The sequence below is a fragment of the Acipenser ruthenus genome, chromosome 15 (genome assembly GCF_902713425.1).
Source record: "Acipenser ruthenus chromosome 15, fAciRut3.2 maternal haplotype, whole genome shotgun sequence".
Classification (NCBI taxonomy): domain Eukaryota; kingdom Metazoa; phylum Chordata; class Actinopteri; order Acipenseriformes; family Acipenseridae; genus Acipenser; species Acipenser ruthenus.
Window position 1 is genome coordinate 33,230,099 of NC_081203.1, and position 271,967 is coordinate 33,502,065.

General features: G+C 40.0%; 16 protein-coding genes across 43 annotated transcripts; 10 read left to right on the forward strand and 6 right to left on the reverse strand.

Annotated features, from left to right (window-relative positions):
- Window positions 1–31,181: 31,181 nt before the first annotated feature.
- Window positions 31,182–52,722, forward strand: LOC117422031 (placenta growth factor-like). 3 transcript variants are annotated; one of them, XM_034036637.3, is made up of 7 exons: window positions 31,182–31,944; window positions 45,834–45,864; window positions 48,045–48,241; window positions 49,106–49,182; window positions 49,343–49,372; window positions 49,739–49,798; window positions 49,901–52,722. In XM_034036637.3, the coding sequence occupies exons 1-7, from the start codon at window positions 31,879–31,881 to the stop codon at window positions 49,920–49,922; spliced, it is 483 nt and encodes a 160-aa protein (XP_033892528.3). In that variant the 5' UTR covers window positions 31,182–31,878; the 3' UTR covers window positions 49,923–52,722. The 3 variants fall into 3 exon arrangements, with proteins under 3 accessions (XP_033892528.3, XP_058843996.1, XP_058843995.1); XM_058988013.1 differs by lacking the exon at window positions 31,182–31,944 and having other exon boundaries at window positions 45,692–45,864; window positions 49,106–49,178; XM_058988012.1 differs by lacking the exon at window positions 31,182–31,944 and having other exon boundaries at window positions 45,696–45,864.
- Window positions 52,723–53,435: 713 nt separating this feature from the next.
- On the forward strand, window positions 53,436–58,956 carry LOC117421854 (CLOCK-interacting pacemaker-like). 2 transcript variants are annotated; one of them, XM_034036302.3, is made up of 4 exons: window positions 53,436–53,663; window positions 54,640–54,824; window positions 55,478–55,650; window positions 55,849–58,956. In XM_034036302.3, the coding sequence occupies exons 2-4, from the start codon at window positions 54,692–54,694 to the stop codon at window positions 56,689–56,691; spliced, it is 1,149 nt and encodes a 382-aa protein (XP_033892193.1). In that variant the 5' UTR covers window positions 53,436–53,663; window positions 54,640–54,691; the 3' UTR covers window positions 56,692–58,956. The 2 variants fall into 2 exon arrangements, with proteins under 2 accessions (XP_033892193.1, XP_033892194.1); XM_034036303.3 differs by having other exon boundaries at window positions 55,897–58,956.
- A 12-nt stretch (window positions 58,957–58,968) lies between these two features.
- Window positions 58,969–63,256, reverse strand: LOC117422186 (palmitoyltransferase ZDHHC22-like). 3 transcript variants are annotated; one of them, XM_034036893.3, is made up of 3 exons: window positions 63,140–63,256; window positions 61,641–62,201; window positions 58,969–61,552 (listed from the first exon to the last, which is right to left on the reverse strand). In XM_034036893.3, the coding sequence occupies exons 2-3, from the start codon at window positions 62,194–62,196 to the stop codon at window positions 61,275–61,277; spliced, it is 834 nt and encodes a 277-aa protein (XP_033892784.1). In that variant the 5' UTR covers window positions 62,197–62,201; window positions 63,140–63,256; the 3' UTR covers window positions 58,969–61,274. The 3 variants fall into 3 exon arrangements, with proteins under 3 accessions (XP_033892784.1, XP_033892781.1, XP_033892782.1); XM_034036890.3 differs by having other exon boundaries at window positions 63,043–63,198; XM_034036891.3 differs by lacking the exon at window positions 63,140–63,256 and adding an exon at window positions 63,043–63,128 and having other exon boundaries at window positions 61,641–62,198.
- A 1,005-nt stretch (window positions 63,257–64,261) lies between these two features.
- On the forward strand, window positions 64,262–97,466 carry LOC117422334 (calcium permeable stress-gated cation channel 1-like). Of its 7 annotated transcripts, none has more exons than XM_058988015.1 (23): window positions 64,262–64,404; window positions 78,213–78,450; window positions 79,552–79,631; window positions 81,185–81,217; window positions 82,622–82,715; window positions 83,055–83,092; window positions 83,718–83,860; window positions 84,091–84,142; window positions 84,979–85,161; window positions 86,070–86,150; window positions 86,479–86,599; window positions 86,788–86,921; window positions 87,376–87,498; window positions 87,972–88,125; window positions 88,572–88,678; window positions 89,673–89,759; window positions 90,115–90,180; window positions 90,342–90,504; window positions 90,918–91,023; window positions 92,904–93,071; window positions 93,311–93,435; window positions 93,876–93,950; window positions 94,353–97,466. In XM_058988015.1, exons 2-23 carry the CDS (start codon window positions 78,256–78,258, stop codon window positions 94,560–94,562), a joined length of 2,538 nt encoding a protein of 845 aa, XP_058843998.1. In that variant the 5' UTR covers window positions 64,262–64,404; window positions 78,213–78,255; the 3' UTR covers window positions 94,563–97,466. The 7 variants fall into 7 exon arrangements, with proteins under 7 accessions (XP_058843998.1, XP_058844002.1, XP_033893116.2 ...); XM_034037225.3 differs by having other exon boundaries at window positions 64,264–64,404; window positions 93,311–93,426; XM_058988017.1 differs by lacking the exon at window positions 64,262–64,404 and adding an exon at window positions 64,986–65,103.
- A 3,116-nt stretch (window positions 97,467–100,582) lies between these two features.
- Window positions 100,583–109,110, reverse strand: LOC117422452 (neuroglobin-like). 3 transcript variants are annotated; one of them, XM_058988023.1, is made up of 5 exons: window positions 109,096–109,110; window positions 106,084–106,680; window positions 104,974–105,082; window positions 104,339–104,458; window positions 100,583–103,499 (listed from the first exon to the last, which is right to left on the reverse strand). In XM_058988023.1, exons 2-5 carry the CDS (start codon window positions 106,191–106,193, stop codon window positions 103,347–103,349), a joined length of 492 nt encoding a protein of 163 aa, XP_058844006.1. In that variant the 5' UTR covers window positions 106,194–106,680; window positions 109,096–109,110; the 3' UTR covers window positions 100,583–103,346. The 3 variants fall into 3 exon arrangements, with proteins under 3 accessions (XP_058844006.1, XP_058844005.1, XP_058844004.1); XM_058988022.1 differs by lacking the exon at window positions 109,096–109,110 and adding an exon at window positions 108,826–109,081; XM_058988021.1 differs by lacking the exon at window positions 109,096–109,110 and having other exon boundaries at window positions 106,084–106,894.
- On the forward strand, window positions 108,265–114,180 carry LOC117422451 (zinc finger protein 410-like). 3 transcript variants are annotated; one of them, XM_034037491.3, is made up of 13 exons: window positions 108,266–108,431; window positions 109,450–109,536; window positions 109,651–109,701; window positions 110,159–110,291; window positions 110,644–110,829; window positions 111,160–111,333; window positions 111,554–111,713; window positions 111,917–112,098; window positions 112,430–112,519; window positions 112,693–112,815; window positions 113,028–113,162; window positions 113,690–113,838; window positions 113,953–114,180. In XM_034037491.3, exons 3-12 carry the CDS (start codon window positions 109,669–109,671, stop codon window positions 113,812–113,814), a joined length of 1,341 nt encoding a protein of 446 aa, XP_033893382.2. In that variant the 5' UTR covers window positions 108,266–108,431; window positions 109,450–109,536; window positions 109,651–109,668; the 3' UTR covers window positions 113,815–113,838; window positions 113,953–114,180. The 3 variants fall into 3 exon arrangements, with proteins under 3 accessions (XP_033893383.2, XP_033893382.2, XP_033893381.2); XM_034037490.3 differs by having other exon boundaries at window positions 108,267–108,431; window positions 111,142–111,333; XM_034037492.3 differs by lacking the exon at window positions 112,693–112,815 and having other exon boundaries at window positions 108,265–108,431; window positions 111,142–111,333.
- Window positions 114,181–115,431: 1,251 nt separating this feature from the next.
- Window positions 115,432–121,310, reverse strand: LOC117422450 (protein FAM161B-like). Of its 2 annotated transcripts, none has more exons than XM_034037489.3 (9): window positions 120,893–121,310; window positions 119,702–120,060; window positions 118,895–119,451; window positions 118,148–118,485; window positions 117,496–117,623; window positions 116,850–117,017; window positions 116,503–116,602; window positions 116,171–116,334; window positions 115,432–115,962 (listed from the first exon to the last, which is right to left on the reverse strand). In XM_034037489.3, the coding sequence occupies exons 1-9, from the start codon at window positions 121,013–121,015 to the stop codon at window positions 115,884–115,886; spliced, it is 2,016 nt and encodes a 671-aa protein (XP_033893380.3). In that variant the 5' UTR covers window positions 121,016–121,310; the 3' UTR covers window positions 115,432–115,883. The 2 variants fall into 2 exon arrangements, with proteins under 2 accessions (XP_033893380.3, XP_058844003.1); XM_058988020.1 differs by having other exon boundaries at window positions 115,432–115,965; window positions 120,893–121,302.
- A 271-nt stretch (window positions 121,311–121,581) lies between these two features.
- Window positions 121,582–132,206, forward strand: LOC117422049 (ubiquinone biosynthesis monooxygenase COQ6, mitochondrial-like). Its single transcript, XM_034927321.2, has 12 exons — window positions 121,582–121,998; window positions 122,781–122,912; window positions 123,109–123,167; window positions 124,701–124,827; window positions 125,888–126,018; window positions 126,433–126,540; window positions 127,365–127,427; window positions 127,909–128,016; window positions 129,947–130,149; window positions 131,185–131,300; window positions 131,430–131,596; window positions 132,017–132,206. Exons 1-12 carry the CDS (start codon window positions 121,773–121,775, stop codon window positions 132,044–132,046), a joined length of 1,470 nt encoding a protein of 489 aa, XP_034783212.2. The 5' UTR covers window positions 121,582–121,772; the 3' UTR covers window positions 132,047–132,206.
- A 1,697-nt stretch (window positions 132,207–133,903) lies between these two features.
- Window positions 133,904–148,020, reverse strand: LOC117412059 (ectonucleoside triphosphate diphosphohydrolase 5-like). 3 transcript variants are annotated; one of them, XM_058988028.1, is made up of 15 exons: window positions 147,932–148,020; window positions 147,489–147,542; window positions 143,074–143,383; window positions 142,310–142,389; window positions 141,733–141,876; window positions 141,113–141,188; window positions 140,155–140,190; window positions 139,692–139,780; window positions 139,517–139,596; window positions 138,952–139,013; window positions 138,686–138,784; window positions 137,883–138,026; window positions 137,432–137,488; window positions 136,335–136,450; window positions 133,904–135,833 (listed from the first exon to the last, which is right to left on the reverse strand). In XM_058988028.1, exons 3-15 carry the CDS (start codon window positions 143,300–143,302, stop codon window positions 135,750–135,752), a joined length of 1,296 nt encoding a protein of 431 aa, XP_058844011.1. In that variant the 5' UTR covers window positions 143,303–143,383; window positions 147,489–147,542; window positions 147,932–148,020; the 3' UTR covers window positions 133,904–135,749. The 3 variants fall into 3 exon arrangements, with proteins under 3 accessions (XP_058844011.1, XP_058844010.1, XP_058844012.1); XM_058988027.1 differs by having other exon boundaries at window positions 147,905–148,006; XM_058988029.1 differs by lacking the exons at window positions 140,155–140,190; window positions 147,932–148,020 and having other exon boundaries at window positions 147,489–147,694.
- LOC117422369 (basal body-orientation factor 1-like) lies at window positions 147,702–157,972 on the forward strand. 3 transcript variants are annotated; one of them, XM_058988024.1, is made up of 12 exons: window positions 147,702–147,871; window positions 148,053–148,113; window positions 148,854–149,106; window positions 150,188–150,253; window positions 153,194–153,337; window positions 154,044–154,124; window positions 154,436–154,506; window positions 155,222–155,366; window positions 156,033–156,526; window positions 156,974–157,078; window positions 157,247–157,315; window positions 157,456–157,972. In XM_058988024.1, the coding sequence occupies exons 1-12, from the start codon at window positions 147,790–147,792 to the stop codon at window positions 157,559–157,561; spliced, it is 1,677 nt and encodes a 558-aa protein (XP_058844007.1). In that variant the 5' UTR covers window positions 147,702–147,789; the 3' UTR covers window positions 157,562–157,972. The 3 variants fall into 3 exon arrangements, with proteins under 3 accessions (XP_058844007.1, XP_058844008.1, XP_058844009.1); XM_058988025.1 differs by lacking the exon at window positions 147,702–147,871 and having other exon boundaries at window positions 148,030–148,243; XM_058988026.1 differs by lacking the exons at window positions 147,702–147,871; window positions 148,053–148,113 and adding an exon at window positions 148,336–148,433.
- Window positions 157,850–165,975, reverse strand: LOC117422368 (methylmalonate-semialdehyde dehydrogenase [acylating], mitochondrial). The gene is made up of 12 exons (XM_034037320.3): window positions 165,781–165,975; window positions 164,485–164,526; window positions 164,181–164,255; window positions 163,485–163,646; window positions 163,124–163,202; window positions 161,684–161,986; window positions 161,306–161,427; window positions 160,669–160,858; window positions 160,065–160,246; window positions 159,658–159,837; window positions 159,370–159,468; window positions 157,850–158,968 (listed from the first exon to the last, which is right to left on the reverse strand). Exons 1-12 carry the CDS (start codon window positions 165,817–165,819, stop codon window positions 158,864–158,866), a joined length of 1,578 nt encoding a protein of 525 aa, XP_033893211.3. The 5' UTR covers window positions 165,820–165,975; the 3' UTR covers window positions 157,850–158,863.
- A 187-nt stretch (window positions 165,976–166,162) lies between these two features.
- On the forward strand, window positions 166,163–180,901 carry LOC117422370 (protein lin-52 homolog). Of its 3 annotated transcripts, none has more exons than XM_058988030.1 (7): window positions 166,167–166,375; window positions 166,788–166,862; window positions 167,452–167,489; window positions 167,769–167,835; window positions 168,517–168,600; window positions 179,913–180,007; window positions 180,540–180,901. In XM_058988030.1, the coding sequence occupies exons 1-6, from the start codon at window positions 166,357–166,359 to the stop codon at window positions 179,966–179,968; spliced, it is 339 nt and encodes a 112-aa protein (XP_058844013.1). In that variant the 5' UTR covers window positions 166,167–166,356; the 3' UTR covers window positions 179,969–180,007; window positions 180,540–180,901. The 3 variants fall into 3 exon arrangements, with proteins under 3 accessions (XP_058844014.1, XP_058844013.1, XP_033893214.3); XM_034037323.3 differs by having other exon boundaries at window positions 166,170–166,375; window positions 180,552–180,901; XM_058988031.1 differs by lacking the exons at window positions 179,913–180,007; window positions 180,540–180,901 and adding an exon at window positions 175,335–177,018 and having other exon boundaries at window positions 166,163–166,375.
- Window positions 180,902–192,200: 11,299 nt separating this feature from the next.
- LOC131697633 (visual system homeobox 2-like) lies at window positions 192,201–203,150 on the forward strand. Of its 2 annotated transcripts, none has more exons than XM_058988037.1 (5): window positions 192,201–192,879; window positions 194,609–194,693; window positions 197,032–197,155; window positions 199,091–199,271; window positions 201,407–203,150. In XM_058988037.1, the coding sequence occupies exons 1-5, from the start codon at window positions 192,474–192,476 to the stop codon at window positions 201,709–201,711; spliced, it is 1,101 nt and encodes a 366-aa protein (XP_058844020.1). In that variant the 5' UTR covers window positions 192,201–192,473; the 3' UTR covers window positions 201,712–203,150. The 2 variants fall into 2 exon arrangements, with proteins under 2 accessions (XP_058844020.1, XP_058844019.1); XM_058988036.1 differs by having other exon boundaries at window positions 192,205–192,879; window positions 201,344–203,150.
- Window positions 203,151–203,589: 439 nt separating this feature from the next.
- LOC131697632 (acetyl-coenzyme A synthetase 2-like, mitochondrial) lies at window positions 203,590–219,539 on the forward strand. The gene is made up of 14 exons (XM_058988032.1): window positions 203,590–204,484; window positions 204,927–205,023; window positions 205,610–205,809; window positions 206,581–206,756; window positions 207,093–207,245; window positions 210,617–210,764; window positions 211,366–211,503; window positions 212,820–212,912; window positions 214,788–214,900; window positions 215,603–215,729; window positions 216,119–216,246; window positions 216,475–216,538; window positions 216,951–217,072; window positions 218,597–219,539. Exons 1-14 carry the CDS (start codon window positions 204,151–204,153, stop codon window positions 218,765–218,767), a joined length of 2,064 nt encoding a protein of 687 aa, XP_058844015.1. The 5' UTR covers window positions 203,590–204,150; the 3' UTR covers window positions 218,768–219,539.
- A 3,957-nt stretch (window positions 219,540–223,496) lies between these two features.
- LOC117422714 (lysosomal cobalamin transporter ABCD4-like) lies at window positions 223,497–233,474 on the reverse strand. Of its 4 annotated transcripts, none has more exons than XM_058988034.1 (19): window positions 232,975–233,470; window positions 232,386–232,504; window positions 231,838–231,857; window positions 231,124–231,263; window positions 230,515–230,631; window positions 229,963–230,088; window positions 229,310–229,360; window positions 229,103–229,197; window positions 227,886–228,007; window positions 227,196–227,287; window positions 226,790–226,879; window positions 226,485–226,690; window positions 226,014–226,105; window positions 225,772–225,808; window positions 225,553–225,602; window positions 225,385–225,437; window positions 224,850–224,926; window positions 224,604–224,719; window positions 223,497–223,990 (listed from the first exon to the last, which is right to left on the reverse strand). In XM_058988034.1, the coding sequence occupies exons 1-19, from the start codon at window positions 233,019–233,021 to the stop codon at window positions 223,922–223,924; spliced, it is 1,719 nt and encodes a 572-aa protein (XP_058844017.1). In that variant the 5' UTR covers window positions 233,022–233,470; the 3' UTR covers window positions 223,497–223,921. The 4 variants fall into 4 exon arrangements, 3 of the variants coding, with proteins under 3 accessions (XP_058844017.1, XP_058844016.1, XP_058844018.1); XM_058988033.1 differs by having other exon boundaries at window positions 231,730–231,857; XM_058988035.1 differs by lacking the exons at window positions 231,838–231,857; window positions 232,386–232,504; window positions 232,975–233,470 and adding an exon at window positions 231,730–231,827 and having other exon boundaries at window positions 231,124–231,329.
- A 5,729-nt stretch (window positions 233,475–239,203) lies between these two features.
- LOC131697634 (vertnin-like) lies at window positions 239,204–244,156 on the forward strand. 2 transcript variants are annotated; one of them, XM_058988039.1, is made up of 2 exons: window positions 239,204–239,354; window positions 240,992–244,156. In XM_058988039.1, the coding sequence occupies exon 2, from the start codon at window positions 240,994–240,996 to the stop codon at window positions 243,070–243,072; it is 2,079 nt and encodes a 692-aa protein (XP_058844022.1). In that variant the 5' UTR covers window positions 239,204–239,354; window positions 240,992–240,993; the 3' UTR covers window positions 243,073–244,156. The 2 variants fall into 2 exon arrangements, with proteins under 2 accessions (XP_058844022.1, XP_058844021.1); XM_058988038.1 differs by lacking the exon at window positions 239,204–239,354 and adding an exon at window positions 239,362–239,726.
- Window positions 244,157–271,967: the final 27,811 nt, after the last annotated feature.

Genomic DNA, 271,967 nt, shown 5'->3' on the forward strand with positions numbered 1-271,967 from the left:
TGAGGGGATGGAATGGGTTATCTAGTCATGTTGTTGGAGACTCTTCTTCTACACAGAGAGTGGTGAGGGGATGGAATGGGTTACCTAGTCATGTTGTTGTAGACTCTTCTTCACACAGAGAGTGGTGAGGGGATGGAATGGGTTACCTAGTCATGTTGTTGTAGACTCTTCTTCACACAGAGAGTGGTGAGGGGATGGAATGGGTTATCTAGTCATGTTGTTGTAGACTCTTCTTCACACAGAGAGTGGTGAGGGGATGGAATGGGTTATCTAGTCATGTTGTTGTAGACTCTTCTTCACACAGAGAGTGGTGAGGGGATGGAATGGGTTATCTAGTCATGTTGTTGTAGACTCTTCTTCACACAGAGAGTGGTGAGGGGATGGAATGGGTTATCTAGTCATGTTGTTGTAGACTCTTCTTCACACAGAGAGTGGTGAGGGGATGGAATGGGTTATCTAGTCATGTTGTTGTAGACTCTTCTTCACACAGAGAGTGGTGAGGGGATGGAATGGGTTATCTAGTCATGTTGTTGTAGACTCTTCTTCACACAGAGAGTGGTGAGGGTATGGAATGGGTTATCTAGTCATGTTGTTGTAGACTCTTCTTCACACAGGGAGTGGTGAGGGGATGGAATGGGTTATCTAGTCATGTTGTTGTAGACTCTTCTTCACACAGAGAGTGGTGAGGGTATGGAATGGGTTATCTAGTCATGTTGTTGTAGACTCTTCTTCACACAGAGAGTGGTGAGGGTATGGAATGGGTTATCTAGTCATGTTGTTGTAGACTCTTCTTCACACAGAGAGTGGTGAGGGGATGGAATGGGTTATCTAGTCATGTTGTTGTAGACTCTTCTTCACACAGAGAGTGGTGAGGGTATGGAATGGGTTATCTAGTCATGTTGTTGTAGACTCTTCTTCACACATAGAGTGGTGAGGGGATGGAATGGGTTATCTAGTCATGTTGTTGTAGACTCTTCTTCACACAGAGAGTGGTGAGGGGATGGAATGGGTTATCTAGTCATGTTGTTGTAGACTCTTCTTCACACAGAGAGTGGTGAGGGGATGGAATGGGTTACTTATGTTTATAATATGATTAATTTATTTTTTATTTTTTGTATACTATACTGGTATTTAACAGATTTTAGATACACTGTAATATCATTCTGGTGTATGTAATTGGATATGTCTATCTTTCATCTGGCTCAGCACACCAATTATTAGAAAATAGTAAATAAATGGCTTCAATATTCCCCTATTTTAACAAAAGTGTATTTTCTTAATTCCAGTCCTACACTGTGTTATAATACCTGTTAAAGCGACTAAGGTCTTTGGCGGAAGCTTGCAGTTGAAATTCTGAAGCTGGCTTTAAGGATAAAGGGGCAACCAGTTCCATTACAAGGAGAATACATCACAATCGGTTTATCATTTACCCAAAGTCCTGCTGAAGCCACCAGAAACTCTCGCATGCTTCTTGAAACTCCCACTCGGTTTGTTTTCTAATGATACAATTTAAGCTTCAATTAAAAAAAACATTGTTTTCCTGCCTACGACTCATTAACTCCTCAAGCAATAACATCCTCTGATAAAGCGAGCTGTGTTGTTTCAGACAATCCCCTCTTTCTTTCAGTCCCTTGTATTGGCCCAAACATTTTCAGATAAATAACGGGAGAGCCTTCTGTACTGAAAACCAGGCAAAGGGTATTTGTTAAAAGCTGTTTCAAGAAAGACGGATTACGGTGACCTTTTCCGTTTTAAGGGTATTTCAGTTTCTGTTGTATCAATGCTTTCCAAGCTGGAAAGTAGTTTTACAATAGATGTTTGACTGGAAACAAAACATTTGAAAGTAAATTGAAAAAGGGTAGTTTGCCAGCATTTGACATGTCTTTTTTTTTAGAATGTTCAGCAGACCCTTTCCCACAACAACAACTCGCTCAGCATGGCGCAGAAACATTCCCAGATTGAATTTATAAATAATCTAATAACTCGAAATACTGCATTGCCAATACAAGTAGTGCAAATGGCCTGTTCAGCTAACAAAAGGCACAAAAAATTGGCACAAGTTCACCAAATTCATATTTTCCGCAGACAATGAGTCTATCTGTGCTGTTGTTCTTGTTACAGTAATATGTTAAACTTTTTCTTATTGTCAGGAACAGGCTTTGCATAGTAAACATACTTTTCAACGATGTTGTGCTTCTAGTGTCCTAAGCAGCCCACACATGCTCACTTTATCAATGGCAGAACATGCCTTTTACTAACTTGCCCGATCAAATGTTTTCCTCTGACTCTTGTTTCAACGATGAATGCTTTACAAAGACTGGCTGGAGTGTAAGCAGGGACCTGGAATTCCAAAACCCGATTCTCTCAATTGAATAACCGCTGCACATGTCCTTACCTGGTAGCTCTAGACTTCATTTGATATCTTTTCTTTTTTTGCTGGGTAGATTGTTCCAATATCAGGCTCTTTGGTGTTTCATGACTGACATGCATTCAGGGGAATAAAGTTTGAGTTTCTGTTTTTCATTACCGGTACTGTACATGCGTTTGTTATTTCTTTAGCTGGTCACATTGATTTCTCTGCTATTGAAAACAAATTACTGGTTGACAGTGACCAAAACAAAGCAGGAGGTTGATTTTGGCTTTCCTTACAGTTTGGATGAGATTTGTGATTGTGATTGGTGGGTCTGCTGTGGGCTATTAAATAACAGTTTATAATCAGTGACAGCAGCTTTGGCGTTTATTACCTCTGTCGAGTATGTTCCTGTTATTGCAAAATAATGCAGCATGGGCTTTCATAAGTTGAAAACATTTTGTGCACATTGTGAAAGCATATAATGATGTCTGTCAAGTCCTGCAGGAGTCACACACAGATGTTATTGTTTTATTAAATCATCCAGAACACACCCTATTTATAATATATTTTTTTGTATTTAATAACTTGCCAGACATCCACCAAGAGCAAGTGTCATTCTAATTGAAAGGGACATCAAATCTGTCTTTAATGACCCCTCTTCATTTTGATCATCTTAAGCATAAGGAATATAAAACCACCTTCTGTGGTTACATCTATTCAGTCACTCTGTAGTAAACCATGGCTACTCTCTGATATGCAGTAACTCATAAACGAGTTGATGAAATGTAATGCCCTTTTACACGTTGGTATGGGTATGGAGGTCCAGGAATGATCAGGGTGGAGTTTTATTCTTAACCATTTGTTTATTATAATGCACTGGTAGTGCAGCATGAACTCACCCATTGCTCCACTGGATCACAAGTTCATTGCAGGGACAGACAGTTTTGATTACTGCTTTGATATCTATGGGTGACAGAACACAGGGAAAGAATGAGTAGAGCGCACTGAATCTGTAACATCAAGAACTTGTCGCTCCAATGAGTCACTTTAACAGGTGAAAGAGAAAAGTCCATTCTTTTCAGAATATGACTTACTCTTCTGCATGCGACAAGATAGCATGTTTGCAGTGGGAGGAAAGGTTCAGCTCGAGGGTTTGCAATTCTAGCTCTGCTACTACATTACTCTCCAGGGCTACAGGATGTAGAGGAGTGCTTAATGTAAGAAGACCCTGAACCCTGACCCTGATGGAGAATAAGTCAGTGAGTAAATCCAGCGCTTCGCTGAAGAACGTCATGGTCACAGTGGAATTCATGACCCGACGGACGAGCTGCTTTTTCAGTTACCATGCTTTTCTTTCAACCTGCTGAGAGCTCCAGCTGCTTTAAAGAGCTTGAATTCCTTTTCCATATTCCAGGAAATCCCACTGCTTTCTCTCTCTCTCTCTTTCTCTCTCTCTCTCTCTCTCTCTCTCTCTCTCTCTCTCTCTCTCTCTCTCTCTCTCTCGCTCTCTCACTCTCTCTCTCTCTCGCTCTCTCTCTTTCTCTCTCATTAAAGGGTAACATTTTAAAATAATGGCTGCAAATTCATAATGAATTCCTGCTGAATACCGCAGTAAGAGCACCTGAATATCTAATGCACTTCCGTTCTGAAGTAATTCATTTTGTATTCAGCCCTGTTAATTCATGTGGATTTAATTACCTCTATTCATTCCATGTTCATTTGTAACACATGATCTTGATCGCATGTATAAGGCATGCATTCATGCAGTACTGAATGCACCCGCCTTTCACCTCTGGTACTTTGGTGAAATGAGTTTGACTTTTTTCAGCTTTATTTATTGCAGATGGATTTCCACTCCATCCACTTTCCATAAAAAAAACCCCACCTACAATAATAATTTGAGACAAAAAACAAACAAGCAAAGAAAAATGTTATCTGTTGTGTGGGTGACCGTTGTGTTTGTGATCTTTTGTGGGTGAAAGACGACAGAGTAATGCAATTCCATTTAACAAATGAACGCCAATGAAAACCTCCTACTGCACCCAAAATATATCTTTTTAAAAAAATGAAGTCAGAGGCACATTTTCCATTTTGAGCCACATAAATCATCTCTACCCCACTCCTTCAAGCTGAACGAGGGCTGGTACTGTATGGGAACTGTTATAAGCAGAAACCACAGCTGGACGTGTATTGGCTTAACCTCTGGGAAACAGGTTGCGGTTTGGAGTCTCTTCCTAAGGCAAAACTACTTCTAATGTTCCTTTCTTTGGCAGCACTGGCTATGCAAGGTTCTCTGGGAGCCTGCCAGGATAAACGAGCAGTTGCATAATAATTTTTTTAAGGTTTTCAGCCCGTGTCACTTTGTTAATTTCATTTAAGCTTCAAACAAGCCGCACTGAGGATCTGCCCTTTGGCTTGCGATGATGTCATAAATACTTCACAATAGCAAAGGATTATAGCTTTGGCTTCGAGTTTTGACCTTGTTGGAATGGATTTTACACCCACAAGAAAAAGGATGTCACACAGTAGTGTAGCAAAGAAAAATCCGACTGGATGCAAAGCCAGTCGTTAGTTAAACATCAAATTGGCCACCCTGTCTCAAGAAATGTGGTTTGGGAGGCAGCCTTTGTCTCTGTTGTGTCGTTTTATATATATATATATATATATATATATATATATATATATATATATATATATATATATATATATATAACCATAATACAAGTATTACAGCGATGCTTTTACAGGCAAATTGGAATCCAGACATTTTTCAGAACATACATCTATGAATGTAACCAAATGAATGCATGAAAACTCTGACTCTAGTCTGCCTTATAATTAAATAAACCAGAAGAGCCGCATTTAACTTGTTGTGTCTGCTAAGAAGAAGGCCATATAACAGGAAGCTATCTGCAGCCGTACCGCCCTCAGTTGAATCTGTGATAGGGGGCTGGAGCGTGGGAGAGTGGGCATGACATTCCCATTACACAGGAAGCACAACCTGGCTGCAGTACATGCAGTACAAGCATACTTTGATCACCAATCAGCAATTCACAGTTCATATTGAAGACCAACAAACTGTAAACAGCCAAAACCATTTGATCAGATCAGTACTTTTATTATCACCCTGATCCTCTGTTACAGACTTGAGGAGTTCTCACCCACTATCACTGCAGAGTCAATATTATTGATATATGACTTCCTGTGGATAATGACGCAGCTGATTTCAACCCTTTTGGTTCAACAGTATGACCGAAGTTCACTTTCCTTCCTTCAGCAATGCTGGTGCTCTGATTGAGATGAGAGCCGTATTGTGGGAACAGAAAACCAGCATTATTGCAGGAGGGAGAGTGATCTGGATACGCTGCGATCCTTTTGAATTTTTTATTTATTTTTATTATTTCTCTTGGTGAACGCTCTTGAGTAAATGTTGAGAAATATATTCCTCAGTTGATTATGACACATGATGTGTAATGAAAAATATAAAAAAGAATTGGCAATATGTTAAAAAATGTGATGCGGAGGGCACGGGATCCAGCAAAGGTAACGCAATGCGTTTCTCACTGCATTAACACTTTAATCTTAACAACTGCAGTCCAGCACCTATTGGATATATTAGTCTTACTTTTGCATTTCAGGGATTAAACTAGAGAGCCCCATATACTGTATGATACTAAACCACAATGTTTCTACAAGCAATGTGTTTGTAACCTTCTGACCACACACTGATTCAGTGTGTTTACAATAACTTCGGTTCATATGTTAGAGGTTTTAATAATACTCTGTGAACGTTTAGTTAAAAACGTATTATGTGCTATCAACAGCTAAATAAACTTGGAATAAGTGGCTTCAGGCAATGGATTCATATAGCCATGTACAGTTCCTTCAATCTTCAGCCAATACAAACATGATTGTTCTCAGCACTTACTATGGGACATGAGTTAAACACTCTGACAACAGACTGAAAGAGTACAACTGAAAGAAACTTTTCAGGAAAAGCAATCCTTTGAACAATGTGATAGCCTTTTTAAAGGTTTGTTTGGATCACAGCAGGTGCAAATAATTGTGCCAATATGTTCATCAAACACGTGTGTAACAAGCATGTGTACATTTAATTAAAAAAAAACATATATATATATATAGTTTTGCTTAGGTACTACTCTTTTTTCTGAAACTATGCTTTAGGTAGTATTGTCTCCAACTGGTAACCGAGAAGCAAATTAAACTAGAACACATGAAATATAAATCAAATGTAACTTAATTTATTCTGTGTTGTTTCAGCTTTTTCTGTGAATCCTGATTCCAGAAAAAAAAAAGAAAAACACTTGATGCTGTGATCGTTCAGCTGGTGGGGCCAGCAAAGCTCAAAGTTCAACATATAATTCCATTGCATATAGGGGGTATCTGTGGTACTCAAAACGTAGACGGTATATTCCTTAAATCATTAGTAAAGTGCCATCAGTTTAAAACACATTACTGCGTAACTAACTCTAATAATTCAAGTTCCATGAGATTTAGCAATAATATGTTTAATTTGAAACCTGTTAACAAAACCATACAAAGACAGACTATTGTTCCCAATGCAGTTGTTTTAATAGTTGTGTTGCTTTAGAAAACTATTGCAGGATAAGCGGCCGAATCATATTATGAAGGGCTTACTAGAATTGAACAAACAGACACAGGCAACAAACCGCATGTGATCCGGGATGGGTGAGAAATGAAGTTGGCTATTATGATTGAAACCTCTGGAGTCAGGTTGTGTTTTCAGGCTTCTGTTTATGTTCATTTTGATGTTATGTTTTGCTTATTGCATTAAACTTGAGCCAAAACAAGCAACAACAACAACAAAAAAAATATTGCATAACATCTGTGACAGTTTCCAGCAGCTTGAGCATGGGAATCTCTTTGAATCGTTTTATCCTGATCTGCTTCCCTTTTAGCCTTAAGGCATTTTCTGTTTGATACAATCAGGGCTTGTTGAAGATACTGCTGGAATCTCCTTGTAATATTCTTTATATACAGTACTATACCATCATCATTTGTACATGCAATTGGATAATTTCACAAAACAAAAAACATTACTTTCACCTGGGACGCTGACATTTTTGCTGTTATAACAAGTCTGTAACCTGAGACTTGAAAACGTGTTGCAAAACTATGCCAATCATTCGTCATGTAACCTTTTCTCCTTAGCCCTACCGTAAGAGATATATGTGTTGGACTGTATACTGTATACTGTGATATGTATTTCCTTGTCAAATTTAATCCAAGGTTAAATCATGCCCAGGACTACAATCCCACAATCCACTGCAGAGATGACACATTTCTAAGGAAACAAACAGAGTGAAATTATGGTATTCCATAATTATGTAGACAAGCATTAAATGAGGGAACATTTTGTTTTGTGTTATGTAATTGACAAGTTTTGTATTCTATGTAACCTAACAACTTAAAACATGTTAAAGAGGGCAGCAGTGTGGAGTAGTGGTTAGAGCTCTGGACTCTTGACCGGAGGGTTGTGGGTTCAATCCCCAGTGGGGGACACTGCTGTTGTAATATTGAGCAAGGTACTTTACCTAGATTGCTCCAGTAAAAACCCAACTGTATAAATGGGTAATTGTATATAAAATAATGTAGTATCTGTATAATGTGAAATAATGTGTAATGTGATATCTTGTAACAATTGTAAGTCGCTCTGGAGTCGCTCTGGATAAGGGCGTCTGCTAAGAAATAAATAATAATAATAATAATAATAATAATAATAATAATAATAAAGAGAATTACTCAGGTTTTCCACGTTTCAGCACTGCTCTGTTTAAAATCCTTCTGTGCTTCCTCTCACTGCTCTTCACAAGACTAAACTCTGAAACTGTGGACCTGGCTCATAGACCTAATGGAGTGACTTTAGGAGATGGCATAAGATGTAATTAGTCCCATAAGATGTAATTAGTCCTTTCCTGTCACATTGGAAAGCCCATAAGTACCACTCTCTGGTCTCCTTGGGTTGAGGAATCCAAACAATTTCCTCCGGTGCTTTCTCACCACTGTTATCTGTCAGGTCCTGATAGATAAGAGACATCTCTGAGGAACTTAGCCAGCATAATTAAGAGTTCTAAAGATCTCACATGCATCCTTATACATGGCAAGCACTCATTTGTTGCTATTATCTATTAAATCAAAGTGGGGATAAAGCAGGGAGGGACTAAAGTTAGTCAAGAGGAACCAAATACCTGATTATCTCTGAATTAAAGTGGCAGCTTTCACGAGAGGTGGTTGGTCAGGATGGATTCCAGACTAGTGTGGTTGTTGGAGGAAAAAACAGGAAACAAGCAACAGTTCCTGAAACAATCAAGTAAAACCCTACGATCGTGTGACCCCAAAAGCAGAGTGGTCAAGTCTGTGAAAGCTAATTGTAGCCTGGGACCTAAATGGATGCCTTATGTGGACTACGAAGTTGCTCCCCACCCTTGAGTTGCCTTAGCAAAAGCACTAGCAAGTCAAATTGAAAGGCATGGGAAGTAGAACAGAAATGAAATGCACAAATGAGTTAAGAATAAACTATTGGATAAAGTGGTATGATGAAAAGGCGATGTTTGTCTTCTAGAATGCATTTATGAGTTTAAATTGAATTTCCTCATATTAAATTAACATTAGCAGAGAAACCTTGCTTTTTCCAATTGTGCAAGACCAGCATTGCGTGTCCAATATAGTTTCTTGAAAGCCACTGTTATTGCCATTTTAGGAAGGGCAGTAGCTTGGCAATATTGCCTGGCATCCTTCATTATCCAGGCCATTAAAGAACTTTACAGTATATCTTATTGCAACAGTAGACTATTACATCAATGGAAACCTGAGAGGAGTGAAATAAAAATGCTGCCTTTGACATTTAATGAACAGCATTACACACCAAAATTGACTGGGTGAATGGAAATCTCACTGTGATGTAATGCTCAATTATATTCTAGGTCAACGCATCAAGAAGCAAGAAACGGTTTACAGAGATTCTGAATAGACTGCTAATACAGTATCCCAAGCCACCACTTTTGTGAGGACTGACTTCATCCATTGTTACCCGGTGGTGTACTAGACTTCAGTGGGTTTAAGTACCGGTAATTGTGGTCAGGATGAAATAACTGGTGAAACCCCTAAATTGGGTAGAATAGTGGTCAATTATGAGGAACACAATTGACATTGATGGATGAGCTGGGTACAGGGTTGTCTGTCTAAATAAAAGCAAAGTCTGATTTAGGTTAATAACTCTAGTTTCCTCTTAAAGCTCCTCAACCTCTTGTGAACCCAACGTATTACACTATTGCAGTACCTATTATTGGTGTGTCCAGATTTAACTTTGGACAACCTAGCATTACCACCTCTTCACCTAGTTAGTAGGGCAGCAGTGTGGAGTAGTGGTTAGGGCTCTGGACTCTTGAGCGGAGGGTTGTGTGTTCAATCCCCAGAGGGAGACACTGCTGTTGTACCCTTGAGCAAGGTACTTTACCTAGATTGCTCCAGTAAAAACCCAACTGTATAAATGGGTAATTGTATGTAAAATAATGTGATATCTGTATAATGTGAAATAATGTATAATGTGATATCTTGTAACAATTGTAAGTCGCCCTAGATAAGGGTGTCTGCTAAGAAATAAATAATAATAATAATGTCCCTGTAGTCTAGAAAAGTTTTAGTTATTGTTGGCTACAAATCACTGTAACACAATAAAGATACCATATGTATGCTGAGTAGTTTATTAACATGCTATTGATATCTTGTCGTTTACATATTTTTGAAGATTACAGTTTATTAACATTGCCACGCAAAATAAAATGTTAGTAAACAGACAGTAAGTAATAGGTTTGCTTTATAGAAAGTACAATGCTCAGTTGCATTGCACAGGTTTCGTGAGGTCTGCTTCCAGGCACAACATAATTTTGTTTGTAATAGTAATCTCCAGAGGCAATGCGAGTACAAGTGCCTACACATGTTAATGGTTTATCTGACAATCAGCTGCAATCTTACTGCCACACATACTGAAAAAGGTATTATTTAACTTCAACCTGCAAAACAATTATAGTCATTACAGTACAATAACTGTTGTATTCCTTATGTGAGGCTGGAAAGTAAGAATTGTACAAACAACATTGGAAATCAGTGCAATAACCTTTCACCACAGTGGGATATCTTCAGTACCATAATAAAACAAAATACTCCTGGCTTTTGACTGCGAAGCATATTGGAAGACTTATTGGCCCATTTTTCAGGTTCCATCAAGACCAGTAGGCCAAAGGTGCGTGATGATGTGTTTATGTCATCTAGCATCTTGATAGCAGCAGTGGATAACAGCACTGCTACTAACCATCTTCCAGATATGAGTAATCTTACAAGATCCTGTCCCGCTGGACAGATTACTCCGAGCGCTTAAAATGCACATGCTAATCAGAGAGAACAGATGTTTGTGTACTGCTTCTGGAGCCATACATTGACAACAGTTGAAAACATGATTATTTATTGCATACATAGAAAGAATGTCTTGCAAATACCTACATATGGGGTACATAGTTTCTGCATAGCTTATAGAACACATTTCTGTAAGATGAGTTATGTCGGAATGTTAAGACCTAAATTGAGGTATGATGTCTGCGGTTGACCAGAGGTCAGCCCAAGCTGGGTGATGGTGGATCAACAACCTCTCGGAGGGGAGATACATCTGCAAAGGAGGTGGTGGTGAACAGTATTCCTGCAACATCTTTTTGATCTTTTTCAGATTGCAGCTGGTAATCTACAATGGCATCAGTGCTGTACACAAGTTACAAGGAAGGCCGATGGTGCAGGCTTCTTGAACACTCCTCAAAATCTCCATCTTTTCACAGCTCCATGCAAGTCCTTAATGGTATACCATACATCAGGGGTGTCCAATCCCTAACCCTGGAGGGCCAGTCCACTCCAGCTTTAACAAGTACAATTAGATAATAACTTCTTTGGGATTTGGATGGAGGTGAATTGGTTCAATTGAACAATTTCAACAAGGGCTGGGGCCAACTTTAGCCACCCCTGCTGTACATTGACTAACAGCCAGGGTCAAATGACCACCCATGTCCACAGATGACTTCAGGTTTAAAAGATGCCACTGGAGATCACCAGCCGCAATCTGAAAACAGGAGAAGCTGTTGTCCAGTGTTATGGGGCAGTGCTATGTAGAGTAGGGCATTGTCTATACGAATACACCATTAACTCAAGCAATATCTCATCCACCACTTTTTTGATCCATGCTCCTCATTGCTTTTGACCCTTGAGTTGGTTTTGAAATGGTCAGCTACAATGCATCCTTTTTAATGCCAACTCTAGGGGTGGTAACCAATGCTAACTTTTTTCCACTTGCACCCGGCATGAGACCACCAGAAGTGACGGCAGCATCTTGAATTTTGTGGCTCATGCAACATTTAGCCCCATTCAACTGGAACTTACTGGGAGTCTCTCTGTATTCCACAGCAACCCATTCATCTCTCCTGAAAGATCTCTTCTGGATGGTGCTTCTTTCAATGGGGGAGTTGAACTCTCTTCATGGAAGACCCTCTGTGTTCTGGAACTCTCCGTCTGTAAAGGTGATTAAGACACCATTAGCACATTCCTGAGGGGAATTGCTTGGTCCTGAAATTCACCAGCTGTTACTCTGCATAATCACTTTACAGCCAGAGGTGAAGAACAGAATATTCAGTGTGAATTCCACAGCAACGACTGTGCCTGGTGTTTTGCGTGCTCGATATAAGCTTCAGATTTGTTATATTTGAAATGTGTTTTCTTTTGGTGGGGGGGGGGGGGGTTAAGTCTTAAGGAAATGTGCTAATTTATTGTTTCACAGAACATGTTTGACATTTTTCATGGAAATTGCCAGTTTTCATAACCTGCCAATGGGATTTATTTCAAATCTTTTTGCCACGCCATGGCCTGTGCTTGTCCGAATGTGAACTCAAGTAAATCATTATCATGAATTGACAAAATTCATCCGTCAGGAGCATTCGGGGAAATAAACACCTGCTTTGTGTGAGAATATTCCAGTGTCTGAAGGAGTGGTCAGCGCATATGCTTTGTGTGGGAATATTCCAGTGACTGAAGGGGTGGTCAGCGCATATGCTTTGTGTGAGAATATTCCAGTGTCTGAAGGGGTGGTCAGCGCATATGCTTTGTGTGAGAATATTCCAGTGTCTGAAGGAGTGGTCAGCGCATATGCTTTGTGTGAGAATATTCCAGTGTCTGAAGGGGTGGTCAGCGCATATGCTTTGTGTGAGAATATTCCAGTGTCTGAAGGGGTGGTCAGCGCATATGCTTTATTCATGGCAAGTTTTCGTTGTAATTATTAAGCCACATGTTGGTTTCCATTTTAAAGTGAACGATGTTAAAGTGCAGGATTCTGTATGCTGTTAATGATGCTGATGGGGTCTGGTGGCACTCAGTGTCTGTTGTGTGAGTAAACTATATATTAAGTATACCACAAGAAATCAAGTTTATTTAAAGAAAATAATACAGTATTTGGGCAAAACTGTAGTTTTCCTACCTTAACATTTTATAACTTCGGGAACACTTTACATGAAGTGTCTCTAATACATGCGTATTTACACATAATTACAATGTTATTATGCATAGATACAATGTACTTAACATGTAAATCTGTTTGCATGATATATGTAAGTACACAATTGTATCAGAAAAGGGTTAGGGTTAGGGTTATACCGTAGAATACCCCCTTCCAGACTCATGGGGCTGACTGTACTGTGTAAAATACATTGTTGCACTGCTCAAAAGTCCTAAGCATCATAATAACATAACGATAGCTGCTTTTAAAAAGTACAGCTAAGCTGTCAACTTAACCTCCTAGATTTCACTCTACGTTTAGCACGGACTAAAAGCTAGTGATGAATATTGTGAGGGATTTAAAGGGAGCTACTGGAAACAGCCAGTGAGTAAAATATTCTTACCATTACTCTCAGAAGGACACCTGTGTTGTGCATAGGGAGTCATTTCCCTTACAGTGGGTTTACTGAGGATTATATAAGTGTAATGTCTTTAGAGAGGCTGTACAGATAGCATCTTTACCAGCATAGTATGTAATCCCAGAGTCACATCTTGTTTAAATTATACAATTTGTCTATACAGCTGTTCATTATCTAACAGACTTACGTGTTGTTAAACTCTGTTTGATTTATTTAAGGATTCAATTACAAACCACAACCCCCAATTCAGGAAATTGGGTGTTTTTTTTCTTTTTAAATAAACTATTATTCTGTTAAAGTGAAAAACACACCTCAGACAAAGGCCAGAAGTGTAGATTGACTGCTCGCTGCTCGGTTAAGTGGAGTTTTTACCATTTTAAATATTAAATGAATTAGTGTTTATGCAGTGACTATGAATGCTTACAATTACTGTACATATTAACATAGCTTAGTGAATTGTCTTGTGGGTGATCTCAAACAAAATAACATCGGTCGGCAAGTACCAGTAACTCTAAATTGTTTAGCATCTTAATGCTACTAATCTGTCAGTCTACACACTGTAAACAATATCACTTAAGCATAAACATTTACATATGTAGGAACCCGAAACCAGACTATCCTTATGATGTCAAGCCCTGGCTGCTTTCAGCCTTGGTTTGGGCTTTGCTCAGTTCTAACTGCACAGAGCATACCAAGAAGTTAGCTCCCGTTGATTCCTCTGAACTGGGCACTGAGCCCAGATTGAGGAGCACTGCAGGGTATCATAGTCTAGATAATCGGGGGCAAAGACACAGAATCAATGGTCTAGTTGGATCCTTTTCTCTACATCAAAACTTGCCAGGTCATTGATATGCTTAATATTGAAGTTGTTTAAATAATCTCATTTGATATGGAAATATCGGCACCAGCCAAGTCTCATTGGCTCATTGAGGACATGGAAATAAAAAAAATAAATAATAAATAAAAATGTATTCTGTCAAAATCACGAGAGAAAGTTTTGAAAGATCCGGGCAGCAGTGTGGAGTAGTGGTTAGGGCTCTGGACTCTTGACCGGAGGGTTGTGGGTTCTTTACCTAGATTGTTCCAGTAAAAACCCAACTGTATAAATGGGTAATTGTATGTAAAAATAATTGTGATATCTGTATAATGTGAAATAATGTATAATGTGATATATTGTAACAATTGTAAGTCGCCCTGGATAAGGGCGTCTGCTAAGAAATAAATAATAATAATAATAATAATAATAATAATAATAATAATAATAATAATAATAATAATAATAATAATAATAATAATCCTGATCTCAACAAAATGGTTGAAATGTCGAGATCCTGAGATAAATCATCCTGCAATCTTGATGTAACAACAGAGGTGAAATGTAACTAGAAAGTAGTTCATGCTAGATGGCTGAATGGTAAAATTGAACAAATGGGAACGTGTACTTCCTTGTAACCCTCCAGAATACAGATACTGTACGTGCCTGGTTTTTACAGGGCAGAATACAGATGCTGAACATGTCTGGTTTTTACAGGACTAAGTGATACGCAGGCTTACACCTCCCCATCCTAAACCTACAGCTCTCCCATCCTCTATAAAAGAGAAAAGACTGGATAGAAAGGCTGTGACCTAAGAAGAGGCTATGAACCTCCTCTTAGAAACACTGAAGGGTTTAAGCACCAGAGCTAAATACTGCTGTAATGTCTTTACTGTCCTGTTTCAACCATGAATAATGATAAGTTATCGCCAGGTGCACCTGCTAGCTTAGGAAAATGCATGGGATTACTGCATGGTGTTGCTGCTTGGATAGAGATGGATTGCTAATAGGAACCACATGTTCCACAGCAGAGATAAAACAGCTGGCTGATCAGGTGGCCAGGCTAGCAGTAAAGATCACAAAAGGAGCTCAACTCAAAATGGAACTCGCTAAGGAACCAGAGTGCGTGCCCTGCAATGCACTGCATGATCATGTGTTCCTAGACTGGAGGAGTCCAGATATGTGGAGTACTCGTGGTATTCTGCAGAGGTTCGATAGGAAAGAACAAAAGTAGTAGATCCCCACTATGTGCATATTTTGCAATCTACTTGTAAGGCTGTTGAGGTAGAAGCAGTAGCCTCAGATCTTAGAAAATTAAGTTAAAAATTAATGAAACAGCTCCCGAGTGGTGCATCCGGTAAAGGTGCTCCACGTGGAGTGCAGGATGCGCCCTATAGCCTGGACATCGCCAGGCTAGTCCACTGCCGACCATGGACGGGAGCTCCTTGGGGCGCCGCACAATTGGCCGAACGGCGCCGGGGCGGAGGCTTAGGTTGGCCAGGGTGTCCTTGGCTCACCGCGCAACAGCGACCCTGGTGGTCTGGCCGGGTGCCTGCGGACTTGCCTGTAAGCTGCCCAGAGCTGCGTTGTCCTCCGACGCTGTAGCTCTGAGGTGGCTGCATGGTGGACCTGCAGTGTGTAAAAGAAGTGGTCGGCTGACGACACACACTCTTCAGAGGACAGCGTGTGTTCGTCTTCGCCCTCCCGAGTCAGCGCAGGGGTGGTAGCAGTGAGCTGAGCCTAAAAATAATTGGCTATTTCAAATTGGGGTGAAAAATGATTACAAAATAAAATTGGCGACTACTAAATTATTTAAAAAAAAAAAAAAACCTTAATGAAATGATCTTTTGGGTTACTAAACAGTTAGAACAAGGAAAGATGCTTTTTGTTTAATTGCTGAAGTGGTACCCACAATAAATGTTCCTGGTAGTCTCTAATGATAAATATATACCTCCTAGTTTTGCAGAAGTAATTCAGTTTTATGTTAAGATGTTAAATCCCAGAACCACTTCATAAAAGGCGACTCTTTTTAAATAAATATGTTTATATTATTAGCCAAAGTATGAACGTCAGTGGAGCTAAGTAACCAGAGGTTCGGAGTCCAGATATCCAAGTGGGACAGGATGAGACACGGTTTGGCCGAGGGTTTGGTCTGCAGATGCAGTAGAAGAGGGGCCTCATGCTGTGCATGGGCAGTGGTTCAGGGGAGCTCTGTTAACGGGGTCAGCTTCTACAGACTGCTGCAGACCCTCTGCCTGCAGCCAAATAAAAAAGAAACGCGTAAGGTTCCTTTGGTAGATCAACATCGAGGCAAAACAATAAACTGCATTGAGGTTTTTTGGGAACCCCTTCTTCCTAAAAGTGACCAACGTTTATTCAAGTGGGAATCTACAAAACATGGCGTCTGAGATAACAAATGTGTTTGATTTTTCCATGAGAAAGTGGGGATCTTAGCTCGGTTCCGTGTGCGCACAGCTACCTTGCACATCCCTCCCACTTATGGCTCTTGGGTCACATGACTGGGTCCAGGGACAACCACCCTTCCCATGGTGCTCATGTTCCCCTTGTGTGTCCCCTGGGCCATGGAGTTCAGCTGCGCAGGAAGAGACATCTGCTTCTCATCTTGCTGGGAAAATTTCCCTGATCCTACAGATTACAGGGCTCCTTCATTTCCAGCAGCCTGGCTCCTTCTGGGCTTGACATTCACAGCCATCTCCCTGGAATCTAATTCACTATGTTTCGTAATAACCCCAGTTTTTGGAGTGGTTTGTGGTATAATCATCATAAAGCAGCAATTGAATAAATAAAGCTATTCCACATTGATGAATCTAACACCATAGTATGGTGTGAATTAAAAACACCCACACAGAACATAAACACATATAAATAAAGAAATAAAACAATAACCCAAAGAGATCACTACCAATCAGTTTTGGTGTCTGGGTCATATTTACGTCAGGGATACTAACAAAGGCCCTTTACAATATTTAAAATGAACATTCATTTGGCGTGCATCACTGCACTTTCACCAGATACATTTGTATATAAATTAAATAGTATTGGTTAACTATGGTGTTGAATTGCAACTCAAGGGAATAAACAGCTGAGAAAGTGTTTCAGGGTGGGGGTCTCCTGTGGACCGAATTTAGCAGAAGCTCTGTCCTCAGCTAATTCCTGAGTTCCTCTAATCTGGAAACCCCCTGACAACCAATCCATTGCATCACGCTGCTCTTGTCAAAACCTTCAACCCAGAAACTCACCGGCTATACCTCTACACAGATGTATAGGAAGATGGGCCATCCAGTGGACAACTTATTCCAACTTGCCCCTTGTGATTCGGTTTCTGTTTGCATTGAACCTCTGTGTATAATTCTATGTACATAAGGGGCTTTAAGTATACGTTTAAGTACAACACTTAAGGATACAATTATCTCAGTAATTCTCACAATGTTTTTTTTCATGTCCTCAATGAGCCACCGTAATTAACAGAGAAAGCAAATTCTGCTCTGCCTCATCTACTTGAAAAATGAAACGGTTAGTCTCAACAAGTTTCTCAGGCTAATAAAATAATACAATGAACACTCCTGTTGTCATATCTGCAGTCTAGCTCACATAGCGGGGTCATAAACCCCTTTCATTTAAATGATGTCTGATCAGTAGCGGATGCATCTTGTAATTGTGGTCCACTATTGTTTGTTAAAATGGAAAGTAAAGTTGTGCACACCCAGTATAAAATTTAACAAGTGCTCAAGTCTTGCTCTGAGCTTTGAACCCAGCAGTGATTTGGCACAGGCCTCTGTGTTCAACGCTGATGCAGTATGTGTGGCAGCAAGCTGCTGCTGCCAGCTCATAGACAGAACTATCCTGTTTCTCAGACCTCAACGTGGGCAGGGCAGGTACCAAGGCTGCTTTTCTCACAGTCTTGTTCCAGCAGCCATTAAGATAAACAGGGAGTAACCATTACTCCAGTGCCCACTGAGGGACTGGAGGACGGATCTCTGCAGGAGAAAAAAAAAGCTGAAAGTGTAAGCAAATACGCAATGACTAATCTGGAATACTCTGAACAGGGCCGGGCACGTCGCTTGGGAATGAACTTTTAAACTAGAAAAACAAATTTAACATTTACCCTACCGTTAAACCACTTGCAGATGATTCTAATTTGCACCTTGCCCAGCTGGTTCAGTAGGTAAGCATGTCCTACTGCCAAAGCAGAGGAATAGATGTCAATCTGTGGCCAGGCTGGTACTGATGGAGGCAGTGCAGCATCTTAAGCTACATGGAGTGCAGTACAGTGCTGTCATGCTTTAGTTCTTGCAAGGGCTTGTTTAAAAGCAAGAGGAACACACGCCATACCATTGCAGTAGAGTGACCGTATGGCTACATCTGCAGCAGGAAAGTTCCGTTTTTTTTTAAACTCCCATCGCACTGCATTCTGGTACCTGTAGTCCTGTATCTCATAAGGAATGGAGACAGGGGAAGGGCATCTGAATACATTGGGAGTTAAAAACAGTGCATACCTGGAAGAAACAGAGAAACAGCAAATAGTAACAATTATGCATATGATGCCTCACTTATGGAACACCCTCCCTCTGTATTAAAATGTCTTTTGTAGGCACTTATGTACTGTACGTAGTTATTCAAATTCTTAAGGAATCACTTATTTAGTGTTACCTAAACATAAGGCGGTACTCATTATATACAAATACTAAATATACAGATGATATACTAAATATACTGATGGTGCATGATTAATATCATGTTAAATGGTACCAAGATTTATTTATTTATTTTATTTATTTATTTTTGTTAGTGAATGTAAAATGCAATATCAGTGGATGCTCAAGCATTAAACTGATGCACTGAAACATCAGTTGTTTTGCAGGGATGCTTATCACATTCCAGATATCGGTGTCTGTATGTAACTGTCTGCGTACACAGTGCACCCAGACCCGAGCTGGTTCATTTCTAGCATGTGTTTATCACACTCACTAGCCTGGGTTTTATCAACACTGGTGGTCCTGCACAGACCTCCTTCCATCTGGGAAGAGCTGCCACTGCCATCTCCTAGACAGCGAGGGTTAGAGCCCATTAAATACCAGGAGAAACAACAAACAGACGACATCAGAAGTAATCAAACCCGCCATCAAGCAAGCGCACGGTAGCCTGAAGGAGAAGCCGTTCATTTATCTGTAGAAAGATTTAACATCAGTCATTATATATTGCATTATTAACCCCTTAACTATTACATGAGCCCCACCCCCCTGATGTAATCGGACACCAAGTTCAATGGGGTTAATTGCTGCTATTTTTTAAACAAAAGTTTGTTTTTGAATTCTGAAAATTTGCCATGATAATTTCCGCACACTTTACCGTGCTTTCCCCTTGGCCTTTATTTCTATGCTCAACCACACTTTTCTCGTGCTTGGCCGTGCATTATTACTGTGCTTCACTACACGTTGCCATGATTTTATTGTATCAATAAACTTTTACCAGGGACCTTCCAGGGTTAATTACAGCTCACATCCTGGAGAGAAACTGAACTGTGTCAAAGGCACTTACTCTTCCAGTTGTATTGCATTTTGTGGGCATGCATGGATCTTGAATGTGTTTAAACAAGCACATTAACCGCCAGCCTGACCCACATGGAACATGAATTTGCCTTTAATAAATCTCAACACATAATTTAAAGATTCTTTATTTAATTTTTACCCGAGTAGTACTCCAAATGCCCGTTCATTTTGCACTGCCCAAACTGTGCTGCCTGATTTGGTCTGGGCTTATGTTACTGTTATGTAACAAGTAGAGAATTTACAGACTCTATGCATTTAATTTGCATTGCTTGCTTTTCTGTACCATACTTGCACTCTTTACCATGGTAAACAGAAGACCAGTCCTGGATGAAAATCTCCATGGACTGGCTAACGGTACAGGAATTCAACACACACAGACAGGGTGCAGCATGGCCTGATTTATCACCAGCTCTTTTAATGAAGGGTATTTCTTTTATTTTCCAGGACCTTTTCCTGCAGCCAGGTGTCATCATTAATGATAGGTGATCTATGCTCCTGTGTAATCCTGTAGTCTCTGACAAGCAGGCTACTGCGTGTCTGTCTGCTTGTATCTTAGCACATGCTGTAAAAACAGCAGAGCACAAACGACACAGAAAAGAAAAATAACATGTGCAGCATACAGGCGGACAGGAAGGACAGGGACGGGGGTCTGAGAGCACAGCTGAGTTTACCGAACATGTCCTGCCTGCTGCATTCCTGCTCTAGGGGAATGGGAACATCTCAAACATGTCACTGTGTAAGCAAACATTAACATTGGACGCATTAACATTCAATAAGCTTTTAAAACACGTACAACTCTGAAAGGTTGGACTGAATGTTGCAAGAGAACGGGGGAATAAAGCCGATACTGTATTCTTTGATTGAATGCACCCGTAAGTGGGACTTCTCTAGTACTTGCATTGTGATGGCTTCCATTACTAATTTCAAACTACGTGCCAGCTTCACACATCTGTGGTGACGATGTTTAAAAGTCCTGAACACAATGACATTTAAATAAGGTAACTCAGTTAGACTAGGTTTTCTTTATTATTTTCAGCTCTTAAACTACTAAACCCTGGATGCATGGGTGTAATTTACAAAGGGGATGTGGGGGACATGTCCCCCTCACTTTTTCAACGATGGGGAAATGTCCCCCTCACATTGCATTACAGTACTTAAACTTTTATTTCACGATAATGAAATGGTATAATCACTACTAGTCAGTATAGAAGTCAATGGGAAGAAGAATGGGATCAGATCTGGGATCACTGGAGAAGGATCATGAGTTTTACTATTAGGATCTGGATCAGGCTCCACTGACCCGTAATGCTGATCCAATCCTGGAGTTGCACACGCCTTAACTAGGGAAACTGGCCAATGAGAAGTGAACACACGTGGTGTGTAGTTTAAAGACCCCTGCTGATAAATGTGCATACAGCCTGAGATCACAGTAATGTGGTTTGAGGTTCAAGCTACATCTGCATTTTTTAAGCAGATGGAAGCTGAAAATACTTTTTAAAAACACCCTTTTCTTATACCAATACAGTACTAGCATCATTTTGATAGCAAAATTGTATGCAGCTTAAATATTTCAATTGTGGGGAAACCTCAACATTTCTAGAAATATATTTCAAGGGCAATTCTCATCCCTCTCATTAAATCTGCTTTATGCCACTCAACGGTGTCTCAGGGCCCGGCTGTACTAAAGGGATCCGATCCTGGATCCAGCCTCCGATCTGAGAGGAGCTTCAGTGCTCTTCCAAGTCTGAAGCCATGGCTTCCTAATTCCATGACTCAGAAGCGACTGAATAATATAGCTATCTGCCGCACTCCTCACACTATGCCAACAATTTATTGTTTTGAATGATTGCCGCAGGAATTTCTTTGGATCTTTTAATTAGACATACAAGGGATGCAATGTTTTGTTATACTTGTTTGTAACATATTATATTATTTCAGACAGAATAATCTTCATGCATGCCCCAGCTACAGAAACTGTTCCCCCCACACGCACACTTTTGAAACCAAGGCACGACATGGCTCTCCTTCTGGCCACTAGGGGTCGCTGTAGCACAATGAGGTGAACTCTATAGTCCAGCTGACTCACAAAGGACGAGACACACCGGGTTATATATCTGGTATGTAACGTGTTTTGGGACTTCTCTGAACTTTACTTTCTAAACTTCATAGAGTGCACTGAAAAGACCAAAGGAGCACCCCCACCCCCAGACAAGAGCATGAACTCTATGCGGACTGGATTCAAACCACGTCGCATGAATTGCTCTGCACTCCACACAGTACAACCCCCGTGTCGGATTCATAACAGCTTTCAAATGACCAAACTGAACCTCTGTAGTATCAAAACAGTTTCAAATCTGAAATATATTATTACAAATGGAAAGGAAGTCCCTTATAAAATAAGAGCAGCATTTAGTGCTGGTAGGCATCAACAGATCTGTGTCTGTTTATTTTGGATGTCACTGATGTGTACTTGTTTTATAAACATTTGAAACCCCCTGACATTAAATCCTTTGGGACTTTTAAACTGATTAGAGTAATACAAGGCTACTTTCAGGACTAGAAAAAATAAACTGCTTTTATGAACTGCCTAGAGGTCTAATAAATCAAAAATGCCAGTGGTGGTTTTCTGAGCGGACAATCTCCATGTGTTTGACTATGAGTAGAATCTCTCTTCACAGTACAATTTTTTTTTTCTTAAAAAAAGAATATATATATGCGTACTTACATTTTTGTTTGCTTTCTTGGGGGGTTTGTAATTTGAGAGAAAGTGCTATCGGAGTCTGACACTGTCGATATTCAAGACAGCCATGTTATTAATCGTTGAAGGCTTGTTGAAGGCTTGTGTGGGTCACCTGATTTGGATTTTGTTTGCTGTTTATTTTTATAGGGAAACTCAATTGAAAATTAGGCCAGACGTAATGAATCAGTGATTTGAGTGCGCATGGCCATGTGCAATAGACCTGCCTGTTCAGTAGGTCCAGTGGTTTTAAAAAACACAATTTACTCAGCACTTAGCTCTGGCCGTCCTCAGATAGCAAATAATAGCTCTGTAGGTCTAGCTTTAAGCCAAACCAAATAGTGAACAATGCTAACACTAGAACAATACTGGCCATGCACGTATTCATCTTATCATCCTTCTTTCACAGCCCTTGCCAAAGCAGTCACAGCTACAAGACCGTATTCATATGCTTTACTCACCCCAAGTGGCAAACCCAGGGCTTGTTCTACACAGCTGCATTTAATTTACAGTGACTAAAAATGAGTGGCTGTGTTTTGTGTGTAGGTTGAGAATTAACTCTCTGTATAAATCCATACAGGTACATGCAAACTTATGGTGTTTGAAAATGTTAGTTACCACTAAAATCATCCGGTTATTTTCGATTTTGAAAACATTTATTTAAAACCTAGTTTGCCAAGGAGGGAGCTTGATATGCATGGGTCCGCTAGTACTTTCAGCAGTATGAGGTTATTAATACTATCTATAAGCACTGCCATCGTTTAAGAAGCAAAAGAATACATTGAGGTTAAATATATATAAATATATATAAATATACCATCAAATACAGCAACTAGTAGTGTGTAAATGTACTACCACACCTCAAGATTTGTCATTTATATCCTTTGCGGTCAGTAATCAGTGATATAGAAACTCGTGTGAAAAAACACTTTGTGCTTTCATGAGGCATCTTAAACCATTTCTAAAAAGTCTCATGCATTTGATCATTTGTGGCTATGTGTTCCTTTTCTCTTGCATGGGTGGCCTATTAAAGTCATCAATTAAATTAGACAATCACTAATTTGCCGATTTTGACAAGTTTCCAAGATTTTCAGTAACTGTGGTTTGATTTCATATTCACAGCAAATCAAAACAACAGAAGCACTGGGGTGTTCTCATAACTCTGCACCACTACAGTACTTCTAAAACCATTTCTGCCGGCTCGAATGTTTCATAACCTGAAAAAAAAAATAATGAATTGCTTCTCCTCTGAGAGCTGTGTGTAAGCAGTCTGTCGGCATGGGTATTTCCTGGTTTGTTGCCCTCAGCGTCTAACACGTGTTAGGCTGTCAGGACCCTTCTCAAGTAACTGAAACAACAACTAGAAAGTGTAAACATTCGACAACTTTAAACCTTGCAGTGCTGTCTGTGGAGGCCCACCAACTTCAGACCACAGGACCACCTCAAACCTACTGGAAGCAAAATCAATCAGCGGTCACTTATCTGTGTCAGAGTTTGCTGCTTTTCTAGAACCATGGTTGACAAATGACCAAAAAGAAATGCACTTCACTACTTAAGGGGCAAAGCGTTTCCTCCATTCTTTAATTAACTCCTGTTTTTTTCAAAGGAGAACAAAAAAAAAAACATGTTAATGTTACAAAATTAGATACAAAACACACTGAGGGTGCTTAAGAGAACTTGAAATATATTATTAGTTTGTTTTTAGTTTTGTAAAATTAAGAGTTAATTTTAGACCGGAGTAAACTCTTTGAAAATATGGCCCTTGCTTACTAATTGCCAATTAGTAAACATGCACTTACACTATACACCAGTGAAAACGTTATGCCAATTCCATTAGAAAGTGAAATGTACCATTGAACATCCATCTCTTATTGTTCCTCTTTCTGGAAAGGCCTGGAAACACAGCTGACTCATTCTGATCCAGCCACAACCAGACACAACCAGAAACGCAGGGATTACTGCGTTTAGCTTCATTCACCATCGTTTATCACTGTAACAGATCCAGATGAATCATTAATAAAACCAAAAGCATTCCAATCTGATGTATTCTTTTGGACCATGGTTTCCCTTTACTCACAAACTAAATAACTTTCTCAGATAATCGTAGCGGGACAAATTATAAAGAAACAAGGAGTTTATTCATGTGCAGTAATGTGAGTTAAAGTACATGGAGCTAACAATAATTAAAGTCTAAAAGGCATGCAAAGAAGAAAATGAACGTCAAGGCAAGAAAATGGGGAGCAGTGATAAGGCAAGGAAGCAATGAGATTTAAAGGTTATCACTCCTTTAACAGCCTTCTGTAATTACTATGTACAGTAATTACAAAAAGTGTTAGCAACTTCCTAAAACGTGAATTTTGTGATTATGCAGCTGCATAGTTACTATGCAGCCATCTGTTTAAATGGAGCGCAATTAGGTGCAATTTGAGTGTAACTCAAAAATGAGATCACTTTTTTTTTTTTTGAAGGAACTCATTGATAAAACTAAATATACATGTAGGAAAATAAAACACACAACAAACACTGCTTGGATATACTTCCGAAACCACTGGCTGGTTTGAGAATCCATGCTCAGAAAGGACACAGGTGTAGAGTGTGTGAGTCATTCAGACACACATCCTTCAATATACTTCCGAAACCACTGGCTGGTTTGAGAATCCATGCTCAGAAAGGACACAGGTGTACATTCAGACACACATCCTCACACCTGCCACTTCCTGTTATCTGACTCTTGCCTTCCGCAGTAGTATAAATACTCAAAAAGCATTGCATGAACATGTGTGTGGAGGGGAGCAAGACAACAGGATTTGACGCCATCAAAAAAAACAAGATTTAAATATCGTCACCAACCTTTTTTTAAATAGTTAAAGGGCATCTAGTCAGACCTGGAGAATTTCCCCCTTTTCATTTTGTTTCAGATGCCATCAGAAGAAAAGCATGTCAAAACAATAACAGGAACTGAAGCCTCAGGGCTAAAGAATGTCGGACCCCCCATAAGAAAGTGTCCAGGTGGGCAGCCAGAAGCGAGAGCCCAAGAGAGCTAGACAGAGCACGGATAGTCAAAACACACGTCACCCATAGGTTTGAGGTGGGGAGTCATGTCGTCTGTCTTCATACAACTACAAGAAGGCCACAGCTCCATGCAGTAGTTAAGATCACGGGCACAGCAGAGAAAACAACACTGTTAAAAGCATCTTAATGTTCTGGTTTGCCAGTGCCAGTGCTTGAAATATTAACATGCACAGAATTATGCTTAGATAGGGTCAAGTCTATTCTATTTTACAAACACCTCTGTTATCCAAACAATAACTATGTATGACATTTTTTTTTAATCAATATTAACATTCATTACATGCAAACAAGCATTTTAGAAAATATTTATTGTCCAAGTAATTAAGACAGCTTTATTTGGAGAAGCTGTGACAATATTTAACGTTTTTCTCAATGACGTTCCTGAGAAGAAAAGGCTTTGGCACCACGCTGTGAAGTCATCTGACAGGCCCAAAAATACACCACTATGATCATCAACCACCATTCTGAAAACCTTGAAAGATCTAGATCCAGGAACTCACCACAAAGCAAGCGCTAGTTCCTGGCAACTAGCAGAATGAATGCTGGAAGAAGACATCATGGTTTCTTCTCACTGACTGGTTGAAGTCTTTTTTAATCTCCTTTTCTGATGGGAAGTGTGTCATTATGGCTGGTAAAGTTGTATATCATCATCAGGCTGTACTATTTCAGGATACACCATGCCTTTGCCCACACATATCACGCTAATGCAAGCCAAACCTAGCTAAGTGTGTCAATTACACGGAACTCTCCCATTAGAATCACAAATGAGAGAGACCCTTGTAGTTGGCAGGCACTTCCCAGAGCTATTGCCATTATCTTGATGTGCTGAAGCAGTGGCTGGGCTTGCATGGACCATGTCAGATCTGGCTGCTGCTGCCTAACACTGATGAATGGGTGCCATTAATGCTATTCAGCTGTTTACCTTATTTCCAGTAATCTTGGAAAATAAGGGAAGTCACTGGGTGGAAAATGTGCTTATTTTTGGCACCTTAATGCTGATAGCTACCCATTAGCCACACTTATGTGGCTAATATACAATATGTACAGGAATCGGTTCTTCATTTTCAACCCTCTGACCTTTTGCACTGCATGTTTTTTTAATTACCATGCTATTTATCTGGAAGCAGCAATGGTCTTCTCAAGATCTTATTAACACCTGCATTCCTCGGAAAACTACTCTTATGAGACAGCTTTCTCACTGACGTTCACTGTATCTGAAGAGCAGGGTCAGTAGGGTAATGCATCATTTCAATAGTGGAACAGAACTTTACAATGGTAACTATTAGTTTACCATGGTCATTTTTCTGGGATAAACCAACAAATGCCTACTTATCAACGGCCACTAACCAGTTACTATGCATTCGTATTTCTGAGAATATTACATGATAAGGTTGGAACAGCTTCTCTTGTAGAATCTTGGATCTAGGATTCGGAGGCGCTGTGTGTATGTTGCAAATAATAGAATCTGATTCAAAGAGGGTAACTGTTCCAGATGAGCAGTGATACCTGAAAAACAACTGATGCATTTGCCTCAGCACTAGAAAAAAAAACCACATTGAAATTAGTCACCATGGCGATCTAAAACAACAGCCTAAGTGATCTAGACATAGCCTTGCCTCTGTTACCCACCATAATACAATGTCACCATTACACTCAATTTATTGTACTGAAAGAACATTTAGTACACAATCACAGACAGAATGTTCTGCATGCATAGTGCTCTGATGCTATGCCAAGTCATGTGCACTAATTCCGATTTTATAATTCTGTGGACACTATCTGCATAAATCAAAGTTTTGATTGATGCAAAATATATTCTGACATGTTTTTGCAAGGATTAGGTTAATGTCACTGCAGTCATATCATATAATTGCCTAGCATTGAGTATGTGATATGTTTTTAAATATGACAGAGGAGTAGGGGATGTAAGAGGGGAGAAGAAGTCCCATTGCACCCTCAGTCTGAACATCAGTACTGTTGATACCAGTGGCAACCAGCCAAGAGATGCAGCTGATGACTGTGTTGTGTTCTTCCAGGTTTGCTTACCTTGTCAGTAGATGTTTGCACTGAAAACAAACGAGTGACCGAATTGCTTCATATCATACATTGCACCTTTAAAAACAGGCATATATCACTCAGCCATTGGGAAAGGAACACTAACAGAGCTCTGTGCAGGGTGTCTGGCTCTCTGAATAAACAATCCCTATGCTTGTGTTGTTATTGGGACTGACTGCTGTTGGTTTAGCCCTTTCTGACATTTGCTTTTATTTTACTGTAGTTTTGATAGCATTTGCAAAAAAAAAAATGCTACTGATTTTATAGAGTAGTTTGAAAATGTATTAGAACACCTCAAGATTTGTCATTTATATCCCTGGGTGTGAGAATTTACATTTTCGGTCAGTAATCAGTGATATAGAAACAATAAGCGCTCATGTGTAAACATCTTAGACCCCTAATTTGCCTATTTTTAAAATTGTAGTTTGATTTCATATGCACAACAAATCAAAACAGAAGCAATGCGATGTTCTAATACATTTGCACACTGCTGTAGTTCCCCTCACTTAAAACACAGATTTGCTTTGAGTGTCAGACAAATTAAGATGCACTCAGTTTTACTTTTGGTTCCCTTTTTATTATTTTTCAGTCGACTACATTCACAGGCAATAGGGGTCTTATAAACGTCAGACTCAATAAATTGTTTTGTAAAGAATCTTAATACTCTCTTCATTTGTATGTACCTCAGGAAATATAACACACACACTGAAATCATTCAGCCACAGTATTAATTGCAGGGTAAACATTTCCGTATTGAATAAGTAAATATATGTGGTGTTAAATAGCCGGTGCCTCTTCATTAGCCAGCATGTGCAAGTGCAGCCAGTGTCTGGGTCTGTAAAGTGAGGGATGATAAATAAACATTCCCACGGAGTTCGCTGATAGACTTGAGTTTATGTGTTGCACACAGCATGTGTAGCCCTTCATTTCCTCAGCACGTTTTCAGACTCATTAAGTAGTTTCTTTTTCTTGTTGTTCTATGGGGTGAAAGAGGGGGGTGGGGTAACACTGAGAGGAACCTCGATCCTTGTATTATCACACCAGAGTATGAGTGTGTGAGTCTAACTACCAGCAGCACAGAATTAAAAAAAAATAGGAGCGCATGTTTCAATTGGTGTTCTTGTTCCACTGGTTCCGGAACGCTACCTGAATTGTAGATTCTAATTTCAAACTATGTGTGTTACAGAGGGATTCAAACAGTTATTTCGGCTGACACTTTAAATTGCATCAGCTGGCGGGTGGGTTTGAAATCTGCAGAAACAGAGTTCCACAGAGCAGGATTCAAAATGCAGTACTCAGGGTTTTCTGCACTTGGCATTTTCCTTGTCACATGTGTAGGAGGTGAAATAGTTCAGAATAAATTCAAGGCTAGGGGTTCATTCTGATCATAATTCACGAGTAACAGAATTAGCCTTAGCATAACCCCTAGACAGCCGGCTCAAGCTTATCCCTGCAAAGCGCAGCCTAGACAATCAAAGCAAAGCTCCGCATAGCACCTATTTCCAATTACTCGTGACCCAGAGTGAATCCTAGGGCAGGGGGTGGGGTGGGGTGGTGCCTGTTCATAGAGATGTTTATAAACACCCCCACCCTAAGTGCGGTCTCTACAGAATGGATGACTTCAGTATCATTTGACACCAAAGAAAGAATGTGGACGATGTTAGGGAGGAATGCTCTACTCACATTCCTGTGCTACTGCAAACAGAAAGTGACCTGCACCAGATCAACTCAGCAGTGCCTTTACTTAACTGATGCTGGGATCTCTGCTTTATGTAACTCGATTGTGAAAGACTTGCATCACTTTGATTCCTGAACCGGAATTTCACTCAAAATGTGTTTAAACAGGGTATGCATACTGCGTCTTTATTGTCCACGAATGGGAGCCATATTACTGTAAGTGAGTAAGGCAAGAACAATTATAAGCGTTGGTGTCTTTATTCTCTATGACTAGTGGTAGTAGTCTTGTGTGGCGCCTGCTTCGCTGTGGCAATGATGTTCCACAACAGCTGTGCAAAGTGGCCAACTGGCCTAGATACTCTATACATATGGGCTCAATTGATAAAGAGTTGGTTTTGCTTATTTATTCTTACCCTGACACCTCCAGACACACCTGTTCAGACAGCATCTGTAAACCTCCCAAGTCTCGACTACACTGGACTATATGGCACCCAGTTGTACCAGTACTTGCATCAGCTTGCACTTGCACTGAACTGCTCCATACCTTGCCATATTCTACTACTGCTCTTAATCGTAACTACTTCTTGTATCTCGTATTTGACTTTACTCTTATAGGTATCCGTGTTCACGTGTTTTGTAATTGCTCTTATCTGAAATCATTCTCATCCATTCATCATACTTACTACGTGCTCATACTGGACTTTACTCATATAAGCAAATAGTTTGAACATAAGTTAACTGCTCTTAGTCGAACCCGCTCTACATGTAATTATTTACTGTGTTCTCTGTTTTTTTGCTACTGATTTTATTCTGAAATGTGATACTTTACAAATGTGATATTTTGTAATGTGATACTTTACAAATGTGATATTTTGTAATGTGATACTTTGTAATGTGATATTTTGTAACATTTGTAAGTTGCCCTGGATAAGGGTGTCTGCTAATAAATAATAATAATAATAGCAATAATAATAATAATAATAATAATAATAATAATAATAATAATAATAATAGAACAAGCCACCCACACCCTTGACTACAGTAGAATCGAGAGGGGTCATGAGAATGCTGCATGATGGAAACTGACAGGTGTGTCATTCATCAGCCGATGCCCACTTTCCACAGCGTTACCCACAGCGTGACAGACATTCCTGTGGCGAGGATTAGCGCATGTACGACTGCCAGTGATCCCGACTGCCAGCGAGGGCCTTTTCAAAAGCCCTGACTGACGCCTGAACGTGCTCGGTCACTTTAAAGTGACACGGTGCTATCATATGAGTCTTGCACTCGCTAAGCCGAACCGACATAATTAATTCAGATCAAAGCATGCATCGCAGTGGAAATTCTCAGTGAATATAAAAAACGACTGTAGTGCTGTATACTGTAGTACTGTATATGACATCACGCCTAACTAACTGCCCTGCTAACAGTATTTCCCCGCTCTATTATTAGTCGTATCTGGTTAGCAAGATGTTTGCAACAAATTATAACCCGTGTTACCTTAGACTCCCGAGTCTGATCAACAGCTTTCTTGACAACAGTTTTAATCTAATGTAAAACAATTGACAATCACGCCTAACGTTTCGCAGATGAAGTTAACGTAGTATAATGATGTGACTGAACCCATTTCTGCCCGGTGTAAATCTGCAGAGGGACTCGTTGTAGGTGCTCGCCTCATGTAACACTGTACACTTTTGCCCACAAGAAGCAAGGACCAGACTAGAATACTTACTATACCTGGCGAGAGACTTGGATGGCTGTCAGCCTGCCCGACAAATCAGAAGCCGAGAGAGAGAGAGAGAGAGAGAGAGAGAGAGAGAGAGAGAGAGAGAGAGAGAGAGAGAGAGAGAGAGAGAGGGTGGTGGTGGGGAGGAGTTTACTCAAGTTGGAGAAGTAGTCAAATTAGTGGCATGCAACAGCGCTAAGGAATTACATAGCCGTGAACACAAGGAAGGATAAGCAGAGGGAATGAATATCCACATCAATTAGACCGTGGACCCCGCCAAACACAACGGAGTGTTTGCTGTTAAATTGCATTTCTCTTTCATTTTCTCTAAGGACATGCTTTTTTTAATTGCAATATCAATCAATTTTTAAGAAGAAACCGTACAGTAAGCAGTAACTGATTACAGTAAATCGGTTACTTTTTTGCAGTTTATAATTGATCTGATTCCCGTGTGTCATCGAAGGATCGACATTGCACGTTGAAATATTCCGGTTTATTTTTATTTTTTAGAAGGAAACACAAGAAAACAAAACTAATAAGAGATATAAAGGATTTAAAACTAGAGGTTAAATCAAGTTGTTTTTTTTAAGGGAAATAAAAACAGATTTGTGAGCAGGGTGTGTTTCTGTATTCTTATTTAAATTTGACTGGACGTGTTCTGAATCATCTTTTTTACAGCGGACTAGTGGGAGCTTCATGTAGGACGTGACGATGTGCCCATTGCTTTCCCACCACGAGTTTATTGAATGGAGATATAGGAAAAACTGACTTGCACAGCAAATTCACGTAGTTGTATTTAAGTGTATCGTGTCTGCAGCGGTTAACCTCACAGCTGCAGTTGGTGGATTTCAAGCGATTCCGTCACATTTCCTCGGATGAGAAACTCGCAATGAGAATTTTTACGAACATCATCCAGTTGATAGCTGCTCTCCTTATTCAATTTTCACCTGCTCAGGTAAAGAAACTGTTTTTTATTTTTTGACATTCACTGTTAAAATGATGGCTCTGTCAGATTATATGTTGTATGTAGTTGTTAAATTGACAGTATTTCTTTGTGCTGGTTATGGTTGATATTCGCATTGGGTTATATACGCTACTTCTGTATAAACCCAACTGGCAGGCGCTCGTCTCACTGATAAACTGCTCCTCGTACAGACTATGTCGTGTCTCGTGACCAGTTTTTTAAAGCAGTAACGTGCCCGACCTTGCGTTTGAAATTCGAGAACCCCAAACAATGCACTTTTTTTTATGAATGGCTTCTCTGTACAACACAAAGGCAAACATGATATGTCACGTTTTGTGGTATAAATTGGCTTATTTTATTTGAAGAAACTGCGCAAATTAATTTGGTCTATTTTTACAACATTTTGGCTACAAGCCGACTATTTATATTGAGCAATTGGTAATGGCTGTTATCTGATATGACTTTTTGTGAATATAAAAATATATAGTCTTTTAACACGACTGCACATAACGAATGATCTCCTAGATTATATATATATATATATATATATATATATATATATATATATATATATATATATATATGGCAGTAATCTGTAAAAGCGCCCTTGAGTTGCACAGTTCCTCCTCTCTGCAGACTCTCCTGTTACACTGCTGCGGTGGAACGGCTTCTGTACCACACAAGTTACTGAGTCATCAGGTGAAACGTGCAGTTTTGCATTACTTTGCATTTTGATCGAAGCCAGTTATATAGCGCGCAGTGCTCATGTCATGCGTTATCAACAATGGTGCTTTGCGCAGGCGCATTAAACAATCGCATCGCTTTACCTCTTTACTGTAGTTATCCCAATATACATGCTGTATAAAACCAAGGCACACTTGATCTGGTTTCATAAGATATTTATAGAGTGGTGATCTGTCTGTAAAATGAGAGATTATCACCCCGATGTTCGGAAACCTGCCTAATAATTTCAGATCGTGCTGTTTAAGTGGAAATAAATCTCTGCAATATTTGATGCTGCATATCCTACCTGCTCAGTATTCGCTGTTCTTTTTATATAGGCACCTCAGTTATTTGGAGATGTGCCAATCATTGGAGTGACCTCGTTTTGGCTTTCCAAAATTTTAATCTGCCAGGTATCTTTCTCCCAGAACTGTCAAGAGCGCATTCTCCACTTTTTAAGCAGCCAAGCATTGTGATCAGTAATACTGGTTTTGGACCAGATGCATAGTACAAACATGACATTGATGAGCTTATTGTGTATTTTATTTAGTTTGAGGGCAGTAAGCTGTTGCAATAGCTGCTGAGCATGGCGAAGAATACAAACAAATCCACTGTTCAGTTTGCTGGTATTGTTAACTTTAAGCCCTTGCCTTATTTATATGGCAGGAGCTGGCAAAGCAGGAGAGACTCTTAATACTCTTCTCATGTTCCAGACAGTACAGTACTAACACTAGTAAGGAAGTACCACCAGAGCAGGTCTAGGCAGTTCACGCCCTGCCATTATGATTAAACGAGCTCTACACACAGGCGGAGTGAGTATCTTATGCAGATGTACATAGAGAATAGCTTTCTTCCAGCCCTTATTCATGTGAGCTGATTAATACTGGGAAGCTACCTCATTCATAATGCAGGATTCATGCATAATGCAAGGCTGCAGGGATACTGTATTCTGGAGGTTCTAAAGGGATGGTGAAAGTTTTGTTGCCTTAATAATATAGAACTAAGGGTGGATCTTTGGGCACAATTCCCAGTCAGCTCATGACTTTCAGAATAAGTACAATATGCTTCGCTTGTTCCTGTAAGCGGTGCTTTTGATCCCAATCTTATGTACGCATAATCATAACTGCACCAAATTGCATTAGCTGATAGGACAATCCTCTTTGAATGTGTACCCTTTGCATCCATGGTTATTCAGAGAGATAAATACAGTAACTGATGTGTTACTGCAGCAAGGTATAAAGGCAGTGCTTTGCAGGAAAGGGGCCACGTGTTTGACACTGCAGACCACCCACTCAGGCCAGCACACTGGGGGCCAATTGAGATGGCTTCAGCATTAAAACGTTCACTTAAAAGCCCCACCTCTGCCCCCCTCAGTGACCACCACAGTTAAGGAAAGCTCCCCATAGGAATAACAGCTGTTGGGGGTTGAATAACACATGAGCGGCTCTTCACTGGCCATGTTTGGATACGCTATGCGCGGCCACAAGAAGCTATAGTGGTGCAGCTTGTCAAAGGGCGTCATAAAGGGTTGTTACCTGGTGGGATTTAAATCCCTGTTAAATGGGTTCAAGGACCGGACTGAAGAATGGATGCATGTTTGTATCCCCTGGTTTAAAAGAGAGCTGTATTCATTATGAAAGGAAACAAGCATTACACATGTGCAACCAGCTGGCTCTTTGAGAACTTATCCAACTCACAGATGTGGCTTCATAAGTTTGCAAATACTGTATGAGTCAGTTTCCAACTTCCAGGACTGCTGTTGTGTCTGGAATCCTGGTCCAATGCTATTGGCGTAGTGTCAGTAATAAAATGACATATCTGAACAGCTTGAGAATAGCATTGTTTTGTGAGCCAGTAAAAACTGTAAATGATTGGCTTTTTAATTTTTTTTTTATTGTACACGTTATTAACTGCTATCGACTATGCCCTTACACTTTGGTGCCCCCTGGGGTTGTACCCTACCTAGTACCACTAATCCTCGGTACAGATCCTGTACAGTTCATTTCCACCGCCACTACCCATTGCTCTGGGGTGCATGTAAGTTCACTGTCAAAACCGTACTGATGCGAGAAAGAATACTAAAGGGGGACATTATACCAATTACTAGAATAGTGGGTGAATCGATAGGTTTCTTTCCGGCTATTCAGTATCACTCTAGTTTGTTTTTTTTCCCAAGGATTTTGTTGACTTGCGTGTATGACAAGCTACTTAATTTGAGACTCCCCAATAACAAACTTTTCCCAGGGGTATACTGTCTAACAGGCCTGTTATGGTGCACCTGTTTGGCCTTGTGCTGATAAAAACAGCGTGACCAGTTCCAGGTTACAGGGAGCCGCTGTCTGTCATTTCTCTGGATAGTAATCCAAAAAAATGATAGGAAGCACCTGTTTGTCTGCTCTGGAACAACACCAGTATCAACGCTGGCCATCTTCCATTTGAAAACAATGCAGACTTTCCGATTCACACGTAAATCCAAGTTGCCGAATGACAGGTGCATCTTCTCTTTAAAAGACATTGCAAAAGCAAGCTGCGTCTCCTTCATTCATTTACTCAGTCTTATTGTGAAGGGAGAGAAACAGCAATGTTACTTCCCCATTGCTAAATGAAACTAAGAATAAGACCCTGTAGGAGTGTATCGGATTTAGTCCTGTTAAGTACGGTCCCTGATGCATTATTTACAGTCCAGTAAACTGAAGAAGCCCTGTAGAAATCTATGCAATGGGTGATAATGCTTATCCAAGATTGTCTGACTCTATATTCCCAATTATATTTGATTGCATATGCCCATCTGTTTAGGTGTGGCAATTTATTTGTGAGACGGATACAGAATGCTGAGGCAATTAAGACCACACAATTTCAATTCTGCAGGTTCTTTAACACCTAAACATTAATACTGAGGTAAAGCAGAAAATATTTTTTTTTGGTTTTGAGATGGCCTTGCAATGCGGTTGGTGGTTCATCTTATAACTTGCATTGCTACTAGAACATGCAATCCTAAATTTTAAGACAAGTAGACAGATATCTTGCAGACATGCCTCAATCCTGGCTTGGATGGATTCACTGTTTTTACGGGGTGAGGGAGCAGTTCATTCTCCATGCTCATCCAATCATTTGCCTGGAAGCTGCAACATTCCAGTTTTGCCACAGGGTTGGCATCCCATTCAACTGATGGCAGTGCGTGTGCTTCCATACAGACGCGTCTGTGGTGTGTAAAGTACTGGTCGTATTGTGTAATAGCACTGCTAATGTGTTGAAGCTGTGATTCAAGTACAGGTGCTTCCTTTAGGGTCAGCCATTCAGAAAACAAAACTTTAAAACGACCACCTGCAACTTCCACATGCTATTATCCCTTACTACTAGGATGAACTATTTATAATTAACAGCATTACAGTGCCTTCGACAAAGCAGCCAGTTCCTGCAGGTGAGCGCCACTGATGACACAGTGTTTTTCAATTGAGGATATCTCGGAAACTGGAGAACCGGTTTGAGTCAAGAACAATTCAATTAATACCCTATACTAAAACACACACACACACACACACACACACACACACACACACACACACACATATACAAAGGGGCATTTGATTTTCTTTTTTCCTTCATCGCTAACCATCACTAATTTCTGATGCACTCTATTTACATGTACACTGATAAAGCCTGAATATAGAACACGTTTTACTGTAAATAATAATAATCAGATTAAAAGTTATTGATATGGTTACTGTAATTGCCTAGGACTGCATTCCTAACTGCTGTGTGTATATGTCTCCATTCGAGACATATATAGCTCTTCTCAGTCCGAGCTCATACAAGTGAGTGTATGTGACTACCCGGAGTAACAGGTGTTAATCTCCCCTGCAAATATTGGGAAAGAAGATAACCTCTGGGACATGCCTACCAATCCCATGTCACGCAATGAACACATTACAGATTCACTGACAAAGCTTCTGTTTATACGGCGTGACTTTCATTTACATTTCCCTTACTGACAAGATTCTAGTCACTGCAGTGCAAACTCGCTTGTCACGCTGTAGCTTCTTGCAGAGAAAGCTGCTCGCGAACAACATTTTTCTTTTCCTTATTGAAAACAAGAAGTAGCACTAGATTGTGTACAACCTATTGTAATGGATGTTGTGTAGTTTTTAATCGTGTACATTTGGTATATTTGAAATGGACAACCTAGAGTTACCCCTAATATTTTCTTGTTATAATATGTTACTGTGTATATGCTGTGGATATTGGTTATGGATGATGACCTACTTTTCCATGATACAGACCCTGCTATTGTGATATTTATTCCTTGGGGAATGTTACACTGACACTGTTTCATATTATGTCTGTGGCGCCAGATAGGATTTTAAAAAGCACAGAAACCTCAATTGCAAATCTGTCTCGCTCTAACACTGATTAAATAGACAGCAGTGCCATTGCTGTTATATTGCACATTTCACATTGAAGGTTTCTTTAATTTGCCTGAATCCAATATCTTTTTTTTGTGTATGCGATTTTTAGGAATGGCAAATTAACAAGTGAGGCAACAGTACAGTGCATTAAACTCCAAAAGGTAAAGACCTAAAAACAGAATGCAGATGCCAAGCTCAGAATGTAAATGACGTGGCAGGAGAGGGGTGAGATGCAGCACATCCTGAGCCCCGGCCTGTGCAGCTCTGAAGGAAGGCTGTAATACTCGCTCCTCTGGGAGAGCAGCCTGTGCAGCTCTGAAGCAAGGCTGTAATACTCGCTGCTCTGGGAGAGCAGCCTGTGCAGCTCTGAAGGAAGGCTGTGATACTCACTACTCTGGGAGAGCATTCTGTGCAGCTCTGGAGGAAGGCTGTAATACTCGCTCCTCTGGGAGAGGGTGCAATTGCAATCAGGAAATAGGAATTGTTCTTTCCCGCACGGAGGTGCAGTGTTCAGGGCTGCAGTCTGAAACCCTTTAATCTCCCATCTGTTGGTAATTTACTGTGGTTTACACAGGGAGTATAGCATTTACTGTAATAGGGCCGACAATTACTCAGACCTTATCGCAGGATTTCTTTGAGCACGGGGGGAAATGAGCTGGAAGAACGCAAATGGCACTTAATGAATTGGGTTAAAGACTGATACCTTTCAGTCCTCCCTTTTGGTTTTTTCAGGATATTCATTAAGAAAAGCAATTATTAAACATTTAATTCCCCAATTCTGGAAATCGTTTCGTTCCACGAACTCATTAGTGGCCACTGTCCTTTTATGAGGATAGACAGATTTGCATGTTCTTCTAGGGAGAAGCATTGCTGCTGACAAAAAGTAAATTGTGCTAAACTTGATTTGTAGAACCATACCAAACAACACCGGTATAGAATCCGCCATCAATCTCTCTGCTTGCAATGCAAAGGAATTGTTTACAAGCTGCAATAACAAGTGGTATTATGTATTAAAGTAGCGTGTATTTGTTGCTTATTTGCAACATTTTAAATTAAAAGAATGTATTCACAAGTTCATTTTAGCTATAATGTTTTTTAAAGCTTACAACAACTTGGGTTAGAGCCATCCAAATATACGAAAGCTGTAAAAGAAGGAACCCAAGACTAACCCTACCACTGCCACAGGTGGCCCCCTCCATCCCTGTCACCCTCTCCCCATGTGGAGCTGTGCTCCAGTACACCACAAAAGGGGTGCTGTCAGTGTCTGGCAGCGTGAGCATTGGAGTAGTGGAGCGAGGAGACTTCACAGGGGGGGGAGGCCCATGAGAGCCTAGACTGTCCTGCCAGCAGGGCTGAGTGATGTCATCACCTGGCAACGATCACAATTCGTTCAGCCGCTCTCATGCTGACGCTTTGGTCTTCTCAAGTGGCTGTTTAATTAGGACCCCCAGTTTAATAATGGATGGACAGCCTCTGCCTGATTTCTAAGGTGGAACAATTCGGTATGTAGACAGTCACTGTTGTCGTGTCACACTGGAGTGTGTAGTGGGAGCTGTTTAACACTCCTCACATACTTTCAAATGACACCCATGAGAATCTGCACAAGCGAGAATATCTTAAAAATTAATTTTGGTCTGTTGGACAGATTTACTTGGTAATTAGATGAAAAATAAAAATAGGTTGGGTCAAAACATGACACATATCAATCCAAAGACCACGATATGATAAATAAATCAAGGAAACCCTGGAATCACACTATTGCAGCAAATACAAAATAAAAAAAAAATCTGTGCCCAAAAATGAATTCACATAATCTAGTATCCTATTGTACTCGACTGACAGTGTGTTACATTTTCTAGTAACAAGAATAGTGCCAGACCTGGAAATTAGAAGTCCAAAACCGAGACACTCGCTTATTGAATCAGAAGCATCAGGAGAAACTAAATACAGAGAGTGACTCCCAGGAGAGCTATGCTAGCACATGATTCAGCAGTGAAGAGTGATGTCCAATGCATCCCGGGATTAAACACCTCGGTATAACAACAGCTCTGCTTTGGTAAGAGGCTTGGTTTAGCGGATTACCTCTTCATGCACCGTATAAGCTCTCTGTCTCTGGCACTGGTACTGTATGTATAATGTGAAACAATCTGAAGCAATACCTCGCTAGTAACATGGTTATGGATAGTGAGGAAAATCAAAGACATTGAATGTTATTTTATATGAGTGGTAACCATTTCCATCTGGGACTCCAATGGCATTTCATTATTGTCTGCCCCACCTTATAGGGGTATGTGTTTTCTCAGATATTGCATGTTTTGTTAAGGGTGTGAGTGATCCTCCCGTCTGGGGCATCAGGACTTGGCTTCATGAAGATACAATAACAAATGAACCTGACGGCGAATGGCTAGTTTTAATCCCAAAACCAAGGGGTGTAAGACAAGGAAACGTAAAACAGAGCCGAGCCTTTGAGCACTGGAGACAGTTTGTTGACAGAGTATCTGTCAGTCAGGAAACTGCTTTATTTCAACAATATGATTTTTAATCTAACGTTTGGCATTCATCTCCTGGTCTGAAATGGGTCTGAGAACTGGAAGCCAAAAAAACGATCTTTCAGAATCAGAACTTGCCATTTTAGATTTGTGCTGGACAGTGTATTAATGTTCATGACGTGAGATGGGACATGAGAGCGCTGGCGGCAGAAATCGTTTCTACCATTCCAGTTTACCTAGTGAGGAGGTGGAACAGAGGCAGTCTCAGTTTCTTGCCATGGTAGAGTTTTAAAATGGAGAACAAAACAAAGTTATGTCAACAATTGATATCTTTCTCACAATAAAGATTTCCCGGTGTTTTCCACTAGATGGCGCTGATAGCTATTCTCCTCTATAGGGTATATATCCTTGGCTGCAGCCACTGCTGTGACTCTAGATATTTAAATTTGAAATCCCCTTGGTAGTTTTTCTAGAAGCTTTGTTTATATGCCCTGACACATCAAAGCCCTGGCACCAATTCCAGACTATAAAACTACACATCTGCACGATTTCCCTTGGGTCTCTCCAGCTTCCTCGTAGAATTCCACACAGTTTTAGAAGGAAATGTTTGACATGGTGTTACAGATAGCTCTTTATACAGTAAAAGTGGGGTGACGAAATGTCACAGCATTACTTTTTTCTTGCATAACAAGAAAGAAGAAGAAGAAGAAGAAGAAGAAGAAGAAGAAGAAGAAGAAGAAGAAGAAGAAGAAGAAGAAGAAGAAAATGTAAAATCATAAAAATCGCTTGGACACTGTGTTTAATAGTTTGACTTGGGCTGTGGTGATTCCTGAATTCTGTAATCAGTTACCGCGTGACATTCGAAATGCAGCTTCACTGGGTAAAGTCAGACAAATTATTCACAATTACGTTTTTGATCAAATTATAAGCAGTCACTGATTAGAGAGAAACGTGCATGAGAATGTATGTTTGTCTACTTTGTTTCCTGGATCTCCCTTGAAAACAAGCTGGATGTGCCAACTTCATGAGGTGTTCCTGCTGTGTATGTGTAAGTTTTACATACATAAAATAAATATAGGTTAGCTGTAGCAGCTTGGAGACCTCCTGTAAGTTCTAGTGAATCTGAATTTGTCTAATAAGACTTTAGATCTCTGTAAAACCAGTTCATATGCAAATGCAAAAATAAAATCCCATTCTCTATTTATTTATTTGTTGTATCTTGGCAGTTTCTCCACTGTACGAGCATTAAGAGTTAACTAGCACTAGATTACATCATTTGGACTAGTTTGTGATCTCAATGAACAGTCTTTGTTGGAGTTGTGTTGAGGTTCCCAGGTATTCCCAACCCCTGATCATTTCGTGATAAGTGCCATGTACTTCCGGAAGACACAGAAAATGCTGGTTGTCGCAGTCCCGAGGGCTTTCTGGAAAAACAAGAAAGCCGGGCGCCCTCGGACGTCAGCAGAGCTTTGTGTGCTTTGTTGCTGAAGCTGACCCCCACCGCGCTGCGGCTCTCTTTCTCTTTCAGGAACTAGAGAGAAAGTCTTTGCATTGAAATCAAAGGAAATCAACTGGTTCGAGGACTGAAAAAGTCTGAAAAAGAGGACCTTTTATTCCAGGCTCTGTAGTGTCAGTTTGTATGAAAATAATACCATGTCACTTATAAGGTGGAGATCCCAGGACAGGTCAGGATGTACAGAGTTTCTCATTGGGGTATCATTTTAGCCCTAGTTGTTCATACTGAAAGACTGACAGAGTACTGACCTCTTAATATTCCAGATTTGATGACAAAACATCTGGTAATGTACCAGTACCAAAGAAGGTGATAAACTATGGGCCATATCCGGTAAAATATACAAATATGTTAGTATAAGATAAACATAAATCGATATACAATTTAAACGTCTTATCTCTTCATACCCTATCCAGCCCTAGCAGTCCCTTAAAATTTGCTTTGTGTCTGCACCATTTGTAAGAAATAAAGGGAATGGACGATGGATTTTAATCTTCATCATAACAGAAAATTGGAGGAAATGAACAGCAATTTTCCAAATACTTATGTGTTATTCATTGTTCTGCATACAGACTTTGTATTCATAACAATTGCTGTATATTGGAAGCTGGTATGGAACCCATTTTAATGGAACTGTCTAAGCACATTTTTTACACCCAGGCTGCAGCCAGACCGTTCGTTTTTGACTCACACACTGATCCTGAATTAACTGAAGATCCTCTAGCCCAGGGGTGGGCAATTCCGGTGTCCCTCCCAGCCAAATGTAGTCAGTGAGCCCTGTAAAGACATACTGTACTTACATTATGCTGGGTCAGAGCGCTCATGAGTGTGTTCACATTGTACAATCCAATATCACAGTCTGTCAACACAAACCCACTCAGTGGTTAACCACTATTTCCCACCCACTGTATGTTGAATGCTGCATGGAAAGTTAAAAAGTGCCTATGCACAAAATTCCCAGAATTCCCCTCTGACCCTCAGAGTTTACATGTTAAAGTAGCAGCCAGATAAACAAACACGTTGTATATTCAGTGTCTGCCTTTTTCTGACCTACCAGCGCAGGTTGGGTTTTCTTTCCTACATGCTGGTTGTCGGCACTTTGATTTATTTACACAAAGAAATGTAGCGTGCTCATTAGTAATTAGCTGCCTTGGTGACCTCTATGACTAGCACAGCATTAATAACTGTGTTTATTCTAAAGCTAGCCAGATAAAAGCGACCATGCAAAATACACTCTCACACAGTAATGAGTACAGTTCATAAGCTATGTTATCAGTCATCATAACGTAGCTTTGTACTGACTTTTCATTCCACTGACGCATCATGTTATCAGAATATACAGACTGTTTATCTGTTTTAGGGCTCCCTGTTTACACAGTTATGTAAGCTTGTTTTATTAAAGGGGTCATGGTGCATAAATCTGCCAGGGAACCTTCAACAAAACAGGCTCCCTGGAAAGTGTACAGAACCCACAGGCCTTACCAGGCCCATCGCTGACGGCTCTTTCAAAAAGGGACGCGCTGTTAACCTGTTCCTCCCCTGGTCTGGAAGCCATTCTAACTGCATTGCAGACATACCCAGAGTCACCACCGGTATGTGTGAAGAAATATGTGTGAAGTTAAGGGAATTAGAAAAGGCTGTGCATGAACTTGGAGGTATGATCCTCTATTAATGTGTTTTGGATGGGTATCTTAAATCGGCTTTATCTGTTTCTGTTCTCCTAATCTATACTGGTGTCAGACCAGGAACAACACATTCTGTGGCATGGACATTGTCTTAGACAGCAGAGCTGCCAGTAGTTCAGGAGTGATAGCACTGGAGTCAGTCAACAAGTTGTTTTTGTATTCTTAATGATTGATTTCATACTGATTTACTGGGATATATGCAAGTACATACAAAGTTGTGCTTGGTACTATAGTGTGCAACACATGCAGTAGTGCAAGTCTGTCCTGTGAGTATTTTCAAAGCTTTCCAGTCAGTTGTACGGTCTGTAGGAAGTCCTGAAAGGCTCTGCACAACATTTTTAAAACCAGTTGTTTTATGAGCCGTCCTGTGTATAAGAAAGCTTAACTCCTCTTGGGAGACTGGTGGGAATATGTCCTTGTTGGCGAGGTCAGACACGCTGGTAGAGACAGTAAGGCAGGGAAGTAGGGGGGTGGAGTGGTTGTGACGTTTGTGACTGCCTGGCAACCAGTGGAAACTTTGGCCTTTTTCCACTGTTTGGTTTCAAACAGAAATTCCCTTGAGAAAGGTATGGAACAATCCCAAAACATTAAGAAACTGGCTCTTAAGAACAAAAGAGCGAAAGTAGAGATTAAAACGATAAAGAACCCACTTCACGTCATGCTTAGTTCCGCTCCTCCTGAGCAGCTCGGAGCGCTACAGAGCAGGTGTCATCAGTGATCCGAGTGAGTGGAGCAATTCTCACTGTGAGCCACTCCGTTACTTAACGCACCCAGTATGTCACAAATGATCTGGAATGTTCTCCCACTGTTATCAGAGCAAGAGAACCAGTGGGATGGCTTTCCTTTGGTGTAGCTATGCAAACAAGGCTGTTTGGATGAACTGCCATCACCGAGCCAGTGATTCAATCCAGACTGCATGCTGGTATGTGTGCATTTAAAGCTGCCTCTCTTTTGACCCCAAGCCCCATTTGCATTTGTTTGTGCTTATTCCGATGAGGCTTGGTGCCGATGTCTTCTCTATATTCCCTATCCCACATTCCCTGCAGTCCTGCCTTCAGTCTGCCCTGCAGGGTCCTCCTTCTTCTCCATACCGTTTCCTCGTCTTCTTTTCTGCCCCCAAAGGTGTCCACTGGCTACTGTGCTGAATTGTTTGGTGCTTTTTGTGCTATTGAGTACTTAGGGCTAAAACGAGTCCACCTTGTGACTGAAGCCACAGAGACGAAAGACTAGTGCATCAAGCCCAGGCAACACATAGATTAGTTTTCTGTTTCAATATACTATCACTGCAAAAAAATGTATTGTATATATCCTCTCGGAGACGAGACAGAAGTAGGTTGAAGATCAGTTGTGTAAAGAATGGAAGTGGCACTGTGGGAGCAGCAGATTCATGTCAAATAAAATCCTTGACATTTAAGTGCAATCCAAACACTTGGTGAGCAGCCCCTAGCTTGTGAAAGCACCAGCTTTAGATAGTAATGAGAGCTGTGGTACCCTTAACGAAATCTGGAGATCCTTCACCCTGTTATTTTAATGCATTGCTGAATCAGCCCCTCTTAACATTTCTACCTGATGTATGTACTCAGATAAGCTTTCCTCATGCTGGTGGTCTCCACACTGCAAAGTCTTCTTCGCATGTTATTCGTCGCTAGCTGTTTGTTATCTTCCCACGCTCCGCGTTTATCTGCTGTGTAGTCTGAGCTACTCCTTGAGCCACTTTCAGATATAAAGGGTTGTGCCAGCCACCTAATCCGACTGGAATTTACCAGGCTGCCCTGGAAAAGGTCAGGGAAGGAGGGAGATAGCAACCAGACAGTGACTACAAGTCACCCTTTAATGAAAGGGAACATTTGAAATGCTTTCAATTGAATTCTAGTCATGACTATTCCCAGAATGATTTAAGATGTATGCAACCTTTCTGCTCGTTGGAAATCCTGTAAGAGTTGAACAAAAAAAAATGCTTTTCAGCAGCGGGGTTACCATAGGACTGCTTCAAGTCAAAGTATACATTTCTGTGCCCTTTTAAATGTCCTCTTTTTTTAAATACAGCTTACCAGTATTATACACTACACTCGTAATCTGGGTCTTATTACAAGCCTCTTTCATTTGAACTATATTTCAATCAACCCTCTGTAAAAAACAAATATGATTCCCTTGAAATAAATCCCTTTTCCTTACCTTCACCCATTTTTAAAAGAATGTTTTTCATCATATCGATCAACATAGAAAAAGTGACTCAAAGATAATTCTTTTGAAAAAATAGAGTTAATAAGAGTGTGTAGCCCGTGTATTGAGAGGGACAACAGATTTTCTCTCGCACCCCTAACCCTAACCCTAACCCTAACTACTGACAACCTGCTAATGATCACTTCTATAAATGTTACTGAGAGATACTATTGCAAAAATCTTAATAACATGAAAGCATGAGGGAGCACTGGCAAGCATGGAGAATAAAATGCAAGCATTAGAGATCATGGCTAATCTCAGCCAATCCCAGTGTGCATCGTGCAGCACTCTATGTGTGTGGGTACAGCTGCAACATTTCCATTGAGGTTCACCATGAAAAACTGTGTAATAAGAACGAGGATTACTCATGGGTCAAGGAAGCCAAGTATGGGCAATAAGCACGCAAGTGCAGTGAAATATAGTGGAAAGTGGCAGCTTTTTATGGAAGCTCTGGGAAGAGGAAATGTGCACTACCTTCGTGCCAATTAGCCCTCGAGTTTATAGAGGTCATATGTATTTCCTTTCTATTTTATTATTTATAATGCTGCCATGGGAGTTTACAGAGGAAAAAAACATTGCATAAGAGGAAATAAGTCCATAAAAATATATACAATAAAGAAAAGCTTTTTAACCTAAAAAGGCGGGGGGGGGGGGGGGGGGGGGGGGTGGCTTGTTAAATAAAATATGTGTGAACCTGGCTGATTTCAAGGGATCCATTCCAATTCTAACTGCTATCAAAATGTTTTATAGTTTAGTGCCACTAGAGGGCGCGTATCACAATGGGCTTCCGGTAAAAGAAAGTGGTTATCATTTACTGTTTTTGTTTTTTTTCTTGTTACAGACGACTTCTGGAGCAAACGGTACTTCTGAAGGTAAGTTCATTTCAAATATATGACACACGTTCATTGTATTATGTGTGATAAGAGTGCTGATCTGTATCTATTTACAGTGGGTCAATGTTCCAAACAAAGCAGGGTATCAGAAGGCCTTGTTTGAGAATGTTTAAGCTTGTCCACATTGGTCTTTCAGTGGTGCGCATGATAGAGATGCTTCTTGAAACAGCGTTGCACAATATAATGATAGGCAGGATCAGTTACACTATGAAAAATGTGGAGCAATTTGGCCAAAGCACATACTGTACATTTTCACTCCCACAGCAAAAAACCAAAAGGTGTAGCATACAGTGCTTGTATTGAAAGAAATGTACAGTCACTTTATCCCAAGAGAACTTCATTTAATTCTGCCTACATATAAACCCACCATGAAAAAAAACAGAAGTTTACTGTGGTAAAGCAAAAGCGAATCAAAACATTGTAAAATAATAATAGTTAACAATGGGAAATCCATGCAAAACTGTAAAACGGCCTTGCAAATGTACTGTGATCATTTTTATAAGGGGAAATAGTACTTCATTGTTAATGGTACTTTAGATTAAGAATAGAGCCATTTTCATTATTCTTTTTTTTTTAAGTACTAATGAAATGCTGTATTCATATTTTAATGACAGGCATGCCAGCACGCTATTAGAATGCTGTTGCATGCCAGTCAGTAAAAGTAATACTAATAAAAAAAGTAAGTGTTTGAAGTGTCAAAGCTGGAGGTCAGGATTTATTAGATTCTGGGTCTCAAGCCGAGTGTATGAAATGAAGAATGTAAATACTGTACAGTGAAGCTTAATGTAAAAAAAAAAAAAAAAAAAACAGCTCTGGCAGACTGCTTTGACATGCAAAGATTTTACTAATAAGCAAAACAGACGCTGTTTGCTTAGACATTAAAAACGTCCTTCCTGGCCTGACCGCTGCTGTCTAAAACTCTCTCTATACGTCTTTTGTACTTCATCCAGCGTGGCGTCACGAGGATTTAAGGCTTAGGGGGGTCACTGCCTCCAGGATATTGAGCTCCATTCTCTCACCTAGTTGTCTGGATTGGAAACCACTAACAAAGTTTCACCTTCATCGCACTCCCACTAGCCTCACTGTTGTCCAGCTCTGTATACGCAAACCTAGTAGAGTATCACTCCATCCCGCCGCAGTGTTTTCAAACCCATTGTGAAACTGCAATTCCAGGGGGACTGCTGGCTTAACCTCTTTGGGTTATGCTGATGTTTACAAAACAGTTATTACAGGGTCACATTGATATTATCAGTAATACTTCCATGCATAACAGAAAACAGGAAATGCTCCAATTGCCTAAATAGGTTTATTCTGCAAAACAGGATATACATCAGTGCATGGATCTGACCTTAAACCCCTTCAGACCTTAAAAACAAATGTGTTGCATAAGCTATTTTGCGCAGTTGGGTCAGTGTAGAAGTGATACAGTAAATCCTGGGACCCTTATACAAGTTTACCGTGGTTTTGTTGCGGCTTGATTTTTCCAGTTTCCCCCCATGCTTTCCCCATGGTTACACTCTGCATTTCCCATAGTTTACCCTGGTTTGCCATGTTTATGAATGTGATTTACCATGACTCACTATTCTTTCCAATGCTTACCTATGATTTACCATGCTTTCACTGAAGGACAGTACAAGCCACAGTCACAGATGCTGTTTGCAGTCCATACCCAGCTCAGTCATGGGCAGAGATCACACAGTAACATGCATTCTTATTTCTTGTAGGTTTGTTATTCATTAACTAAAAACATAGGTAAGCCTTGTGAAGAGTAGCGAGGTATGGTAAACCATATTAAGGATGGCACACCAGGGTAAACTATGGTAAATGCATAATATAACCATGGGAAAGGCATGGTAAAACTTCACAAATACCGTACATAAATATCGTGGGAAACTTTTATAAGGGCAGCTAACAGACTAGATATCTGTCGATATGCTTGTGTTTCAATATCGGAAGCGCTGTGGTTTAGGGTGACCGTATGACTCCATGTTCAGCAGGACAGTTCAGTGCATTCTGGTACCTTTTACCTGTCTCAGTTACATTTCACAGAAGGACTGCACTTACCAGAATGCATTGGGGTGTGAGTCAGTTAAAAAGCCTGACCTGTGCCAGTGTACCTGGAGTCCTATGGTAACCCCGCTGCTGTGTGTGTGTTGCAGTGATGCTCTTCGGGGAGGTGTGGGGTCGGAGTTTCTGCCGCACCATTGAGAAGCTGGTGGAGGTGGTGCAGGAGTACCCTGCTGAAGTGGAGCACATCTTCAGCCCTGCCTGCGTGCCGCTGTGGCGCTGTGCCGGGTGCTGCGGGGACGAGAACTTGGAGTGCGTGCCCACAGATACCTACAACGTTACCATGCAAGTAAGACACGCCCGCGCGGCCTGCAACAGCGCGCCATTCTGCTTCTGTTTGGGGTTCCTGAAACTATTTTTAGAGATGTGTTTTTTTCTGCTCTCAATGTCTCTGCTCTAAAACCTCAATGTCAGTATTAAAATCAGGTGGATTTACTTGACATTACAGGATGGGATGCAGTACTGCTGCCGTTTGGATTATAGAAAGCCCATTTAGACACATTGCATCACACTGCAGTTAGCACAGGATCCAAGCAGGTTAGACTCATGAATACATCAATATTTTCAAACTTTCCAAACAATAGCACTTCTATGTGTAGGAAACTTTAATTAAACTTCTGTGGGGGGGTATGGAATCTGTATTAACAAAGTCAGATTCGCTCTGCTCAGTCCTCAACATATTTTCCCAGAATTAAAAAGATGTTTAACATTCCTCTGGAACAAAGACTCTGCAGCTGCTGATAGCAGTATGACATGAGTGGCTCTGGACACGTCACAGTGCAGGGAATCCTATTGCAGAATCCAGTTCTGTTTTAATGATATAGTAGAGCATGCTGCAGTAAAAGATGGAGTGTTTGTCTTATTTAATAAGAATGTTGAATAAATGAAATGCACACCCCGAACGCTGTGCTAGGGGACAGTGTGTGATCCTGTGGTCTAATCTGGGGTCACGCTAAAGGATCTCCGCTCTCAAGGAAGTGTGTGGTAATACAATGTGTGCGATCCTGGTGGTGAGGGTGCAGAGACTTTACCTAACCTTGAAATGAGGCTTCAGTCAGCCCCATCCATATCACAGGCTCCACTTTGGTAAGGGTTCGAATGGGGTGAAGTCACATGAGCTGAGGAATTCTGATTTCTCTTTCTTTCTTATCAGCTCTTGAAAATCAAGCCAGCTGAGCGACGGGAGTATGTTGAAATGACATTTATTGAGCATCAGAGATGTGAATGTAGGTAAGAAACTATTTTTTCCTGTTCCTTTGTGGTTGATAATAATAATAATAATAATAATAATAATAATAATAATAATAATAATAATAATAATAATAATAATCCCTGTAGTCTAATAGCCATCTAATATTTTCACTGGTATATTTTTTGTTCTTGTTCCCAGACCCAGAAAGGACACCTTTAAAAATGAAAGGTAAATAGATTTCCTTTCTATTTTTCATACAGGAGTTCTTTATGTTGTGGGTTTATAATGGGATTTTCATATGGGAATTAATAAGGTTAATGTCCTGGCAACTAGGATAAAACATACACAGGTCTAACACATCCTGGGAACCACCGGATGAGTTTCAACTCACCCTTCCCCATACTGTGCATGCTGCTCACATGGTAGTGTCACACTTGATTGCCTAAGCTATATCTTGGGAAACCACTTATCCGATTTTGATGAAACCACGCGCGGATATTTGTTAAAAATGTTATAGTACTGACTCCTGTGGTGTGCTGTTTAAATCTGTGGTGAGGGATTTGTCTGGTACTAACACGCCTTGTTTAATTACAGGAGAAAATCGAAGAAGGGGAGGAGAAGAAAAGAAAAACAGAAAACAAAAGACTGCGACACGTAAGTGTACAGTCACTGCACACAAACTCCATTCATATCTGTTCTAATAACACAGACAAGCAACCTTCATTCTAATGTGTTGTGTCCCCCTCTCCCCCATAGGTGTCAACCTCCTCGCAGGTAACTGAAGTGCCACCAGGGGGACACAAAGCATCTTTTCTCCAGTATTTATTTTCCAGTCAGAGTAATGATGTTGGTAATCTTCTCAGCACTTTTAAGAAATGGTGCATTCCTCGTTGAGTGCTGAGCTGCAGGAACGCTATAGCGGATGAAGGACTGAATAACTTTTCACAAGCAGATACGTTTAAGAAGTTCTGCCCCCCTCCGCTGCAACGGACACCCATTGACTTGCCCGGGAAGATGTGCTACACATCGCGAGAGACCAAGCTCGGAAGTTATAAAAAGTATATTTGAGATGACTGAAAACGTTCTCTTTCTAAACAAAATATTTATTGCTAATATTTAGATTCCAGTAATGTAAAATCGATATGATAAGCAGTAGGCAAGGAGCCTATGCACAGACATTTTCATTCTTCAGACTGAACATTAATTGGGAGCCTTTCTGCTTCTTTCTACTCACCTTGATCAATTCTCCTCCAGTTCTTTCCAAGCACGTTTTCAAATCCCCAACCCTTGTGAAAACTGCAAAAGTCTATTCTTTTTTATGTTTTGTAATATATAAAAAAAACACACCTAGATAGAGAATTTATGATTTTGTGCATTCTTTTTTTTAATGAAAAGACGCAGTATCATTTTACTTATTTTCATTTGAAAGGCTTTACAAACATGTAAACCTGTACTTACCAGGAACTTGGTTGTTAAAAAAATAAAAACTGAAAACATGTGCATTCTGTCATCAGGCCACTGGGTTAAAAGTGAATGCAATAACATGCCCCTCAGCTGTTGCTGGATACTTACTGTACACTTAGATCTTAATGTTCCAGGTATAATTCTTGCATGGGATTTATATACATCGATTGGTGTTTCTCTGTCATTTCCCATCAAATTGATAAACCAGCTGCAAAGCTGTACTGTAGAGAAGTGCAAATCTCGTTCATGAGTGAGTAGGATCAACAAATAAGACAACAGACTGTATTGCTAAGCAGAGATGGTAATAAGACTCCTATTGCATAGCAGCTTCACCCATTCAAGGTTTTAATACAAACTTGATTAGCCACGGTGTATAGGTAACAAGCTCAGGTGCGTCTTATTAAACAGATAGTAAAACCAGGAATGGATCAAACTGCTATGCAATGGGAGTCTCATTTCCATCCCTGCTAAGGGTTACTTTATGCCAAAACTTTACAGTAGCAGTAACCCAAATCAACTTTAAAAAAACAGAATAACAAGAACAAGGAGATGAACTATTCTACAATGATTGATAGAGTGAATAGCTTGTATTAACTAAGCTTTATCAAGACGACAAACTCCCTCTTAAAATTACAAAGGGGTGGCGCCATCTAGTGGTACTTATGTACCACTGAGGCTGGGGACAGGCAATCAGCCAGTCTCTGTCAAAAAAAACAGACCAGTTGTTGTTTTTTTTATTTTACATATAAAACACCGTATTCAGGTAAGGGTTGAGGAGCAGCGGCTGGTCTTAGCTGGATGTTTCTAGGTAGCTATACATTTTCAATCTAGGTAGTTCTGGAATGGATCCCGTGTGTCAAATGAAAAGCAATCCAATAAGATGCATCTGTATTTATGAAGTTTTTTTTTTTTTTAATTAAATCTTCTACTTCCTGTAAACAAAACTATAAATGAATGTTGTTGTTTTTGGCTACAGGCAAACCCAGAATATTTTCAATATTTTTACTTCATGGAGGTAACACTTGTATTTTTTAACAAACACTTGATATGATTTTTTGTCCAGCACGATGCAGGATGATGACACAATGTTGATGCTTGGTATCCATGACAACCTTGTCAAGACTTGGATTGCATGTCTACGGTGTTTGTTTGTTTTGTTTTATGTACTGCATTTTAATTTGCAGATGTTGGATTGGACAGATTTCCATTTTTAACAAGTAAAAAAATAGATTCCTGGTCTGTAAGGGGTCCAGTCTTACCATGTGTAGTCTGTCTCCAAAGCTGCATGACTCATCTACCAGCAGCATTCATTCACTTCTGCTGCTTGACCATAGAGAATCCCAGCATTGCTAACATTGGCAGGGTTTGCATAGCGAGGGAGAATTTCTCATGCAGGCATAGCAATTATAAAACTGATTTTACATCAGCTGCAGCTTAGACAAGTTCTCCCTTGAAACGATGGGACAGAAATCGAAGGGAAGAGCTCACTGAAGATTATTGTGCGGTTGTGAATTCGGTTGTGAAACCAGCCTAACGTTGCCAGAAATGTTATTATGCAAAGGAAGTATTGAAAGGCATCTTCACTCTGAAGTCATGAAATATTGATGCTAAAATGTAAAATCATGCCAATGAATTACACTAAATGTATTTTTTAACTATTGTAACTTGTTAAACATATATTAATTAGTCACACCTAGAACTTTATAATTTATATTTTAAATTTTAGGTTTTTTTTATTGAAGAAAAAGCAGTGAGTGTGTGGACCAAAAAAGGCAGTGGACCACACTTTATACAACTAAAACACTAAAACAATGTGCTTGAAACTGCAGTGAGATGCACATTAACTTAATGTGCGGTAAAGGGACAGGAAATCATTACACATTGTAAACATCTTTGTACAATTGTTTTTTTTTTTTGTTTTTTTTGTTTTTTTTGACAAATTGCACAGGAGATTGAAATGGTTTTGCAGGAACTATTTACAAGCAGGTAAACTTGTGACATTCTGACCTATGGAAGAATAACTATTGTAAATAATTGACTACCTGGAAAGTCTGTGTCTATAATGTATATTGTATATAAATGCATTACTGTTAATAAAAATACAATATATTTAATCAGTGTTGAGGGTTTTTGAGTCATTCTGAACAGGGATCAAGTGCTTTCTTCACATCATTGTCATATTTGGCCAGATTGATAAGGTATGTGTGACAAAGTACACATTTTACAAATCCAAGAATGATGCAGAATAAAAGTGACACCTGCATAGGTATCTTACAGGGCAAACAGAAGCAACATTAGGGAGACAGAAACATGTACTGTAGCGGGTACAGCTAGAGGTGCTTACTGACTTCCTCCATTCCAGAACATTACCATTTCACAATTCACCCTCAATATACACAGCTAGTGATGTGGCATTTTTTAAAAGTAGTGTTCTAGCTGGTACATGCAGTAAATGCTCAGGAAAGCGCGTTGTTATTGTAGGATATGAGTCTCTCAATGAAGCAGCTCGTTACAGTGCAGCATAGGGAATATCCTGACACTTTTGGCCAGGAACCAATTGGCAACGAAAGTGCAGACTGTAGGGATTTCTGGAGCCAAACAAGTAATAACTTTGAGGGAGCGCGTCCTTGGAACAAACATTGCCGTTGACATGACGAGGGGGGTATTTTCTTTTAATGACAGTCTTTCCCTTTCTTTTGTCAGTGGCGCTGGTTCAAATTGAGACCAGACCATCCTAAAGAGGAGTGAGTGTATGTTATCATGCTGCACGTCCCTCACGTTTTTAGATTGTAACCAATCGGAGAGCTAAAAAGCAACAAAAGGGCGGGCTTACCCTTCTGGCTGGCTACGTCTGTCTGGTTTCTACGGCAACTTCTCTGGTCTCGTCCGCGTCGTAAACCGACAGAAGAATGTCGCAAGTTGAAGGCATCGGTCATTTGTTGTTGTTTGTTTTTCTTCTTTTCGAAGACGAGTTTAGGAGTAGAATAATGTGCCCTCAATAAGCAAATCGAAGGGGCATCAACAGCTTTCACTGGGGCAGTGCGAATACAAACAGGTATGTGTTTCTGGGTCACTATTGTGTGTCTGCCATATTTTTCTCACAGGCCACGATTAAGCCGAATAAATTGTGTGTGTAAGTAAGCAGACACCGTCGAGCCGCCCATCATAATTAGAGAGAGACAGCAAGCAATGGTTTCGATGTCTTTTTATTTGTACCGTGTGCATAAATGTATATTTTGAAACACACATGCATTCTATTAGTGAGCTAATCTTATTCACCAGGTATATTATTACACACACACACACACACACACAGATACACAGATAATACTACGGTGAACTAGGTGTCATTTATTGTGTTGCTGTGTTGTTTTAAATCTGAGTGACGGTATGCATGTGGCGTTATTTTGGAAAACTGAATTATTATTTTTTACATTCTTTGTGGTGTTTGTTTTGCCGTTTGTTTAGTATTTTTGGAGTAGAAGTTGGTCAAGAACGGAAATAGGCAATCGCCTCACGTGAACTGGTCATTCACTGTTTTCCCGTGAACTGCTTTTTTAACAACTGGACTGAAACTAATCACTTTTGCTTATTGTATGCAAATAGTTGAACATTGTCACAATTTAGCATGACCAATCATGATTTTAAATGCAATAGGCTTGCGTAAATATTCAGGTTACAATAAATTTAAAGCTAGCTTTAGTTTCGTGCAGTGATGTCAAGGTCACGTTAGTCTGCTTGACGTCACTGGCTGGTGGGAGTTCTTGGGTCAGTGCATTCAGCATAGCCATGGACACCGACCAAACACATGTACAGTGTCATGTGGAAATCCACTTTTAAAAGTTACAAAACGTTTATAACATGAAAAGAATTAAACAAATAAAGAAATACACATTTTACATTTGAATCTACAGATTTGAAGCTTTAATAACATGCAGACATGTTGCTTTCAACCCCAACTGCTTACATTTACAGAGTGGTGAATATCGGAGGAAATTAACTATGATGGATGCTTTCTTTTGTCACTCTAGGCTTCACTCTGGGATAAATTATATTCATCTAAAGAAATCCATAGATATAACAATGAGCAGTACTTCTAAAGGTGTTGGTCACAAGAGACCCAGTATAAGATTACACAGCGAGATTATGAGCAAGCGGAGACACCTGCAACCCAGTAATGCGAAGAGGGATTCTGATAAGGATTCTGGATTTTCGGGTCTGTATTCAGCAATTTAATCTTTAATAAAGGCAATTGTGATGTTATCCCCTGTCTCTATTGCAGAGCTGCTCATCGAAATGCGATTAACTTGGTATCAACAAACGTAACCTTGGCACCGTCATGAAGGGGTCATGGAACAGTGACCTATTATTATTATTATTATTATTTATTTCTTAGCCGACACCCTTATCCAGGGCGACTTACAATTGTTAAATCACATTATTTTTTACATATAATTACCCATTTATACAGATGGGTTTTTACTGGAGCAATCTAGGTAAAGTACCTTGCTCAAGGGTACAGCAGCAGTGTCCCCTACCAGGGATTGAACCCACAACCCTCTGGTCAAGAGTCCAGAGCCCTAACCACTACTCCACACTGCTGTAGGCCTATACTAGCATGCTGTGATCGTAGGTCAAGTATATGACAGTTCTCGCACGTGACTGGCTGAGCTCTTGGGGAAACGTCGATAACCTGACCTATGTGAACATCGGAAATGTCTTATTTATCATTGTACTTAAATGTTTTAAGTGAGTCTGCATACTGTAAAATGTAAAAAATATGTATTTTTTTCGTCTGTGAATAGCTGCGCCATTTATTGTTACTTTCTTTCTTTATTTATTTATTTATGTATGTATGTATTATCACAGATTCCAGTTCAGGGTATCTAAGTGCTGTAGAGAACACAGATAGTGAGGATGGGCCAAAAACCTTGTCCAAGAGTGTGGGATCCATGCCACAGCCAGCACAAGTGGCTGTGCTAGGAGGTGCTTTCCCTGGACTTTCCCCTGTGATTGTCATGAACAATGTTCTACTTAAACAGGTAAATAACACCAGGGGGCAGCTCACTGTTTATAGAACCCTTTCTAAATGGCACAATTCCGATTTATATCAGACTTGTTTGAAACCAAGATTTTGCAGTTGATCTACAAACTCATTGTGTGGTATTAGTTTTAAATAGACATGTTATGTTTTCATGTTAAATATCATTCATCTTGAATGTTTGTTTTTTATCATACAGCCAAATAATGCTGTTCCCCAAAATAAACTTTGGGCTTTCCAACCCCAGGTTGTGTTTCTCCAGCCTGTTGTCTCAAACGCCACCGCCCGACAAGAACTCCTCAAGGAGAAGAAACAAAGATCAGGAAACTATCTGCCTATCTTGAAATCTTATCCCAAAATAGCCCCGCACCCGGGAGAAAGCTGTACGGAGAAGAGCAGTTCCAGCTCTGCTTGTGAGGACCAGGCAGCAGCAACCAAACACAGGCATAGCAGGGAAAAAACAGAGAAGGGATGGGAAAGCACAGCAAGCACAGCATCATGTAGCCAGTCCTCAATTATGAGCACAGGCTCAAGCCCTCAGCAAAGTCAAGCAGATGCCCCCGGCAGTTTGTTAGAAAGTGGATCAGAGTCGGTTCTGAACTCTCAAGATGAACTGTCCACTGTATGCCCTGCAGCCCCACCATGCCCCTCACCTGCACTAAAAGCAAATGGTCTGTCCTCTGCTTTGCCTGCTAGTGATCATCTGGATGCAGAGAGCAAACGGGAGGGTTCGGTCAGCAATCAGTGTGACAAGAAAAGCAAGAGAAAGCGCTTCTGCAACACCTACAACATCCTCTGCAAGTCAGGGCTGCTGGGTATTGCGCTGAGGACAAAGGAGTTGATTAGACAGAATCGAAAAATGCAGAGCGAGTTAGATCGCCTGAAGGAACAAACCAACCTTTTTGTTGAAGCAATCAAAAGCGGTCACCCACAGGTCTGGTCCAAGCTTCAACTGAGCATGTTTGAGAGTGGCCCCCCTGCATGTGTTACCAAGGAAAGCAACGCTGACAAAACTAATCAAAATGATTTAGCTCTGGACTGAGCGAGAGGGAGCACTCCCTCTGCACTGCATCTTGCAGATTGCTTATTTACACTCTGGGTGTCCTATTGACCTTCCATTTGCATTACATTTTATTCTGTGGGGCAAATGCACCTTAAACCATGATATCCACTTGTGTTATTGCAATTGGAAAGTTCTTGCAGCTATTTTTTAATCAAGGTACATCTTTTTGTAGCAGTTTATGATCATAAACATTTGAGGTAGCTGTTTGAAGAGTATTTGTTTCAGTTTTTTGTTTTAATGTCCATTGTGGTACACTGTTGTTTCTTGGTGGGAGGTGGGTCAGCACAATAGATCCATTAATTTCAATATTTGTCAGTATGTCTAAGTCTACTGAAAAGGGCCACCGCTGTTCTTCAATTTGTTCAAACCTGCATTTCCTTTTCTTGCAGATCACAGTATATTTGAATGGTCATATTTCTTTTGATGCAGGATGTTTATTTGATTTATTTATTTGGTTTCTACACGTGCAAAGTTATAAACACATTTACTTTGTCTTGGTTTTAAGAAGTGCATCATACAATATACTGCATGTCTTGAAAACCGCCAAAATGAAAATGTAATTACTGGTAATATATAATAATTTTATAGTTTTAAATAACTTAGTAGAATTTGAAACAGGTCAGTGATTTAAAAAAATAAAACGGCAAGTTTATTTTATTTAATAAATTTGAACTAAGATTCTGAAAGCATCTACTGCTTTGGTGACAAAACTGTACGGAAACTATTGAAGCAAAATACTTTCATATCAGTCTGGACTGTATACTCCATCACTATATATGAATTGAAAGGCTCACTTTAATTTGCATTAATCACTGCTGTATGTGTGTTTGTGAGAATGAATTAAGTCAGTTGTAGCCAGATCTGAGCACTTTCCAGTTTGTTTTGCTGTATCACATGTGCCACCTAGTGCCTGTGGTGACTTGCTGAAGTTTAAGGGCTGGTTCATACTTTTGTCGCTGATGAATAGGCTATACGTCAGGAGCAGGTAGCTATAAAAGCTGTGCCTCTTCACTCCGACCATACAGCAAATGTTGACTCCATCGCACAACCATGTGAACTGTCAGACTTCTCATCACTTTTGGAATAATTTTGCATCCCCAATTTAAAAACATCACATTTTTCTGAAGTCTTGCTATTGTAGCAAAATTTATAATTTCTTATCTTTCTTCTTACACAAAATGCCTTGTGGGGCTCAGAATCCAATATATCATCATACAATGTTCTGTGTCTTATGGAAATTCTTAGATTTCAGTGACTACCTCGCAAACCTTTTTTTCTTTTTTAATTTAATTTAATTGCTGTGAGGCGCAATGTTAACGCCCAGCTCTTTTCCTTGGACTTAGCAATATTGTTCATGTGACCCACGGTATCTTATTTTTGTTGCAGAATTTAATACTTTTGAAAGGGTGTTTTTTTCTTGTTCACTCCTGTGTGTATGAAAATCAGCAGCATACATGTTTACGTAGTTTGACGTACAGTGAGGTGAATGATATGTATATGTATCGCGTTATGACATAGGCACTGAGTGATGTCATTTTTCTAAAGCTCTTGTATGCACTCTGGATCAAGCTTAGCTAGGGTGACACACAGATTAAGAGATGATCTCAGCTTGGTCCCAGGGAATGTTTATATCCCATATTCAGCACCTTCATCCTGGAAATTCAGTTTCAAAGTACTGAACAACAAAAAGCCAAAGGTGTGTGTTTGTGATCAGGACTTGAATTTAAGAGAGAGGAACAAAACATATTTGTAGCGCACGTGATGCCATGAACTTGGTTGTTGTTGAGTGACACTGCTGTCTTCGGTCTCTTTCTCTGATTTAAATAGGTAAACTGCACTATTCACTACAGGAACTTGAAGTGATGCCAATATATTAAAGGATAGTGTGTACCAGTTTGTTTTGTCTTTTGAGCTTTGAGGCACCAACAGTAATTTGGTAGCACTTTGTTTGACATCCAAAAGCAATAGTGATTTTAGAACCAGGCTTTAATTTAATATTGAAGCTGAATTGTTTTGGTTTTTTTGTTAAATATTTGTATACTGTCTTTTAAGGCATTTACCTTCAACCCTCATTGGGAGTTTAAAAACTATGCAACCCTGAGGCATACAATTGGAGTATGTTACAAAATGTACAGTACTACACTAACTTTTTATTATTTAACCTTTTTTTGTACTTTTGAGTTTAATGGACTGTTTGCATTGAAATGTTTGCTTAATAAACAAATGTGTTTTTTTCTAAAAGAAGTTGCTTTGTTATTTTATTATTTGTTTTTTGGTATGTTGTTCCTTACTCACAGATCTACACAAATGCCCATTCATGTGACTGCTGTACTGAAGTCTATCGTGTATGTGTGGTATGAAACCAAAACCAGTGCTCCTTCTCTTAATTTATAAACAACTCCCCAATAAACATCATGAAAGTACAGTATTTTATTAAAATAACTAATAAAGATAACAATAGTTTGAAGACAAAGTTCAATACAGCCAAGTATCACAATTTTTTTTTTTTTTTTTTAAATATCCATTTGTGTCTAGTACAGCATTTATGTATACTCTTGATATGTTTTACTGTGTCTACATATACAATACATACCTGATCTGACGAATGAAAAATTACAATAGGGATTCAGGTTTGCACACAAAAAATACATCATTTAGAAGCTTAATCAACTAATTTTTAAAAGCAAAATATGTTATACCTTGTAGTCTTAATATTGCGTTTCATAGTTGTGTATTCTGCTGATCACTTAATTATTCGATCAAAACAGATATTCGTTTGAGTTTTAAGATTGATACCATGTAGCTTAAATCTAGGTGTCAAAACTGGAAAAGCAACCAGGGTTGATAATGTGACAACAGCACAACGCGGTTCCAGATCCCACTGAAGATTGTTTTTTTTGTTTTTTTATTTGATATTCTTACATTATTATTTCATGATTTTATATTTTTTATAGATACAGTATATATATATAAAATACTATTTTTACTTTGTTTCTTAGGAAAAAACATTAACTGCATTATTCAGAAGCTGAGTATTGAAAAAACTGCCCACATTTTCACTAATTTTATGACCACAATAAGCTATATAACAACAGATTCTGCTGAGAACACATAATGCTATTAATTGAAAACACCCATATACTGTATGAAAATGTTTTGAATACTGTTAAAATGTATTTAAAATATGCTTCAGCACCAAGTCAATTGACAAAATAGCACTGAAACTGCTGGAATGCTAGCTCTGAGTTGTGGTTCTGGAATGATACATTTCTTGTTGTAACATGAAAAAAAAAAAAAAAATGTTGAAACTGATGTTGCACTTTCATGTAATCGTATAATAATCCCAAATAATGTATTCCTAACACCTTGTCTAATTAGACTGTATAAATGCATAATGTGAAGGAAGAAAACTAAAAGAAGGGTGTAAGTATCAGCGCGTGAAATTAGATCATTTTCTGATTTTCTTTTCTTTTCAGCAGCAGGAGCCATTTGAGTTGTTAGCTGAGGTTGCATTCCCTTCGAATATGTAACGGCCTTAAATGGAGAATGCTTTGGGTTTTATTTTGCCGACAAAGCCTATTTGTCACACCACAACCCTGTAAGTGAACCACTTACTCCTAATTCACCTAATTGCATGTTTTGAGGACAGCATTGTATGCTGTAAAAGCCTAGCGAAACAAGCAATTAACAATTCTTCAATTAATAATAGACAGTATTATTTAAAAAAAAAAGTATTATAGTGGCACTGCCAGTTAGTTTTTTCCAAGCTGGTGCTACCTTGCACATAAAAGCAATTGAGGGTTGCACTGCAGAGATGTGCAATTCACCTTTAACTTTAAACCACACGTACAGATACATATAGGCTTCCGTTTCAAAGGCTTCATATAGAAAAATTCCATTCCCATTTGCATTCAAAGGATAAGCTGGAGATTTACAATCAGTACTGCAAAACACTCATTTAAAAAATGCAAAGATCAAGCCGCTGCTTTATAAGGCATTTCTGTCTATGAAGAGTCTTTTTCTAGGATGTTGTGTGCTACACATCTACATTACAAAGAATACCAAAATACATCATTTGCCTGCTTTCAAATGGAAATGCTTTTTTCCCCTCCTCTTGCACTTTGTAGCCCTTCTGCCTTCAACTGAATATCCCAGGAAAAGACAAAATCCCTGAAATCTTTTAGAGGAAATAGTTTAAAAACACCACTGTCTGGGTCACAACCTTGCTATACTGAACAGCTACGGTATGGCCAATAGTTTAGCATCACCTAGAATTTTAAGATTAAGACATTGTTTAAAAACAAAAACAATATGAACATAATTAGATCTTTTATTTAACATCACATAAGAAACTACAAATTATATTGCAAAAGTCTACCGGAAGCCATAATAGTAGCACAGTATTTCATGTTAGATTTTGAAATGTCAGTTTTTCTATAGGGTGGTGCGAAACTTTTGGCCAGAGCTGTACATGATCATGATTATGTTGGAGCCGCAATTGTGCCGGAAAACAAGAAGCGTTGTAAATGAATAGAAACCTTGCATACGTGGCATTGGCGTGTTCAGCTCTCTTTTTTATCAGCAGCATGGTCTTGCAGCCGCCCCACGGTCTGCACGGGAAGGAAGAGCCCCAGAACCCACTGCCTCCCGAACACATCACTCAGATTGCTCCTCCAGGGGCTGCGTGTCTGAACCACCTGCCCCTTCCTCAGCTGGCACCAGGTCTGCCCACGGGCCACAAGCAGGATCTGCTGACAGCAAAACCCTGCGCAGGTCAGACCGATCCCCAGCCAGACGTACAGCATGAGGACAATGAAGAACTGCAGCCCTGGGATTGCACCTGCAAGGTGAAAACAAATCACATGAATACACACTGGTCATTTCGGACTTCATTCTGACTGATCGTCACAAGATGTAGGGACACCCACCCAGGAAGAAGTAGCCAACAGAGAGAGGCAGAAGGGTGAGGAAAGTGAGAGGGTTCTCAAAGGAAATGGAGTACTCCACAGTGAGATAGGCCACCCCCAGCACCAGACAGTAAAGGCAAGTGGTGGAGGTGTAGACGCAGAACATAATGAAGTAGCGCATGTTCCTGTTCCCAATGCAGTTGCCAGTGAAGAAGCAGTGGTGGTCCCGCCTCAGGATCACTTTCTTGCAGAGCTTACAGAAGTGGCGGCCGTTGAGCAGGTAGTGGGCGTCCACTCGGTCAGTGCAGCGCGGAGAGCAGACGAGGGGCCCGGCGTCCTGCACGCTCGCTGCAGGGAAGCGGATCGTCATGACGTAGTTACCCAGAGCATTGAGGATGAGGAAGAGGAAGAAGGCGCCGTGGAGCAAGGTGGAGGAGTTGATCCGGGCGTCGGGGTTCTCGAAGATGGCCGGAATGAAAAAGTAAAACTGCAGGGCAAAGGTCACCGTGGTGGCTGTGAAGAAGTAGGCAGGAGCGATGGTGTTGAGGAGACGGAGTTTGAGCATCTTTAAATACATTCCTGCTAGAAATACACAACCAGAGATAGCATCTTTCATTACATGCTGTCAAATCAAATAACTCAATTATGATCATATCGTTAAAAAATAAAAAAAATGCTCCCTATTGTTTTAAAAATCAGATCACCCCATTCCCACAGTGACGTCAGCACCATTACACTGCTCCGCTTGAGCACTACGTTGTTTTATTTATTTATTTTAATTTCATGAGCAAATTAAGAAATATTTATTTTAAATAATAATAAAAATGAATGTAATCGCATGTTCAATTCATGTACCTGCATTTTTTTCAAGATTTTTTTTTATTTATTTATTTATTTTTTTAAATTTGTATAGCTGGCATCTGCAGTGACGCTTGGGCTTTTAAAATGTCATGTTAAATTCATAATTCAGCCCTAAAAAAAACCCAGCAACGTCGTAGTCGTTTAAAATGTTTCGTGTTAACCGTATTATTTAGTTATTCTTAGTAATATTTAAAATATTAAAAACTTCTCATTATAACACAATTAAAGATTGGAAGACTAAATAACCAATTTGTGAGACATGGGTGAACTTTCAAATAATCGAATTTATTTATTCAATATAGCCCTGGTCGTGGACAGAATGATGTGTTAAATAGAGGGCTATTTTAATACTTGCTTATAATGCTGGCTTTGTGTTGTATAACAGTAGGATTATTTACACATAACACACGGTCACAGTGATCAGAAATACCGTTACGTTCGGTTCGGTACTCAGAATTGCATACCGACATTATCATTTTCTACGCGTTCTGGTCTCAACCTTATACAATCAGAACGTTCAAAGACAATACGTGTAACCCAAAGGTTCTACATGGAACTGTACCTGCCGTCGGCTTCCTTACTATCGCAGAGCTGCTCTCTCAGCACCCAGACCACAACCTCTCATCCACACTGACAACAGACAATAAAAAGGAGCCTACGTCATGAGATACCAAGAAGACACGGGTGCTGCCAAATGCTACAGCTGCGCTATAAAGCTGGGTGTTCTACCGCCACCTATCTTCGTGTGGATGCGGTTCCGTTCTTTGTTGCATCTGTGTTATTTCCCAGATGGAAATAAACAGCGAACGCGGAGAAGCAGCCAGGTGCTCAAACGCTGCGCGCATAGCCCAACAAATCAGGTTCCGTTTTACAGTGAAATGCCATTGCTGCTTGAATGTTTTGGCTAGTGTAGAGGAAGCACGACTCCAAGCTCTTCTACCCTAATGAATAGTTCTGCATTGTGGAATGCACATCGCACATCGTGGAATATGGCATATAAACAGACACGACGTCTGTTACCTGCAAAATGAACCTGTGCAACACGGAAGCAAAACAACGATGCAAATCGCAAAATCAGATCGTTATCGCGACACACTAAACTGATGCACAATGTGAGGTTTTATTTTTCCTCTAATAAAACAAAACCAGCAGCCGATATTATTTACACTGGGGCTGTGTGTAAACAGTGAGTTATTACTAGGAAACCCCGATACCCAAACCCTAACCCTAACCCGAACCCGAACCCGAGCCCTAGGGGTGTAAATAAGAGACCTTGTTGTGCTGTGAATATCATTTACACAAATAGGGGTTCTTGCGATCATAGAGAGAAAAAATAAATAAAATCGAGCTATTTCGGCTGCTCTTAAGAGCAACTCCTTTCTGCTGTAACGATTTTCCACCAGCAGGTGTCTCTGTTTTTTTTTTTTTTTTTTTTTTTTTTAAGACTCAATAATCCGATGTATTATTATTATTATTATTATTATTATTATTATTATTATTATTATTATTAATATTATTATTATTTACTTTATGTATTTATTTGATTGCCTCGTACTACTTTACTGCGTTAATATATATGTTTATTGATGGAGGCGATACATTGTTAGTAGATTCATTACATTACGATTGTCCGGTTACAGCTATAGCGAGTCGGTATTCTTTTGACTGCAGCTGCATTAAAAAAAAAAGTCACAGAAAAATAAGACACAGCATATTATTTCACTTCAGTTAATAGAATAGACGCCCACTTCCTGTCTCTACAGAGAATGCTAGACTGCGGGACGAGAAATGCGTTCACGATGCAGGTGTTTAGTTTATAGACGCTCCCTGAGCAGGTGGGCGTTTCTGTTTGTTGCTCTTCCAGAAAAGACAGGGGGGCTCTGAATCAGAGAGCAGCAAGCACTACTGGAGAGAACTGCAGCAGGTGAGATATTTCAATCTAATATACTACTGTCAGCTTTGATACCCGTACCCGTGTCGCTGTTAAATAGGCGTAGAGAATACATATCAGACTCGAAGGGGCTTTTAGCAGTGTGTTGAAGTTATACAGCTACAGAGGGCGGAATTAAAGTCCAGCAGTGCATAATTACCGAGTACTGAGATTAAATAGAATAGGAAATTGTACAGTAGATTATGTCCAAACAGTGATTTTATTAAAAGAAGTGGCTCCTCCCATTATAAGGGGTCCAATTATAAACGAATGAAACGTGTTATTATTGTTATTATTATTATTATTTAACCGTGTTCTGTTATTACTGTGGTGTATGGTATTATTTCTGTATCGTTACACACGTTTAAGAGATCAACACTTGGCTTTTGCAGTGCTTTGACTGCAACGCTGCGCTCATCTGCCTACGCGGCATCCCCACTTTGCTGTATGATGCGCACTGTTCATAATTTAGTTACCAGTTCCTGGCAGGCGTAACACGACAGCGCCTGTTGGTCAGCATGTTTGTAAGCAGCAGGTTTAGTAAATGAAGATATAGAAGCGTATTGTGTTGCTTAAGGGAAGCTACAATGGCGCGTTTATTCATTCCATAATTAGTGAATTGCATAAGCTGGAGAGGCAAAACAGCACGAGGTTCCTCTGCAAAGAGAAGCGGACTCAGACCGTCCCAACGCAGTGAGTAAGGTGCTGGGATTCTAGTGAGGGAGACTACTGCAAATACACTGGCAAGATAAGATGGGCAAGGTCGGGGGGTGCAAAACGCGCTGGCATTGCTGTTATAATAAGGAGCCTCTTCAGAAATGTAATAACAATATGTGTAGTTTCCTATGTAATTATCTATTATGATTACATTAGGATCCATCATTTTGCTGTGTGTACAGGGATTCCAGTCTACTCAATGGGGGCCTCGCATGCAGTGTGCTGGAGTTTGAAGGATTGGTATCTTTCTGTTGTCTTCAGTAGAGAATGTGTTCTGCACAGCAGGTTGATTCTGCCTTGGAGCTGAAGAGAGTGGGATGCTGGTATTTCTTGACAAACTTGTTTTGTGGTTTCAGGATTCCAGTGAAGTCCAGTATGCTTAGGAGTGGCATATTGATGTTAAATTATTTGGAAAGTGAGTTCTAATCTAGAAAGGGAAAATCACGTACTTTCATTATATTCCACACTGTATCACAGGGTGATGTTTACACCCAGTGTTGAGTAGCCAGCTGTATAAGCAACAGCATGTGTGAATGTACCAGCCCTGTATATTATAATACTCAAAACTACTGCCAAGCAATGTCTTAAAGTAACAGGATCCTTGGTTTGGGATCATGAACAGCACTAGTAATCATGATCTTGCAGCACGCGTCCTGTGGAATTGGTTAGCATTGCTGGAGGCTGAAAGTACGATCCCGTATGCCTCCAGGTGTGACCCTGCTTGGTTTTACCAAAGGGATTTAATGATTCTGCGGAATGTCTTTGAAACATTTAGTCCATAATCAAGAATCAGTCATACTAATATACCGTACATTATGTCATTTTAATAATAGCTGATGAGCGTGTAAAAACTCTAATGGTATTTTCATGTATGGTTTATCTACAAGAGCTTTCAGCTTTGAAATTGTTTGAAAAGTCACTAAAGCTTACACACACACACACATATATATACACACATACATACATACATATATATAATATAATTAAAATATTTTTGCACATATCAAATTATGTAAAATATTTAGCAAGAAGTTTCTTAAGAAGTAAGCAAGGGAGCAAGAATTCAAAGGGCATTTTACAAGCAGAACTTACACATGCAGATTCTAGAACCGTTTATAGAGCTGATTTGCCACTTGTCGTGGAACTGTACTTGTTACTCCACAGGTCACTCCTAGGTTCAGTATATTTTACTGTATGAGCTGACCTGTCTGCCTCCGTGCCCCTGAGAGTGTCTGCAGAGAACACAGTTTCAGCACCACTGGCCTGCCATTCTAGTGGAGCAGCACCCATGCGCACAGCAGTGATGTTCCGGGTCGGACTGCCTGCCTGCTGAAAGAAGAGGGATTCGTTAGGGCGCTCTCAGAGATCCTGATAAAGGCTCGTCCTGTCACGCACGTACATTTCTTCTACCCAAATTCAATCGGTCAATCTGCACACAACTTCTTTCAAGGCTGATTCGCAGAGGTTACTTTGCAGCGGGCTCTGTTTCAGGAGCATTCATTTTTAATTACTGTGCAGCTCTGAGATAGCTTGTAGAGTGGTGTCATGTCTCCTTGAGCTGAAATCAATCCCAGTTTTAAGTGAAAGCATTTTCAAATATTCATCATTAACAGCAGTTAGAGTTAATCGCTGTTTAGTCCGAGTTGAATTTGAGCTAAGAGGCGTAGAAAACACAACAAAGGAAATGCTGGTTTCCAATGAAGCTGCAATAAAATGCACACTTCATATCCTCATGAGCATATGAGTGCATAAATACCCTCCGCATCTGCAGTGACCAGTTTATTGGCCAATAAACCCAGTCTGCAATAAATGGTGATCACTTCTGTGTCGGGTATTATTGCTCTAATGCAAACGTATTTCGTTCACTGTTTCTGAAGATTTGTTCATAATATGCCGATCTCTGTTTTGTGTTTCATAACCTAATTGTGAAAAGTTTTTTGTTTTTTTTTCAGAAAAATTAGACAAACCTAGTAAGATGCCAAGGATCTAACCCTCCGCTGGCAATAAATAAATAAATAAATAAGAAAAAATTATGAACAAAATATTTCAGCCAGGGTTTCTGCATCTATGCAATGGCTGTCCTAGATAAGCACCTCAATTAAGTGATAATCAAATGAAATAAAAGGTATTTCCTCCTGTAATATGAGAATTGTCTCATCCTGATGCCTTTATAATGATACTACTCAATCCATTCCTTTCAGTGCATCACTTACTGTATATGAAGAAACAGGCTGGAATTGGAGACTGTGCAGTCAGGTAGCCAGAGATCCCACAATGACAAAGCATGTGTGAGTGCACGTGATTAACAATTGTGAATTATCTGAGAATATGCCACTGCACTGCCAGAAACCTGCTACATTCAATACAAGAATCCACCTCTGACTTATATTGAACACTCTAAAAAATGTAGAACATGGCGCACTGTATGTAACAATAGCAACACTACAGACAGTGTCCAGTACTGTGTTCTGTCTCATACAAAATGGTGAGAGAGGAGACAGTAGATGGTAGAGTAGCAGAGAAAAAGGGGCCAGGGGAATTGTGAAGCATTTCATTTGAAATGACAGTGTAACTGAGGGTAACCTTCATTTAGGTGACAGGCCATGCAAACTGCATAGGATGGGTTACTGGTGGGTGTATTGAGACTATGATTGGTTTGGAGAGGGGGCGAGAGGAGTTTAATTGATGTAATGAGCAAATGCGTCCGTGCCTAGGAAACGGTTCTAGTAGTTACTGTTGCTCTCCACCTCTCTTATGCAGTAATTACTCCTAATGTCTCTAAACCTGTAGGGGAACCTTTTAGATGGTTGCAGAACATTACTGATTTGAAACATTTTCTTAAACAAATGAGACTGGGTTAAAAGAAAAGACCAGCCTTTGAATCAGCGTGTTAAATGTTTCATCTGGAGGATTCCAGAGGGAATGTCGCGTTGGCCTTGGCGCTCCTGCGGATTAGGGATTCAAAACCGGAAGGGACTGTTTCTCCTCATCGTGCTATAGCGGACCCTATCGACCAGGCACCCAGTGAGCTCAGAGCGGACACCTGCAAGGCTGGCCTTTGTCCTCCAGAGGCCGGGAGCTCGCTGACCTCCGCTCTCGAGTTCCTGGGTGTAGAAGAGGAAGCTGGCTCGGTCGTGGGATCAGAGGACTCCCACTGAACCTTCAGTTCTCCTGAGCTGTGTGGGAAATTGCTGCGGTGAGGGGAACAAATAATTGGACATTCTAAATTGGGGAGAAAATCAGGGGTAAAATAATTGGACACTTGCATAGTTGTTGCAGAGTAATGATGCTCTTATATTGAACACGCAAGCTGCAGGAAATGACTAGCTACCCATGCAGTACAACCTCTGAAAAATGTTTCTTTGCCTGCAACTGTCAGGAGCGAAATAAAATTAAATAATATTACCATGCAGAGACTTGCCAAGAGGAGTACAGCCTTAAACCAATAAACAGAATGCTTTCAGCGTTGGTATGCATTTTAATTAAATAAAACAGCTGCCACATGCACTTTGGTGGGCTTGATTTGTGATCACTGGCACCAAAACAATCCCAAAAGCATTTCTCTTCCAGTATTGCAACGCAAACTAAGTGAAGGGAAAAGCTGGTGAGAACAAGGAAACACACTCACTGTAACCTGGATGTCCCGACCTCCGTGGTTAAAGTGTCCTTAAAATAGTTTCTCGGCTAATTGAAAAGATATTGATGTTTGCAGCTTTATCAGAGTGTGATTTAACCCCCTAGGATGTCTGGCAAAAACAAATAGAAATGGTGTGGGAGATCTGTATGTCAGCAGACTTCTTTCTCGAAGTTTTATTTGTTTTATTTTTGTCAAGGTCTTGCCGGCCAGCCAGCTTTGGGTATTTGGGGTAACGAAACTGTCTCCTCATCACAGGGGGATTACATTGGCCCCACTAATAGGGAAACAAATGGTCAAAGTTTGAAAGGTTTCCAATGTTGCCAGTTCATTTTCCTATTTTTGTTGTCTAAATTAACGGGCCCAATAATAGTGTGAACTGATGTGTAATGATGTCAAGATTCAAATCCACCCAGCAGGCCTACACTGGGCTGGCTGACCAAGTTCAACCAACTACTTTGAACTTGAACTTTCAATCTAACTGGAAAGCTGGTCTAGCTGTTCATTCAAATCTCTTGATGTAAGTGATTGCAATTGAAAGTTTCTGGAAGCTAGCTGTTGAAATGTCAGTTTAGCATGTTTCAAAGAAGGGTTGCTTTTGAGCTGGTTTTTAGCCATTTCTCATCCTGACAGAGCGTTTTGTACTGTACAGTATGAGGTCAGGGGTGAGACTGAGGTCTGGTAACACAGCCCTGCTAGACACTCATCTACAGCAGTTTCCTCCTGATCTGCTTATCTTAGTGTGAATACAGGCTTGCAATTGGACTTAATTTGAGAACTTCAGAATTTCAGACTACCCTGAAGCAAGTACTGGGACACATTCGCCTTCATTTCTGTAACCTTCCAATTCTCCCATCTCCAACCTTGCTGGGAACAGATACTATAACAGGGAGCATTTTCTTTTTGCATGCAAACAATCCTTGAACGGTGACTGTGTTCCATGCTGTTATGACCAGATGGATGAGTCTGCACTAGACTGTGTTCCTTCTGCTCCATTTCATAATCTTTCACCCAAGATGCATATAGTAATTAGCAGTCTGTAATATATCCAGCAGCATATCCAACTTGATTGTATCTACCGTAACTATGCTGCCGATTCAATGTGTGATCCGAGACAATCATTTGTAGAAACATACAGGGGGTGTTATTGATTGACAGCCCTTTCAACCTGACCTCCATTTATTTACATTTTGATTGAATAAATTGTTAAAAGAAAACTTCATAGTTTCCAGCTGTGGAATAAGAGCATCCAATACAAATTATAGATACTGACACAGTTCTGTACCCTGATAACACCCTGGAATATGAAGTATACTTTTATTAGAGTGCAGTTTTTTTCCGGTGCATGATGAGTACCAAAGCTATGAATATACAATAACATACACAATCCTATAAGCCAGGGGGGGGGGGGCAAAGGTGGCCCTTCCACTCCTGGTCTTTCTTCCAGCTCGGTCCTAAATTGTTTAATGGAACCAATTCAAATTGCATCCAGACCCTGAAGTAATTAATTATGTCATTTTACCTGTTAAACCTGGAGGGAAAAGTCCCTCCAGGACTGTGATTAGACACCCCTGCTGAACGTCTCCTAGAGTTTTTTTAGAGGACGCAGCGTACGTGGTTGCAGATTTTTTTTATAGATTTAACAGGGTTGCAATGTCTTCTTGGCAGCCTGTAATGTCAAGGTTAATGTGGGGTCTTGAATAATCTATTGTTAGGCTTTTCGGTAATTCAGACCTATGAACGCTAACATGACGGGGACGTTCACAGCCCCTAGCCTGTGCACATCAGCCTTGTAGGTCAACACCAAGAACAGCATCACTTTTGGGGGGGAAAACAAAGATTGTGTTTCAGTAGCTGGGATAGCAGATCCCAGCCAATACGATCAATAGCTATAAGAAGCACTCCTCCGGGAATGAAGTGTCCTTTTGAAGGATTCAGCAGCAGAAGAGAGCAGAGAGGTTGAAGAGTAGTTGAGCTCTCTGTCATTCTCTGATTCTCAGGGAGCTGCACTCCTTCCCTGATGAGCGATTCTCCCTGCTGATACCAGTGCATTATAAAACAGTTATCTCTGTGCCACAGCGGAGGTTTCTTTGAACCTTTCACTGCATCCAGTTTACATGTCAAATTGTGTTGCCAGCATGGCAAAGTAAGAATATCCTTAACCCTGCTCTTCAGACTTCAGTGGCTAGCTTCATAAAATGGCTGTACATGCTACCGACTGGTTTCGCTGACTGAGAGGCTGATGAAGGCACAAGCCAAAAGGTGTATCTGCTTAACTTTGTTTCTCAAAGATGTTACTTTATAATGTCTGGCCCATCTTGTGTTTACAAATCTACCCCAAACCCAAACCCTAAGTCTTACCCTTACCCTTCCCTTACCCTTCCCAATGTCCACCTGCTTACTATTGATTGACTGCATGCCATACCTGGAATATACAGGAAACGAGAGTGACTTGTTAGTATGTGACACATAACTTGGGGAAGGCATGCTCGCACAACTAATCTTTTTGAATGATATCCACGTTCCAGAAGCTGTTCTCAAAACAAACCATTTTAATGTATCCTGCCATGCAATTGTTTCCTGTCAGGAAAATGTTCCTGCTGAGAAAGCTAAGTAAGCTAACAAGGTTTTGGTCATTTTGACAAAGGCTCTCATATTGAGCTTAAAACGTGGTATTTATAATGTATGTGTATGGCTTACGGTATTATATAGTGTGCATTTCTAATTGCCTATTTTTCTGCAGTACTTGCAAATGACAGGAAATACTTACAAAGGAGACACTAAATGAATTACACTTGTGATAGCTTTAGATTGTGGTTGTAGGGGAGTGACTTCTGTATGTGACAGTGAAAGCTTGAAGAGCAAGTGATCACAAACCTCCTGCCACACAGTCTACGCCTGCTAAGCTTTGTCAAAGAAGAGGTCTGTGTTTCTCTGCTGGCAAGAGACCTCTATAAAGAACAAAAAATAAAGAGTCCTGACCATCACACACAGCAATTACCACTGTGGATCTACACATTCTCTCGAACCCGCTGCTGCAGCCACTCCTTAGCAAGTGTTGAAGCTGCTGACGTCCGTAAATAATTACAAACTCCCCTGTGTTTGCTAGCGAATGTGCCAGGAGAAGCTGGCAGCTCTGATGAAAGCTAACCTAATTTCACACAGAGTACAATCAGGCTTTCCAGAATCAACAAACACTGGCGATGGGAAATGGGCGTGGCCATCTTCCCTGCAGTGATTACATGGCCCTTGTTTTAATGTACAGTGAGAGTAACGGGCAGTGTTGTGGAACGCGCTGCCGTTACGGAGTCGGTGTGATTCGATGAGGTTTTTAAACTCTGTAACCACGAATGCAGACGAGCCCAGCTTATTTGCACAGTAGTGTAACATTGTCTGAGAAAACTTGAACACAGCACTTTGTAGTCTAGCAAAACGTGTTGTCTATTGCTGTGCTGATAACATTTTACAGAAACAAATAAAGCTTCTCATTCTCAGCCTGGAAAGCATATCTATACTGCACTCGTATGGAACCAATTCAAATTGCATCCAGACCCTGAAGTAATTAATTATTACCTGTTAAACGTGGAGGGAAAATAGTGTCATTGTCCCAAGTCTGTCACAAAAACCACATTTATAAATAAGGGGGACAGACTATTATAAGGTTATTATTTAGATTAAACTCATTAAAACGGGAGAGCAGTTCATTACTGATGTGTGATGTGATTTCTGTAGGTTCTGATACACTCTGTGCAGCCACAGAAGATTAATAAGCTTTACTGAATGTGTTAATTAACTTTCTTCACCATTGCAACTATCTCTGACTTATTCTGGGGAAGGAAAAACTAAAAAGGAAATGTTTTCTGACTTAAACGATGCATCAGCGTTAAGGTGACAGAACCAGTAACGGGGTTATAAATCTGTGTGTTTGCCTGTGAGTGTAGAGAGGCTGTTGGATTTCAGCACAGGCAAGGTTAATGTGATATTGCTGACTCATGGGATGTGATGCATGACTGCAGTGCTGTAAGACGGCCCTGATTGATTCTGAAGGGAAGAATCAGCAGGCTAATGAGGTGGAGTGAGTCCATTCACAGCAGTGGGGATAGTGGACAGCAGAGCTTATCAGGACGGAGAATGGAAATGTAGAACCCGAACAGGACAAGGGAGAGGAAAAGACAAGGTAGGCAAAAAAAAAAGACTGGTTTATCCCTATTTAAAAAGACGCTGAAATACAATTTCAGATTTATAGTTTGTTGACATGTTTTTCTTTTCTAAAGTTACTGATTAGATGCAGAGTAAAACAACTCGGTTCTTTTATTTAACATTATGTATCTCCTGCGTTCTGAGGGGGGGGGGGGGTCCTTCACCAGTTTTGAAAGTGCTCTCCAGGTGAAAAGATGCATCACCTGTGCAGTTTTGTAAGTTCACATTGCACGGATTATACAATGCTTGTCAGGTGTACTTCAGATAGCAGGTGTTGTATTTCTTGTGCTTGATCTGTCCCAACCCATGCCTCTGAGCCCAGCCTGAAGGAGTTCAGGCAGTACAGTAATTACACCGTGAGCTCCCTCGCTCCGAGGGGTTCTGAAAGACTCTATTTAACAAGGTGTGCATTTTAATTTGCCACAGACACATTTTTTTTTTTAAAAGCATTGCACTTTTCAAAAGAGGAAACACCCATTTGACAAATGAGGCCAGGCACTTAAACACCAGCCCTGGAACAATAAGTGCTGAAAGCTGGTTATTTTTCTCGGGAAGTCAACGAGTCAGGGAGGGAGATGTCAATGAGTGGATTCTCTCAGCAACAGAGCGTGATGGCTCTTCACTTTCCTCCTTGAAAGCTTGAACTGGCTGCTGCATGGGGTTCTGGGAAGGGCCTGACCATTATTTTAGGGATGCTCACTATTACTAAACACTTAATGCAGCTGACCATTTTTGAAAGAGATCAAAAGAAATGATATTTTTATGTATATTTCGATACAGCAGTGAAATGGGATGTGAAGCAGTTGTTAAGTCACTTTGCAGGCCTTCCCCACCTGCTCAACCTCACAAAATCACATAGACCTGGAGGATATATTGACGTGTGTTCTGAGCTGCAGGCAGAAGTTATACTATGGCCTGTCGTTGTCAGTGGCAACAGTAATACTGTAGCAGAAGGACCCCTTTCAGCGCGGCAGTGTGCACTTCCTTCACTGTGGCAATGTAGAAAATGGTCTTTTTTACACCCAGCATTAAGATGATGAATTATTAAACCGATATAAATAGCAGACAGAAAGGGCAAACAGGATAGTGTGGATTAGCAAGATGCTGGCAGTCCTTGACATTTTAATATGATTTATTTCACAAGCCTGGGAGTCATATTCCTACTCCTGTGTTTAAAAAGCAGCTGTTGCTTTTGCCCTTTTTTGGTTCAATCGTAGAGCTGCCGATAAGCGGGAAATGTACCTTCTAAAAGAGCTCAATGGTTTGCATGTCTAGGAGCCGTCGATAACCCAGGTGGATTTACCTGTCGGAGCTACAGATAGACACTTCTTTTGTCTAAATTTGAAAACCGTTCTTTTTTTAATGTTCTTATTTGGGTTGAGTGTATTGTATATATGAATTGTATATTGTATATATGAACTCTCCTAGTTTTGTTTTTATCTTTGTACAGCGCTCTGGGATACCGTGGCGTGAAGGGCGCTATATAAAAATACATTTGTATTGTATTGTAATAGCATCTGAAGATATTGGCCAATCTATCCAGCTATGGAGTTCAAAGACAGGGAGCTCAAAGGCAGGGAGCAGAGCAATTAAAGGCCCGATAAAACACTAATATGCTGCAATGCTAAAACAGACTTGGTAGATCTGTTTTGACGAACGCTTGGACTTCAGTTTCTTTTAGCACAGTATCACTACAGGTGTTACTGCTGTGTGTTGAGGATGTGGTTTGGATAGCAGGAGTGGACCTGTTGAAAGCTGTGCTCAGGACGCAGCTGGATCACACTTCATTTGTTTCCTTTGCTGTAAAAATTGGATTTATGTGTGAATTGGCATTTGCTGCAGCATCGCTGGTGACCCATCCAAAGATTTTATTCATTGTAAAGCATCCTTTTAGGATGTAAGCCTCTAATTATATTTAAAAAATCTATATATGTCACCTCTGCTGCTATACAGTATAATCCAATTAAAATGTAACGTTGTCACCTTTACAGATACAGGATCCTTATGTAAAGGTTCAATTGAAATCTAAAGTGCTTGTGTTTCATCTGGTCTGTGTTATTAGTAGAGATGTAGGAAGGAAGGTGACATTGCTGCTGTTAAGGTTACAATATAAAAACATCCTTCAGATTAATGCATTTGACTGTATCTTCTATTTGCTGTGTTTACAAGCTTTATCAAACCATACAGACTGCAGCCCACAGTATATGTGTACTTGTCAGATACCAGGTTTTGTGAGCATCAAATGCTGTGATTATTCAACGTGCCGATACGTTAACAAAATATTGAGGTTGAAGTCTTTTGTGTTTTAAAAATGATTACACATCTATATATTTGTCTCATAGGGCAGTATTTACAAATATAAAATAGATGGCAAAAATATTCAAGATTTGGAGAAGAATTAACTATAAATAGAGAAAATCCTTTTTATAAACACAGACACCATGCTCCCCCTTAGCTGTCTCGACAATCTAATTCTACCATTTGCCTCCAAATAGACAACATATGAGCAGAAATCTAGCAATTGCAAATTCCACAAAAAAAAAAAAGGCGTCCGATTTAACCAGTGAGCGCTCTGGTTCCAGTAAACGCAGTGCAGAAATTGCTGTTGTGTTCACGGAGAGTGGCCTTGGACATGCTCTGAGTGAAGAGCACATTTCTATTGCAGTGTGCTGGAGAGAATTCACTGAACGACACAGCAAGACACAGAGAGCTGAGGAAACGATAGACTTCCAACGAGTTCAGGGACTCCCAGCCCTGTGCCGGCATGCACGCCCTGCTCAAAACACCACAGCAGCTGAAATCTACATTTGGATTTGCTCTGAGCCTGATGAATACGCTGGACTGAGGGTGTGGAGGGGAGCTGGCTTTCAATGCGTTCCGCTTCATTATTTTCTAATGACGCTGATTTCACAGTAAGGCTGTTCCCTCTATAAGTATCATGTTATGAATGAGTATCATTGCTCCCCTCGGATCATAATTCTACACCCAAGCCCTGACTTCCTCTGTGCTAGCCTGCACGACTCTCCCTGTGTTAATACAGTAGGAACTGTATCACAGACCGTATTGCCGGATCATTGATCCTGAATTCTTTATCCCTCCTAATCCTGTATGCACAATCACCACCGTACTGAAAGCAACAAACGTTGCCTTATAGAAATGCTCTCCTGTTATTCCCTGTGTGTGGTTATGCAACTCCTGACACAGAGTTTACAAAGTGTGCGTTTTCAGATAGACAGACTGCACATTACACGGTGATCTTGGTGTTCAGTGACTTGCTGTATGACCTTGCAGCAGCTTGTCGTTTGGTGATTTGTTGATGCTTGTGGTGGAGCGGTGTACAGGATGTATCCCCTATAACACAGATTTGCTTCTGGGTTTCTGCTGCATATCAGGTTTGTGAGGATGGAGGTTGTCATTTTAGTACATTAGCATATCAATGATATCAATGCTTTAAAGCTTTTTGATGCTGCTGGGGGGGAAAAAAAAAGAAATGAATTGAAATGCCTGATTGAGTCCAGCGAGATTGACCAGTACTGGTTTAACCTGCTGAAAGCTGGAGCTGCTGGCTTTCAGATGACCATGCGGGTTCAGGGGAGGGGTGAGGGCCTTGGCTTGTGTCCATCCATCCATCCACCCATCACTGGACTGCAGAGCAATCTCCAATACACTGAAACTTTCATGAGGCGAAATGATGAAAATATGAAATCCATGAACATTTTTAAAGCTGTTTGAGTAGTACATACCACAGGGACAATTTCAACAGCAATAACAGATAATGGATTATTATTTTTGTAATTGTGTCTAGCAGGAATGGGTTATCAAACATTTTACTCCAGTCCCATAGCAGCGAACCCGTTTTACATTCAGCCCATCATGTGTATTTGTAATGCTTATTTGGATATAGAGCCACAACAGGGCGTTCCTTGGCTGGTAGGAGACGCTGGATGGGAAGTTAAATGGTTAACTCATTTTCTAAATGTATTTTCTTTCACTACATAAAGTTTGCTGAAATAGATGTTTTATTTTACCGAATGTGCCCACGGATCAATATAATATATCTCCACTGTGTCAGCAATCCATCTTGAGCTGTGACATATTTATATCGAAATGCTTTTTTATTGGCAGGATATGACATCAGAGCTGGTCTGAATCCAGTAGATCAGAATGACAGAGCATATCCCCAGAGAGGGCACACAGCTGCCACCTTACTGTAGCGCTGGCCATTTAGCAATTTGCCTCATTTTAAAATCAACTTTCAAATGTACTTTGCAGCGTAGTCTTGCAGTAACTGCTGCAAGCAGTGTTTCTGTTTTGATGTGTATTGATTGATTTGCTGAGCTAATCTCAAGACAAGCATATTTCCAGTTAATCTTGTGGGTGTCAAATTTCCGATACTCTGATCGTCCTGGCGCTGTGTTGAGCGCGAAATGTATCTCTCATAAGATGGGATGACCTTGCGTGATGAATTCAGGCCCAGTGATGGGGGACAGGACAGTGTTTTTATTCTGCTGTTGTAATTGATTTATTTCTTTGTACCGCTGCTGGGGAAATCCAATCTCCAGTATATTCCGTGTCGTGGTTTTGTGTTGCCATGGTTGTATGTGTGGAAGCCTTAAAAGGTTTATTATATGGGGGTAAATGTTTTCACAATTGCTACCGCAGGAGTGTGTCCAGAAACGTTGTGATTATAAAACATCCACTACCAACGCTGGCCTCAACTAGCTGTAGCATCTCTTGTGTTTTAAAGCAATAACTGCAGTGAGCATGAGTCTGCTTTTTTAATGGAATGATTCACCCATGGTCTGGCAATACAGAGGAATGGAAGAGTTCTGCCCAGAAGCTAAGTGGAAGCCTTTAAGAGAAGCATAACATAAAAGGCATGTGTCTTTTTCATTTAGTTCCTTTTAAATCGAGTTTTATAATGGTGTGATTTTATTCTCTATGGGTATTTAAAGATTACACATCAGAACACTGTCGTGTTAAATCTGATATAAGCAGCTTCAGTTCAGTGCTAGCAAAAGTGGGGAACAACAGAGCAGTGGTGTTTATCAGTATTGAAATGATTATAATTCTGCCCCTAGGTCATTTTAATAAACAACAGCGATTTGGAGATTTAGTCCCTGTCCATTAACCCTTTCATGCGTGGCTACCTCATATGGGGATGGATAAAAAAACCTCTCTTCTAAGTCTTTATATGGGGACAAAGAAGTTGCCCAAGTGAACAGTAACCAATACTGATCTTGCTTTCCAGAGTGATGCCTGCATGACCCGGCTCGGACAGAGCAGGAGGACACATGGAAGGCTCTTACTTCTCTGCTGGGAATGAGCGTGACACAAGCCTGGACGTCCTGAGTTTCCTGGACACCCTGGTGCCGGACAATGGGACGGTGGAGCGGTGTTACAGCACCCGATCCCACAGCACCGTGCTGCAGGGCCTGCCGTTCGGGGGCGTGCCCACCGTCCTTGCCATCAACTTCATCCTCTGGCTGGTGAGGCTGTGATAGGGAGTGTCTGGAGCAGGCATTGGAAACCGCGCTGGCGGTGCATGCTGCTGGGAACAGCAGGCCAGTGAGCCAAGATACCCCACTGGCTCGTTCTGCTGGCTGTGCTTCACAGTAACAACAGCAGTCACTGCACAGTGGACCAGGCTGTAGCATGGCTGTGGTATTGATTTAATAATATCATTTGGCTGAAATGATGTCCAACTGCTATCTAACAGGGATTGAGTATCTTGAGACCTCCGTTCATGTTGTGATGAATAAAAGCCCCCACCTGGAATACTGTGTGCAGTTTTGGTCATATTACAAAAAAGACATCATTGCACTTGAGACGGAACAGAGAAGGGCAACTAGACTGATCACTAGGATGCAGTAGGATCTAAAGCACTGGAAACATTTAAAAAGAGACTCGATTCGGTGCTTTTAAATGAGATCCCCTGTAGTCGGGGTGAATGCTGTGCTAACAAGGGACGAGCCTTGATGGGCTGCATGGCCTTGTCTTGTTCCCAAACCTGTTATGTTCTAAAAGCTTTCCCTATCTTGGGCAGGATAGAAATATATCATTATTGTCAAGGTACATATTGATAGAAACAGAAAACACAATCCCAGTATGCAGATCATTCAGAAATCAATTCTCTAGATACTTCTTGCCTATAAATAGATTTGAACAAAGTGTCTCCTACTGATCGAGCTTTTATTTCTTTGAAGCTTCTCTGTATGTGTCCATGTGTTTGCTTTGTCTGAGCTGAAGGTCAGTCCAAATGGGTTTAGCTTTTGAAAATAATACAGAGGTTAAAAGTAGTTGAAAGGAAGTTTTTAAAAATGTACTGAATGATGGTTTAGCTTGAAGGTGGACCAAGGCTATACTGTGCCTTTTTGGGTTTTTTTTGCTGTTGATCTTTTTGGTTTCCAGACCTAACTTCCACTTTGATTCCTATTAAAGCCCCCAGAGAGAGGGGGGCTGCAGGAGAGGTGAGACATGAAGTGATGGGCGAGAGCTGCATGCATCTGTACATCATGTGAGCAAACAGTCAGTCTTTGTTGTGTAAAGAGCAGGAGTGGTTGACTGAACCTTTGCATTGTGTTTTGCAGGTGCTGCTCTTAGTGTTCTCGTGCCTGCGGAAAGCAGCATGGGATTATGGACGGTTGGCATTGATAATGGACAATGACAGGTAAAGGACGGAGCTATGTGTGCAGTATTAAAAAGAGTTATATATATATAATATATATATATATATATATATATATATACCTGCTCAGCTGGAAGAATTCCCTGTCTAGGATAATTCTACTGGTGATGTCTGTGGATCTAGTCGTGAAATCTCTATTAAGTTAATTTACAAATAAAATATCAAATTCAACTATATTTGTCCCAGGTCGTCTTCACACTGTCTAACAGACACAAAGCAATGGCAGCATACCTCGGTAAAGTAAGTGCAACAGCACCACCTTCTGGATAGAACATTCATTACAAGCAAATTCAATAATGTTTAGCTTTGAAGTAATGGTCCATGGTTTTCTGCAGCGTTAGATTCCCCTTTAGTTTTAAATTGTTTTCAGTCTATAATTTGTGGTCTACCATCGCGTCTGAATACCGGGTTACAGAAATGTGTTTGTCAGTTTTTTGTTTTTTTTTCCTCTGAAGGTTTTAAATCAGTCTTTTTTTTTTTTTTTTTTTTTTTTTGAATTCTTACTTGGTTTGAATATAGTTCAAAGGCACATCCTTATTTGACAAAAGCAAATACAATGGATCATTATGAGAAAGTACCGGCATACCAATTGCTAATCCACGCAATCATTGAATTGCTTTCTTAAAGGTCTTGTTGCAGAATCCATTGTGTGATGACATTTTGAAAACCCATTTACTGGTATTGTGACATTTTAAATACTGCATGTACAGAGACGCTTCTGTAGCCCCACAAGGAGTGATACAAGTCATCCGTTTATATGACTAACTGGTCTCTATAGAGAGCTGGGGAATGGAATCAGCAAGTTCAGTCCATGGTTTGGTTTTACCCGAGACAGAATTTCCGTGTGACAGCACATACATTTCCGTAAGTGTTTTGATGCTGGTTTTGTCAGAGCAGATGGTGTGTTCCATATACACAGGCCCTTTCTAATATTACTGTACCATCGCTAGGCAAAAAGGCTCTGTGCAAATACAGCTGTCAGATAAGTGACACGCCTGACCTAACCATGTGAAATAACACAGAACAAACCCGAATTGACGTTGTATGTTAAATCCCTTGGTGATACAGAACAGATTATATATATATATATATATATATATATATATATATATATATATATATATATATATATATATATATATATATATATATATATATATATATATATATATAGTTTAATATTGAAAGGGAATATTTGCTGATAGATAGTATTGTATTTTAATTTTAGTGTTAAACACTCAAAGTAATTACGCTGTGATACAAGTCAATAATGCATATATTTATTTCTTACCAGTATATATTATATTTTATATATATTTCTTATTGATTTGTATTTCAGTGTATTTACTTTGGCTGTTCCACGACAATCCACTAGGAGGTGCCATGTTAACCAAATTTCTCACTTAAAATGAGTCTCCCTTGAAAGTTTATAAAATACACAATACATTGTAAAACATACTTGATTCAAATGCTTTGATTTTGTAATTAACAAATTCACCCCATTCCTGTTTTTTTTTTTTTTTATTCCTCACTAGATATGTAGCCCGGCGCCGTTGGAACTCTTACGAGTAACAAGTCTGTTTATTTTGGGGGTTGGCGGTACATTTGGGAAATCGGGATAAGACTGTGATCAGCTGGCAAACAGGTTCCATCCTGCTGTGGCTGGGGAAGCTGGTTCTGTCACAGTCTAATACCATGAGAAGTGACATTTTCCTGGGAGCAAACTGAATCCGTATTCTCTGACCACTGTCATGTGTTTTTATTTTGTATTATTGTTAGTCCAAATGCTATTCTCATCCTGTGCATTTTACATTGGAATGCTTCCTATGTGCTAATAGTAGTCCTGTATTAATCTTGAGCACTGTTGATCATATTGCTCACACTTTCTCAGTGAACTGCTGAAGAGTAAAGGTCCTATGCTGTGGTCTTCAGCTTTGCTGTTTGCCACTAAAGGACTCATTTGCTTTGCAGATATTGAATATATTGTAAGTGGTCTCGGCTCAGTCCCCAGAGTCGTGCTGTTCAAAGGTGACGACACCCAGGTAGTGCAGCACTGTGTCCGACAGCGTACAGTGGCAGTGTTGCGAATGAAGGCATTGACCGTGCAGCATCCATACTGTACACATTCAAGCAGTGAGATTCCTCCCGTTCCTCTGGATGTAACCTGTTTGCATGCTGGTGTGGAGATTTGAGGCTGCAGCAGCACTCTGTGCAGCAGGGGTTCAGTTCAGCTTGTTTCTGCATGGCTGAGCACTGACACTCCCTGTTCCCCTGAGCGTTCACTTTGTGTTTTCAGTGGGATGAAAAGGAGAGAGATTAATAATTCAAATGGCTCAATTCAATTGCTATGATTTAAAATATTGATGGGAGGCTTAAGGAACAACAAAGGAACAAAGCGTGCTTTTCACTAATCCATCCAATTCATGTATCACTTATCTGTTTCCCTCGACCAAAGAGCTTATGCTAGTATTGTCAGTGGGTATTTCAGCCATTAACACCCCCTTGTTTGTCCCTTATTTGTTGGTGTGCACCATGGGTTAATCATTGCTGAGCATACTGATTTTTCAGGGATGATTTTCTTTCTATTAACATAAGCAAATGATGGCCCCCATATACCTTTTTCTAACTTTGCCTAATAATTATTTTTTTTATTTTTTTGGGGGGTTGGATAAAACGGTGATGGAAAATGCCAGACCTGTAGATAATCAAGGTGGACTCTGAGGAATCCCTTTCTGTACAGTTTTATACAAGTTTAAACCAATCCAAATACATTGGGGAGGTTCTAACACCTGGATTAAATGGAGGTCTTGGCAACAGCCTGGCAATGGGAGGGATGTAAGAGGTGACGAGTCACATGAAGTGATAGCCAGGGATAGTGAATCAGTGTTTCAGAACGCTATGGGGCTCTTATTGCATTTCTGATATGATGGGGACTTTCACACTATACAAAATCTCTTGTAATTGCCCCTTAGCCTCACATCACTGTTCTATGGAGAGCCGAGCGAGAAGGAGAAGTCGCCTCCCCCCTCTGAATCCAGTCCCTCTGACATGGAGACTAAAGATGTGGTGAGTCTGACCAGTGAAAAGCCGCCTATTGCTTGTGAAGCCCAATGATAACAGACTGCAAACAGCTTGTCCCGCTGCTCACAACACCCGATATGCTTACATTACATTACAGGGAGTAACATTGATGTCACAGGAAATAATAAAAGAATTGCAAGATATCAAATAAAACAGACTAGACCTATTAAAGGTTTGCTAATAAAGAATTATTACGTGTGGGTTACAGCAATCCCCTATTGTCAGAGTGATGTTATCCAGAGGGGGGCTGTCCTGTTTAATTCTTTTTATTTATTCATTTACTGTTTCTTCCAGTTCATTTGTTTCTCTTTTTTTTATTTTCAGGGCTTCTGTTCTTGGCTTTCATCGATCTATCACATGAGGTCAGTACAGGGTGTGGTTTGCAGGTCCGCAGATTGACCGCTCATTGTCCCTCCGTATACAAACAGCATAGCTCAGGCAATGGGAATAACAGCTGATAGTGTAGCAAACTGGTGAAGAGTGAAACATCTCTGCTTCCAAAAACAGATCGGTCGCATGGAGTATGCTAATGAGTCCGCCTTGATCAGGATTATTAGGGCTTGCATCTATACATGTGTATTGATTGCTCTTGTCTTTTTATTGTTTGGTCTTGTTGCATGGGCCTTTTTATTTGATTTGATTGTGAAGCGCTTTGAGATGGCTCGCCATGAAAGGTGCTATATCAAAATGATTTCATTGATTTGATTGATTATAAATATGCATAGTGACACGGCAGTAAGTTCTCCATCAGTAGTTCTCAAATAAATTATAACAAGTAAACATAAATATTCAGCTCCACTATTTCTCATCGGGGGGAATGCGTTCTAGACAGGTCAAACTGTAATTATTACTAAGACGTTGTGTAAGCTGTCAGAACCGCTCAGTGCTGTAAGTCCAGGGTGCCTTGCTGCCTGTGCTGTTTTCTTTCTTGAATACTGTACAAGGCTTCCACGTGTACCCATGCATTTCCCTTTTGGTTTGTTTCAGAGATGAAGAGATTCAGAGTAAATGCGGGATAGATGCCACTATCTACCTCTCGTTCCAGCGGCACATCCTGGTCCTCATGATTATTGTCTGTGTCCTCTCCGTCGCCGTCATCCTGCCTGTAAACTTCTCCGGGAACCTGCTCGGTGAGTGACACAGACTAGGAGGCTCATATAATTGAGTCACGTGGGTCTGTATTGTACCCTTCCATGGATCTTGCTGTGCTGCTGGTGGAACCACGGTAGGCCAGTCTCAAGCAAGGCACAGACAGCCCCTCGCCTTTCATCACCCAGTCAATTTCAGATACAGTCTATGAAGACGGACGGTGGTGTTGTTAAACGGTAACCATCGGGTTTGTTTGTTTTTTTCATTGCAGGAGACAGCCCTCAGCATTTTGGAAGGACGACTATAGCTAATGTTCCTGCACAGTATGTCCAAACCTCTTTCAGCGTTCATTAAATAAATACATTCAATGTTTGATGGAAAAAGTGACCTTTATGCCAAGGGGGAGACCTCTCTTTGTTTTAAACTGAATAGTTCTTTTAGCGGGAGAAGTGCATTGCTATGGAAACTACTTCCTGTGGGTTATGTAACATCGGTGCTCCTGTTTGAGCTTGTCTTGTGACAGTGGAAACCAGCGTTTCAATGCTGAAACTCTTTGAATACATCACAGCATGTACTGCAAGCCAGTGAGCTCATCGTTCAGGAACAGGGGTGGCAGTGTTGACCCTATAAAACAAGTTATTTTATTATTACATTGTTATTGCTCCCACTCATGTTACAATATCTACATATAAAGTAGCGTGCAAATGTATTAGATCACCCCATTGCTTCTGTTTTGATTTGTTGTGCATATGAAATCAAACCGCTGTAAAATTTGTGGAAAAATGTCAAAATAGGCAAATTAGTGATTGTCTAATTGAATTGAAGGCTTTAATAGGCCACACTTACAAGTCATTTAAAATAATAAGAGAAAAAGAACACACAGCCACAAATGGTCAAATGCATGAGAATTTTTAGAAGTGGTTTAAGATGCCGAATTAAAGCACAAAGTGGTCTATTGTTTCTGTATCACAGATTACTGATATCAGTCTCATGCAGGTAGGGATATAAAGGATAAAAATGACAAATCTTGATTTAACCCTAGTGTAAGTAGTACTATGTGCAGAAGTTCTGAATAACAATGTGATTGACTCTAACGTGAAATATTGTGTGGTTCTGCGCACTCCTCATCAGCGCCTCTCCTGGTACTTCTCTCTCACAGGGATCGTTTCCTGTGGCTGCACAGTGTTTTCGCTCTGCTGTATTTTATTATCACTGTGCTCTGCATGGCGCACCACTCCATGCAGCTGGAGTACAAAGAGGATGAGAAGGTGGCGAGAACGCTGATGATCACGTCAATTCCCAAGGAGATCTCCGACACGGGGCTCATCGTGAAGCACTTCCAGTGAGTGCAGTGTGCTTCACTTCAGTGCACCGCAGTGTGGCTCTCGCTGCCCTCTTCTGTTAGAGACGCTGCGTCGGGCAACACTGAACGCTTACTTTTATTGCTTTAGCCTGACTTCCAAACATTATTGTTTTATATTGATTTTATTTGATTATTGTTGTGATATTTTTTTTATTTCATTCTTATTTCTTCTATTTTATTTAGATTTTTTATTATTATTATTATTATTATTATTATTATTATTATTATTATTATTATAATTCTTGTTCTTTTGTCATTTTTACTGCTTGATGCTGCATACTTTTTTCTGTTTGAACCGACATGTGAAGCACTTTAACATACTCTGTAATAAAAGGTGCTATATAAATAAAATCATTAAATAGAGATCAACAGAGACATTGGGCCTTATTTTCAAAGCGTTTCCTCCATTCTTAATTTTTTTTTTAAAGGAGAAAAAAACATGTTAGTGTTACAGAATGAGACCCCAGGCACACTGCGAGTGCTGAAGAGAGCTTGAAATGCATAACTTAGTAGTTCGGTTTTAGTTTCGTAAAACTAACAGCCGTTTTACGTCTTTCAAAAAAATAAGCGTTAAAGACTGGAGTAAACACTTTGAAAATATGGTCCATATATCTGTAGTGGTGTTTGCTCCCTGTCAAGCCTCTTGAAGAGTTTAAAATGGATATCAACACAGAGCTTAACATGGATATCTCTGTGTAGCCCTGGCATTGAGATTCTTTTAGCTCTCCCTTGTTTCATTTATTTCTAAATTACACATGGCTTGTAATAACCACCCGCATTAAGACACATTTTCATAAAAGCAGACAGACATTAAAGCCAATGCCTTTTTCAGTGGAAGCACTTGTTGCTTTGCAGTAAAATCCTTCCTCGTCCTTGTCCCTTTTCAGCGAAGCTTACCCAAGCTGCACAGTGAACGATGTGCAGTTCTGTTATGATGTTCGGAAGCTGATGAAGCTTGATGCTGAAAGGTAAATGAAAGGCTTTCAAATGAAGTTTGAAATATTGTCCCAGGATGCTAAGTTTTAATGTATTCTTTAAGTTTCTTCGGTGTGAAAAGTATAAAGCGAATAAAGTTTCAGGGATATTGCACAGCCGTTTCACCCGTTCCGGGTTTTAATACAAGCTTGATTAGCCACAGTGTATAGGTAACAAGCTCAGGTGTTGTATTAAACACATAGCAAAGCCACGGTTGCATCAAACTGCTGTGCAACTGGAGTCTTATTTCCATCCCTGTGTTTCCTTTGCATGCACAATCCAAAATGCCCGATCGAGGTTTTGTGGGGTTGTGTGTTTCAGGCGCAAGGCGATGAAGGGACGGCTGTACTTCACAGGGAAGGCTCAGAAAGAAGGGAAGGTTATGATCAAAAGCCACCCCTGTGCTCAGATATTCTGCTGTGACGCCTGCGGGTTTGAACAGGTATCTTGGCTCTGCTCATGTTTACAGCACTGAACTGCAGCTGCAGTGCAGCACTCTGCACCCCTCCTTGTGTACAGAAAATACAAATCCACCAAGTGAATATTGATTAATAATAATAATAATAATAATAATAATAATAATAATAATAATATGTACTGCAAAAAAGAATCCATGTACCTGTTCTTCAGGTGGATGCAGAGCAGTACTACAGCGAGCTGGAAGAGAAGCTTACTGATGAGTTCAATGCTGAGAAGAACCGCATTGCCCTTAAAAGACTGGACATGGCCTTCGTCACCTGTCAGGACGAGAGGATGACTGCAGTGTGAGTGTTTACATTGGCACCCCCATCCCCTCGTCATTCTTTACAATGCTTACCTATGCTTTATCATGCTTTCACTATGCTACTGCTGTGCTTTTACTATTGGAAACGCTTATTAAGTGTTCTGCAGTATACAAAAGCACAGTGTGTAAAAAAACCAGCATGGTTAAAGCACGGGCAGGTATGGCAAATACGTAGCAGTGCACAAACCTGGGAGAAGCTGGGTGAACCGCAAACTCTTGTAACGGGTCCTAAACTCAGAACAGGCTTATGCATCTACTTGGGGGTTATTACAAACCTTTTGTTCTAGTGAGTGCACTCTTGGATGGAGAAGGTGCAATTTTAAGTGGCTGCATCCTTATTAGGTTTGCAGTTTGCATAGGAAAGTAAATAATGCAGTTTAACAATTCTTTGTGATTGTGTGAGTGCTGCAGTCTCTCCCCGTCTCTGATTTCAGCATTGTAAAGGATTACGGCCGGACCCCGTGTCGCAGGCAGTTGCAGCAGTCCAGCATAACCACCGTTGTCAAGTCCCACAAGTGGGGGGTACAGTATGCGCCAGCACCCACTGACATCATTTGGTAAGCAGATGGTGGTTTCAAGTCCAAGGGGGGGTTATATCCAGTGTACACAAGAACAAGCACTAGCTCTGGGATTACATTGTGTTGTGTCGTTGCTATAGTAATCTGCGTACATTGTCAGAACCACACACAGTTGTGCTAAAAACGTTTCACAAATAACACCTTTAACCCTTTCAGTCCTCATTTTGTATTTCTTTTTTTTTTTTTTTCCAGCTGAAGAATGCCAAATTTAAGTTACCGGTAGAAATACCTCCTATATTGAGTATTCGTAAGAAGAGGACACACATTTAGTTTTTACATATATTTTGATAAATGGGACTTTCAAGTCCCCGCAGCACTTTAAGAATTCTAAATGGCGCTAAGATAAGGTGGGACTGAAAGGGTTAGACATCAAAATGGTCTTTTTAAAAATGGCAGTTCATTAAAACAGTGATTGCAGTTTAGTGACCGGGCCCTGCGTTTGCTTCCTGTAGGGAGAATCTGTCCGTGCGAGGCTCCAAGTGGTGGGTGCGCTGCATCATCCTCAATATCTGCCTCTTCATCCTGCTCTTCTTCCTCACCACTCCAGCCATCATCGTCAACACCATGGACAAGTTCAACGTGACCCGGCCCGTCGAGAGCCTCAGGGTGGGTCTTCTGTTTGCTTTGTTTTCTTTACTGGAAATGACAGTAGAAAACAACACCATCCTCATCATCACCTGACGATCATCTCTGGAATCCAATCTCACCTTCCGCAGGTGGAATTAGGTGTAGTTGTCTCGAGCAATCCACTCAACAGTCCAGCTTGTAAATTGAATCTGTAGGTAACTGCATCTCGGGGGTGGGGGGGGGGGGGGTCTGTTTAAATTACTAACCAAGAAACAACCTTTGCTCAGTTTTAACTTCATCAGTTAGTGGTTCACTATTTCAAGTGTCCAACAGATGGCACTAGCAGTAAATGTTAAACATTGATAGAGGCAAGACCTTCTATTTAATGAGGAATTCTGTAAAAGTAAAAGCCAGCCTGTTTTTCTTCCTCGTGTCGTTGATGCGTTGTGTCTTCTCACTTTTGAAGTACTGTCCCCTGTTCACAGAACCCGGTGGTGACCCAGTTCTTTCCCACACTGCTGCTGTGGGCGTTCTCCGTCTTCCTCCCGTTCATCGTATACTACTCTGCCTTCTTCGAATCTCACTGGACCAGGTAACAGAACCCAGGGGAGCCCGCTTCACTTCCCTTGCATTGTACAATTCTCAGGCTTGTCCAGGCATGGAGCTCTATCATTTTCATCACCTGCGTCGACACCCTGAGCTCAAGAGCTCACTCACAACACCTGACATATCTTCATATGAGTTGAAATGTCATTTTTAATGCTATTTTTGACTTGTATTCATGGAATCCATCTATACTGTTGGTTTCCTTAACAACCGTTATTATCACACTAATCAATAAAAAATGTAATAAAGCTTTGTGAATAGAGCCCTCTTGCTACTGGCGCAAGATATAAAGACATCTGTCGTGTACACAGAAAGGAAGTGATCATCACAGCCTTTATAAATCAGTGCTTTAGATCAAACAGCATGACGCCTGGTACTTTATGGAAATGCAGCCCTTCACACAGTAATGAATTCTTATTCCTGCCTGTTATACTTACAGTGCAAATGTTCTGCGGCAAACCAGATTCCTGCAGTGAATTGCCACTCGAGTCATGTTGTCATAGCGATCAGTTTGCTTTCCATGCAAGACTGAAGTGAAATTAGAGTCGGCTTCAGGGCTTTATATCCCCAGGACAGAAAAACGATGTCATTTAGTCTGCTCTGTACGGCTAGCCCTTTGCAGAGGGAAGACATTGATAACTTTTTAAACACAGTGTTGAGTCAGGAGCCGTGCTGTAACAAGGTGTTTCTAGTTGAATCACAGGGAGCTGTGATTTTCATTGTAGGATTTTCACTGTTCAGTGTTTCAAGCCAGCCAGCGTTGCAGTGTATCACTGCAAGCTCAGAGATTGTTTATCAAACACAAGCAGTAAAACTGATTCTGTGGTTCCATGATTGTATAATGAGTCCTCTTCAGCTAGAGAGTACATCAAATGCCATGCCTCATTTACTGAAGGTACTGAATGTGTTCTTGGCCCTATATGATCCCAATAATGATGCCTGTAAACACAGTGCCAGTAACAATATTTTGTTTTTTATAGATCAAGTGAAAATCAGTTAACAATGCATAAGTGCTATTTCTTCTTGGTGTTTATGGTGATCATCTTGCCTTCGCTTGGTCTATCCAGGTAAAGTAAAGTCATTTTATATAGTACCTGTATCTAGCTGTTACATCTTATCTCCAGACTCATCATTATCCATCATAGAAATCCACTCAGGAATGCTCTGCTATGCCAACAGGTTACAGTGAACGTAGTTGCGCATTCCTATCTTGTATATGTGATGTCATTATAGTGATCTGATTTTCCTATTTCATGGTTACGCATTTACACTGTACACATGTATTCAGATCACTGGAGCTCAGGTCCTTGGAGGCAGCCTGCATCTTTCTGATTAGTTATTGGGTTGACACTATATCTGAGACAAATAACGTCAAACAGGTCTCCGTTTGCGTGACATTTTTCTACTTGTGTCTTTTTGTAGCTTGGATTTGTTTTTTCGATGGCTCTTTGACATTCACTTTCTAGATGAAGCTGACATCAAATTTCAGTAAGTATTTCTTTTCCCATTTTAAACAACTGCTTCGCTATACAGCATGCGATTGTTTGATAACGATCTTCCACAACCATTGCAACTATTGCAAGGCGAAATTTAGACGGCGAGTTTCATGCATTTAAGCTTTTGAACTGTTTTCTCAACCTGCCCCCCAGGTGTGTGTTCCTGCCAGATAACGGTGCTTTCTTTGTGAACTATGTGATCACATCGAGTCTGATTGGCACAGCCATGGAGCTGCTGAGGGTCCCAGGGCTCGTTGTGTACGCTACTCGGCTGTGTTTCGCCAAGTCTGAAGCCGAGCGCATTCACGTGAAAAGGGTAAGGCCTGTTCATTCAAAATGAACATCATGAAGGGTCCATCGGTTTAGGAAATGTAACCCAAGGCTGTCTGAAATGAATGTACAAAGAAAACTCCAACTGAACTACAACCTAACCCATGTTGTTATTGCCAGTCTTGAAATATTTAAAATAGTTTTGGACAGATAAGAAAATCAGTTTTTCATATGAGGTCATCATCCATTTGCATCTTCCATATAAAGACTAGAAGAAAGGGTTTTTTTTTATTTATTTTTTATTAATTCCCATATGAGGTCACCATGTATGAAAGGGTTAACTGACTTCCCCAAGAAGTCATGTTCACTTTGATTTTTCTTTCATCTTTTTTATCGGTGGTGATGTACAGTATAAACAGTCTCTAACCCCAATGCTGTTTCTGCTGCTTCTTCTCTCAGAACCAAGCCTATGAGTTTCAGTTTGGCTTGGAGTACGCCTGGACGATGTGCATTTTCGCAGTAAGCATGACCTACAGCATCACCTGCCCCATCATCGTTCCCTTTGGTGAGGCTTTCCTCTTTTTGTTTCGTAACTGGTCACTCAGAAACAAGGGCATGTAGTTTATCACGAGTAGCTGGGCTCCCTTAGCTAAGAAAGCTGCTTCTTCTACCCAGCTGGTGCTGTTTTCTCAGGCGTGTCTGTCTCAGCATGGTTGAATGGAAGAACATTTTCAAATTGTTTAGAACGATACAGCATGCATGATCATCAGAGCTCTAAAAGCAGCGGAATGGCTTTTTATCCCTTGCCTCTGGGAAGTGTAAGTGCTGTTTTCTGTGTGCCAGTGTTTGAATTCTAAGTAGAGGTTTGTGTTGATGTTGAACTTCATGCTAATCCAACCAAGACTGAAGAGCACAGCTTCAAAACATTCTGCAATCCCCCCTTTAAATAGAGGAGCTGTTCATCTGGCCTGTTCCTGTTGCTCCCCACGCGCTGCTCTACCAAAACCATGACGCAATGTCAAAGATTGTTCTCCATAGGGCAAAAGCAGAAAAGCCAGAGAAAAAACAACGTGCTTTCAGTTTTTCCAGGCTTGTTAGTCACTTAGAGGTACTATCAACCTGAGTGTTGACCATTGTGGAATAATACTAGTGGTATTGTTGTTAACATATTGGATGGTTAGAGGGCTACTTTTGCAATGCTAAAATTAGACTTTTAAACATCAACTGCAAAGCCCTTTATGACCAGCATGTGGCATCTCCTACTGGGATGTATGCATGCTGTGTGGGAAATGTTTTCTAAAGCAGCATTGCAAGGTGGCCTAATGGCTTATAGATTAAAAAAAAAAAAACACTCACTGACAAATTTAAATACATAAATGTTTAGAATCTCCTCTTTCTAGATCTCTGAAGAGAGGTAAATGTTAAAACATTTACTTAAACAAATAATAGTGAAATCTTTTTTCTCTCTAGTTTCTATTAATAAAAATAATGACCAGTGTGCATTCTTAATGCATTGCTAGCCGTGTTTATTCCTATTTGCTGTAGTTTTGTTTTGCTGATGGACGCAACTTTCAACAGCATGAGGCGCTCATCAGCATCCCTTACATAAGAGCAGGACAACATAATAGGGCTATTGCTGCTGCCTGGTCTGGCATGTTTACCTCCTGTATATAAACTGTCTATGAAGACTCCAGAAACCGTGCTCTTGACATGCTCTCCCCATTCCCCTGATTCTCTTGCACCTGGCAGGACGCTCTGACACCGACAGGAAAAGATTTAGACAGTCCCCTGGTAATTTCAGCTGAAGATGTAGTCGGCGTCTTGTCATTCTGTTAGAACAACCTTGGTATTAATGTCATGGAGAGTCATGGAGAAGGTCACGATGAATCACCTTAATTGCACAGCAATGCGCAGACAGGCTCCCGGGCCGGGCTGCTCCCTCCCCGCCCTGACATTTCCAATCCCTTCATCTTCCTGCTTGATGGTTTCTCAGATAGCCCTGCAGACACCCATTACTCTGATGGTTTTGTGTAAATCTGCTGCTGGCTGATTGGAAGTGTGGCGTGCCACTAGACATCCAGGGGAACCTTACACCGCTTCCCTTCTGTCATTTTTTGTTACCCGTGTTACAGAAATGAACTTGGCAGGTCATGTTTCTGAGTGTTGTTACTGATAAGGGTAGACAATGACAAGGCTGCATCAGCTTTGGGACTCTGCACATTTAAAAGTTAACTTTATGCAGCTGCAGGTGATATTTTCACAAAACAAATGATGATTCTTGCTCCTGTACCTGCTTTCCAACGTTACAATCGTGGTAACTTCCTGTTACTCGGCACCCCCTCGTCTTTTGTGTAAATCCAGATTGTGGGCTTTGTTAGGGGCTGTTTTTCATCCCCCTACTCCTAAAATGTGATCACAAACTGTCTTCTTGTTTTCTCCCCATAGGACTCCTCTACATGATCCTGAAGCACCTGGTGGATCGCTACAACATCTACTATGCTTACGTCCCAACAAAGCTAAACCAGCGCATTCACTCTGCAGCCATCAGCCAGGTCATCATAGCTCCAATCCTCTGTATGTTCTGGCTGCTGTTCTTCTCCGTGCTCAGATTAGGTAGGTTTGGCTTCATGTTGAATTGAACTGTCGAGTACATGGGCACATGCAGAGCGCAGGTGTTCTCATGCCACTTGCTAGTTCATAAGATTCTGTAGCACTGCTATTCACCTCCACAAGTGGCACTTCTCTCCCTCTGGGTGTCCCTCTTAAAGGCGTAGCGTGGAATTAGACACTCGTACATGGTTCAGATCGCTCATGTTTTATTGTAATGTACAATCCTGTTCCTTTCTTTGCAGGCCCAGTTCGTCCCATCACACTGTTCACCTTCGTGGCTCTGCTCTTTTGCATCATCTTCTCTCTCTTTGGGTTCTGTTTGAAGAGACTTCATCCAAAGAAACCCACAAGCTACCAGGTAAGTGAGGTATGGCAATAAAGACAACATGGAGGGAGACCTGCCAGTCCTAACAAAACCAATGTTCTCTAAAGGAGGATATTTTAACAAAAGTCTAATTCGTACGTCATATAGAAATATACGGCTGATGTCTGTATGATTTCTTCTTTCCTGAGCCAGACTGCGATATACGTATTGCATCTCCAATGAGACTGCAATGTGATTTCTTTCATAGAATGTAACAGCCTGTTATAACTTTTACATATATATCTGTAAGCTTATTCACAACGACATCATTATCTATAAAAAAAAGTATTAAAAAGAAAATATATTTATTAAAGAAGAGGGCATAATGTTTGATTTCGTTGAAGGCAGAGAGCAGTGACCAGTAGCCTGCTTGTTTGGCAGCTTATTAACTCAATTCTGTAGCATTCCCTCCTGGACTGAAATTCTATTTGTGTTTGTTTCAGATGTCAGATCAGCACACCGAAGGGGTTTTCAGTGACAACGAAAGAAGCAGCGTGTCCTCCACCCCAAACTCCAACGTACGTGAAACAAAACTGCCTCCTCAATTCCATTCTTTTTCTGTCGCGTTCTCTTTCCTCCATTTGATTGGATTTGCACAAACTTGAACTACTGTTTTGGAAGAAATGTATTTTTAGGACAATGTCTTCATTTGAACCTTCTGTCTTGTGAACATGAACAATAGATTAAGCCAGTTAAAATAAAGTAGTTGTTTAGTTTTTGTAAATGGACTGGGTTGGTAGAATCTCACTGCTGCCACCAGTTTCTTTTGAAGTAATATGTCAGAGTGGTTCATTTCATCATTCCTGGTGTTCATTTCAGCAGTTCAGTTTTTCCTAGATGACCACGCAACCCTTTTCCACTGTAAGGCATTCCTACACAAGTAAGTTTAATATGAGCATGTGTTTCTCCTCCCTGTAAAGGTTTTTGTGGCCTCGGTGCTTCAGGAACCTGAGCTAGGACTAACGCCCATGCCATCACCGGCACACCAGAGCTACGGCACCATGGAGAACAGGATGGAGACGCCCAGGACCGAAGAGGAGACCCACCCAGAGGCCTTTGAATCGGACCTTGAGAACCGGCAGTACTTCTCCAGCGGACCGCTGGTCGACAGCGATATTGGGTACCATTAAGAGGGATGTCCACAAGGATCCAGAATTCATATCACTAAAGAATTGTGCTGCATTTACCCAAAGCTTAGAGGAAAGCCTTCGCCTGGTTTCAGCATCTACACCCTTGCTATTGTCACCAGTGCTGCAGCAGAAGCAGAAGCAGCTTGCATGACAGTCCCTTTCTCCTGTATGTTCAGCACACAGCTTGTGATGTGCTTCGATGTGTAAAGGTCACTTAAGCAGGATGGACAGACAAAGGGATGCAGGTGTTAATTATCGAATTTGGAGAATAACTAATATGCTACTTACAGTAGCTGTTCTGTAAGACCAAGGCAATGCTACTTAGCTATTCTGTAATTTCCCGTTGGGTATTTCTGGTTAATTTACAGTCAGACCAGACTGGCATTTCATTTGAAGTGATATTTTCAGTTGTGGCTTGGCATTGATCTGTATTATTTACAGCTTCCCAACTCTGTTTTGTAGACAGGCTGATGTGTGTTTTGTCACAGGCGAGCCCCAGTCCATTAGAAAGGCTGTGTTTTTAATAGAGGACACCAGTCGGGTGTGTCAGGGGACTTGCCAATCCTGCATTGGTAAGGCCACTCCAGATCCACTGCTCCACTGCTCCTCCACCCAGAACTGACCACCTACTGTCATTCCTTCTGCCTTCTTCTGACACAGGCTTCTAAAATGGACAGCCCATTGCACGTGGAAATCATTTTGATCCTTTTGTTCATAGTGTTCCGACCTCAGGCTGAAGTGAGAAAAAAAAACACTCAATGCAGATTTGATGAAGGACAGTATTTATATAGAATGAGTTTTGGGCTTTTTGTATTGTTTATTTTTTTAAATATTCACTACCATTTTGTGCAGGCAGTGGTGGAGAATTCCTATCTCTCACCTCTAAAGAGGTTGTAATTAAGATTACAGGGCTAAACTTGATTCAGTTAGAGATTAGCTCCTTTGTAAAAGACACTATCTATGACAGATAAACTAGAGAACAGTGTAATGCATGGGACCTTTGATTACTGTCCGTCTTGATTACTGTCTATCTTGATTACTGTCCACCTTGATTACTGTCCGCCTTGATTACTGTCCGCCTTGATTACTGTCTGTCTTGATTACTGTCTATCTTGATTACTGTCCGTCTTGATTACTGTCTGTCTTGCTTCAAGGTGATAATTTTTTTTTGTACAAAATGTTCATAATATAATGCAGCTTATATACAGTGATACCTTTTAAGAGCTTAATAACATGCAACCCCCGTGCAGATGCAGTGTAACCCTAAGTGCATGTTATGTGAGAATAAAGCATGGGGTTCTTTGGTTAGGTTTTATGGCAAGGCTTGAAACAGTGATTTACTCTAGACAGGACTAGAAAGAGGGAGTGCTGTAGATATCTATCTATGGAGGTGTCCCTGTACATAGGCTTTATATATAGTATGTTTACATGCTTTTCAGCTGTTCAGTTTCAAGGTGTATAATTGCCTATACTTTGCTGTCGAAACAGGCACGGAGTAGAGAGTGTGTATGTTGCAATCCTTGTTTAAAATTCCATAGTGTACCGGTCTTTTCCCTCTCTTTTTTATCTGTCCAGAATATTGAATGCTGCCACTTTTTCCTCTAGCGTTTCATGATCTCTTTATATTACAAGAGTGGAGGTTTTCCTTCTCGTTCGAATGTGTACGAAGAAAAGAAAAGGTGTTGTGTAATAATGTTTCCTGTACGGTGTTGCTGTGCCTTGGAATAATCTCCTTTACTGACAATCCAGCATGGCCTGGGATATGCTGCATGGATTGAAACTCGGAATCAGGAGTATATGGGTAAAAAATGATGCACAGTTTTATGATCAGCAGAATTTCCCTGCTCTATGACTGCATTCAATCAAACCTCCCAGTTATAAACTCCTAGTGCCAGTCGTGTTCTGAGTAGAGCGGTCGTCATGCCACAGCTAGATGCCCTCTAAAGCCTGTAACTCGCTTTACATAGCAGTCCAAAGCCTGAAAGCAACGTTACCCTTTACTGCCCTTTACTTCCCACACCTATTTTGAATGCCTATTTTCTCAATGCCAAATATATTGGACACTGGGCAGCAATGGTTACAAGTGTCCTTATACACAGAATAACATTCGTTCAGTTTTCTAAAAGCGTTAATATCCTTATATACAGTAACTGTCACTCCAGTCCGTTATGTAGCAGGTAATGACTCCTGCGTCCAACATTAATGCTTAATTAGGAGCTTCCTCTACATTTCTGCTGTCACAGAGATGTACTGGGGTCGTGGCCTCATACAGCATGTCTGGTTAAATATTAACATAAAACAGGGGATTGATGCAGGTCACAAAGTAGCTTTGTTGGTTTGTTTCTGTTTTTATTAATGAATGTATTCCAAAATATGCCATCATTAACTCTGCACTACTAATATTCATCATGCACTTCTGACTACACCACGAAATAACCCTGAACGGCTGGTTTCACAGAACCTGGTTAACACTAGTCTTGGATTACCTTACCTAAGATAACATTAGGGCAGTCCAAGCTTAGTGCGAATTGGGGTCTGTGAAACCAGCCATGAAAGGGGGTCGCTAAAATAAAAACCTGCATAAAAGGAATATTCTGAAGAAACCCGACTGCCTTTCTAATATAGTGTTACAGATGGACCCTAAAAGTGTGATTGTCTTTCAGAAATTCACAGATGACCTCCCAAGTTTCATTTTAGAAGATGTGTTACTAGGTTGAACAGAATACAGTCTGTTATTTTCCTGCTGGCTACAGTGTATTTTTCCAGAATGTATACACAGCTTTAAAATAAGTTTGAGTTGAATTGACCTATTTTGAGCTGAAATTGTATATGGTCTTTTAATGAGTGGGTTGGGTTTAAGTGTATCTAAACAATACTGTATATTTCATTAAAATCTTAACAGTTTGTGTGCTGTGTGTCTTCTGTTCAAGTATTTTCTAGGACCCTTTACATTCAATAAGAGGCATTACAAACACATATTGAATCATGACATGACATGACTGCCGTTTACATTCAGTTTCAGCGGCCGTTGTGTTAGGGACGAGCGATGAAGCATTGCATGGATTGAAACTCGGAATCAGGAGTATATGGGTAAAAAGTGATGCACAGTTTTATGATCCACAGAATTTCCCTGCTCTATGATTGCATTCAATCAAACCTCCCAGAGCGAAGAAGCATTGCACTAGAATGTGTCTGAAGATGCTGTTCTTTTCTACAAGCTGTTGATGTAAGGCGTGGTGACTTGTGTTTTCATGCTGCTGACATGCATTGCTAATCTGCAATGACAAGCCTCTATCTGTTTGAAACATGACGCTTTGCAACACAATACAATGCAGGTTCTCGTGTTCCAGAGCGCACGGTACACACAAAGTGCATGCTGAGCTTACTGCAGGATTTTAATAACCTCAACCAGACGAAAGCAACAGCTTTGGAATGCATCAGGAAGAGTTGAGGCTTGTGGCAAGATTCGAATTATTTTGATGGGTAATAATTTCTTAAACGTATGCAGATGCAGCTTTTCTCCCCATGACTTTATTAGCCTCTTCTTGTGAAACTGTGTGTGTGCATACTAAAAGCCTGACTGTGGTCTCATTGCATACTGAATGCCTCATTTACTTACGAACCCTCTCCCTCACTGCCCCGGAAGGATGGTGAAGATTCAAGCAACATTAGTGAGTGCAATAATCCTAAATAATCTATTGATAATGCAAAACAAAGCCTGAAAGTCATGCACATATCCAATGATGAAGTGTCCTGTTAATCATAGCAGTCATCGTGGAAAATAAAAGCCAGTTCATTATGAAGAAGGATATCATAGTGACTGTCTATCCTGACTCCTTTTTAATATATTGATGATCATAGGAATGTTACAATTGGGGGGGTGGGGGGAGTGTCTCTCTTATGAGTAAATAGAAATGCTTAGGTAAACCATAATGTCTTCTTAAATGAAGACCAATGAAAATTGTACTTAGTTTCCTCTTTTTATTAATTGTTTCCAGATAAGAAATATTTTTCTCTTGACTGTGTTCCACCAAAACCAGGATTGTGCAGGCGCTGCCATTGGACTGTAACAGATGAAACCCCACCCACCCGTGAAGCCAGGTGCTGCCATTGGACTGTGTCTGATTAAACCCCGCCCACCTGTGAAGCCAGGTGCTGTATTGGGCTGGTCTCACGGGATTCTGGGTGATTTATTTTTCCTCCCTGCCCCCAGTAACCTCCTAAAGGTATAAGCAGCACAACATAAGCATTCAGCTGAACACGAACTGTCAATAAATATGTTGTCACGGTAACCCTAAATCCCAAAACACATAATGTTCTTCTAAAAATAATTAATGCTATTCCCCCTCAGGGCCTAATGGATTTCAAAGTAATATCTCCATCTTCACGTTGAGAAATGAAGTAGGCTTTTGAGCTAAACAAGCTTGGGGTTTCAGAGAGCTTGAGAGAGAGGCCAGTGCACAGCTGAACACAACTCATACTGATTTCCCCAGTTGCTCTGGAAGCCCGTGTAATCACTCCTCATCATCAAGGCTCTAAACACCAAACTGATTTTTTGACAAAGTTTTTCTTTTTAACTGTGCAACTTCAACCCTGCAACAGGGATATGCAGCTTTTATATCTGAAATAATACGTCTCGGGGGGGGGGTGTCTTTTAAACAGCATCCGAACAGACTTGTGTCGCAGAATTAATAACTAAGGAACAGCTGACGATAAACACTCCACTGTTTTTGATTCTGATAAAATGATCTCTTTCTAAGCTGCAGCTGCAAGGTCTCTAGTGTGAAGTGTCCTTCTAAGGTTTTTGGCATAAAGACTAGTTAATGAGCAGAGGCATGCTATAACATTCTACACCGTGTATCCATGACAACAACCCTCTTCACCAAGACCTTGGCTATTAGAAACACAAGTGCACAATACACAGCCTGGCAGCTGCCCTTAGCACAACCTCAAAAGGAAAGAGGAATCCTTTTAAAATGGAGAGAGGCTGAAAAAGAAAATACCTGAAAAGGATTGCCAGGGGAATAAAATGCAGCTTCTAGACAAAGATCTAGCAAGGTAAACCATTTTTACAATTCAATGCTGCGGTGAACCTCCCCCGTGCACGCTACAATACAATGCAGTTTGCTTTTATATAGCTCTCTCCATGCAGAGCATCCCAAGAGCTTTACAATAAAAACTTAAAGAAATTAAAGCAAAAAGCCACTGGCCAACCAATCCAGCTCAAGAATAAGCTACCGCAAACATATATGTTTTCAAATTTGATTTAGACGACTCGACTGTGCCAGCATCCCTCACCCCTCCTAATTTTAGATGATTTTGAGGAACTGCCAGAAGTTCAGAATTCACTGATCTCAAGGTGCAATCAGCAGCAGAAGCTACCAACGTTTCCTGTAAATATAAAGGCCCAAAACCATGAAGGGCCTTGTAAGTAGTAAGCAGACAGTAAATCCGATTTGAGATCAGTCACGTACGGTATTATTTCTAAATAAAATACATTGGTTTGTATTGCATGAAAAATAATTCTCCTCCCTCTCTCAGGCGGCAATTAGTTTCCTTCTTTGGTAAGTACAAGTGAAACGATAACCTCACAGATCTCTCCCATGGGTCTCCCGAGTGCTGTCATGTAAAACAATTTGGTGAGTGCAGAAAGCTACAGCTTCATTTTCAAAAGTTTCATATCCCGAAACCAGTCCCCAGGGAACAGGTTGCAAAAGCACAATGACTTTAATCACAAATGTCAGAATCCTCCTATAGATGATTGATTTTTTTCCCCTGCAAAACCAATATGCTTTTCACTAATTAGCGTTTTGTTGCACAAAAAATAATTGCACAGATTATCTTTGTGGTGTGTTAAGAAAAATGTACACACAACTGCACATACTGTAATAATGCTGTAATTCCATCACGGAGTTCTGGTTACACAACATAAGAGAGCAAAACTCTATTAAAAAAAAGCAAAAGTGTGTAAATGGGATATGTTGTGCATTTTTGAGTTCACAAACTGCATACGAGTAGAATACATGAAATTATTTTTATTTGCGAAGAAACAGGTGGGTTTCGTACACTACAGAACATTTAAAAATGCAACAGATTTATTTACCAAGCTGAACAAGTTTGGAACCAGGAGCTAATAATTTGAATAGTCAAAGGTCATTAAATAGTATATGCTTTTGGTACAAAAATGTTCAGGCAAAGACCAATGTGTGTTCAAAACAGATGAGGTAGACATTAAGACAAGGCAGAAAGTTGAACACTTCTATATCACAATGGAGAGTCTTGCATCCTGTCGACTGGGCATGCTTAGGAAAGTGCCGAGAGCAGTGAGATTGGCTTTATCAAGGGTTTGAGCACACTGCTAAAACACACACACAAGACCAAAAGTTAGAAATCCAGGCAGCACACAGATATCTCTTTACACTGACTGAGCCTGTGATTACAGCTGTGAAATACGTGGGCTGATGGCTCTCGGAAGGGAGATGTTGTTGGAAACACTTTACAGGAAGTGTCTCTAATTACTGTGTATTTACAGAGTAGTTACTTAGCAAATACATGTGTACTTACACATAATTACAATGTCATGAGGCATAGTTACAATGTACTTCATATATGGACATACAGAATTGTATCAGAAAAGGGATAGGGTTATAAGGTGTAGAAAGAGGGACACATGAAGTACATTGTAACCATGTGCGAGCACACGTGCATGTAGTAAGTAACCACGGGGTAAATACACAGTGTAAAGTGTAGTGATGCTGTGAGCTGTAGGACAGATACATCCACAGTACGCAGTAAAGGGAAGGCCTGGTCTCTATCTGCAATCCCACTGCTGCTTTCTTTGGATAAGCATGCTCAAGACAAAGATGCACATCACCCTTTCAAAGATAACAACAAGTACAGTATACAACACTTTATAAAACACTAAGCCACATTAGCATAGGTGTAGATAGTTACCAAAAATACCTTGGCATTGTTTTTGTATCGTTGAATCTGTGCAGTACAAAGATTTCGTCTGCAATTCACATGAGACTAATTTACACAACCGAAAACCCAGGACAGATAACTACTGGGGTTGGTATTCATTTTTCATAGCTGCTGGTAACTGCAGAAAAACAAATAGCTGGCAGTAAAGTACAGCAACATGCAGTAAGAATATGATAAAAACCAAGTCAAGAAAGCATTGGATCTGGAGAATGTGTTGAAAGAGCAATGACTGTCGAATGTGTTAAATCATTCAGGAGAAGTAAGCATTTTACCAACCCAGTATAGGGATAGAGACCATCTTCAAAAAAACGGTTGCTGAAAATCTGTAGAGATTTCTTCTGACAGCAACTCATTAAAATGCACAGTGTGATCTTTTCTCTCAATGGATGAAGTACTGATAATCTTTAGTTTACACCCCTAAGCACTGGTTGTAAATCACCACAAGCCGAGATACACGATCACTTTCCTACAATTCAATAAATGTGTATGGATAGGTTGCTGTTTCATAAATCCAGCTAAGGGTAGGGACTAATGTTTAGGAAAAGCATGTCTGTTCAAAAGGGTGCAATGCAATGGTAAGGTTATTGATATTGTGAGCTAATTCAGCTCAGCACTGAGGAACCTGAATGCAGAAACAGGAACAGCTTTAAAATCCATATCAAATGGTGTACCAAGAGGTGCATGTTGCATGACCGTATTAGGACTGTTAAAGCAAAATGAGTGAATTCTATAGGGTGATATAAAACTGTTGTCCACAGCTGCAGGGTGGAGAAAGGAAGGAATCTGGGTGTTATGCTATACACTAAATGTAGTACCTTTAGCACAAGTGGTTAATGAAGCAAAACTGAATCTTTAACAAGAGAATAATCAGCACTTCACAGAGAAGGGGTTACTGTGTAACTGTTCCACACAGCTCGACATTGTGCCTTCATTAACACGAGGCAACCACACAGATACTGGAGCTACACCCTCGTACAAGCTGAGGTACAGAGAAAAAAAGGAATGGCATGCTATTACCAATTCTCTACGCACAACAAATTGAGATACGCATTTTCAATCATCAGTGTTCAAAAATAAGGTTGTCGAACACAGCCTACTCTAAATAATAAAAAAAGACAAGAGTAAAAAAGCATTAAGTCACAATTCTTATCTTTTTATAACAGTCTGGTATAACTTAGTCTAATTTTGAACTCTGTGTCAGCTGTGCAACACAGTTCACAATTCCTGATCATATTTCTAATATATGCAGCTCTAACGTTAAATTCTTAAACTGTAAAAGCTATTTATATAAAGTGTACTCCGCAATCCCAACCCCATGAACTGGGATCGCTGGTCTGTTAAGGAACAGCATAGAAGTTTGCTCACCTAGCATGGGCCAAGCTATTAGATACAGACCGGCCTCTTATATACAAACAAACTAAAACCACAATGAAGGCTTCCCAGCAACACTCCTTCTTCAGAATGTGGCGGCTCTAACTATGATCGCCGCACATATCCTGTCCCTGCAGCATTACCTTTGAGAAAATAATTAAACAATGTTAAACAATTCATAATATCCCTCTTCCTTCTCTCTCATGCACAGCCAGTGCAAGAGCCCCAGTAACACAGTGAGCCTAGAACAGCGACGTAAACTACACCCCCCTTAGGTCACAGAGTTCACTCTCCTCCCTTCAGTCGCTCTCGTTCTCTCCTCCCTTCAGTCGCTCTCGTTCTCTCCTCCCTTCAGTCGCTCTCGTTCTCTCCTCCCTTCAGTCGCTCTCGTTCTCTCCTCCCTTCAGTCGCTCTCGTTCTCTCCTCCCTTCAGTCGCTCTTGCTCTCTCCGTTTTCTGTCCAGCCGCTGCTCATTGTCTCCACCACGATGGCATAGAGGGTAACCCAGGCCTCTCGGAGCTCCATGCTGTAAGCTGGTCCCAGACTGCATTCCAGCATATAGAGCAGGGACTCCCCAACAGCCTTGACAGAAAACAAGGGCACTGAATTAAAGCCAAACACTTTAGAAGAATAATCCTGAATAATGGTTTATTTTTATTAGAGAACGCAACAAGTGACACATGCTTTTTTTTTCTGTTTTACTAAAACCAATGCCTTAGTGGCTGTAAAATCACCTAAGCAACCAGCAACTAAACAAGCCAACTGCTAACACCTTTCTAAGCATTCACCATGGTAAACATACATTTGCTAATCTTTAGCTTTCACCCCTAAGCACTGGTTGTAAATCACCACAAGCCGAGATACAAGATCACTTTCCTACAATTCAATAAAAGTGTATGGATGGGTTGCTGTTTCATAAATCCAGCTCAGGGTAGGGACTAATGTTTAGGAGAGGCATGTCTGTTCAAAAGGGTGCAATGCAATGGTAAGGTTATTGATATTGTGAGCCAATTCTGCTCAGCATTGAGGAATCTGAATGCAGAAACAGGAACAGCTTTAAAATTCATATGAAATGGTGTACCAAGTGGTGCATGTTGCATGACCATATTAGGACTGTTAAACTGCAGCAATTGTCAGGTAATATTTAAAAACAATAGATTCTACTCTACAGCTCTGGCCAACAGTTTTGCATCACCTAGAATTTCAGGATTGAGACATCATTAAAGAAAAACAAACTAGATGAACATAATTTAGATCTTTTATTTAACATCATGTAATCAAAGTCTACTGGAAGTATCAGGGTATTGCTGGCCATTGACATTAGGGTGAGGGTTTAATGGTAATAAACACAGTTAAAATATGCCCTGCCCCTGCCCCAGAACTGACTTTGTTAATATTATAGAACGTAATGAATTACTTACATTGAATGACTGGGTTTTCACACCGACAGCCTGGTGCTTCCGACCCAAGTTCACAAGGTATTCGACCAGGCAATGCAGGTCATCGAGATGGCTAACTGCAGCATCTATCACCAGCATCACCTGCGACAGGCACAAAAGGAGACTTTTACTGGAGCTGAAACTTCTGCAACAACTGAGCCTCCTTATTTCCTCCTCAGACAACAACCACACTACCTAGAGCTGTGAAATACAGGATACCCAGGTCAACATCAGATAGAAAGAGAAGATTTAGAAGAGAGAGTCAGGGTCCTGCTGCCAGAGTTATGTGTTTCCATGTTTACATTTTGCATCAAAAGAAAGAATCCCAGAAAGCGGGTGGATTTATTGACCAGCGCTTAAACAGGATCTCCTTTGAAGCTTGGGTTACTGGGACTATGCATGTATTAAACTGCAAATACATATATTTCGCTTTGGGGCTCATTTTCAAAGCATTTTTATTTCACTTTTTTTTTTTTAATCCAAAAAGTAGAAAATACCTGGTAAAGTTACAGAAAACATGCTGGTTTGAGAGTGAGATACAAGCTTTCAAAGCACCATGAGCCCCACTGTGGATTCAGTACCTTGTAAATTGTGTAAGTAATGATGTTGTTCCAAACCTTACTAATGTGATCAATGAATTCCGGGCTGGAGAGGCACTCCTGCACACTACTGAAGGCAGCGTTGTAGTGAAAGAGCTTCAGCAGCTCTGGCTCCAGCTCGAACAATCTGTCAGTGAAAGAGCAGACACAAAGCACATGAGCGCTTTCTCTAGTCAGGGTGGCTTTCCTTCACTGATGTCTTTGTGGTTGGGATGGATTGGAAACAGGGTTAATTCCACTCAGCTGTCTCCCTGCTGTACTCCACATGTATCTCAGCAGCACCTTGGGGAGATGGCAGTCTCCTTTTTCATGTCATTTAATTCCATACTAATGAGGACTTTGACCATTCACCCTGCCAGGCCAAACAATTATTAAAACCCAAGATAAGAACATTTTAAAAGGGCCCTGCAGCAATTTGGATGTAATGTCAATTACAATGAGAATATATAAATACCCTATAGAGAGAAAGAGAGGTGTTTATATAATTATAAGGTTTAAGAATATTGTGGCAATTTACATTACATCAAAAAGTTTAGCCGCTATTGTGGAACACGCAGTAAGCCCATGAATGCCAAATCGGAAGACAGCTCTGATGTCAATTTTCTTTTTTAGCACCTGGACAGAGACTTGTGCACAGAGGAGGCCAGGATTACCTGGCTAATCTCAGCCTCTCCCTACTTCTCAAATGTAGCTGCTTTCCTTACCAAATGATCTTCAGCATCATTTCTGTGGCACTACAACGGCAATGCAATGGGACAATGGTAGCGCATTGCCAGTTATCATGGTATAAGTTATTGGTAGACGGGTACCACATATTTTGACAGACATCACAATGAGTTACTTTAATCTCATATTGCGGCATGCTTTTTTATATTTCATAAACAACAGTTTCCATTGTGGCATGCCTTTATTATTTGGAGACTGTGCTATCTTTCTATACAGTCTGCTGGGTTAAGTTTCAACATTTCAAAAGTCCTGGTCTGCTTCATTCACACTGAAGTAATATCAGGTATGTGCTCTCAACTGATTCTTGAGAGATTTCCCTTAGCCCTGCCATTTATAGCACTGACTCGGTTTCTACACAAGAGAAATAACAGCAGATAAAAAGAGAAGCAGAAGGCACTGCACCTGGCAAACATGACAGTCCCATGTGGGAGTTTGTTCTTCCCCAGTCTCTCCCAGCTGTCCCTGATGAGACCCTTGTCGTTCGCTGTCAGCCTCTCTTCTCCCTGCTCCATCTTCCGCTCTTTTTTATTTCACCAGTTCACTTTGTCTTAGTTCAGTTTTCTTTTAATTGCTACTGAATCGGAGATGGCCTCACAACTCCGATGCCAATAATATTCCAGCAGCAATCTTCACTGAAATCGTCTCCCCGACCTCTGAGAAAAAGGCAAGCGATCCGATATTATGATTCACGACAACATGCCCTGTCAGCATGATACGTGTAAGCAGAAGGCTATTTCAGTCCCCTGGTGTGCCTTTATTGCTGCTGGTTTTCTGGTCTGTTTTTTTTGTCTGTTTTTGCTAATGTTAATACATCCTCTGAGGGCTGCTTCTGCTGCCTGTCCCCCTATGGCTCAGCTCCCATCCTTAGCAAGCGTGGAGAACGCAGCCCCAGTGGTGTCTGCCGGGCTGACTGTTGTCTGCCTCTACTTCCCTCTGTCTTTGTTCCTTCTTCAAAAGCAGATTCTCTTCCCCGTAGGATCTCCCTGTCTGTAGCTCCTCCTGCAGGTGACACAGCGGTGGCCTTAGACACCCAGGCAGCCCCTCCTGCTCTCCACATACCAGGAGAGGCATCATTTACAGTCCTGAGAAAGACAAACCTGATCGGATACATCCCCCTGATGCGTGTTTGAATCCACTTGTCAACATAGCCTCCCACAGTGACAGCTGCTTATAGTCATCTACAAAACTATATGCTGCAGCAATACCACAATACATTGGGTACAGTTACTTTACAGCAGTGCTGGAGAGTACAGTATCTACAGGGTATTAATTAAGTGGGGCGTCTACCTACCTCATCATTACTCTTTTATATACTGCATTACAAAGCTAATGTGTCGGAACTATCTTGTCTAGAACACTGCAGGTGGGCTGGAGAACTGTGAATTGTGGTCCACAGATTCCTGCTGTGGTCAACAGTGTTTATTAAAATCATCTTTACACAAGAGCAGACACGCTAGATTCTGGTACCAGTTTTAAATTTTATTCTATAAGAATATACTGGTACCACTCCTTTGAATAATTAGTTGCGTCTGTACTAGAATTGTATCAGAATAATTAGGGCTAAACAAGATTTAATGAAATGTTTAAAAACAGGTGAGATGGATTAATTTATCTGTAATATCACTTTATAAAAGTTTATAAGGGTTATTACCCCTTTATTGGTCTATGAAAGTAAAAGCATAGCAACGTGTAACAGAAGATTGTGAAAACATTGTAAACTAGCATAGATAAGCATTGTAAACCCAATAGAGAGGCATGGCAAACATATTCAACCTGAATTCAGCTGTGTGTACATCACAAAGGGGGAGATTCAATACAAAATACAACACCTCAGGATAGGTGTCCCCAGCGTCTCACCTAGAGGAACGGCCATGTGGAGTCAGACAAGGGTTCAGTAGGTTTGCAACATCCAATTGTTACCTCTCAGGGTTAAGCAGCAATAGAAGATATAATACAGGTTCTATTGACTTACCTCTTATTATTTACCTCTCAGGGTTAAGCAGCAATAGAAAATATAGCTGTTAATCCAATTCTGCAGAAACTGGGTAAGGAAACTTACTGTATCTGTCACATTTTTATATTCAGATCCAGTCAATGTGGTTCATGATGACCTACTCTAATTTGGAATTTACAGACCATGACCAGAGCACCACAGGATGCCATTATGTGCAACCACAGTTTAACCCTTTTGAATTAAAGTTTCCATGTATAATAGAGTAATGGGACTAGTTTCACAAAGCAGGTCTAGGTAGCAGTCTGCTATACCCAATCCACTTCCATAGCTTCCTAGCAGCCTGCTAAGTGGCAATGCTTTGTGAAACTGGCCCATCTTTCTTAATCTTTAGTGCTCATCTTTACTGTCTGATATGTATAACTCTACATCCTTCTTAGCAAGGTATATGTTACTTCAGCTTCCATGTATTTAGAACAGCAGTATTTAACAGTGTGATATTAAGATTTGAATCATTAAAAATTAAGCATACAGATAGCTATCGGTTTTAGCTGGTGCGTCATTTTTTTGTTTTACCGTCCCCATAGCATAGCCCTGGAGTTTTGAAAAACGCGTTAAAACAAACGTAGCGCAAGACGAAAATTATTGTCCCAACAGCTGCTCCGTAGAGAGGAAATTATTTAGACGTACATTTTTGTAAACAGAGAAGGAAAGAGTACTTACAATACAAATGGAAATAAACTTCAAAACAAATGTCTATCAATCACGTTAGAGGTGAAATGAAGGTATAGAAGTGTCTGTAAGTACATTTAATTAAGTGGTTTGTTTAAGCCAAACAAATGAAAGTTGAACTGTCTATATGTTGGCATAACAACGGAGATGCATGCCGTGGGTCGGTTTGAAATTCGTTTATACAAATATACATTCAATATAATAATCCGTTTAGTTTATAATTTTCATATAGAAAATGTAACAGTATTACACAATTAAAATTTTGACTTTTTTTTTGGCCATTTATCGACTGAGCTAACTACACGTGAATCGTGCTAATCATTCGGATTATTGAAATGCCGGTACAGTGGTCATTTACATTATACATAGTTCTGATTCTAGCTGCTTTAGAAAGAGTTTATGTTAACATGTTAATGTGTGTCTGAATATAGACAATTAAAATGTGCAAGATCTCGAATTACCTTAAGACGACGAACCTCAAGCCCCGGTAGAGATAATTATCACCGTGCTTTTGGGACAGACTAGGTCCTGACACGACAGGGGTAAAATAAAAATAATAAAAAAATACTGTCCGTTACTGTTTTATAAAAAGTTAGGGGTGGTAGTAAGACAAATGACGATACGTTTACTTGCATTTCATTTCCTCTTGAAGTCGGAACTTCGCACAGAATGCACGGGTTTGTATTCTGTCTGTTCGGAAAGTTGTGGAATGCTTTAAGACCCTTACTTACTCTGTTCTGCACACACAGTCTTGCCATAGTACATTTACTAGCTGCGCAAAGATTTCTCCCATTTTATTTAATAAATGCTAATGAGGTTGTTAAATGTTTCAGTTATTTATTTCACCATGTTTAATTGTAACCTAATCTTAAATACTGTATTTTAAAATAATTATGGCAAATAATTATGGCACCCCCACTTTCAGTACATAATGATTAGTTGTTGTTGGAGTGTAGTACCTTCAAACACTTGATTGTGAACCATTTGAAATTATCAGAAATGGTTAGTATTTTTCTTTAAATGACCTGGTGTGGAACATGAGGGCTTTCCTCTCACACAGCAATACTGTATTACCCGCCTTTTAGTTATGAAAATGAGAAGCTGAAACTGATCAGATGAATGCTGGGAGCAACAGTCAATGACCATCCTGAAAAAAACACTTGTAACCCAAGGTAGGTACTTTAAATCACTAACAATATTCTGTATCAAATGTACAGTAGAATAACTTTTGAAGAAAATTAGGCTAACTTGCTGAATATTCAAGATGCATGTCTGTTTATCTTCAGGTCTCAAAGGTTGAATCCATGCTCTCAGATGAACTGGACTCCAAACCTGAGGTATGTTTTAAAGTAGCTGTCGAGAAACACTCCATTCTCACCTGTGCTGCCTGGTAAACAAATGTCACTGGCCCAGAGAAACCATACTGTTAATGCTTTTTGTGTGAGTCATTGTAATTCCCTGCTGGGGATATATTAGAGGCAAGTATCTGCATGTACATTCACAGTCACAGAAACCTGCTTTTACAAGTTATTGATTGTAAATATGGGTGTAGACAAAGAAGGAAATAAGACTCCTATTGCAAAGCAGTTTCACACATTCCAGGTTTTACTACAAGCCTGATTAGCCACAGTGTGTAGCAAGCTTAGGTTTGTCTCATTAAACTCATAGTAAAACCAAGATTGGATCAAACTGCTATGCATTGGGAGCCTTATTCCATCCCTGGTTGATGCTGTCTATATGACTGTTTTTTATTTTTTGTATGTGCACCACTGTATAACTGTTCTCTCTTCATAGCTGCTGGTTGAGTTTGTTCAGAACGCATCAATCCCTTTGGGGCAAGGTCTGGAAGAGTGTGACCCCAAGGGGACATGTTTATCCCTGCTTCCATGCTCTGAAAACTCAGTATGTAGCCAGCTACAGTTAGCAGGTAAATTATATTGCCTATTTGCAGCTGTACTCTTCCCTCTTATAAAGCAACTTCTCGTTGTTAAAAGTCCCTAACAAAGAGCAGAATATTATGACTAAACTACTGCATGTTACCAAAAATGTATTGATGCACCTAAGTGTAGGGGTGAGCATTGCTTAACACCCAATTAAGCATGAGCAACACAATCTAGTCCTCCGTCACATCACTCAGTTTGCAGTTCTGTCATGTTTTGAGTACACAGTCCTAGTGCATTCAACAGTAGCTTGATGGTGCTTATCACTAGAACCATAAATATATAAACCCTCGTTCCAGTAAGGATGCTAATGTATTACATTTCTTTTATTATTTCCAGGTACTGGTCTAAGCCATCAAGCTTCTCCAGCCTTATCTGATTATGAAAATGAGAGAGAGTCACTAATGGTGCAGCTGCAGCCTCACAGATCTGTGAATATCTCCCCCACTCCCAGCTCTCCATCAATCTTACATGATCTACAACAAACGGACAGCACATCCTTCATACTTCTGAACCTAGCCAAAGGTATCGTTGGTCACACTGCTTATTAGGAAATGTGTTTTGATATGTAATATGACTCCATTCTGCATAACTCCCAGCACACTTTTCTAATAAACACTGACCTCACTACCAGCTATCAGTGTCCTTGTCAAGGCCAAGACTGCAGTATTAACTAAAGACAGCAGATGGCAGAAGAAATGACTCCTGCAGGGGGAAACTATGAAATGAACAAATACACATTTTCAATATTAATTCCTTGCTTTTAGAGAGTTAGACTTTAATTATCGTCAATAATGTAAGGATCGTTGGTTTGAATAAAGACCGTCTCTAATGTAGGGCTGGCCGCCTCTGCAGAGCCCTTGGTGTTTGTCCAGGATGAAGTCTATGATCCCGGGAATGAGTTTTCTACCAGTGAGAACGCAGATGGCAGCACACCCTGGTACCTCCGAGTCCAAGAGCTGGCACACGACAGTCTGATAGCTGCTACACGGGCACAGCTGGCAAAGGATGCCAAAGCAAGCAACAGTGGTAACTATTTTATAACTGAGATTTTAAAAACATGGCTTAAGTTATACCCCCGTCTTCAGTGCTCTTTGGTGAAATAAAAGGACATCTATAACAGCTTTAAAATCCTCCATTAATATGCAAGGTTATTATTATCTTCAAGATTAGCAGACAGCTGTGTTTCATGATTCTCTTGGTCTCAGACATGGCATAACAGCATTCTGTTTTGGTGTCACGCTGGTAGGCGACCACTTGCATTGTTACCAATCTGAGGGACCAAAGAAAGAGGTGAACCCCTCAGGGGAGCGCCCACAGAATGAAAAGAGCCTGAAGTGCACATTTGAAGGGTGTCGGAGGACTTTCACATGGCCGGCTCACCTCAAATACCATTTAAAAACACACAAGTAAGTAGCGACTTGACCAGCTATTTTTAATCTATAAACGAGAGTTTTAAGCCGCCTTGTCATTTTAACAGTTTATTTAGTATATAAAGAAGGCATGGACAAATTTTAAAATACCAATCCATAGTTGCTGTTAGTGGTCTGAATTTGAAATTGTGCAGAGGTATGAATACCCCAAATTCAGGGCTTCGTTGTCTCGCTGACAGGAACGACCGGACGTTCACGTGTCGTGCCGAAGGCTGTGGTAAGAGTTTCTATGTGTTGCAAAGACTGCAGGTCCATATGAGGACACACAATGGAGAGAAACCCTTTATCTGCAATGAGAAAGACTGCGGGAAGAGATTTACAACAGCTGGAAACTTGAAGAACCACAAAAGAACACATACCGGTGAGTGGGGATTTATTGTGAAGCGGCAACTAATAAAGTACTGTTGAAGAAAGAGGTTTTAAGTGTGTTGTATATGGCTTTATGAACAGTGGGTCTTTTCTCACTGTTGGGTCAGTGCATGCTGTTATATTAGGGGGTTATTTTTTCAATATTGATCTTTCAGTATAGTCTTCTGCTCCCCATAAGACCTTTGGTTTGAACCACTACAAGCTCTGCCTAAAGAATGCTTCCCCTTCACTTCATTGAAGGGTCTCTATATATATTTTTTAATTGGCATAAGAATGTGGTTTTGAGAGTTTTTAATTTCAAAATGTTAAATGTGTCTTTTCAGGTGAAAAGCCCTTCTTGTGTGAAGCAGAAGGTTGCGGGCGCTCCTTTGCTGAGTACTCCAGTCTGCGGAAACACATGCTTGTGCATTCAGGTAAAGCAACATATTTTAGCATCTCTATGTGACACCTTAGATTATGCTACTAGGGATTCTTTTCCTTTATTTTGCAATGCAATAGTCACACACATTGTATTTGTAAGGAACGCTGATCAATGTTTCTGTCTTTCAAGTGTCTTCTATGAGAAGTGTGCTGTGCTGTGTTTCAGGAGAGAAGCCGCATCAGTGCACTGTCTGTGGGAAAACCTTTTCTCAGAGTGGCAGCAGAAACGTTCACATGAGGAAGCGTCACAACGCTGCTGCTCCTGCCAGTGACACAAGGGGAGAGGCTGGTAACAGCAATTTTATATAGGTTTTATATATGTTTAGGAAAAGTGTTGTATGATTTTTCACAGACAAAGCACAGTACGATAAACCTACTGCCCCCATCAGAGCTTCTTATTTTTGACATGGAGAGAATAGCTGAAAGATTACCTAGCCTCTCTTTGATATAACAACAGTTATACGGTCTCATTATTGTTACTTTTTCTTTACCTTCTCTCAGGGGATGCTCTGACACACAGCAGCTTGCTGGAGGACCAGGGGATCGCGAGTGACAATGTGGTTTCCATGGCAACGCAATGCTCTTTGGAAGTGGAAAGGATCAATCTGCATCACAGCATGCTCAGAGCACCGGAAGGTAAGTTACACAGTGCAGTCTTAACGGTGGTATCTTGTAATAATTGGACCGATGACTGTATTATTGTTAAGCATCCCAGTAAGGAAACCTTCTCTGGTGTGACAAATCTACGTCCTTTTCAACTGCTAATCAAATGAGCCATTTGAGATACTGACTTCTTATTTTCAGTGTTATGGAAAGTGTCTTCACAAAGTGTTTTCTTTGACTCTCTAGATAAAGTTCAGTTACAGGTGCTGGCCAGTACAAATGACCTATTTCACTGACATTGTATTACGCTGTGTCCATATCTATGAAACCCTTTCTCCTGGTGGCTGCTTTCATCACAAAAACCCTCATTTCTAGTTTGGTTTTGTGACATCAAGTGCCAAAAGAAAAAAACTGACACTGACATCACAGGCAATGTCACATTTATTCTGCTGCGGGCGGTCGAACCCTGTTAACTATCTGCACTATTTATTTTACCCTTCATACCTGTACAATTTCTATAAATTCACTTAATTTTCTTGTTCTTTATGCCATGTCCATAGACTCCGATGTCCATAGAAACATTCCTTCTGCATCCATGGTCGTCCTATCACAACCACATGACCTAGTTTCCATGGCTACAGGAGGCCATACCTATGGGGAGGAAGTTGTGGCTTTATTGCAATAAAAATATTTTTTTTTAATGGTTAAGGTAAGAGAATAATTGCTGTACTTCCTAACTTTATTTAAATTATTTCACCATTACAGTTGCTACTGAATTTCTCAATAGGCAGCGGCAGTTAATATGTTAATACTGTTTTCACAGCCTCTGAGAAGACATTAAGAGAACCTTGCTGCCTCCTGCATATGTGTTCCATTGGTCTGGAGAACAGAAATCCCCAAAGACGGAAGCACTGGGCTGAATCAGAAGACAGAAAATGAGTCCGCTTTTGAATTCTTCCGTAGCTACCCGTTAGTCAGGAGCAGTTTATGTGAGGAAAGTAAATGCTGCATATTGTTACAGGCTACAAATAATAAAAAATAAAAAAGATTATGTCCACTCTTATATTTTAGTTATTACCTTTCCAGGATGTTATTTGAATTGTCATTTTTTTATGTTATTTAAGCCTCTTAAGACATTTGTAAAAGGAAACATTTATTTATGGAGACTTCATTTGTTTGGGATCAGAAAAGCTGGTTTCTGAATTCCGTTGCTTGTGAATGTGTTTGCTTGTGTAAAAATTTTGTTTGGTTTGTTAAGAAATAAAAATATACAAAAGCGCTAAACTGCAGTTTTCCGGGTGTGTGTTTGCGATTCTGACGCTGGCCAGCCTTGACCACATTTGGTAAAGTGGCGTCGCGGTCAAGGCAAACACAGCCCCTGGAAAACAGCAGTTCAGCGCATTTTTATTCCTAACAAACAGAAATATCCAAAACAGCATAGAAAACAAAACCACACCCCAGCTACGGCTATCTTGGTGCATAGACAGGGCAGAAAGCACAACCTGCTGCTCTCAGCCCTTCTCCTAAACTAACTCTCTTCCTCCGCCCCAACAAACATTTCTTTGTTCTTTTTAAATGGTGTGGTGTCTTCTCCGGGTAGCTACTGTAATTGACTGATTGATCAGGCAGCCAGGAACTGCATGCCTGGCATTCTCGGGCTGATCAATCAGACAGTCAGCCTCCCGAGAGAGACACCACACCGAACCAGTTAACTTATTTAAAACCACCCGGCTGTGCAAAGGGTGGCCATCTTGGCTCCAGGCTGTTCCCCTATTCTTGAGCCAAGGTGGCTGCCAACCACAGAAACATATTTTAATGTGCCAGGCCTCTGCCCTGTCACACCAAGGCTTATGCTTCAGTGAAATGAAATTGCTATGTTGCAGTCTATGTATAGAGATCCATAATCCGCCATGTAGAGATCCAAATGCATGTGTAAGCGAGATCAGAAAAATGAGCGTTATTCTCTAAATGCAATCGCAATGCTCTAAGCTGTGACCACACTTATCTGTAATATTCTACACCATAATGATGGGGCACACCAGGCCATATCTATTTAGCTTCCTATTTATCCAATCTGTACAGTAATTGCGGGCAGGTTTAACCTACGCCAGTGTCTGCCAAGACCTTTGACTTTCATCCACTGCCAACAGCATGGATGTCAATGAAAGATGTTAATTTAGTCCACTCCTTCAAAGGCAGGTCAACAGTGCAAAACTTTGTCAGCAATAGCCCCAGATGTGGTTACAGAACCTCACATGGCAGAGATGCCAAAATTAATCCAAAACAACATGATCAGTATGGATTTATAAGCATGAAACTTTTATTTTCTAAGAATGGCATATTGCAAAATATAAATTGACATAAAGCCATGTGCCAAAAACAGTACTCATTAAAACAAATTATTTACTCACAGTACTGATGCAGCATTATTAATACAAACTTGTTTCAATTCAGATGCAAACACTTAATACAAAATATTAAATTATAAATATTTCAGGGAGCTCACACACCTATTTGAAAAAGAAAAGTCAAGTCAACCTTAATTTGTTTGGACTAATCAGAACAACAAATTAAACCTTTTGTCATAAATCAGAATTCATGCACATTGTCCAGAATGGTTCCATTTCTTAAATTAAGACCGATTCAATGTAGTGTATGTATACACTGTCTATAAACAATAGCAGATTTGTAATATACAAACATTACTGCATATAAACAAAGAAATATACAAAGTGCTCGTGGCTGTAATTATAGTTATATCATTTCTTCCTCATTGGTTTTCTCTGGCTCTTCTTTTGTTTGGTTTTCCGCTGAACTTATCACACTCTCAGACCTACTGAAGAGAGACCAAATGTGCAGTTAATCATACAGTATTTATAAACTTAGTAGCAAGCATTCGATAAAAGACTTATCTGTGTGTTTAGCTGCAGTGAAGTTGTAGGGTAGGGTAGGGATAGCCTGATTTAGTTATGACACCTGACCTGATGCACATAGAGCAGTGCATGTGCTGTGTGAATGGGAGATGTCATGAAAGGGGATACCTGTATTGGGTCTTGCTGTCATTGCTCTGGTCTTCTTCACCGTCAGATACACACAGTGGCGTTCCCCCAGCATTTCTCCCTTTATTCCTCACAAAGTCTTCATTCAGCCCCACCTGCTTCAGTGTGTCTCGGTACCGCCGCTCTGCCTCTGTCTTTGCGTTTCTCTAAAGGGAACACAGTCTTGATTATAAGCACATTTACTTTTTATTTCTGTAGTGCAGCTTGTTACTAAACCTTCATCAGCACATTTAAAACAAACTACCTGTATTTGGTTTGGCCATTTTAAACAGATTTCAGATGAGTTCCAGCCATGCTATTTGTTTTCTCTGTACCTTTGTGACCTGTTCAAACAGGTAGGGCCTGTCATGTATCCTGTTCTTCATCTCCTCCAGCTCCTTCTTATACTCCCTCATCCGGTGCTGGTCAGTCTGCCTGCATCACAAAGAGTTGATTCAGGGCAAAGGGTCGTGCAAAGCAGCGTACAGAACAGCTAAACGCCCCCCGCCTTACAAAACTCAGGGTCAAGGCAAAAACATGTTGTGAATTATATTATTTTCCCAACTAAAAAGCTTTGAACTTGCTCTTGGAATAACCTGTACTACTGTTTTTGTTATGTTAACTTTGCAAACTTAAGACCACTTGGTTAAATTCAGTCATTTGATACTGCTTTTAAGCTCACCTGTGTTGCTTTAATTTTTCCTTGTACACATCCTTTAGACTCCTATGTGTATCCATTGCTTTCGCCCGTGTAGTTACTGCTTTATTCATTGCTTCTGATTTCAATCTGTACTGCTTCATCCATTTAGCACTCTCTTGTTCCTTGTTATCCTTCTGTTCCAGTGAGCTTCTGAGAAATATAACTTTAAAGGGTCAAGGCTATTCTGAAATATTTTAGGGTTTTTATTATTTGATATTTGTTTATTTAGCAGATGCCTTTATCCAAGGCGACTTACAGAGACTAGGGTGTGTGAACTATGCATCAGCTGCAGAGTCACTTACAACTACGTCTCACCCGAAAGACTGAGCACAAGGAGGTTAAGTGACTTGCTCAGGGTCACACAATGAGTCAGTGGCTGAGTTGGGATTTGAACCGGGGCCTTCTGGTTACAAGCCCCTTCCTTTAACCACTGGACCAAACAGCCTCCTTTTTAAAAACTTTATCTTACGAGTATCCTTTAATAGATTTCTGTGAAGATGCATGATATTGCAATTCTCATTTCTTCTTTTTGTCATTAATATGGAAATGGAAAATGCAGAAATATATATTTTTTTCATATGCTGTATGGGCCTGCACATTGTACCCTGTAATGCCCTGGGCTAGGTACCTGATAGCAGCTTGACGTTTCCTTGCAGCGTCTGTGATGTAGGTGGGGAGGGTGTCAGTTGAAAGGGAGAGAATCCCGTTGAAGGACTGGCTTCTATTTAAGCGTGTCTTGATCACAGGACTTGACTCCTAAAGTTGAATTTTAAAACAGAATAATTGGAAAGAATGACAGTGTTTTAGACTAACTTGTCCAGAAGTAGGTATCCCCTACTAGCTTTAACAGTAGCTTCAACAGTGTTAAGAATTAAATGCTTCTTTTGTTGTGATCTTAATACAGAGAGATGTTTTACAAATGTAATTTTACAATATATTCACCGGAACAGGATTCTATGGGGAAAATAGTGTTGCCACCATAGGGCCCATTTATCTTGCTCAATGTGACCTCAATCCACGTCAACAATGTCTTGCATAGATGAGATGACATGATATGCAGTCTGCAATGTCAGTGTGCCATTCCCATGCTGCAATATGGCACCCGCTGGCGACAGAATGTTTTTAACCCAGAATCTGTTCCCAAAACAGTTTTCTCTTGAAATAAAATGGTTCAAAGCGGTCTCTCGCATAAGCATGTCACTAGTTTTGCCCCCTGGCATTTTGTCATCAATGATATCTGTGGTGCTGCATGTATTACATGAATAAGAAAGGTGGCTTACTTGCTGTGCATCCTCAGTGGATCTGCTCTGTCTTGGTGGCAAATTGGAAGTGCGAAGCTGGAATGGTTTACATTTGGTCGACTCTGTCTGTTCTTTCCTTCGCATGGCCTCCTTCTGGAATGCCCTGTATAATCTCTCGAAGTTGGGAACCTCTGGATTTGTTCGTGGCTGAAACGTGGGTTCCTTATCCAGATATCCCAGGGTCTTCTTTTTAGTTTTCAGAGCGCTGCTCTTATCCAGTTCCCGCTTCTGTGGCTGTACTTGAATGGGTGCTGAGGATGTTTTAAGTAAATCTGTTGCCCTCATCTGAATCCTGATCTTCCTGTATAGTTCATACTCTGTTGAAGGGGAAAATAAATATATGGTGATACAGTAATAGTTTAAGTGTTTGTTTGCTTTTCCCCCAACTTATTACAGAGCATTGCAAATCGTACCTCCTCTGGTGAAGAACTGATTATTGTACTTTTGTTTGTTCTAGTCACCACTGCCATCTGCTGTGCATTACCAGCACTTTATCAACACTACACACATGGGAGGTCAGGATTACAGCAAGTACAGTTTCTGATCCCAAGACAGAAACTCAGAGTTTAGTTAAATGGGAAATTGGACATACTGTTGCAATTTGACTGATATCTAGGGCTAAAAATAAAAATGATAAACACATTAAAAAAATCATTAAAATTAATGAGATCACCCAATCTAATTATCAACAGTGACTGGTCAGATTGTCGTTCAAAGTTTCACTACCTTTTAAATGGTCACTGATTGTTGGATCCTGGACTGATTTGGGGATTTTGTTTTTCACTTTGGGTTTAATGCTTCCGCTCAGCGTGCTCGGGGGGGCTGTTCTCAGCATCTGTCTTGTTTGCTCCTTCTTTTTTTCTTCCCTCTCTGCAAAGCTGAATGGCTTCTGTATGGAGAGCAGGATTTCCTTCCTCTTGTCCAGGTTGAGCCTCCTCTGCTTCTCCCTGCTCTCATTGATCTCATCAAACAGGGGCAGGTAAACGTGTGCTGGGATGGGCACTGCTCTGAACTGTTTCTGACACTCAGCCTCCTCTGCCTCCCTCTTCTCCACCAGCTGTTTCTCCAGATCCAGGGACGTTCTGGATTTCGGAAGCTGAGTTTTCTTTTGCGCTTCCCGGAGGGTCATGTTGAAGGGCTGCGGGACTGTCGTACCTGAAGCCCAGGCTGATGAACTGCTCACAGGTCTCTGTGTCCCTTTGAATGGAGGAGATTCTCTGTCAGTTTGGCTATCTCTTGAGCTCAGCTCACTCAGAGAGGAAGATTTCCTTAGGCTTCCATTCCTAGGGAAAATTCAACACATAAAACAGTGTAAAGAACAAGCTTTGGTTTATTCCATATTGAAATTCTGGTAAAAGATCTGCCTCCAATATTAGATGATGCTTAGCTGGGACATTGGAAAATCTGGTAATGAATTAAAACACCATTGATATGTACAGTACCACTTACACTACAATATATTCACACCTTAATCTTCTAAAATGAATTGTTAGGATCAAACTAGTTGTTTTTTGCATGAAGAATATATTTTACCTAGAAGCTGACAACTTGCTTGGATTGGCTATGAGGTGCTGTCTCCCACTGGACGAGAAGAACTGCTCCACGTCCTTATTTAACGTTGTCTTCCTCACATTCCCTGCAGTCTCCACAGAGAGCAGGGAGTCCTCCAGTATCCTTTGCTCCAGATGTCCCTGAAAGAGCTTGCTTGTCTCCATCAGCTTCTCCTGGTGTGCTTCCTTTAAGATCTGGAGCCTGTGGTAGAACTGCTGGTCTGACAGAGCACTGCCATCCTCCTGGTGAAGAAATTCCAGCAGCCCACCTCCGTTGATTTGGTTCACCCTGGAAACGGACACCTCTTCTTCAGATTCTGATGAGTCTTTGGGATGAAATCCCTGAAATAATAAACATGTATTTTGGTTATTGTTATAGTGGGTGTTTTTAGCATACATGCAGTGGTCAGTCGGTCACTTTACAATTCTGCAAAAAAAGTCAAAAGGTGTTGACTCTCTGAAAATCCTGAAGACTATTCAGAGATGAATGGTCCACATTATCAGTTAATGCCAAGGAAGTATACAGTATGCATCATAGTTGTTGAGTGTTGTATACCTGCATGGCATTAACTGCTAAATGGACATCATTCATCAAGTCTACAGAGCCCTTTATGATCAAAGTGATGGTGTTATTTCTGGAGAGGTTTGTTGCCCATCATCTGGTGTCTCCACCTGCTAAGTTTCATTGCTCTGTGTGCTTTCTGCAAACTGGGAAACTGCCATATTCACTTGTAAATAAATGAAGAATAAATACATGTTTATTTAACATGTTTTAAAAATCTGAAGTTACACATTTAATATTTACATATTCATATCAACAATATGTAACATTATGTATGCATACTTTAACAAAACAACAACAAAGCTATTAATTTATACAGTACAAAAAAATCGAAAAACATTTTTTTAAGCAAAAAGGAAAGACACTTAGCAGGACTGTGTCTGACTACTCAAAGCTCAAAAACGCCTGAAGTCTGCAGCTCAGTGTCACTGCCAGATGACTCGCGTCAGAGCTGTGTCGCCATAGCAACATCAAACAAGCTGAGCAGGCCCGGAGAAAATTAAAAACGCCACAAGAAAAAAAAAACATTATATTAAAAATAGCTTTCTTACATGCTAGAACAGTGCAATGGTACTAACGAGGCAGACTATTTAAGTTAATAGTTAAAATCACCTGATGCTGGTAGCTTGAAAAATCCTCTTCCGAACCATCTCCGTTTTTCCTATCAGACTGGACCTCTTGAGAAAATGCTCCTTTTGATTTGTTGAAAACTGGCATGCAATGGGAAACGGGCATTGTTAAACCGCGATCAAATTCATGAATCAATCCTTAATATTATTATTTCGTTTCTGCAGTTTCTTTAAATTGAAAGCGCTTTCGTCACCCATTGATCGCACAGCTGAACATCCCGCCTATTGGATTCTCTTATTGGCTAGAACAGTGTTTTACTGCCCGCTGTGATTCGTTTTGAGGAATGTCAGATTCACTAACTCCGCCTTGATTTCGGAGCAGGTTTGTTGGGAGAAATTACTACTGTGCAGCAGTTTGGAGGAAGCATGCATGCATTGTATTTATTATTCAGCCCAAATGCATTGGTCTAAAATGTATGCTTCTGAAAAGCTTGCTCAGTTGTGATTATGTCCACGTGAACTGTCGTGTTCAGTTTCAGAAAACTGGTTAAAGTTTGACACGTTATCACCTTAGGTCCGATGAATTAATCATTGTATCTCTGGTGAAGGAACATAACTTTATAACCATACGTCAGTTTTTTGTTTTTGTTTTTTTTTAACGAGACTGTCTCTTTAAACTAATCTCCCTACAGCCGTCTTCCTGATTGGCTGGTGTTGAGCAGGAAGTGTTTCTAAAGGTTATATTTGACCTTTGTGTATAGCAACACAATATGGAAGCAATGTGACAATACCCGCTGTAGTTGGACATAAGCAAAAAACTGTTCTGTGAAAAAACAACTCATCGCCATATAATTTACTACCAAGATTAAATACAGCAACAGCGGTGCAAATCGATATTTTTTTTAAAAACACGTTTTTGCATCATGTACTTTCTGACAGGAGTCAGGTTGGGTGTGTGTGGTGGGGGGAGGAGGTGTGTTTCTGTACCCTGTTTCAGGGGGGTTAGGTCATTAAGGGGGTTCAGCAGCTCGGGGAACGAAGAGGGTACGAGCGAGGGCACAGCTGCAGCGAGCAGTGATACTGACAGTGTTTATGATGTCATTGTTTCAGGAGGGGGAATGGTGGGCACAGCCATGGCATGCTCTTTGGGTAAGTTATAAATATAGCGACGTGTTGCTAGCTACTTTTGCAATAGCTTTACAGCACCGCTGGTTTTAAATACTTTAACCTCGGTGTTTGTTTGGTTTTAACTCTGAGATTGCACAACTATGAATAAACACGAAACTACACGAGGTTTCATGTTTTTCAGTGAAAGAATGCTTGACTGTAATTACGTTTACTACAAGCTACACCCGCACTATGCACAGGGGCAACTTTAACGTTTAAATTGATAGTGAGTATATACTTATGTGAAAACAGCAGAATTACTGAAAACAAATAAAAACCACTTAAATAACACAAATTATAGATTTGGTGTTTGGGGATGCATCTTAAATTGTTCTGAAAATGTTTAAATAGATTGAAATAGACACTTTGTGTACACTGTGCTTCATGTCTGTTTTTTTGTAAAAAATAAATAAATAAAAAAATAAATAATAATAATAATAATAATAATAATAATAATAATAATAATAATAATAATAATAATAACAAAACATGGAAGATGTAAAGTGTTTTAAATCTAGAGGGCAACTAAATCAGGAAAAAAACAAACAAACATTGTAACATTGAAACACATTATTCATGAATCCTCATGCGCATAAACTAGCTGAGTATCATCATTTAAAACTAAATAGGGGGTTTCCATGCCAAATCAGCAGATGTATGATATACATATACACAATGCAGCTTGCTAAGAAACTTTCATTTTGGGGATTATAGTATGAAGTTGTTGGTGGGGCATTTATTGGTTAGTTTTTCCTCTTCCACAGGTTTTGATCCAAATTTACAAGGAAAGAAGATCCTCTTGTTAGAAGCTGGTAACAAGAAAGAGTTTGAAGTGCCAGAGAGCTACAGCACCAGAGTCAGCTCTATCAGCCCTGGATCTGCGACTCTTCTCAGCGGTGTGTACAGCTACAGGACTGCCCAAGAGACACTGCTCTGACTGCACAAAGAGAATACTGTCTGCACTCTTCTACTCCCATTATCTGTACACTTGATGGCTGAATTGATAGTGAATCTGTAATAAGCTGTGCTGCCGCAGAGACCAGGATTCCAATGTAAATGCGGTTGTCTAATATGTACATGATTTATTTGTAGGTATTGGTGCCTGGGATCACATTCTTAACATGAGATGCAAGCCTTTCAATAGGATGCAGGTAAGACCTCTTCAGTTTTAAAGTTCAGGGAGCTGTCATGCTGATTTTCTGATCACATTCTTAACACTCGTTCAAGGTGCAATATGTCTTGGTTACAAGGTGCATTGTGTTTTTTTTTTGGTATGGTTTTGAAACACTGCTTTTTGTTTTAGGAATAGCAGTCCAGTTTTGTGAATAGAGAACCATTGCTTAGTGCATACAGTGTGTCCACATCAATCTGAAATGAAAACCTGGTGGGTTTTTTAAAATAGATTTACAAGAATAGCTGGGAAAGATCAAATCTGCAGAGCCCTACAGGTTCATGTCAAAATTTATCAACTTGAAACCCAAACTCTACACTTGAATCAATCTATTTCTACTGTGCATATTCCACCACTATAACAGTGAGGGGTACCTTGTGTTCTGCTGGCTTCAATGCCAGGAGTGCCATATTTAATAAGGAATAACGTTAACCTGAATCTATATGTGTAATCATAACCCACTGTATCATTTTCTGAAGGACATGAAACTCCTCATATGGAAGAGCGACTGGTTTGTGGTTGAACTGAACATTCAGTACGTTCTGTGGTATATATTTATAATGGCATCAAAGGCTGAGTGCCCGTCTGGATATCAGCTCTGGAGCGAGATGCATTTAAACTGTAGCGGTAGTTTGGACTATTACAGGCCAGGCACATTCTCTGATCTGTCCGTAAAAACACAAGTGTTTAAATCAGGATCCGATGTGAAGAAAAAGAGGAAACAAATAAAAGGTCTAAAATAAGAGTCCCCCCGCCCCGCCCCCACCTCTTTCTGCTGCTATAAATCCATGTGAAAAAAAGATTAAAGTGAAGTGGACTGCCGGCGTCAGCAGCAAAGTGGTTTACAGCTGCGGCTGTAATGTGGCCTTCACGTTAAGATGTGGCCTTTTTGTACCAAATAAGAAACGCTGTGGTCGCTGTTGGGGTTAGGCATGCCATGGTAAATTAGGTACTGTGATATACCTCTCCCATAACTTACAGCGGTTACTTTAATGATGGCATGCTGTGATGCTCTGGCAGGAGATTTTAAACATTGGGGCAGTGCAGTAACCATATAGTAATCGCCCCAGTGCACTGTGCCAGTTAACCTCAACATTGCGAGGTTGCAAATAAGTCATGTTTCCAGAATGTTCTGTCAGCATTACTAGAGTCTGTTTTTACACATTCCTGGGGTTAAAATAAATAAATAAACAAAAAAACAACATTTTATCGTATTTTGATATGCAGAAAAAATTAAACTTCCTTCGGGGGTGGTCTAGCCAATGACCGGAACAGTAGGGTCTGGAAATGAGTTTCAGTGGAAACAGGTCGTTTAGCAGTCGAGGCTCCTGTTTTATAAAGGCGAAGTTTCCACAGCTGCTGGGCCATTCTTTGAAAATGTAACGTTGGTTAGTGTCAAATTACTAGCAATCCGGAGCCATTTTGATAATGAAACGTCTGTCATCAGATTGATATTAATGGCTCGCCATTCTTAATAGTTGTGGATACTAAACCGCTGATCATTTTTCCCCAGGTCTGGGATGCCTGTTCCGACGCGATGATCACTTTTGATAAGGAGAACCTGGAAGATGAAATGGGTTACGTTGTAGAGAACGATGTTGTCATGGCTGCCTTGACAAAACAGCTTGATGCGGTTTCAGGTAGGTGCGGTACGCTGGGGTGCTTTCAGGGGCTACCAGGCTGTGCAACGAATCAACTAGTAGAGCAAAGCACAATGTGAAACATTTAAAAAAATCTGGATACAAGCGCTCTAACTTGTCAGATACACACATTCCAGCCAACTAAATCACCCCAAACTGCTCTAGGCCTTCTATACTGCACAAGCAATCACATGGCATGTCACATAGTACAGATCCTTCCTGTAACATTTACACAGCAACATCATTTCAGAATAGTTCCCTGATAAGGTGACTGTACCCTGCAATACCGGACATAAAATCCAAGGTAAATAATAAGAAAGACAACCAAACGTGACAACATTTAGGACTCGGTACTTTGGCTTTGGGGCCACAGCTGTTTTGCTGTTGTGCGCACAGCCTCTCATTTCCGAGGGCCGTGCCAGTGTATTGTACTTCTGTTCAATAGCAAGGCGCCACTGCCCGACGTTATGCTACCACATGCTTGTTAAGTTTCTTTAAATAAAAGCTCTCAATAATTTCTCTGGGATAGTGCATCAAAACATTGGTGTTGTATTACTGTTATGATTACTGTATAGTTGTTTTTATTTTTCCAGTCCATAATTCTGGTGTGCACATAACCTTAATATAGTATACAAAATAATTTGATATTTTGGAACAAAGCAACAAAACTAAAAAAGAAAGAACATTACATGCTGGACTAAACTGTTTTGACAGGCAGCAGGCAATGGATTCAGTGTACTCAACCGGTCATGCTAAACGCTTCTGGCACGGTGCATGGAAAGTGGAGTAAAACCGTGCAGTGCTGGCACCAGGATGGCATGTCACGGATGACTTCTAGCTAAGCGCTATTAATGTTGCCAGGTGTGGTTACCCAAGCCTGTTTCAGAATTGTCAATCTCTGTTAGTTGGTAAAATTAGTGGTACTTATGTGGTTGTGTGCAGTTGTGCTCTGAATTAGTCGCAGCCAAGCCCTGGCGTCCAAACCCTTCTAAATGTGTGGAGTGATTTAAGAGCGCGTGTCGGTGCGCACACTTTAATAGGCAATGTGCTGTGTTCACAGATCAAGTGAAGGTTCAGTACAGAAGCAGAGCGGTGAGGTACACCTGGCCTCTCCCCTACCAGACTGCCGAGTCCAATCCCTGGGTGCAGGTGGAGCTGGCGAGTGGGCAGCAACTGCAAACCAAACTGCTGGTCAGCATTAGAACAACAGCGAATCCATTCCCATTCAAACCAGAGATGCATTTAATATCGTCTGTGTCATTAACTATAGACACATGAACTGCATGTCCACTGTTTACTGCATCCACATAGAGCACCAGTATGTGAGGGGGATCATTTTCCTGATAATATCATTTTGTTGTAAGTACACCTATTGAAAATGGAAAAAAGTAGTAGTTTTGCTTTCTTTTTATTATTTTTTATAATGGTATTCCATATTAATGATATAACAGTTTCTAAAAACTGAAAATACATTGGCGCCTCATTGTCCAATGATTTTTGGGACTCCTGTCCAACTTCCAAAGCAGCAAACAAAATGTAGGTTGCTATACCAGATTGTATTCATTTTAATTTTTTTAATATATTTTGTTGTTTTTTTTTGCAAAGATTGGGGCTGATGGACCCAACTCCACGGTACGAAAAGCAGCCGGAATGCAGACAGTCCAGTGGAATTACGAGCAGAGCGCCGTGGTCGCGGTGCTTCACCTGTCTGAGGTACATTCCTACAGACCAAAACGTTGTCTGAAGAACCCAGATTGTATGCAGTATTTTGCTTGCGTTGGTAACACAATTGTGAAGGTGTCTATAAGCACGTAACAGAGCACACTTCAAAATCTATATGAGTAATAAGAATGTAGCAATGGTATGAAAGAGCTGCCCTGTGCTTCCCTGGAGAGAATTTACCCAGGACATTTAAAGGATGAAATTGGTGTTGCATCTCGGTGAACAATATCGCTGCTTACAGCTAGCAGTGCCACACTCGCTGCTGGTAGGTGGAGGAAGTCCAGGTTTTTCGTGGGCAGTGTGTTACGATTTGAACCACAAGCACCAGTTTGTTTTTCGGTGGTAACACAGAGGTTTGTTTATGTTCGAGGTAAGAGCCTTGGGCAAGCATTCATAGTGTGTAATTAAGTGTAGTCATGTGCACTGTATTACGAAGGGACCGTATATGCGATTGTTAATCTCCTGCAAACTCCTAATATCTCATTTCCGTTTGACATTCTGACTTTCGGGTCTGTGGAAATCCTCTGCAATAATCAAACATGGCATTGTCTTTGACTTGTCGCCTAAGGTGGCTGCCATATTGTGGTCATGTGACTTTGGTTTCATGCTCTGCACATCTCGTTTCCTGTTCTATCCCAGATGCCATTCCCGTGATGTTTGCCACCTTTTTATCACAAATCGTTTTTATAATTTTTTTTTTTTTTGTTGTAGTTGTTATTAATTCCTCGCCTATTTCCGTGCTGTGGTTGTAGTGATATTTTTATAATATGTATTTATTTATTTATTTATTTATTTATTTATTTATTTATTTGTAGCCAACAGAAAACAATGTTGCTTGGCAAAGGTTCCTGCCCACTGGACCAATTGCATTGCTTCCAGTAAGACAATTTATTTATATGTATTATTATTATTATTATTATTATTATTATTATTGCTTGTACTGCATTAGGCTGCTTATTTTAACTAAGCTCCTGTTAGTTCAAGATTTTCAAATTTTAAGGCATTTACTATAGGATTTTCCGCTCCCAATTAATCTAATCCCTTGCAACAACAATATTTAATATGTATGCATTTTAACAAGGTTTTCCAAGAGTTACATAGTAATAATTTGTCAGAACACATAAATATTTGTACATGTTTCTATGCAACAGAGAGCATCATTAAAGTTGTCAGCAGTGATCTGTGCAAGTGTCTAGCTTTGATCCCTCTCCATCTGTAAAATGTATCAGACAATGGAAGGCTGTGGTATCTATTAAACCTGGTTTCTACGCAACAGTGGGTCATTAAGACTTTGAAAGATTTGCCTGTGGAATTGTTTCATTTCTTTTTTTCTTTTTTTTTCCCCCTCGTCTGCGAAAGTTATCAGACAGTGCAAGCTCGCTGGTGTGGTCCACCACCCATCAGCACGCAACGGACCTGCTCGCGTTGGACGATGAGAGCTTTGTTGATGCAATCAACTCTGCATTTGTAAGTCTATACCGTCGACTCATCGCGGGTGAGCCATTGTGGTGATTTAATAAGTGTTGCCGGTGTCTTGAATTCGAATGATTAAAGAGGTCATATTAGAGTTGTGGCAGCAGGGTTGAGATATGAACTCATGCTAGAGACCGAGTTCACAAGAGCTTTGTGGTTTTCAGTCACAAGAAGTGGAAGGCGTGGGTCACCTCATTTGGGCAAATTGAATCCACTTCTTTTTATACCATTTTTAACATGTTATCCTGTTTCATATCCTTCTATGTGATCTGTATAATTCTCTATTGCTGTTCCTGCTTAGATCCTTCTTGGTCATGCTTATGAACAGTCTCTGTAAAAATTGCCTCCCAATAGACTCCTTGAGGCGGAGTTTCTAAAGTGTGTTGAAGAAGCTTGTCAGTGTTGAGGAGTTTTTCTTTCTGTAATGTTTTTTTTGCAAAAGTTTTGTAAATAGTGAGCAAAGCAGAAAAGATAGATAATCATACAGAACACACATTGTTTATGAAACGGGTAAGACATTAAATATAAGGAAAATATAGATAATTATCCCTTTAACTTGGCTTGTATAAACTTGGCTGAATTAGCGATCTCTGGGGGGTGCATAGAGTGTATGAGTGGATATTATACAGCATGAATAGATCACAGCTAATGAAAGAACTCCATCAATCTGGTCTGTTGTGCACGTATGGTTCTGTATGGACACATCATTGTGTTTTTTTTTAAACTGTAATGTACTACACCAGGTTAAAGAAATCACTGTGTGCAAGCCTTGGTCATTTCACCCGCAACGGCTTTTTCCTGTCATTAACCAACCAGCTGCTTCCCCTGTTGACTGACATGCTCAGAATGCACTGGAAACCGTGCCCAGAAGGCACTGGAAACCAACTCTCTGATCTAATGTAGTGCCAGGTGCCGGGTTTGAAAAATGAAAATGAGTGCTCTCTGGATGTTTTTATTTTTTTATTATTATTGTTAGCTACATTCAATTTAAGGTCTTGGATTTCAATGAAGAAGTCGGTAACATTGCTGCTTTCTTTCTCGGTATGACTTCAACCCTAATGCTGTGGCATGTTTAAATTTATTTTATTTTATCCAAAGTGTACCGTGTTGTGCCCTGGCAGGGTAACAGGACCTGGAATCCCAATCAAAGTGAATGGCAGAGAGATTCCGCTGTTCGTATAATTTAGTGCTGGTGGTTTTCCTCTTGCTTAAAATACGAGCTGCGTGTGTGACAGGCGAAGGCTACTCTGAAAGCAGCTGGAGAATGAGAATGTGCTCTTGTGTGCAGCGCTGGGTTATTAAATGTGTGCTGCGGTTGACGCTGCCCTTCATTTGGCAGCTACGCTGTATGTGTTTGAACTAAATAGAAATAATTAAAACTTGCCTTTTGCTGACAAACCAGGGTATCCATAGAAACCTTGTGAATTTGCAGAAAGAAAAGTAATAATCATCCCTGTACTGTATGTGCCTGTATTTATTAACTGGAATTGACATACAGTAGTGTGTACATTTTATTAGAACACCTCAAGATTTGTCATTTATATTCTTTTATATATCTACCTGCATGAAAACAGAGAATTTCAATTTTCGATCATTACTCAGTGATATATAAACAATAGACACTTGTGTGAAAATGTTAGACCACTTTGTGCTTTTGATTAGGCATCTTAAACAAAGTCTGCATTTTACCGTTTGTGGCTCTGTGTTCCTTTTCTCTTACTGTTTAAAATGAATTGCATGTGTGGCCTATTAAAGTCCTCAATTAAATTAGACAATCACTAACTTGACTATTTTTACAATTTTACAATTTTAGTGGTTTGATTTCATATGCACAACAAATCAAAACAACAGAAGCAGTGGGGTGTTGTATTAAATGTGCACGCTGCTGTACAGTAATTGACAGAAAGCTTTTCTCTTTTCACAGTGGAGCAATGAGAACCACTCCGAGCTGATTCACACAGCGGGTACCGTGTTCAGATCTGCCTTGTCCCTGCTCATGCCCTCCGGTACCTCGCCACGCCAGCTGCCTCCTAGCGTCTCTCGCGTCGGCCCCAAAAGCAAAGCCATGTTCCCCCTGGGCCTGGGGCATGCCTCCGAGTACATTCGGCACAGAGTGGCTCTCATTGGGTAGGCAGTACTACTAAATCCAGGAGCTCACTCTGTCACCCTATCATTTTATCACCCTATCATTGCAGTAGTGTTGTCAAACTGTGTTGCTGAAGCAGGCAGTACGAGCAATGATTGCTCAGCCTAGAGCTCTGCATTGCGAGAGAAGAATATCCACGTTAATTTTGAGGAGAAAGTTCAAACGAGGGGGTCGGGTAGCTCATGGTAGAGTTCTGGTGTGTGGAAAGACTCTCTAGGCATATTTAAAGAGAAGTGCAAGATTTATAATTAGTTCATGGTTATTTTTATTGGCCTTCTGTTTTGGAATTATTGTGGCGGCCCTGAGAACAGTGTGTATGCAGGGCTAAAACTGAACTGCACCACATGCTGCTCTTGGCTTCCCACAATCATTCACATGAAAGAACTCCAATAAAAACAATCATACATTTTATATTGCAGTCTCATTTTCAGTGAGGTTCATATTCATGACAACTGATACCATTTATTGCGCCATGAAATTGCATTATAAGAAAATAAAATGACCCGAAATGCACTCGTAGCCATGCTGTGCATGAGCAGGCGAAGCCAGGCATTGCAACCAGAATGCAATCTGCATATTTTTTGCAAAACTAGTAACAAACTACCCAAAAGTTTAATTCAAGGACCCATAAGGAGTTTGTTATTTATCTAGTAATAATAATAATGGTTTAATTGTTAATTGCACACGTGCCTGTTCTACTTTTTTTTCATAGTTATTTGAAGTCATTTTAAAGGGTGTAAAAATACAGAAGTATGTCATTTTATACAGGGTGCTAATGAGAGCAATGAAATACTTTGTGAATATTACGAGAATAGAATTTTAAAAGAGGAAAGTATTAGGAAACTAATGCAGATTTATTTTTAGACTATTCTGTCTTAGTTTTCTTAGTTAGATATCTGTTTGCATGTGACAACAGATCCCCACATGTACTGTGGTTATGCGCACAAGGATATTCATGATGCAGTCAGGTGACGGGTAGCTTGCAAATTAACAAAGTTGCCTGGGTCTTTATGCAGGGACGCTGCCCACAGGGTACACCCTTTGGCTGGCCAAGGAGTGAACCTGGGCTTCGGGGATGTGGCATGCCTCACTCGACACTTGAGCCAAGCAGCCTTCGACGGAAGAGACCTGGGTAAGTAGACGAGTTCAAAGTGAGCTCAGTCCGGACTCGTAGGAGCTCTTGAATTAAGGTGCATTAAAGCCAAGTTGGTCTCGTGATGACGTGATGTCCGGCTTTCTGACTCTGTTTTTCCTTCCCTAGGAGCCACACGACACCTGCTGGAATATGAGACCGAGCGCCAGAGACACAACCTGCCCATGATGGCTGCCATTGACATCCTGAAGAGACTCTACTCCACCAAGATGGCTCCCTTTGTCCTCCTCAGAACACTCGGACTGCAAGCCACCAGTGCTGTTCCTCCTTTAAAAGTAAGTTGCGGTTGTGTGTGATTACATGGTTTCTTTCAAAGCCCTTGACTCGCAAAAAATGTATGTAATTTGCTAGACCACCACGGGGTTATGAACTGTGGTATTTCTAACTTTGATGATGAATTCCCGAAAGTGGCTTGTGTGAACTGGAAGGCAGAATGTCCCTCCCCCCCCCACCCCCCCTCGAGGTACGGCAGGGACGGTGGTGAAGTGCAAGTTTCCACCACAGATACACCCCATGCATGCTTTTGTAGTCCTCTCCGAATGCTTCAATTTACATTTTATCATGTTTTATTAATTTTTTTGGTGTAAAATTGTTTTCGTTCCAAACCAGATCAGTCCTTAAAGATTTTGAGAACCTGTGTGCCCCAAATTCATCTATTTTTTATAATTCTTTACTCCCTTTGCTTGTCCGTTCAGGAACAGATCATGGCCTTTGCCAGTAAGTGAAATCCCTCAAGTCTTCGGTCAGCATCCAGGCACTGCAGCGGTTCAGAAGAAGTCCAGGGCTGCTGAATGTTTGCTGCTGCTGTTAATGAAACACATCGTCTATGGGCTGTGCACAGTTGAATGTACGGCTTGTAAATTAATAAAGTTATATTTTGAGATGTGTGGTTTTCAGAGTTGCTTTTATAAGAATCTGTTCATTTGAAGAATGGAGTTGGATTGGCTCAGAGTAGATCTTGCCTTCAGCTTGCCCTCTCTTCATGTCTTCCAGTTGCCAGTACAGTATTTTGTATATTTCACTTGTCACATTAATTTCTTGTCTGTGGACTGTATCCAATGCATTTTCTATGTGCAGCCAGAACACATACAATTTTCAACTCTGTATTATTTATTACCTTTGGATCTTGCCTGGTTTTACCATAACCAGCTTCACTAGAAAGGGCATTATAAAGTCGCTCAATAGAACCAGCACATCTATAGCATTGCAAGAAGAGCAGCTCTCCGCAGCCAATGCATCAGCATCATCATCCTCATCAGTGCACAAAGTCATGCAAGTGCTACTGTAGAGAAGCAAAAACAAAGTTTAATGAAAAAAGGAAGGCAGCGTAAATTTGACCTGGTTTCACTACTTGCTTTAGTGTTGCATGCTGTGTAAAATGTAAAAAAATATATATATATACATTGCATAAAGGAAACAATGCTGAACTATTTAATATATATACATTGCATAAAGGAAACAATGCTGAACTATTTAATATATATACATTGCATAAAGGAAACAATGCTGAACTATTTATTATATATACATTGCATAAAGGAAACAATGCTGAACTATTTTGTTGGTACAGAAGGTAGTCAAGAGTATAGTGTTAGATGGATTCTCTTTAGCATACATAGAAAACTGTCAATCACAAAGAAAGAAACACCACCAGCGCAATACAATAAAACTACCAGTTAGGTTTGGCAAAGAAAGCATCGGGAACATTGCAAGTGCCTCCATCTTGTGCAGGGGAGTATTGGGTGAGAAGCTCGGTAACATGCATGGCCAATGGATGTGGCTGGGAAAGTCTGCATAACAGTGAGAGAACTGGAGCTTGAAACGAGATGTGAGGAGCAAAGGAAGGTATTGGGAGTGGAGAAGAAATACTTGGGCCTAAGAGGAGAACATAATTTATGTACATTTTTACTGGGAAATGACACAAACTTGTCACAAGACCATCCTGGAGGAAATCTCACAGCTAAAGGTAAGCTTTGCACATATTTTCCGATGTGAAGGAAGCGGGAGGCAGGTTTAAAAAAACGCTTCTGTAGACTGTAGAGCCGAGTTATTTATAGTGAAATATTTGAGGAAGTCGAATTAATGGCAAACCTGTGAAACTAAGACCCAGTGATACATACTGGGTACTGGCCTGTTACATATTGGTTTGTAGATTGCAGCTGTAAATCGGTGGTAGCCCTAATTTGATACTGGATTGAGGTCTACAGCCTTGCTTCATGGTGGAGATGGAAACATGGCATTAAACTACAGTGCTGTGGCAGGATAAATGGGCTTCACCCAACTCAAAATGAAAATAATGTATAATATCTACAAAAATTATAATTTATTTTAAAGCATTAGTATCCCTTTACATTCTTGTTTGCATTTTTCATAAAACTAATATTTTCTTGACTCACTAGCAATAATTACAGTGTCCTTTATACAACAAGCAGTGGGTGTTCTAGCACCGAGTAATATTGATATTCAGCACTGGGGAGGGATCGTTTAAGTGGAGCTCATATTGGAATATGTCTTGCATTTATTCAAATCCAATGACAGACTGGACGAACAATGAATTGATGTTACAAACAAGCAAGACACAATTCATAAAAATCTTAAGTATTTTAATAACAGAGAAAAAATATATATAAATTACAAGTGAAACAGTTTTGTATTACTGAGAATCAACAGCATTTCCACATCATTGCCATTATCAATAAAGAAACGTACCTGCTTGTTCCTAACACAAAGACATTAAAACAAAACAGAGGCACCTGTACTGGTTAATTCATATATCAATGAATAATAAGAGCACTGTTTTTTAGTACAGTTTGTAAAAATGTAAAAGTTTACAATTTTATTTGGAACAAACACAAAGCACAATTGAAATACATTGTCCCCTTAACAGCAAAAAAGCAAGAATTCATCGATCCAGTTCAATAAGGTTTCAGGATAAAATAGTAGTATTATTATTTAAATACATAAAATATTAAAACGATTAACATTTTTAAAATGCCTCTTTATCTTGGCTGTCAAAGAAAATAAAAACATGGAAGCTTGCCATCGGTCCTACTTTTCCAAATTCTGTACGTAAACCGTGAACAAGCTTTAAAACTGGGTTGCACCTACTTATATACAATAAATATGAGCTGTGCAAGGAGTCATATGTGCTTAAAGCAAGTCACTTAAGTGCCAGCTCTGTGTCCTTCTCCTGGTTGCATATTTGCTTCTTATGATATCCATGTATGTTCTGTTTTAAGTTAATATTATTATTATTATAGCACCATGCTTTTGTGGACAATCACATTTTTTGATTTTTTTAGCATGATGTAAAATGATGTCCACAGCACTAGTTAAACACCTTAACAATTGAATGTATCCCTTTTTGCATGCTGTGCATCATTTCTAGGAGTCAACCCTTACTGCATGACCTACTCCAATAACAGTCAAAGGGTTCAAATAGGTTTGTAAAATTGAACGGTAGGGCGTGTTTAACCATTGCAAACACAGACTATGGATGCCATTAGCAATGCACTGTAAACGGTTTGCATATTCAGCAAGCTGTCCCTGGCAAACCATCACCAGGCAGTTGGCTGTATGACAGCCAATGTGGCCAAGCTGCTATAAATACTATGTAATAATTTGCTAAAGTTCTGCTACAAATAGAAGTCTATGGCTGTGTCTAATATTAAAGCTGACCCTTCAGTGGCTGGTACTGCACTTGTCCTGAGCGTGGTTTTTTTCAGCACCCTGAGCTGTAGTGGCATTTATATAGCCTCACCAATAAAAATGTAATCTGTAGAGCTGATAATCACTTAACAAGTGATCACAGCGATCTCACTTACAGTAATTAAAGTGTTTTGTGCAATAAAAGCAATAAATTAGTTCCCAATTGAGAAAAACTATCGAACAAGCTAGTTTGGAATTCAACATGGTCAGTTCTGGATTTGCAAAGGGTCTTAGCTTTCCTAAATTATGCTCCCCTAGACAAGAAAATATCCCTGCACGTTTGTAATTAAGACAGCGCTTTTGCTCTATAGAAAGTTAAATGTAAACGGTTGCACATATAAAGACGCTTTTGCTTGATATTTATGGGTTAAAAAATACAAAAAATATATACAGATGTTAAAAACCAAATTGATATTACAAGAAACAAGGATGTGAATAACAAGCCCTTTGCACAGAAGTTTGATGAATTCCAGATTTTACAGTGACCATCTTTAAAATCAAGAGGCTGTGTCTAATTAAGCACATAGTAAAACACGAAATGGCTCAAACTGCCATGCAATGCAAGTCTTTCTTTCAACCCTAATGGTTAAATTAACCAGTCAACGTAAAACCACGTATGGCAGTGTTGAATAGACCTGGGCTTTTATTTTTGTTATTCAAAGTTGGTCATGCCGGCTGGAATGGTCCATATCTGTAAGCCACTGTCTTTGCGTTCTGCCTTCAGGGCATCTTCAGTGACTGCAGCAGGTGGAAAGCGGCTCCCAAAGCCCAGCTTGTCTCAACGTTATTCACCTTTTTGGTCAGCTGTGAACAAGAGCAGAAATGCCTCCTTATACATTTACATAACATATAAACTGCACTTTCCAAGCCTTTATTCATTTTTAGATACATGGAACATACTTTTATATATCCACTAGATGGTGCTATTATTTTGTAAAGACATAAAAGGAGTTAATGGGATGCTTTAAAATGCAAGGGCTCAACCTGGTCCCTAGCATACTCGCTGTGTCTTCACAATAAAACACACTTACAAGAAAGGACTAACATATTCTGCTGCATGTGAACTTAAAATCCCCAAAGCGTACTAATAAAAAGGTAACTAGATAAAACATCTCCGTAAGATTTTTTTTTCAATGCCTTCATTCTTTTTTTTTTTTAGTACATTAATTATTATTATTATATATATGGTTTAGTGTTCTGGATGAAGAAATACAAATCCTAACAAAAAGCATTAAACAACTCAAACTGCTTCAAGTCTCACCTTCTTTTTCCTGTAAAGCTACCAATGCTTCTAGGACTGCTTACCTTTAAAACTGTGCTCTCCTTGAATCCAAATCCATCCTTCAGTAAGGCAGTGATGTAAGTCATATCCATACACAGGTATGGACTTATTGGACGGTACTTTGTCATTTTATTGCACACTAAAGCAGGGAGGATAACAGTTGGTATAAGGTTTAACTTCTCATGGCTGATTTAAAAGTAACATGAAGACAAAAAAAAAAAAAACACCAACAACAACAACAACATCATCATCATAAAGGCTTGTTTCAAATACCTTGATTAGCAACAATCTTGAACTACCTTACCCTAAGCAAAGTAGTCCAAGATTAGTGCTAATCGTCTATAAAACCAGCCGACGAAGCACTAATAATAGAAATTTTAATTGAGATCCTGGCTCCTTGGCAGATATGGTTACTTTATTTTTAATGAAAAACAGTCAAACTAAATTGCTAAAAGTTACAGTACAGACTACATCTTACACAAATCATCATACATTGCATACAGGTTCTACACATACAACACAGTACAGCAAAGACAGTGCCAAAAGCACATGTACAGTACTTGGCACTGTGCCAATGAAGCAATCTGCCTGCCAATTAGCAGCCACCTGAATTCTATCCTGCTACACTGGAAACAGACAGCATAGATCAGAGGCTGTTCTCTACTTTCCTGACCCTGGTGGAGCTCAGCTCTTACTGGTTATGCCCTTCATAACCTTATTGGTATCTGTACAGTATCTATCTAGTCCAGGTCCCAATAAAAGACACCCGAAAGCCTGTCTCTCACCTCTTAATCATTAGCAATTTGGTAGTTGACAAGCTACACAAACAAACTGAAACTATCTCCCTAAGGACCTGCTAATGCACCAAGGCATAACAACTAGAACATTGTGGTTTATTTTAAGGCCAATTCATCTACAGGCTTAATACCAGAAAATCTGCCTAACTGCTTAATCATCTGATCCCAATGCATTGCAATGAAAGCCCACACAAAACCGCTGACATGCTTGGGCATCGCCATGGTTTGCTTGCTTCTAGGACATAAATCACTGTTAAGGCAGGCCAGGGGAATGTGGAGGCCAGGAGCCTACCTGATTTGAGTTTGCAAAACCAGAACCTTACCTTCTTTGGCTTTCTTTTTAAAGTCTCGGACTTCTATAATACCCCCATTCTGTCCGTCTGCAAGACAAGAGTAAGATCACAGGATATTACAAAACATAAGCTTTGAAGAATGCTGCCAAACGTTATCCTGATTCATAACCAGATGATGCATTGTACTTATTTGGATTATTTTGGTTGCCTAAAAAGAACAAATATTCATGCGAAATATAAAACAATAAAAGTACCAAGACATGCCGCGTAGTGGACGTCTTTGAACAGCGTTGCAGAGACAGGCTGTATATTGAAATTACAAACAATATGAAAATAACACCTTTGATTTCTCCCCAGACCAAGCGTCTCAGCAGTTTTAAATAACCTCTCTGAAAGTCTGTGGGTTTATTTCGAGAGCCGACTGGTAATCACAGGTTTAAAGAGGGCTTCGTTTAATGTTAAGCTCTTTTGTGTGACTCACCGATCAGTCCTGATTCAACAGCTCGGTCGAAGTAGTATGAGAAGGCATAGAAGGAAGAGCTGGCCTTCACCTCCATTGGCTGATGGACAGTTCCCTTGACTACTTTCACTACTTCCTGGTAGCAGTGTTTGTATCCTGTATAGCCTAGAACAGAAGGGAAATGTAAGTGAAGAACTCCCCTAAAGAAAACAGTGCCTTGCCCCCCACCCCTTTTATCCTTGTAAGTTATTGTAATGACAATCCATTTAGAAAAAAAAAAAAAAAAAGATGTGTTTGTTCATTTCTAAATGATGAATGCATACCTTCCTTTCTCCTATATACAGGTTTCATTAACAAAATATACATTTATGTAGATTTTACAAAAAAAAAGCCCCCAAACTACAGATTGCCCTGCCCTGGTGAAGGTCACGTGAAGGGCACATTTCCAAGTACATTAAAAACGGTTACACCAGCAAAGAATTCTACATACCCCTCGGGGCTTCTATTTATACCACATGACTGGGAGTGGTAAAACTGAAACCAGGGATTGCCTAAAAAATAATCACACAGTAAATAGCCCAGAGCTCTCAGTACACTTGATTGTGGTGCAAGCTACCGTGTTATTTTAGACGCTGACTGACATTTTCATTGCAGTTTAATATACAGTTAGTAACATCACCACCTTTAAAAGGTTTAAGCTAAGATAGATAATTCCAAACTGTCTTGAGCAAAACATGTTTATTGAATTTATATATTTCTCTTCAACAGCTCAGCCTGAAGAAGCGTCCATGTACAGCATTTAGTATTATCAAAGTTTCACTTACCTTCCGGATTCCCGCTAACTTTGTATGTTATTCCACCAAAAGTCCAATCATCTTTAAACCTCTTTGGAAAACATGTGCTTGTGTATACTTTATTTTGTGCTAAAGAGAGAGAAGAGAGAGAGAGAGAAAATTGAGTTTTTTTTGGGACACAGAGAGACTAACAGTGTGGGATGGACTGAATCACTTAACAACTAGCATTTCAAAAACCAGAAACGCAAGAAAACACATTGATTTAACAGGGGGTTTTAACGTGTAATGTACATTACCGTGATTTCCAAGTGCCCCAAGAGTTGCCAGTCTAGCAGCATACAATCCACAACCCAGGTAGCTGAAAAAAAATAAAAAAAATAAAATAAAACGCAGCGTCCTTTATAATCCTTTCAAAAAAGTCAAGTAATATGCCAATAAAATATAATGACGAACAAAGACAATATAAAAACCTCCCTGTACATATGGTAAAAACAACAGCATTATCCACACCACTTCTCAGGAGAGCTGTATTCATTGATAGGGTTACAAAATCAAAGCAGTTTAACACACACTGCTGGCTACTCTCGGTGGGAAATTCACTAAACCCTCCAAAGTGTCACTTGCCCCATGAAGGCAAACACACTATTCAAGATACAAACATATGCAATAAACCCACTCGGGAACCTTGTGCATTAAATGCTAATAATACAGCAGACCAATAAGCTGTAAAGAATGTACACAATAATGTAAAAGCCATCTGATATTTAGTGTTTTGTACAGTGTATTCAACCACATTCAAGTTACAGTAATTCACCTACCAGTACAGCACAACTACAAGCCCGAGTAATTCGGTACACTTACCTGTGAGTGTACAGTTGGTAAGTTGTGTTAAACATCTCAAATTTTGCAATGTAATCCTGGGGGGCTGATAGAAGGGTTTTCTAAAATAAAATGTAAAAAAAAGCATTTTTTTCTTTTTTTTTTTTTTTAAAGCCAGATATACAATCACTAACTAGAGTTTAAATGTGATTCTCACCTTTGTTTTTGGCAGAAACGTGATCTGAGTTGAACCTCCACCCAAGTCCAAGGTTCCAACAGTCCTGTAGCTTTTAAGGTAAAGATGACCTGAAAGGAAATACCGGTCTCTTAAGAATGATGCACCGTACCTGTTCAAATGGGTTTCTTCCAATAAATCAATATTTTGGTGCAACGTTTACTTTGTGCTTCAAATTTGCATAGGTAGCAGCTGAAGAGAGGAAACTTACCTGCAAGCCACGCAAACTGTAAAATTGTAAATGAGCTGTACACAAAGCTAGGGTGTGTCTCGCATTAAAAGCTGTAAAGGCCCACCTGCTATATACCGAGAGTCTCATTATTTCCTGCCTTCTATTAGTCAGATGTACAGAAATTGACAGTTCAAGACTAAGATGCATGCAGTGTAATCTCAATAAATACATGCTACAACTATGCAACATGCTACAAAATTGTCAGTACTTTACCTGTTAAGAAGTTTACGGTTACCCAAGCTAAAATTCCTAAAAAGAAAAAAAAAAAAATTAAAAAAAAAAAAAATCAAATCAAGAAGCTGCTCTTTCCTTTGGCACAATTTTCTTACGACAATTTGTAAAAATCTCACATTTCTGCTATATTTGATTAAAAAATAGACAAACTGTTATTTCCTGAGCACGAATTGCGACATGCTGCCATGAATGTAATTTTGTAGAAGACACTTCAAGGGAATTTCATGAGGTGTTAAAATGTTAGCAGCGGCTCGGTTATCTGGCGCTTGCTTTGGCAGTGTAAAGACTTGTGCCTGCCGTGTTTCCTGGCATTCTGCATCAATGTTCTGTTGTGGTATCCTGCCCTGTGCAAACCTGTCTCTCTGGATTGTTATTTCCTTTTCTTTTTTAGCATTAAGGCTAATTAAACAGTTTCCAGGACTGCTGTATTGAGTGGAGCTAAAGGACATTGGCAGAACCATTTTTCAGACACCACTATTATTATTATTATTATTATTATTATTATTATTAAGTGACCAATGTCAGTCTGTCATTCTGCCTTAAGTAAATTACTTTTAAAATGACTTAAAAAAAAAAAAAAATAAATAAAAAACCCACACACAACATAAAAAACCCATCCAATTAGTTCACACTGACTATGAGTGCACGTCTGGGACTTATAAAATGACAGCAGTATTACACATCTAACCCTGCAGGAATACACAATGACTTAAAATGAGAGGTGTGGAAGTACATTTTACAGCAATTGTGGGTGGAAGTGCTCACAAACTGGGTTGGTGACTACATAAAGTAATAACAGGTTATTATATCCTAAAGATTGTAATCGGAAAGATATGCTAAAATGATTCTTCACGTTTCCCTTAGGAACTCCTACATTGCTGCCTCACCACTCAGTAACATCCAGCTATCAGCTTTACCTGGTCTAATCTTCCCTTACCTTCATTTGTTCCATCCATTATACTAACGCTGTTGTTTGGTACAAGAAATGGTGATTCTTCAAAGACCTCCTGAACCTGGAAATAAAGGCATGTGTTAATGGTTGAAATAAAACACAGAAGAACTAGTGTACTTCCCACTAATCACAGATATGTGGTGTTCATGTAGAGTGTGTGTGATGCTTTTCATTCTAAACCGGAAGAAATATAAAGACTTCAAAAACACAGGCTGCCAAACCCCAGTCTGAAACCCCTAACCTAACCACATGCTAACTAAGAGCCTATCCTGAACCTCAGCTTGAGGGTTACACACAAAGCACAATACATACAAAAATACATTAGTCATGAGAAATAGTCATTGCACCAGGACACTCTCTTCTGTTAGATAAAGGGCTGACAACCTTTTAGCGGCAAGGCTGACAGCAATGTATTTAAAATAGATCAGCCTGCTTCAAAGCATGCACAGCCGGTTCTATAGTTAAAGTTGCTAGAGGTTTTTACAACAGTAGCAAGTACTTGGTGGTTGATCGATACTTTATGTTCAGAAAGAGACAGATGCTTGCTTCTGGCATCTAGACCCTATTTTTCTATTTCCTATAAAAATGACCATACTATAAAGTACCTCTTCAAGCAGAGCCTGTGCCTTCTCATTTGGAAGTAGCCGGAGTCCTGCTGTAGCCTTTAAAACCACTGGGGTCGTCTTCCACTGTTTTTTAGGCACTGAGTGTTTTGCAATCTTCAGCAGCTGTCTCACTGTATCTCCACCCTGAAAAACAATAAAATAAATGCACTGTAACCAATCTGAAATAAGCAAGAAAAAAACAACACCCAGACAGGAACAACAACCAGTAAAACTTATAATGAAACTAAGAGAAAAAAAAAAGGTCCCAGGCATTGACAAGGATTTAAATGTCTTGCATCTGCATACAAAAGAGGAAAGTGTTTTTCCTTATTATGAACAGAAATAACAACTGCAGTTGAAAGCAGATTTGTAGTGTTTTCAGATCAGAAATGCATGTAAACCATGTACATGCAAATTACTGGCATCTTCTTGCTGGTAATTCAGGACTGAATTTCTACATACATAATGGCGAAATAATATTTAAAAGAAACATTTCAAATCAACATGCATATATTTGGTATTTACTTTATTTTAGAATACCAGTAATTGCAAAGCAATGGAAAATAGATCATTATACCATCTCTGGAGCGTCTGCATAGGCTGACAGCCCTGGTTTCACAGAATGGAAAATCTCATTGTCCAAAAGGGGAAGTTCAGCTTTAAAACAAAAAGAAAAAATAACTAAATATGACAAAGAACAACTCCCTCCCATAGCTGATATACCCGTGAACTGTTTTTAACTGTGTAATGTGCATGTGACTCAGCATCTTCATATATTTCTTGCTTTCCAGGGTATTAAACTAAAAAACCCAGAATATCTACAAATTTGCATCAGATATTTAAAAACTACTATACAGCACAACACTAATGATTTAGATTTTCTCTACAAAATACCGTTTACAAATATTTAATACAATTCTGTACTTACATTTTATTATCTTGTACTGTACCCTACACACCCTATAAAATTGCTTGTAATTTCAATCATTACTATAAAAAAAGAGTAATAAACGTAATTGTGTATCCCTGGCTTGGGGCAGTGACATCATTACAATTTCATATAAAATTGCTCAACACTGGAACAGAGACAAGAACAGTAAGCAGAAGGAACTGAAATTGAAATAAAATAAGTTTTTCTGAAGCCACACTGTACCTCTGCAGCATTAGGCTGTATACTGTAGTTTTGAAGAGACTGAATTATATAAAAAAAAAAAAAAAAAAAAAAAAAAGCTACTTCTTAACCACATGACGTGGGTGGATTTCTGAATGAGCTAACTGTAGCCTTCCAGACCAACTGTACATGAAGGACATTGCCTGACATTTACAGAGAACGGACAGTACCTGGAGCTTTTTGAATGAACTTGTAGATGTGGATTCGGGTCCCTGTGCTCCCTGCGTCGAACATGATGCCATAGAAGCTGCGGCTGACGTTCACTGGTCGGGTCATGGTTGGAAGGATGTTTTCCAAGCTGGTCGAAAAATCATGGGTCAGGAATCCGACTTCAGCCAGGAGAGGTCCAGCCAGGGAGCAGAGCAACGTCACAAGCAGGATGGACCTCGGCAGCATCATCTTCAGAGATTCTACTGCGGATTATCTTTAGATTGCTGATGGAAACAGAAAGTTCTGCCTGGATTTTATTCACGACACCAGCTTAGAATGAGAGAGAGAGAGAAAGAGAGAAGGGCAGAGAGAGAGAGAGAGAGTGGTAATAAAGCACACTTGTCTTGTCATCCGTTTACTGTATATAAAGACATAAGGGCTTGGCAAACTGCCACAGCAACCCAAGCAATCAACCAATCCCCTTTAGTTCCATCCCTTTTTTTTGTTAAGCCAACCATTGATCTTACGAAAGAGCTGGATATCAAATACCTGCCTACAGCTAGATGCTTTTTCAGATGTTGGAACTGGCAATAATTTAGTACTTTCCAACTTAAGTGGGCATGCTGGATGCAAAAAGCCCCCTAAAACAAATTTATATTGGGACATCAAAACAGTTGGCTTGCAGTGGACAAAGCTTGGGACTTAAAATAAAGTTTATGGGTGTACTTAATTCAAACTTACAGGGTTCCATGCTTTTTAAAGTCTGTTTAGAATTGTTAGTGCTACAAGTGTCTTGGCTCAAACTTGCAAAGTTCAAATTACTTAAATCTATCCAATTTCCTAAAATGGCAGTGATGTCAGGGATCTGGCTAATTAAGAATAGATGACTACTTGATATACGCCTGAAGTTACTTTATACAGTAACTGCAAATTAAAGTCTTAAAACACACCATGTATTTTATGTGATTTAAACTTATTTTTTCTTCTTCATTAATAAAGCAACCTAGACATTGTCTAATTAACAACATGACCCTGTGGTAGATGAATAAAACACACCACAAAATGATAAAAACATGTAGAGTACGGTCTAAAGTAGAAGTTAAAATCTAATCTTTTTTTTTTTTTTCTGCCGGTACAGGATCACTTGACTTTAAGAAGAATAATAATAATAATAATAATAATAATAATAATAATAATAATAATAATAAATGCTTTATCTACAGTTTGTGTGCAGGAGACAGAGAAGATGCAAAATATGTCACTTATTTTGCACCCACTGCAGAAAATGCACTTTACACCAGTAATAACTTAGACCAAAATGAACATGATTTATACACTCCACGGTACATTAGAAATGGAAGCGCTTAAAATGTACTTTTAGATTCAGGGGGGAATATTTGGAATTCACAGCTATATATGCAGCGTTGCAATTGCAAGCCATGAGCAGAAAGCTTAATTCTAAACAGACTGGCAAGAATACCCTAAATGCACCTTTATACCAACTGCAGGATTTCTCATTTATTTACATTGGCGTCCTAAGAAACACAACTTGTATTTTTATTTAGGAAGGAAATAAAGCCCACTTGAGTAGTAAATTGAGGGCTACTGTAGAGAGTTGGTCATCTATTACCAACAAGTAGGATCAACCGGGTCTGATACCAGCCTACATTGTGGCGACATTAAACACGTGTGTATCTGATGGTATAAGAAAATACATGTTAGACAGAGGGGGCATACGGTAATCACAGAGTCATCAATAATCACAATGACCATCTTATCTGTCAGTCTCTGCTCAATAGGACACTGACCTGGGGCAAAGGGAATGGGTTTCGAATGGCTCCCACAGGGGTGAAATGAAAGGACAGCGAAGGAGGAGCCTGGCACGGTCTCTCTCCACTCACGCAATTTCAGTCCCAGAACACTTCACTTTCCAGCACTGTGTTCCTACACTGTAATTTGTACTAAAAATAAGGTATCAAATGTTTTTTTTTTTTAAATCTTGTGGTATACCATGAGAAAAAAAAAAGAAAAGAAAACGTGTTCTGCCCGCATGCAGCAGCATTTGCGATTTCAGCGATTAAAAAAAAAATAAATACAAAAAGACCCTTTGCAGAACTGCAACCAGGTTTGATAGTCAACAGATAATCAAATTTAAAAAAAAGGAACAAAAGTACAATTTTCAAAATGCTTTAAATGATCTTCTGCAATCGTATTGCAGGCCACATCTAAAGCCTCAGAAGAACAGATTCATAGGGATACTAGCTGGAAAGCACACAATCAGCTGCAGCTATTTCTCATTGTTTTAATGTACCAGCAGAAAATCTGTTTGCCAACAAAAGAACCTCTTAATTTTTACAGTAGATCAATTTTGCAACGACTGTATGCCCTACTCTGCTCAAGCCTGTGGGCAATATCCAAACCTTATACTGTATAACATCTGAACCTTCTATAAATATGTAAGACAGATGCTGCCCTTCCCTCACCGAATTAAAGACAATCTTGCACTGTTGTTAGTTCACACTGTTTTGTGCACAGTGTTTGGCTATTAGACTGCTGGCTATGTCCCAGATACTAGTAGCAGGGATTTTACATTTGAATTCCTAAATCCCTGGCTGGTCTCTTAACACAGGCACACTTTGTTTTACTGAAATCTTATTTAAAGTAGAAAGCCACTTATTATTGCGACAATCAATTCACGCTTAAGTTGAACAACAGCAAACAAACTACAGAGTTTATAATTTAGCTAAGCCATAAGTAGGAGTGATGCCTCTGCACTGTGTTAGCAGGTAATTGTTTCAAATGACTTCGGAAATATGTTGTAACGTTGCACAGTAAAATTAAAATGCATGGTAAATTATACCTTTAGATAATATACATGTATCACATAAATTACATGAGGATTGGTTTACTTGAGTTAAAAAAAAAAAAAAAAAAAAAAAATTCTGATCCTAGATCTGCTTAAATAACATTATCTATAACATAAACTGGTCAAATGCAAGCCAAGACAAAACAGGCCCTTCCGGTATATAATATACTGGCTCTTTCCTATGAAATCGTTTTCACAAAAAAAAAAGGCTTATGAAATTTTACTTTTCAAAAGTACAGGGATTTTATTTTATTTATTTATTTTTTTATTTTTTTAAATCTGTGCGCCTTCAAATAAATATTTGGAGACCATATAGTCAGATCCACAAATCAGTTTGTTTGCAAAGCTTTCTTCAGCAGAAGACAACCTGCCCAGTCATAGTACTTTATTTTGTTATTAACTTCAACTTCAGTACCCTCAGAAAATAGATTGTGGGTGTCCTGCCCAGAATTTCCATTACACAGCCCAAAATGTGACATTATAATGACAATGATAATCACAGTTTAAATAAATAGTGTGTTATTTTAGTTTTTCTGTCATAGCAATTAGTTTTAAATTTAGTTGTTAAACTGTGTATATGTTGCCAGAACTACACACTACAAGCTTAAGTATACAGTAGTTACACCCTAACATTTTCTCTCGGTTTTTTTTCATGGAATGTCCTTTCACCAGCTTCCAAAAAGCTTTTTGATCATATTTATTACAATGTTGCTTGTACGTGTTTCTGAAACTGCGTGCCCAGTGAAACGGCAGCACTTCAGAAATATGAATAAACCCCAACTATACTGGAACCTATATTTGCTACAACTGTCAAGTCAACTTTTTTTTTTTTTTTTGCATGACTTATGTAATGCATAGCTGAAGTGGAGAAAGTCGGTTCCTTTTAAGCTTGAACTTCGTTCTTAGAGCCGATTTCACTGTAGTTCATTTACACAGGGCAGCCCAGTCATTACTGGTATACCTGTTTGTTTATTACGGTGCCCTGCCTGTACCCACACAACAATGTTGAAGAGAGGAGGTCACATCGTGCAGCACAGCAAGAGCTCAGTCCTTGTGTTTCTAACGCACTGCTGCACAATGTTAACTCCCTGGGCAAAACAGCTACCACTGCCTCAGTCAATCCAAGGGATTCTGGGTTAACATTTACTGTTTTAAAATATAGAAATCGCAGGACTGTTGTATACGTTAATTAGTCAGTTTCACTTTACACAAGGAACATGCAAAAATGAACACATGATGGTCTTTTATAATCAGAACAGTGGGCCTAGATATTCCTGACTGTGGAATTAAGAGTTCAGGTTTACAGAGGCGGGGGTGATATTTGAATATTATGGTTATTGTGTTGGTTTGGGTTTTTTTGTTAAGGTGGTTTTCACGGTACCAAATTATTCGTCAGCGACTGAAAAAGCTGTTCTTGAGTTCAATAGCTGAACTAAAAAACTACACACATTTTATTTTAAATTGGATATTTCAAGGGAACAAGTCACATCTCCGGGTGGTGCTCAACAACAACCTTCACCTCCCTCCAGCCAGTAAACGACAAAAGAAACAAATAGCTCTGAAACTCACCTTACTGTTAGCACTCCTTTAAATTCTTGACTTTTCTTCCCTAAAGTTAATAGTCTTTAATAGGGTAAGACAATTAAATGAAATGAAAAAAAATAGAACAAACGACAACGCACTTCAGCTTTAAGCAGTGTTTTAACAAATAAATAAATAAATAAATAGATCAATAATACAATAGAAATGCAGTATAGCCTGCTTCACAGTAACTTTAATTACATCATTAGTAATCAACGTTAAAAAGCAACAGTCCACAAATATTAAGCGTCGTTCTAACTTTAGACTATTTACAAATTAATTTAAGGCAATGTCAGGTTGTATAAATAACCCCAGCACACCTGAACTTTGTATATGTCTGGGGGTAATTTGTAATTTCTGGAAAACGGAAGGTAAGTAAAAAAAAACATTTAAATTACTCTCACTGCAATTTCACTACGAATTCAATCTACCGGCAGGCAGCGCAGCCTCTGTATGACGTCACGGATTCAGTCCTTGAGTAGAACGTACTCGGTTGTTGCGGGGAAACGTCACACGTCTTCTGCGCGCCAATGTTTGATGTTTGTCTCCCAGGCAACAGCAGCGCCGTTTTGAGCTGCAAGAAGCTGTTTCCATGGCGTCAACCTCAATGCAGGTGAACACACACAGTGCGGGGAACTGTTGAGCTCTGCTGAAAATACTTCTTTTTTTTTTTTGCATTGCTTATTAAAGCCAACATTTACAATGCCTAAGAAGAAAGGGAAGAAGGGAAAGAAAGGGAAAGGGTAACACGTTTTGTTTATTTAATTAGCAGCAATGTCATAAATATATGAAGATTCCCTTGGTTTACGCTAATAAACTACCGTAAAACCTCAAATCATCGCCTGTCTCCAATACGCGAATATTGTAAATAAACGCCGGAGGCATTTGATTGAAGTTCTACGGTATGCGTGTTGCATGCATTGTTTTGTATTTGTAAGTAACGCTTTTGGTACTTAAAATACTTGGGTATATTTCTTAGTGGTTGAAGGCAAGATGGCTGGAAGGCAGACGGTACGAAGGGGTTAGGCAGACTTGCTATTTTGTATTTCTCATTAAATGTTATGTTTAGGATTTGCCTACTTTTATTAAATAGTTTAGCATTCATGGAGAGGTCCTTGCTGTCACTGACACTACCAGAGGCACTGACAAGAATACCAGGTGCAGCCTAACAGGAGTATTTATACATTGCAATCCACAATTTTAAAGCATGTAGGCATTGTAATGCACACTTTTAAATGGCATGCGCCCACAGGGTAAATGTTATACCTGCAAACTTTCAAAAGACCTCTGTACTGTAATGCTGGTGGGTGGGGGTTCTGTTCAGTAAACTCATATTTTCCGTTCTCTCTGCAGCAAAGGAAAGAAAGGGGGGAAGCCAGAGTCTAAAATTGCAGAGGAGTCCGATGCTGAGAAAGCAAAGGCAAATGCTGCCCTTTGGGAGGCCAGGCTTGATATAACGGAACAGTCCAGAGTGGAATACAGGGAGGCTGCGAGGAAGCTGGCCAGAGCCAACGAGGAGCTCACCAGCCAGCAGTACCGGGTGGAGAAGGACACTGTGGAGATCATTGCCTTTTTGAAGAAGAAGGAGGCTGAAAAAGACGAACAGGTAAGTCGAAGAAGAGGAGAGAAAACCTGAAAGTCTTCAGACGTTCTGCCCTGATTCAAGACAATATCCATTTCGCCCTTGGTCCAAGTAGCTGATCACCAGGTTGCAATCCAGTGTAACCTGTTGTTTTAATATTGGCATGCTATTGGTATAAGGTGCGTTGTGTTCCTCCCTTCCTGGATGGACGGTTCAGACAGCTTCCTCACTCCATTGTGCTCTTGTAGAAGAGCAGAAAACGAGAGGTCTTTAATGCAATGGTGCAGTCAGTCTACAAGCTGCCATTTCATCCAACTCTCAGACCGATAACCCTTTTCTTCTGAAGCATTCCTTTAGTGATCTTCTGCTAGACGCTTATAAAGCACACCAAGCATATAAGCACTGAATTCATATTTATTAACTAAAGGGACAGGAATTTGAGCTGTGTTAAATTATGGGTTCTTTTAAGTAAAATGTTCAGTAAATTCGCAGGTATTAAGTGGCAGATTATAATAAAGTATAAAAATAGAAACATTACATAAAATTTCAAGGCTTTCGAGAGTCATGGTGTATATTGTAAACTTAATGTATTTCTTTCGCTTTCACAATATATAATAAACACTTTGTTAGCAATAAGGAATCCCTGAAACTGCAAAAGATTAGCCATGTTCCTGTAAAGACAAGCAAAATCTTTCATCATTCAGACAAGCTTACTTAGTATAATTGATTGCCTTTTAATATAAGATGATGACTGTGTGTCTTGTCCAAACTGCAGTAGAATTAAACTGATACTAATGTACTTTTAATTACAGTTGACCGACCATTCACATACCATTGACATTGTATATATGATTCAATCACGATTGGTTGAAATCCTGCTTTCTATAAACAGTTAACTAATATATAGCTGGACAAATGGAGTATACAAGCACATATAAACAGAACAGCATATATTTGTACCAAGCAGTGATATCGCTGTGCCATGCTGCTATGAGTGAAATAAAATGATGACATCTTGCAAACTACAGTGGTTTGCAGGCACTTCTTCATGGTACTGACTCCAATAATTGGTTATTTGTACATGTTTTCTGAACTATTCTTTCAGATTGAAAAATTGCAGCAACAGTTGAGAGATCTGAAAAGGCAGGCAAGAGAAGAGAAGGAGGAGCTGGTAAGTTGCAGAGTCTTTACTGAACTCACCGGGTGAGTTAAATAAGTGAGCCGCTCAGAGCAACTCGATGAAAGAACCCGCTTAACCACATGCTTAGTTCCGCTCCTCCTGAGCAGCTCGGAGCACTACAGAGCAGGTGTCATCAGAGATCAGAGTGAGCGGAGCAATTCTCACTCTGAGACGCTCACTTACTTAACGCACCTTGGGTCCAATTTAGGCTGAAATGTTTATGTGATGGCTTTCGGTGAAGAGGTCTTAATTAACATTTAGGGCTGAAAAAATACATGTAATCTTTAATATATATATATGAGTGTGCGACCAGTTGGTCTTTTGGACTTCAATCTATAAATCAAGGTTGATAGGATTGATTTGAGAAGTGAGCGTAAGCCCAAACAGACTTTCTTTTGTTTTAATATATATATATATATATATATATTTCTGTTTCCCACTTTATCCTTGGAGGTCTTGAAAGCTTGTGATTCATTATTGTTTAATTAGTCCAATAAAAGGTATCACATCTCCTTCTCTTTGTCTGTCATCTCTGGACTGATACGGCTACCATTTCATCTATCAATGAAGTTATGGAAGAAACATAGTGTTAGCCAAAGTGTATATAGTATTTTTTAATTACATACATTTTCAAGTAAAAAAAAAATAGTACATATTTCAATTACACAAAAATTACCCTAATCTGACACTAAATACACATAATTTCGACCGGTATGAACCTGAAACCTGTGAACTCATTTTGGCATATACTGTAATGCCCCCCCTTATTGCACAACATTGTGTTTGTATGATTTTCTCTTCTGAATTACTAGAGTGTGCTGTATATCATTCTGTTTTGGCATGTTTGATCAGCATTTTTGGAACAAAGCACTGCTTTGCAACAGAAAATCACCATTGCTGTGATAATATACATAATGTACATATATACAATTTGTATTTTTAGAAGAAATAAAATTAGATAATGGTCAATACAGAAGAATAAAGGTCAATAAATGGACACATAGACTCAATACCATGATGTCTGAAAACTTAACTGTATTAAATGACATCACAAACACATTAATAGATTTAAACAGAAATAAGTGAGTGTAGTTACCAGGGCATCAAAAGCCTGTAAGTACCTACACTGTTTGTTTTCAAACACACTTTCCCTTTGACAAAGGCATGTTAAACATACTGAAACGTTGGGAAGTTGGCTCTTTTGAGCAAAACATTTTGTGTATGTGTATGTGTGTGTGTGTGTGTGTGTGTGTGTGTATATATATATATATATATATATATATATATATATATATATAATCAATTAGCACAATTCTCAATCATTTGTATCACTGATATAATGACCCAGTTGGACAATCACCAGGACATGCAAAACTTACATTTGTGGATCAAGAGCTCTGGTGACCAGCTGCTTTCCACTGTGTTCTATTGCTTCATCATGGTAAAAACAGCCTTGTTACACAGGAAAATAAAGATTGGTCTGGACCAACTTAAAACATTGCCATTAAGAAGATGCTGGCCCTATCCCACTGGCCCCTGTTCTGTTCACTCTGGAAAGTATTGTTGTGGCTTGACCTGAAAAAATATATATAGTGCCATTGCCTATTCCATGTTCTATTTCAGGCAGTGGCGATAAAACAAATTGGCGATCAGTGACATCAGTAATGGAAAATATCACCATCAAAGAATCAGAAGGGGGAAATGATGGTGAATAAACTCGCCAGCTTCAAAGCCGTCCAACACATGCAAGCAAAACTTCCATAGGGAGCGACAGGACATAGATAGGAGAACAAAAAAATCCAATAAACACACTTTCTAGTTGTACAAACGTAAGAGAAGATAAGTGATCTATTTTAAAGATGTATGAATGGTTTGAAAGTGTAAAACAAAACAAAACAAAACACACACACACACACACACACACAAATTAAATAATTATTCCCATATAGCATGTCAGGTAAAAATACTGAGTTCAATACAAAAGTAAGACCAAAATATAACTTTGAAAGATTCTCCACAGGGATTATACTATACACACCTTTAGAAGACAGAAAGAATTATTGGAAATACTGAAGTCCTATTAAATATTGTGTTTTGCTCTTTTGGCTTGTAGACCAGAATGTGGAAATGTAAGGTTCATTATACATGTAAAGACCTATACAGAATGTTTTAAACGCTCTTGCATTATAATTCTGCACGTTTTTTATGATTAAGATTTCAAATTGTATGTTATTGTATGTACGTATCTTAACCACTAAATGTTGTAGGAAAGTTCCCTGTTTAATTAAGCAAATAAAATGGGCTAGCTCAATTAAATCTGTTGGCAGATAGGGGTGATTCACCAGGTTTGTTCCAAGACAAGGATGAGCTAAATCTCACATCTCTGATACATGAGATAAGCTCCTAACTACATTACTTCTTAATTACCTTAATTATAATTAACACTGTGTTGAAATGTGCAAAATGTTTAGCTTGAAATGCCAGTATTATTACCAGGGTGGAGTGATTATTTATATATATATATATATATATATATATATATATATATATATATATATATATATATATATAAATTATTCCTTGTTTTCTACCAAATGTAAGTGGTACTCTTCTGAGGGATTTGTTCATAGTTTATAATTCAGATTTTAGGCGACAACAACAGAACATTAATATGTTGAGATAATTATCTCTTGAAAAAGCACTGGTGGTTGGAGTACAGGGTGAGTCACACAGCGTGGTTCAAATCCTGCACGGCAAGTTGGAGCTGGGAGTGCTGTGTGGGCCTTTCACCCAAAGTTAACAGAATATATACGTCAGATAGCCAAGTAAAGAGAGAGGACAGTAATTGAAAAGCTCCCAATTACTAACTGTATGTTTTTCACTGTATTTATTACTGAGTTGAGATGAGTATTTATTTTTTTTTTGCTTTAGGTCAGCGATTACACACAACAGCTGAATGAACTGGATGAGAAGTTCAAGAAAAAGTCGAATGAGTTGCGAATGGTCCAGAGCGAGATGAAGACCATCAAGGAGTTCCGGAAGAAAAAGGCTCAGATGGAGAAGGAGCTTGAGGACGTGAGTTCTGCTCACAGGCCCTGTTCCTGTGGGCAAAACAACACATAAACAAACACAAACAACACTGAAAAATCATTCGAACACAAAGGAGTATACCCATGTGTGAAATGAAGTTTAAAATCTTAGCTTCAGGAGGAAGGACTGTCCTCTGCACACATTACACCACCCAAATCTGGCCTATCGGAGCAATATAAGCAGACTGTAACTTACCCCTTTACTGTTTGATTCATTCACATCCTTCTGTCTCCCCCAGTTCCACCCTTGTAGCTACCCATTGGTACCATCTGTTATGGGGTGGGGGGAGGTCTGCCTCCTCCAGCAGGCCAGGTGCTGGACCTTCAAACCAAGTGGGTTTGAGGCAATTTTCAGTACGTCGCATGTCATCAGTAACATATTAATGGAAATACTGAAATATAGTTAGTTTGCAATATGAAGACATTCATACATACTTTTCTAAGTGCTCGCCTGTCAGGGAATGAAAAGGCAAAGCTGTCTGAAGCATCTTTAAGGTTCAGTGAGCAGATACCCTCATGCCATGTAAGGCAATGTAACAGTTTAACAACACCATTCAGTTGACATCGGTTGGAATCTTGAGTTGCTTTGTTGCTCGTTGCTTTGGGTTTTCTTAACCAGTCTTTTTAAACAGTACTGGTCCTTTTAGACTTTGAACCTACTCTTAGTGATAATGTCTTCATTATATCTGCAGATAAAAGAGAATTTATACATTGCAAAGAAGGAACACAAGGAAATCGTGGCAAGAATGGAACACAAGTTCTTTGGAGAAAAAGTAAGAAAAACTCAAACTGACTACATCTCTTAAAATGACAATTAAACAAGAGATGTTAAACATTTAGGATCTGGATTTATTTACATAAGCTTCTGCTGACAAGCTCCCATCATGAAAGCCCCAAGATGTTGCTATGTCAAAGTTGATATTTGTATGCATGTAACCGAGTGTGAGTCAGGCAAGCTGGAAATAGAGTATTACATGCATTGGCGTAGGTTTTTCTGAAGTAAACAATATTAATCTATAATAATAGAGAGTGTACATGAGGATGGATTTTAAGCACGGTTTTGTTTTTTTATTTATTTTCATAGCTTCGGCTGGAGAAAGAGGCAGAAAAGAAAATAGCACAGCTGGCTGAGAGAGCCCACAATGAAGCTATTGTGTAAGTTTCTTTCTTCTGTGAAATTACATGTTCTAAATATAATTTAAAGAAACAGGAACACATTTTTAAACCCCTTATTTATAAGTATAAAGTATCTTATTATCTGAACTAAATTGGTTTGGCTGCAGATACGTCACCTGTACTCCTCAGGCCTGTCCTCGTTCATACACTATACACAACATTTCAGACAGATCGACTGTGCTAAAGAGCCCCCTAGTGTTTACAGTGGCATGTTAGCATATAGAGCATGACCCTAAAGTATTGCATCTCTGATCAGATTGAATCCTGGTTTTCATTTATTTGGGCTCGCCAGTAGAGGGATAACACTAACCTCAGGACTGGTACAACCTTCTGTTCTATAGTAACACAGGAATTGTCCTAAAATGGATTGTGGAAAGTGAATTGTTTAATAGAAGTATACCATACTGAACCAAGTGCAATGTCAGTAGAAATAGGGAATTAGGGAATATATTGGAGAAGTTTTTTGCTTCTATTATACTCTTATATACAGAGAATGACCGAAATCATTTACCACTACTTTTAAATATATTTTTTGGTATAGACTTTTTTTTTTTAGCTCGAAATTACATTGTTAAAAGAAACAAATAAATACAAAATAAAAAAAAAAGATGATTGTTTCAGTCTCAGGAGTAGTGAAACTTTGCCAGATTCGCACAGTAAATCAGAGTTCGCATTCCTGTTCCATCCTACACAGCCAGCTGGATGATGCTGCTCGCTCTGTCTTCAAGGAGAACGTCAGACTTAATGAAGCACTGAGCTACCACATGAAAGAAGCAGAGGAACTGAAGAAAATGACAGTGAAACTAGCAGAGGAAAACAAAGATCTTATACAGAAACAGGTACATCTACTCATGGAAATAACAGAATGATGCAAAGATTTTAACTTAAAAGTGCAAAGAGCACGACAATTATTAATTGTCTGGTGTTGTCATGGTATTCCTGTGCTCCCAGTTTCACATGGCAGTCGTACCTCTGTGCAGTCAGGCAGTGAGTTCACTGTTTTGATTGGTTTATCCGTCCTCCTCCATGATTGCATTGCTTTGCACCACCGCAGAATACCTTGAAGCAGTAAAGAGGGCAAAGAAAAAGAAAAAAGGAAAGAAGTGCGCTCTTCGTCATCTGTACTACTCCTTGGTAATCCAATGCACATTTGAAAAGTGATGAGGTTTCTATAATCATAGAGGACAGACAACCCAATACATAAACGTGAATGTGCAAGCTGCTGCCTCCTTGCTGCAGAGAGGAGTCAGGAACCATTATAACCTCTACTCCGAACTCCTTAATGTCAAACTGTAATCAAAAAAGCCACATTTTGGAAAGCAGTAATTATTACTATTACCATAATGCCTAGAAAGCATGCATTTGTGAAACTGAAAAAACAAAGAAAAACCTTAAATACAAACTTTGGAATAAAAACCTTCCTGTGACTGAAAAACAAAAGTATACAAACAAAACCTGTGCACTGCGTTTCGAGCTGCAGGCTTGACAGTGTTGTGTCTTTCAAGGTAACCAGCGAGCTGCTTGTTGAGGAGAAAGTCTCTCAAGTGGTACAGCTGAAAAAAGAGGTTGTGGAGCTGCAGAGGAAAGTGGCGTGTCTGGAGCAGGGCCTGGGCCACATGGCCTGTGAGTTTGAAGCCGAGACGAACATGACGCTGCAGAAGGCCCTCATCTCGACGAAGGCTGGTAAAGTGGAGATTGACAAACTCCAAAAACTCCTTGACATGAAGGACCGGGAGATGAACAGGGTGAAGAAACTGGCGAAAAACATTGTGGACCAACGTACAGAGGTGGAGCGGTTCTTTCTGGAGGCACTGGACCATGCAAAGCAGGAGGTCAGAAGCAGCAGGGCACAATACAAGCAGGCAGCCCAGGTAGCCTATCAGAGGAAGATGCAGGAGGCTTATGCAGGAAAAGAAGAGCATCCTAAAATCAGGACTTTCACCAAGAATGAACACAGCACTAACAACGTGTACCAAGACCTGAGGGAAGCAGAGAACTGGTATGTTTTGGTTTCAGTTAGCATTCACTGTTGCAGAACAAGACGACTCCTTAAGCACATAACCGGTTAGGCTAGAGCTCAATTAGCATAGTATAGCCTGAAATGGCCTAAACGTATCCAAAGGGGGTCTTATCTGTTGTCATCAGTTGTTTTTTTGTTTTGTTTTTACATTCAAACAAATTTACTATACTGATAAACAGGAGATACTCAACAGCAGCTTCTTGGTTTTTCCTGGTCTGGGTGTAAAAGATACAAGCATATTTAAATGTGATTGATATTGAAATGGTCAAGCACGCAAATTATAACATGATTCATGTTATTACTTTATATGTGGTTATATTCAGATGTTTTAGCATTATTTTGTTTTTATTTTTTATAATGTTTTTATTACTCCGTAGTTTGAGTTGTGTTTTGTTCAGTAAGCATTTGCATTTATATTTTTTGCAGGGCAAACGTGCAGAGCAACAGGGTGGACATTTCTGAACTGACGTGGGAGCAGAAAGAGAAAGTACTGCGGGTAGTCTTTGCTAAAATGAACGGACTCAAAACAAGGTATCCTGTTAATCTAGAATTTACATAGTTTCTGTACCCCGAAACCTTACTTCTAGATACTGTACTGACTCCAAACGCCAAAACACCCTATCAATGTGCCATCATATAAAAATGTTATCTGCCGTGTCTCAGCGGCATAATACACAGTATTTTTTTTTTTTTTTTTAGGAAACCAACACGAGACCTGTCTTTATCAGCACCAACTGAAAGAAGCATTAAAGACAAAGAAGATCCTGGGTAAGGAGATTGTAACCCTCTCATCTCAGGTAGCATTGCTTATGTGTTTGAAGCCTATTCTCCTTAAAACTTTCGAAGGTAGGCTTTGAAGTCAACAAAGTTGCGTGTGGATTGACAATAAAATATCATTTGTTTTTCAGGTCTCTGATTCAGGATAACAACCCAAGTCTGACTTTCATAACCCAGGCTCCACTGCCTGGGATCCCTTCTCAGGGAAGCATTCTCCCAGATATTCAGGCTAGCTGACACTGTCAAGAAGGCTTATATACCTCAGCCCTATTCGACTGAACACTCCTGAACTGTACTAAAAAAATATACATAACCTTTAGATATTCTAATACTGGAAAATAGACTTGTGCAATTCTTCATGAAGTGTTCTATTTTAACCCTTTTTTTTGAAAAAAACAAATAAAACTATTGTTTTATGTTTGTCTACACAAATAGATTTAAAATATACCAGTAATTAGAACATGTATTTTGTATACAACAAGCAGTTTCTAAACCTTTCTCAAATGTCACAATACAGATACAATGTTTTTATTTTTAGAAATCAATTTTATTTTTGGTCAGAAGTATTGCAATATTCTGGGGACCAAAACCTGTGCAACAAACAAACCATTTGTTTAAAGTGTGGGATAGTGTCGCTATTTCTCACTGTGCAAAATAAAAATGTTATAGGAAGAAAAAAACATTTACAAAACAGATGAGCTGTGCAAGTGCTTGGCTTGAGGACAAATCACAATACCTAATGCTGCTGGACTTTATTATGTCTTTCACAGATTAGCTTTTTGCAGTTTAAAACCAAACCCAAGTGCAATTAAACTCCCATATGATGCGAGATTTAAAGCAAACAGACTATGAAACAGGGCAATAACTTTTCTGTAATGTAGCTTAGTAATGATCCACCCAATGTCTTGGGTTCTAGTGCAATGACCCGTAAAGACCCACCCTGAGAAACAATAGCATACTGTAATTCTTTCATTTGTTTAATAGAGTGTGAAAAGTAGAACTAAATTACTTTAATAAAGGTTTATCATTTTATATTATCCAAGGGTGCTAGTTAATCAAACAAAACTGTTACTAGGAAGCAACTGTATACATGCTATTCAGTGAAAGTTCTTCATTGGCTCAAGTCCGCAAGCCAAATGCATTCTACGAGCAAGGGCTACTGTATAATCATCCTGACTTAAAACAAGTATGAAACAGATTTGTTTTCATTGCGTTACAGAATCCATGTGTCCTCGCTTTGAGTTCAATATGTGTCTAAATGTCGAGGTGATTTCACAACTTCAATACATACTACAATCACAGATAAGCACCAAACACAGTCCGCCCCCCACTGAAAACAGGCCCAGATGTTACATTGAACACTGAACTTTACACGGATGGATCAAACCCCTAAACAATCATGATCACCTCTTGATACAATCTCGACATTAAGGCTCATTTGTTTTGTTTTCTTGCGATTTTCTTCCTCCAGCGATTCTATGGCCGTATTATGCGTGTTTGTGTCTGTCTGGCAGGGGGATCCTCTCGTAGCAGCTGTGCTTAGCGTCCCATGGTGGGCATAACAACAGCAGGGCTTCCCAAAGTGGAATCTTCCTCCTTCCACTGGGATGTGACAGTCTTGATCTGGGTGTAAAACTGAATTCCCTAGGGGTTGGGGAAAAAACACAAAACACACACTCAAAACTGTACCAGCACTAGCACTTAAAATGAGCAAACTCCAGTGAACTGTTCAAATGAAGTAAGTAAACGGAATTAAGCTAGGAATTGAATTGATTTAGTAGACAAAGGTTCCAAAAACTGCCTTTGAGCTGACCCTTTACAGTTTAAAAGCCCAGATTAACATGTATTTATTTATTTATTGCACCATGTTGTGGTTTTCATGTTCACAGTTGTGCAATTTTAATGAAAGAAGCAGAGGTATTCATTTTAAGGTGGAGAAGAAACCCATAGGAAATCAGCAACATCTGGTCATTCTCACGAACTTTTTGTTGGATCACACTTGCCTTGTTTGCTATTCAGCCATGAACCTGGTCAATTCCACTTACCTGTTTCCCATAAAAGTTGGTATCTCCTCTGAACGAGTCTCGAGAGCCAGTGAAAGAGAACATGGGCAGAGGGACGGGAATAGGTACATTGACACCAATCTAAAACAAAGAAAACATCTGATAAACTAGGGGGGGGGGGGGGGGGGACACGACACTTCAGCATACCCATGATAATCTCAGTGCAAATCAGTTAAGATGTTTAACTTTTCGTTTCTCATTTTTGCTGTTAAAACTGTCACCACTTCCTTTTCAAATACATTGCTCCCTAGTTATAACGCAGCCCCTTACCTGCCCAACGTCGACTCCATGTGTGTACTTGCGTGCTGTAGCTCCATTGGTGGTGAAGATGGCTGTTCCATTGCCATAGCGGTTATTGTTCACTATGTCGATGGCTTCGTCAAGACTGTCTGCCTCTAGAACTACCAGCACCGGCCCAAAGATCTCCTCAGTGTAGCACTTCATGTGAGGCTGCAGGGAAGGGAACAGAAACCAGGCAGTGCGTTTAGATTGTGCTCAGTAGCTTTTATACTTATGGTGAGCATGAAACACAAATTATTATTATTATGACAGGTGAAAATAGTATAATTAAAGAAGAGATTCTAAACCACGAAAGGAAGGAACAATGTGTTCATAGCACAGATAATTTCAGGACACTTCAGTCTTCTGCATCAATTCCTGTACCTGTCCTTCCTTACCTTGACGTTAGCCAGAATGGTGGGTCCCACAAAGTTGCCACTTTCATAGCCCTTCACCTGCACGCTCCTGCCGTCCAGGAGCAGGGATGCGCCCTCGTCCACTCCGCTCTGGATGAGCTCGGTCACGCGGTTTCTGGCCTGCGGGGAGATCAGGGGACCCACGTCTGCCCCTGGCTGGTCACCTGGGAGATTCGAGGGGGCAAGAGTCAATACCAGAACCAGAACTCTGCCAAGAACGGCACTGACTGCAAACCTTTCAATGCCATCTCTGCTCTAATAAACTGTATAAGTTGATAAAACCAAAGAAAATTAAAACTTATACTGAGAAATAAAAAAGTGGTATATACTTTAAACCAATAAAATATACTGTAGACCCCATTTATTGCCTTTGCTATAATATCAGTCTGTAGAAGTAGGAATTGCACAAAGACCAGTTTGCAGTGGAGCAGTCTTTCCTAGGCCTGTTTACAAATACAGTGGTAAGTTAAGAATATCTGCCCATTCCTAAATGGACATGTATGGTCTCTCCTGTCGAATGTAACTGAAACTCAGTACCCAACACAAGGTCTCCAGACAAGCCCTCATTTTCTACCCAAGCGCCTACCTGCATTGACTTTGAGTTTTTTGGACTTGTCCACCAGCTCTGGCAGCCACTTCTTTGCCTCCCCCACTAGGATTGCTGTGGAGAGGGCCATGCAGCGCTGGCCTGCAGCTCCGAACGCTGCCCCCACAAGCTGGTTCAGCGTGTTCTCCTTGTTAGCATCGGGCATCACTACTCCGTGGTTCTTGGCTCCCTGAAAAACACAGACAACTGTTTTGCCATTTGACAAGAATCTGCTTCACAACTTGATGTGAAACAGCCAGGGAACAGCACAGGCGGTTAGGGAGTGGTACACCAGCCATGTAGTCCCTCATGTAAATGTCAACACTAATCTAATTTTTTACTGTTTGGTGCCATCTGCTGACCAAAACCTGAAACAGCGTGGTTTTTGAAAGGGGTAAACTGAGCCAGCAAGCAAGCATTATGTAATCCAGACAAGGGCAACTCTAGACCTGGGAGGCCATTTTACCCCAGGTGAAACTGACATCATGAAGTCGTTAAACGCTGAAGGGCCTGTAATAAATGTTCTTTTAGTAAATCGCTGCTACCAATCACACAAAAATACATCTGAGCCTTTATCATGTGAGATTTGCAAATGAAGCTACAATCGTTGTCATTGGAATAAACTAGGCTTCACTACCATGTTGGACTGCACCCTCTTGCCATTCTTGGACCCTCTCTCGTAGATGTACTCCCCAGCCTGGTTTGATCCCACAAAGCTGATGGCCTTGATAGCAGGATGATCACAGATAAAATTCACAGCTAAGGGTAAAAAGATAACATTAGTAATCAATTAAAATTCCAATAAATAAATCAGGGATGGAAATAAGACTTCTATTGCATAACAGTTTCACCCATACCAGGTTTTACTACGAGCTTGATAAGCCACAGTGTATAGGTAACAAGCTCAGGTGTGTTCTATTAAACTCACAGTAACCAAAACCAGGACTGTATCAAACTGCTATGCAATGGGATTTTTTCCCATGCTTATTTCCAAAATAAACGGAGTTGCCCTTACCATCATGTTGCCCGTGAATAATGTTCAGAGTGCCATCGGGGGCGCCCGAGTCCTGCAGCAGCTTGGCGAGCAGCATGGTGGCCCCAGGCACTCGCTCCGAGGGCTTCATCAGGTAGGTGTTTCCACACACCAAGCCCATCGGGTACATCCAGAGCGGGATCATGGCTGGGAAGTTGAAGGGTGCGATGCCGGCACACACCCCCAGGGGGAGCCGGTAGGTGTAGGAGTCCATGTCCTTGGTGATGGAGGGCAGAGTCTCCCCCAGCATTAGAGACGTAATGCTGCAGGTGTGCTCGACCACCTCTGAAGGGAAAATCAAGAAGGTATTTAAATAACATGGGTGTTGTGTACAAGGGCTGCACAAAAAGAAAACAAAAACATCCGATATCCATTATATTGTACACTGCTGTGTAAACGGGTGTCCCTAACATGGCTCATTTGTTACGCAAAGGAAATCCCTAATAGATATATATGTCAGCTTGTCGTGACTGGCAAGATGGCATAACTAACAGACACTTTGACAGGGCTGGAAGTAGGCGCTCTGTTGTAAAGGCTTCTGTATGCTAATACTTCAAAGGGGGGACTCTGTGGTCCAGCATGAAGACTTTGCTGCAGATTTTGCTCCCTATGTAATTGCATCTTGCCAGTGAAGTCTAATGGTTAACTTGGAGCATTAGACTGACATAATATCCTTGTTTCAAAGTCCAGTTTGACTGCAGGTCACCTCTGAAAACAGGACTTGCGTGTCAGAGGGTCTTTATTGTCCAACTCTGGCTGTAGGGAAACGCCACAAATCTATATTGCATAAAGCATGTAAGGATTAAGCTTTTAATCTTTTGTAATACATTATTAATGGCCTTCATGGTACAGGGCCTTCTTATCTCAAGAACTTGCTGACTCACTATTCTTCCAGCCCATGCTTATCTGCTAAAGATTCCTAAATGCAGCTTAAAAAACGTTTGGAAGGTTAGGGTCTTCACTGGTTACCTACCCTACTCTATTTATGGAACTAACTTCCAGTCAAGACCAAGAGTACCCCATTCTCTAAAGTCTAGATTGAAGTGCGTTCCTGCAGCTGTGTTTGATTTAAACACAAGCTCCTTATTTATTTAACACCTAGGCAGACTCAACTCGCTTTGCGCTGGTTCTTGATCTTTAGACACTGCTACACTGGATCTGCAGTCACGCTGTTTGCACAACACAGCTGAAAACTGAAATCAGGGTAAAACCAGTCTGAGACTACAGACAGTGAATTGCTTTCAGTATTACCGGTTGGAAACTCTCATTCTGAACTGCAGAGAAGGGAATAGCAGGGAGAGTGTCAGGAAAGGCATCTTGAAGACTCTTATGTTTTTATGTTGCATTACTTTTTTTTTTTTTTAAGCCATTCATTTTTTCATGAACCCGGAGCACGCCCCTCTCCCCAGTAAGCAGACTTACGCAGTCCTCGGAACACGTCTCCTTCTGCATCTGCCAGGGTCTTCCCCTGCTCCCGGGTGATTATCTTGGCTATTTCTTTCTGCAAATGAAAATTCATATTAATGTCCAGGATACAATCAAAAAACAGATCACTTGTTTAACTTTACAAAAAAAGTAAACCTTACAATACCCAATTAAAACATTCAAGCATATTATACAGAAAGCAGTCGTACAAAAATGACATAGGAGCATACCCTGCTGTGTTAAGTGCAGTTATTTTTCCTAGTCTGCATGAGCAGTCTGAGAAGAGCTCTTTTTGTTCCTAGACCTGAATAGAAAATGAGTTGCGGTTGTCATAAACATGAAAAGGAGGAGCTCTTACCAGGTTGTCCTTGATCAGCTGCTGGTATCGGAGGAAGACCTGCTGCCGGCTCAGGATGGAGGTCCCAGACCAGCTCTGGAAGGCTGTTTTACAGGACTGCACGGCGGCCAGCATCTCCTCCTGGGTTGCCTTTGGAACACGCCCGATAACTTCATTGGTGGCCTTTGGAAAAATACAAAGACACACATATATTAGATTGCAAAAAAAATAACTTTATCAATATAAAAGTTAATATACCAAACAAAACTACAAAGAGATAGTGAAGCAACTTTGCACAGTGTTTCAATCTATACACTGGAATGCACTAGCTTGGTAACTTCTAAACCATGGTGTAGACTGGAAAGATTTGCTGATTGCATCGACTGATGTTTATTTTAATTAATTTCTTTTACTGAAAGCTTTTACTCAAAGAGCTGCACTAGGATAAACAAAGAAAAGCCTCCCTGTCGAAAGGCATGCTTGTAACAAGCGAACATTAATACTGGCAGATTAATTACTTATAAACAAGAGAAATGACCAGAACTGTGTTTCTAGCATACATAATAAACTACAGTAACAAAATATTACATACATGTGATATCAGAAAACATCTGGAGCCTTGCTACAGTAGTGCAAACTAAACTTGTCGAAGTTACAACCTGCAGTACTGTACAAGCCCAGCAACGCTACATGTAGGGGGTGTAAATCACTACTTACCGGGTTGTGGATGTCAATCCACTCTGAGCTCTTGGATTCAACAAACTTTCCATCAATAAACAGCTTGGTTGTAGGCTGTGTGAGAGAGAGAGAGGCAAATTGTAGAGAATTAAACTCTCATAAACATTTTACAGTAACACTTACAGGCTGGTTTGGTATTTCTAGAAATCAGTTTGAGATAGCTAGAACAAAAAATAAATCAATGAATAAAATGAAGAAGACTGATGATTTAGATGAATGAACTTTTCTCAGTTAAATATGACCATCTTACTTGAGTATAGGATAATAACATGTATGAACTCACCACTGAGGAGGAGTAGCACATCCGTCCCACTTGTACAGGTACCTGAAACCAAGAAAACCCGCTCAATAAACACAGGGTTCAGCCCCAGCAGTGAACGGGTTGCTGTGCACAATGAAGTTTGTAATGGTGCAGAAGATTAACAGTCATGCTACCAGAGCTTATTATGCATGTCCCATACCAAAAGACTGGCAACACTGGAACTTCTACAGCGTTCAGTTTATGACCTTTAAAACAATGTCTGGGTCAGCTTTGAAATACATGTGTACCCTGGCAGCATTATCCAAAACGTGATCTTAGTTTTGAAAAGTACACAAAACCAAAGCAGCAGTCTCACACAGCAAGATTGGATTTGCAATCACTCCCAGAGATCCTAGGTTCCAGTTCAAATTCCAACAGCATTAAAAGTCAGGTTGCACGCTATCCTTTACCATAGCAAGAACCTGGAGGGAGATGTGAAAAAATATGAGCAGCAGCTGCATGGGTGTTGGAACAGATTCAGAAAGATGAGCAGGTAGGGCGACTAGATGATCTAGATCGGAGCGGTTTGAACCACTAGAAAAGGTACTACACGGTTTTGTTGTTTTTTTTTTTGGGGGGGGGGGGGGGGGGGGGTCCTATTAACAGTATAAATTCTATTGCCAGTAAGAAGCACCAAAAAGACTTCACATTAGGGCTGAAGACAGAAATAATTATATTGTATTGACTTTATGTTTAGAGAAAGTGCAATGGGTGGTTTCATTAAGAATGTGTTTTGTGCAGCTACTGGCAACAGCGGAATCAGCTGCCCTAGTGCCAGTAAACATACCCAGTTTTGTGGAAGAGACATGCTGTACACAGAACTATATTAAGACTTCGTCGCCTTCTGCCACCGTATTGCTTACTACTTACTAGCTACCAAACTCAACCTGACCCACGGCTACTAAATCAAATATATGGGCAAAAATAATATGCAGTATTGCTCTTAACTGAGGTAACATTATAAAACATGGTTAATGACACAGACAAAGGCTAGCTAGTGAAGCATCATTACGATATTACTGAGTTGTATTTCTTTACATTGTAACTCGTATATAGGAACGCGTTTTAATTACATGGGAGAAGAATGTCACTATTACATAACTCATATAAAATATGTGTGTTAATAGCATACATTACCAGTAGCGTCTAGACAAGTGCGCAAGGTTTATTTGGCACTCTACAAGATCATAAGTACAAAGAGAATCGCAAATGGACGTACGACATGTCTTTCTCCACAAACGGTACACGCGGTACGATTACATGAAAAGGTTGCCTTACCCTATTCTTCCAAACACACCTCATGATTGAGGTTGCCATGGTGAAATGGATAATTTTGAATGTCTTTTTCCTTCGGTATTACCTAACTCTCCCGACCTCCCCCTTTGAAAGTTCAACTGCAGAAGGCTCTTTCAGACCAGCTGGGAGGAACGAGAAAATAACATCCTCCTACCCGCCATTCATTCGCCAGAAAAGAAAAACTCCCACCAAACGACAGCTGTGATAGGATAGTAACATCGGCGTCCATTGATTCGTGGTCAAGCCCGACTTTTCAGGGATGCAAATGAAGAGCAGGCACCGCCTACTCATCGAATTCCTATTGGTCTATCGATCTGCGGTCAACTTTGTTTTCGGTTTTTGATTGGTTACTCTCAAAATCAATCTTGGAACGAACATGAACTGTACCGAGCCCTTATGATTTGTTGATTGATCTTTGTTTTTACAAAAAGTCGATTCTGGTTTTACCGCGTCATGAAGATGTTGTAAATGAAATTAATAAAATACTAGAACTCTTCTAATATGTGTTTTTCTCATTGACAACAGGAAGTCCGTTGATCACGTGGTATTGTTGTTAAGATGGCGTCTCCCAGTGGAGGTAAATTTTAATTTCAAAATTGACAGTGTTTTGGGTTTTTTTTAACGCTTTTGCAGTTACACAACTAATCAAAGCCAAAATAGTTTATTGCATTTTTTTTAAATGTAAAGGAATACCCGTGTTACGATAATAAAATACAATGTGGTAATATGCAAAATTGAACAATTGCCAAAACGTTTGTACCGGCATTCAATGGAATTCGGGAAATCAATCAGACTTGCCTGTGTTTTGTATTGAATAATCGTTTGTGACTCCCAGCAGTTTGGATGGCAATAAAACATAGATCACGTTACTATAAAACATTTTCATGAAGTGTGGTTCTTTTATAACGAAGACAGTTAATCAAAGCGGTTTTTTTTCCAAGAACATCTAACCGCATTGCGACTGTCTGTTATGCATTTCATTTTCCCAGGTGAAGATTTTGAAACTTCTCTGCTGAGTTTTGAAAAGTTAGATCGTGCATCTCCAGATCTGTGGCCAGAACAATGTAAGTTCTCGTTTTGGTTTTGTTTCTTTTTTTTAAAAACGGTATGTTTTAATTAAGCAAACATGCAGTACATACACATGTTAATTTACACCATGACTTTCCAAATGAAATATGTTTAATACATTTGTTGAAATAATGATGCAAACGCCAAATTAATATTCCAACAATAAGTCGCTCAAAGACTTGGGAATGTTGTTTACATTCCAATAAGGAATTCAGTGTTTTCAATTCTCCTAAATACTTTGTATTTCCAAATAGCACGTCATTGCAGAACTTGACCACTAGATGGTATACACCCTGTAACAATTGCTTAAAACTCAATAATTTTTTTTTTAAATCTCTACTGTGATTTCAATCAAGAATCTGAGTGCAGGGTTCTTTGCTGTTTCTAAACATACCAAGGTGATACCTTGCTCACTGACTGTTTGACTCTCAATCGCGTACAATGTGTAAAGCATTAAGCGGAGTACTCCCCTGACACGCAGACCTGAACAATGCAATTAGTTATGACAACAGTCAGCCAACACTTTGGCTCATCATTTCTGAACAGCGTTTAGTTTTCAGTTACATGTTGTTTAATTTATTACAGTGCCGGGAGTAGCAGAATTTGCAGCCTCTTTTAAAAGTGTGAGTATATATATATATATGTACACTTACATTTTTTATGTCCATTAGTTGTATCGGTTTCTCTTACCTAAACTAAAATATGTATGTTTTGATTACTTTCAGCGTTGCAGTTGTCAGCAATTTAGAAACACAAAACATTGCCTTGTATATCTATTGGCTATTTCACCTTTGGTTTAATGCTTTTTTTTAATATATTTCAAAGAAAGAAATTCTTGCATTAGTAATTGTACTGTATTACACATTCTACTTGGTAAACCCTGATTCTGCTTTGTCTTTTAGCCCATTACCAATTCCCCTCCCAAATGGATGGCAGAACTGGAGAATGATGACATTGAAATGTTAAAAGGTGTAGTAGTTTTTTTCTGCCATTTAACATAAAAACAACATTCATTTATTTTGCCTTCATTTCTGGTTTCAAAGGAAGTCCAGCACGTGTACAAATTAAGTACATTGAGATGCAACACTTTTCGGTGGCTGGTACAGTAAGCTGTTCTTGCCCTGGGATTAAAATAAATAAATAAAAAAATACGTTTGCAGTGGCTTTTCAACTCAGCACACTAGAGCAATTGTTTCTTGACCTGGTGTGTAACAATGCAGTAAGATTTAGAAAGTAGAGTCGATTAGAGACTTGACAGGGTCAAACAACCAGCCGCCTTGGGACCTTAACCCTTTACTGTTAAATGTTCTGTTGTATTGTTTATTTATATTATCTTTTATGTTACATGGTTTCTGACGCCGTTGGTAAGATGTTCAAATTAAAATGTTGCCTGAAAACAGCATTTATTATTGAGTATTGTGACCATATGGTATAAAAGGTTGCTCAAAAAATGCTCTGATATCCTTGCATGTTGGTATTTCTAGGTTCTTCATATAAAACAACATTACTAATGTTTTACAGTATGTCCTGCTACTAGACCTATCTCAATCACTGGATATATTGTACAGGGATATTCTCATTTCTCTCTTTTTATTGTGAAAATGGCATATCCACAAGGGGGGGCTGACTGATTCAGTGGTCTGTTTGCAGAATTGGGGAGCCTGACAACTGCAAATCTGATGGAGAAGGTGAAAGGACTCCAGAATCTGGCTTATCAGCTTGGGCTAGAAGAGTGTAAGTGTCCTTTTTAAACTCCCGCTTTATCTTGCATCAAGCCCCTAATGGTCCTGATTTGTTCATTTCAAACGGTTGTTCACTGAGGCCAGATAATCTATCCAACGTATTGCCCATCATACTACCGTATGATGACAGAGCTTTCTGCTTCAGTTTGTCGTCTTGGATGTTTTAACAGTGTTTTCTTGTGACAGCGTTCTTTCTGGTATAGTCATACAGTAGTTAAGCAGTAAAGATATTCTTTTGCTCACCACTGGGTGGTGCTGTCCAGCTTTTCCTGCTCAGTCAGCTGTGTTCATTATTCAGAGCTCTGCTTGCAGTGTGTTGGTTTTGTATGCTTTCACAGCAGCCTGAGCCAGAAGGGAGATTGCCCTACTTTTCAAATAGCAGCCTCAGTTTATGAATGCATTCAATAAAGAAACAGTAGAAACCGGATAATCTAATTTCTAGTATCGGCACTGCGTTTGTTAGATTTATGCATACTGGTGCCAGTATATTTCACTTAACAATACTTTCCATTTTAATTGCTTCCTTTCTGCAGCCTTCTGTAGGCTTATGTTAACTGTGTCTGGAACTCTCTGTACTGTCTATATCAAAAGTGAGCTGAGTAACTGCTCTCCGAGTTACAATCTCACCTGGTGGTTTGCAGCAAATGGAGTTCATCTTTAACAGAGTCATTCTAGTTTTCTTTTTTGTTTTGTTTAAATACATTTCTGATGTAGTATTTTGTAAATCTCAACATTGCAAGCTCAAAAATAACGGTTATTAATATGTCAGCTTCCCAATCTGTATAATCCATAGAATGGATTATCATCATTAATGGTCTAAATTGTTTTATTTGTTAAGAACAAGATGGTTACTTATGTATTGGTGCATTTAAAATGTTTATTTATTTATTTATTTATTTATTTATTTAATCCTTATGACATGTGGCATATAGTCATTAACAGATATTAAGTGGGAGCTGTAATATCTTTCTCATAATTCACCAGCCTTGAGAGTGTGTGTCTAATATATATATATGTGTGTGTGTGTGTGTGTGTGTGTGTGTGTGTGTGTACATATGTACAGATAATTCAAAAAGAGTGAACAGCTGTATACCCAAGGAGAATCTGAATGCAACAGGATTCAGAAGGCTGTAAATATGATGTACTGTATATAGTTACTGTAGATTCAACTAAACTTATTTATTTTTACTGCTTAATATTTGTAAATGAAACTAACCTGCTAAAGTAAGTAACATTAGTGATCATTGTAAAATGATTTTTCCATCTTATTTGTATTGTGATTTGCAGCGGTGGAATCCCTGACAGATATTATACAGTAAAACGACAGCAGCTAGACCAAGACGATTCAAATTTACATTGTGTCACAGTGTTACTGTGCAAGGTTACGCATGTGCAGCTGTAATTTGCTTCTCTATTAGCTGAGCAAAATGTTCTTGAAATCTGGCATAAATAACGTGTAGCAAGATGAATGCCTTGTTGTAGTACTTGCATTGCTAAACTATTTATTTAGTACATTGAAGGAGGTTGTTTTTTTTATAAGGAATGCTAAAAGAGGAGCTTGGGGAATAGGTGGCACTACAGATGAGCCTTAATTCAGAAGAAAATTAAACCATTGGTGTCTGGTGCACACAGTTACAGTTTTAATATTGACCTGTAGAACACAGAGGTGTCAAAAGGTACTGCCCATGAAATGTAGGTTTATTGAACTGCCTGAAGTACCACACACACACACACACACACACACACACACACACACATACACACACACACACACACACACACACACCATACTTGGCGACAATTCAAAGAATTGACCGCAGATAATGTATTAACTGTGTTCATCAAAGCAATTGTTTCCTCCCAGCTTTGAGCAGTAATCTGGACCAAGAATGTTGCTGTTCAGGTCATTGTAATTCAAATTAGACCAATGTTATGAGGAGATGTCTTTGTCAATGTCTCGTTTTATTATGAAGTGGAAAGAAATGTCATTACTAAACTTGTATGCTAAATGATGCTGATGTTCTCACAATCTTGACCAGGTGACTAACTTAGAGATGCGATTTTAAATGGTTTCATGTCAAAATTATAATTAGGTCTTCAATACTGTATTTTTTAATAGTGTGTTTTTACTGTAGGTTTCCGAGCGCTGTGGTTTAATCTGCTGCTTGTTGTGTGTCTCTGCAAACCCTGTAAATCTTGGACACTTTTTCATTATGGCTTCCTTTTTTACAACCTTTAAATTAGACAGGAAAGCGGAGCTGGGTGGAGTTGAGATTTATTATCCAGATAAACGCACGGCTTATTAAAAAAGTTCTCCAAGTCACTAATGACTTGGTGCACCAATCATTTATATAACATGCTGGGGTGTAGTAAAATGACTGCAGCCTTGCATTACAACAGCAATGGGGATATGGGTCTGTACCATTGCATGGAGTCATGGATGAGGCAGTGAACATGTTTCTGTTGGCACTGGGTTCTGCATTTCTTAGGCGATTGTCTCCATGTTTTACTGTGACACACGCATGCTTTGAATAGTACAAAAATAACTTTTTTTTTCTTTCTCCATCAATAGTGATGGGTGTATTAAGATCTCTGTCTCTGAAACACGACAAAATACATTTCTTTGTGCGTTCTAAGTGAATAACCATTTTAATACAATAAGTAATTACAACGCTATAGGCTTATATACATGTAATATTGTGTCTGGACTAGCTGGTGGTGTATTGTAGATGTATGGGTTCTGTTGGGCCATCACTCCAAATCCATCATTTATTCAAGATAATTAGTGGAAGGTGACGCGTTCAAGTTCACACTGAAGTGTCATGAGAGCCCTGTCTCCTGGGGAGCCCCACAGCTGCCTCTGCAACGGAGGCACCGACCAGCTTCTGGAAATGATATCCATCCCCTAATTCCCAGTGGGTCCGGCTCCTTGAAAGGGAGCACGTGGCAGTCCCAGCTGCTCGCTTCTTGCCTAATGAATAGCTTTACCACGGAACACTAAGTATTGCCATCAGAGCCTGCTTCCCAGGGGGGATACGAAACAAGACTGATAACTAATGTTATTGATGGTAATTGAATTGAGATCGTTCCTTTGGGAAGACTCTGGTGCTTTGGGGCTTTGGTACTTTAAACACTTGTTGGGTGTTTGTTAACTGTTTCCTTCAGGATTTGTTTTTGTCTCTGCTGCTTTTTTTGATCGTCACCTCTTATTGCTCGGTTTTAAATGTGCCCACGCTGAGATCCAGGCAAGACAGTTGGAATAGTGCAGTTGTGAGCTGGTGCAATCAATTGTGAAATGCCAGATTCAAGCCTATTATTAAAAACGCTCTTATTTCATATCCCATAAACAAGTGCATGTCCAAATGTAATATTTGCATTACTGTACGGCTCTCATTACTGGACATGTGATAGAGAACTTAGACATCTCTGGCAGCTGTGCATGTTTTTTTTGTCATATGCATTGCCAAAACTGACAGTCATGTAAACCGTGTCTCTCTTGTTCTCTCTTTACTCAAAACAAACCCAATTCATACTGTGTATCCCTTATTCATGCATCTTTACCATTAATAAGCAATAGTGGATGGTGTCTGAAGTTTTGCAAGACCAAAGAGATTATCCTTTTTGTTTCTAAAGAAATCTGCCGGTATGTGCGTTCTCTCTGGGAGTTATAAAACATTAAAAAGCCGTGGCTCTTGGTCCTCCATACCACTCTCTCTGTATTCAAATGTTAGTAAATCTGTTTTATTTTCATTAGCCGTTAAAGCTGCTGTGAATAGTGGGATGTTCTTTTATTTCATTTAGCCAGCATGCTCTCACATTGGCTTTCCTCTGAGAGAACTGTCCTGTCCTCATTATTCGGGTGAAAGGCACCAGGCTCGCCTTTCCTTCAGAGCTGGTCAGCTCTCATCGGGAACATCAGCTCTCACCTAAACAATTACACAATGCCGTCCTTTCATTTTCCAGGTGATTTAATTCTATGATTCTGAAGATAACTGGGAATTTGTCAAGGAAACCACAGTAGCCCAATCTACAGTAGCACCCTGACAAGTCAGTCCATTGCAAAGATTTGATCCATTTCTCACTTTTTATTGAAAGGATAAACAACCAGTCTGAATGAGTTTCCCAGTTAAATTATTATTATTATTTATTATTATTATTATTATTATTATTATTATTATTATTTTTTAGCAGCACAAACAACTTAAAGTGTTAATTCGGAGCCTAACTATTTCTTGCCACCAACTGCACCACATACTGTGAAGAGAGTGTGGCCTAAGCTATGCTTTGTACCCGTAGACAACTCTGAAGGGCAAATGTGACAATTCTTAATGGGATCCCATTTTCTGAGACCATTTCAAGAGATTCTGAGAAGATCAATTTCTGCCTTATTAAAAGAAGTGTATTACTGAATATGATTGCATTTTTGCCCTATCCTGGGAATGTCTTACCTATCCATCAGTGTGCCACTAAGACAGAGTAACGGTTATGAAGTGGTGCCGCTGACAGGTTCAAAGTGAAGTACGCGCTGCGTTTGAGATAAATAGGTGCCACTAGAACTCTTCTGCTCAAAATGTCTGCCAGAATGACAGCATCAGAACGTTGGAAATTCTGCCAAAACAAGCTTCCCATCTCATTTTCGGGGTAGCGTTCTGCGATCTGCTTTTAAAAACACTTGTCTTCCTTTGCCTTACTATTTAGTGGTCTCTCTGCCTGCATGTTCGGGAGAAGATTTTCTCTCATGTGCTCTTCTCCATTACTGTGAAACCTTTTCGGAAGTTCCTACTGTTTTGTTTTTTTTGGTTTTTTTTTTTTATATATATAATAGCAGTAAAATATTTCATGTTAGATTTTGAAATGTCAGATTGTCAAGTTTTTTGTAAAACTATATAAGTATATGGAAAACTACAAAGCGGTATGTAATTCAGTACGTTAACGTAACATTATTCAGCAGGTTTCATTCGACTTTATGAAGCAAAATTAGTTAATTTTAGAGGGTGATGCAATTGGCCATAACTGTACAGCTACATGTGTGCCTATTCTTTGTGTTAAAACAGTTCAAATAAAATATTGCCCATAAGGGTTTGGTAACTGACTACCGACAGATTATGTTGAACTCAATAAAATGAACAGTGTGCCATTAAGGGAATGGAAATTAATTAAAAACAAACAGAAACTTCATTAGCCATTAATCCCTCCTGGAGTCTAGCAGCAAGACTAGTCCAGTACATGCAGAGAAAGTTTAGCACACTGCACCTTCTGTCTTGGCTGTTCCATCATGAGCAGACTCGAAATGACACGTAATTTACATAAATAAATTAAGAATTCATAGGGTTGTTTTTTTTTTTTTTTTCAGCTAATCACGGGAGCGAAAGAAAACCTTTCTGGGTATTTTAATGAATGAATTGCGACTGATTTCCTATTAATAGGGACGCCTTAGGAATTGGGCCCAGTGTGTGTGTGTGAGGGAGTGAGTGTGTGAGTGAGTGTGCGGGGCTTGGGAGGAATGGGGTGGGGAGATGGGCATGGATATAAAGAGGAGCCCAGAGCCCCCCTGGGAAATCATGCCTCGTGTCCGCATCTTAAATATGCCTGTGAAGTATCAATAAGTGGGTAATTGAATTTTGAACACAAACATGAGCGTCGGGTTGGGGGTTGGGGTGGGGGGGTGTGGTGAGGACTTGTCATCTCCTCTTCGCTCTCCGAGGCCCCAGGGAATCATGGCAGCGAGGATGGATGATAAATCCATTAAATAAAGATTACACTCTGTAATGGCTCAGTGTGGCAGTTTAAGAGGAGCAAAGGGGTAGGATTACAGTCTGTTTGTGGCTTAATGAAACTGTATTAGGGCAGAGTGGAGGAAAAAGGACACTAGTTAACCTAGGTGGTCATCTGACTGAGGAGCCAAGAGGAGCCATCTTAATTCCACTCCTGTTACTTCTGGCCAAACAACCAGCTGATTTTGATAACCGCTCAGGCTGATTACCAGACCCAGCGTGGTTTTAGGGATATTATTTTTATTCCTATTGTAATTATTAAGGGCAAAAGAGATACAATAAGAAGTGCCTCGTGTTATTTGGACACCCTGTGAATGGCCGCTACCATTTTAAATTGGATTGCTGTCTAAAGCACTGCATCATCAAGAGCTGTCATGCTCCCATTTCTACAGGGAGATTATTGAAAAGCAGCCTTTAAATTCAAGTCATAATCACAGCACAGCAATCCCTTAAGCACAGCAGTTGTTTTTTTTAGCCAGCCTGAAGCACTGGTATTGCTCACCAGTTGATGCTGTACACTTCCGGCATGTTGTTTTACTAACCTAAAGGATACGTGGCTAGCAGCATTGAGTTACAAAATTTGAAATCAGGAAAAGGTGTGCCAGTTGAAAATGAATTGGGATAATAATCTTTATTAAACTATTAGATATTAAAACGTGTTCTTTGCTGAAGACAGACAAGAGTTTATAAAAAACAAAACATTCATTCAGTGTAAATAGCAACCTTAAAAAGTTGCTGATTAACGAAGTACAGAATTTGTAATTGGAGATTTGTTTAGTTGATTAGAAAGGTCACTTTCCATTAATCGGTATTGATCTTGAGGCTGGGAGTGTGCTTGGCGTGTGTCTTTGTGTGTGTGTGTGGAGAACAAGACCGCAGGTTATCCTGTAGACCTTCTTATCGCAGTTTTCAATCTGACTTCACAATGCAAATCATTTTACTTTCATGCAAGGAGGAAACTTGGGATGAACTGAAAACGAATGAATGACCGGAGCAGAAGAGCAATCGCTGGAAGTCTCGCGGGAGACAGCAGGCTTCACTTCATCATTGTGTCGGGCTCGGCTACAGAGGAATCGTGACAGCAAGAACAGCTGTAAAAAAAAATACAAAATTCTCTAAAGAAGCATGTGGGTTATTTAATAAACGTTGATAAATATAAGCGAGTCAAATCTTGGTTTAAGAATTAGTTTAGGCTGGGTGTTGATGGTCAGGACTGTAGGTTGAACGATTGCCTTGGGGCCAGCAGGTTCTGTTTAGATTCTGGTGAAAGCATCATCTACCAGTGCTCAAGTTTATCAGGTTCATTTGAGCATCCCTGCAAAAATTGCTGTTCACTGAATTCATCAGTTTGGGAAATCCATAAATCAGGGTTTGCTGCTCTACCATTTAGTTCCCTCCTCCTGACCAGCTGATCTGGAGAGCAGCTCTCCGTTAAGAGAGCGCTCCTGAAAACGTCTCAAGATCTGGATTACTGGTATTCAGCCTTAAAGGACTGTTAAACACAGGCAAGGAAGCTAAATCGCTGAAGTATATTAAAGCATTAAAAAAAAAACTGGTAAACAATGGTAAAACAAAGCAAACGCACAGTACGGGGGGAGCATTGTAAACCACAAAACTAAAGTGCAGATTCACCATTGTAAACTACAAGGCAAGTGCCCTGTTAGTGAATGCTAAGCAAGCCTGAAGAAATCATCAGAAAGATCAAGCCCTCCGTCCCCCACCCCCACCTCATCGTAATGAGCACTTTAAAAAGTAAATCAAGTTGGAAAAGATCTCTCCTCTCTCCTCCTGTAATTTCTTCTAATATGAAAACGATATCACCGCGGCAGTAATTACGGGTCATCCTAATTTATTTCATAGCTCTTGATTTCTGATGGTTTTATTCCTTTTAAGGAAAGGCTTCAGTGTTGGGCGCTGTGATTATTTTGTTAAACGTTATTCGAATAGACAGCAGTGAGAGAAATTAATCAATCTGAATCCAATTAGCATCATGTTTAACCTGATGATGGACACCTCAAGGTGAAACAGCCACAGAGCTTTTCCTACATTATTATTCAGAGCAGCTCGCCTCATCTAAATTACAATCCAGTGTGCTTTTTCATTAGCTTCAGAGGAGTAGACGGGTAACCCTTTCACAGACCTGTGTTCAGGAACACATATTCACTGCTAAAGTTTCTAGAAAGCTTAATCGGGTAATATCAGCGTAAATGGTTTTAATTATCTTCCACGGTAAAGAAATTGCAAATTAACCTTTTTTCTTTTGTAAACCATTGACTATTTTACCTATCATATCAATATCACAGAGTTTGGTGGTGTGATAAAGAAATCTGTATCTCTACTAACTAATGTATAAAACTACCAGGGAGCTAACCTGAAATGTTAGTATTTGCAATGTAATGGACATTCAAATAAGTGACACATATGTCGAGGCATAACGTTCTGCCAAAATAGTATAGATTCTAAAGACTTGATCTATAAACCGTACTTGCATGCTTACACATTCAGGACAGAACAGGAGCTGGACTGTGCTTCTTAACAGTGCAGGAGCTGGACTGTGCTTCTTAACAGTGCAGGAGCTGGACTGTGCTTCTTAACAGTGCAGGAGCTGGACTGTGCTTCTTAACAGTGCAGGAGCTGGACTGTGCTTCTTATCAGTGGAGGAGCTGGACTGTGCTTCTTATCAGTGGAGGAGCTGGACTGTGCTTCTTATCAGTGGAGGAGCAGGGATGTACTACATAACAGTGTTTTGGATCAGTATGCTGATTTGTTGCTGAATGTTTGACTGCAAGATGTGCTGTACAGCAGACTGTAAGAATATGGATCAGGTGTTCTTAAAAAAAAAAAAAAAAAAAAAAATAATAATAATAATATCAAGGGGAGAGTTAGAGACCACATACATTTTTTTTTAAAAGTATAGCCTAAGTAAATAGCATTTCTCCAAGTTTTAAAAAGGTGAATTTATTTTATATACCAGCTCTTTATGTGAAAAAAGGGCAGTTATCAATGCTGTATTTTAGATCACTTTATTTTATTTGTGGGACACACTGTATCTAATATAAATTGCAACATTTAAGATCTACTAACCATTCAGAACAGCTGAGTGTCAGTCATATTTACTCAGTGGGTTAGGGTGCTGAAAACCAGCAGCCTCAAAACATGGCTGTACCTAATGTGCACCACAGTTTCGCTACTTTGTCCTGTATTGGTAACAACTGGGCTAAAAAGGAAGGTGGGCACTGAGGTCTGTCAGAGCCTTGACCAAGGCTTGCAAGAATCATATGCCTGAGAACTCTACACGCACGCACGCACGCACGCACGCACGCACACACACAGGCATGCACACATGCACGCGCACACACACGCACACATGCACGCGCACACACACACATGCACGCACGCACGCACGTGCACACACATGCACGCACGCACGCACGCACGTGCACACACACACACACACACATAGCCCTGCCACCCCCAGGCAGGTCAACATGTGCTCTGTCAATTTGGTATGAGCGTGCCGTGTGTGATGTTGTTTTGTAAGTCAAAAATGAACAGATGTTTGTATAAATGCCCTCCCTGTCTGATGTCTTGCAAATTAAATATGCAGTTTGCATTGCTAAACATTTTTAAGGGAGAGGAGGGGATATTAATTCTACAGTCAAGCCATGTTAAGCTGTAACAAGTAGTACAGTATTTGAATATGTATGGACTCAGTAACTACAATTCATTACTGGTGAATAATCAGTTAATTCCCCAAATATTAATAATTCATCTGTGGTATGTAATTCCAAAGGGAAACAATTCAATTAATGAACTAGTGTGGTTGAATATGGAATAAATATTTCACTGCAGGCTGAGTATTAATTATAGTGGCTGTGACTTTTGAAAGTTCTATTCTGAATGCCAAAATTTTTACTACACAATATAAACCAGAACAACAAAAATAATTATTCAGGCAGTACTGTCATTTGTTACTGTTCAGTTTCCAGGTACATTAAAAAATTATTATTAATAATAATAATAATAATAATAATAATAATAATAATAATAATAATAATAATAATAATAATAATGGGCTTGAGTTTTTTTCAATAGTTTTGAGTGTTACACATTTGTTTGATTGGTGCAAGTACTACAGGACTTGGTTTTAATAATGTTGCTTTGTTTTTTTGCAAAAACCTTGGAGCACCTTATCTAAACTTCACTGCTAAAACACTGCTCCCACACCTCTGAATCTCATCTTCAAATGGCCAGTCCATTAAATGATTCAACTTTGTGTAGAGTCTGTTACTGACGAGTATGTTCTGCATATCCCCTTCAGTCACTGAGTACATGGTTGTACCATGTTAGCGTTCCTGTCTGTGGCTATATTTTATAATGTTTTCTTCAAAGTGTTGGCAGGGAAACTTCTTAAACTCCACAGAGTTAACACAAACTCTTTTTAAAATTTCTAAAAATGTAATAAAAAAAATATAATAATAATTGTGTCCGACGGGGATATAATAATATTTATTGATTATAAAATTGAAACTGGTGCTGTACCACCATATTTAGTCTGTTTTTATTTCTTTTTTTGTACATTTAATATCGTGTATCTCACATCTGTGTGATTGAACAGTGACGCAAGCTGTATACAGCAGAGGGTGTAAAAAATAATAATTACTTAGATGTGAAAATCAAATAATTCACACAGCTGAAAACGAAATTCTAAGAGCCTGATCCTGGCGAATTGCTCACAGCCTGGATGGACTAATCCATCTACACGGGATTCCCATTAAGAGCTGTTAATGCACCAGTGACACAGAAACACTGAGCTCCAGATTACATTCATTAATGTGGATTTTTGCATGTAGTATAATTATCGTTTTCAATCTCTCTTCTCTAAAAGGGTATCCAGTTTACATTTGCCTGGGCTTTTTTTACGTAGCAAATTGCTTGTGGAAAATCAGCAGATGATATGTGCAGTAATACCAAGACAGTAACAGCTGTGCAGACATCCTATAACACAGGACCTCCGTGCCCCAGACACATTCTCTCCAGCAAGCTTTTACTTTCCCATGCTTGCATAGGGATATAACGGGTTTCTGGTAACAAATATCAATGCTCAGGACCTATTTCAAACAAATCTTTAACTACGGTAATGAGCTCTCCCTCTCCGGGGATGTGTATGGTGGAGGTAGTTGGATGTATCATCTTTTATTTAGTAGAAGATATATGTAGTGTACCTACGCACAAGCATGCTGTAGCATGAAGCCAGTAGGCTGAGTGTAGCAGGTTAGCCATGCGGTTTGGTTAGTCTTGTGATTGAGAGCAGGGGAAGAAAACAAGACCTAAAACCTCAAAGAATGAAATGTGGCCGCAGCTGGTTTGGAAGGTGATTTTCAGCTGCTTTCTTTTTTTAAGATGATCTTTTTATCTAAGCATTATATTAATAACTTTTGTTTTGGTTTGTTTGCAGTATTTAGAAATGTTTGTTTTTTTTTCCTTTTATAATTTGTGTTTCTTCTTCTTCTTCTTTTTTCTATATTAGCCAGAGAAATGACCAGAGGGAAATTCCTCAACATCCTGGAGAAACCCAAGAAATAATGTGAATGAAGGAAGAAGAGTTCTGATTAACCCTTTAAGGTACAAGGGACATGTGGGGTTTAAAATGCACTGCCGGGCTGGATCTGGTCATCCAAATTCAGGTTTCCTCATGAGCCAGTCTCAGATTCATTTTAATAAGAAACCATTTGAACAACCGCTCAATTCCAAGGGGTTAAACACATCCAGAAATAGAGAGACAGTGGCTCATCAGGGTTAAACAACATGTTAGAAACCTGAATACAAGTTTGAGGGGAACCAATGGGGGTGGTGGGAGTGAGCACAGAAGCCCTGTTGCATACTGTATGTACACGTTGGGTTATTTGTTATTATTTTTGTTATTTTAATGCATGAGGAAAACAGGTTAACCCTAGCAGCCTGAAACTCTCTGCCTTAAGTATTTTGTCAGTAAAAATAGTTTGAATTATTATCAAAGAATTGCTTCATTGTGAATTATGTTGTTAAGATAAAGAGTTAACCAAAATGTTTGCACTAGTTTTATAGTCAGACCTTTTTACCTTTCGAACTTTTTATAGACTAGATTTAGTTTTAAAAAACGAGTATAAAATGTCAGCCATCATTGCAGCTTTTCAATCCCTGGAGTGAAGGAAAAAGGAGTCCTGAACAAACGGACGACAAAATACTTCCCATCAATCCTAGAGTCAATCAGCCATCACTCCAAGGGACTTGTTGCAGCATTTCTGTGTGATCCTGCCTCTGATAGTTTACTGTACATTGAGCATTTTCATTTAATAATTTTGCAAGCTTGTATTAGCCAAGTCGTCTTTATTTAAAGGAAACCATTTGGAACCTCTTTCTTTTGTTGCACATTGGGTTAATGTACATGTATGCAGTTAAACATATTATTATTATTATTGTTATATAATAATTATATTGTTTTTTGAATTCTCTTAAAATAAAATCTATTAAGCTGTATGTATGCATCAAATACATTGAGAAGATGATACAATGTGGTTCTGGCATATGTAGCTGCAGTGTTTGTTTGTTTAAGTGTGAACAGTCCTCAGTTTCCTATCAAGTGTATCTGTCAGCTCTCACAGCACAGCTATGTTCTGGGGGTATGTGGGAGTAACACACACACACACACACACACACACACACACCTCTGATAGACCATGTGCCTAAGCTTGTTGCAGCCATCCCATATACAAAAGAACAGTACTGCCCGCAATGACGAGATGCTATCTCCAGGATTCACATTTCAGGAGCTTCGTGGCTTTACAGGGGACCCGCTTTCAGCTGAGGCATGTGAGAACGATTCTTTTCATTTCTAATCCAAGGTTTGTGTGGATTATCAACAAACTGGCAAAGATACCCATTAACATCCATTTCACTTGGATGTGCCACCGATTCCTCAGAGAAGACTACAGCACTGGTAAGCCCCACTTTGGAATCGGTTTAGTTTGGCTGGACTCCTGTGCGTTTCAATTCAGTCTCCTGTGTGCCAGTTTGGAAACTGGGAAAACATACCAACAGAAGCTGGGAAGACAGGTAAAAGAGACAGTTGGGCAAGTGATGTCTTATTGAACAAGAACGTTCTAGCTGTAACTACAATGGGTGAAACCCCTTGCTGTACCACAAATGATTAATTAGGGCAATAACTTCAAGCCCCCTCCATTTCACAGACATTCTGTATTAAACCGCTCCTTTCTGGAAATATAAGTAGCTCTGACATTAGGACAGGTCCTTTGTACAGGACGTTTTTTCTCTTAATGAGAATTGGAAGCTGAGGTCTTGCACAAAGCATTGCGTAAAAATAATATTGTGCATTGTTGTTCCTTGTAACAAGGGTTGACATAATTACTAGGACCATTTCTTTTCTAATTAGCACACTTCCAGCGTGGACCGAGCTAGCGGTCAGACAAAAAGGGAACCGGACAAGCATGCCGAATGGGGAAACAAAAAGAGGCCCATTCAGTGTAATTAAGTGAGACAGGGCCTCGGTCTGTTCTCGGCTGGAGATGTCGCTAAAACTTTGGCTGTTTTGGCAAGTGGTTACTACCCCAGTTACACATCTCCACAGGCAGCTAATAAGCCCCTAATTGTCTTTCCGATTCACACGACTCGGACCGCCACTGCAAACAGCCTCTGTTTTACCTCCTGAGCAGCTTTACCTGAAATTGTTTGCAGACCTGCAGACCTTCTCATATGGTCTCCTTGTTGGTTTGGTGTTATTGTTACAGCCTCGCTGTTTGATAGAAACTTTAAAGTTGTAGGGTATCATGTTGTTGATCCCACCTGTGGTTAACTCCACCAAAAAAAAGAACTCCACAAATCTGAAATGAGTTGTGTACTGAATACTGGCTGCCTGTCCAGAATGTGTAGGTCAATCCTGGACTGGTGGGAGCCATTTAGCCCAACGAATGGTGTTGTACAACGTGTAGATGCAACCAGTATTACAACAGCATAGAAAAAGTCATTTTATACAGAATGACATGGGGGGAGACACATTTAATATGAATTCTAATGTGATCTCTTGGCAACTTTATAAATTCATATGGGTTAGCCGCACACAGATTGCCAGAGGAAGGACACTTCCAGCGGAATTTAAAGTGTGATTGCCACTCCTAGGTTCTAATGGCAATGTAACTTGCATCACTGTGAAGCATGCTTAGGATACATTTTTAAGACAAAATGACCAGTCACGAGGAACTCGGAAAGGTGTCTATTACTAGTTTTATGTGTTAATTGCATTTGGTAATCAGCCAGTATTTTAATAAAATGTAAACTCTAGTTGAATTGGAAAATGCAGCCTAAATATCAAAAACATTTCCTTTTTGTACACTGCAGTTCTAAAGTCTGTCTCATATTATGGGGATGGATATGACATGGGAAGCCTGTCGAGACTTGTTGCTGATGTTGGGGTCACTTCCGATGGGGGGGGGGGGCTTAAACCAGCCGTCAGCAACACATCTCCCTGACCTTTGGAGCCGCACCACCGAGACATACGTCAATGCGATGTGTCCTCAGGCCTGTAATTAGCTGTCAATTACCACAAATGAATCAAGTCCTCGCCTAATTAAGCAATGGCGACGGGCGGGCCAGAAGCGCTCCATTGTGGAACATCCATGAGAAAAGTTGAGCTAGCAAACTCGCTTTGTGTCAGCAGTGCATCCCCCCTCGGCAGGGTTTGGGAAACGCGTTCTTTCTTTTTCTTCTTTTTTTGAGACGTATACAAAGTTCTTGTGTGTGTTTTATGCAATCTATATTCTGTCACAAATATGAATGATTGAAATAAAATATTATATAGGCAGAGGTTGCCAAACTTTTTTAATTTGTATTTTACCCAATGTATAAAATGACTCAGCTGGCTAATCATACAGCAGTTATGATACAGAAAGCGGGGACTGTAAGCATTACTGGATTTGTGTGTGTTTGTTTTTTAATACTAATATCAAGCATCTCAGCTGTTTTCTGTTGCAGGTGTATGACCCAATCACATTCCCGGAGCATGGATCCAAGAGGAAAATATAGAAACGGTGATGCAACTGATCAGACTCTGAAGTCAGGACAGAAAAAAAGTGCCCACAATGTGACTCTCGGGTCAACAAGTGATAACTACATCTCACATCTCTATTCACACAAGCACAGAGGCTCGCACAGGGTCACGGCAGTGCAGGAATGACAGGTAACAACGAGGTTAAATGAGTTACAGGCTGCATGAAGAAAAAAATAATAAAGCAAACTGTTCAGTGCTTTATAAAACTAATAGTATAATTATAATAATACATAATTGTTAATGAATAGAATGTGAATGAGGATTAATCCGTCCTTATTTCACTGAATAACCATCGCGCGAATAAAGGGATCCCTCGCCATGGTTACATATTTTTAGAACATTTGGGTTTTACCTGCAATTCCGATTTATAATGGAATGCTGTTGTTGGATACTGTTTTCTAAAACTGTCCATTTGATCACACTCGGGTAGTTGTTTGTATGCCTCCTACACTGTAAAATACAACCCTGTTTTTAAAGTGAATACGGCTTTCACGCAGTTTTAAAATAGGACTCGATAGCTGCGCCTTAACTAAATCTGCAGGTCAGCTGTTTGTAAATAGTTTGGACCCCTAATAACTGCGGAAGACACCAGCTTGGAAACGATCAGCTGCATTAATGAGTCCCCAAATCCATGGTATTAAAAAAGAGAACCACAAATAAACACATTTTGGCAACAGCTGTTTGTCTTTTAATCTACAATCGTCAGATCTTTTGGCCTTTGATGGGACGCCCAATCTACAGAACGACTGAACTAAATCTTTTCATAATCTACATCCTTATTGGTATATCCTTCTCATGCATGTAAATCAAGTCTGCGCTCATTTTCATATGCAGATGAGTTTTAAGAAGCTTTTGGAGTGGGGCGCTGACAATAAACAACAAAACAGCCCCAGATAACAATAGGACCTTCTGCAGAGCGGGGTTAAGCGCCGCGCCTCGCAAACAAAACCTGCCAGCACAGGACTGGGAGCGAGAGTTCGATTTCTAAAACCAGCCCAGGCCACATTTGTATAAATGGGTGTGTCCTCTCCGGGTGAAATCTTTGGCATTATCATATCATGATACATTGATTTCTTCGTTACCCATAGTTCTAATGAAATTTCCAGTTAACGACTTTCAATTAGTTTCAAGTGGTGATAAGGTAATTGCAACGTCTCTTGAACGCTTTCTTTTTTTTTAAATGGTGCGTAATAAAATCTGCACATTTCGAGCTATAGCTAAATATTTAGTTGCCCTTTGTATTTTTTTTTTTTTTTACTTTATTTTTTTTACAACTAGGCTGCTTGCGAATTTGGTGCAAACTAATTAGTTATCAATTAACATCAATTTTTGATGGGCAGTTTGTGATGTCTATGAGGAACAGGACAGAGGCCAGTCACATAGATCCCAGCTACCACAGGGAAAAAAGGAACATTGTTTCTAAAATCACATTCCCTTAAAGGTATGATCGTTTACCTTTGTTCCCAATAGGACTTTACAAGGACACCGTGGCTAAATATTGCATGGTTTCAGATCAGAAGAGGCATCTTATGACGCAGTTTCCATGTTTTATTGCTTGGCGAATGTATCAATTACGCTTTTCTTTGGATGGATTGATTGAGCAATTATCTGTGTGCATTCTGTTATTTCCTAAATTGAAGCCAAGTTTGGATTTGATGGCACGCGCACAATGTGTAAGTAATGATGCGCATCTGAAATCCGAGTGAAACACGTTTTATAGCAATGCATGTTGGGGGATTACATTTCCAAACCTGTTACGTGTATGTGGTGGTAGAGGTAGATTCTGCTGTCATGTGAAATGTCTACTCTGAGGGTTGCTGGAGTGCAGCGAAGATTACCAACCGCTTCCGATAAATCAGTGTATTTATTTATTCAATAGTGCACGGCAGTTTGTTCAGGGTTTGTTATCTCCATCTCCATCTAAGGCTTTTTCTTCATTTCCATAAATTATCTCGGAGTAATTATCCGTCCAGATGTCCAAAGTGTGCCACAAATGATCTCTTAATGAATGAAACTCCAGTATAATTTAATAATAGCTGATTAGCAAATGATTAGAACTCGTTATATATTTAAAAAAAAAAGGCAACATTTCCCCCTCTATCCTGGCCAATCTTGTGTAATGAGGTTGGATCTCGCCTTTGCCTGGCATACCCGGCCCGCCATCAGAGGGGAAGGAATTCTATCCACTGCTCCAGATAAGCACCAAACAAATATATTAAAACATATCTAAAACATTTCGAGATATCTCAAATTGAATTGTAGATATATTTAATTGTGCAGTTTTGAAGATATTTCAAATACATTTTAAGATATCTATAAATCAATTAGACATATCTAAAAATGAAAGAAAGATATCTCAAATGTAGTTATAGATATCTTTAAATAATATGGGGTACCTGTAGACCATGTGCATTTTGCTAGTGTGGTAGGTCAAACTGTTATAGAGATATCTTAAAATTACAATTTATATATATATATATATATATATATATATATATATATATATATATATATATATATATATATATATCTTTAAATAAACGTTTTTAAAAATATAGCTAGATCATTTAAAAATATCTCGAAATGACTTCCTGTTCATTTCAAGATATCTTCGCATGATTTAGAGATATCTCTAAATGAACAGGACGTAATTTCGAGATATTTTAAATTGAATTTCAGATATCTGAGAATGATTTAAAGGTATCTGAAAATGCATTGTAGATATCTCATTTAAAGCTCAATCTACAGATATCTGGAAATCCTTTTCAGAAATTTAGATATCTTAAAAATATTTAGATATATCTATGCATGATAATTTGGCTTGCCATAGTGTAAAGTACAGGAGAATTGGCATTTGCTTGTGAGCCCCTGTCTTTATATTCCGTGCCTTTAGATGTAAAGCACCCCATGAATCGGACAGCCACGTTTCTATGTAGATTATATAATGCGTGGTTGTCACTGTTTGACACAACACATAGCATCACATGGAAATGACATCACCGCAACGCATTATAAAAAACAGGTGTTTTATAGGAATATAATAGAATACAAAGACCCCAATGAGAATCTATATGCCTCGCGTCTGTACAGGGTACAACAGCCACAGCAGCTCTGGTGTGGAACTGCAGTTGTGGAGCATTCCACGGCTTTTCTTTTAGTAGCCACCTTAACCGGGACCGTCGATCATTTCACTACGCCAATCATTGGCTTCCAATGAGCTTATCCAGCCAGCTGGGTGGAAAGGGCAAATATGTATGTATGCACAAGATAGCTGCGTGCACAATGTGTGGAAGAAGAACGGCATCGTTTAAGATCAAAGGGGGCTTTGGAAATGTTCAAATCTCAAAAAAGGTGTTATATTGCTAAGAGCAATGCAAAATGTAGTGTGGAATTAAAAAAAAAACGATAACCAATCATAGGCGCTGGAACATTTTTTTATGGGGGTGCTGAAAGCCATAAGCTGTCACCCCTGTTATTGATGGAAGCCATGCAAAGCCAGGGTTGCTGCCGCACCTCCAGCACCCCTAGCTCCAGCGCCCTTAACCAATCTAACACTCACCAGCTGGCCTCATGCTGCAGTGTTGCCTCCACAACCACCCTCCACCTCATAAAGGCCGGCTGAAGACATGGTCCCTCCTGGGGTCTACACTGGTGCTCCATAAACACAGTAGGAAAAACACAGCGCCGCGTCACTGAAGGGTTTGTGAGGGTGTCATCTATAGGGGGCAATGCAGTTACTTGTTACATGTATCCGGTTACAGAAAGGGTCAGTTTATACTATTTATTTATTGGCGAATGTATCAATTAGTATGTTCTTTGTCATTAAAACAGTGTGATATAGGCTACAGTAGCCTATTATTGGCGTAATAACTTCCATGGGCCTTTCAAATGATTGCGTGGCGTCACAGAAATGTTCAACAATGTTTTATTACTAGCCTGATTTAAGACGACTCCCTTAGAACATGTTCTCTTCATTCATTACAGGCTTATAATTATAATACTTTATATCTCGTTTAGAAAAATATGAGTATAATATTTGAATAGGGCCCTTAAAATGTAGCTTCCTTGTTTTTCAAAATTAGGAGGACCCTTTTTCATAAGAAACAATATCCTCATAAATAAAGTATGTTTTGAATCTCACATCTTTCGAATAGCTACCTCAGATCTCTAGACTTAATTAACACATTTTTGTGAAGAAGAGCATTCCATATTTATGTTACAAAACTGATAAACAAACAACTTGGAATTGTCTAAGAGACCTCAGATTACACAACTGAGCTGGTTCTAGTTTTGTAAAATGAGGTGTTAATTAAGAACCGAGGGAAACGCGTTGAAAATATTCAGCAAATTGCGCAACAGGTGTGACGCAGAATTTATGAAAGAACTAGTGCTGATAGCGTTCCTATTACAGCAGCGTGTTCCTGTTACAGCAGCGCGTTCCTGTTACAGCAGCGTGTTCCTATTACAGCAGCGCGTTCCTGTTACAGCAGCGCGTTCCTGTTACAGCAGCGCGTTCCTGTTACAGCAGCGCGTTCCTATTACAGCAGCGCGTTCCTGTTACAGCAGCGCGTTCCTATTACAGCAGCGTGTTCCTGTTACAGCAGCGTGTTCCTATTACAGCAGCGCGTTCCTATTACAGCAGCGTGTTCCTGTTACAGCAGCGCGTTCCTGTTACAGCAGCGTGTTCCTATTACAGCAGCGCGTTCCTATTACAGCAGCGCGTTCCTATTACAGCAGCGTGTTCCTGTTACAGCAGCGCGTTCCTGTTACAGCAGCGTGTTCCTATTACAGCAGCGCGTTCCTATTACAGCAGCGCGTTCCTATTACAGCAGCGCGTTCCTGTTACAGCAGCGTGTTCCTATTACAGCAGCGCGTTCCTATTACAGCAGCGCGTTCCTGTTACAGCAGCGCGTTCCTATTACAGCAGCGTGTTCCCGTTACAGCAGCGCGTTCCTATTACAGCAGCGTGTTCCTATTACAGCAGCGCGTTCCTATTACAGCAGCGTGTTCCTGTTACAGCAGCGTGTTCCTATTACAGCAGCGCGTTCCTATTACAGCAGCGTGTTCCTGTTACAGCAGCGTGTTCCTATTACAGCAGCGCGTTCCTATTACAGCAGCGTGTTCCTGTTACAGCAGCGCGTTCCTGTTACAGCAGCGTGTTCCTATTACAGCAGCGCGTTCCTGTTACAGCAGCGCGTTCCTATTACAGCAGCGCGTTCCTATTACAGCAGCGCGTTCCTATTACAGCAGCGTGTTCCTGTTACAGCAGCGCGTTCCTGTTACAGCAGCGTGTTCCTATTACAGCAGCGCGTTCCTATTACAGCAGCGCGTTCCTATTACAGCAGCGCGTTCCTATTACAGCAGCGCGTTCCTATTACAGCAGCGCGTTCCTGTTACAGCAGCGTGTTCCTGTTACAGCAGCGCGTTCCTGTTACAGCAGCGCGTTGCTATTACAGCAGTGTGTTCCTATTACAGCAGCGTGTTCCTATTACAGCAGTGTGTTCCTATTACAGCAGCGCGTTCCTGTTACAGCAGCGCGTTGCTATTACAGCAGCGCGTTCCTATTACAGCAGCGCGTTCCTGTTACAGCAGCGCGTTCCTATTACAGCAGCGCGTTGCTATTTCAGCAGCGCGTTCCTGTTACAGCAGCCCTGGTATTCGCTTTGGTTGATTGGCCAGTCAGCGAAATTCACTAATCCCGATTGCGCATGAGACAGGGAAATACTATACAGTACGGGGCCCTAAAATGCTGGAAATGATCGTTGACCTATGCCGCTTTAATCTCCCTCTGATGGGCCAGAACTAGTAGGTGTGATATCTTCCTTTACAGCAGACCAGAAAAACAGGCATCCTTGCACACTAGAAAATCTCTCCCTAAATACAAGATTTAAATTGTAATTATTTAAATTATTATTATTATTTTTCTAAATTATTATTATTATTCCCAGGCACAATTTCTCTACAATGTGATAGGAGAGCGAGAGACAGAGAGATATATTTAAAAAATAAATCCCCATATTGCTTCCATGAATAATGTAAGGATAATTTGATATTCAAATCCAGCAAACTCCTGCTCCAAATTGCTCCAAATGAAGCAGATTTGCCACAAAACGAGATCTGATTTGACTGAGTTGATGGGGTTGGGATTAGTGCATGAAAAGCCAGGCAGGCAAGGCAGATAGGCAGATACTGACTGGGTATGAGGTGCATGCAGTACAAGTACGGGGCTGTAATTCGCATCGATTTTTACTTTCTACTCATGTTATTCCATTACAGGTTCTGACCCGATCTGCCAATGAAATACTCTCCTCAGACATGCCTTTTACCACGAGCTTACGGGGTTATAGGATCAGCTCCTGCAGGCCTTTATATATATCGCTTATATTGTTGGCTTCTTAAGTCAAACTTTTGAGTCAAAATTCGGTAATTAATTTATTAATTTATAATTAATTTATTATTAATTTATAATTTATTATTTTAATGTCAGTCGCTATAATAAAAATGCAGCTCACTCATAAATGCGCGTAAATGCAGCCGCTTCATTGTAATGCATACACTTAGTCATTCAAATGCATTTTTTTTTTACTGAAATCAGGCATTTAAACCAACAATCCAAGCCATGCCATTAAAATATTAAAACTAACATAATCTTTTTTCTTTATCCAAAATAAGCGACTTTTATACTAAATAAATAAATAAATACATAATTACATACATACATACATACATACATACATACATACATACATACATACATACATACATAAATACCCCCAAAGCCTTTCGAGAGAATAATTGCTTCAGATTTCACTAACGGATTGAAAACCGAAATGGAAAAAAAAAAAATCCATTAGTAACGACAAGAAAATCTGCAAGGGTAATAATAAATTAATGAAGTTATTAGAAAATGTATTTTACAGATTGAGCTTTTATAACGCAGTGTTCGGTGTTTATAAGATGTGAATAATGTACTACAGGAACTCAGCACTTAACATTGCATTTGTTTTATTGTTCTGTTTCTTTGTTTTGAAGATCCTTTCAGAAGTCGGGAAGTTAATTAAAGAGCCGTTCTACATGTAGCTGTGTTGTGCGTTGGGTCTTTTTACTGTTACAATGAAAAAATGCAAAGTTAGGTGTGTACGTGCTTTGTGAATATTGCCCTTCAGCAGGTCTATGTTGTGTTGCCTGCTATTCCGCACAAGGTTTGTATGCAAGTCAGATTGTATACATGTTGTATTGTTCTATTACATTGTGAATGAGTGCGGAGTTACTGTGATGAATATGCACAGGTTGCAGTTGTTGACGTTATGAAAATCAGTCGGATCTGTTGCTTTAATTCCAGTGGGATGTTTTGCTCGTGCAAACCATACCGATCACACTTAAACAAGAATCAAACTTGTAAAAAGTAAAACTGAATAACGTCACTGGTGTTGTCAAACCCATTGCTTCGCTTACTAGATCGCTAGGAACCCTTTCACAAGCCAACTCGCAATACTGCGGCCCACTGCGGTTTTGTTTGTAAACGAACAAACCGGTCCTGCAATGCTTCACCCCGCAAGCTAGTCTATTATCTCCGCAATATCGAGCAATTACAGACTTTGCGATCACTAATACAATTAATGTCGTTGCTTTTTCTGATCGGGAAACCATCTCTCTTATTAAAATGTAAGCCTTTCGTTTTGTGTTTTTCACACGTCGGTGAGAGGTGGGTAAAATGAGCTCTCAGTGCAGCTGAAAATAGAAATCCACGCGCTCCCCGCAGCTGTCCGTTTTGGAAGCACTTAGATTTTCTGATAATGATTCATTTCTGCGACATTTTGAGATCATTTATCCATTTATATGGAACCCGAAATTCAAAAATGGGGATTAGTCAGAACAAAACCTTATTCGCGACGTCATGCTTAGCACTTAGCTACATATTTACAATAATACATTGCACACTATATACTAAATATCGTTTATTGCATATGATACGTGCGATTAAATAGTTTCAATATATATATTTTTAAGACTACTGTTATTATTATTTTATTGTTTTCTAATTTAGACTTTTTAAACTAGAATACATATTGAGTTGTTTGTTGTGCATACAGATCGCATGAATTTGCATACTTTCTATTTCACCACGAGCACGGGGCCTGTATATAAATAATATCCTGTTAAAATGCTCTCTACATTGGCACTGTCGTATTGTTTATCAGTTTTGTTTCACTTTATATCGATAAATCGATATTTCGCATTCGCGTCAACATAATATATATGACAGATATTTTCTGCCTGCATGCTCAGACTCGGAGTGGGCATTACCAATACCAGCCACGTTTAACCATGTTTTAGTAACATTTTATCACGGCAAAATGGCAACATTTGATTTTTATTTTACTATAAAAACAAGCTGCTGAGCAGGGTGGTTATTACAACGACAGCGAAGTGAAGGAGAGGAGATGCGCTCAACAGTGAGACCCGGTTCTGTATCTATTTCATCATCGTTCTCGTTCTATTAAGAAATATAAACGTTAAAATAAATAAACAATAATAAAAACAAAATATAACCTTACATATCAATATGGATAGTTTCCGTTTCTGAGTTAATGTTAGCATCTAAATGTTCTTTTAAAACATTAAAAAAAAATGTTTTACTATAACACACCACCACAAAAAACAAACAACACATCTTTTTTAATTTTTTAATTTTAATTTTTTATTTTATTTTCTATCGACTGTGTGAAATTTTTGAAAAAATAAAAAGATAAACGTTTTAATTGTTGTCTGTTGTGGCAAAATCACTGTGTCAGGTGGACAAAGTATTTCCCTGAAATTCCAAATGACTTCTGTGCGCTGATTGGCTGCTCAGCTCTGACCCCTGGTGTGCTGGACCTGTTGGATAAAAAGGGAATTTCTACAGGGATCAGGAGCATTGCACATTGGAGAGTGCACTTGGGACCAAGTTGAAAAAAAAAATAGTCAGGGAATATAATCATAGAAATCATGACAGGGAAGGAAGGGGTCGTATTATCAGAAAGCTTCAACAAACCCAGAACTGCATCGCCCGCTCAGAATGTGGGGACTAACCACCAGCCCAAGATCAATTCTGCACACACTCCCAGGTGTACAGGATTTGGGATCCAAGAAATATTGGGGTTGAATAAAGAGCCCCCCTCCGTCCCCAGGACAGTCCTGGAGTCCCTGCCGCCTGGGGCTCACCTGCTGGCGGCCAGGTCGGTGCTGAGCCCCGCTGGGGTGGGGATGGGGATGGGATTAATCGGAGCTGGAGGTATCCCCGCTTTTTACAGCCAGCCTGCTTTTTTGGAAGTCCTGTCAGACCAGCAAAATATCCACCTGCAGTCCCTGAACAGGACAGCTCCTTTGAACGCCAGCCAGACAGCCAGCACAGGTATTGTCTATGTTTATATATCTATATATCAGTTGATGCGTTGCCTGCACACCAACCAGCATTAAATAAAAGCTCAGCCAGTAGCAAGTGACGCAGTATTATAATATATAATAACGGAGTGTTGTCATTTCAGTACTGTATGTTTTGTAAGGTATTTGATGAAATTCTAATGTGGACAATTGGATATTATTATAAAGTCTGCCAATACGTGCTCATATATATATATATATATATATATATATATATATATATATATATATATATATATATATATATATATATATATATATATATATAGTGTTATAGCCACACACCTGACACTTTTGCTTATAATGACCCTGAACAGATATATACGCATTGTTCTATATGTAACCTTTTTAGGTTCTTTGGAACGCTTCATATTTGGAACCATCTTGAACTCTAAAGAACCATTTTATTAGGTCTGCAATGCATCGCACTTTAGCGATTACACGACCTTGCAGTATAGAGACTAAAACTAAAATGATATGGCTCATGTCGAATATTAATTATAGGATAGTGTCTGTATTTTATAAGTATGTTTTTACAAGGTTATGCTTACAAACACATTCGGATATATTTCACTTTTGATTAAGTAACCTTTCTGGATACTAAAGCTTTAATAAAGAGTGGATAATTAATCGGTTCCGCTGCCATGCCGTTTATAAAATGGGTATTGAAATGGTGGATTTTAAAGGATTATATGCACTGTACACGGGGGGGAAATATGTTATTAGGCCATCAAAATGAGAGAATTTTAGTTACCATTTGTTTTATTAAAACTGTATTTTATAATTACCATAAATGGAGCACTACCTCACTGAGATTTTATAAGCATCGTCGTTCTTTATTATTTTATATATATATATATATATATATATATATATATATATATATATATATATATATATATATATATATATATATATATTGTTAATAAACGCATTGAAGTTGTTTTACTCTGAAATTATTTAGATTTATTTTATTTTATTTTATTTACTATTGAAACTGGTTATAATTGGCCGGCGATGATGTGAATAGCCTACGTTCATTTTGACAATTTCCTACTTAATGTTTTTTTGTAAAATAGAGAGAGCACGTTAATTACACAAGTATTTTGTAAGCAACAGCTTATTAATGAAACCTACCTTAGAAAAAGTAATCAAACCGATAGATATATATGTGCGCTGTGAAGTTTAACTAATTAACTAAATAAACTTCAAAATAATATATTATATATATATATATATATATATATATATATATATATATATATATATATATATATATAATCCCTCTTTTGAGCTAACATTCAGCTGAAACTTAGAGCGTCTAAAACACTAATCCAAAATAACTCACACACATGCTTTATATATATATATATATATATATATATATATATATATATATATATATATATATATATATATATATAATATGGTTTATAAGCTTAAACAAAATGTAATCAATTTTCCTGGTTCGAAAGTTATCTGTTTCATTTCTTCTGAATTCTAAACACACACACCATCTATATATATATATATATATATATATATATATATATATATATATATATATATATATATATATATATATATATTCAACGTTAAAAGGCTTTAAAGGTAGAGGTTGAGGCTAATTTATATTCATTTATTATTATTATTATTATTATTATTATTATTATTATTATTATTATTATTATTATTTACAGATTCGGAAGATGTTTCCTCAAATGAAAGAAAACTGTCTAAATCTTCTATGAGTCAGAGCAAGAAAAGAAAGAAGAGGCGACACAGGTAAGTCAGCAGCCAATTCAACCCAATTACTGTGACATGTGTACAAACTGGACCCATCATCATCATCGATTAAACATCAGTCACTGTGTGCAACCGCAATCCAACCCAATGCAAAATAAACAACGTGAGGAAGAACCGGGGTTGCAAGATAGATAGATAGATAGATAGATAGATAGATAGATAGATAGATAGATGGATAGATAGATGGATAGATAGATTGATTTAAAAGAAATATGAAAATAGTTGTAAAGTATTGCAAATACATCAATTACATTATAGACTGTTTGGTTAGTATTGCTACACACACAGAAACGATTGTGTTATATTTTGTCACACTATATTGTGTTTTACTAGGCCTACAGGTAACATATTATTATTATTATTATTATTATTATTATTATTATTATTATTATTTTAGTAGTAGTAGTTTTGCTGCGCTTTTAAATCCAATAGCTGTTGTGTACACATTTTACACTTAAAGGATATGCGGTTTCAAATGTAATTGTGTTTAGTTAAGAATATCAAATTAGACTCATGAAAAAATAAACAGCTTCCTGTAGAGTCAAATGTTTATCTTATGAATCTTATGGAAGACATTGGAGTGTGTTCTTGAATGTTTTAGACTTTAGATGCACAAAAAAAAAGAACCCAGCAAAATAAACCCTAAAGTGTAAATTATAAAAGGTGTGTATGATCTGTCACAGAAGATTTGTGTTTATAATTCGATTTTAATAATTCCATTAATAATGCATATAGATGGAGATAAGTCGACCGCGTTTAAGAATAATCACAGTCTGCTTTACTTGAAGATCTCCTTGTCAGCTCGATATGCAGATAATATAAATGGAGTCCAGCAAACACTGGAATAAACATCAGCCAGCTTTATCACCAAGGAAATGAAAACTTCTGCTAGGAAATGCGGCCATCAGATTCATCTATCGGGAACATCAAAGAGATCAGATACTGTATATCCAGTGGATTATACCAGTACAAATAAACCGGAGTGACATTCAACCCGCTTCAGTTACCTAACTGTGTGTTCACAACCAGCCACAGAGCTAGATTCCTCACCAATAATGAGCAGCCATTTTATATATATATATATATATATATATATATATATATATATATATATATATATATATATATATATATATATATATAATTAACTTATTTTTCCCACAAGTATAAAACAGTTTGAAAGGATTGGGATGAAGGAGTGAAGGAGTCTGCTTAATATATAAATAATAATATAGGATTTTTAACACTAAGGATAGATTTACTGACTATTCATTTAATGGAAAGTACTGAGCTCTGTGCACTGTAAAAAAAAAAAAAAGTTTAACAATAAATCTTATGTAAAGGAATTGCAACGCATTGGTGTCCCGTTGACTCGTCTCAGAATGTGCGTTGACGCACAGTAAAAGGCGTTTCAAATCTGCTGCGTAAGACGTATGCTTCATTTGTAAACATGTGTCTTACAGTACGGTTAATATGCATTTTCTTTCCACCTGCTAGCCCTCAGTAATGCACAAAGCACTCTCTTGTACTGACACTTTCGAAGTTACACATATACAATGACACTATCTGCAAATACTTCACATGTCAATTCTTTTAAACCGCGTTCATCTGCCTTAATAAACGTTACAGCAGAGCAGAACTAAATAGGTGATGCTGGTCGTGAAGGTGCTGATGTGCTCAAGTGACTGTCTATAAAACTTCTTTAAATCGGAATTGTGCTCCTGCTGGATTCCAAAACTCCCTGCAGATCTGTGCACTGATTGCGAGCAGTAAGATGGCAGAGTGATAGTGGAGATGACACTGGCGAGATTCTGTCCTGCAGAGGCATTCATTTGTCCACCGCAACCCATTTCACCAAGTGCATTGAGAAATCAGCTGCTGTCCTAATAGATTACAGATGAACTCAGCACAGGAAATATATTTTGAGTGACAGAAAAGACAAAACCAGCCCTGTTAGCCCCTGTTCAGTGCAGAATGCATTATTTTGCTGTCGGCATGGTTACGCCGGGAAAACCACAATTGGTGTTGTAAATGTTAAATGTATAAACACAAATTTGAATTTTCAAGCAATAGGTTTACAAGCAAAAAATAATGACGTTACACATGGCCTCTTTGTTTGCTTTGTTAAAATTGCAAATCCAAAGCAATGCAGTTACATGTTATGGCCACCGGTGGCACTGTGTGCTACGCAATATATAATAAAACTGATTATTCTCTACTTAATGTTGAATTATACCTTTTTTTCCCACGTGTAAAATTGCTCCGATTTACCTTAAAACCGCAGTGTAGTAAATCATTGCATTTCTTATTTCTGCAGAACCATTTTCACCTCTTATCAACTGGAGGAGTTAGAAAAAGCCTTCAACGAAGCCCACTACCCGGACGTGTACGCCAGAGAGATGCTAGCAATGAAAACAGAACTACCTGAAGACCGGATCCAGGTGATTATTTAACAGCTTCGATGCAGACGTTCCTTCCTGTGTATTAGTCTCTGGGTTCAGTCTTATTATGCCAGTTATAAACAGTTTCATTGAACCCATTCTGGCCAGTGCTGTCCAAAGGGTGGCATTGGCGCAATAATCTAATTGAAAGCATTTCAAACCGGGGACAGGTGCATTTCTGTTACTGTGTGGTACATCCTTAGGAACAGAAAGGGGACGTGGCAACTGTGAAGTGTCTCACTTGATGCTCAATGCAGGTGTCAAAGCCTGCCCTGTATACCAGCTAGCTGAGGCTCTTAAAGATAAATGACCCGCGATCCCGCCTCGTCCCTCTCCTTGTGCGCAGCTGGATGTGAAGCAATTTCTTTTTTCCAGTAAAGCGCTAACGACCTAATCAGGCAATCAAGACGGGAGAAGATTGCAGTGTGACCCGGGCCATCCATCTGCCAGGGAAGCCTTTTAATTTCATTTCCACGACAGCGCCTTGTGGGTAATAAATAAAGAAATAAATAAAGAAATTCCGCCCCTAAACAAAATTAACACCCAATTTTCTCATCGAGTGTAATTAGTTAAATCAGATGAGCACGCGGCGGTCCCGGGGGGAGCCCCGCGAGAGATTAGGAGTTAAAATGAAATGATAACTACATTGAATTAATTAGCACGGGTCAATGGCTGTGCTCTCCCGGGACCCGCTAGTTTAATTTCCCGTGATATTTGAGCGCCTGTCGACCATCGATTGAGCTTGAAATTAACTTATTTTTCAATCAGCATTCGCTGCCCCTGGGGTCGTTTCTCCTCTCGCTTCCCTCTCCGGTTTTCTTTGAATGTCGAGAGAAGCAATTTTTCATCAAAAAAGCCCATCTCTCGTATGAGATAAAGGTTGTCATCAGAATTACAAAAAAAGGTTTCAAAAAACGGCTTTGATCATTTTTAATTTATTGTCTGCCCCCCAGCCCCCCAGCCCCCCCATTCCTCCCCAGCAATCCATACGCAGCAGACACACGCGCACACAGGGAGGCAGCTATTAAACACTCCAAGCCTGCTCTGTGGAAATCAATTTAGACGTGCCTTAAGCTGACGATAGCCTCAGGCATTACCAGTTAGATACTGTGCCTGGCACGCAGTGCTGTTTAGGTTAAATGTCTTGACCTGACACCGGCAATCAATTCATTTTGTCTCAGTCACATAATGAGCCCTGGTAGGAAGCAGCATTTGTTTTTTCTATCAGTGCTACATAAGCAACACATTTCAATTCAATTACATTTGAATTTATTTTATTTATATAGCGCCTTACCTCAAAGTGCTTTACGTGTCGGTTAAAACAGATATAATTATACAATATGAATACGTAGTGAAACATTACAAAGTAACAAATACTAACAACAATAATAACAATGAATAAATAAATAAACACACATTCGCGTCTGTTTTATTTTCTGGCAGAGGTTTCTGTAAGATCTTTGCTGCAAATCTAATATTTGTCCACTGATGTTTGCTATGCAAAAGTCCAATGTGCATTAAAATAAGGGGGGACACAAATCAACCTTAACAGCAGTGAAACGGCTGGGGAGCCAGATGGACACGCAGAAACTGCTGTTATACTTTTAACCAGAAGGTGTCACTGTTCGGCAGAATTGTCTCAGAATCTGATTGAGGCTCAGATGTTCAAAAATTGTTTGAAAGTAAAGGGGCAAAACAATACGATTTCGAAATGATTATTCAAACCATATTAATTCGCTGTTTTTTATGGACTAAAGACGGTAAGTTTTTTTTTTTTTTAATTTGATTTTTTTTTTTTTTTATAAAGAACCCTGTAAAGTGCAATCGGATTTTCAAACACAAAGTTTTTAATTCCCCCCTCGCTTTTTGACAGTCCTGCTGGCGGTGCTTCAGCTGTCACTATGTGATTAACTCGTCCTTCTGGCTCCCGTTCAGGTCTGGTTCCAGAACCGGCGCGCCAAGTGGAGGAAGCGCGAGAAGTGCTGGGGGCGCAGCAGCGTGATGGCAGAGTACGGGCTGTACGGAGCCATGGTGCGGCACTCCATCCCGCTGCCAGAATCCATCCTCAAGTCTGCCAAGGACGGCGTCATGGACTCCTGCGCCCCCTGGCTGCTCGGTAAGGAATCTCCCTTCACTCTCACTGCTCTCTCTCTCTCTCTCATCCAGTCCAGCTGCGGCTGGCTGGCTGGTCTGTGATTCCTCAATGCAAACCCTCCATGCAACTGAATACCCGTCCCAATCGTTTAAACCACCTCCCCTTGACATGTTTGTTGGGCTTGTGTTATCAAATAGACCGGCCCGTTCATCTGCTAGTCAGTGACCGAACACATTAAGCTGCATTAAGATACTATTTAACGATATAATCAGTGCTATAGTTTACGCACCATCCATTCACACATCCATGTGTACAGTATATTACTGCTTTTCTCCAGGAGGGGGCGGTGCTGAATACAGTTTTTGCAAACAGAAACGTTTTTAATTCTCATATATATTAAAAACAAACTACGGTAAATGTCGTCGTTCTGTAATAATTTTTTTTTTTCTTTAAATAATGCCGATTAAAAAAACCCCCAAAAAACAGAAAATAAAATAATTATTCTGACCACAGATCGTTTACTGCTGAGCAGATTATGCGAGTCAGGATCACTTTCTGGCTCATTTCCACCTTCTTTGATCCCGTATCTGATCCCAGAAACATATAAAGCACATGTATTTCTCTGACTTTCCTAAATAACATTTAAAACTGGACCAGTTCATTAAGTAATGAATGCACTGATTAGTTCATTAGTTGTAAAGTGAATCATTGATGATTTTTTTTTTTTTTAAGAATTTGTAAACCAGGAATTTAATTTACACATTAATCAATGAAATCAGTAATTTATTCCTTAATTATTTTGCATAGGGCTTAATTAGTGGAAAGCATTAGAATGTTATCGTGGGCATGCCCTGTAGCTCCTGATTATATAGAGTCTTCAGAGCAGTGTAGTTACAATAGCAGAACTCCTCCTCTGTACCTTAACTGAAAAGCAGGCTGTGACACTAACCTACATGCCAATTATTACTGATGAAAAAAGTGCCGTTCGACAGATATGCCATTATATCAGTGCAGCTCCAGAGCTGGAATATATTGTTGTTCAGTAATGGAAATAAGACTCCTATTGCATAGCAGTTTTTAAACAAGCTTGATTAGCCATAGTGTATAGGTAGCAAGCTCAGGTGTGTCTTTTTAAACTCACAGCAAAACCAGGAATGGATCAATCTGCTACGCAGTGGGAGTCTTATATCCATCCCTGTTGTTATAAAATAAAAAGGACACAGGACAGGTTCACTGTTCGCATGTGCTAATAAAGACAGGCACAGCAGTCATGAAAACCTTATCTGAAGGGAAACAGTGTGGAACGGCACATTAACACTGAGCTGTGTGAACAGAACTGCTGTGTCCCTGATACAGAGCTCTCCTCTGAGCTTCCATTTGATAACGATTCTGTTCAGAACCAAGGGTAAAGGAAAGGAATAAAACACATTTAAAAAACTGTTACTTACACTGCACCTGCACTCACAACTGTAGTCTCATCACAGCATGCTATTTCCATTGTAGTTCTACTAAATAACCTAATGGAAAAGCTTGACAAGCACTCTTGGGATATTAATAGAATACCAGTGTATTACTCTGAAGCAACCATAGCTAGGCAATAGCAGATCACAGCACTGCCAGACGTGGCAACACATCACTGCACAGCAGTCTTCTGTATACAACAAAACACTCATATGATAGCACAGTGTTGCAATGTGCTACCAGTGTGCATTGATTCGTGTGCATCATTGGGATACTGTGGTTAGTTATCACTAAGTGATCCCATTGTAGCTGCCCTGTAGTATTTCATTGCCTTTGCTGGGCTACAGCATTTCTATTGATGATCGTTTAATAAGGGATATACAAAGTAGGGCTCATGGGCTGTAAGATGTAGCTGTGAAAGTAAATGATCTAAATCTTGATAATAGGCATCCATTGCATCTCTGAGTGAAACAGCAGCAAAGCATAAAGTCAACTCTCTCCATAAAACTTAATAATATCAATACAAAAATCTAATAAAATCAAATAAGATTAAAAAAAAAACTACAAACTTTTCAAGGCAAAGGTAGATGCTGTAGCTTAATCTGGACTCTTTCTTTGCTTACTGTTTACAGTTCAAGATGGCTTTCCAATGACCAGACGCTTTTCTAAATCCGAATACCCACAATTCTTTTTAGGAATGCACAAAAAGTCGATGGAGACGGTGGAGACCCCGCCCGCAGGGAAAGCCGAAGAGGCTCCGCAGCCGACCAATCCCAAACAGGAGGAGCGGGAGGTGGAGGAGAGGAGGACAGATGCCAAGTCACCCATTTCCAAAGAGGAACTGCGGGAGAACAGCATCGCTGCACTCAGGGCAAAAGCACAGCAGCACAGTGCTAAAGTGCTGGGGACTGTTTCAAGTGACGCACCAGGGCGCAAAATGGAGACAGAGGAAGCAGAGGAGAAAAGCAGAGATCAGTTAAATCCACCAGAAGAGGAATAAATGTTACCTTTTTTTATAAAAAGAATGAAAAAGAAGACTTTTAGTTCTTTAAAGGCTTATCTTTTAGAACCTGGCAGTATTTGAAATCTAACTTTGAACTTTGTTATCAGACTCATAAAAACTCTATGTGCTTGCTTTGACGTGTTCAATATGATATCAGTTTGTTTTGTTCCCCTCCAATTCCCTTCATTGTTGATTCAGTCCAGCTGGTATATTTCAGTAACTCAATATTGTGGAGTAGAGGTATAAGGAAAATACAGATTTGACTTTCCCTTTAAGAGAAAATGTGATATTTTAACATGCCTCTAGGTGGTGCCAATTGATCATCTTTTTTTTTTTTTTTTAAAGGGGAGGCAATTTTAGCCACAGTATTCAGTTTGTTGCACATCCTTACAGTGGGGTATTGACCCCTTTATTTTGCACTTATTTGATTGGTTAATTTCAAACTCATCAATACAAAAAAAAAGTAATTCACGTGCCTCTTTTAAATGCAAAATACTCTACAGTAGTTCATGTTAACATTGTTCTACACATTAAGAAATGTAGATCAAACATCTGAATTTGGAAAACAACTTGTTTTAAACAATTGTTGCTTATTAACCAAATAAACTTGGAAACTGAAGGGTAGCAATCTTTTACATTTTCACTTTCTTGTTCTTAGTGTAGTGATGACAAGAATGATCATGTAAAGAGAAGACTTCTCATAAGTAGCAGATACGTAGATATCTGCACATCCCAATACGCCAATGACATCGATTTGGAGTATTTGCATTGATAAGATAGGAGGTGTCAATACTGTTGAGCCCCAATGTATTCACTGGTAGCTTTGAAGCTATACAAATAGATTCCGCTACACCTGGCTTCTTCACTTGCAGTGACAGGAAGGTAGCTCACCCAGATCAGCTAAAACCTGCTTTAGCAGCAGTTCTAGAAACTCACAGCTGGAATACTAGGTAGATGTTTGTGCACATGTGTTTAAGGTCAGAAATCAAATGTTACAGAACCAACAGCCCACAGTTTTGAACTACAGGGAGAGTAGAAAACATTCTAGTCTTGGCTACAGTCATAGCGCTTGGCAACGAATAAAGTAGTCGTGTTCATCAGTGTCAGCCTTTCCTCTAAAGAGCACTTAGAAATATTGTTAGGAGTGCTTCTCAGGGGTCCTTCTCTCCACTCTCCCTATCTCCTCGCTTCATTGTCATGAAATCATGTTCTTTATTTCTGTAAAAGACAAACAGTAGTTACCTAGCAGTATTAGAATGTAAATATTGTAAATAAATCAAGGAAAACAAATAAAACATTACTTCCGGAGTGTTTCACATTAAAATGTACTGTAATGTAGTTAAAAGATCAAAAAAAGAAATCTGTGTTTTCTGTTCCAGTTTTTTTCTTGTACGATAAAAAAATACATTAAATAAACAGTGTAGCGTTTATTTAGACAGCTGCTTTCCATATGGTCTTATTTATTTATGACTGTCCAGCTCCTGTCCCTTTTCAAGGCTGACCGTTTGTTTTAATCTAGTAAAAAGGTTCTGCGTCGCTGCTGATAAAGACTAATCTGCTCTGTAAATATTCCATCTGGGAATTAGCAGACTGCCCTGCCATAACTGAAAAAAAAACATATGCATTAGAAAACAGGTACATAGCTATGAAACCTAAGTGCACAGTCACACAGTGACTGAAGGGGATATATAATGTTCAGTGACATCTCAAAAACTACAGTATTTATAGCTGTACAAACACCCAGGAAGCCCAGTTTAACTACAGGTACCTTTGCCTACAAAGGTACCTCGAAATGAAGACAACGGAGGATGTCAGCACCTCCGGTCGCTTTTTTTGTTTTGTTTTTTAAAGTAACGAAAACGCTTATTCACTGCCAAACATGAACTACTTTAGACGTGTAATGGCTGCGGTATAGGATACTGACCTTAGGGTTAGGGTTTCGGTGTTGGGAGAGGATTATTCATTGTTTTAGTAACCATAATATGATAACCAATCGGAGCGCAGTGTCCAGACAGGAACATTTGGTAGTACCTTTGTTAGTCAACCAATGCACTTCCTTAATGAAATACTGTTTTAAATGCAATTACCTTAATTTATTTAGCTAGAGTGGAATTCTGTCGGCCAATTCTCTCGTCAGCGTCTTCAATCCTACTTCCCTTTAAGATAAACTTTTTGGCTGTGTTGTTAGAGGAGTGTTGATCAGTTCTTAGTTCCTAAGACGCAGTCAGAAATGCAATAAAAAAAAACGGCACAATTCATCTCAATTGCACTGTTTTCAGCATTAGTCCTCCGATATATTGGAGCTTTCGTGTTTCATTAACGTTATTATTATTATTATTATTATTATTATTATTATTGTAAATTACTTTGAAACTTGCTGAAGCCTGGCTTCACGCGTGGTGATCATAGCAATAGACTGATGCGCGAAACTCATCAATGGCGATGTCTTTTCTTGCGTGGCGGAACACATTTGTAAAGCATTGTTTTGATAGAAAACTCACTACAGCTTTATGGAGAAGTTTTGCAAAGTGGAAGACCACTTCCAGCAGAAATTACAGTATAGCAGCTTGCATGCCCGAGGCTGCAGCCTTCCTTGGAGTCGGAGACCACAGCGGATTGTATGACTACTCCGTCAACGAGGGAGACCGGTTTTGGGGCGCCGTGGGGAGGCAGAGGCTGTCTTGGATCACCCCCTTCCACACCGTGCAGGACTGTAAACTGAGCGAAGGCAAAATCCGCTGGTTTGAAGGAGGGCAGCTGAACGCATCAGGTAAAATGCCTGTTTTTATTTTATTTTCTTATTTGTGTGTGTGTGTGTGTATGTATGTGTGTGTGTGTATATATATAGGTATTTTACACATTATAAGTGCAAAAAACATCCTAAAGATTGGATTATTTATTTATTATTATTATTATTATTTTTTATAAAACTATATTTTTTGTGTAAGTGAAAATGCGTCAATTTCTTCAGCGAATAACGAATTCCGTTTAGTTTACACCATCTGCCAACACAGTCCGACTACTTCATTGTGTTTAGAGTGTTGGTTGCTAATAAGGAAGCTTTGCCTTTTCTGTTAAAGTTGTCATTTTTTATCATAACAGTTTTTTAGGGTCATGGGGTTGAATTCATGAAGACTGAACGTACCACTGAGTGCAGTGTATCTCTTTTCATTTACCGTGTTGTTCTCTCTCTCGTCTCTCTGCGCTCTCAGTGAACTGTCTGGATCGACACATCCACACCTGCCCCGAGCGAGTGGCGCTCATCTGGGAGAAAGATGAGCCAGGCACAGAAGTGAGAGTGACTTACAGGTGAGTAGGAAGACGCACCATTTCCACTGGGTAAATCATTAGCACACCTGCGTTATTATTTAGCTGCTGTTTAGTTTTCCAGACTGTCTCTTGGACTCAAGTCAGTTTATGTCGCCACCACACTATAGATCCTATCATACTTCCTGTGCTGTACGTATTAGGACCTCGGCTAACCGGGCTAATGCTGACTGTACAGGAAGTGTATTTATAGTGTGCTGGCAGTATAAAACTGAAATAAAGTTTGGGAAACTTTAGAAAAGTGTGAATGTCACAGGGATGGAAATCAGTTTTGATCCATTGCTGGTTTTACTATGAGTTTAATAAGAAACACCTGAGCTTGTTACCTTCACACTGTGGCTAATCAAGCAGGTAATAAAACCCGGAAAGGGTGAAACCGCTATGCAAAAGGAGTCTTATTTCCATTCCTGTGTTCTGCTAACGATGGATAAAAAAGGGTTTTAAATAGTCGCACAGTATACATTGTTTTCACACCCTTTCCTTGTAATAAACTCCCAGTCTGTTTGCTGTTGAGCAGTAAGAAGAAGAGAAGGCGTCCCTTATGCTTTTATCTTTGTCGGTTGCGCAGACAGCTTCTGGAGCTGACATGCCGTCTGGGGAACGTCCTGAAGCGCCAGGGAGTCAGGAAGGGAGATCGAGTCACCATCTACATGCCTCCATGCCCCCTGGCAGTGGCTGCCATGCTGGCGTGCGCCCGGATTGGCGCGGTCCACACTGTGGTGTTTGCAGGTTTCAGCTCAGAGGCGCTGGCTGACAGGATCCGAGATGGTAGGGGGCTGTGAAACATACGGTGCTGCTTCACTTCCAGTTATTCAATTCAGTTATCGTCCAGGACCCATTTGGTGGCGTGGATGAAATAACGGTCCCTCGGGAATCCCAAAAGTATTTTTTAGGATATCTCCGGGATGGAAATAAGACTCCCATTGCATAGCAGTTGCTGATTTTATTTACTATGAATTTAAGACACACCTGAGCTTGTTACCTACATACTGTGGCTAATCAAGCTCGTAGTAAAACCTGGGATGGGTGAAACTGCTATACAACAGGTGTCTTATTGCCATCCCTGTATCTTTAGAATCAGTCCTAAATTAATCCCATCGTAGGCCACTTGCAGTGTTTTTTCCATACTAGAATTAAAAAGAAACCGGGTTGTCAAATTAGACAAATGGTCTCTTTGTTGTATTTCCCAGACTTGAAGCTTTATAAATAGAGGAGGGTAGCAACATTTTCCAGACCTGCCTTCTGTCTTTAAAACATGAAGTGAATGAAGAGGAACATGCTTGTGCTGTATATATAACTAGATCAGTAGGAGCTGGTAGTTTGCCTAAAGGGAGACAGGCTTGTCTTTAATACAGTGGACTGTGTTTATGGGGGTGGGTACATTTTGTTGGGATTTGAAATATAACGGTTATTAGCCTTTTACTTCAGCAAGTTGACCACAACATGGCACTCACACCATGAGCTAGTTTAATCAGCTGGCAAGGAAGTTCCATGGAAGTGCCAGTATTGACAAACCCACCCTTCTTGTCGTTGTCTAAGCCCAGTCGAAGCTGGTGATCACCGCGAACCAGGCACTGAGGGGAGGGAGGACCATCGAGCTGAAGAAGACTGTAGACCAGGCTGTGAAGGACTGCCCGTCCGTCACGCGGGTCCTTGTTGCCATGAGAACGGAGAACCAGGTCCAAATGACTGACAGAGACATCCCACTGGAGGAGGTACGTCAAGCCGTCTCGCGCCCGTCAGTGCATTGAGAAAAGGGGCCGCAGTCAGAGCTCACCTCCCTTCAACTGTTTTAGTGTACATGCAGTCAAACCTGCTGCTTGTCTCTGCTCAGGGGATTGTGTGAAAGTGGTGGATGGAGATCTGCTGTAGGGACACATGGATTTATTTGAAGGACATGTTGCACACCTTCCATTCTCCTTTTTTTTTTCCAGGCATGTTTACGTTTCAGCGTAAGTGTTTAAATAAGTTTCATAGATCTTGATTAAGCACAGGTTTCACTTGTTAGTTAATAAACCAAATATTCATAGAGCAGGATGTTGATTCCACAGGAAATGATGAAGGAAGACGTGACCTGTGACCCCGTTGCCATGGAGAGTGAGGACATGTTGTTTTTGCTGTACACGTCAGGCAGCACAGGAAAGCCCAAAGGCCTTGTGCACACCCACGCAGGCTACCTGCTCTATACCTCTTTGACACACAGGGTGAGTTAACTTTTCTATTTGAATAGCTACTCCTTCAAGAAGGATGCCATCTTCTCTGTTTTACGCAGGGATGGAAATAAGACTCCTATTGCTCAGCAGTTTCGCCCATTCCAGGTTTTACTGTGAGCTTGATTAGCCGCAGTGTGTATAGATAACCAGCTCTGTTCTTATTAAACTCCTGGTAAACCCAGGAATGGATCACACTGCTATGCAATGGTAGTTGAAGGTTTTTGTATTCTTTTTTGAACCTAAAGACTTCAGGTCTACGTTCTTGTCCAATCCCACATGCAAATTAAAACCCCTCTATTGCTTGCTGTGGCAATGATAGGCATGCTACAAAATAATGTATTGAAGTTCTTGCAACATGCAGTAGGTGATAATATCAGACACATGGGAACGGTGTATGACACAATTTGAAATCAAATGGATTTGGGCAAGTTAGAACGATAGAGGTTGACGGGTTATGGATTAGTGGAGTCCGCATCGGCAGTGTTGAGTGTACAGTATTAATCATTTATCACATTTACATCTACTGAGGTCCCCCCTGCACCCTCCAGTGGATTGTCTCAGTGCTGCAGGTCTCTGCTATAATGGAGGGAAATCAATTCAAAACCAACTACACTTCATAATATTTATCTGTTGCATTATTAGCTTGTTTTTTGTGAAATCAGCCGTGGGAACATGTAACGTATTTTCAGCAGTATTTGTAAACAAGTGTCAGTGCAGTGTGGAGATGAACCTGCAGTGAGGGACTGGTTTTCAGCATTTCATATAAACAGTGGAGCAGTCCAGACTGCACCAGAAGACGACAGCAACAGCGCATCAGAATCCTCTCCGCTGTGCCAAAACCCGGCTCAGACCTCATCGTTGTGCCACTGACACACGCGCGCACACACACACACGCACACACGCACGCACGCACGCACACACAACATACACACAACATACACACAACATACACACAACATACACACAACATACACACACACAACACACACACACACACACACACAACACACACACACACTCACACACACAACATACACACACACACACACAACACACACACAACATACGCACGCACACACACACACACACACACAAACACACACACACCACACACAATCACACACACACACACACACACCACACACAATCACACACACACCACACACAATCACACACACACACACACACACACACACACACACACACACACACAGACACACACCACACACACACACACACACACGTAAAGTAAAGCATTCTGACAAGGTGGAGAAAGACACTTTGAATGCATTATCTATTATATATGTTAGTATACAAATAAAATGTGAATTTGTGTAATAATTGTTGTTTATAAAAATCTATATTGTATGGCTTTCCGGTACGTTCAGTTTGAGGTCTACAGCGTTGCTTATAAGAGAAGAGGAGGTGGTCCTGGCCAGGAGCCAGCTGCGGAGGCTGTGTGGATCAGACTGAGAAACAAAGTAATCTTCCTGGCCTCACTCTGAAAGAGAGGCTTCTTAGAAGTGCTCCAGAAAGGTTACACACTTGAGATGTACTGCACCACTGTATCAGTCTGCTTCTCTGGATCTCTTCCCATATTACAGAGCCTGGCACTGATCATGTACTAGTGGTTGCTTGACAGCTAGTGGTCCGCTTGAGCTGGAATCTGGCACCTTACAGATCCATTCTGCTCCCTGTTCGTTGTAGAGTTGTGGTTGTGCCGAATCGTTCTCTGTCGGATCATGCTGTGTTTCCTGATTTGAAAGCATCCATTGTAAGCATTATGGGACATGAGATGTGCTCCTTTTGATCCTTCGGTATTGAATTGGTTAAGAATCCAAGGAGGGGTGGTGATCGTGATGGAATACTTTTCTAAAAAGAAGTGAAATGGATGCAAACCGGCTTTGAGCTCAATCTCCAGGAGGGTTTAATGAGGAACTTTCACTGGGTCCGTTTTTGTAATAGGATTGTTGTAAAATAATCTACACTTGAGTGTGTTGTTTTATTGTAATCTTAACTCTTTCCCTTTTAAGAACAGACATTGTAACAAATTGTAATAATCTCCAATTAAACACGTCTGTGCTTGCGTTTCTGCTCATTTCAAATGAATTTCTGCATTATGCTGTTAATGTAATATGCACAGTGAAGGGCTAGTAGCTGTAGTCTGTTGTGTCTGTTTGTTGAGTGAAAGCAGTGCTCATGTCTGCTTCTCTGTTGTCAGACACGCTTCTAAAGCTGAACTCAGAGCTCTAGCTAAGCCAGGATGAGATACTTTGATTCTGCATCCTTGTTAAATCCACAGCAGCCCCGTTTTCACAAACATCTGGCTTGCACTGTAAAAGGTCTTGTGCGATGTGAAAGCAGCGCTGTCTAATGAAGATTAGAGCTCTGTGGCTTTTCTCATTCAGGCATGAGCTCCTGGAAGGGGTTAGAACTGTAATCCGTTGAAGTCAGCGATTTTGATCTCTCCTGTCGTGGAAGTGGGTGGGATTGCTGTGACAGAGTAATGCTGGAAAGGGCATATGAGGGAAAACGCTGAAAAGCGATAATGGCACAACCTGGTTGTAACAGTCACTTAAAAGGGACCATCTAAAATGACCACAGGGTATTTCATTTCTATACATTCATAAAATAGCTTTGACAAACCGAGCACACTGATTGGCTGAGACCCAAATCCCTTTGCAGCCTGACTGGTTGGATCTCCTGACCTCATTTGCATTACTTGGCTGTTTCATTAGTGCAGTAAAACTCCCTGTGTTGTGCAGATATTTCTGTACTACACACGCTCCATTGGGTTTGCAGACCATAGCGTGCTGTGTTCCATAACAAGTTATTACATGGATTTCTTTAAATACAGTCCGGTATGCACTGACTAATCAATGTGATCTTTGTTATTACAGAACAGCTAGTTCTGCCAAAACCATATACAGTACAACAACTGTACCACAACGTGCTGATCTGCACCAAGAACATTCTCTGTTATTTTTTTTATGGGACATGGAACCTGTTCAAGCAAACTACTTTGACCGGTTTAGCCAGATTTATATATCTTAATCTCATCCCATCTAAATGTGCTTTATTTTTTTTTATTTTTTTTTTTAAGCTGCTATTATGCAGCACTGCGATTATTGTGGGTCGAATTGAACCCTTTCATGCCTCGTATGGGGACGAATGGGAGACACAAATGCATGATGACCTCGTATCATGAGGCCACTCCCCTCCCCCACCCCCCACATATAAAGCAATTGCAAAAATAATGATAAATCTTTTTTTTTAATGAAAACTAGATTTCTGCTGTGTCCAAAGCTATTTTCAGTATTTGCTGCGTGGAAGTGGTTAGCGTGCTCCCTCTCTCTCTGCAGTATGTGTTTAACTATCATGACGGGGATGTGTTTGGCTGTGTCGCGGATATCGGCTGGATCACTGGGCACAGCTATGCTGTGTACGGACCGCTGTGCAACGGGGGCACCACAGTTCTGTTTGAGAGCACGCCGGTCTACCCCGACCCAGGTAAGAGCATCGCACCAAAACCTCGCTGAAAAGAAATATTGCACACTACGAGGCACGAACCAAAACTGCGCCTGTTCAGATGTGTCAGTTATTTCCGTTTACCAGTTCTAAACCTTAAAGATGTCTGGATTCTCCTTTTCCAAATTATTTTCAATGGCAATGCAGTGGTTCTGTAAATGCAATGGTGGATTGGTACCATAGCGGTAACAGAGTCCTATTTGAATTTACCAATGGTAGTCACGCTGCTGGTAATCTGTTACAGAACCCCATGTACAGGGACGTCTGTGCAATACTTGTTGCAGGGCCATTGTGCTGCTATTGCTGGAAGTGCTTGGGAAGAAGCTTTGATTAGTCTTATCAGTGCTTGTATGGGCTGGGAAAAAGAACTGGACAGGATGAAGTTGGCATTCAATACAATACAATGCAAATTCATTTTTATATAGCGCCCTTCACCCCATGGCATCCCAGGGTGCTGTACAAAGCTCACATGTACCATACACTCCAGCTACAACCAATTATAGGAAAGCACATTCAAAAAGTTATGTTTTCAATGTGTGCCTCATGAAGTCTGTTGTGTGTAATGGCAATTTCTTCCCCACAGGGCGCTACTGGGAGACTGTTGAGAGGCTAAGAATTAATCAGTTTTATGGAGCACCTACAGCAATCAGACTTCTTCTGAAATACGGAGATCAGTGGGTTAAGAAATACGACCGGTCATCTCTGAAAACCCTTGGGTCAGGTAGGTAAGAATGTGCAGGCTCCCAGAAATCATCTCAGGATCTCGACGCTTCACACTGCTCTGGCAAGATTAGGGGTGTGCTGTTACTCGTACACGGAATTGCCTGGAAGACGGATTTATCGGCAGGTATTCAATAAATCCAAATTATTGCCGTGATGCTTTCAAAACAAGAAAATCTGTCCTTCCCTCACCTTTACAATTGAGTACCATCCAATGGCATTGAAAAGCCGATTTGGAAGATTTTTTCCTCAATATAGCTAAACTGTGTTTTGACAGTTTTGTTTTGTTGCTAGAGGAATAGTTTCACAAACCATAAACCCAGTGACCCTCCCAGAACAAGGTGATTTATCTCTGATCGAGTGTTCTAATAAGGAACTCTAAATATGGGAACAAGCTGACAAAACACATTGGGAGAAACAGAAGGGTAGTTTGATCTTGTTGAAAGAGAGGGGTCTGGGTTACTGTGTGTGCCGGTACGACATGTTCCTGTTCACAAATCTGAAAAGTGCAAATACTGAACCGAACTCTGTGTTCAAACCTTACATTAGACAGGTCAAGGTGTGTACATGTTTATGCAATACATAACTGTGGAAACAAGTCTAACGCTGCCCTTGTTATTTTTGGACTGAATCCAGACACGGCGGGTGCAAAGCTGAAGCCTTTTTTTATTTTCATTCAATTAACACATCAATCAATGATGAATCAAGATAATAATGAATCCACATGTTCTTTTGAATTTGCATTTTCCTACATGGGAAGAAAAACAGCAGATGTGATACATTTTCAGCATATTTTATAATGCTGTCTGTTTGCGATGGATGTAAAAAAAAATCTGTTCGGACGATTGTATCCCCTTCGGTCACGATTTTTTAAATTTCATTTTTAGAAATTTTAAACCAGTTTGTGTGAACTCTGTGGAGTCGGTGAAGTTCCCCGGTCAACGCTTTGAAAAATATCACAAAGGTATACAGGAAACTGTAAGAGTAGTACAGTGTTTCATGTCAGATTTCCAAATGTCACTTTTTTCCAATTTTGTCAGTTTTTTGTTAAGTATATAGAAAATTACAAAGCGATATGCAATTCAGTATGTTAACGTAACATTATTCAGCAGGTTTGACTTTATGAAGCAGTTCATTCGAGAGGGTGATGCAAAACTTTTGGCCATAGCTGTAGATAGGAAAGTTAACATGGTACGGTTACACACACATTGATTGAAGGGGATATACTGTCCAGATACAAAAGATCTGTTCAGATGTCATCGGGTCAGTGTTTTGGAAGGGGTATTGCTGGTAACCTTTAACCTTTATCCTTTTCAGTGGGAGAGCCAATAAACTCGGAGGCGTGGGAGTGGTACTCCAGAGTGGTTGGGGAGGGGAGATGCCCTCTAGTGGACACTTGGTGGCAAACAGGTAAAGAACTAGACCGGTCTTAGCCTAACATGCCAAGCCACATCAGTGTTATTGCTCACAGCTCTATTAATAGCTAGCGTGTGGGTTTTTGGGGGTATTCTGGGGGATAATATCTGCAGCCTTACCTGTTTCATTCCATCACAGTTATGAAGCTGATTTTATACATTTCCAGATCAATCTAACGAGGTGTTCAGAAATGACAGGTCACACAAGCATTCATAGATGGTCTGTTAATGTGCTGCTATTTCAGTCTGAATTCATCAAGAACTGCTGCTACACATCAAACTACTGTACAGCACGCTTAGCTCGCCATTGAAAAACAAGGTCATTAAATACATGGAATGTCCTGAAGGATCATGTGAGAAATGCATTTAAATGTGATCCTTGAACAGGTTTAAGACTTGCATCGCTACGTGTAGTAACAGTTAATCTGTAACCTTTAGTAGCCGCTGTTGCTGGTACACAATGTGCTTTCCTAGACGTTGCTCGTGCTGAGGAATGTTTGCTTTGCTGCTTTTCACAACGCCTCTGGGAATGGAATTGGCAATGTGTGGCCAGTGCACTGCTCATATAAGCAGCTCCACTGGGGTTGAGAGATGGAATCCCAGCTCTGTCTGTTCCAGCGCTCTAGTTTTGAAACTTCCTGCATTCCTGTGCCAGGAGGAGCAGATGTTTTGGTTCTGGGGCTGGAGGAAGGGACATGGCTGGGAGCTCTGTGCAGCTTGTGGATTCCTTTATTAATGCTTCTAATCCAGACTGCAAGGTTACTGTACTATAGAAGATATTCTGTTGGCATGGAAACAGATTGCTATATTAAAAACAATACATCCTTGTAATCTTCATGTACGTACGATATATTCCTGTAATATACACGTTCCTACGTCGTGATGCTCCCTGGTCAGCAGATTAGTTTTTAAACAAACCGTCACCATTACCACTGTCGCTACAAGAAGCACAGTACAACGGAGAGGAAAGTGTACATTTGAAATAAAGACATGGGCATTCAACCAAACAATGACAAGGACTCCTTGCAAGGGACTGTCGAGCTGCAAACTAATCTTTAGAGTTTCAGCAGTGTGGAGTAGTGGTTAGGGCTCTGGACTCTGGACCGGAGGGTTGTGGGTTCAATCCCCAGTGGGGGACACTGCTGTTGTACCCTTGAGCAAGGTACTTTACCTAGATTGCTCCAGTAAAAACCCAACTGTATAAATGGGTAATTGTATGTAAAATAATGTGATATCTGTATAATGTGAAATAATGTATGATGTGATATCTTGTAACAATTGTAAGTCGCCCTGGATAAGGGCGTCTGCTAAGAAATAAATAATAATAATAATAAACATATATGCTGAAACATTCATACTAGGGAAAATCTGAAAACACATTTTAACAGTACTGAAGCTGAAATTGCCTTCATATAGCAGTTGAGGTTCATAATTAAACATTAGTGTTAGACTAAGCTAGCTAGTATCTGGTAGTATAATACGACCTAAATAGGCAAACACGGTGGTGCTGAATAATAGCTTTAGGGTTTATTCTTTAAACTGTATAACAGGCTTTGGCAGTAAGATGTAAATGGAATCCTTAATAATGATGACAGGCGATTAAACATTGCTTGTTTGGAAAGATCCCATACTGGGACAGTGGGAGATGCAGAATGCTCCAGCGCCCTCTCTCTGCCCTCCTTCCAAATCCTAACCAGATTGTTGGCTCTGGGGAAACGCTTTCTCTCTCAATCCCAGATCATGTCTTTAGTTCGTGCAGCTTTTGTGATCAGATCATTAATTGACAGCATGCAATTATGTTATTACTTCGCATAACTGTAATTAGTTAATTGACATCTGCCGGAGAAATGAATGTTTTTCATGTCTGCAGAGACGGGAGGGATTTGTATTGCTCCCAGACCTTCTGATCCCGACGCTGAGATCATCCCAGCCATGGTGATGAGGCCCTTCTTCGGCATTCAGCCTGCTCTGATGGATGATAAGGTGTCTTCATATTATCTGTTGCTTCATGGCTAAGACTGACTTCATTGTGGGAAATCTCCCAGCAGCCTGTAGATACTCTGACCTCTTTGTAAAGCCTTTATCTGTAGATATTAAAGGGCTAATAATCAATTCAAACCCATTCCCCTTATAGAAACAGGATTCTTTTCCCACAGTTATACTGTGCATTTCCCGTAGTTTACCCTGGTTTGCCATGTTTTATTAATATGCTTTACCATACCTCGCTATTGTTTTGCAATGCTTGCCTATGCGAAACCATGCTTTTACTATGCTTTATTACACTTTACTATGCTTATACTATGGTAAACTTGCAGAAGGATTTCTTCTCCCCTGTCATTAGCTTTACAACATTCTTGCAAGTACCGTTCTCCCCCAGAGATCGTTTAGTTTGCCAGACTTTATTTCCTTTTGTTTGACTCGGGTCCATCACGCAGTAGATTCATTGTGCAACATGTATAGGACTCACCTGAAACATAAGCTTTGCATGGGGATATACTCCCTGACACCTGATTCAAATGGAAGGTCTTGTAAGTATTGTAGCTAGCCCCTTTGGATTATTGTTTTTTACCTTTTCATTGTCGTGGTATTTCTCCATCGCGCATACTAGAGTTTAAATGCACACCCACTAACAAGCCCTGTGCCACCCTGTGTGCTTCTCTCATAATGTCTTGGTGCCGCGTTCAGGGTAACAGACTGTCTGCCAACGATGTGTCCGGCGCGCTCTGCATCGCACAGCCCTGGCCTGGGATGGCCAGAACCATTTACAATGACCACAAGCGCTACATAGAGACCTACTTCCAGCCTTATCCCGGTATGTACCTAGACACAGCATTGCACCTGTAGTTTCTGTTGATAACCAGTAGTAGTAATTACTAATACTAATAATAATATGATCCAGGGATGGAAATATGACTCCTATTGCATAGCGGTTTCACCCATTCCATCTTTTGCTATGAGCTTGATTAGCCCCAGTGTATAGGTAACAAGCTCAGCTGTGTCTTATTAAACATAGAGTAACACCAGGAATGGATCAAACCGACATGCAACGGGAGTCTTTTTCATCCCTGAGATGTTCCGAATTTGATTAAACATTTTATTCATAAGAACAGAGTTTGAAAAAAGAAATGTATAATTCTTTAAATAACTCCTGAGTTTCAGCTTTGTGAATAAAACTGTCTCCCTCGTTGACTTTTTCGCCAGGTCACTTTTTCACAGGAGACGGTGCGTACCGGTCGAAGGAAGGATACTACCAGATCATCGGCCGTCTCGACGACGTGCTCAATGTGAGCGGCCACCGCCTGGGCACTGCGGAGATTGAAGAAGTGGTGGTGAGCTTACAGGAGTCGCATACCATGAGAGCATCATTTACAAACGGAGCAAATGACCCTGATGTGCCTGCTGTGCCTGCTGTATGAACAATGACTCAAAGCACTGGACCACCCCTCCCATATCATACCATGGCAGTCACCTTTGCAAAAGCCCAGTTATTGTCACACCTGTCCAGCTGCTCTGCAATCCGAGTTGCACAGATCGCCCTGTCTCTTTCCTTGTTTCAGAATCAGCACCGCGTCGTGGCCGAGTCCGCTGTGGTCGGTTATCCTCATGAGATAAAGGGGGAAGGTAAGAGAGACTGGAGAGCACATCTCATTAATGTTGCTGCTCAGCTGGGCAGCAGTGTGGAGTAGTGGTTAAGGCGCTGGACTTGACCAGAGGGTCGTGGGTTCAATCCCAGGTGGGGGACACTGCTGCTGTACCCTTGAGCAAAGTACTTTACCTAGATTGCACCAGTAAAAACCCAACTGTATAAATGGGTAATTGTATGTAAAAATAATGTGTAAAAAATAATGTAATTGTATGTAAAAATAATGTGTTATCTTGTAACAATTGTAAGTCGCCCTGGATAAGGGCATCTGCTAAGAAATAAATAATAATAATAATAATAATACATGTGCACCAGAAGTACTTTATTTAACGTTGTCTGTACACCTGCACCGACTGCTGTTCAAACTCCAGGTTTCCTTGCGCTCCTCAGGTGCCTATGCATTCATAGTGCTGAAGGATGGAGTGGATGAGCCCGAGGAGCTCATAGAGAAGCAGCTGAGGGACACTGTCTCCCTGAAGATTGCAAAGTATGCTGCTCCCGACTATATACAGGTAGGTACTGGCAGCAGCTCTTCAGCATTCGCTACCAGTCCAGGCGGTTCCAGTGTCCTCCCGGTCAGGGTTGCTTGATATACCAGCAGTGGGACCCAGAACCTTGAATCCATTCTTTGTGGATGAGTACAGCATGCAGTGATACTGCCTGGGCTCCAGACCTGGTAATTGTGAAATTTGTAATTCATTGCAATTGCAGTGTCATTGTAATTACAGTAGAACTGTGGCATACCTGCGTAATTGTAATTATACTGTATAATTTATCAATTACAGTTCAGTTACGCATTCATTTGTCATTCGATCATTATTCTTGTGTATTCAGCCGCGTTTGGTGACCCCATTTGCTTTGAATAAATGAAAGGGATATGGTATGTTTCTGTATTGGGACCTGCGGTTCTTGCTTGTTATGTAGAATAAACAAACATGTTAACGCCTGGGGTTGTTTCTGTTATTTGTTAGTGTAATTGTAATTACTGCAGCAGTTGTAATTGAACACAGTAGCATTGCACTTGTAATGTCAGCAAACATTTCTGCTGTAATTTGTCATTGTAACTGACCTCAGGTCTGCTGGTCACTGTTCTTGGTCATTGCATGACTGAATCTCTTTACTGTGGTTTGGGTGTGGAAGGTTTTGCGCAGTACATGGAGTTCACACGGTTTGACTCCTAGCCACTCGATCATGGAAAGCGTTAAAGCAGCTCATGGTAATGCAGGAGGTCAAGGTGTTCTGCTTGACTTATTAAACCGTACTGTTACGATGGCTCTGCTTTCAGTGGGGAGCACCATGGGCTTCTTATTACACTAGTTGCAAATACAGCAGAAACACGCAGAGGTCTTGAAAGGTCATTTCCTCTAATGTTTTATATCTTTCTGTTTAGCAAATGTAGTACATTACTAAACCCGACGCTATAGCTTAAAACAGTCCCAGCTAATCTCTTCACTCCTCTAGCGTCCTCCGTCTCTACACTCTACACTGATTGAGCCGCAGCCTGGAAAGCACAGGGTTTTATACAAGCTCCTGAAGACACATTTAGACAGAAGCAGATTATTTAGTTAAGTACACAATGATCTGATTTATTTTGGATAAGTGGAGTGGGTCTAAGTAGCTTGTACAGGATTTGGGATTCTGTTCATCTCTGTTAGTGGATGGAATTGACCTCGGCTGGTCTTATTTAATTGAAGTCATTTTAAAAGGATGGATACACTGGTATGCATGTCCCAAGTGGCACTGATACTGTGCAAACATACGCCTTGCCCAGGATATAAACAACAAAAGGACATTTCATTTCCGCTTGGGGCAGTTCTACCCTTTGAGACCAAGGCCTCGTTTACAAGGGGGTCCTGGCACCACAATACAAACTCAAGGGATGTTTAAATCCACTGTAATCTGAGATGGCAAGCCACCACCGACAGTAGGCTTGATTACGGCAGAGCTTGAGAAAGACGTGATTCGTAACTTTAAACGCAGGCACCGGCTGCTTTGACAGACCCCTGACTGGCATTAATAACGGCTCTTGTTTTCAGGTGGTTAAACGCTTGCCCAAGACCCGCTCGGGGAAGATCATGCGGCGCGTGCTGCGGAAGATCGTGGAGGGGAAGGGGAGTCAGCTGGGGGATCTCTCCACCATGGACGATCAGACAGCAGTGCAGGAGATCATCGACGGGCACAAGCGCCTTCGGGGAACTCCACGATAACCCAGCCCCAGAGGAGCGGAGCGCTAAGCACAGACACACTGCAGAAACCAGAGCCGGTACTGCAGACACACACTGAAACACTGTTCCATCACACACAGACCCGTGTATCAAGAACGCAGCATTGATTTGAAACTGAGGCCTGAAGATAGAAACACATGCATCACATCTATGAATCTGTTAGAAGGTCTTGTGTGTGTGTTTTCTTGTGAACCCCAGGTTGTCTGTATACATAGCACATCCTTATATGGTACAGTACAATGAATATTAGCAGACATATATATATATATATATATATATATATATAATCTGTTTGCATGAAAGGTCTGCCCACCACAATAACAATACGACACAATGAGATGTATATAGCATATATTTTATAAGAAACATTCCAAGTGCTTTATAATCCGTATAAACTGATATTAATAACTGTTTTTAATAATAATAATAATAATAATAATAATAATAATTTGTCATACTGTTTGATCTAGATGAACTATTCAAAAGATGATATCCTCAAAAATTCTGCCTTTTTTTTTTCTTTTTTTTTTTAGTAGGAAGCTGTTCAAGTCTCGTAGACCAGAAAATGCTTTAGATTATATATATATATATATATATATTTAATTTTTTTTGTAGAATATTCTCTTTTGAAAAGGGCCTATGGTGTGTGACTGGCAAATATAATGTGTAAAGGATGAGGAGCAATCTGGTGTGGACTGCACAGGAAATGTACAAATACAAAAATAATCTTAATAAATTCAATGACAAACCAGAAGTCTTGTCTTAGTGACATTCCTAACACTGTTGAGAGTTTCATAGTTAGGGAACACTACAGGGTTAACAGATCTAACAGAAGGAAACAGCAAATTACTGTTACTATTAGAAATAGTGTTACAGATGCCAGAGGCAGTACACCTCGTGGATGCACCACACACTTCTACATTACAAGCAGTGCAACGGTGCGCTCACACGTTGTTTGTATTGTACACTCGTGTTCAATGTAATTACTTTGCATGGAGTTGTGGTTCTTCGTGTGTGATAAGTCAGCCAGTCTGGAAATCTGCAAAACTAATGGACCAAATGCTGATAAATGGAGTTCATAGTGAAGCCACAGGGTTCTGGTAACGTTTCTGATTAAGAATTGTCTTTCACGTGTTATCAGGAAAGGTTACTGCACTTCCATTAATCTACTTTTCTGTGTCTCGAGAGGTTCTCCAAGCTGCTAATGAACTAACGAATCGGACAGTTCCTGCCTTAAACACAAGTGTAGGGCGTAGTTGCTCTAATTACTTTGTGAGCTGCTGGAGAGTGTGTCCTGCGAATGGAGGCTGACAGATTCAGCGTTGCACAGAAGGTAGAGGGGTCTGTGTGTGTGCCAGGCTGTAGGAAAAGCACACATGTATGTAACTGCTCAAGCTTTCCATGCAAAATATACAATGTGTGGTCAGTGACCTGATTTTGAACTGACACTGTCAAATTATTCATGTTCAGTGCATTTGAATCAATCTTGTTGCAATGCATGCATGCAGATACGTGTTCATCCCCTTTACTTAGTCTATTGCATTCTATACAGTATACAAAGATACATCTTAAAGAATCGCACACCTGAAACTTTTGGGGGTGATAATAGATTTTGATTTGCTATTGCTTTGCCAGTGTTATTAAAAGGCATGTTTTTTGGATGGCTTGCCTTTTCCACACATGCAAAGCAACATCCTGACAATTAATTAATTTTGTATTCGGTTTAAGCTCCAGTGAGATAACAAATAAGCCAAGCTGTCACCTTCCAGTTTTAATGACTGCAAATAATTAGCTTGTGGCAGCCCTTGAGAATTGGTGATTCTTACTTAAAGCCAAGCGACCACACACAGTTAGCACACACAATGTACAACTTGCTTTTGTCATGCATCCTAGCCGGGTTTGGGATATTTGGCAACAGCATGGTCATTTTTCTTATAAAGAGAAGCCCGGGCAGGATGCACTTCACAGACATACTGGTGGTGCACATCTCACTGGGGAACAAGGTCCACCTGCTGTTCCGAGTCCTGTCCCTGACGGCCCCTATGATCTACTCGCTCTGCTACCCCATGAGCCTCGCCTGCAAAGCTGTGACCCTCGCCATGCACACGGGGAGGAAGGTTAGCGTGTGGTGCATCGTGATCCTCAGCTGGTACCGCTGGTGCAAGCTGAAGAAGATTCACAGCTCGTCCCTGGCGCTGTGCAAGCTGGAACGCTCGTCCAAGCTCTACCTGCTCCTGGGGTTCCACTGGCTGGCCTGGGTGCTGATCTTCATGCCCTTCCTTATCCTAATCCCAGAGACCTTGGATATCAACTCCACCCAGGCCTGTGACTGCTCTGTGGCCGACGCCATGGAGAGAGGAAGTGGTTTCATCGTCACCTACTCCACGCTGTATCTCACGGTGCTGCAGTACACAGCGGCGGCTTGCATGACCCTGTTCAACATCAAGACCGTGCATATCCTGCTCAAGCGGCAGGCATCCGCAGAGACTCCGGGGACCGTTTGCCGGCTAGGCAGGGAGAAGGATGCCGCAATGGTCCTTGTAGCCCTCGTAAGCCTTTACAACACCTGCATCATCCTGCACACCATCTTGACCTTCAACCTGAGCGGCACCTCTGCGGCAGGAGCTGGGAGGGTGGCTTTCGATATCTACGCCTCCTTCATCCCGTACGTTATCACACTCGGGCAACAGACGTTCAGAGGGTGGCTATCCCGCTTCTGGGTAAGGGTGCGTCGAAGGACCCCCCGGCCCGATGCAAATGTCCAAACAATAGCCCTGACTTAAGGATTCAGACAGCTTTTCTGTGGGCACAAAAAAAAAACATTGCGGCGATAGCTTGTTTTTGTGTTTCTATACATTGGGTTTTTCATCAGTATGGAATGACAGGATGCTCTTAGACCATGTAAATGGAAACGCAATGTAACACTATTTCTAATCAAAGGAAATTGGTAAACTGTTTAAAAGAAAATGAGAATATGAGGCAGTTATTTATTTAGCACTGTGTAGTGTACATAGAGTAAGCGGTGTTAATGAATCAATTAACATAAATAATACATCATCTCATCATCTCATGTCATTGTTTCTTTACTCAAAATAACTGTATCCTCAGATTATGTTGTTTTGCACTAATCTAATTATGAACACCAGTACAGTAAATTAAAATAATACACCCAGCCACTTTGCTCTTTCTGTGTTGTCTCCTGCAGTGCTATTAACATTTTTTTTTTAACCCACCTAAAAAACATAATGGGGGAAAAACTTTTAATGTCTCTGTTAATCTCTGTTATATCGAAAATAATTAGCTGAGAACGGGTTAAAAATGTCAATAAAAAAATACCAGTACAATTTAGAATTTGTAGAGGTCAGTGGTGAAACACATTATACCTTAAGTTAAATCCCTGGACTTGCTTTGACAATGTGGTGGTGTCAGTCTGGTAGCACTGAGTAGGGTCTGTAGTATCTGCATGATTCTTCTTTATCATGCAGTGCGTTTCAGCATTATTTCTACGGCTTTGTTTTTCTGGGTTTATCTTTTAGAAAGTCTTTTTACAGAGAGAAGCATACTAAGGACAGCTTCTATAGCAGCAAAGTATACTAAACTGCACCATGTAAGTGATAATAAAATAAATAAGCAGTAGAGGTCACCAGTGTTCCTGTGTGCTTTGGGGCGTTTCATCTGTGTCTATTAATTAGAACATAAAACCTAACTGCTCTAATCTCCACAGGAAATCCTGAGTTAAAAGCTATTCCATCTCAGAGGTATTCATTAAACATCTCTCTGTCAGAGTACCTTCATCCTGAGGTTTCACAGGCATCTTAAGGATCAACGGTATGATGCAAACTCTGCAATGACAATTTCATCTGCTTTAATTAACTTCAAATATCATCTTGGAAAGAAAGCGACTCTGAATCTGCACTTGAGTACTCCCAAGAGCAGGCTAAAAGAAACATAATGTAAATAAATACTGAACGCTGCATACTGTAGGTTTAGAGTCACCAGACTCATCCTTTCAAAGACCCAGTTCAATTCGAAACCAGGTGGAGGTGAAAAGCTAAATCCCTGACTAATTAAGCCACTTCTATCTCCCTAGCCTCCTACATCAATATGTCAAAGTACACTTGTGGCAGTGCTTGTTTCTCGTGAGCAAAAACCTTCTTTCAAACGTTCAGCTTGTACGCTCTTCTTTCAAACGTTCAGCTTGTACGCTCTTCTTTCAAACGTTCAGCTTGTACGCTCTTCTTTCAAACGTTCAGCTTGTACGCTCTTCTTTCAGACGTTCAGCTTGTACGCTCTTCTTTCAAACGTTCAGCTTGTACGCTCTTCTTTCAAACGTTCAGCTTGTACGCTCTTCTTTCAAACGTTCAGCTTGTACGCTCTTCTTTCAGACGTTCAGCTTGTACGCTCTTCTTTCAAACGTTCAGCTTGTACGCTCTTTCAAACGTTCAGCTTGTACGCTCTTCTTTCAAACGTTCAGCTTGTACGCTCTTCTTTGAAACGTTCAGCTTGTACGCTCTTCTTTCAAACCTTCTTTCAAAGAGCTTCAGCAGTGTGAGTCTCTTGGCTAGCGGATATGAGATCTCTCTTCTGTACTCCGATGTTGAGTTTACTGGAAGAACCCTGCCAGTTTGCTGAGCTCCTGACCCTGGCCTGCTCAACCAACACACAAGCATGCCAAAATCTCACTTACACATCAACACCCAAGGAAACAATCAAGATTTTAAAACGTTTTAATAAAGAATATTGGATTGCTAAACCAGCAAGCCAGCATCTTTTACACTTGCACATGATTTTCAGCTCCAAAAAAACAGAATACTGTGAATTTATACAGCTGTAAACCAGCACACTGTACAATCCGACACAATTTTCCAGTCCCAAGAAATGCCGGATTAGACCCATTTTACTGTATATATGTGTTTTGGTTTATTAAAAGCTCATTATTATGGCTTGCCCATCTAAAAACAAAATCCAGCAGGGTTCGCTTGTTCTATTGTGGGTCTTCCATGAGAGTCCTGAGCTCCATGTTCACACCTGATGCTGTTCCACGGCAGATCTGTGATTGCATGCTGATACTCCTGTGTTGTGCTCTGCTGTTTCTCTGCTCTTCTCAATGATGGATTCGCTGCAAGACTGCTTTGGTTACTCTTTTTTCATTTTAATAAGTTCCCATCGGCCATTGCCACACAGCTTCAGCATCAGGTCATGATACTGGAAACCAAGAAAGAAGAAGACATCATAACATAAGACAAGGCTCGTCCCTTGTTAGCACAGCATTCACCCCGACTAGGGCGGATCTCATTTAAAAGCACCGAATCGAGTCTCTTTTTAAATGTTCCCAGTGTTTTAGATCCTACTGGATCAACTGGTTGGCTATTCCATGCATTTATAACTCTCTGTGTACCTTCTGTTCTGAACTTACTTTTACTCAGCTTCCATTTGTGCCTCTTGTTCTACTCTCTGTGCTAAATCTGCAGTAGTGTCTCGGGTTAACTAACATCAGACATTTGTTTCTCTACCACTCTAGAAAAAGAACCCACTGAGATCTGAATCTAATTTGGAGGGACCCAGAAGCAGCCAGTCAAACAACAGTAACAGCAGACTGAGCCAATCTGACTGGGATTCTAACCAAAGATGAATCAGTACTGCTTAAGCTGTCATGGTACTTCTAGGACAATGGTGGGCACAGTAATCACAACTTAAAGTTGTGCACTGGCTGCGTTCCTATTGTATATTAATATGGTTATAGGGGTTCCTTGCAGAACTCTGTGTGACTCCTCGCTCTGCTGTGCTACGGAGTTTGAGTGAGAATGCGTGTCTGTACCTTCTCCAGGCTGCTGCGATGTCCCAAGCTGATTAAGGTCATCCCCAGCTGTTTGCAGGCTCGGTACATCTGGTCCTGTACCTCCTCAGTCAGCGCACTCGTCGCTTCATCCAGAACTACATGGGGGGGATGGGAACGCATGATCAGTACACTACAGGCAGGCAGGCAGCCTGACTTCATTTGAAGAATGCGTTTCTCAGCACACCACAATGTTAACACTGAGTCTGCCATACCGTCGGTACAAACCTGCGTATTTGGGCTGCAGGTAAAACAGTCTAGCGAAACAAAGCCTCTGCATTTCACCGGGCGACAAAACATCATGCCTGAAATACAGCCCCGCCCCCCAAAAAAAAAAACCATTCACATTCACCTGCTACCACACCACTTCACAATCCTTTCAGAGCAACTGTTTTCTGAAGAGGCCCTATCTGACATACAGTGGGCCCTACAAAGCTTTAACTAATTCATTTGTTCATAGTTACAGTTGTGGAAAAGGCCCAGTGGTTCACATTTACTGATGGCATGCTTCTCTCTTGCAGTGGGAGTCTTATTTGCATTCCTGCTGCAGTATGGTTTTCACTGTAATTTATATTGATTTGGTACTTATTGTTCACATACCACTGAAACCTTATCTGTGCCATGAACCCTAATAGGATATGATGTTGATCAGAAGAGTTTTTGCACAATTATCTAGGTCTTTCCAGGTCATTATACAGGTAATAACAGCAGAAGAAAAGTGATCTATCTGCAATAATAACAATAATAAATCATTGAAGCTTACCAGTTCCAGTCAACCTTCTTATCTAACCCTCCTGTCCTTTTTAAAATGCTGGCCTATAATTGAAAAGGTATCCAATGGTTGATAATGTTGTGTTTGTGGTTTTGGAATATCAGTGTTTTAAGTCTCAAGGTAATTTGATAATCTACAAGCTTGAGAGCAGGTACTTACCACTCCAGCAAGTTCTAAGAATGTCATTATTCTTTCATCATCCACAGATCCTGCCAATGTCCAATGAAAACAAAACAAAAAGAAAACACAAAAAAGAACTGATAAAAGGCTTTGTGTTTTAACACAGACTACAGAGGCAATTCATGATTTGTTGCTAGCAGGAATAACAAACACATAAACAAATCTTAAAGAAGGCTAGCCAAAAGCAATACAGCTTACCTGCGACAGGATAAATCTTCTTCAATGGATAAATCACCTGTTAATTAAAAATGAATCAGCACCGTGATACATACAACGCATCAATACAACAATATTTACCCTCTAGAAAGCAATCCGGAGCGATGCGACCTTCACGCTGCAGAATGTACGTTAAACAATATGTATCAATCCTCCTTAGAAAATAGTCAGCACAGAAAGTGTGAAAGGGTTGACCATACAAACTCAGCAATGTGCAAATGTACCTGTTCTCGTAGCGTCCCGTCTGTGAAGTACGGCTTCTGTGGGAGAAACAGAATCCCACGAGGTCCAAAGCAGGCCCACATCTCAACAGAACCTGCAAAAACCCATCGGACCAGCTGTCAGTCCATCGGCGAGCGCTGTAATGCTACACTGCTTCATTCTATTTTAGGGCCACATTTTTGACTGTGAAACACCTTACCTGGAGCAGAGGAGTGAAATTACAAAGTCAAAGAGATGTGCGTTAAGGTGACATTTTCTTCTCTTACAGAGAAGACAAGCTGAATGGCACTCGGGGATGGAGATGAAATCTAAAGGGCAAGATTTTCAAAGCTTTTACTCCAGTCTTTAATTAACTCCTATTTTTTGGAAGAGAAAAAAAAAAACCTACTCATTTTATAAAAGTAGAAAAAATAGGAGTTAATGCTTTGAAAATCCTAAATCTCTAAGGCAACAGGCTGCCCCTTCCCCCTTACCGCTGGTGCTCTCCCAGAGCCTATTAAGGACCCGCAGCAGGGATGTCTTCCCAGTGCCTGTGTTCCCCACCACCAGCAGGTTGTTTCCCTGGGAGATTTTCAGGTTGAGATCTTTGACTAGCAGCTCATCAGAGAAGGGTGATTTGTAGGACAGTCGCTTGAGAGTGAACGCTGTGTCGGCAGAGCACGTCTGCATCTCCAGGTCGCTGTTTGGAAGGAAAGCAGCATTTGTACTTCACTGTTTTGCACGGTTGAAACCCAAACAATGAAATTACACACTGACCGAACACCCAGACATTTCCTACCTGTCGAAGTCATACGATTCCCCTGAAACGGGATCGTAGTCACTCTGCTTTCGGGCAATCTCCTGCATAACCTCCATCAGCTCTCCGATCCTAGAGAGAAGCAACGCAGATTACAACAGCAGCCGGCACTTTAACCCTAGTAATGTAAGGTCTCAGTGATTACTGTATAAGAAAAACACTAACCCTAATTAACCAGCATTGTTTCCTACTGGTTCTGTAACATTACAGATATTCAAAACAATGGTACACACCCTCCCTTGAGAAAACCTTAAAGATATATAATCTTTATATAAGACTTATATATTTGGCTTTCATGGTCCTACAAGACATCGTTGAGAGTCAGCACTATGTTTACCACAGACCATTTTGTAGCTGATATTTATAGTAATGTACCTTACCAACCTACCTGTGAGTGTAGCCAGCCACGTCAGACACGGTTGTAGACAGATCCATCAGCTGGCTGAAGCAACTTATCAAGTAAATGGAAACAAAGGCATTCTGGGAACAGAGTGGAGGGGGGGGGGGAGGGGGCAGGAGGTAGTGCTTTATTAATGATGGCTAATTTCCTGTTCTGCTAAGTAGGTTTCTAATGCAGTGCTGATGACCTCTGGGGCCTGTTTTATAGCAGTCGAAGCATCTCTTGGCTTCTCGTTATTTTGAGAAAGGTGACGCTGATAGTTCGAATGGTGTTTCTGAAAGCTGGAATGGTTGCTGTAATTTAAAATGTTCTTTTACTGTGGAAGATAGCGACATCTTGTGGAGACTACTTTAAACTGCAGCTGACTACATCTGGCTTCCCTGAATGGACACCAAACACCTCTAGGAGCCTGGGTGCATACTATTTGAAGATAGCTGTGCTAAGATGCAACACCTTGTTTACAAGGATGTCCAGCACCCATTTACAGTGGAAACTGAAGACTGTTTTCTAATGTATGCATGCTTTATTCACCCGTATAATGATTTATTGCTGCCTAACCCTTAACCTGGAGCCTGCATCACTGGCTGCCTCAGCACTTACCACTGAGCTGCTCCAGACTGCACATTGTTTTCAAAAGTAATACTTACATTTTTGTCTTTTTCCCGCACTTTTTCTCACCTTGCTAATGAGGGCGCTGAGTTCTCCAGGAGTGAGTTTGTCGTAGACCCCAGCGAAAATGGGAATGGCGATCACCATGAAACTGAGGATGCTCCCCAGGTAATCAAACGTGTTCACCCCAACTGAGGGAAAGGAAAGGCACTCGGTTATAAAGACGCATTACACAGCATGGGCTGCTGGCAGGAGGGCAGCGCTTTACTGAGTGCATGAGACGAGGCTGACACTCAGGTCAGAACCACCGTGTGTCTCTTTTGATTTAGAGGTGGGGTATCAGGTGAGATCCACCATGTGTCTCTTTTGATTTAGAGGTGGGGTATCAGGTGAGATCCACCATGTGTCTCTTTTGATTTAGAGGTGGGGTATCAGGTGAGATCCACCATGTGTCTCTTTTGATTTAGAGGTGGGGTATCAGGTGAGATCCACCATGTGTCTCTTTTGATTTAGAGGTGGGGTATCAGGTGAGATCCACCATGTGTCTCTTTTGATTTAGAGGTGGGGTATCAGGTGAGATCCACCATGTGTCTCTTTTGATTTAGAGGTGGGGTATCAGGTGAGATCCACCATGTGTCTCTTTTGATTTAGAGGTGGGGTATCAGGTCAGAACCACCGTGTGTCTCTTTTGATTTAGAGGTGGGGTATCAGGTGAGATCCACCATGTGTCTCTTTTGATTTAGAGGTGGGGTATCAGGTGAGATCTACCATGTGTCTCTTTTGATTTAGAGGTGGGGTATCAGGTGAGATCCACCATGTGTCTCTTTTGATTTAGAGGTGGGGTATCCTATTTGATGCAGTCAATGGGCTCAAAAAGAATACAATAGAATACAAGGATGGATGGATGTCTGCAAGAGGGTACAGTCAAAATTCTTATATTCCTCCCTGTAATACAACACATGCAGTGGTTTAGTTTAACCTAGGAAAATGTCTTTCTCTGCTACTATTTCACCAGATGATTTCATTTGAGTACACTAAACCTATTTCAAGTTGCATTCTGAAATGTATGCATCTCCTATGTCTGTAAATCTGTGTTTGTGATTGCCTGGCTCTTTAAGAGCTTCTTGGTTGTCAGTATGGGATCTGTGAGGTTAGACAGTGCAAAGGATTGTTCCTGTTGTCAAGATGTAAAGCTTATTTTGTATAAAGGACCAGCACAAGGTACTGAAACCAGCACGCAACCCCCGAGGTGTCAGAACAACAGAAAAGTCTTTCAAATGACGTACTGTACAACCACAGCTCCTTGTTCATGAGGCTCCTCTGGGTCGTCAGGAGGGTGTGAAGCCTTTGGTTGGTCCGCATGTGTTCCACTTTTCCTGCCCTGCCCAGCAGACAGGAGAGGGGAAGCAGTCATTCAACAAACAGAATAAACTGAAGAAAAGGGAAAAAATGACTGCTGACGTTCCAATGTGGGCACGGCTCAGCACTCTTACCTGTAGAATGCTACGGACTCTGCATTGACCCGGATCTGCATGTGTTTGAACCTACAGAGAGAGCACAGAATCAGGATTATCCGACACGTAGTCCTTGAGAGTTAGCACCAGCACTAATTAGTATTCTTAGCTCTATATGGCTTGTGTTAATTAATCTTAGCAAAACTCTACGTGCTATACAGTGTAATAGGAGTGTTACTCCCCATCACTGGTATGTTAATAGGATATTTCTAATATGCACAATTTAGCCTGCAAAAGCAGATATGTGTGTTCAGGATATTGTGTAAAATGACTGCGTCTCAGGATGTCACGTGTACGGAACTTGAGCAATATGGTTGTTGGCAGCAATAGTAATAGTTTTACAGTACTGTTACCTCACCACAGCAGTGTTTATTTTGCAAAGAGATATAATCTGCCATACAACACTAAACAGTGATGGAAATAAGACTCCCAGCATTGCATAGCAGTTTGATCCATTCCTGGTTTTACTAGTTTAATAAGACACACCCAAGCTTGTTACCTACACACTGTGGCTAATCAAGCTCGTGGTAAAACCTGGAATGGGTGAAACTGCTATGCAGCAGAAGTCTTATTTCCATCCTTGCTAGGATGCAATGATTTCAAATGTACAGGTCAGGAAGCTGTGTCTTTACCTGAAATCCCCCTCCAGTTTTTCCTGTTCAACCAGAGTCGACACGATGGGTCCCATAAACACTTTATTCACAACGGTCCCGATTATGAAGTAGATGAAGATACTGACGGGCCCTTTCCAGCCAGTGCTGTCGATAAAAAGGGTTACGATGACTGGGGAGAGAGCAACGAACGCCCAACAAAGATCAGAACTGGGTTTGGGCCAGAGCTGGGGTCAATTCCAATTCCCATTCCATTCAATTCCAATTCCAATTCCAATTCCAATTCCATTTGACAGGGATGGGAATTAGAATCTAAGCCTTGCAATGCACTTTGATTGTTTTGCCATTTGGAACTGGAATTGATTAAAAGGGAATGGGAATTGGAACTGGCGCAAACACTGGTTTGAGCAAAAAAAATAAATAAAAAAAAGCTACATAAATAATCTAACAATCTAAAGAAATACCAGAAGGCTTCTTAGGTGAATGCAATGAGAATAGATAAAAAAAAAATAGGTATGATGGCAAAAGCTTGATATTAAACTCCTTAAATACCTTCGGCAGGGCGTGTCTTACCTGTGAAAGCACTGATAAGTGTAGTACACCAGAGTAAAGGGAGAGATGAGGAGTTTGCTGGCCATGGTGCTCATCTGCTTACAGAATCTCTCTGCATCCTGGCTGATTCGCTGGTCTCTGTCACAAAAACAAACTGGAATACTGGACAAGTCTGTGCAAACAATTCCATTTCATATTTCACAGAATATTAAAGTACTTGGTCCTATTCACAAAGCTTGAACTAATAGTCTTTTTTTCTAATTCAATACAGTTCAATAATCGTGAAACTATTCCAGACTGTGTCTGACCTTGTTATAGTTGTGATATGTGGAAAACGGGAACAGTTTCAGGAAAACAAACTGTATTGTATTCATGATGACAGGGATGGGAATTAGACTCTAAGCATTGCATAGCACTTTGATCCATTTACTATGAGTTTAGTAAGACTCACCTGAGCTTGTTACCTATACACTGTGGCTAATCAAGTGTGTAGTAAAACCTGGAATGGGTGACTCTGCTATGCAGTAGGAGTCTTCTTTCCATCTCTGTTATAACATGGGAGAATGCTGTAATGCTGGTAATAAGAGGAGGAAGTGTGGGCAGCCAAGCTTTGTGGTACCGGGGGCTTACGGGTTATCAATGTCTTCTCTGAGCATGTTGAGGGTGTAATAGACTCTCCCTTGGAAGTAACACTGGTGTAGATGTTCTGTCAGGCTCTTCCTCCAGTTTACATACATGAGACTCGAGATGTACTGGTCCAGACTCTTCAACTGGGGAGGAAAACACCTTCCATTTACGATGTGCCAGCCTCACTTTATACCCAACATCAGAGCCAACTGAATCCATTTAAAAAGAAATACAGTATTAAACAAATCACTTGCTAAATAAATAAAGCAGAATAGCCTTTTTGAAATGTAGTCATAGTGAATTAAAAAACAGGATTTGGTCAGTTAATTCGATATAGCGTTTTATATATATATATATATATATATATATATATATATATATATATATATATATATATATATATATTTTTTAGTAAAACAAACACAATACAAGTCTGATAAAACATATTTATTTATGTTGTTTTAAGGATTTAAAATAGATTACTGGAAACACTTTTCTCCATGTAGTAAAACTTAGTAAAATGACTTGACCCAAGTTCACGCTAGAAGTCTTTCTTAATGTCTTAATGTTCTCTCTAGTGTAAGTGCAGCCCCCCTGCTGTCGACTTACTGCGGAGTTGATTGTGATTAAAAGAACGGCCACCAATGTGAGGTTTTTGAAGCCAGTGAGATCCTTGTCAGACAGGACCTCATAGAACTTGCTGGGAATGACACCCACCTGGTAAATGATCAACTGGGCTGTAAAGCAAAAAGGATTGCATGTGTCAGGCGCTGTGTAAATCTATACAAGCCAGCAGGAATCAGCACTGCACTGCACAAGCATACAATCCGGGGACACCGGCATTTAAAACAAACACTGCACTCAACAATAAATCCAATTTACACTTACAGTGTCGTTTTCAAAACCTTAGGCAGACTGCGAACTAACATATTATGGAGTGGAATGGTAAACATTTATAAATTAAACCACCTGTCCATAAGGATCAATTAAATTTAAAAACAGTTACTTAAAATGATCACCTGACCTCTTCTTTATATCGCTGGAGCCCTTAACACTCGTTTACTACAATGGGTGCAACATGATTTGAGTCTCCTTGGCCTGAACGCAAAAGCAAAAACGCAAGCTTTGCATCTTCCCGTTTGTTTGTTTGTTTGTTTGTTTGTTTGGTCTGTATTTCCTTTACTGCAGTTTAAATAAGGGAAATAAACCTCAGTGGCTGAGCAGAAGTTGTTAAATGGCGCTTTCTCCTGTCAGACCACACTTACCCAGAAGAGTAACAAAAAGCAGGGTCCCAAACATCAACACATTCTGGGAGGAACAAGAAGGGAAGAGGATTTTCTGAATGCGGCAGAGCCTCCGCACAAACTGCAGATCCAGCTTTGGTCTGGAAGTAAAAACAAGCCTGTGTCAGGTTTGAGTAAGGAAGTACAGTACATGAAGAGGCTTTACAGCTCCCTACTCAGCGACATTTACAAGCAACTCCAACAACACATCAGCATAACACTGGATCGCTTTCTGGTAGCTGGACGGTGCTCTTTTGTTTACTGCACCATAAACGGGAATCGCGAAATGAACTTTATCTGTAATGTTAAGTACCTATTGTCTAAGGAAGACCATCTAAGAAACAGCGTGCACTGAAAAGCAGTTATCGTTATTTATCGTTAGCTACTGTAGTTCATTTCGATTCTGAAGCATTATCAAGTTTATATTAAAATTAAAAAAAAAAAAGTTTGCCTAATAAAGCCTGATTTAACCATGCCAGTGTAACAGGCAATTGTGAATCATTCTACGTGTACTGTATTCAGCTTGCCATCAATCTTTCACCATAAACACAACCTGATAAGACACTCCTACCTTTTGCATTTTTTCTGATCTTGTTTTTCACTCTGAATTTGTGCCATTGAGGTAGAAAATTCAAATTAACACAGTTAGCAAAAATGTACTAATTTTGAAAACACATTATACAAAGGAAAAAAACAGTACTGAATTGCAACTGTCAAAATATAGGAGGAGTCTGAAACTGCTCGCGTCCCGCAGCTAACAATGAATGACTCAAACTAACTTCTTTTCTATGGCTTGTCAAGAAATGTGAGTTTAAAGTCTAAGGAAAGCACATGACAGGACTCGAGACGCAAAAACACTGTCAGATGGAGAAAACAGGAAACAAAACCACCGGCTACGCAATCTAAACTAATGCCGGGCATAAAAAACGAAGCAATGGATTTAAAAAAAAAACAACATTTATTTAATTGACCTTTAATTAAAACAACAACGAGTGTCAAAGTTAATTACTTTACAACTTAACGTCTATACATGCCGTTGAAAATATGATTTTGTTTTGAAAGATCAAGGATCAAAGAACCTACTTCCCGAAGCTAACGGAGAGACGACTTTGAATAAAATCGCAACCTAATGTTTGCCTGCCCTCTAGTGGTCAAATATATTTCATGCAGCTTTGCTGTAGTCTGAAGTGTATTTTGTAACAAACCGCCCATTGAAACTCACTTCAAATTAATTACGGGATTTGCTCAGTCGTAGGTACCGCTAACAAACTGTAGTTTAAAAACATAGCATAGTACATATTAACAAAAAAGGAGAAAAGAAACGAGACATAGTTTGCTGCTATTGTACCAAACTAGAATATATATTTACTGCATGCGTATGTTTTATTCCGGCCATGTAACGTTTTGTTTAATAATGGGAATACCAGTAAACCTCTGTGGGTCTAATTATATTTGATTTTCCACTGTGTAGATAGATAGATAGATAGATAGATAGATAGATAGATAGATAGATAGATAGATAGATAGATAGATAGATAGATATAAATTCATGGATCTATAAAGGATACATGATGTTATTCAATTTGATCTTAAAGAAATATTTACTACATTCCTTCATAGTTTTGTCTTTTGTGCACTTTAGTGAAAAATGTAATCAGATTACAGTAATATGTTACATTGAATGCATTAACCTGCTAATATAGAGTAAAACACAACACATTTACAATTTTCTAAATGCTGTTTTTACTACATGGCATTTTTATGGGAAATGAAAAATCTGTCTTTCTAGAATCATTTTATAGAATCTAAATAAAGAGTAAAAAAAACAATAGAGTAGAACACACTGTACACTCCTACCAGCCCCCCCACCGTGACTGTCCATTGAGTGTAAAGAGCATTGGCCTCTTGTCCTGAGTCTCACAATGCCAACATCAAGAACACAAGGGTTCAGGCTTATCTCGAAGCCACTCTCATATCCACCCCCTCAGTACCTGGAGATCTTTGAAGCCCCCCTCTCCCCCAGTGTGCCAGACAGCCGGAGCCATCCTCAATGTGGCACCATTTGCATTTTTAACACCTCTGAACTGCCCTCCTCTGTTTTCTCAATCTGTGGGGCAGACCCGTTAATCTGCACACTTCAAGTGTTTAATTGGTCAAGGTGAAGGTGTGTTGGGGGATGCTGCAGTCTCTGTGTTACTCAGTATTGCACATCCTGAGCCTGGGTCAGGCCAGCGTCACAATACACCAGATATCGGGGTCTGTTCTCTAACTGTTATTTTTTGCAGTCTGTTATTTACTCCTGTTGTTTGACGCCTGTCAATTTGATGAAACCTGAACCCAACCCCCAGAACAGCTTTCACTGCTGACACCAAAAGCCCGTCTTGAAGCCACTAGCAACAAAGGCCACCCATGAAAAACTCCAGAAGAATGACAAGTTTAGCAGTTCTGTTTCAAGCACACGATTCACGGAGGGAAGCGGTTTACATGAAAGGAAGTTGTAATCGGTCTTTGACTCAAGTGTGACAATGTTGTACTGATTTACACTCAATTCAATCACATGAACCAGACCAGGATGCACAGTGCGCTCCACAGTTTAACAGTGTGGTCCTGTTGTCCTCAGTGTGCTCCTGTTGTCCTCAGTGTGCTCCTGTTGTCCTCAGTGTGGTCCTGTTGTCCTCAGTGTGCTCCTGTTGTCCTCAGTGTGGTCCTGTTGTCCTCAGTGTGCTCCTGTTGTCCTTGTCAGATGGAGGATGATGCCGACTCGCAGGCTCATGAATTGTTTTTCCTGCTAAATGTTTTGAAAGTAGACACATTACACAAGATTCAAATGGTTTCCATTGGGATGACAGATACTGGTACTGTCACTTAGACCCACAGCATACCTTCCACTGAGTGACAATCCTAACCTTTTATAACTGGCTCAAGTGTTTCCACCCTCTCCCCCCGAACCTGACCATGAATGAACTTTATGAACTACATCGTCAGCAACTGAAAAAAACTTCTTACAAAGTTTAATTAGCAGCCCAGCTGATCACAGGCCAGTAGTCCCGCATGATTAAGTCACTGGGACCCTCAGGAAATTGTTTTAAGGAATTCCTATACCAACCCCTATACAATTTTCCCATAGTAAAACCATAGTAAAGTGTAATAAATCAAAGTGAAAGCAAGGTAAAGCATAGGAAAGCATTGTAAAGCACAGGGAGGTACTGCATGTTAAAGCATATTAAACAACAAACTGTGTAAAACTAACACTTATGAAAGTTTCCCTAATTAAAAGCATAGCAAAGTGTATTGAAACCTAGTGAAATCAGAGTAAAGTATAGGGAAGCATTGTAAGGCCCAGAGAGGTATGTTAAAGCATATTAAAAAAAAAAAAATCACGGTAAACTATGGTAAATGCAGAGTATAACCATGGAACAGCATGGGAAACCTACAAATTTAAGAAGAACATAAGAAAGAAAATAAGAACATAAGAACATAAGAAAGTTTACAAACGAGAGGAGGCCATTCAGCCCATCTTGCTCGTTTGGTTGTTAGTAGCTTATTGATCCCAGAATCTCATCAAGCAGCTTCTTGAAGGATCCCAGGGTGTCAGCTTCAACAACATTACTGGGGAGTTGGTTCCAGACCCTCACAATTCTCTGTGTAAAAAAGTGCCTCCTATTTTCTGTTCTGAATGCCCCTTTATCTAATCTCCATTTATGACCCCTGGTCCTTGTTTCTTTTTTCAAGTCAAAGAAGTCCCCCGGGTTGACATTGTCTATACCTTTTAGGATTTTGAATGTTTGAATCAGATCGCCGCGTAGTCTTCTTTGTTCAAGACTGAATAGATTCAATTCTTTTAGCCTGTCTGCATACGACATGCCTTTTAAACCCGGGATAATTCTGGTCGCTCTTCTTTGCACTTTTTCTAGAGCAGCAATATCCTTTTTGTAACGAGGTGACCAGAACTGAACACAATATTCTAGGTGAGGTCTTACTAATGCATTGTAGAGTTTTAACATTACTTCCCTTGATTTAAATTCAACACTTCTCACAATATATCCAAGCATCTTGTTAGCCTTTTTTATAGCTTCCCCACATTGTCTAGATGAAGACATTTCTGAGTCAACATAAACTCCTAGGTCTTTTTCATAGTTCCCTTCTTCAATTTCACTATCTCCCATTTACTATGCAACTTTCCAGTGGTAAGCTTTTATGAGGACAGCCCCATCCCAGTTCAGTTCATAAGCTTTTGGAAATGTAATCAACATGCATATCTAAAACAACAATCTCTTTTTTTTTTTGTTAAGCAAACTTGTGTACAGTACTATAAATGACACTTGTCCTGTAATAGCATTGCACTGCATTCACTGTAGTGCTGGTCATTAGCATTACATTGAAGTCTGCTCTGTGACGTCCTTCACGTAAAGTGGAAGGCAGCAGCTCGGCACCAGCTTGTCTTCGAGTCCAGCTGTGAACAAAACACCAGGCTGGACCTGACAGCCTGCAAAGGGGTCCAGGTGGCAGGGGGTGGGAGGCTGGGTCAGGATCAGAAGAAACACTTTGATTATGAACTCTGTTTGAGCAGAAGACACACAGAGAGGTGTTGAAAACGTTACCCTTCAAGACAACAGTGCCAGGCGTCCTGTACCCCCCTCCGCTAAAGAGAACGCAACACACATCAGAATAATAATATAACATGCTGCTTCTCACACTGTATCAATCCCCTGCTTGTCTGGACACTAAATCCACACCTGTTACTGCTGACAAACAACCCATGCGTTTTCACTGTTCCTGTTTGTTCATTTCACAGCAGCAGGAGCTAAATGTGTGGTGGATTCATAATAAAGATGATTGCTGCAGAATTATAGGCAAAGCAAAGCACCAGTGAGAGGCATGCCTGACAGCCTTGGGGTAATCTACTTAACTTCCAGTCTGAAGTCTGTAATGTGTTTATTGCATTTCACACTAAAGCATGAACGACACAGGACCACCCGAAGAAGACAAACAAACACAGATAATTCAGAGAAAACTCAAACATACTTGCTTGGAATGCCTGTTATTAGTAACCCATGGAAAGGTTCATGAGTTTTAGTTCAGACAAATAATCACAGCAGTCTAAATGCAAGGCTAAAATCGGTATAGTCCACTCTTACCTAAATGGAGGTGTTGGATGCAGTTGGAAAGCAAGGTGCAGTCAGTTGTGGTTTAATTGCATATAAAAGTGTCTAACCCTTCACGTGACCGTGTTTTTAGTGCTGGTGTGTTATCTGTGACCATGACCTGCCATTAAAGCTGTCCTCTATGCAATGCAGCACTTGTCTCCATTAGTTCCTGTAAGTTCAGTAGAAAGCCCCTCCAGTCAGGTGCTCCACTCTGGATCAGATGTGCTGGGCTGCTGGTGCTTTCTGCTCTTTGATGTGATCTGTGTGTGCCTCCCGCTAGAGTCCAGCAGAGCGCCTCACAAAGAGCTTGATGAACTGATAAAGAGCTGTTTGATATCTTTAAAGAACACAGTGCTGCTCTCAGACCCTGCTGGACTCAAGATCCCCCTGGCAAACAAACGGGCCAGGCAGGACATTTCTATTGAAGCTAGAGCTGCATTCTCCACAGCTCTAACAGAATTGCTGGGCTGTTCCCATGGGCCATTCAAAGCAATGTAAGATTTTGTTAAGAGATGGTATCTGTGTGCTAAGGTAATTGAATTATTAGGCTGCTGTGCCGGTGTAAACCGGACTTTCTAACTCGTATGTAAACTCAATAACATTTTACAATAAAAGGCACCGTTTTTGAGCAATTTTAGGGAAGAGTATAAAAATATCGACAGAAAATACTCTGCAAAAGAATGAAACTGATGCTAAAAGTTGTCCTAACAGAGAATAGAGTTTATTCCCCTAATACAAGAATGATAACAAACTATTTGTTTTCCTTTATAAAAGGTTAGCACTGCTTTTTGTTTACAGTTTTCCCATAATTATACAGTAACTATGCATTTCCCATAGGTTACCCTGGTTTGCCATGTTTATTAATATGCTTTACCGCACCTCGCTATTTTTTTTTACAATGCCTCCCTATGCTTTACCATGCTTTCACTGTGCTTTATTACACTGTGCTTTGATTTTACTATGGTGCATTCGTGTAGGGTTGTTGCAACACAATGCAGCCTTGTAGGCTGTGCAAAGTATACACGCCTTCAGAATTCGATTGTAAATCACAGCCTGTTTGGGGGATTGGTCGTCCCAGGCATTCTGCTGATCTCTTGAAAGGTGGTTCAGGACCTGTAAAAACACACCAATAGAAAAACACGACAACAATGGCGTGCTTTTAAAGGAACGCAAACTACCTGGCTGTGCCTAGTTAGTTAGCCTAACGTGTCAGTAATCGCTTTGGCGTTTATTGTGATTGACAGATAATAATAATAATAATAATAATAATAATAATAATAATAATAATAATAATCAGATCGAATTTCTGAAGATTTCAAACGTGCCTAAATACGATTACGACACATTAAACAAAACAAAACAATTAAAAATACGAGATTACTCGATAGGGCTAGTTTTATTAAAAAACTATAATTGAATAAAACAGAAAGTCGACAAATGAATATACTGGGTGCAGGAAGGCTTGGGTTTGGAATAGCCCCACCAGTACCAGGATGTTTGAGTCGGTTTTGCCTAATTTAAGAGGTGGGTTAAACGTGAATCGTATTATTCCTGTAGTTTGTAGTTATTACCGCGTGGCTCTATATAATTAAACAATTAACTAAATCGTATGCACTACAGGTGCGCGCAGCTAATCTGCTCATTTAACAATTCCTAAACCAAATCTAAACATGTGTAAGAGAATCGATAAATCTGCGGGTTTTGTGTAAACTCAGTTCAGTGCTTACAAAAACAAAACCTTCAAAGCGATGCGCATCAGACCGGTCACAGTGGATTTACCAGTCCAGGTAGAACAACACACAAGGTGAGAAGCGGCTTTGAGACCTGGCAGTGTTTACAAAGCATACGAGACAATGGCTGTTATCAAGGCACATTGAAATTGACCCGCGGCTTGATTAAGGATTCCCTCCCCCCTTTTTTTAAATCAGATGTCAAAAATAAACCGTTGATTGACAATTTCCCTTGAGGGAGGTACCATTTCAAACCCGCAATTCAAGATTTCACCCCACTTCATTTCAAGGTGGTATCGTTCGTACACACATCAGGTTGGAAAACCCGCTCCTGCAGAATGGGTTTGTAATGAGTTTTCTTTCCCAGTAAAACTATTTCGAACCGCGCATTGCGAAAAGAATTCAAAGTGGACGCCTACGAAAGGGGTTCTTTCACACCAGCGCAGGTACGTTTTAACTTCAAGTATGTTTTTGCAAACCACGTTGGCGACACTCCAGTATTAGAAATGGAGAATATTGTTTTTAGTGTGTTTTTGAGAAATGTATATATTTTTCTTTAACCCATTCCTGCTTGGCGATCTCCCATGGGGACGGGTAAAGAAACCTTTCTGAACACAGGAAGACGCAGATGCACGCTGAACGCGTATGAGGATGCCGTCCCATCCCAATCCATACCACCCCAATCTAAACCAATGACATTTCTTTTTAATGAAAAATATATTTATTAGGCCTGTGTGTCGAAAACGACTTTTTTCATTTTTTTAATTATACATATCAGAAATGATTTAAATGTAATACTAGGCTGGAATTTGAATAATAATGATAATAATAATTAACTTTTATATCTTATTATATTGAAACCTTCTTTTAGTTTTGTAGAAAGCTAAAACAAAAAGCTAAGTTGTAAATATAGCGGAAACACAGGCAACGTGGATCAGTATTGTGTCGATTACAGAATTACATTTATTACCTTTCAAACAACCGTAAAAAGTACTAGAGTGCAACTCTACTAAACAGATTAGTATTACAATATACGAGGAGAAAAAGAAGATTGTACATGAATAAAAAATGAAAGAAAATACAAGCTTGTGGCATTGAATTTGAGCATCCTTTTTAGTTCCGATCTGTGTCTTCAAAACTGGGCTCACGTAATATTTGTGTTGAATATTCGCATTGTTCAGCCATCTCCGTTTAGGTGTGCAATTGCAGAAAAGTATGTTTATTAATTTTATATACACCGTTGATGCGATTATCCAATTAAACAAACACGTTTCTGTTTTAGGGTTAGTTTAGTGCAGCTTCCAAATGGCACAAGTTTAATATACTCGATACAAAGTCTTTTGAATGTGTGGAAATATAGTTACAGTCGATCCAAATAGCTACCGATAATACTTTATAGAGATCTAACTCATGTTGGTCATTTTTAAAGGCGGCTTTATATTATTAAGGTAGTTTGCCCCTCTGTTTATAAAATAATGCACCAAAGTGTTTGTTCCTTTGTGAAACCATTTTGTAATGGTAAGCTAGAATCTGATTCATTTTCTTTTACACAAGGAGCTTGCTTCAGTCATTGGTGAGACTTTTTACTATCAAATGCACAATCGAATTCCAGCACAGTTTCTGAGTGATTTGCATAAACTAACTTAATTACATATATCACCCACTTCCATTCTAACGTGATATTACATTTGTACTGTTTTTGTTTTTGCAGAGATGATTCAAAGGCGTGAGGTTGTGCAGTCTGTGCTGAGGGAGCTGCAGGATGCTACAGAATGTGTTGGTTTGGGAAGGCTGGTCAGGGCTGCCCTGGTGGTGGAACATGCCCTGTCCAGTTTTCTCCTGCCTGGCACCTGTAATGAAGGCCATCCAGCAGGTGCAGACATCGACTCAACAGCTAGATGCCTTTACCCACAAGACGCTCCTGCCCACATGGTCCCGCTGGCTTGCAAAGGAGATGGAAATCTTCTGTTTGATGCCGCCAGCATGCTCCTTGTTGGGAACACTAGCCTGAGCTTGGAGCTTCAAGTCAGGACGGTGGTGGAGTTGCTGCTTCGCAAGCGGTACTACCTCCACGGGATGATCGACTCCAAAGTCATGCTGCAGGCAGCCAGGTTTTCCCTGTGTACAGAGGAGTCGGCAGAGCAGATGAACTTGTCCATGGCGGTGTTGGAGGCTATCTTTGATGCTGACGTGAAAGCCACTTGCTTCCCTGGAACGTTTGCCAATATGTGGCACGTCTACGCCCTCGCGTCTGTCATTCAGTGCAACATCTACTCCATTTACCCCATGCGCAACCTGAAGATCCGCCCGTACTTCAATCGACTCATTCGCCCGAGGACGTGGCCGCAGGGCTCTGAACTGATGACGCTCCATATCATGTGGTCAGGTGAACTGGAGTCCGAGACTGTCTTCAAACCTCAGCACTTTGTGCCGGTCATGCGAACCAAGGATGCTCAGATGGGGAGCCCCGATGATGAACATCATGCCCTCCCTTTAAAGACTTTGGAACTCTTGAACCAGGATCCCCAGCTCTCGTACTCCAGCCTCAAAGACCGGTACAACATCACAAAGAGTACTTTCTATCGGTGGAAGAGGCAGACCCAGGAGCACAGAAAGAAAGCCGCAGCGAGGTACGAGGCCAAGCACTTCCTCCAGATGTGCTTTGCAGAGGGCAAGCTGTTGCCTCTTAATCAGTTTAAGGAATTCTTTCCTGAAATCTCCAGGTCAACTTACTATGCTTGGAAGCATGAGCTGCTCCAGGCAGGCAGTGGTGGTGATACCTTCATGATCACAAAGAAGCAGGAAGTAGGAGGCAATGGAGATGTTTTGGAGCAGGAAGGTTGGTTGCCTCCAGAAAGACATCTTCAGAATTATTACGGGAGCGTACCAGTCGCCAACGTCCCGATCAGCCCCAACAATGAGAGGCTGGTTGGCGATCGAGCCCAGAACTTTGCTTTCATGCAGGAAGCCAAAAAGTGCTTGCAGAACTGTATTGCAACAAACGCCCTACTTCCATACAGGAACTTTAAAAAAAGTTTTCCTGGGATTTCTAGGTCAACCTACTACAACTGGAGGAGAGAAGCCATAATGGCCAACCCCGGTTTTAAAGACACCTTTGGCAGCAGTGAGGATAGCTTGGACGCAGAGAGAAGCCCTCTTGCAGAGGCACAGTGTCCAGTAAAAATGGAAGCCCTTGTGCGTTTTGCTAAGGTGACCCGTGGTGAAAGGCATAAAAAAAGTTTCTACTCCTCTTTTGAGAGACGGAAAAAGCTCAGAGAAGAGGCCAAGAGGTGGGTTCAGAAGTGGGGGCTGGCCTTCTCCCATTTCAAAGTCAAGTACCCTACGATTTCTTCGTCCTCCTTTTGGTTTTGGAAGAAAACCGTTGCAGTTAAGAAAGCGGAGAAAGCCTTTAACTGGGATGCAGACTGGTCCAAATCTTCAGTTTCTACTCGCCCGGTTCTCAGCGAGCAAACCACGCTGGAGAGTGAGCTTGTGCCGTCGTTCGAGAAGAGTAACGAACATTTGGACAAGAGGCCCTTCAGTCCCTACAATGCAACGATCTCGGCGTACACAGTTTCTGATAAGAGTATGGATGACCAGGTCTTTGTCATGGATGTTGTAGCCCTTGCAAACTTTAAGGCCAAGGCTAAGCTCTTCCTGCAGCAACGCTTTGAAGAAAAATCCTTCCCCACATTCAAGGAGTTCAGGTCCTATTTCCCCCTCACGCCACGCTCCACCTATTACATGTGGAAAAGGGCTCTGCATCACGGCCTCACGTTAGTACATGGATGACTTTTTTTGGGGGGGGGGGACAAATAATTAAAGTAACAGCAACAGGCTAAAAACTGAAGTCCAGGTTTTCTTTAGCTTGTAAATCCATTTTATTTTAAGACCTCTGTTTTTCATGTAAATGGTTTACCTTGCTAAATTGTTTTCCAAGCTTTTAAACCAATTATTCAGTGTCTGCTTACAAATGGGTTTTCATGCTTTTTCTGTTCAGGAATACTGTATGTGAAGTGGCACAGGGACACTTTTTCATTTCCTTGGTTTAATCAGATCATTGCATTGAGCTCTTGGATTTGAACACACAACCCCTCACTTGCTTGTTTATTATTATTATTATTATTATTTGTTTATTTAGCAGACGCCTTTATTCAAGGTGACTTACAGAGACTAGGGTGTGTGAACTATGCATCAGCTGCAGTCATGTATAACAACTGTTTGGATCAGTATTTCAATTTAAATATCCTCCGAATAGTTCTTTGGGCAAACCCGTACTGTATATAATGTCTTGTAATTTTATTTTCAGTGCTTTGGTACCTTTGAGTCGTAGGGGACTCTGCTTTTTTTCCCCAAAAAAAACAATTAGTTAATTATTGTTATGAGTTTTTTGTGTAAAGATCTTTCTGCACGGTTTGATGGTATATACAGATATATATTTTTTAGATGCAGCCTATGTATGTGAAAATGTAGAACAATGCCTCATTTTAAGCGGCACAAAAACCACCACTGATGTGACAAGGTGTGTGTTAGTTTTCTGTTTGGGGTGGAGGAGGGTGTAATCAAATGCATTCCAAACCGTTTTGAAATCCACTGAAGGCGGGGGTCACTAATTATGTTTAGAAAAATGATCACTTTAATTTGTTCAGAGGCAGTCTACACTGAATACTGATTGCAGCTGTGTCCCACAGTAATCCACATGTTTATGGCCACAATATTACACGACTGGCTCAGGTTAATGTGCCAATGTACGTTTTTTGGTGAGGTGGTCAACTGACAATTAATGTCTTTGTGGTTTTGTGTATTTATATGAGAAATTGGAGCTGTCTGATTTTCGGACCGAAAAGCATGAATATAATAAATCTTAGTAAATGAAGCCGGTTTTGTCTCTTTGTTGTTTTTGGGTCAGTCCACCGTTTTCCTGTTCGTTCTACATAGTTACTTTGCACCTAAAGAGTCACAGTTCGTAGCATGACACCCCAATTGTTCCATTTGATAAGATAGTAAATAAGCTGATTTGATTATTTTCTCGTTTTTGTATTGCTATAATGTAGTGTCTTTTTAGAATACTTTAAAAGTTTTGAGCTACAAATCAAAGAAAATAAATGTGTATCCAGTTAATCTCTGGCCTCTGAGCTACCCTATAGCTATTTGCTCCCCCATATGAGCTGAAACCACTGAACTGTGCCTTTGTAATGAAAGTGGATTTTGTGCCGACACCAGAAACCACCAGCTTGAAGCTCCTTCCAGGCACCAACAGCCTTTTGATTTGAGAGGTTTACCTCGGGAAGCCAAAGCTTGTTTGTGTTCTGCAGGGTCTGTGTGCTTCCAGATATCTGTATGCAGAGGCTGTGTACTGCATGTCCCTGAGATACAACAGCCTTTCCAATTTATCAGCAAGCCAACGTCGACAAACGCAGTAAACACTATGCAGTATTTGTAGTGTGTGGTTTTCAACAGTATTTAAAGATTAAGCATGTGTTTTTTATTTTATTTTAAGAAGGATGCATTAGTTAGACCTCCTGTCTTATTTAAACCTGAAATGGGGCCAATGATTTCTTCTTATCCTGAATATGAATTGTTGAGTTTATTGTAACTGAAGTATCGTAGCTGAGGTGAAGTGAAAACGTTTTCATTTTACTCTCTTCAAATACAGTTTTAAACGTGCGCTGTTTGACTCTTTCTGGTTTGTTGTCTTTATCATTATCTTAAAGGATGTTTCTGTCTATCTATAGTGTCGTTTCTTGTACCCATTACGTGCCATCGTCCTCGTTTGAGGACGGACTACTTTGTCATTTTTTGGAGCATTTTTAACTGCCCTCCACCTGTTTTAAATGTTCTCTTTAACTATATGGTTATGATAACTCACTCCTAATTTTGTTATCTGCAAAAGTTAAGTCTAAATGTAACTGTGCAGATATAGCCTTTTTAGATGGTATTTTTTATTTATTTTGTTCCTACCCACAGTGATGATAAAGCTCAATTTTCTATGTTGAGCTTCATTGTCGGTCTGAAATTTCCATTAAAAAAAATCATGGTATTTGCTTTGTTCAGTATTCCTGTAGTACCATGCTGCTGGGCTAGTGGAATGCAGCAGTGCCGTGACTTTCAAATTCTGCCCTGGGTATGTTCCCATGCCTATTTTCTCAACATGAAATATATTGGACAGCAAAGGGTTAAAATTGTGGAAGGGGGGGGGGGGGGGATCCTGAAATATCATCAAAACTGATACAAAAATATAAAGCAAACATCACGTCTTTCTCTGGGCGTGGCCCAACATCATAATGTTGTAAGATCTGTTGTATGGTCACCTAACTCACTCCTCATGCATCTACAGCATTGAGTTGTATGGCAAGTAACTGGTTAAAAAGTTTTGCTGAAAGTGATCAGCTGTGAAGTATGAGCTGGTGTCCTGGATGACCCGGCCTGTGATCCGAGCTGAACGCTGGCAGAAAGAAGTATTCTCAGACTAACGTAATCATTCACGAAAGGCCCAGTAGCTGAAACTATAACACTAGACCAGACCCTGGTCTTAAGCACAGTTGCATTGTTGCTAGTGTTAAACGCAGCAGACCGCAGCAGTTTCACAGGGAGATGCATGATACAATAGAGTTTGTATAACAGCAGACAATTGTTTCATATGCTCTTTGGTTTTCAGATGTCTGCTTGACTGAGTTTCCTTTTCTCCTTCTGAATTTACTGCTGTAACGATAAGGGCTGATGCTTATTCTGCACGTGGAAACCAATAAGATGCATGAATGATGAGTGCCAGCGGAATGAAGTATATTTAAAGGGGGTGCTGAAGATGGTAAGATGTCTCTCAGCTGCTGTGTTTTCCTTCACAGTTATCAGGTCCACAATAGAAAACCATTTCTTGGCAAAGTTTCTGGTCACCTTGGAAACCAATATGCCTCAGTGATTAAAATGTTTTTTGTTTTGTTTTCTCACTGTTCCTTATCTCGTGTCTCTAAGCTAGTAGAATGTAATTAATGAAACACAAAGTAACTGGCATGTCCTTCACAATATTGTGTTATAAAACAATGTTGTTAAATGCATGTCATTAAGATGAAAGCATTCCAGTAAGGATTACGTTACATCGATACGATTCACGCTGTTTTAGTGGATATAGTACTTCAGTGTTGGGAGAAGTCATTTCAAAGTCATTCACAGCCCGTAGGGGTTCATTTGAAATTTGTCATGGTTATTTTTGGGGGGGGGGAACCCCTCTATCATTTACTATTGAAGTAAAATGCATATCAATGCGTCATTCCGCAAAGGAAGGATGCGGCAAATCCCACAAACGTCTCCCTGAGCATTGACTGTTAACATCACCAGCAGCAAACACTGTGGCTAATCAAGCTTGTATTAAAATGAGGAATGGGTGAAAATGAGTCTTGTTTCCATCCCTGCTTTCAATTTTGAAAAATGTGTGGCTTGTGTTGAGGAATGTGCCAGCTAAGAGCCTGGAATATTACAGGCAGGGTGTCTGCATTCGCTCAGTGCACACCTGGAGCTCAGCTTTCTCATAAAATAATAAGCCAATTTAGCTGTGTCATTTATGAGTTGAAGCAATATCATGCTGTATTCAAGTGTGTGATTAGGAGCGTGATCTGGATGCTATCAAGGAGCTGCAATTAGTTGAGAAAGCACACAAACCACCCTGATTTAACCCAGCAGTGCATGAAGATAATGAGACCTGACAGTTCTGGAGAGCCTTTCCTTTGCTGTACCGTAGCCTTGCTATAAAACACAGTTCTGTGAAGAGAAAGCTTTAAAAAGGGTCCTATTTCAGATTGTATGCAGGCTTTCTAGGAGATCATATTATGCTATTGCCAATTATCCAGTCCAGTGTCGATTCACAGTGAAAAGATAAAAAGCCTCAGGACCTCAAGCAAGGGAATGGAAAGGAACCATTGCAGAGAGAAATGGAGTCACTGGAATGGTTAAAACAGAAGCTGCTGTGTTGCAAGATGAAAGAACTGAAGAGCTGTTAACACGTTGCTAGTTTTATGGTGTTAAAAAATATTTTAATCCTTTGGGGGGGGGGGGGGAAACAACAACCTTGAACTTGCTTTTCAATAATGTGATATTTATTGAGTCTGGTTTAATCAGGTCACTCTTTGTATTAGTGCTGCCCTAGTGATATGTAGCTGTGCTGGCCCATCAGACCCAAAGTGAAAGTAATTAAAATGTACTTATTGATAACCTGGAGCCATTTAAACAGACCTCCCAATATACAAATCAGCTTTCCTCGTACTCAACAATCTGGCACCACTGGCTGAATCGCTTCACATCTTGTGCTCCTACACACAATAATTGTAAATGTAAATAATTAAAAAACATACAGAGCATCGGCATGCAGTTTTGTTTAGGCTGCTGAATAGAGATCACACGTGCTCTGTAGTGAGAGCTGGCAATCAAAATAAGATGACATTCAACAAAAAAAAGACCTAAAGTACATGTTATGATTACAGTTAGAAAAAAAAAAGCTTACATTTGCCACCAGAGGGCGCTCTTCTGCTTTCTTTGACTATGTTCTTCTAGGCCGGAGACAGCATTCCAGTTAAGACCTGAGCAGTGTCTCAGTTTGAAGTTGATTCTTCAGAAATGCAGGGCAGTGGTCTGAGCTAACCTCTTACACTATTTACAGGCATTACAAGAAAATGCATTATAATATTCATACCTGCATATGCAGAGCTATGGATGAAAAAAGTGGATTTAATAAAAATAAATAAATAAATAAAAATAGAAGATAGACTGCATTTTTAATTTGACTCCTTATATATTGATTTATCAGGGCAGGAATGGTGTGCATTTTCAATTAAATATATTCAGTGGGATTACAATAATAGTAAAAAAAACATTCATGGGAATTAAATTCAAGAAATGGGTATTTGCATGGAGTGCCTGTTTTGTGTGGAAGCACTAAGTGAACAGACCGTGTATTATACAGTGGCAAGCATTGTTTCTGCACAGATGAACTCTCATTAGGAGTCAGTATGCATAGATTAGTCAGTAAGAGCTGGAATCACACCCACAATATCAGTTCAGACCTTTATTAAAACACCACAGCTCTTACTACACTCAAAGTCAATTCTAAGACTGAAAAATTAGTCCTTATAAAACATGAGAAAAAGAAAAAAGTCCAACCTTGGGTATCTGCCAAAGCTTTCATATCAATAGCAACAGAATGATTCATGGTGCAGGTGTGATGATGCTATAGATAGAAAGTCAACTACCAGTAAATATGGTAAATAAAATGCCTTTTGACGCATTCATACATCATCTGACAATCCATGCCCCAGGATACGTTTATTAAAAATTCTGTTCAGAGTCTCTTCTGTTGCTCAAAACACCTGGACTGCACATTATTCCCCTGGTCAGCACAGAACCTTTCTCAGGCACATAACAGATGAAGCACAAGCCCAGAACAGAACTACACTGAGGGTCAGGGAAGAGTAAACACACTGGAAAAGTGAACTCTGATTATCATAAAGTTACCAGGCGTTATAATCATCCACTTTCAGTTCGTCTTAATAATCCAGTAAAGATTCAGGTACATCCATTACTGAACGTTCTGCCCCTGGTTTAATAGATATAATGAGATAATGAACTGCTTTAGGAGCGGACTGGAGGTTTCATTGATTCAATTAAACCAGGAGTGTCCAATCACAGCCCTGGAGGGCCGTTCCACTCCTGGTTTAACAGGTACAATGAGATAATGAACTACTTCAGGGTCTGGATGGAGGTTTCATTGGTTCAATGAAACAGTTTAGAACAGGGTTGGAACAAAGACCAGGAGTGGAAGAGCCAGCTTTGAACACCCCTGAATTCAACAATTAAGAACAGGGTTGGAACAAAGACCAGGAGTGGAAGAGCCAGCTTTGAACACCCCTGAATTCAACAATTAAGAACACGGTTGGAACAAAGACCAGGAGTGGAAGAGCCAGGGTTGCCCGTCCCTCATAAGCAATCCCACTTTACTGCAGATCTTATGCATCTTGCTGATGCTTGCTCCATCCAGTAGGTGGCGCATAAGTGCTAGCAATGCTTCTTATAGAATTCATATGGCAAGAGACCTAATTGTATTGATAGTATTTGGGGATTCGACACTTTATATCAGCAACTTTAATTATGAAGACACCCTAAAAGAACATTTTTACTGTAAATGCTTAAATTACAGTAATAGTTTAGTTCATGTAATATCGTTAATATATTATATTACCATCATGAAAATAAACAGCTGAATTAAAAGGAATAATTTAATTGCATTATTAATTTGGGGCTTACTAAAGTTAAATGTGCTCCTTTGAGGTTTGTAAAACAACCCTGAAATGTTATTATAGTGTGCAGACAGCATGTCAAAGGGTCACTGTGAAGCATTCCCAGTTTAATTAGACATGCCGGCATAAAGACAAGCCTGGGGTCTGACAGTCAGCTGAACAGTTCACTCTAATTGTGCTGGGTGAAAGAGGTTCCCATTATGGTCTCTCGCTGTTCTAGCAGACCTTTTGTCCTTGGCTTGGCCCTTCGGTGTCAATGTAAGCGGTTTAAACAACACGTCAGCACAGAGCTTTCACATTCCCTTCACCCCGAAGTCCTGTGAAAAGACCTGCCCCAGTGTGTGGTCTGGAGTTCTGGCTGCATTCTAAAATGGCAGGGATGGAGGGGTTACATGATTGGCTAACAAGCGTTCCAACCTGTGCAGATGTGTCACCATGGCAGCACAGTTTGGAACTTTCAGGGTGACTGGCTGATTCACTTGAGCTCCAGTTTGCTTTGTGAGGGGCGGGGGAGGGTGGGATGGATGCAATATTCTAAGCGCAGTAAATCACTCCAAGGTGTTCCAATGTGGTCCACAGTCTGCAGGCCTGTGCTGCTTAACGGCACTTGGCTTCACCTCGTGTAGAACAACACCTTTGGGCGTGCGGATACTGGACATATTGCAGCACCCTGTCGAGTGTTATTGCTTTTGTATCGAACAGAAACCTGGGGATACCCTTAGAAAAGTTTACCACAGTATTTCTGCACGCTATGTGTTTTTTAAGTTTTTCCAAATTCTTTCTATGGTTAAACTACCATTGTTTTCCCACGGTGTATTCATGTAAGTTTTAATTGAGCTACAAGCACTGTAACGCTCAACTGTTTAAAAGAGGATAGGTAAATCAATACAGAATTCTGCTTCTTTAAAAATGTTGACCTTTGTAGACTTTTATTTTCAAACTGAAGCCTCTCCTCTTTAACCAGAGCTAAAGCCACCGATTCACAGCGGACAGAGAGCTAAAGCTGTATTATCAGCATGCCCCCCCCCCCCCCCCCACCACTTACCTGGGACTTGAGATGGCTTTGGTACTGCGTGGCACGTGACCTGAGATGTCATATCTCCATGGCGACCGCACTACACACAGGATGTAAAGTTCATACAGCTGTGCACAGCAGTTCTCTGTGTTTATAAAAGAGTAAAACATCCCTTGTTGATTTCACAGCTTCCAAGGGCCATGGGCCAATAACAAAGCATTCTTTCTGATTAGCTGCAATCTGCAGGCTTGTACAGAGACAGCATGCACCACGCTGGACTACACAATGTTCTCTAAGTTACCAGCATGTATTTGTTATTCTTTGTGTTCAATAAAAAAAAAGCAGGACTGTAAATACTTAGCCCAGCTGACAAACATGCCAGCCAGCTGCCTTGTTACCCAGGGTACACCTGTCTTGGTTTTACTCAGGGTGGATTGAGCCTACTGGGCCAAGAATGATGAACTTAATAACTTTGCTGTGCTTGAAGAAGAAGTTTGATGTTTGCCATTTTAATATCTTTTCTTAAAAGCATTTTAAATCCGTGTCAGGTATTTGGGGAATTACTGCTGAAGTTCTGTTAAATTTCCACATCGTAAAAGAAAAACCAGAAAATAAAACCAGAAGTAATTAAATCTGCCTCAGAACTTTACATTGATTTGCTTGTCATTTTGGTTCATGTTAACCCTAATGTCAGTTGCAAACATAATAATCTAGCCCTGACCTTTGTGTTCCAGTGGTACTGTGTCTTGCAAAATTAATAAAGGTGTTATTCGGATGTGAAGTGCAGAGAATATTAATATTAATAACATATTGATGCACGTGCCTCTTGGGAATGCATATACTTTTCTGGGAAACATCTGTCTTAATGGGCTTGTTGGACGGAGATTTGAAATGGTTATTTTCTTCAGGCTTTCCCCTGTCCATCTCACAATATTCCTCCTGCCTCCTAACTGAAGGCATGCAGCCCTGATCCGCAGACTGCCTGCAGCATGAAATGGAAATGACAGAACCTGATGAAGGGAGCTGCGTTTCTTATATGTTTATTAAGCGCTCTTATCCGCGTAACAAATGCTTGTGTCGCTTCATTGTTCTTTACATTCCATACAATCTTAACCATGTAAGGCTGGATTGATACTGAGATCTCTACACTGAACTAAAACAAAGCACTGGAACTATGCACCAGAAAAAAAAAAAAACACATAGCAACTGGAAAGCAGATTTAAAAATTGAAATGACACCTGATTCTTCTGTATCAATCTGGCAAATAGCGCTGAGATTAGGAATACAATTGAATTAAATCAGCCAATCACACTGTACTCCCATAATTATATGAATTCAAGTAGCCTGTCCTCGGATCATGTGTCTTTGCTATTAGCAAAACCACTCTATTCAATTTGCTTTCTGAATGTACAAAAGATAAACCCCATTCAGGGCAACCCAAGGCCTAGACCTGCTTCTTCGTGAGCTGTATGGCTGAGATTCCAAAGCGTTTGACAGGTGATTGATGTTCATGTTTAAGCAGATTACATTGTTCTAGTATCTCATTTATTTTAATATGTGGCTGCTGTTTCTTTGTGCTTCACATTCTAATGATTTGTAGTCATGCTGAGTTCTAGTCCAATGAGTAATAAGGCCATCCTGTGAAGGACAACCTGGGTACCTGTCCACCTCCACAAGGAAGGTTGCTGTGAAAGTGCTTGTCGTGCTGGGTGGCATCTTGCAGAGGAGCTGGCATGCATGGTAAATCTCTGCAAGGTTTTTTTATACTGTTTAGATCACACAGAGAGCTTCAAATCCTGCAGTGTTGGTACTTCTAATATAAAATGTACAGGTTCATGTTTTTTTTTGTTAAGCACAGTTAGTTATATATTTCTTCTTCTTCTTCTTCCTCTTCTTCTTCTTCTTCTTCTTCTTCTTCTTCTTCTTCTTCTTCTTCTTCTTCTTCTACCGATATATACAGTCGAATATAAGAGAGTATTTATTTTCATGGTGTAATGTTAGCGTGACAAAAAGTTGACAGTTTTCTATAAATCTCCATTTAAAATTCCTGAGCTGTCTCTTACCAGCTTAAAAATGGTTACTATTTATAATATATCTACTGCAAATATAACAACAGTAAGATGCCTTGGAATTGCCAAAACCTGTAGATGCACATTATTTTATCGGCACTTACATTTTAGGTCCAATGCCAAATTATAAAAAATATATATACAATATATGAATTAAATATACCGTAAGTTGTAATTGTTAGCCATGATTAGCCCAATTGATCACAGATTTTAAAACTCAGTTCCACATCTCCCCTGTTGCCTGTACTGTCAAAGGAAAGAAGACCTAATTAAAGACAAGGCGATCTGGAAGGGAAGTGCTTGTTCCACTAATGTAAGTGCTGTCCGGCTCCACATTGTCATGCTGTTTGTGTCCACAGAGAGAATTCTGCTGGGTTTATTGACAGAAGCAGCCTGCTTGTAGGGCAGAGTCCTCCAGCGGGGAACTGATTGACCCTTTAGTTAATAAATGCATGCCCAGGTATTGATTGTCGCATGAAGATGGAGCCCAACTTTAACCCGTAACGATGGCTGTGGTGAGCCACTTAGATTTGAATTGATTTCATGTATACCGTACAGAAAAGCTGTACAACCCCACTGTGATACCTTTGTAATGCCAGTGTATTACCCTAATCAGAAACGATCAGCAAATCACAGCATTATCGATACTGTCAACACAATGGATAGAAATGATGTGCTGTGGTCATGTTATGGTAGCATACTGGTACCATTCTGTCATTGGATAATACCACTGCAGCCACCTTTTTTCTACCACTGGCCCACAGCACAGACTCCTGTATTAGCACTGTAGGATCACTGCATTCCACTGAGGAGGAATAAAGAGGTATGTATCAATACAGTGAGTCCAGATATCTGCAAACATTTGTTTGAATCAGCAGGTCGTTTCTTTATACAGAAGTTTCGCTACCAGCACATCACACAGCTATTGAGGTTATTATAAAAATCATATTCCTGTACTGTTCTGTGAGGCCCCTGAGCTTTATAAGTACCTAACTTTGCCTTTATTCTTCTATGTGTGCTTCTTTAAATGGGCTGTAAGCCCTTAGATATCAATTGAGCAGGACAATGACCAGAGGCTTAAGTGTCCTTAAGAGAGATTCACAGCAATCATGGAGAAGCACAGTACAGCCGTGTCCTTTATTACACCAATCAGGCTTTAAACTGATCCAATCGTTACAAGTTGCTCTAACATTGAGACTTCATGAACGTATTTATTTATCAGTATATGTCTGGTCTTCGCGTTGGGGTTTGCTGTGTCCGGACTGCTTGTCAGCTGCGTTTCCTTTCTCAGTTTCAGAACAATAATGTGCATGTTGCTCTGCTCCCTGTTCAGTATGATAGAGGTCACGGCCTCCGGAACAATCACAGACACAAACATTTATATATATAGAGAAAAAAGATGACATCTCAATATTGGAATAACAGAACTCAGATTGCAAACAGCACCTGGCTTTTGAAGCTATTTGCCTCTCATTGTCTTTGCACTGGCTCTATAATCCTCTACACCTGTTTTGCCGGTCTGCAAACTCTACTGACCTCCTTTTCCTTGTATTAGAAATAAAATCTTACAAACATCGGGAGGTCATCATGCTCACAACCAATAAGAGCGAGGCAATTAAACGCCATGGACAGAAAGGGGCAGAAGTGTCCCCTGAGCTACTTAGATCCTCGTCTGTTTCTACAAACCCACACTTGACCGCCATCCCGTTACAAACCGGGCCATAAACCCACCCACTTCATGTCAATGTGTCAATGAAGCGTGCATGCATACAAATACGCCCTCATTGCACCTGATTTTAATGATGACAGTGACCTGAGCTGTCATAAACAAACCCGATAGGCTTTGCAAGATGGTTTTTAGACAACTGTAAATGCACTATATTCACTGCACAGCCTACTGAGATACTTAGAATGATGAAGTCATGGCTTTTATTATTATTATTATTATTTATTTCTTAGCTGACGCCCTTATCCAGGGCGACTTACAATTGTTACAACATATCACATTATTTTTACATACAATTACCCATTTATACAGTTGGGTTTTTACTGGAGCAATCTAGGTAAAGTATCTTGCTCAAGGGTACAGCAGCAGTGTCCCCACTGGGGATTGAACCCATGACCCTCCGGTCAAGAGTCCAGAGCCCTAACCACTACTCCACACTTATGTCATCTGTTCTGAGCAAGAGCCACTTGCAAGTTGATATTTACTGATTTTTCCTCAATTACAAGAATGTGCAACCGGACCGTAAAGCGTACCAAATACATTTTTCTTTAGGGTTATGTAATTTGATACATTCTAAATCAATATTTCTTCACAGATAAAATTGTCAGTCCTTCATTTTGGCTACAAACCGCTGCACCCTATTCTGAGGACAGTCAAGTTTAATGTGCTTGTAATCTGTCTGATCTATAATGTGAACATTGATTATGACAGTCTACCTTTGAATGAAACAAACTACCTTTAATGTTCTTAATTGAACAATCTCAGCACTGCAGTTTTCTCCTCCACAAGTGATCGTGTAGGGAGAGGAGTGCTTTGGTCTCTTGAACTTTAATGAGGCAATGCTATAACTTGAGGGACCAAAGCACCTCAAGGTCCCGTAATTGTGGTACAGAGACAGCTTTTCGGCATTGCAGCCTTGTTTTAAAAATCCTGATTTATTGGCTCTGTTGGCTTCCCATCATCAGCACAGGGCTTTCTGTGAGTAATGTACTCCAGGTTGCCAAGCCGCCATTGTAATTGAACGGTAATTATTTCTTTGCCGATAGCAGGTTTTTGTTTATTCAAATCCATAAACCATATTCTTCTCTTCCACCCCTGTTGTAAATTGGAAATCTTACAGCCTCCTTAATCTTCTTTACAGACATAATGGTCCGTTAACACATATAAAAGCAGTGGGAGATCTAATGACATCAATTTATTCCTTGTTGCTGGGGCTGAGGAGCATTAAGAGGCCTGTAAACTCACTGATGGCTATATTTTCTTCTTGCAGGAGAACTCAGGGAAGCAGTGATTTAAAAAAATCGATTACTGCCAAAGCAGACTAGTCAATTGTACCTCACCACTGATGAAACAGCCAGTTATTTACAAGACTATGGTGTGTGGAAGGCACGCACAAGAGTGTCAAGGCTATTATGATTCTTTCTTTATAACCGGGAGTTTGTATGCATCATCTGTGGCAGACAAGGCTAGCTCACATGTGCACTGTGAGTGACTGCTGAACGCATTAGAAAATGGGTTACTTATTTATGTTAAAGCCATGATGAATATTAGTCTTTCCTTGTGAGTGGGATTTATTTATATATTTATTTGAAATGAATATACAGTTTCCACTCGCTTGGGAATTGCTGCATTGCAGCCTAGCTAGACACAAAGACAGAATCGCTGTGCTGGCTGTGCATGTGTATAGTGTGTGATTAGCATGTTCTTACTCATTTCTTGGGATGGTTAGTTGGTGAGGGAGTGGCGTGCTACACATGTACGGAATCAAGGTTATATACAGTTCTTGTTGTGAGCCCATGAGGCCAGCTCAGTAGCTGAACGAAGCAGGTTGTGTACCAGACACGGCTTTTAAGAATGTACATGTATTACCAATGTTGCAATAAAGTACTGATGCACAGAACAATCAGCGTGTGAGTTTCGATGAATACACAACAGGAATCCTATTGATATCACTGCAGTGTCACTGAATACACAACAGGAATCCTATTGATATCACTGCAGTGTCACTGAATACACAACAGGAATCCTATTGATATCACTGCAGTGTCACTGAATACACAACAGGAGTCCTATTGATATCACTGCAGTCTCACTGAATACACAATAGGAATCCTATTGATATCACTGCAGTGTCACTGAATACACAACAGGAATCCTACTGATATCACTGCAGTGTCACTGAATACACAACAGGAATCCTATTGATATCACTGCAGTTGGTTTCTAACCCAAACAAGATCACTACCCAGAGCCCCGGGAGTGACTGGAGAAGGAGGTGAGGTTGACCTGCAGAACAGGAAGTGTTAAATATCTTCAACACGTCGATCAGAGATAATGCTGTGAATGCAAATTAGAAGAAAGTAAGAACAGGACTTTAAATCAGTTATCTACTGGAGCTTGCTGATTATTGATTGGACCTTTATTAGCGATTTGGAAGAGAAATGTAAAACCTTCTGTCTAAAGGATTGCATAATTGATAAAGGGATTTTGTTGGTCAGTGATAAAACTGTCTCTGCCTTGAAGAGTTCTGAGATTTCTACCCTGCAACATTGTGATTTTCTGCATTGTGTTTGTGCAAGACTGCCATGTGAATACAACCAGCAGTACATGTTTCTAATTTCCTGTCATGCATTCATCCACTGGTAGATAACACCATTGTTGTAGCATGCTGACTCCCAGAACAGTGTTGTTTAGAGATGTCACACAGAAATCTTTAGTGCTAAATCAGGTTATCTCATACTACAGAGTATTCTAATTGACAGGTTTTAAAAGGCAGGCTTTATAGCTTTCAAAAACAAAAAAAATGAACACGCTATCCAGATTTTGTCCACGTTCATTTATTCAGTTTAATATATTACTGCAATCTTCAAACATATTGTATCATTTACTGATAAGCAGCTCATATTAAGAGGATAGACGAGAGACTAAACAAAGCAGTTCTTTCACTTCATTATACTGTCCCTCTTGTAAGCCTAGACATAATGGGGTCAAATAAAAAAAAGATGCAGACTGCAAATGGGTCTGAATAGAAAAGTTGCATCCTTTACCATGTTAACAACAGTTTGCAAAGTAATTTGAAAATAGTGGGAATTAAGCAACTACAGCACATGCAGGACTCTGCCCAGCTTGGCCAGATTTACAACAGGTAGAACTCGCTATTGTTTATTAATACCAAATTGCAAATGTTTTTAAATCTATTACAGTAAAAAAACAGCAGAAACAGCAAACAGTTATCAAAGGCATGGACTCTGACTCATAACTGTAGTCCTATATCTGTACTAACCGTTCTTTCAAGGTTCACAGATATACTAGCATTTACACACCTAAAAAAACCCTACCTAGAGTTTCTTCACACTGATCTGAAGGTTTTTAAATTGGAGGTGTGTTTTAGTTCTGGAGGAAGCTTGTTCTCAGATGGGAATATGATTTTTAGAATTTTAAATTAAGGAGAAGATAAACCATAACACCATCCTTGGATTGGATCAATAGCAGATACTATGGTACCTTTATTCCTGTTTATAAAGAAAGCTGAACCGATGAGGTCCACATACTAATTAAGAGGCCAAGATACCGAAGAGACAAACACTGCCTAAGGCAAATGAACAGGGGGAGGATAAGGGAACCAATGATCCTCCTGTTATTAGATGAGATGCTGACTCCAGTTTACAGGCTTGTTTATACCTCACTATTCTCTAAACTTGATAAACTGTAAAACAGCCAGGCTGAATTTGTTTTTGCTTACGATTGTAAGTCGCCCTGGATAAGGGTGTCTGCTAAGAAATAAATAATAATAATAATAATAATAATATGAGAAACAGCATTGTGGTAAACTGTCTTAAAGAGGTGCAAACCATGCTTAGAAGCAAAGCGAAGATCATCCAAAACGAGGGATAGTTTGAAAAAAAAACAGAGGAGCGCAACTTGTGATATTCCATTAAAAAACATCACTACAAATCGCTCAGCAGATCGCTTGAAAGTAGAGCTTGTCTCTACTGTAAGCAACCAGCTGTGCAACTGCTTGCAGAAACGTCACACTTTATAAGAGCTTCAAGTGATCGCATTTGGTGTTGCACGATTCCAAACAGTAGGCCTCATCTCCTCAAACATGGCGCAGAAACAGACAGCACCAGTGTCTGATTCCACAGTGTAGTGACTGAAGCAGTAGTGCTGATTACAAGGGAGGACCTGTTCATGTTTCCCTTGTCCATCTCAAGTAAACACCTTAAAACAGTGGCTTTCAACCCCCGGTCCTCAGGGACCCCTGTGTCTTCTGGTTTTCATTCCAACTGAGCTCTCAATTACTTAACTAAGCCCTTAATGGGACTAATACTTAGCTTATTTAGACCATTTTAATTGTTCTCAGCTCCGAAAAAGTTGCAGATTGCAAGTTATTTATAACATTTTATAGTTACATTGAAATTTCCAACTGTTTAAGAGCTGAAAACAATTAAAACTGCCTAATTAAGCAAACTATGAGTTCAATTAAGAGTTTATTTAAGTAATTGAGAGCTCAGTTGGAACTAAAAACCACAGAGCCCCTGGATAACTTAAGCCTTATTTATTGCACTTGACTATAAATACTTTTCCGTTTCTCCACCTGGTCTATTATGAGTCCTCAATGGCACCTGTAGGATCCAGGCTACACCAATGGCAGGGTTACTTGGAATTGAAATCCATGCAGACACTCCAGATTCCTTTCCCACATTGAGAAGTACAATATATGAGACACTGAGACCAGATTGTTTTGTTGCTGTACATTCATTATAAATCTAGAGATACTAAAAGATCATGAATATCTAATTTCAATGTGTTTCAGTATTTCTAAATTCAGTGCTGTTCAGTGTTCAGGGGATATGGATTATATAACCCTAGCACAGTACAGTACTTGCAGATACAGCATTTCTCTAAATTGCTTCAACTAGATGCTGCAATTAAAAGGTCATTTAATTAATCAATTGTGATACAATAAGCATGTATTATTGCTTTGTGTAATTATTCAGGATTGATTGACCTGTTCTAACGTGTGCCTTTAATGCATTTGCTAACCTAGCTTGCTGCAATTAAGAAACTATCCAGGAGACACTGTGAGTCGGAGTCTTTTAATAAATGCCAACAACAGTGAAGCCTACACCACCACACTGGAGACCACTGCCTTTCAATGGACATGAAAGACCTCTGGAGACCACTGCCTCCAGTGTGTGATTCATCGCCATATGGATTAGAGCGATTGCCTTAAGGCAGTATGAACCAGCTGTATGCTAGAAAGACACAGCCGAAGGGCCTCAAGGACCCCATTCCCTCAGCAGCGTGGAAGCACACAATGAATGGCTGGCCTGATTATGTGGCTGAAGACTGACCGTTCTGCATCAAATCTACTTTTGCTCCAGTGTTGTAATTTCAATTACATTGTTTTATTATATAACTGCCCCCTTTATAAAACTGTAATTCTGTCTATGGCTATGGCATGGTTATAAACCACCTATAACGCTTTATTAACACTCTATAACATAGTTATTAAGCATCTAATATACATTTATAAAACATGTATAAAACATTAATAAGCAGCACCTTCATATAAAGTGTTACCAAATAATGTTTCGAAACTAAAACAATGTAATAAATCAGAGCAATGCTGCCTTACCTTAGGTACAGGACTGTTATCTTAACAAACGATTCTCTTCTTTACAATGACTTTGCATATCATTTCCTGTTCGAGGAATCACATCCGGAAGAGACCCCTGTAGCCCCACTTTGATATAATGAGACAGTATGAGTCACTCCTGGGTCAGTTTGGAATTGTAATTGTGTCATTTGTAAATAATTGCAAGTACAACGTAATGGTAAAAAACAGGCATTGCAAAAAAACGAGAGGTAACAAGGAGAGCTCAGGATGTAAGGGTCTCAACCATTTGAGATGAATACATTCTCATTACCAGTCTCAAGGCAATTACCTTTCAATGGACAACAAAGACCTCAAATGCAGTATCCGCCAGTTGGGAAGAGACACCCGGTACTGTTATCTGAGCTGAAATGAACAGCTTTATGAAATCACCTCGGGAGCAACAGAGCAGCAAGGAGAGAGAGTTGTCTGTCTTCTGGCTATTCTATCAACTGAATTCCTGCATCTATAGCAGCAGGTGGGAGTTCAAACAGCACATCATTATAAACCTTCCTTTATTATTCATTCCAGACAGTACATTAACATGCAGACCCAAGGAAAACACTACACAAGGCTGTATATAATATATATATATACTCAGCATATAGTATATATATATATATATATATAGTATATTTATTGTAAAATCAATTTATATGAAAGGTGACGTTAGAAAACGGAAACTATTCAACGCCCTATAAAGGGGATGGTAAACTTTCCAAACTTCCTGACTGTGGATTCAAGTTGCAATGTCCCTGACACAGTTAAGAGCAGGCACTGAACATTCTTCTTTCAGGAGTGATAATTATTCAGTGCAGGTTGAATCACAGCTCTATAATTATTCAGTGCAGGTTGAATCACAGCTTTGCTCTCTTTTGTTCTCAATCATTCAGCAATAAAACTGCTTTATTACACGCTTAGGGGTAGAGGTATTAAGATGGGCCAATCGCAGCACAAGCATACTGCAATTTGCATTTTATTTGCGACAATTCACAAAGTATACATTTTGTTGTACGTACTAAGAGAAAACATGTTAATGAAGAGAGCCACAATATACTAATTCAAATATCTGTTGAGTCATCTTCGCGAGATCTCTAGCATTGCAAGAGTTGTGAGATATTTTTTTCAAATAAGTAATTAAAGTCAGTTTATTCCCATCAGATTCTATAGTGGGGGTCCCACCTTCACCCTACTTTCTATCAAAAAGCTTTTCATAATCACACAGTAGCCCCTCGCTAAACCAGACATGTTTGTCTCATATAAAGAGGTGTCGGGTTTAAAAAAATACAATAAAATCGCACACGCATACATCTATAGTGCGCAATGTATTTAAATGTATAAATCATTATTTATACATTGAAATACATTATTTTTAACAAGTTATGATACACAGGAGGACAGTCAATTCTCGTTAATACAAATTTCAAGGGACCAGCAACGACTGGGAAATGCCAGCAACAGCTGCCACAGTCCCTTGAAAGGACCCAGAGGCAAGATAATGCAGTGTGGACAATAGTTTGACCACTGCAGGGATAGCATAGCTCTCTGGGTGACAGGTTCCAGGTCATCAGACAGCAGCTCAAGAATTATGTGGCTGCCGAATCTGTACTTGTGCTTAATTTGGTCTGCATTTAAATCGGGTAATGAGGGTACGAGATACCCTTTCTCTTCTCATCCTACAAATCACTCGTTCTTCTGAAGACGATGTCTCCTTCTTGTTACAATCAGAGTGGTCATGGTTAGGGGATAGTGTTGTTCATACTGCCTTTTAAAGGTTTGCTAATTGCGACATGCTTTCAAAAGTTCTTAACAAATTATTATTATTATTATTATTAGTATTATTATTATTATTATTATTATTATTTCTTAGCAGACACCCTTATCCAGGGCGACTTACAATTGTTACAACATATCACATTATTTTTACATACAATTACCCATTTATACAGTTGGGTTTTTACTGGAGCATTCTAGGTAAAGTACCTTTCTCAAGGATACAGCAGCAGTGTCCCCCACCGGGGATTGAACCCACGACCCTCCGGTCAAGAGTCCAGAGCCCTAACCGCTACTCCACACTGCTGCTATTGTAAGCGCCGGCATCTTTAGTACATGTCGTTATAATATTTGAGAACCCTGATTTGCACTACAACCCTGATTTGCACTGTCTGCACCCGCTTTTTGCATGAACCCCTGAAAGGGGCAGCAGGAGGTCAGAAACTTCACGACAGAAGACAAGAGGTAAGTCCCAGCTTTCAGCGATTGGTGTACACCACTGAATAGCAGCAAGTCGAAGTGCAATGCAGTCTGGATTCTATAGTATGGTACTTACACTGTACACCTTGTTGCTGAGTCTATTCAGTGCTTCTCCAAAATCTATTTATAGCATATCGTTGCAAACATTCAAAACGAGAAAGGCATATCGTTCTAAACTTTGACAAAGAGGCTGATGAGATGGTATGTGAGACATTGAGGTCAGACGATCCCATTTCACTGAACCAGTTTTCTCTGGTGGAGACTGTGCTCTATGTTTAGAAACCTGAAAGCTGCACATACCAACTCATTAAGGTCCCTAATTTTAAAATCTAGGTAGCCTGGAGTCAACAAATCTCCCGGAAAAGGTTTTCAACCCCAGCTGACAAGAAGAAAAGCAGTTTCTCCTTTCAGGAGGCAGACACGGCAGAAATGAGTTCCTCGGCCTCATGCTGCTGATAAAAATACTGAAAATGCCGAAAATGAAAAGCTTTCAGATTTCCGGCTGCGTGTGTTTTTAATATGCCTTGGCTTCAGGGCACATTTTGAATAGGAATGCTATGGAAAGCCTGTTACTTTTCTTGTGACAAACCATAGCCTACTGATGACCTCCCTGACCCATGAAAATGCTATTTCTTTTGACAAGGTAGGATTTTACAAGGATAGTATGTACAGTTCATACACCCCTATTTTTTTTTTTATTTTTGTAAAATGCATATGGGACTTGATAAATATAATTCCAGTATATAGTTTGCCATTTCCCCCTTTGATCTTTCATTTCTGCCCTCTCCTACAAAACTTGTCTCTTAAGCATAATAGGATCCCATAAAACTAGTTTGTGTATCTAATTATCAAAGAAATCAATAACAAGGGCTTTTAAATCAATTGTAATACTATCTTACTTTTAGCTGCAGTTCCATTTGTTTTCAAGAGGTCTGCTTGTAGGATCTTCTCTGTTTGGGCCTTATTTGTTACGGTGGACACTGTTGCCAGAGGACTTTTTTCAATGCACCCATGATGTCTTCAACAAGGACAACAGGAAACATTTTACTTTGATACTTCACTTTAAACCTCTAAAAATGTTATTTATGTGGTTTGAAACCTTAAGAGTGGCAAAGAAAATGAAGTTATATTAACAAAGCTAGGTAAACGGTCAAGAGCATTGAGTAGGGTTAGAAATGTATCCAACATTCGACCAAATGAAGGCAATGATCCATTCCAGCTTTGTGAGGGATAGGGGGAACAACAACATTCAATAATACTACAAAAAAAGTATAAAGACCAGAAAGAAACAACAATATTTTTCATCAACCAACAGTGATAGATGTTATTGTATTTTTGTGTTCCAGTTGAGCTATTTCTGTCCCCAGAAGTGAAGAAACTGTTCTGTAAGGGTCTCTCCACAATTAATTATAAACAAAATAAAGAAACACTTGTAACACTTGAAATGTATTTGCTTACGACTGGATAAGGGCGTCTGCTAAGAAATAAATAATAATAATAATAATAATAATAATAATAATAAAGAATTAATCTTTTTCTGAGTGTGTGTGTGTGCGCGTGTGCGGGGTGGGGCAAATATAAATAGGACCGATTCCATCAAGTCATACACACCAAAGGAGGAGAGATGCATTCATCATTTATATGCCTTCTTCAAACAGGTCTGCAGCACCATAAACACAAAACGGACCACACACACACACACACACACACACACACACACACACACACACACACACACTCTCACACACACACACACTCACACACACACACACACACACTCTCACACACACACACACTCACACACACACACACACACACATACAAACACACACACACACACACACAACCACACACACACACACACTCACACACAACACACACACACACACACACACACACACACACACACTCACACACACACACACTTCCTGCTCCTACCTGGATCACATTTTTAAGTTTGTTGGGCAAGGCGTTTAAATTTAGCCGCAGAAAAGGAGCGACTGTCTTCCTCTGGATAAAATATTCCTCCTTCAAAATGAATCCGGAGACGCCGATATTTCATTCTGTAGTCCCCTGCTGAAATTAGCTACAGGGCCGCTGTTTTAAATATGGCATCGCAAGACATTTACAAGCTGGAGAAATGTAAATTACTCTCTGGCTATTGCTGTTTGAAACCTGCGGTGATTTTAATGAACGGGGAGCTTTTTGCTGTAATGATGACGAGCTTGTTATGCCCGCACTCATTTCTGCGGTTCCCCATAGATCAGAGCTCTCATACCTGCTTTGCAATATCCAGACACTGAGCAGTCATGTGCCCAGATTGTCCTTACAGTTAATGAAAATACACAAAACCCAGCCTGTTGCCAATGTATCAGACATTTTTATTTTATCAAAGGACGACTTGGGTTAAGAAAACAATGCATTCGTTTCCCGCAGGCGTGTTTTTTATTACCCATTTGATTGTCAGTGTATTCCATGTGCGATACACAATTGTATCAGAAAAGGGTCAAGGTTATAGGGGTTAGGGTTGTGATGTGATGTGTAAGTACACATGTATTTACTCAGTAACTACTATATAAATACATAGTAATTAGAGACACGCAATGTAAAGTGTGACCATATTTGTATTAGATTGAATGCATCAGACAAGCAGTAGTGATGGCCTATTTATACACAGTGTTGCTATGGCATTCATTATTGAAACATACACATGAAACAAGACCTTGCATTTGATGTTCCAATAATATTGCAAGCTTCCTCTTTAAATGGAATACGTAGTTCTTCAGTAAACATGCATTGGGATTTGGCTCGCATGGTAAGTATTGTATGTCCTGCTTACTTATGATGCTACTTCTGCTTGTTGGAATTAGCTGACCAAACACCATTCATTTAAAAAAAAAATAAAAATCAATTTTGAAACTGGGAAATTGCTGTCTTATCTGCTTACAGTATTAAGCTTTCTCCCTTGTAGGAGATCTGTAAATGGAAATGTGACGATAGCAAATATCCAGTCAACCCATTTTTTTTGGGGGGGGGGGGGGGGGGGTTACAACAATGTTCTATTTCTTGTCATGCTGGTCAAATAAGATTACAGGGCTAGGAGACCATGATAGCACAGTAGTCCTCCAGTATAATTAATGTATCAATGTTTCATCTCCCTTAGGCTGGAATATCACCACTGGTGTGCAGATGCTTGAAGGGCACAGTATAGGTCATGAAGCTTTGTTAAGCCCATCCCTTTATACAAGTTGCTCACATATATTTGCATGGTATTTTTTGCAGTTATACTATGCTTTTCCCATGGTTATACAATGCATTTCTATGTTTATTAATGTGCTTCACCATACCTCCCTATTCTTTACAGTGCTTCCCTATGCTTTACCATGCTTTCACTGGGCTTTATTGCACTTTGCTATGCTTTTACTATGGTACACAGTCATCAGGGATGGAAGCAATCCTAACTGAATGGACAAGTCTTTCACAGTAAACAGGCTTGAAGTTAAGGTCACTTTTGTACAATACCTAATTAGCATAGCTTGCTATTTTTCATGCCCGTGAATTATAATCATGCTGGAATTGAATTATTATAACTGCATTACAAAAAGGCTGCACTTCAATGCAAAAAATAAGAATGCCAGTACAGTATAAGCCAGTCTGCAGAATACAGGAGATTTCAGTAAATCTAATGCAGTGCCCAAAATGAATGAAAAATTCAAATGAGTGTTCATTTATAACTTAATTTCAAAACTTAACATTGCTCTACACAGCTAGCCTATTTTTAAATGTGTACAAGTCTTCCTTTTTAAGAAGAAAAATCTATATTTTATCCCATATGCTTATATCTGTAATCTGCATTACCAGCTGCAACTGGAATACAGAATTCAGTAATGAAAGACTTTGCCTGTTGGCAGGATAACCATTGGCAGATTTGGTCACTCCAATGTCCCAGTCTTAAATTACTTTTAAAGTACAAATACAAAAAAAGCAATTACATTCCTCCAAACAGCACTTGTACATGTATAAGATGAATAAGCTTTTAAGACCTGTCCTTTTTACTCCTTTTCAAAAAACAGGACCCTAAAATGAGAACAGGCGAGCAATACTCACTTTCTACTCTCTGACCAGTTTAACACTTCATAAAGTTTGTATTAAATATAGTAGTTATTGCATCATAAAATCAACTTGACCTTGCCTAGACCAGAGGAGCAATGCATATAAAACCATGTGGAGTGCGGACAGTCCAATGCTGCAGAAATCCAAGGCTGAGAGACAAGACGATTCGTGAGTATTCCTCTTGTTACATCCCCAGTGCCTCACACACACACACACACACATTATCTTTTATCCTGCTTAATTGCATGCCAGTTTGAACACTGCTGCCTTGCTCAAATATTCAATTTATCCTCCCAACCTAAGTATCCTTTAAAAAAAGCCAGGCAGCTGGTAGTAGAAAGTTAATTAGGAATGGGTCGCTTGTGATTACCGGTCTGGCGGTTCCTCTCGGAAGGGTGAGAGTCGGGGTGTGCTGGCGTCCATTGAGTTGCTGTGGGCTTGTGTGCTGGCATGTTTCCTCCACTCTATCCCTTACAGTTAATTTGTACTTTGCTTTGAGTTTGACCCTCATTCACATTGCATTGTTAATATGTACAATTATGTACAGATATGTACAATTGAACCCGGCTCTAATGGAATAAGACCTGCTTACATTTTGTACATCGGGAGCATATTATGCAAGAGTGCCATGTTCTTATATTTCTGTTCCCATGAAGCTGCTTGGCAACACACTCCACAATTGACCATATAGAAGATGTCACACAAGGTCTCACACCGATGCTGAAATTCGTGGTGACTAGAAAGCGCAGTGAACTCATAGCGACCCACCTAACAAGGAAAGGAAGGCCCTAGTGTGACTGTAGCTGACTTATTTCAACATTGAAGATGAAGCATTTCACATTGAATTTACAAAGTTTCTGGTTGGGGGACTCCATGTAGAGTGACACAAATGCAAAAGAGCAATCTGGACGGTTCTAATGGTTAAAAATGAACGTGGTGTGTTGTTTTAATGTATAACCCTTGTATTGGAGTATGTGAGAAAGCAGCACGAGATTCACAGGTCAGATTTAGTCTTCCCCATGTACAGGTAATGTCTCCCGCGGTCCTGTGTGTTGAACCCTTGAAATCCGCTAATGAGACAGCACTGCTCCTACCTTGGGTTGTTTAAAGTAATCCCAAGTCCCAAGTAATCCCAAGTCCTGTGTGTAAAAAAAAAACAAAAACAAAAAATGCATAATGAATGTTTTAATGGATTCTCATTAATGGGTTTTACCAACCAGAATAGTGATTAACCGCTGGTAACAGCTTTGCTGAAAAGCCTGGGGATCTCTGAGTCTAAATCCCTGAACAATTCAGACTCCAGTCACTCTACCACTTTATGTTTCAGTCTGAAACAATGAGGCGTCTGCTAAGAAATAAATAATAATAAGATAATACCAGGACCTCACTGCAAATGAGAAATGACATGCTCTGCAGGGCTAATTCCAAAACTAACATACGCCCAGCTGTGGATAACAAGGCTGTAATTCCATAGGGGGTTCTTTAGCCCCCAAAAGGTATTATAAGTGCAATTGTCAGAATGCACAGTAACTGAATATTCAAATGCGTTATGGCATTTAACAACAATAACAGCCTGTCGAACGGGTCAGGTGGAATTTGTTTTGAGTTTCTTTGGTTTCATCGATTTTTCCAAGGTAATTTCCAATGAAGTAATTATAATTATATTGTTAAATATATATATAGATTTTTTAAATCACTAATAATAATAATAATAATAATAATAATAATAATAATAATAATAATAATAATAAACCCAAAAGGCAATAGTATAGCTTTTAGTATCGTATAACGTCAGCTGTTTGGCAGCTTCTACCTGCAGAGCTCGTTCACCAGCTGCAGTATATTTCTATAGCCACAGTGACTGAATATATGAATCTTATCTTTGCAAACAAGAGGACTGGGTTTTATCCTTAATCAATATGTTTTGCCCTAAGAAAAGAAAACCCTGCAACTCCCAGGAGACTTGGAAGATTGATGTTTCACTGAGAGCTGCACCGCAAAGCCCCCTTTCTCACTGCAAACTGTCAATAAAGTGTCAAAGTGAGAATGTGATTGGCTCACACTGTCAGAGGGCGGTATTTCAATGCTGATTAAAAGAAGAAATCCACTGTCTGGGTTTGAAGGCAGAGCTGTCAATCTGGTGTACATCCAGGACGCAGTGCAATGAATCTCCAGCCTTTGAACTCCAGCAGTTCTTGAGATCGGCTTGTCTAGCCGTCATATCTTTCCGGCAGTGTGCCGCCAATTCAATTCCAAGTTTAAGTATTTCAACTGTTATATGGTACTTTGGACCTATTTTCACATTGCCCATTGTAGCACTTCTTGAAGGCTATTGCCTTTCAGCACTTGCTGAGAGATGTAGAAACTCAAAGAAGCGAGACAAGGCCAGACACGCTGCTCAGCGTCCGTGTGCTGTGAGGAGGTTTGTGATGCATTGCTGTCGGTTCAACCCCTTGGTGATTAAATATTGCATTCCTTTTGAAATGATGTTGAAGCTGCAGTGTTGGTGACCCATGGTAAGTAAATGATTGCTACCGGCTGTATGGACTTGTATAGGCATCGTGCAAAAAAGAAAGACAGAATGCAGTGGGGTTGGAGCTATAAGTCAAAAACGAGTAAAGTGAAGTAAAAGGTGAAATAGATGACAGGTAAATGTTATACCCTAATCACACTGTGTAAATGATGAGCAGTCGATATGTGTTGAAACCACCTGTTTCCTCACCAGTTAAGAGCTCTTGGCTAGGAACCGAATCAGGAAGTGCAGCTGCAATAAACTGAAATTCAATGCAAGTTATTCCATTTACCAAACCGTCAGCCAAATCATAATCAAGAGCAATTTAGCAACTGCTTAATTAAGAAATGGTAAACATGCACATACAATATTCATGTATATTAACGATGCATCAAATTAGAAGACAAATCCCACATAAATCAACCACAAAATTCCATCGGAAATGTCAACTATAAATAATCAAAACGCTAAACTCAGGACTAAATGAATATGTATATCATATCCATGAAATGATTCTTAATGGCGTTGTGCTGATTAGTGATTCCGAATTTTAAAAATGCACATAATAAAAGGCCATTTTAGACACTGTCTTGAAAAATTATAATCATATTCACATCATCATTAGCTTCTGACATTAGCAGGTAGCAAACCAAACAACCTTTTTATATAAAAACTATATAAAAAAGGACATGTATTCAGAGCGAATGTCTTACCAGCCAGCCATGTAGTTGCCATGCCCAGAGAAGTGAGGCTCAGGAGACCTGATCCTACAGCATCTGGTTATTAAAGACCACTGCCCTATAAAATGTACTAATACATTTAAAATCTATTTCACTGGGATAACCCCCCTGGTGACGCAGCCTATCATTGGGGTACTAGAGGTTGGTAGCCATGCTTTCATAGTGGTAAGGAAATGCCTTCCCTGGTAATGCCATAGACACTGTAACTAGGAGAACTAAGCAGTGAGTCTAGAGTTGAACCTGCAGGCAGGTGTCAAGGTATTGTTATACTTGGAATAAAACAGGACATTGAGGTAAACTGAATGAAATGGTTTATTAACTGTATTTTCAATACTTCAATGCAGTGCTATTCATAGACAGCAGCCATTAACAACCACTCTCCACTTCCTCCGCTCTGAGTAAGCTACTTCCTTGTTGCCTAGGCAATGGACCCGAACCCAGATAACTGTGTTAACCCATTCAGAGCAGTATCATGGTACCTAGTCAAAGCTTGAACCAGTTAACTCCTATTACATTCACAGACACGGGAAGCTTCAAATGTGGGCCTTAACAAGTTTCAATGCCTTCAGACATAGAATTTGAAATATTTCAGTCTACTACAAAAATTATATTTGTAATAAAACACTTGTCATATGCTTTTTTTCAATTTCAACTCAGATATAGCGGTATGTCCTGCATAGAAAATTAAGAATATATCTTGTCGCCATGAGTCTGCTTTGTTTTGAGTTCACATGTTGCCACAGTTACTCTAAGCCTTGATCTTCTTTGTGAAAGATTACAGCTGTATTTGCTTCACTGCCTTATTAAATTATAGAACTAACAATTACAATGTAATTGAGTTACACGCATCGGTGGTAATACAAAAACAACACAGCCGTGTTTGTCTGTAACTCCCTCATTTACACATGTAAACTTGTTTCCATAGAAAGTCCAAACTTAGGGGTTAATATAACTACAGCACCTGGTCTGGAGTCTCCTTAAGAACCTGTAAATACTTTTGTGATATTTTTATAGCTGACAGCTCGAAGCTAAATAGACAGTTATACAAGAGGAATATTCTTAAGCTGCATAGCAGACGCTTATTGAAAAGATAAATCTCCAGGAGAGAGGAAAGATAATTATCCCCTCCCAAGCACTCATAGGAAACGTCTGCTGGAATGTACGAATGTTTGCTGAAATCTGAAGGAAAGGTTCAAATTAAAAGTGTTATACAAAGAAAAAAACAATGAAAAGGCTTGACATTGAAACACAAGCTGCTTCTAATAAATACATAGAAGCCGTGGACACTTGATCATACCGTTAGCATGTACAATTTCAGTCATTTAAACAAGGGCTTTACATCATTTAGCTTTGTTTGCTTCAGCCCCCTAGTGAGTAATTCTATGTGCCAATCCTTCCTGGAGTTTAACTACTTTAAGTTAATTGAACTTTTATTATTAGCCTGTTCTGCCTATTCACCCTCCTTTCATGTCTCCTGTTCCATTAATTATAATGATAACTTGACAGTCCCCTGGCTTTATTTGGGAGATAAACGTTCCATAAATTCAAAGGTTATGGTATTTACATTTGGAACAGTGGAGAGGAGACTGTGGATAAGAGAGCTGCAAAGTGTTTCATTATCTCGGAGCTCAGTGACTGGATCTCCGTGGGGCTGTTCTCAGAATAGAAATGATCCTGGAGCTTGACTGTGGGGTCGCAGTGTATTGTGAATTACAAAACGGTGACAAAAATACACAATTTAAAGGGCAGGTAGGACATTTCTCATCAACTTATTTTCATAACAGTCTGGTGGTCTTCTGTGTCACCAATATGCCCAATAAGCCTGGAGAAAACTGCTCAGAGCCCACTGGAAACACGACTGTTACTGCTGGATGGCTCTCATTATATCACATTTCATTTAGACTCCCTTGCTCAATTGAGAATGATCTAAATAGCCTAAGCCAATTCTTTTTCCTTTTTTCTGAAGATTGTAAATGGAAATTGAAGACAACAATATTAACACATTATGCTTTAGGATAAATGTTGATAAAGCGGTCTTTGTTTCTTCAAGGCAAAAAGAAACCCTACATGAACAAACTGCTGATAATGGCCTTTACGGAAGTGCTGTGCCAGAATGCGTACATAGCATTACTTTGCAAGCCGCTTTCAGCTCCTTCATGTATTTTGACTTGTAAACCAGATCTGGGTAGGCCCAGGGTGTAGTAGTGTTATTTATTGTATTGGGAATACAGCCTCCTTTTTTGCACAGTAATGGCTGAATGACACTTTTTAATTGGCTGCTGTGTACCTAATCAGAACGTGTTCCCTGGGGGCTACA

What these genes read in the sequence shown, in the direction of transcription:
- LOC117422031 (XM_058988013.1), top strand. Translation starts at nt 45,732, where the DNA reads ATGTTTTATAGTTTAGTGCCACTAGAGGGCGCGTATCACAATGGGCTT. An exon ending in TGAGCATCAGAGATGTGAAT is followed by an intron (nt 49,179 to 49,342) that starts GTAGGTAAGAAA and finishes TCTTGTTCCCAG; the next exon opens with ACCCAGAAAGGACACCTTTA. An exon ending in AAAACAAAAGACTGCGACAC is followed by an intron (nt 49,799 to 49,900) that starts GTAAGTGTACAG and finishes TCTCCCCCATAG; the next exon opens with GTGTCAACCTCCTCGCAGGT.
- LOC117421854 (XM_034036302.3), top strand. Translation starts at nt 54,692, where the DNA reads ATGAGCAGTACTTCTAAAGGTGTTGGTCACAAGAGACCCAGTATAAGA. An exon ending in TAAGGATTCTGGATTTTCGG is followed by an intron (nt 54,825 to 55,477) that starts GTCTGTATTCAG and finishes GTATTATCACAG; the next exon opens with ATTCCAGTTCAGGGTATCTA. An exon ending in ACAATGTTCTACTTAAACAG is followed by an intron (nt 55,651 to 55,848) that starts GTAAATAACACC and finishes TTTATCATACAG; the next exon opens with CCAAATAATGCTGTTCCCCA.
- LOC117422186 (XM_034036893.3), bottom strand. Translation starts at nt 62,196, where the DNA reads ATGTATTTAAAGATGCTCAAACTCCGTCTCCTCAACACCATCGCTCCT. An exon ending in TGTTGGCTACTTCTTCCTGG is followed by an intron (nt 61,553 to 61,640) that starts GTGGGTGTCCCT and finishes TTCACCTTGCAG; the next exon opens with GTGCAATCCCAGGGCTGCAG.
- LOC117422334 (XM_058988015.1), top strand. Translation starts at nt 78,256, where the DNA reads ATGGAAGGCTCTTACTTCTCTGCTGGGAATGAGCGTGACACAAGCCTG. An exon ending in CGCCGTTGGAACTCTTACGA is followed by an intron (nt 81,218 to 82,621) that starts GTAACAAGTCTG and finishes ATTGCCCCTTAG; the next exon opens with CCTCACATCACTGTTCTATG. An exon ending in CCTCCACCCCAAACTCCAAC is followed by an intron (nt 93,951 to 94,352) that starts GTACGTGAAACA and finishes CTCCCTGTAAAG; the next exon opens with GTTTTTGTGGCCTCGGTGCT.
- LOC117422452 (XM_058988023.1), bottom strand. Translation starts at nt 106,193, where the DNA reads ATGGAGCAGGGAGAAGAGAGGCTGACAGCGAACGACAAGGGTCTCATC. An exon ending in GGGACTGTCATGTTTGCCAG is followed by an intron (nt 105,083 to 106,083) that starts GTGCAGTGCCTT and finishes TTTCACTGACAG; the next exon opens with ATTGTTCGAGCTGGAGCCAG. An exon ending in TCATTGATCACATTAGTAAG is followed by an intron (nt 104,459 to 104,973) that starts GTTTGGAACAAC and finishes TGCCTGTCGCAG; the next exon opens with GTGATGCTGGTGATAGATGC.
- LOC117422451 (XM_034037490.3), top strand. Translation starts at nt 109,669, where the DNA reads ATGCTCTCAGATGAACTGGACTCCAAACCTGAG. An exon ending in TGCCAAAGCAAGCAACAGTG is followed by an intron (nt 111,334 to 111,553) that starts GTAACTATTTTA and finishes TCACGCTGGTAG; the next exon opens with GCGACCACTTGCATTGTTAC. An exon ending in TACCATTTAAAAACACACAA is followed by an intron (nt 111,714 to 111,916) that starts GTAAGTAGCGAC and finishes TCTCGCTGACAG; the next exon opens with GAACGACCGGACGTTCACGT.
- LOC117422450 (XM_058988020.1), bottom strand. Translation starts at nt 121,015, where the DNA reads ATGCCCGTTTCCCATTGCATGCCAGTTTTCAACAAATCAAAAGGAGCA. An exon ending in AATCAGTGACCATTTAAAAG is followed by an intron (nt 118,486 to 118,894) that starts GTAGTGAAACTT and finishes CCCCTTCAACAG; the next exon opens with AGTATGAACTATACAGGAAG. An exon ending in TGTTTGAACAGGTCACAAAG is followed by an intron (nt 116,335 to 116,502) that starts GTACAGAGAAAA and finishes TGTTCCCTTTAG; the next exon opens with AGAAACGCAAAGACAGAGGC.
- LOC117422049 (XM_034927321.2), top strand. Translation starts at nt 121,773, where the DNA reads ATGTACTTTCTGACAGGAGTCAGGTTGGGTGTGTGTGGTGGGGGGAGG. An exon ending in AGCCATGGCATGCTCTTTGG is followed by an intron (nt 121,999 to 122,780) that starts GTAAGTTATAAA and finishes CCTCTTCCACAG; the next exon opens with GTTTTGATCCAAATTTACAA. An exon ending in CACAGAGTGGCTCTCATTGG is followed by an intron (nt 130,150 to 131,184) that starts GTAGGCAGTACT and finishes GTCTTTATGCAG; the next exon opens with GGACGCTGCCCACAGGGTAC.
- LOC117412059 (XM_058988028.1), bottom strand. Translation starts at nt 143,302, where the DNA reads ATGATGCTGCCGAGGTCCATCCTGCTTGTGACGTTGCTCTGCTCCCTG. An exon ending in AACCGTAAACTTCTTAACAG is followed by an intron (nt 139,781 to 140,154) that starts GTAAAGTACTGA and finishes ATTTCCTTTCAG; the next exon opens with GTCATCTTTACCTTAAAAGC. An exon ending in AGGAGAGCACAGTTTTAAAG is followed by an intron (nt 135,834 to 136,334) that starts GTAAGCAGTCCT and finishes TCTTGTTCACAG; the next exon opens with CTGACCAAAAAGGTGAATAA.
- LOC117422369 (XM_058988024.1), top strand. Translation starts at nt 147,790, where the DNA reads ATGTCAGGTTGTATAAATAACCCCAGCACACCTGAACTTTGTATATGT. An exon ending in TGGCGTCAACCTCAATGCAG is followed by an intron (nt 148,114 to 148,853) that starts GTGAACACACAC and finishes TTCTCTCTGCAG; the next exon opens with CAAAGGAAAGAAAGGGGGGA. An exon ending in AAAGACAAAGAAGATCCTGG is followed by an intron (nt 157,316 to 157,455) that starts GTAAGGAGATTG and finishes TTTGTTTTTCAG; the next exon opens with GTCTCTGATTCAGGATAACA.
- LOC117422368 (XM_034037320.3), bottom strand. Translation starts at nt 165,819, where the DNA reads ATGGCAACCTCAATCATGAGGTGTGTTTGGAAGAATAGG. An exon ending in TGTGCTACTCCTCCTCAGTG is followed by an intron (nt 164,256 to 164,484) that starts GTGAGTTCATAC and finishes TCTCTCACACAG; the next exon opens with CCTACAACCAAGCTGTTTAT. An exon ending in CCAACTTTTATGGGAAACAG is followed by an intron (nt 158,969 to 159,369) that starts GTAAGTGGAATT and finishes CCCAACCCCTAG; the next exon opens with GGAATTCAGTTTTACACCCA.
- LOC117422370 (XM_058988030.1), top strand. An exon ending in AGATCTGTGGCCAGAACAAT is followed by an intron (nt 166,863 to 167,451) that starts GTAAGTTCTCGT and finishes AATTTATTACAG; the next exon opens with TGCCGGGAGTAGCAGAATTT. An exon ending in TCAGCTTGGGCTAGAAGAGT is followed by an intron (nt 168,601 to 179,912) that starts GTAAGTGTCCTT and finishes TTTCTATATTAG; the next exon opens with CCAGAGAAATGACCAGAGGG.
- LOC131697633 (XM_058988036.1), top strand. Translation starts at nt 192,474, where the DNA reads ATGACAGGGAAGGAAGGGGTCGTATTATCAGAAAGCTTCAACAAACCC. An exon ending in AGAAAGAAGAGGCGACACAG is followed by an intron (nt 194,694 to 197,031) that starts GTAAGTCAGCAG and finishes TTATTTCTGCAG; the next exon opens with AACCATTTTCACCTCTTATC. An exon ending in CTGCGCCCCCTGGCTGCTCG is followed by an intron (nt 199,272 to 201,343) that starts GTAAGGAATCTC and finishes TACTGTTTACAG; the next exon opens with TTCAAGATGGCTTTCCAATG.
- LOC131697632 (XM_058988032.1), top strand. Translation starts at nt 204,151, where the DNA reads ATGGCGATGTCTTTTCTTGCGTGGCGGAACACATTTGTAAAGCATTGT. An exon ending in ATACCTCTTTGACACACAGG is followed by an intron (nt 207,246 to 210,616) that starts GTGAGTTAACTT and finishes CTCTCTCTGCAG; the next exon opens with TATGTGTTTAACTATCATGA. An exon ending in TCTGAAAACCCTTGGGTCAG is followed by an intron (nt 211,504 to 212,819) that starts GTAGGTAAGAAT and finishes TATCCTTTTCAG; the next exon opens with TGGGAGAGCCAATAAACTCG.
- LOC117422714 (XM_058988033.1), bottom strand. Translation starts at nt 233,021, where the DNA reads ATGGCACAAATTCAGAGTGAAAAACAAGATCAGAAAAAATGCAAAAG. An exon ending in CAAGGAGCTGTGGTTGTACA is followed by an intron (nt 228,008 to 229,102) that starts GTACGTCATTTG and finishes CCTTTCCCTCAG; the next exon opens with TTGGGGTGAACACGTTTGAT. An exon ending in GCTCTGGGAGAGCACCAGCG is followed by an intron (nt 226,106 to 226,484) that starts GTAAGGGGGAAG and finishes GGGTTTTTGCAG; the next exon opens with GTTCTGTTGAGATGTGGGCC.
- LOC131697634 (XM_058988039.1), top strand. Translation starts at nt 240,994, where the DNA reads ATGATTCAAAGGCGTGAGGTTGTGCAGTCTGTGCTGAGGGAGCTGCAG.